The sequence below is a fragment of the Pelophylax lessonae genome (assembly GCF_965119305.1).
Source record: "Pelophylax lessonae genome assembly, chromosome: 2".
In the NCBI taxonomy this organism is placed as follows: domain Eukaryota; kingdom Metazoa; phylum Chordata; class Amphibia; order Anura; family Ranidae; genus Pelophylax; species Pelophylax lessonae.
In genome coordinates, this window is record NC_138769.1 from 166,397,465 (window position 1) to 166,635,714 (window position 238,250).

General features: G+C 43.4%; 3 protein-coding genes across 4 annotated transcripts; 1 reads left to right on the plus strand and 2 right to left on the minus strand.

The window, feature by feature from the left end:
* Positions 1–2,161: 2,161 nt before the first annotated feature.
* APOO (apolipoprotein O) lies at positions 2,162–125,290 on the minus strand. Its single transcript, XM_082245928.1, has 9 exons — positions 125,165–125,290; positions 70,311–70,418; positions 66,454–66,573; positions 47,387–47,441; positions 42,409–42,504; positions 39,254–39,345; positions 12,882–12,986; positions 9,789–9,871; positions 2,162–2,296 (listed from the first exon to the last, which is right to left on the minus strand). The coding sequence occupies exons 1-8, from the start codon at positions 125,171–125,173 to the stop codon at positions 9,791–9,793; spliced, it is 666 nt and encodes a 221-aa protein (XP_082102054.1). The 5' UTR covers positions 125,174–125,290; the 3' UTR covers positions 2,162–2,296; positions 9,789–9,790.
* Positions 125,119–171,863, plus strand: LOC309546318 (uncharacterized protein CXorf58; the record flags this gene model as incomplete). Its single annotated transcript, XM_082245929.1, is given in 11 exon segments — positions 125,119–125,142; positions 125,144–125,224; positions 125,226–125,323; positions 139,266–139,391; positions 145,308–145,407; positions 152,890–152,984; positions 153,074–153,185; positions 154,096–154,227; positions 158,364–158,593; positions 162,017–162,164; positions 171,563–171,863. Coding segments are annotated over 11 exon segments (1,320 nt in total). The 3' UTR covers positions 171,737–171,863.
* A 28,375-nt stretch (positions 171,864–200,238) lies between these two features.
* KLHL15 (kelch like family member 15) lies at positions 200,239–223,637 on the minus strand. 2 transcript variants are annotated; one of them, XM_082245641.1, is made up of 3 exons: positions 223,586–223,637; positions 215,221–215,932; positions 200,239–201,908 (listed from the first exon to the last, which is right to left on the minus strand). In XM_082245641.1, the coding sequence occupies exons 2-3, from the start codon at positions 215,923–215,925 to the stop codon at positions 200,799–200,801; spliced, it is 1,815 nt and encodes a 604-aa protein (XP_082101767.1). In that variant the 5' UTR covers positions 215,926–215,932; positions 223,586–223,637; the 3' UTR covers positions 200,239–200,798. The 2 variants fall into 2 exon arrangements, with proteins under 2 accessions (XP_082101767.1, XP_082101766.1); XM_082245640.1 differs by lacking the exon at positions 223,586–223,637 and adding an exon at positions 223,400–223,579.
* Between the last annotated feature and the right edge of the window lie 14,613 nt (positions 223,638–238,250).

The following is a 238,250-nucleotide window of genomic DNA, read 5'->3' on the forward strand; positions in this document are numbered from 1 at the left end:
AAGTCTGCCTAAGATATAAGCCAGATTTCTGGCATCTTCTGCAACAAAAATGGCATTTTTGGTGAGATACTCCCAATAGGAGCACGTCTAAAGGGAGGCAGGCCCAGCATTTTTCCTCATTAAAGCCCTGCAGCTGCCACAGCTGATAGATAATTATGAAACCACTCCCATTAGACCCATTCAGCCCAGAGGAACAGAAGAACAAATAATGATTTCTTAAGAATAACAAAGGGTAAGAATCTGTAACAAAATTTGTTAAAATCCTTGAAATGTACAGAGATCAACCAGAGGGGAATGTTTTTTTCTCAACAAAAGTGAAATTACGTTTTAAGCCCAAGCTCTTTCCAACTACTGGCGAGCTGATGTTTCTTGGAGGCAGATGAAGTATGGGGCAGGATCTGTGTGAAGCAGAGGCACCCCTGCAGCTTGTACAGCAGCCTGAAATTTGTGCAGTTGCAGGCAAACCTTTCTGGCTAGAGAAGCACCAAGTCACTACCTTCTCTCCTCCACAACTTATGGAAATAAAAGTGAATGTGTACTTTACTCCATCGAGACAATTCAGTTTGCACAGATACCTGGCCATTTTACAAGTCGCAATAGGGCTATTCTTCAGATTAGAAGCCAGTGAAAGATCCAGACTAAATATGGTGCGAGTGGCTCAGACCATAAGAGCCCATTCACACTAGCACGACTTGTGAGGCGACTTGTGTAGCCCCAGGTCGCTTGACATAACAAAAGCAATGTTAATCAATCAGTGCGGTCTTAATTGGCACTACTGAAGTCGCTCCGACTTCAGAAAAGGGTCCTGTACTACTTTGAGGCGACCTGTGATCCGACTGTCCCATATACTTCAATGGGAGTCGCCTCCTTATCTTAATTGAAGCGACTTGTTATCAGACTTTCCAGGAAGAAGAGAGAGATTAGCCAGGCATTCCCCACAGACAAAGTCGCCCGTCTCTTCAAAGTAGTGCACAAGTCTCTTCCAAGTCTCTTCCAAGTCTCTAAACAAGTCTCTTCAAGTCACGGGGCGACTTTCTGGTCGTGGTAGTGTGAACCGGCTCTCACAGTGAAAGGTAAGAAAAGAAAAACGACAAAACCAACTTTCTTTTAATGTGATCTTGTGCCTTCCATTATTTACTTATTAGACACAATTTATCCAAATTACCCACACTTTTTGGGAACTGTCTATGCCAACAGGCATATACTTTTACAAATTACTAGATTATTTATGGAATAAGGATTTGGCAGAAGCTCACAGCCAACATTTACCTAGGGACTAAGCTTTAGTGCTGCATAGAAATTTTACTGTATAGTCCTGAAGAACATGCTGGCTTTGTCTTCTGTTTACTAAAACAATGAAAGAGGCATGGGCTAAGACAAACATGAAGACAGCTGTTTCTGACCTCCCCTTTTGGAAATGCTAGTCTCTTGTCTGTTTTACTGACATTCTTGTTTTATTGCAATATGAGACAATGACCTGGGAGAAGGGTGCAAGTTGGGAATTTTAGGAGCTGTGACTGCATGCTTTTTCCAGGTCAGTGTCCAGGAAAGTAATAAAGCCAGAGACAGCTAGGTATTCTACATTTTTAGATGGAGGTCAGCAACAATGGGCTCTGTATTGTTTCATGATAGTTCTCCATTAATATCTACATTGTAAGGGTCCTTTCACACGAACGATCCGATCAGATCCGCCTGTCAGTTTTTCAGACGGACGTGATTGGATGCTCCATGCATCCCTATGGGGCAGCGAATGTCAACGGATGGCAGCGGATGTCAACATTTCCGCTGACACCCGCTGCTATCCGCTTCCGATCTTATCCGTGAAATCCGGACGGATGGAAACCCTATTTTCCATCTGTCCAGCGGACCATGGACAGGCGGTCCATTCTCATCCGATTCCCCATAGAGGACAGAGGGGATCTGACAGCTCCATCTCTGCACACAGAGCAGAGACGGAGCTGTCATCCGCCTGCTCAACGGGGATCGGCAGATCGATCTCCCGCTGAGCAGAATGGCTCCGTTGGCGGATGCGGGCAGTGTGAAAGGACCCTAAAGTACAAGCTTCCAAAACTATAAATGCATGCAATTAAAGCCCAAACAAATGCAAATAAAATATTTTATTGACTGGTGTCAATTTGGTACATAAATAACATAATCTGACTTTGGATCATGAGTAATTGCTAAGTGCTTGTGCCTTAGTTCACAAAGACTCTCCTTCTGGTGCATCAGTGCAACCTGTGGATTTCCTGAGATGGACTGGAAGCTGTTCCACAATGTAATCGCACAATGGAGGAACCTGTACACAGAGAAATATGTTATTCACTTAATCCCGGTAAGCATGAGATACACATCAAAGTTACTGACATGTGTGATGCACATTCTTATTCTGGATACTCAGTACACAGGATTTGATCTGTGTATGCATCTTAAAAATTTTCTAACAAGATCCATAGATTTTCTTTTAGTACATGTGAGATGCACAAACTATCTCCAAACAAACCTTGAAAGAAGAAGAACACACTGAATCCAGATACACATGATGCACACAGACAAAAAAAACAGGTACTGTATACCTCATACACACTGAATAATTTAGGTAAAAACATTATTCACATATAGTGAATCTAGATCCCATACAGAATTCAGCTACACAAGAGAAACCGATACAAAATCTGGCCCAATAGCTAGTGGATTTTTTGTATGAACATTCTCAGTACATTCAATGACTTTATCATCATTCAAAAGTACTTCAAAAAATAATTTGCTTCTTCTTTCAATGTTGGAATGAATGGACTTTCCCCAAAGAAAATTCACTGTTAGAAATGAATTAGTTTGAGAAATAACATCCCATCCTGCTGCTTCAAATCTTCTTGTCACAGTAGTAAAAAAATGAATGCTGATTGGATCTCAGTATTAATTAAAAAATGTAACAAAACATTCTTAAAAAGAAAATCTTTGAATGCATTTCTATTAGTATATGGCCAGCTTAAATCCAGGTACATGTAAAGAACTCACAAGGAGGGCCAGTTCACTAGAATGGGGTGCAGGAAAGGCATACTGCCCTTGCTTTTTGCATGTGGGTGCCAGTGTATTGTTAATGGCACCCCAAATGCAGATCACAAATGCAGTGCATTTGTCTCATGGTACTGCAGTACCATGAGGTTTGGTGTAGTGCGTTTTTAATAGTAGTGCAAGGACTACTTTTCCCATTTTGCAGCCCATTTAATCACTTTACCACTAGAGGATTTTGCTGTCTTACGTCTGGGCCGATTTTTGCGATTTGGCGCTGTGCAACTTGAACGGACAATTGCGCGGTCGTGCGATGCCGTACCCAAGCGAAATTTACGTCCTTTTTTTTCCCACAAACAGAGCTTTCTTTTGGTGGTATTTGATCACCTGTGCGATTTTTACTTTTTGCGCTATAAACAAAAAAAGAGCGTTTATTTTGAAAAAAATAACAATATTTTTAACATTTTTTTATACGAAATTCCCCCCCAAAAAAATGTAAAAATCTAATTTTTTTAAAATTTTTGGCCAATTTGTTTTCTGCTACCTATGTTTGGTAAAAAAAAATCACAATAAGCGTATTTTGATTGGTTTGCGCAAAAGTTATTGCGTTTACTAACTAAGGGAAAGATTTCTGTCATTTTTGGTGTTTTTTTTTTAAACGCGTAATGGCGGCGATCTGCGTTTTTTTTTGCGGGACTGCGACATTGCGGCGGACAGATCGGACCCTAGACTGACATTTTTGACACTTTTGGGGGTACCAGTGACATTACTGCAGTAATCAGTGCTATATATATGCACTGTTACTCTAAAAATGACACTGGCAGGGAAGGGGTTAATTTTATTGGAGAGGGAGGGGTTAATGTATGCCTGGTGCTTACTAACGTGTGTGGGGGAAGGTGACTGTGTGACACAAGGACAGATCGAGGGTTCAACTATGCTGAGCCCTGCAATCTGACCCTGCCTGTCACTTAGGAGATCACACACAAGCGGGCGGATCTCCACACTCGATTCCCCGACGATCGGGGAAGAGCAGCGGCGATCGCCAGCTGCTCCTCCCCCGGCCCGACTCTCGCTGTGACTGAATACAGCGGGAGCGAGCCTCCGGCGCCGCGCGCACGCCGCCGAGTAAGGAGAGTGTCTGGCGACGTAGGTCTACGTCGCCAGACGATAACTAACCACTTTGCCGCAGTAGGCTCAACGTGAGCAGACGGCAAGTGGTTAAATGAATGGGCTGTCAAAGAGCACCACATCGTGCTGCATTCATGTGCAATCCTGGGGTGAATCCAGCCCTGAATTCAGATGCACAAGGGACAGAGGAAATCCTGGCCTGCATCACAATTTAAGCAGCATTTCTATTGACTTGTAAAGGTTTATAAACATTATTGTGAAGTAAAAATTAATGCATAGTTTGGTATATACAGTGGGGAAAATAATTATTTGATCCCCTGCAGATTTTGAAAGTTTTCCCACTTACCAATGAAGAAATGAAGCGTCTATAATTTTTATCATAGGTGTATTTTCAATGACAGGGACAAATCAACCAAAAGTCCACAAAAACACATGATACAAATGTTATAAATTGAGTTGCAGTTCAGTGAGTAAAATAGGTATTTGATCCCCAAGCAAAACATGACTTAGTAATTGGTGGAGAAACCCTTGTTGGCAAGCACAGAGGTAAGACGTTTCCTGTAGTTGGTTACCAGGTTTGCACACATCTCAGGAGGGATTTTGGTCTACTCTTTACAGATCTTCTCTAAATCTTTAAGGTTTCTTGGCTGTTGCTTGGTAACTCGAAGTTTCCGCTCCCTCCATAAATTTTCTATAAGATTAAGGTCTGGAGACTGGCTAGGCCACTCCATGACCTTAATGTGCTTCTTCTTAAGCTACTGCTTTGTTGCCTTAGCGGTATGTTTTGAGCCATTGTCATGCTGGAAGACCAATCCACGACCCATCTTCAGTGTTCTAGCTGAGAGAAAAAGGTTCTCATTCAAGATTTTACAATACATGGCTCTGTCCATTGGCCCCTCAATGCGGCAAAGTAATTTTGTACCTTTAACAGAGAAACAGCCCCAAAGTATAAGGTTTCCAGCTCCGTGCTTGAGTGTATGGATGGTGTTTAGTTATTGTCAGCATTTTTATTCATCCAAACACAGCGAGTCGAGTTAATGTCAAAGAGCTCAATTTTGGTCACATCTGACCACAGCACCTTCTCCCAATCTGACTGTGAATCATTTAGATGTTCATTGGCAAACTTCAGATGGGCCTGCATATGTGCCTTATTGAGGAGGGGGACCTTTGCGAGCGCTACAGGATTTCATTCCATGGCGGCGTATCGTGTTACCAATACTTTGTTTGTTTGGGGACTGTGGTCCCAACTGCCTTGAGATCATTCACAAGCTCCTCCCGTGTTGTTATGGGCTGAACCCTCATTTTTCTCATGATCCTCCTTACCCCATGATGCGAAATCTTGCACAGAGCTCCAGACCGAGGAGGATTGATGGCTATTTTATAATTCTTCCATTTGCGAATAATCCCTTCAACAGCTGTCTCCTTCTCACCAAGCTTCTTGCTGATGGTCTTGTAGTCAATTCCAGCCTTGTGCAAGCCTATATTCTGTCCCTGACAGCTCCTTAGTCTTGCTTATGATGGTGAGCTTGAATGGAAGAAAGAGATTCTGTGGAGTAGTCGTTAGGAGCACCTTCTTAAATTGACAGGACTAATCTGTGTACCACATGAGCACATACTGTAGCCAGTCTGTGGGAGCCAGAATTATTGTTAATTGGTAGGTGATCCAATACTTATTTTACTCACTGATCTGCAACTCAATATATAACATTTGTTTTATGTGTTCTTTATGCATTTTTGATTCATAGTCTCAATCATTTAAAATACACCTATGACAAAAAATAAAGACCCTTAATTTCTTTGTAAGTGGGCAAACCTACAAAATCTGCAGGGGATCAAAAATTATTTTCCCCACTGTATACTATGAATGCATAGTTTGGTTTATATACCTTAGCTTTTAGACATTATAACTTTCATACAAACCAATTAATATACACTTATTGGGATGTTTTTACCAAAGGCATGTAGCAAAACACATTGAAATATGAAATTAATTTAATTAAAGAAATTCAATTTTTTTATTGGCTAATGTTTTAAAAAAGAAATTGTTTTCATTTGTATAGCAAAGAATAAAAAAACCCAGTATTGATCAAATATCACCAAAAGAAAGCTTTATTTGTGTGTAAAAAAAATTATGTAAATTTAATTTGCGTACAGTGTTGCATGACCCTGCAATTGCCAGTTAAAGTAGCACAGTGCTGAATAGCAAAAAAAGGCTCGATCATGAAAGGGGTAAAACCTTCTGGAGGCCAAGTGGTTAAAATTATATCTAGATCTCCTACATGAATTGAATCTAAATCGTATTAAGCAGGTTTCTTTTGTTCCAGAATATGTACATTACATATACAGTATACATATAATTTCTCCTGAATGAAAACCATATCACAATTAAAATTTTGTCTGTTTGAGAATAAAATTCCATTCTGCTCCTTCTCATTTTTTTGTTACTACCGTCAAAAGCAATCATTGTTTTGACCCTATTAACCATTAGCAAATTGAATGAATATTCAGAAAACAAACATTTTCTAAAGAAATTCTAGTAGTACTGTATATGGCCAGCTTAACTTTACAAAAGCAATGATGTTTCCATTTTTTGAAGCTAAGAGATGTTAATGTGCAAGCTGACTGATCGAAACCAGACAACCATAACGATTTGTTGTCTGTGTCTGTCCATTATCATTAGGAATACCAGTGGAAGCATGCTGGGTCTCTTCCAACTCCCACCACTGACAGCTAGGAGGAGTCTTTAAATTTGCCACCTATATAACAGCTGGCAGAGGCACAGGGATGCCCTAAAATTATTTATATAAAGGCACAAGGATGTCAGGGATTTATTTCAGTAAAGGGTGGTTTTAGTAAAATTCCACTGGTGTCACATTATGTGGTTTTTAGATGCAAATAGTACATGTCAGGGCTCTTTTATAATAACTTGTTGGGAAAAATGACTATCAGTAGTGGTTTGTCACTGCAAAAGTGAAGATTACAAATGCACCAAATTTGAAATGGCTGCTGTACAGATGTGTAAGAGTAGAACAGGGAGACTGTATTTGGCCCCATGGAGTCAACACATCTGTAGCACCCTTCTAATTAGCAGACATAACTTCCTCTCTCTGCAAACATCTGCTTGAGTTGATTGAGCATTGTCCATGATACTTTTTTTTTGGGGGGGGAATTTACATTAACATCCAAATATTCAGGTCAAGTTTTTGGGGGTGTACCTCCTTCCCTTAAGGTTCAAGCAGTACCGATTATTAGATAAATCATCATTACAAAAGTATCACAGACAGTAGTTAAATGTTTTTGCAAACATCTGGAGATTCAATACTCACGTAATACAGCAAAAAAAAGAATAAAAAATTTCAGTTTAAATGCAAAGAAAATTCACTTGTACTATATATTAGTTCAACTGCTTACCCTTTTCGGATGAAACAAAAAATGTAAAACAAAAAATAGGTACATGCATTAGCTGCAAGAACGCGTATATAATGGCACTTTTCCACTGCAAGTACCGGCTAGTACCGGCTCGGCTCTACTCGGCCCTGCTTGGCCCGGTTTGCTTTTCCACTGCGGTACCGCATGGTATAGTGTCGGAACGGTTCGGTACGGTACGGTATAGGTTTGCTTTTCCACTAAAGTAGTACTAAAGTTAAGTGGGTGGGGTAACAACGGGGTGGGTGTGATTCTCTGACCAATCAGTGGCTAGTAGTGACTGCATGCAAAGGATTGTGGGATATGGTACCAGTTTGGTACCTGTTGGAACCACAATCGAGTAGGTACTGTTTTTTCAGAGCCATACCGTACCGTTCGGTTCCATGCAGTGGAAAAGCAAACCTATACCGTACCGTACCGTTCCGACCCTATACCATGCGGTACCGCAGTGGAAAAGCACAAAAGCGTGCTGGGCCGGTACGGTTCTATGCAGTGGAAAAGCGCCATAATGGCACTTTTCCACTGCAAGTACCGGCTAGTACCGGCTCGGCTCTACTCGGCCCTGCTTGCTTTTCCACTGCTGGTACCGCATGGTATCGGGTCGGAACGGTTCGGTACGGTACGGTATAGGTTTGCTTTTCCACTAAAGTAGTACTGAAGTTAAGTGGGTGGGATAACAACGGGGTGGGAGGGATTCTCTGACCAATCAGTGGCTAGTAGTGACTGCATGCAAAGGATTGTGGGATATGGTACCAGTTTGGTACCTGTTGGAACCACAATCGAGTAGGTACTGTTTTTTCAGAGCCGTACCGTACCGTACCGTTCGGTTCCATGAAGTGGAAAAGCAAACCTATACCGTACCGTACCGAACCGTTCCGACCCTATACCATACGGTACCAGCAGTGGAAAAGCACAAAAGGGTGCCGTACCGGTACGGTTCCATGCAGTGGAAAAGCGCCATAAATGTCTGTAAATAGGAACACCAGTTGCTTCACAGGCATGTCATGTCAGGACAGTCTTTTGTGGCCACAAAGATAGCACATTTGCATCCACTGTACCAAAAGTGAAGGTTGGAAGTCCTGAAACTTGTGAGCATGAATGCCAAAAAGATTTGCTTATAAAATGCATGAGCTTTTATGTATGAAAGCTTCCCTTTACTACACACAGTAAGGGTCCTTTCACACGGAGCGGACCGTATTTTGATCCGCTGCGGCACTTTTTTTTTTTTACGGACACGGATGACACTTGTATGTCCGCATCTCATCCCATCCTTTTGCGGATGATATACGGACATAATGTATGTCTATGGGATTGCGGATGTCAGCGGATGACACCTCTGACATCCGATTTTGCATCCTTTCCGTCCAGAAGAAAAATAGGGTTCTGTTCTGTTCCGTTCCAAAAAAACGGAAACAGAACTGAAAGGACGCAATTTGGATGTCAGCGGATGGTCATCCGCTGACATCCGCAATTCCATTGACATGCATTATGTCCGTATATCATCCGCAAACGGATGGGATGATATGCGGACATACGGAACGCCCGTGTGCAAGAGGCCTAAGGAAGTTCTATAGTACACTTTATACTTTTAATAGTTGCAAACATATAAAAGAACAACGTATCTGCATTCTACTCTTGTATGGCACACCGCACTGTAGTATCAAAGTGCACACTTTAGGCGTATACATAAAACAAGCCATCACTGACCTCTCTAGCTGCATGTACTGTGAGGTAATCCATACTCTAGACTCAAAATAGAGACTCTAAACTCAGTTTGCACTTAGCATCGAATAGCGTTTTTACAATTAGAAGGTTGGCAGGCCATCAGAGAAAAAAAGGGGAATGGGGTTGTAATTTCAAGTGCCTCTGTTGTCAATTTAGGGAGGGGGTTTGCACCACAGTACCTGCAGTTTCAGAACTCACTAGGGGTTTTTTATAAAGCCCTTTACTGCTTAAGAATATGGTAATGCTTTACCATCCACAATCTAAGCACAGGTGCATGTTAATGTAAAAAAAAATGAATTTATGAGTAATATACTGTATATCCAGATTTTAGTTTCTGTTTCACCAAGGCATAAACCCTGCTGTAGGTAATGCATGAATCAATTTATTCCATGCAGCTCTAATAAACCAGGCCTGCTTTTTTTTTTTTTTAACCTGTGTGGTTTTCACTTTAGCATGTGACTGTAAAACAAATGGATAGATATGCAGTCCATGAAACTCACCTTTATTTTGCGCTTTCGGATGAACTCTCAAGCTGTGTATTCTCCTTAGCTGATGACTGGTTACTATTCACAGATGGGGCAGACTTTAAATGAAATAAACGACTTAATAAATTACGTGTGCTATCCTAAAACATAGCATTTAAGTCCATGAAATATTTTGATCATGCAGAACTACCTCTTTAAGGCTCGGTTCACACTACGTTGCTCCGACTTAGGGGGCGACCTGTGAAGTCGCGTGCAGCGCGACTTCGGCGCGACTTGCACGGACTTCATAAAATGAATGTCTATGCAAGTCACTCCAGGTTGCCCCGAAGTAGTACAGGACCCTTTTTCTAAGTCGGAGCGACTTGTGTTGCTCCTATTAGAACCGGTCCTGTACTACAGTGGTCCTCAACCCTGGCCTACAGGGCCCACTAACAGTTCAGATTTGCAAGATAACTGAAATACATCCCAGGTGATATAATTTGCTGCTCAGTGATTGCAGTACTCTAGTCTGCATCTCCCCAAGGTAATACTTAAAATCTGGCCTGTTAGTGGGCCCTGAGGACCGGAGTTGAGGACCACTGGTGTACTACACTATGGGACGTGACGGTGCGTGACTTGTCAGGCTGACCAAGTCGCCTGACAAGTCGTACCAGTGTGAATGGAGACTTACAGTAATAATCGTGTCTGTAAATGACGTAAGAAAACATAAGAAAATATTAGAAACGAGGAAGCGCTTGTTCTGGTTTTTGGAATTCCCCGTAGCAGTTGTGTTAAAAGGTCTGTTCAACCTTGCATGGGAACAAACAATATTTTATGTTTGGTGTTTTTTCTGGTATTCTGTCTATGCTATCTATTCACAGCAATTATAGTAATTTTACTAAACATGTTTTCGCAGTGAGAGCAGACAGATAAAGATCTGAGAATTACACTTTTTGTGTCATCCAACTCTGCTAAGAGCATGTTTTACACCAAAACAGACCTCTTTAATGGCCGCATTCATGTGTTTTATTGGATACTCAGCACAGATCCTTAAAGTAGTATTGCCAAAGCTTTTTTTGGCCCTACTTCTCCTACAGATCACAGGAGTGCAGTTCATTTTGCACTCCTGTGATCCATTTTTAGCCAACAGTGGGCTTAAGTCTGCTGTCAGCTAACATCACTGAGCTGATCCAGATGCCTGAGCCAGCAAGTGGCTCAGCCTCACAGTGAGCCGCTGGGAGACTGAGCAAGCCGCTCCCACCTCCTCCACAGCCCAGCGCTCCATTGACAGTCCCCGACTCGCTGCTCACTGAAGACTGAGAACTGAGTGATCAGCTTGTTTGATCGCTCAGTTTCCAGTCTTAGAAGCAGTGGGGGACAGATGCAGCATTAGACGAAGCTGCATTCATCTAGGTGAATACAATTTTTTTTTTTTTTAAAAAGAAGCCTTTTAATGCGGACAAGCATTTCCTGCAGCTTTGGTGTTGACACTGCAAATACAATCAAGGGGGAGAGACTTTCTAATGGCTCCAACACTTAATGATTACTGGTACAGAGTGCTTAAATGTATCCCTAGGCTATAGGGGTGTCCCAAGACTGCACAATTCATACAACAGGCAGGCCATGAGCATCTATCTAACCACTAAAAATTATATATTTTAACCACTTGCCGACTGCCCGCCGCAGTGTATATGGCCCGTACCTGTAAGGCTGTTCACGGCGGTGCTCCTGGGGGCGAGCGTGGACTAAACAGCGGAGATGCCGATCCACGGGACCGGCAGCACAGTTGCCGCCGGGCACCCACGATCGCTCCCAGCTGAGAGAGGACGGTCTGCTGTTGTAAACACAGCAGATCATTGTTCTCTCTGAAATGATCACAGAGCGCCTGTGATCCTCCTATATAGGATCACAGGTCTCTATGATCATTTCACAACTTCCTCCCCCATACAGTTAGAAAATCCTCCCCTAGGCTCACACTTAACCCTATGATCGCCCCTAGGTTAACCTCTTTCCCGCCAGTGCTATTTTTACATTAACAGTGCATATTTTTAGCACTGATTACTGTAGTAATGTCATTGGTCCTCCCAAAAGTGTAAAAAATGTCAGTTAGGGGGTCCGATCTGTCCGCCGCAGCCCCGCTAAAAATCGCAGATCGCCGCCATTACAGAAAAAAATTAATAGATAAACAAATAAAAATGACATAAATCTTTCCCCTAGTTTGTGGACGCGATAACTTTTGCGCAAACCAATCAAAATACGGTTATTGCGATTTTTTTAACCAAAAATATGTTGGCAAAACACAAATTGGCGTAAAAGGATGAAAAAAATAAAGATTTTTAAAAAATATTTTTTTGGAATGTTATATAGCAGAAAGTGAAAAATAGTTTTTTTTCCAGAATTTTCGCTCCTTTTTTGTTTATAGCGCAAAAAATAAAAATCGCACAGGTGATCAAATACAACCAAAAGAAAGCTCTATTTGTGGGAAAAAATTATTTAGGTACAGCATTGCACGACCGCACAATTGTTCGTTAAAGTAACGCAGTGCCGAATCACAAAAAATGGCCTGGTCATTAAGGGGACAAATCCTTCCGGTCCAGAAGTTGTTAAAATAAACACTGGACAGTTTGTCGTTTGCCAGTGTAATCTCTAAAAAACCTTTTATATGTTAGCAGAAATCCTTATAATACAACTTAGGGCTCTTTCACACGGGCGATCAGATCCGCCTGTCAGTTTTTTAGGCGGATCTGATCGGATCCTCCATGCAGCTCTATGGGGCAGCGGGTGTCAGCGGAGGTCACCTCCGCTGACACCCGCTGCCATCCGCATCCGATCCTGTGCTGAAATCTGGACGGATGGAAACCCTATTTTTCCATCCGTTCAGTAATCGGAGCGGAGCGGATCTGATGAGAGCGGACAAGCGGTCCGCTCTCCTCCGATCCCCCATAGAGGGCAGCGGGTGCTGAGACACCTCCCTCTCCGCTCTGCAAGCGGAGACGGAGCTGTCATCCGCCCGGCTCAGCGGGGATCGCGGATCGATCCCCGCTGAGCAACACGGATCCGTCTGCGGAGGCGGACCGTGTGAAAGAAGCCTTACACATTTTGACAGTTATATTTGTATAACAGTCCTACCTTTTCTTCTTTTTTTGCAGACTTCTTCTTTCCGCCATCTTTCCACAAAGACTCCAGGGTTACAAGGCCTTGGAGGCTCCAGTCATATAGCACTGTACCGGTATCCTTAAAGCAAGTCAAATAAGCAAGAATACATATTATAATTGCATTATGCAATTAAAAAACTGCTGAAGTAAAGATGTTTTTACAGGGAGCAAGGGTGTGTCACATTGAGGGACACAATCAACAAACAATTAATAAGGTCATAAAGTCAGTAAAAAAAAAAAAAAAAAAAAAACATGTTACCAAAGCTGAACTTCATGCAAACTGCCAGATACATTATATGTCAGCTGTCGTATATATCTAAGGATTTGTAATTCTGTTCAGCTACTCTTGTTAAGAAATACAATGGGGTTACCTCCTCACCTTCAAAATGCTGACTGGACAATGAAGGTGCAGTGATAATATGTTACGTTAGAATTGCAGTTTTAATTTGACTCTAAATAGTTTATTTTGGCCAAGCTAGTCAATACAAACTATTTTCATTACTAAATGATGTGGTCGATGTGTGCGCTGTACTATAATGTAGTAGCATCAGCTAAAAGCTAAATGCAGTCTGCGGCTCTGTGCTCTGTCAGCAGTAAAGGGGAACTTCCCATCTGCTGCCCAAGACTAAAATCGAGGTAGAAATCAGGACATCATCCTCGCGCCTTGCCTACTCTGTCAATCAGAGCAAGCCTTGTATTCATTATTAAAAAAATACAAGGCTTCTCCTGAATGGTGGATCTGAATTCAGGCCGACTCTCTAGTTCCGTTCTTCCGTGAAAAAACCATACCCTCGTCACTTCCGGTGCACCTACGTCAGCACCTACGTCATTGAACAGCTAAGGAGCTTACAAGTGCGCATGCTCGGAGGGTATGGAATTTTCACGGTAGTGTGTGTAACGTTACACCGCCTCAGCTGTTGTGGCGGTTACATTAAAACAGCTCGGCTGCAACATGAGTCATCTCCGCTCCTAAACCTGTCACTTCCCTGATCTCGGCTACTAAATGTAAAAGCGGTGGCAGGTCTATGAAATCTAAATGACGGAGATTTCGGCTCCGTGATTTATATTTTCATAGACCCGCCGCCGCTTTAACATTTAGTAGCCGAGATCAGGGAAGTGACAGGGGTAGGAACGGAGATGACTCATGTTGCAGCCGAGCTGTTTTAATGTAACCGCCGCAACAGCTGAGGCGGTGTAACGTTACACGCACTACCGTGAAAATTCCATACCCTCCGAGCATGAGCACTAGTAAGCTCCTCAGCTGTTCAATGATGTAGGTGCTGACGTAGGTGCACCGGAAGTGACGAGGGTATGGAATTTTTACGGGTATGGTTTTTTCACGGAACACCGGCAGCAGACGGGAAGTTTCCTGTATTGCTGCTGAAAACACAATCTTACATACTGTATGTAGCTGATGCTACTACAGTATAATACAGCGCACACAGTGGCTGCATTAGTTGGTAATGATAGTTTACTAAAATTATTGTATTTAAAGTCTACCTCCAGCCAAAACCTTTATTTTTTAGTTTGTCAGAAGAGTTTGTGCCTCTGTTGGGATTTTCCTGCTCATTTCACACCTGTGACCAAGTCATTACTAGAACAGGAACATAGTTAGACAGCAACTAAAACCATTGTTCAAAAAAAATAAAAAAAAGAAGAAGTTTTGGCTTCAGTACCACACCAAGGGTTTGTACGTACATGCAGGAATGCTTTCAGCTACTCAAAAAAACGATTTGCAGTGGTTTAGATTCAAGGGAATTATACAGGTGGTAGGAAGGCGATATGTTGAATCGTCCCTGCGTGATTTACCCCACCCAATTTAATTTATGATATGGCATGGATACAGCCCTGAGCGACTGCATTGCTGTGCTTAAATGGGTGGTCAAAGGCGGTGGGGGTCTGCATTTACTGGTAACCCAATCCCCCCCCATGTGTATAAGCACCTAAAAGTGCTGATTTATGAACATAAAAGAAGAACAAACTCAAGAAAAAAAATGTATATCGTTTGCGGGATAAGGGTGTTAACATCAAAGTGGCAACAGTTATTGCGCTTTTGCACTGCATGAAACCGAACGGTTCGGCTCGCTTTTGTGCTTTTCCACTGCATGGTACCACATGGTACGGTGTTGGAACGGTTCGGTACGGCGGCGCTTTTCCACTACATGGAACCGAACGGTACGGCTCGCTTAAACAGTACCACCTTAGTTGTGGATCCAAGAGGGCCGTACCGGTACCATATCCCACAATCCTTTGCATGCAGCTTTGACTGTTTGTCACTACTAGCCACTGATTGGTCAGAGAATCATTGTTATCCCACCCACTTTACTTTAGTGGAAAAGCAAACCGTACCAAACCGTCCTGAACTGTTCCAACACCGTACCATGCGGTACCATGCAGTGGAAAACCAAACAGAGCTAGGCAGGACCGAGTGGAGCCGAGCCGGTACTTGCAGTGGAAAAGTGCCATTAGATACAAAACAGAGCTTATAAAATAAAAACAGCAAAAGTTGTACAGCCATAACCAGATGAAATCCAGATGAATGTGACTAACTACTACTAGCTATATACCCTGACCTGGATAACAAAATCTCCTTCACAGGCATTTGGAGAAGCCATTCTTCAACATCACAGAACAAGGCCAGATGAATGTGACTAAGTACTACAGATATACCCTGACCTGGATAAATGGGGACCTTTCATAGACATTTTTAGCGGTATTTAAATCATAGATTAGATCCGTGTTTCTCAACCTTTATTCATTCAGGGCCCTTTAAAATTATGCTATGCAAATACCTTGTGACATAAATTGCAACGATCGCCATTTTATTCTCTAGGGTCTCTGCTAAAAAAAATATATATATACTGTATAATGTAAAAAAAAATGATGTTTTTTACATGTAGGGGAGGAATGCCAGAATTGGCCTGGGTGGGAACTGGGTAATTGAAAGCAACCCCCCACCCCCCCGCATCCACCCATGTCTCCATGCTTTATTTTGTTAAGAAATCACTCCCCTAGCAATTCTGTCCGTGGACATCTTGAGAAAGGGCAAATGATTCACGTAGCATTCACTTCCTAGAAACCATCTGTTTCTGAAGACTCCTGGGATGTATGACATAATTTGCCTAGGCAAGAAACCAGGAAGTAACTGAAGAAATGTAAAAAAAAAGTTTCAAACAAGTAAATATAATAGACTTCCCTATATATTTATTAATGCTAGCAGTGTGGGGGTTAAAAATAATCAATGTTGATTGGGAGAGTGATGTTTCACTTCAAAGTTCTAAAGTTTTACAATGGAAACCTGTGGCTTTGTGTAACATAAATGCAAGCTTGATCCACCTGCTGGCTTGTATACAATTTTTTTGGCAATTTGGGGTGATTTTGAGGCTTTTGCCAAGGCACCCCTGAAGAACCATGAAGGCACCCTGGTGGAAAGAGGCATAATTACAATACTGGCAATAAAGGCAAATACAATAATGCTTATGAAAAGGCTTATTGTTAGAGATTTCTACAGCAGAAATGAAATAGTCTCCAGACTGCTGTCCCATTAATGTGAATTCTTACTAATGAAGTACTAGTAAAGTACCTTATATAACTATAAAATCCAATTCTATTTAATAACAAGGTTTAGGTTACCGGGAGTACCTCTTATCTTATGAGAGAGCTGATCTTTTAAATCCCTACAATCGGATGACTTTCAGCCAGGATTTTTTTTAAAACAAACCTCATGCACCCTACCAATCCCAAGCAATGCCCTCATTTACAATATCAGAGCAGTGCTGTTATCTCTAAGTGCACCTGCTCTGCTGTGTGCTTCAGGCTGTTTCACAAGCTCTGCCTGTGTTATCATAAAGAAGTCAATATCGAAAGAATGGCACAAGCACTAGAAGACATGCTGTACTATCCATGTGCAGAAACCCTGTATGTAGCCATCAATCACTGTTGATGTTCCAGATTTTGAAAGCATTTTAAAACTTAAAAACAAAAATGTAATATATTGCAGCTTACCAATCCTTAAATGTGGTGGCTGCATTTCGTTTTCTTGTTTAGGCTTTTTTTTACTCTTTATTTTCACCTAGTGTCTCAGCCAGTAAAGCCCCGTACACACGTACCGATTGATTGCCGAACGATCGGCCGTCTTTTGTCCGGTGCTGTCCGGTCGGTTGAAAAGTGCTAAAGACTGCACACGAATTTTGTCGACCAACAACAGCCGACTGCAGAAGTGATGTCATGTGATGGTTAACTTTCCGTTTGTTTTTTCTTCTCTGAGCATGCCCAGTCTTGCTCATCTGCTGTTTGTCGGCCGAATTCTGTACTGACTGAGGACCAATCGGCCGTTCTGGTGTTGGCCAACAAAAATTTTATAGCCTGCACACCAGATTCTGTTCGGCCGAAAAGTCGCAGTCGGTTGTCGGAAGCTTCATACTAACAAGCAGACAATCGGCCGATCGGTCGGTGGCCGAATATTTACGGCCAACAATCGCTACGTGTGTACGGGCCTTTACTCGCTTCCTGGCACTACACTGGAGAAGCAACTGAGACACCTTTGGACAGCAGCATTGTCTATCTGGACAGAGGGTAGTGTTAAAGTAAGTTAGAAAACTGACTAACAAATAAAGCCAAACTCCACCTAATGCTTTTTAAAATGTTACTAAACCCAGGACCCTGCATCCAGTATATCTGGTCTCCCACACAGTGGCGTCACTAGGGTTGGTGTCACCCGGTGCGGTAACTCACGGTGTCACCCCCAACCCCTTTCAATAATGTTTTTTTGTTTTTTTTACTAATGTAACTTGTAAATCATAGCTCCCATATAACACTAAATGTAATGGCAATAGCAAAATTAATAACTCAGAGAATTAAAATGACCTTTAAATTACAATATCATATAAAAATAATAAAACACAGCTGTTAGGTCCCCATGCATCTCTATGGGGGAAATCGGATGGGAACGGACCGTCTGTCTGTTCTCATCCGATCCGATCCCCTGGACGGATGGAAAATAGGGTCCAGATTTAATGGATCAGATTGGATGTCAGCGGTATAAAACAGGTATCAGTGCAACCCCAGTGTGTACCCAGCTTTACACAATGTGTCAGAGTGTTTAATAGACTCAAAGACAAAAGCTCCTGGGCAAACAAATCTACATAGATAAAAATAAACAGGAAAAACATTTGTCATTGTTAGTACTCATGAACAAGAACACTATAGGTGAACATACACTATACAATCTGATTGTACAATCTCTGCACAATCTCTTTTTGATTTACCAAAACTTTGTAATATATGAACAAACCTAAACAATTAATTGAAATAGTATCCAATCAGGCAGGCCTTTGTACTACATAGTTGGTGGTAGATCCAAAAGATATTGTACAATCAGATTGTATAATGTATGGATAGCTGAAGGCTGGCCATAGATGGATCATTTTTTTTTTTTTTTATCAGTCAGTGTCTGATCGAAAAAAAAAATGAATGGATGCCCCCATCCACACAACTAAGGTGGATGAGGGAATCCTTTCTGCTGAGACATCGATGTCAGGGCTGCAGATCGAAGGAAACAATTCTGCTGGTTTGAGAGAAGTTACTCATTTATATTGACGCCTCTTGTTGGACCAGTTGAATTTCCATCCATCTATGGCCAGCTTTATTAGCTCCGGAGTAAAATCCATTTTCTTATATCTGGGGAGCTTACTAAGCCTCCATATACATGAGTTCTTCATTCATATGTGGGACAGACGTGTAACCTGTGCAGGGCGTTCTGTTATCAGCACGGGGATGTACGGTGCTGTGTGCGTCCCTGTGCCAGCGTCCCATTCATTTCTATTGGAACCTGTATCTGCGTGTCATATTAGAATACAGAGGCTGTGTCCATGCAGCCTCATGTCCCAGTAGAAATGAATGAGGTGCTGGCACTGGGATGTGCACACCTATGTACCCCCATGCTGATAAAAGACACCCCTTGTTAATAGGTTCTTACTAAAAATAGAATGTGAAAGAACAGTGGTCTGCACAGCTATCTCAGTGATTAAAAAGCCTGAAATTTTTACCTGTTAGCTGAGTAGATATTGGTAGACTCAGCAGCACAGAGACAGAGGAAGGAGAGCACCATACAACTTTGCTGTACAGCTAGAGAGGAGGGGGTCAGAGGGAAGGGCACAGGAGGAGGGGGTCACTACACAGAGGAGGAATGAGCTCTGAGATTGTCCAGAGCAGGGAGAGATAAAAACAGAAGGCTGGGGGGGGGGGGGGGGGGGATGGTGCTGAAACTTTTGAAGTTTCTCCTGAGAAAGAAACACTGTGGCTGAGGATGAGTCCAGAGTAAAACCCAGATAGACTAGGCTAGTGGACAGAACTAGGGCAGACTTCTGAAGATTCAGAATCCAACCAAACTCCCTCAGAGTTTGCAGAGTAATCCCCAAGTTTTCAAACGCAGTTGAAGACTCTGCTCGTAAAAGCAGACCGTCCAGGTACCCCAGTACCGCGATTCCCCGCTGACCCAGTAATGCTCGAACCGGGCCCAACACTTTCGTGAAGACCCGAGGAGCGGAAGCGAGGCCTCAAGCCATGAATTGATAATGCTCCTCGCCCACAGCAGAGGAGAAAAAGCTAATGGGCAACCCATATTGGGATGTGAAGGTAGGCATCCTTGATGGTCGATGGAGGAAAGGAAATCCCCCTGATGTAGGGACGCCGCCACTGTGCGCATGGACTCCATTCGGAACTTCTGTACCTGCACAAAGCGGTTTAGCGCCTTGAGGTCCAGTATTGGATGCACCTAGCCCTCCTTCCTGGGAACTTTAAACAGGTTTGAGTAAAAACCTTGAAAACAACTTTGGAGCCAGAACAATCACCCCTTGAAGTAACAAATCTTGCACCACCCCATAGAGATCCTTTAAGAGTTCTGGGGATAAACTGCAGGTTGGAAGGGAAGAACCTTTCCAGAGGATATGATCGGAACTCGATCTTGCAGCCAGAGCAAATTACTTTGTGGACCCACTTGTCCTGGAACAGGGAGGTCCACGGATCTGGAAAGCAGGGAAGATGTCCCCCCACCCCAGATACCGGTGAGTGCACCCCTTCATGCGGAGGAATTTTTGTCTGCAGGTCTGGCAGCACCTGCTCATGGTTTGCCCGACTAAGACTTTTTGGAACCCCCAGCGGAGGCCCGAAAGGGCTTGGATCCCTTGTCTTGAGACCCTGAGGGACGAAAAGTCGCTTGTGTGCAGAAAAGAAGGTTCCCCGTCTGCGACGGGACTCTTTACCCCTGGAAGCCTGAGGAAGAAGAGTGCTCTTTCCCCCTGTGAGGCCCTTGATGATGTCACCCAAGAAAGCTCCAAACAGGCGATCCCCCACAAATGGAAGATCAGACAAGGCCTTCTTAAAAGCCTGGTCCGCAGACCAGCATTTCAGCCAGATAATGCGCAGCAGGACCACTGCTGAGACAGACAGTCTAGAAAGCAGAGGAGGGGCATCCAAAGAGGCGTCACAGACAAACTGTAGCCCTTGGACCAACTGATTCGCCAGCTCCACCAAGGCAGGGGGGAGCTGCTTCTCCTCCAGTTCCTGGCGTAAAAGCTTAGCCCACTTGGTCAGAGTTTGTGACACCAAGGCATAAGTAATTACCGACCTAATCACCAAACCAGCCACAGCCACATATGGCGGGCCAGGGCCTCCGCCTGCTTATTAGCTGGACCTGTAAAGGCCGGGGAATCCTCAACCGGAATGAAGGTAGCTCAATTTGACCTGAAAACCAGAGAGTCCACTACAGATGGAACCGTCCACCTTTAACGCAGTTTACCGCAAGCAAAAATGCTAAGCAACCACTGTAATTTGGACAACTCCACAGATTTGTGACAATTTTGTCAAGGTAAGTGGAAAGAGGAACACCCTTGCCGCTTTGGAGGGCCTGTGGGTGCCAAAAGGAACCGGTGCCTCTAATGTTGCATCAGTCGCAACCTCCATTTTTGAAGTTTTTACGCACTGACACAAACATTGCATCTACCAGCCCCTATTTAAGCACAGCTAGAGGAGCAGAGGAATCATTCTCAGTATCTGAGCACTCAGGGTGCGTGGACGCAGACCCAGTAGGGTCGCGATATACTAAGCTCACCCCGAAGAAACAATCAGGGGAGGCCGCCCACTGCGCTCCTGCAAAAGGAACGCCGGCCAAGGGCCCACAATGGACCACCTATCGACCCCGCAAAAAAACAAGGGGGTCGCCCTAAGAGCCCTTCTTAGAGGACATAATAGGACATAGCCCCCTTAAAAAGGGGACCGCCCGCCATGACACGGAAGCGCAGGCAGGGTACCCTCACTAAAACAGGGTGGGTGTCCCACACAATGGCAGCAAGGCTCTCATTAAAAAAATGAAGCGCTATCCCTGCCAAGGGAGGTGCCAAGCTGACAACATGGCCTAGCAGGCCGCAAGCTGCCGCCTAAATTTTTGTGGAGGCCCAGCCGCAATTGCACGAATCCTCAGCCCGGCAGGTGCTCAAACGAAGAGTGGAGGCCTCAGTTACAGACACTGAGGCCGCCCCCCAACGTTGGCGCCCAACTCATCCGCATGGCCTAATTAGCTGCAGGCCATGGCCTAAATTTTTGAAGGCGCCCATCCGCCAGGGGGGAAGGCAGATGCCCAAACGGGAGGCAGTGGTATCAGCCACCCTCACAGGAGCCGCCTCACATAGTTTCCGGGGAGTAGGCCACAAAGCCGCGGCCTAAATCTTACAGGGGGTGGGGGGGAAGGTCGGGAACCCGGGGGTCCGACCATTCCAGGGAGGGGCCCAAGTCCACCTCAAAACCATCCAGTGGTAGTGGGGGGACAGCTACTTACACCAGGAACAGGGTGGGCAATGCTCCGGACAGGACACCGATCCATCGTAATGTGGGTGTTGTCAGTCAGGAGGAAATGCGACTCAGACCGAAGCCAGTTGTATTGCGCCCTCACGAGACGTATAAATTGCAGGCCAGGCCAAGTCCAACGGGGCTATGTCTAGGCCGACCTAGCGCAGAGCTGCGGTCTGCTCACTGGCCGAACTGGGGGGACCCTAAGGATCTATATTATCCAGTTTGTCGCCCAGTCCAGCACTTGATTGTAGCTCTCACAGGAACAAAATAATAAAAAGAGGAAAAAATTCCACGTAAAAAGAAAAAATTGCCAGGACCAGAGACCCCAGCAAGGAAGTAGGTCCTTACTCCTGCCTAGGCAGAAAAAAACTGAATACCTATAGCAGGAAGTGGGAGTATACCCCCAGGGACTGCCCCATAGGCATGTTCAAGTTTTTTCTCTGCCTAGTGTCCTACTCCTGTAGGGGCCAGTATAACCATACGGTCAGGAAGATGAAGAGCTGTGTTTGTCAATGAACGAAAGAGAAACAGCATTTTTGCTTGCACATGATTGGATGATAGAAATCAGCAGAGCTTCCTCTCATTTTAGAGTTTCCCCTCAGATCTAGAGCAACTGCACTTGCAGTGCACATTCGATTTGCCTTTAGTAAATTAACCTCAATGTGTCATTCTGTTTAGTCAGTCTTGTGAGTCATACACCTTGTCAGATCACTTCTTGGTAGAGGCCGAAATGCTGAGAGGGCTTCCCTTGCAGCTCGGTGCGAATCACCCCTGGAAGTGGGACAGGAGGTGACGCGTCCCAAGGAGCACTGGATGCTTGTGGAGTGCAGGTAAAGGTTCACAAGGATATCCTGGAACAACTTGCAGGGCCTCCAGGGAATCAAGCAATGTGCAGGTAAAAGCCAGGCCGAGGGTCATACACAGGTATCAGTCCAAACAGGTCGCCAAGACAAGGGGATTGAGCAGAAGCAAGTCCGTTGAGCAAGCCGGGATCGGTACACTGGAAGTCAGGCAGAGGACAAGAGAGCAAGGATGGTCACACAAGCCGAGGGTCAAACACTGGAGCAGGATCGAAGGGTCAGACGAAGCCGTGGGTCAAAGCCAGGAGAGAGAGCAGACAGGTCAGAAACAAGCCGGGTCAAACTGGAATCCAGGAAGTAGCAATGCACAGGAAACAGGAAGAGCTGAAGACAATCCAGCAATCAGATGGGCTGAGCAGAGTCCTTTTATAGGCCAGTGAATTAGTCTATGGCCTGAGTCCATTGCAGCCATGGGAAGTACTGGCAAATTTGCCAGTTGCAGCACAGCCATTTCACTGACAATGAGTCTATGGCCTGAGTCCATTGCGGCCATTGGAAGTACTGGCGGAGTTGCCAGTTGCAGCATGGCCGTTTCTCTGACACACCTCCTCTACTATACTGCATACTTTCACTCTTTGACTCCAGCCTGTTCATTCAAAAATGAATCAACATTATCATCTCTGTCTAGTGAGCAGAGAGACAACCCAGGAAGCTGTTACGCTGAACCAATGTATGATGTGTAGTAGATGTGTACAAATACAAGAATAGCTTTACAGAAATATACAAAGTACTAAACATTCTTTTTATGCATTTCATTTGTGTATTTTGTTGTTTGCCCAGAGTTCAGCTTTAGTCCCGGTTCACACTTGTGCGATGCGGGAAGGCTGCGAATTCGCAGCCTGTTCCCGCATCGCAAACGCACATCTGGCAGTTCACACTGCCATAATAGATACGCAGGGGGTGTCAATTAAATGTTAACGACACCCCCAGTTTGATCGCATATCGCAGTGCGATCTGACAGTTCGCACAGGATCAGATCGCACCGGCCCCGCTCGTCACTTCCGTTGCGGGTGCCTCATTCCCTGCTAAACAGCTTCTGGGCATACAGAAAGTGACGAGCGGGGCCAGTGCAGGCGCATTCTGGGAGAAGAGGACGCGATGGCTTCAGCTGCCCACATCCGAGATGGCAGCGCTGGAGAAGAAATTTTCAAGGTAAGTATTTCTTCTAAAAGGTAAGTGCGACCCGGGACAGTACAGAGGCTATCCATTGTGGAATGTACTAGCCCTGACTGTCCCGGGAGTATTTTTAGCTAAATTTCACCCCTGTGGCCGACACTCCGCTTTAATATTTAGTTTATCTAAATTACCATTTAGCTCTAGAAATCAAAGATATCCCTTTAATAAAAGCCTGAACACTCCATTTATTTCTGGTAGAAACTTACAGCAATATTAAACTGACTGTCTATGAAGAGGAGCATGGTCAAAATACCACTGAACAAATGGTACAGTGTTTCAGCGGTTGAGACAAGTAGTATTTTGTCTGTGAGCTGATATGGACACAGAGAGCTCTTCATCCTCAGATACAATCTACTTGGTGCTGCTAAATAGTAAAATGGAATATTTTCAAGTCTAGATTTACAGAATAATGTGGGAAGACTGACTCAATGACATTGCAATTATATTTGTGAGAGGAAAACACAGGTAAGGTTCAATGTGTGAAAATGCTCATTTATAGTAGCAGAGGTCAGTATAGCCCCTAGGTGGACACTTCTATGGCAATCGCTTACAGACTACTAAGTTATCTAAGAAGCACAACTAGCAGAACTTTTAGCTGGTTATGATGTCTACAAAGTAGTACTGGAAAAATCTAAGGTGGACTTCCAAAATATAAAATTGTTAGATATCTGCTGTGAAGACTGCGCATGTTCATTAATTAGACACAAAGAGGGATGCAGAAATCAGGAAAAGAGTGTTTCTCAGAAAGACGAATGCCTATTACACAAGAAGAGAAAAATACTTCACTTAAAGTAGCACGATTTCAAAGCCGCAGGCCAGCGCGATTTCAGGTGCAACTTGCTTAAAATCTGTGTGACATGATGCATATATGTCTATACAAGTCATACCTGAAATTGCAAAAAATAGTGCATAAACCTTTTTTTTCCAAATCAGCACGGTACTGCAAAGTCAGAATCGCACCAATTTGAACAGGTTTATTGCCCACAAAAAGGTGCGACTTGTCATGCGATTTGGAACCGTCAGACCGCACCAATGTGAACGGGGACTAATTGTCAGACACAAAAGAACAAACATAAAACTGTAAAAAAAAAATAATTTAGTTTAGATATCTGAAAAGGAGTGAGAAGAAGTACCAGCTTATTTAATCCCACCCCTTCTCCATATTTATTAATAATAAATTAGCTAGCTTCCCATTTTTTTTAATTGGTAGAAAAAATGAGGTCTAATGTTTCCCATTTTTTTTCTCTAGTGCAGTATGAAAAATTAACAAGGTCTCCTAAGTTGCTTCTAGACTTTCACCTTTTCGCTCGTCTTAAAGCTAGCTGCCTAAAAATGTATCTATATTGTGGTGGGATGGTAGCCTGAGAACATCATAGATTATGGCTTCACAGACCCATCTATCTCTGCTTCACCAGAGCCTGAACAGGTGTCATTATTATTCCCAGTGACATTCTGGTTTTAAAGCATCGTAGGCATCAATATTGTATGAAACACAAATGATTTGAAATTCTTTTGTTCGCTGGTCACATTAGACAACGGATCTGTATTTTGTTCTTCCCAGTTTTTTTTAAATCAACTTCTGGTTAATGATGGGAGAGTTGTCTTTCCTGTTTATTGAGGACAGAGATACTGTATAGATAGTCTTCCCCATGAACTATGAGGGCTTGTATGAAGAAAGCAGATCACATCAGGACCATACATGTGTTAACTATCTCTGCTAGGTGCCAATGTTTTTTATTTTTTTACATTTGCATGGCAATAATATGCTTGCTATTGTACTTCACATGTATTTCAGTGTTTTTAAAACAATGGTTATGTGAACACACCTATAAATCAGACCACCCTAGAACACATGCAGAGAGTATATAAACATGTCAGGGATAAAGTACTTCCATCATTACCTTTCATATATAAAAGTAATCTTCACATATATGAAGAAATACTGTCAATTGTCAATCTGTACTCAAAACGTTTCCGCCGGTTGTCCAGATGGTCTCCAAATCTGTGACACCTGCAGGATGCAAGTGTCAACTTTCATAAAAGTCAGCACCAGGACTTCATCCAACAAAAGCGATGTGGGTAGAATGCATTGAGGCATCCTCAATGGGGACTTTCTGCAAGCTGAAACTGCAAGGTATGTCGATCTTGAGGCAGCCTCTCCCACTACAGAATGCAAACCTAATTTTAAAGTGACTCTAAACCTTATTTTCTTTTTTTTTAATAATAAACATGTCACACTTCCTTTCTCTGTGCAATGGTTTTGCCCAGAGCAGCCCAAATCCCCCTCTTCTGGGGGTCCCCCCCCCGGAGCTCATGCTTCTTCTGGCTCCTTGTGAGAAGGTAGAGAATGGAGCAAGTCGCTGCTCTCAGGCACAGCGCTGGATCGGGATAGGTGGGGGGGGGGGGGGGGGGAATCCTGGACACAGACAATTTTTTACCTTAAAGTGCATGTAAACCCTCACATACACCCAGTGCTGTGAACAGCCTCAGATGATACACAGATATGAAACAAATCTCCCTACATAGGTTTGATTTGTATATCCCCTGTCCTCACTGTCTACACTGTTTAGAAAGTGAACATCGTTTTTGAATTTTTTTTCTGTTCCAGCACTGGGTGTGGAGTCTTGCAATACACTGTGTGACAGCTGTTTGGAGGAAAGGCACACACCCCTCCTCCACATAGGCAGAGGAAAGAAGAAACATGAAGAGCTGTGCTGTGCATAGACAAGCTCTCTGCAAATCTATCTCTATGCAGCCACCCCGACACAAAATTTCCAGCTGCTTTTATCTCCGGTGTCAGAGAACTTGTCAAAAGTTATCATGCTGATAACGGAGGAACAGAGCAGCAGAAAGACATGGGACAGATATATACAGATATATGTGCCCAAGTCAAATTCCATGAATGGAGTTTACATCCACTTTAATGCAGAGAATGCATTAGGGAAAAAACCTTAAGGCTTTAGAACCACTTTAACTTTCAGTTAATGTCCAACACCTTGCTATACAGAGATTTCAGGGAATAAAACTAGCTAAAACAGCAAAATCATTAAATGACTTTTGAAGGACCACATAAGAGAACTTAAGTGATATTTTATATACTTTCCAGAATGATTATTTAGATCACCCACTGTTAGAATTTTAACAATGTATGGCCAGCTTTAGCCAGAATGAACATTTAGATCAACTAAATCAACTTCTAGCTCTAGAAAGCATAGCAATTCCCTTAAAAAAGGTCCAAGCACTCTAATTTTGGCACTAACACAGCAATACTAAACTGTCTATTAAGTTTAGTATGGTCAAAAAGGCACTAAACAAATAGCGCAGTGTTGCAGCGGATGAGACAATTAGTATTTTGTCTGTGAGCAGATATTGGATACAGAAAGCTCTTCATTATAAATCAGATAACATCCACATAGAGCTGGTAAAAAGGAAGACTGGATCATGCCAAATCTACATTTACAAAATCATGTGGGACAACTGATTCACTGCATTACCACTCCATAATATGTCATAAATACTACCAGAACCTGGACTTCAAATAAAACAACAGTAGTCAATACCGTAGCTTATTTTCGCTATACCTGCATAAAAACTGGAGGGATAAGAAAAATAAATACAATAAAAAGACCTCAAGCAGTATCTAGGAGTGACACAGAATAATTTCACATCTGTCCCTGAGTCAGCAGTGATGCATCACTAATGTAAAGAGAAGGGTTTGCAAGGGTAAGTATCACTAATTTACACATTATCCCTCGTCACCCAAAACAAAATCAGTACATTTCAGTGAAGTTTTTAAAGAATGAATGCAGGCCTAAAAAGAGGTTTAAAAATGTAAAAGAAAAAGAAAAAAAAAAACACCTACCTACACTACCCAGTTAGTATGACAAACTACTGAATGCATGCTTGTGTACCATAATGTGCTGTGCCTTGTGGTGTGTTGCCATTTGTTTTAAAGGCAGCCCAACAAGCATATGCAAAGTAAGAAAACACACCTGCCTCTCAGGACATCTCAATATACGTAATAAAGAATATAGACATTGGGGTTGATTTACTAAAGGTAAATAGTCTATGCACTGCAAACGCACTACAAACGTAGCTTCTCAAGTTCATGCAAGGAACATGCATAAAATTCAAAAACTGCATTTTTGCTTGCACATGATTGGATGATAGAAATCAGCAGAGCTTCCTCTTACATCTAGAGCAACTGCACTTGCAGTGCACTTCTAGTGCACACTATATTTTCCTATGGTAAATCAAACTCATTGTGTTGTGGTGCAATGCAAAAAGTAAGTTTCCCCTTCAAATGACTACTGGAGCTTCTAGCACCTAAAGGGAATATATTCTCCTGCAAGGCTTTATTGTACATACATTTTCAGCAAATATGAAAGCACTAAGAATACCTATGGATAAAAAAAAAAAAAACTGTAGAAATGTGTATAGACGTTTGAAACCTGATCAGTAATAAAAAAAAATAGAATATAGGATGATGGACAAGTTTTAACACATACAGTATCTCACAAAAGTAATTACACCCTTCACTTTTTTGTAAATATTTTATTATATCTTTTCATGTGACAACACTGAGGCCCCGTTCACATACAAGCGACGCTACTTCCCGGGGCGACCTCCGAGGTCGCGGTGCGAGCAGCGCGCCGCGACCTCGGAGCGGCCGGCACGGACTTCATAACATTGAAGTCTATGGCGGTCGCCTCCAGGTCGCCCCAAAGAAGCTCCGGACCCTTTTTCTAAGTCGGAGCGACTTGTGTCGCTCCTATTAGAACGGGTCCGCAGCTTCCCTATGGAAGGCGACCTATGGCGACCTGTGAGGCGACCAGGTCGCCTCACAGGTCGCCTTAGTGTGAACGGGGACTAAAGAAATGACACTTTGCTACAATGTAAAGTAGTGAGTGTACAGCTTGTATAACAGTGTACATTTGCTATCCCCTTAAAATAACTCAACTCACAGCCATTAATGTCTAAAACGCTGGCAACAAAAGTGAGTACAACCCTAAGTGAAAATGTCAAATTGGGCCCAATTAGCCATTTTCCCTCCCCGGTGTCATGTGACTTGTTAGTGTTACAAGGTTTCAGGTGTGAATGGGGAGAAGGTGTGTTAAATTTGGTGTTATCGCTCTCACTCTCTCATACTGGTTACTGGAAGTTCAACATGGCACCTCATGGCAAAGAACTCTGAGGATCTGAAAAAAAAAAAAAAAAAAAATGTTGCTCTACATAAAGATAGCCTAGGCTATAAGAAAATTGCCAAGACCCTGAAACTGAGCTGCAGCACAGTGGCCAAGACCATACATCGGTTTACCAGGAAAGGTTCCACTCAGAATAGGCCTCACCATGGTCAACCAAAGAACTTGAGTGCACGTGCTCAGCGTGGGGATTGGGGATGTCAGCGGATGACACCGCTTACATCCGATTTTGCATCCATTCCGTTTTTTTAAAACGGAAGAAAAATAGGGTTCTGTTCCGTTACAAAAAACGGAACAGAACTGAAAGGACACAAAATTGGATGTCAGCGGATGGTCATCCGCTGACATCCGCAATCCCATTGACATGCATTATGTCCGTATATCACCCGCAAACGGATGGGGTGATATACGGACATACGGAACGCCCGTGTGAAAGAGCCCTCACTCTCTCATACTGGTCACTGATGGCAAAGAACTCTCTGAGGATCTAAAAAAAATAATTGTTGCTCTATATAAAGATGGCCTAAGCGATAAGAAGATTTCCAAGACCCTGAAACTGAGTTGCAGCATGGTGGCCAAGACCATACAGCGGTTTAACAGGATAGATTTCACTCAGAACAGGCCTTGCCATGGTAGACCAAAGAAGTTGAGTGCATGTGCTCAGCATCATATCCAGAGGTTGTCTTTGGGAAATGGACATACGAGTGCTGCCAGCATTGCTGCAGAGGTTGAAGGGGAGGGGGGTGAACCTGTCAGTGCTCAGACCATACACCGCACACTGCATCAAATTGGTCTGCACAGCTGTCGTCCCAGAAGGAAGCATCTTCTAAAGATGATGCACAAGGAAGCCCACAAACAGTTTGCTGAAGACAAGCAGACTAAGGACATGGATTACTGGAACCACGTCCTGTGGTCTGATGAGACCAAGATAAACTTTTTTGGTTCAGATGATGTCAAGCGTGTGTGGCGGCAACCAGGTGAGGAGTACAAAGACAAGTGTGTCTTGTCTACAGTCAAGCATGGTGGTGGGAGTGTCATGGTCTGGGGTTGCATGAGTGCTGCCAACACTGGGGAGCTACAGTTCATTGAGGGAACCATGAATGCCAACATGCACTGTGACATACTGAAGCAGAACATGATCCCTTCCCTTTGAAGACTGGGCCGCAGGGCAGCATTCCAACAAGATAACGACCCCAAACACACCTCCAAGACGACCACTGCCTTGCTAAAGAAGCTGAGGGTAAAGATGCAACAAAGGATGAAAAAAGTGAAAAAGAGTGCTTAATTCTAATTTTTACAAAAAAAAGTTTATTTTTTATACACAGTGCTTTATCAAACTAATTGTAAATTAGAAAGTGTTTACATGTACTGTAAGGTCATGATTAAAAAACAAAAAACATATGAATAGAGCACTGAAGCAGAAGGCTTCTGCTATGCTATCTCTTTAGCTAGTTCATAGTGCTCTAGGATGCTTTTGCCATGTATGAAAATAATATTTGTAAAAAAAAAAAAAAACAGCAAAAATTAGGATTTTTGTACTTACCATAAAAATCCTTTTCCTGGGAGATCATTTTTGGACACAAAAATTAAGAGACTGTTCTATTATATTGCCTCCTAGAGGGGGATTTGGACACTGGGAAACAAAAACCCTGATATAACACCCCCCCCCGCCCCCCACTCCCAGCATGCTACAGAGGAGTTTTAAAGCGGAGTTCCGGTCCGAAAATTTTTTACCCCCGGTCAGGGCTAGTGCATTTCAGCAACGATAGCCTCTGAACTGTCCCCGGTTTCACTTACCTTTTAGAAGAAATACTTACCTTGAAAATGTCTTGTCCAGCGCTGCCATCTCTTCGGTGACGTCGGAGTCCCAGAATGCCCTGCACCGGCCCTGCTCGTCACTTCCGGGGCAGGCACGTCATCACTGCACAGCTTCTGGCCGATGACGCTCGGCTCCCAGGAGTCAATGCAAGCAGGAAGTGACGGCGGTGGCCGTGTCCGCAGAGGAAGGAAGGTAGGTATATTTTCTTTTTAAAACAAGGTAAGTGAATCAAAACATTTTTTTTAATTATCCAATTCTTTTTTAGGTAATTTAGAGCAAGCGGATGGCAAAATTTTGTTTTTAGGCTGGAACTCCACAAATCATAGGATTTTTGTACTCACTGTAAAATCCTTTTCTCAAAAGTTCCAAGACATTGACGCTGAACTCTTCCAGCATCCAACAGCCCTAGGTCGAGTTCAGCCCCAGGACCCTTCCCCACCCGGACAGGCTGGCATCTGCTGTGACCACTGTCCAGTACAAAGGGGAGAAAGGACTTGCCCTGTAGCAAGGTTTGGTTGGGGAGCGCAGCCACCAGATCAGAGAACTCTTTGTCACCCGACTCAGCCAAATCACATTGTCCAGCGACTTGGGACACTTGTCCCGTTTGACCAGAATCTCCTTTTGAAGGAGACTCATGTAGAACTGTGCAGACAGAACCACCTCGAAGGTGGACACCACCAGGCCCCAACACTCGCATACAAGCCTGAAGGAACGCCACTTGTGGGCTAACAACAGTTGAATCGCAGAATATAACTTCTGCGACTTTCCCAGAGAAAGGAAATAGGAATGTGCAGGTAGGCATCCTTGATGTGTACTTGCCCTTCTTCCTGGGAACCATAAAAAGGGTATGAATAAAAACTTCCAAAAACGCTCTGACACCGGAACAAGGACGATTACGCCCTGGGACAACAAGTCCTGCCCTGCCCACAACAGAGCTTGCAGCCGAGCCGGGGGCAGGTGCACATTGGAAGGAAATAACCTTTCCCGAAGGACAAGAAATGGAATTCCATCTTGGAACAGGATACAATCCCCTCATGGACCCACTGGTGACTGACCCAGGGAGCTCCACGGCCCCAGGACCTGCAAAGATATCCCCCCACCCCAGACATGGATGGGGGCAAACCATCATACCAAACGGATCTTGTCAGCAGGTCAGGAGAAGCTTGCTCTCTGATTGCCAGACCAAGGCCACTAGAAACCTCTCGAAGAGGCTCTGAAGGGCTTGGAACCTTTTTCTGAGGTCCCTGAGGGACGAAAAAAAAATTTATCATGGGCTAAATTAATCCAGGGTAGCCCCGAACAGGCGATTGCCCTGAAAAGGCAATTCAGTCAGATCCTTCTTGGAGGTGTGATCCGCAGACCAACACTTTAGCCACAAAATACGCCTAAACACCACTGCTGAGACGTATAGCTTAGAGACTCACAGGAACCAGATTCAAAGATGCATCGCAGGCAAACTGCAGACCCTGGACCAACCGTTCTGCCTGTTCACCATAGGAGGGGGAAACCGGTCGCCCCCCCCCCCCCCCCCGGTCAGACGCAAAAGCCTCGCCCACCCTGTCTGTGTCTAAGACACCCGAGGCCAAAACATGCCCCAATAGGGCACCAGCCATAGTAGACATTTTTAACGGGCCTTAGAGATTCTGCCTGCCTGTTAGCTGGAGTCCTAAAAGCAGGGGATTCTACCACCAGAAACATGGTTGCCTTAGTCAACCTGGAAAACAGGGGCACCCACCGCGGGTAGGAGCATCCACTGCTTCAGAATCGACTCCTCAAGGGATACCGGACAGCAAAGCGTCTTGGGACCATCAAGGGCCGTATAAGAAGCACCTACCCCTTATAGACACAATTGTCAAAATTAGATGGATAAGAGAAAACCATAACTGCTTGGGACAGTTTATGGATGACAAACGCAACAGATATGGCGAAGCAGCCTTGGCTGCATCCTCTAACATAAATAACTCCTGCGCTGATGCAATCAAGGCATCTACCAGCGGCTCTTTTGTGTGGCGCAGCAGCCAAGGAGGAATCATCCTCACTGTCTGACGGTTCAGGGAAACATGGACTCAGACCCCACAGGGTAGTCCCATCCACAGCGAGCAAACCAGATGCAGAATCTGATGAGACAGAAGAGGACAGGGGGCTCAATCGCTAAGCCAATCGCTATCCTTAACCCGCACAGGAGTTGGCGACTGAAGCCCCCCACAGTGGGGGAGGGGGAAAGAGAATCCCGGAGGTACGAACCACCCCAGGGAGTATTCGCGCCCCACACCGAAACCAGGAAAGAAGAGGAGAGAGCCCTAACACACCGATCCAGAGAAGCGTGCGGGTATTACTCCCAAGACAGAAACATCTTCACCACGAAGTGGGGGGAGTTGTCAGCCAGAAGGAATGCTGCGATTCAGGCCGAGACCTGGTTGTATGCGACCATGTGAGAGGTTTAACTCGCGGGCCAGCTCCCGCCCAGTGGGGCTATGTCGCGGCCGACCGATTGCGGAGCTACAGTCTGCACACGCTCACTGACCGGGCTGAGGGGATCACTGGAACTCCAGCCCGTCACTCAGCCTGGCAGTTGCCAGGAAAAAACCGGGATCCAAAAACAAACAGCAAAAAATAGACAAAAAAAAAACAGGTCCTAGGGCCCAGCAGGGAGACTAGGCCCTACTCCTGAACTAGGCAAACAAAAACTGAGCATCTCTAAGCAGGGAGGGTGGTTATGCCAGCCGAGGACGGCCCAAAGGGCGTAGACAAGCTTTTGTGTTGTCTGCCTAGTCCTACTCCTGTAGAGGGAATCATAACCCATGGTGAAGAATATGGAGCGGGGTCTGTCAACTGAAGAGAAATTCCATTGTTCTTTCTCAAATAACTGAGGGAAATAGAAATACATAAACTATTGGAACGTCCAAAAGCAATTACAAACACTTAGGACATTTTGCCATCTGTCTTAGATGCCTTTCCTCCTGGCAGCAGCGTTTAGCAGAAAAAACGCTTGATACTTGTAAACTTGTCAAATGCTTGGGCATTAATTAACCTAATTGGCCAGAATAATAATTTATACTGCCCATTGAATGAAATTCACACTCAAGTACTAAACGCGTGTTTAGACATGTTTACACATGTCAAGAATTTTTTCTGCCAAAACGCCGTTGCTCCTGGATGCACTAGAAATTTAATTTTTTTTTTCTGCTAACATCTAGGGGCACTTAGAGGCAGAAAAAAACCCCAAAAAAGAAAAAAAAAAAAAAAAAAAAAACTAGATGCCCCTAACAGCCACGCTAAAAATGGTCAATGTGCATCAGGCCTAAGAGACCACAAGAAAACAACAGAAATGGGGAATACCCCCAGCTTGAAGAGACACCTGAAGGACCTTTTATCCAAAGTTAGCATCAGATGAGGCCTAAACAGTCACCTTACAAAACTTGGGGAATATGTGAACAGAAAGCCAGGTGCCAGCCTTGTACATCTAGGAGAAAGCAGCCTGATGCCAAAAAGCCCAAGAAACACTCAAAGCTCTAGTAGGCGGCCTTGATATGAAAAGGGAGGAACCTCATCGTCAAGATCAGAACTTTGTAAGATGATCTGTCTGAGCCACTGAGAAATGGTGCAATGAGAGGCAGGTTCCCCTTTTTTGGAAAACAACAGGGATGACAATGAGAGAGCTGGTCTTTCTAATGGAAGCAGTGGCTGTGCGATCGACACACAGTTGGGTATTACAACCAAGCAATAAAGTAAGATCTCCTTTTGGAGCCAGAAAGAGAAATGGAAGAACAATAGGGTTGATTTACTAAAGGCAAATCCACTGTGCACTACAAGTGCTCTTGGAAGCGCACATGGAAGTGCAGTCACTGTAGGTTTGTGGGGAAGATCTGAAATGGGGGGAAGCTTTGCAGATTTCTTTCATCTAATCATGTACAAGCAAAAATGCTGTTTTTTATTTTCCTTGCATGCCCTCTGTGCACTTGTAGTGCACAGTAGATTTGCTATTAGTAAGTCCACCCCAATGTCCTGGTAAAGTAAAAGGCAGAAACCACACTGGAAAGAAAGGAGGCTTCATGTCTCATTAACACATTGTCCAAGTGTAAGACCAGAAAGGGTTCTTTACAGGAAAAAGCTGCCAGCTCAGACACATCTCATAGAAGTGCTGGCAACAAGAAAAGCAACTATGTGGGTGAGAGTGGAGGGGGGCATCCCTGACAGAATCAAAAGGAGTTTTTTTTAAAGTGACAATGAAATTAGAGTGGCATTCAGAGATGCCTTTGTCCTCCAGGACCTGGGCTTCAACAGCTATGCCGTTAAAGCCAGCGACCCAGAAGCTGGATAGTAAGACTGTTGAACCAGGAAGCCAGAAGGGCCAGCGTTACAGGGACAACTAAACTACCTGATGTTCTAGAATATTGATCAGGAGATAAGGTTCCCCTGAGATCCAAAACCCTTTTATCGACAAGGCATCCATGACTCTTCGTGAGTCTGACTGGCTGGCAAACATCATTAGGATCTTCCAAAAGACTGGAAGAAAGGACTTGTGCAAGTACAGAACAAGGGCAACCTGGTCCTCAGTGTCAAGTGAATCTTTCTGTCCAGCCGAACTTTTGCATAGTCTACACTGTTCATGGCACATTATCGGCCAGAACTTGTGCTGACTGTTCCCTCAACATAATATTTTCCAGGTATCCCATAATGAGGATACCTTGGGAGCATAGTGAGGCGAGCACATGGACCAAAACTTTGGTGAATACTCAAGGTGAAGAAGATAGGTTGAAAGGCAGGGCCACAAACTGGAACTGATGGGGACAGATAGCAAAGTACACATCCTTGATGTCCAGAGAGACTGGAAAGACTCTCTGATACAAAGGTTATTATAGATCTAGAGCATTCGATACAGAATTGAAAATTTAATGAAAACATTTAGGGCCCTGAAATCCAAGATGGGGCAGATGACCCCTTTTGGTTTGGGAACTGTAAAATGGTTGGAGTAGAACTCCTGGTCCTGTGCTATAGGGACTGGAGCAATAACCCCTTGTTCCAGAAGACCCACAAAGGGATGCATGGAGGCCTGACAATCTGTGCAGTGACAGAGGTAATTTAAAAGACATGAACCTAGGAGGGAGACAAGTGCAAATTCTATCTTGTACCCCCTTGGAAACCACCTCCCTCACCCAAGCATCTGAGATGCTGGCTGTACAAATGTCTGCAAAGACTAAATAACATCCCCCCATTTTGGAAATTGAGAGTGCCCCTTCAAGCTGAAGAAGACTAATCAGAGGGCTTGAGAGACTTGGTTTATGGGTAGACTAGGATCTAATTTCTTCTCAATGAAGTCCCTGAAAGCAGATGTATCCTCCACAGCAATAATTAAGGCTTTGTTAAGAAAAAAATAGGTAGCAAAAAGATTAGTCCTTTCTGAACAGAGCAGAGAAAAAGTGTCCATCCTCCTAGGACACTGGGAAGAATTAAAGTGATACTAAAATCTCAGGTTTTTTAAACTTAAAAACAACAAGCATACTATACTTACTTGCTCTGTGCAGTGGTTTTGCACAGAGCAGCCCGGATCCTCCTCTTCTCGGGGTCCCCCGTCAGGGCTCCTGGCCCCTCCCTCTTGCCCCAAAGCAAGCAGCATGCTATAGGGGCACCTGAGCCGTCACTCTGTGTGTCCATTTAGACACGGAGCCGCCATTCAGCCCTGCCATCTCTCTCTTCTCATTGGCTTACTGACTTTGATTGACAGCAGCAGGAGCCATTCTCAGTCAATAAAGAGGGAGAGTCCTGGGCAGCAAAGACTCTCCTGCAACATCCCTGGATTAAGATGGGCTCAGGTAAGTATTAGGGGGAGCTGGCGGGAACTGCTGCACATGCAATGTTTTTTATCTTAATGCATAGAATGCCTTAAGATAAAAAACTCCTGACTTAACAACCATTTTAAGGTATGCTGGGAGAAGGAGGGGTTATATTGGGCTGGTCACTGTTATCTGGTTTGCCAATATACATAACTTCCACATAACACATGCACCGCTATGAATTGTTATCATTGCTCTAATTTTGTTAAACACAATGGAAAACAACATACATCATGCAATGTGATGTGCTGCAGTACAAGTGCATGTAGACATGTTATGTTGGGGTGCCATTCAAAATTATTGGCATCACAGTGCATTGCATCACACTTGCTTGCCGTTTTGTTATTAAAGATGGCTAAAATAATATGGTATGATGCAGTTTAGGTATATTGGACTCTGGAAGCTATGATCTGTGCCAAACAAGGGGAATCCATACTGTGATGTGAGAAAGCTAAAAAAAAACAAAACAAAAAAAAAACCATGGCAGCTCTTTGTTTGGAGCCTAAATGAAATCACATGCAAACAGCAATGAAAAGCACAGTGACATATGGTTACAAAATAACACTAGGATATAAAAGAACCACTGTTGCTGTATGTATTTCATGTTACAGGAAATAGTTTGCATTGAATAATAAACAGACATAGACCTAGGTTAACAGAAAAGCACAGGGTGTGTACTTTGCCCTGAAGCTCCTTTATTGCTCTGCACAGAATGCACGTTATTAGTACATTGTTATGAATGTCATGGAGTATTCTGTGCCTATATTTTAATAGCAAACTAAATACTTAGTCTCTGTTGCTGGTAAAATGCCAAAGTGGGTTTAGAAAAGGTTAGAAAGTCACAAGAGATATACATTTTTGCCTCTAGTGGTTAAAGAACATATTGCAATAGTACTATGAAACAGACCAACATGAGCCCAGTATATATATATATATATATATATATATATATATATATATATATATATTGCTCAAAAAAATTCAAGGAACACTTATTAATCAGAGTATTTTATCGAGTCAATTAAACTCCCGGGATATTGATCTGGTCAGTTAAGTAGCAGAGGGGGTTGTTAATCAGTTTCAGCTGCTTTGGTGTTAATGAAATTAGCAACAGGTGCCCTAGATGGGCAACACTGAGACAACCTCCAAAATGGGAATCGTTTTACAGGGGATGACCACTGGCATTTTTTTTCTCTACTCATCTTTTCTGACTGTGTTTTACTTATTTTGCATTTGGTTAAGGTCATTGTCACTACTGGTAGCATTCAGGCGAAACCTGGTCCCTATAGAGGTTGCACAGGTGGTTCAACTCCTCAAGGATGGCACATCCATATGTGCCATTGCCAGAAGGTTTGCGGTGTCTCCCAGCACAGTCTCAAGAGCATGGGGGAGATTCCAGGAGGCAGGCAGTTACTCTAGGAAATCTGGAAAGGGGCCGCAGAAGGTCCTTAACCCATCACCAGGACCGGTATTTGCTTCTTTGTGCAAGGAGGAACAGGAAGAGCACTGCCAGAGCCCTACAAAATGACCTTCAGCAGACCACTAGTGTGAATGTCTCTGACCAATCAGAAACAGCCTTTATGAGGGTGGCATGAGAGCCCGACGTCCTCTAGTGGGCCCTGTGCTCACTGCCCGGCACTGTGGAGCTCCATTAGCATTTTCCATAGAACACCAGAATTGGCAGGTCCGACACTGGTGCCCTGTGCTTTTTACAGATGAGAGCAGGTTCACCCTAAACACATGTGACAGACGTGAAAGGGTCTAGAGAAGCTGTAGAGAATGTTGTGCTGCCTGTAACATCGTTCAGCATGACTGGTTTGGTGGTGGGTCAGTGATGGTCTTGGAAGGCATATCCATGGAGGGACGCACAGACCTCTACAGGCTAGACAATGGCACTCTGACTGCCATTAGGTATCGGGATGAAATCCTTGGACCCATTTTCAGACCCTACGCTGGTGCAGTGGGTCCTGGGTTCCTCCTGGTGCAAGACAATGCCTGGCCTCATGTGGCGAGAGTATGCAGCCAGTTCCTAGAGGATGAAGGAACTCATACCACTGAATGGCCCCCACCTCGCCTGACCTAAATCCAATTGAAGACCTCTGGGACATTATGTTTCAGTCCATTCAACACTGCCAGGTAGCACCTTAGTGTGTTTAGGAGCTCAGTGATGCCCAGGTCCAGATCTGGGAGGAAATACCCCAGGACACCATACATTGTCTCATTAGAAGCATGCCCCGACATTAACAGGTATGCATACAAGCACGTAGGGGCCATACAAACTACTGAGTATCATTTTGAGTTGTTGCAATGAAAATTCAGCAAAATTGACTAGCCTGCTGTATCATTTTTTTCTCTTTGATTTTCGGGGGATGTCTTTGAATTTAGCCCTCTGTAGATGAATAATTTGTATTTCCATCAAACGATGTGGCATCCTTTTCTTTCTAGCACATTACCCAGACAATATCAGTTTAGATATCCAGCATTATATTTTTTCTCAATGAGATCCGATGTGTTTTCAAAGTGTTCCTTTAATTTTTTGGAGCAGTGTATATATATATATATATATAAATAAAACGCACACACATACACACTGAATTATGGTATATTACCTTTGCAATTGTAGCTGCCTGTTGGGGGTAATAGAGAGAGGCACCAATACCCATAAATCCCAGAGGATATATCATTTTCTTTATTCTTGAACCTATTGACAAACCTCAGAGTTAAATACACTGAAAAAAAAAACAAGGGAGTGCAAAGGCAATCCAATACAAGATGCCACTAATAATTCTATTTAACATTGTGATCATACTGTATATTAGTATGACCAATAAGAAGCACTGAGTTCAGAGACATTTAGACTTGATTAGCGAGCTGATGAGTCATTAAGGAAACCCCAAGTCCATTGTCCTGTACATAACTGTCTGGAACAGATTTTAGATCACCAGGCTTTTTAGTATTCCAGATAATACAGCTGTGCAATGTTGGGCACTAAAAAAAACAGCTCCTATATGAAGTCGTTCTATCAAAGCATGTTTCTAAATTTAAATATGAAATGCTTTTATAATAAAGTTGCTCTTGTTCATCATATTTTGAGTTGTCTCTACCTTCTGCTAAGCACTGTCTGAGCACATAACATACCTTAAAGTGTCACTAAACCCACATCATAAAAAACTATCAATAAATGGTGTATTACATGCTGTTTATACTCAATCAGCCACTATGAGATAAATTTCCTGTATTCTGCAAAACCAATAGTTGATCCTGCTGCTCTCTATCTCCCCCTTCTGTTCATGTCCCCAATTCAGATATTTCTGTTCATGTCCCCAATTCAGATATTTCTGTTCATGTCCCCAATTTATCACTTGTTTCAAAGTGCAAAGCTCTTTTTTATTGCACGATCACTAAGTAAGATAATGTTTTGGGATTACACAGGGACCCTTCTGCAGGCATGTGATTAAAGTGTTGTTTTTGTTAAAGCGGTATTAAACCCAAAATCAAACATTTAATATATTATTGTACCTTATAAATTCTTAGATGTGGTGGCTGCATTCGTTTTCTTTTTTAGGCTTTCTTCCCCTTATTTTCACCTGTTGATCCAGCCAGTAAGTCTGTTGTTTTTCAAAAGAACACTCTCTCTTGCAGATGTAGGAGTTAGTGGAATGAGACAAACTATTTGCCACTGATAGGGTTGCTTAAAATGATCAGCTTTTATTATTGTAAAACCTTTATCCCCAAAGGAAAAAGAAAACACTGTAATTGCTTATAAAGTGTGAGTTGTAGTTTGGCTTAACTTTTTTAGTGTACAGTGGGGATCGAAAGTTTGGGCACCCCAGGTAAAAATTTGTATTAATGTGCATAAAGAAGCCAAGGAAAGATGGAAAAATCTCCAAAAGGCATCAAATTACAGATTAGACATTTTTATAATACGTCAACAAAAGTTAGATTTTATTTCCATCATTGACACTTTCAAAATTACAGAAAACAAAAAAATTGTGTCTGCAAAAGTTTGGGCACCCTGCAGAATTTATAGCATGCACTGCCCCCTTTGCAAGGCTGAGACCTGCCAGTGTCATGGATTGTTCTCAATCATCGTCTGGGAAGACCAGGTGATGTCAATCTCAAAGGTTTTAAATGCCCAGACTCATCTGACCTTTCCCCAACAATCAGCACCATGGGATCTTCTAAGCAGTTGTCTAGAAAACTGAAACTGAAAATAGTTGACGCTCACAAAGCTGGAGAAGGCTATAAGAACATAGCAAAGCATTTCCAGATGTCAATATCCTCTGTTCGGAATGTATTTAAGAAATGGCAGTCATCAGGAACAGTGGAAGTTAAAGCAAGAAAAATATCAGACAGAACAGCTCGCAGGATTGTGAGAAAAACTATTTAAAACCCATGTTTGACTGCACGATCCCTCCAGAAAGATCTGGCAGACACTGGAGTTGTGGTACACTATTCCACTATAAAGAGATACTTGTACAAATATGGTCTTCATGGAAGAGTCATCAGAAGAAAACCTCTTCTACGTCCTCACCACAAAAATCAGCGTTTGAACTTTGCTAATGAACATATAGACAAGCCTGATGCATTTGGGAAACAAGTTCTGTGGACCGATGAGGTTAAAATTTAACTTTTTGGCCGGAATGAGCAAAGGTACGTTTGGAGAAGAAGGGGCACAGAATTGAATGAAAGGAACCTCTGTCCAACTGTTAAGCATGGGGATCAATCATGCTTTGGGGTTATATTGCAGCCAGTGGCACAGGGAACATCTCACGAGTAGAAGGAAAAATGGATTCAATAAAATTTCAGCAAATTTTGGATGGTAACTTGATGCCATCTGTTAAAAAGCTGAAGTTAAAGAGAGGATGGCTTCTACAAATGGATAATGATTCTAAAACACACAGCAAAATCCACGGGGTATTACATCAAGAGGCATAAACTGAAGGTTTTGCCATGGCCTTCACAATCTCCTGACCTCAACATAATTGAAAATCTTTGGATAGACCTTAAAAGAGCAGTGCCTGACAGACAGCCCAGAAATCACAAAGAACTGGAAGACTTTTGTAAGGAAGAATGGGAAAAGATACCTCAAACAAGAATTGAAAGACTCTTGGCTGGCTACAAAAAGCGTTTACAAGCTGTGAAAGGGGGCAGTACAAGATATTAACTCTGCAGGGTGGCCAAACTTTTGCAGACGCCATTTTTTTGTTTTCTGTTATTTAAAAAGTGTAAATGATGGAAATAAATCTAACTTTTGTTGACATATAAGAATGTCTAATCTGTAATTTGATGCCTTTTGAAGATTTTTCCATCTTTCCTTGGCTTCTTTATGCACATTAATACAAATTTTTACCTGGGGTGCCCAAACTTTCGATCCCCACTGTATCTGAATCTGCTAGTCCTTTAAACATTCCCCTCCCTCCAAACTAACAATGCTGCTGTCCGAAGGTGCTCCTGTGCTTCTTCATACTGAGTGGAGGCACTTTAATAGAGGAGGTGTTACTGGCCAGATCACCAGGTGAAAAGAGCAAAAAAAAACCTAAAAAGATAAAACGAATGCAGCCACCACATTTAATGATTGGTAAGCTGCAATATATTACATTTTTGGTTTGGGGTTTACTATTGCTTTAATTGTGAATAGAATACACTCAATTTTCTAAGTTTAGAAGAGTGGTGCAGGCTTAATACCTGGGCCAGTCTTTGTTAATTCTCCCCAATGGTTTCAAAACAGTGTAATTTTTCACTTGACTGATCATATACTGACCTCTTGCAAGAAATAAGCCAACAATTCCAGCAAATCCAATCAGACCGAGTCTGGGATAGAATCCGGGTGGTGCATCACTTAGATATCCATATGTCACTGCAACAAGATAGGTATATGAGAAGTTCTTAATTACAAGAAAAGTATTTTTGTATGACAAAACCTCATTAAGTAAAAATAAAATATAGTAACTTATAGGTAAAGGTATACTAACTCCGTATTTCCTTATGTATATTAAGTTTGTATATTAAAAGTATTCTAAGTTTAAATATTATTAAATAAATGATATTGGTGCTGCAGACAAGGCAGCTTACCACTAAACCACTTCCCAATCTTGCTTGAAAAAGCCATTATTTTAAGAACCTGTTAATTAAATAAGGCCCCCATTGCTAACTTCTCAAAAAAGCATACTCCAGGCTATCACTAACTGGAGTGTCACTAATCTAAAACATACATGTGCATAAAAATTATTGAGGACACTTGATATCTACATGATTGTTCTAAAGTAGGTCAGTGACTTACTACTTAAAGTGATTGTAAAGTCTCTTTTTTTTTTTTTTATAACAAACATATTATACTTACCTTCTCTGTGCATTTGGCTTTGCACAGGGCAACCTGGATCCTCCTCTTCTCGGATCCCTCGTTGCTGCTCCTGGCCCCTCCCTCCAATTGAGTGCCCCCACAGCAAGCAGCTTGCTACGGGGGCATCCGAGCAGCTTTGTTTGTCCATTTAGACACGGAACTGCTATTCAGGCCCCCCTCTCCTGATTGGCTAACTGACTTGACTGACAGCTGCGGGAGCCAATGGTGCTGAGGGGCTGTGTTCCAGCCAATCAGGAGGGAGAGGGACTCGTGGACATGGCTGGACAGAGAAGGACCTCAGGTAAGTATTAGGGGGTGCTGGGGAGGCTGCTACACCCAGAAGGTTTTTTAAACCAAAAGCAGGGTTCCACCCATATTTGCATCTTTAGATAAATCACTGCAATCCGGCAAGAAGAAACAACATTGGGCATTTTTTTTTTTTCTTCCTCCGTTTACTTTGTTGCTATGGTGTATGTTTCTTTCCTTCTTTTTCGGTGCTGCGGCAAGGTATGTCATATCCTGCGGCGCATGGGCTCCTGGGAGATGTGAGTCATCATTCCCAGGAGTCAGTGGGCATTGCCGCCTGTTACCATGGCGTTATTTCCAAACAGGAAATGACGCGATGCAAGGTGGTGCTAAGCGCCATTTTTGAAAAGTACACTAGTGGGCTTCACATGCCCACAATTAGGATGGGAGCCCGCTGCTGGAACAATATGAAGGTCAGATTGAGATTAAAAATCTGCTATACTACAATGACCATTAATATCTTTAGCTTATGTAACATAAAAAAAAAAAAGTTCCTTTGGAACTCTGCTTTAATGCAAAGAACGCATTAGGATAAAAAAAAAAAGCCTTCTGACTTTACAACTCCTTTATTGAAGGATCTGAATCCTGGAGCTCCCACTAATACACAAATGTCAGCAACCATATAGCGGCAAGAAAAAGTATGTGAACCCTTTGGAATGATATGGATTTCTGCACAAATTGGTCATAAAATGTGATCTGATCATAATTTAAGTCACAACAATAGATAATCACAGTCTGCTTAAATTAATAACACACAAAGAATGAAATGTTGTCATGTTTTTATTGAACACACCATGCAAAAATTTACAGTGGAGGTGGAAAAAGTATGTGAACCCTTGGAATAACTGGTTGAACCTCCTTTGGCAGCAATAACTTCAACCAAACGTTTCCTGTAGTTGGAGATCAGGACGTGCACAACAGTCAGGAGTAATTCTTGACCATTCCTCTTTACAGAACTGTTTCAGTTCAGCAATATTCTTGGTATGTCTGGTGTGAATCGCTTTCTTGAGGTCATGCCACAGCATCTCAATCGGGTTGAGGTCAGGACTCTGACTGGGCCACTTCAGAAGGCGTATTTTCTTCTGTTTAAGCCATTCTGTTGTTGATTTACTTCTATGCTTTGGGTCATTGTCCTGTTGCAACACCAATCTTCTGTTGAGCTTCAGCTGGTAGACAGATGGCCTTAAGTTCTCATGCAAAATGTCTTGATAAACTTAGGAATTCATTTTTCCTTCAATGATAGCAATCCGTCCAGGCCCTGACGCAGCAAAGCAGCCCCAAACCATGATGCCCCCCACCACCATACTTCACACTTGGGATGAGGTTTTGATGTTGGTGTGCTGTGCCTCTTTTTCGCCACACATAGTGTTGTGCGTTTCTTCCAAACAACTCAACTTTGGTTTCATCTGTCCACAGAATATTTTGCCAGTACTGCTGTGGAACATCCAGGTGCTCTTGTGCAAACTGTAAACGTGCAGCAATGTTTTGTTTGGACAGCAGTGGCTTCCTCTGTGGTATCCTCCCATGAAATCCATTCTTTTTTAGTGTTTTACGTATTGTAGATTCCCTAACAGGGATGTTAGCATTTGCCAGTGACTTTTGTAAGTCTTTAGCTGACACTCTAGGATTCTTCTTCACCTCATTGAGCAGTCTGCGCTGTGCTTTTGCGTTTATCTTTACAGGATGGCCACTCCTAGGGAGAGTAGCAGCAGTGCTGAACTTTCTCCATTTATAGACAATTTGTCTTACCGTGGACTGATGAACAGCAAGGCTTTTGGAGATACTTTTATAACCCTTTCCAGCTTTATGCAAGTCAACAATTCTTAATCGTAGGTCTTCTGAGAGCTCTTTTGTGCGAGGCACCATTCACATCAGGCAATGCTTCTTGTGAAAAGCAAACCCAGAACTGGTGTGTGGTTTTGTATAGGGCAGGGCAGCTGTAACCAACACCTCCAATCTCATCTCATTGATTGGACTCCAGTTGGCTGACATCTCACTCCAATTAGCTCTTGGAGATGTCATTAGTCTAGGGGTTCACATACTTTTTCCACCTGCACTGTGAATGTTTACATGGTGTGTTCAATAAAAACATGGCAACATTTCATTCTTTCTGTGTTATTAGTTTAAGCAGACTGTGATTGTCTATTGTTGTGACTTAGATGATGATCAGATCCCATTTTATGCCCAATTTGTGCAGAAATCCATAAATCCATATCATTCCAAAGGGTTCACATACTTTTTCTTGCAGCTGTATATATATCCTGACAGATTCTCTTTAATAAAATCATGTAAGAATATTTATAAAGATTTTATTACAGTTGCTTGGAATGTGGTGCAATGGTAGGCAGTAGCAGCTGAATCTTGACTTTGAAAAAAATAAATTAAACTTTCTATTTTAAAGCTACTACATGTAATAAACACCACTACTGGTGATACCAAACATTAGTGGGAAATGCTGATAAAAAGCAGCTAGCGCTAGATTTTTGTCTGCCTACATTTGCTGGCCTCTTTACCTTTGGCCCACTGCCCGGATTGATTCTGCATATACATAGTAGTAATATGAACCTTGAGTTAAGAATATGTAAACCGAACAATTCATATTCCTGATATGTGCCTTCTGTACTAGTATGAAAAAGTATCCAGTTCTCTTTGTATTGCTTTCTGTTTGAAATATCTGGTGTTCCTGCCAGTCCCTCTGCTTTCCTATTAGAGTGATATTAAAGTCTTTTTTTTTCTTTTTGTATAAAATAACAAACATGTCATATTTATCTGCTCTGTGAAGTCATTTTGCACAGAGCAGCCTTGAGCCTCCTCTTCTTGGGTCCCTCGCCAGCGCTCCTGGCCCCTCTCTATTGCTGGTTGCCCCCACAGCAAGCAGCTTGCTATAGGGGCACCTGAGCCGCGCCGCTGCTCTGTGTGTCCATTCAGACAGCCCTTTCTCTCCTCATTGGCTCACTGAATTTGATTGACAGCAGTGGGAGCCAATGGCACCTGCTGCCGTATCAGCCAATGAGGAGGGAAAGTCTCGGACAGACGAGACTCGCTCAACATCGCTGGATCACAAAGGGGCTCAGGTAAACAATAGGAAGGCTGCTGCACTCAGAAGGTTTTTTATCTTAATGGATAGAATGCATTAGGATAAAAAAAAAACATTCTGCCTTTAGAACCATTTTAAAAACTGACAACACTAAGCAGGAGAACACACTGTGGTCAGTTCTCCACTCTCCAGCTGCGCTGAGAACTCAGCCTGCTCTCCTCTAATCATCAGACTTGTTCTGACATGCCTGACCCTGCAAAGCCATTCACTGGGAAGCTCAATGTGCTGTTGCTTCTCCTCCCCAAGCTCCTTAGTAGCTGAGAACAGAGGATATGTGATTACCAAAAAAAAGAGAAAAAAGTATTCATGTTTTTTTTTTCATATCTATATATCAAATGTTTGGCCTTTCATTTCTATTTTAAACTGAATGAGTTGTTTTACAAGGTGGTCGTTTACAATCACTTTAAGATAAAAGTGCAGGGATATTCAAAATATAACAATACTAAAGTGCAATCAATTAAATCAATACTAAAGTGCAAACAATTAAATCAAATAAGCCATCCTATCTCAGACTTGAAAAAAAAAAAAAAAAACTGTTAAAAATATGTGTCATGCAGTCTATTAAAGTGATTTTTAAAGTCACATTTTTTTTTTTAAATAATAAACATGTTTTACTTACTTGCCACTCGCTTCTGTTAAATGACCCCCCACAGCAAGCAGCTTCCTATGGGTGCACCCAAGCTGAGCTGCAGCTCCGTGTCCATTCAGAAACGGAGCTGCCATTCTGCCCGCCCTCTCTCTCTCCTAAATGGCCAACTGACTTTGACAGCCGCGGGAGCCAATGGTGCCACGGCTGTGTCTCAGCCAATCAGGAGGGAGAGTTCCAGACGGCCGAAGGACTTGTGGACGTATGGGGCTCAGGTAAGTATTAAGAGGGCTGTTACACCCAGAAGGTTTTTTGTCTTAATAAATAAAATGTTACAAAGAACTTTAAAACCTCTTTCGGCAGATTTCATCAATGAAAAAAGAGAACATAACAGCAGAGAATATAAATACTTTTTGAATGCTCCACTGCAGTCTCCACCTTAGGCTTGGTCTTTGTGTATACATCCTACAAAAGATGATAAATATGATATATTAATTTAAAGCTCACATCACATACATTTGTATAATCCTGCACTACTAGAAGTCATGCTTAAAATGCCTTACAATAAATTTTTCTTTTAGTAAAAATATACTTCGTGCATTTCTTCTCCTGTACCAGTTAAAAACAGGAGAAAAGAAAATGCCATGGGATGCCATCCACAAAGAATCAGTATGTGTAGTAAACAATTCAGAGAATAAAACAAAGAGGGAGAAATTAAAAGAAAAGAAGAAAAAAAGGGGAAGAAGAGAACAGAAAAAGGCAACAGCAAAGGTATCCCAAGTTTCAAGACTGCAGGGAGATCAGATATCCAGCAGTTGATGGGCAAAATGCGAAGGATGAGAATGTGAAATCCAAAGTTGCCAAAATCAGAGGATTATATCGTAGGAGTCAGTCAATATGGTCGTTCATTTTTCATTCATCATAATGTTGTTTATAAGGCTTTTCACTGCCTCAAAGCTAAGGACCTGGGACTTCCATATCCATGCAATGGTCAGCTTGGTCACCAAAAATAAAAAGGTAGCAAGCTACCTTTAATCACAAAAAGAGGTATCTATAGGCTTAAACAGAGGAACCTCAAAAGGGTTTATTCTAAAGTTGGATAATACTGTACGAAGCAAAGCATAGACCTGGATCCAGTAATCTTGTTGTGCACAGACCAGGCTTCTATCCATCATGTAGCTCTACTGCAAGCAAAGCTATATTTAAAGTAGTTGTAAACCCATAGGCCATGTTCACACCTGAGCGTTTTTCAGCTCTTAAAACGCTCATCTCTGAAGTCTCAAAACGCCCAACAAGAAAAATTCCATTCATTTTAATGACCCTCTGTTCACATATGAGCGTTTTTGTCACCTGAAGCTAAACGCCTGAAGCTGAAAAAAGTACATGAGCTTCTTTTTTGACAAATTACAGGTGTTTTTGTTAGATGTCAATGCCTGCCTCCAAACAACTGCAAAAAACGCCTGAAAAAAATGCCTGAAAAAGATACGCTCAGGTGTGAATGGAGCCTTACATATACCCAGTGAAGTGACTGTCCTCAGGTGATACACAGAGATTAAACAAATCCTTCTACATAAGTTGTACATGTTTATCTGTGGTCTTCTCTTCTCTACATCTGTTCAAAGTCCAGAATTTTTAAAGCCTGTCTGAGCAGTCAGAAAAAGTGGACGGAGAGCTCAAATTACACTCTGCAGAGCTCAGTGAGGAGAGCTTTGTGGAAGGGAGGAGCAAATCCCCTTCACACAGGAACAAAGCTGAGGCTGTCAATCAGCTGGTGGTCCCTCCCCTGTCTCCTTTTTTCTCTTGGTGTCAGTAAAACCTGTCAGAAAAGTTCAGCTAAGTCACGGTACACAAAATTGTTAAGCGATGGTACGCACTTGTCAGCATTCTCTGCTTCGATGTCCAGGTCTATCATTTTTAGTCCCAACGTAGAAGACCCCTCTAGCCAATGTGAGAGACTAGTAAGGGGTTTGCAGCTAGGATATGGTTCGATATGACCTTTTGGTATTTCACTGACTGCTTCCAAGATACTATCCATCTCGACGCTGTCAATGCATTCTATAGAAGTGTATACTGTGTACTTACTGTATTGATTTATACTATTGTTGTACACCTGTTCTTTTTCCATATTTAATAAAAAACATTGAAACGAAAACCTGTTAGAAATTATTCATGCTGATAGCAGAGGAATGAAGCAGCAGACAGAAATGACACTTAGTGCTCTTCACTGAGACAAGTACACACTATAGAAAGATAGGTTTACATTTCATGTCTAAGGTTTACAACCATTTTAAATAAATATATACCCAAATCATATACTGGGGAAAAATTATTATTTCAACCCCTGCAGATTTTGTAGGTTTGCCCACTTACAAAGACATGAAAGGTCTATCTTTTTTTATCATAGGTGTATTTCAAATATGGACAGAACATCAACCAAAAATCCAGAAACACATGATACAAATGTTAAAAATTGATTTGCAATTCAGTGAGTAAAATAGGTATTTGGTCCTCAAGCAAAACATGATATAGTACTTGGTGGAGAAACCCTTGTTGGAAAGCACAGAGGTAAGACGTTTCTTGTAGTTGGTTACAAGGTTTGCACGCATCTCAGGAGGGATTGTGGTCCACTCTTCTTTACAGATCTTTTCTAAATCCTTAAGGTTTCTTGGCTGCTGCTCGGCAACTCGAAGTTTCAGCTCCCTCCATACATTTTCTATAAGATAAAGGTCTGGAGACTGGCTAGGGGACTCCATGACCTTAATGTGCTTCTTCTTTAGCCACTGCTGTGTTGCCTTGGCGGTATATTTTGGGTCATTGTAATGCTGGAAGACCCATTTCAGTGTTCTGGCTGAGGGAAGAAGATTCTCATGCAAGATTTTATAATGCATGGCCCTGTCCATTGACCCCTCAATGTGGCAAAGTCGGCCTGTACCTTTAGCAGAGAAACAGCCCCAAAGCATAATGTTTCCACCTCCGTGCTTGACAATAAGAATGTTGTTCTTATGATCATAGTTAGCATTTTTCTTCCTCCTAACACGGCGAGTCAAGTTAATGCCAAAGAGTTCATTTTTGGTATCATCTGACCACAGCACTTTCTCCCAATACTTCTCTGAATCATTTAGATGTGCATTGGCAAACTTCAGACGGGACTGTACATGTGCCTTCATGAGGAGGGGGATCTTGTGGGTGCTGCAGGATTTAAATCCATGGCGGCGTATTGTGTTACCAATGGTTTGTTTGGTGACTGTGGTCCCAACTGCCTTGTGGTCATTCACAAGCTCCTCCTGTGTAGTTCTGGGCTGATCTCTTAATTTTCTCATGATCATCCTTACCCCATGAGGCAAAATCTTGCATTGTGCTCCAGACCCAGGGCGATTGACGGTTATTTTGTATTTCTTCCATTTGCGAATAATCGCTCCAACAGTTGTCTCCTTCTCACCAAGCTTCTTGCTGATGGTCTTGTAGCCCATTCCAGCCTTGTGCAGGTCTACAATCTTGTACCTGACGTCCTTTGACAGCTATTTGGTCTTGCCCATGATGGTAAGGTTTAAATGGAAGAAAGAGATTCTTCGGGCAGGTGTCTTTTATACACATAACGAGTTGTCATTAGGAGCACCTTCTTAAATTAACAGGTCTAATCTGTATACCACGTGAGCACATACTGTAGCCAGTCTGTGGGAGCCAGAATTATTGTTTGCTGCTAGGGGATCAAATACTTATTTTACTCACTGAACTTCAACTCAATTTATAACATTTGTATTGTGTTTTTTATGTATTTTTGGTATATATTCTGTCTCTATCATTTAAAATACACCTATGATAAAAATTATAGACCCTGAATTTCTTTGTAAGTGGGCAAACTTACAAAATCTGCAGGGGATCAAAAGCGTATTATTCCCCGCTGTAAGGTGGTCATAGTACTCACAAAAAGAAATTTGACTGTACATGAAACTAATTTAATTCCACCCTCCCTAAAGCTCACATGAAATGGAATTACAGCATGTGCCCATGATGTCTGGCAGTACATTTTAATTACCAGGTAACACAACATTTATCAGATGTAACATTTTTAAACAGGCATGCCAATTGGTAACCTTTGCCAACACCTGCATGAAACATGAATAATAATGAATAGTTTGTGCAACAAGTTTATTTACATAAACGGCACGTTCAGAACTTCTGCAGAACACAGGCTTCTCATGAATAAAAACAGAGCAAAATATATAGCCAAATGTATAAAATAAGAAATAATATTGGTTGGCGAGTTGTAACACATAACAGAATAAGCATGTTTTACCCTAAGGTTATCAATTTACAGATCTTAAAATAGAATACCTTATTCAGAGTATTATAAATATAGAAACAGATTTGTTTTGATACTAAAAGCCTGGGTGCAGCTTCTTTTTCATTGAGGAGCTGGGGGCATCTGACACTAGTGCTGGATGGAATAGAAGTACTGTCAATGACAGGGTAGGTATGAATGGAGGGGGATATCTTTGTTTTAAAGGTTAGGTGCTGGGTTAAGATTAAGGGCGAATTCACACATGTCTTCAGTCAAATCGCAGAGCAGCCAAAGCGATTCAGCATTCTGGCCACTCTACATTGCCGGCTGGCTAGGGAGCTGTGTGTTGCTCAAATCAGTGCACCACCCCCTTTTTTTTTGGTACAAAATTAGTTTGAAGTATAAAAAATGTACACTTCATTCACTGCACTGTCAGGCTGGGCTGCTTGACATTACAGAGTGATTTGGGCCAGTGCACTGCGATAAAATGCAGCATGTCAGTGTGAATGGGACACATAGGAAATATTAGTTTCCGGTGTGTCCCTGCGGTGACAGAGGTTTTACAATATGGTAAAACGTCTGTCATCACATAAAGTGTTAATTGGCTAAAAATCTGAAGGCTATTCTTCCCATTGGCCACCGCTGGCAACATGCCTGCCAGTTTTCCTATGAGCCACTAACGTTAAAGCATATGTGAACCCTCACCTTGTAAAACAACCCATTCCGTTTAAAGACAGAAATGAAAGGCAAAACGTGTGTGTGTGTGTGTGTGTGTGTGTGTGTGTGTGTGTATATATAAACAAAACATTTTGAAAAACCACAATAGGTACCGTAAAATTCCTTCAGACCTTGTGGTTAAATACCAACAAACCTTTTATCAGCTCATAGACTCGGCATATCTTAATGGTATAATCCCCAAACAAACATGGGATTTCATTCGGATTACTTTTCCAGTTACCCCGACCCTTTACGCCCTTCTTAAGATTCACAAGCATGCCACTAATCCACCAGGGCGACCTATTATTTCGGGAAGAGGATCGATATCAGACAACGCGAGCAAACTAGTGGATACTTATTTAAAACCTTTTGTCACTGCGTTACCGTCACACGTACGTGATACAATTCATTTTTTGCAAAAAATTGAAAACATCATTACCCCTGATGATTGTCTATTAGTCACCATAGACGTGGAAACTTTATATAGTTCAATCCCACACGATCGGGGTTTATCCGCCATCCGACACACACTAACAAAGAGTGGCAAATTCGATGCATATGGTGAATTTGTATTATCCATTTTACATTACATACTGCATCATAATGTATTTACTTTCAACGGTTCCCATTTCCTCCAGGTGCAGGGCGTAGCGATGGGCACATGCTGTGCCCCATCCTATGCCAACTTGTACCTGGGGGAATGGGAACAAGCCTTCTTGCATGATGAATCAACATCCATCTATACGGACCACATTATCATGTGGATCCGCTATATTGACGATGTTTTCATGCTATGGCAAGGCTCAATTGACTTGCTACAGAACTGTCTATCTAGAATGAATAAAAATGACTTTAACCTTACGTTTACAATGAACTTCCATGAAAATCACATCACCTTTTTGGATGTGGAGGTACACAGGGGCACGGATGGTGCTCTCCGCAGTGGTCTCCACCGTAAGCCCACTGCGGGGAACACCATCCTACATGCCTCGAGCTTCCACCCTGACACCCTTGTTCGCTCGATCCCCTTTGGTCAATACCTCAGGATTAGGCGTAATTGCAATGACCTACAAACTTTTCAGCTTGCAGCAAACGATCTTAGAGATAGACTCCGTTTGAGAGGTTATACTAAAACCACTCTTAAAAAAGCATACAAAAAAGCGCTTGCTTGTGATAGAAAGACTTTACTAGTCCCCAAGGCTCCAAAAGAACCTGACCATGCCTTAAGAATTATCACTAAATACTCTGAACAACATGAAAACATCAGACATATTATCTCTAAATATTGGCATGTTTTGACCCTTGATCCCACGGTGGGCAAACATGTACCAGACCGTCCTCAATTTACCCTCAAAAAAGTACCAGCGTTGAGGGACAAGCTCACTCAAAGTGAATTTAAAGTTTTTAAAAATAAAGATCCCTGTAAACTCAAGGGCACATTTATTTGTGGTAATTGCAATTATTGCAGATACATGCTAACCACCAAAAACCCTACATTACCCAATGGTCAGACCTTTTTTCCTAGACACTTTGCCAACTGCCGCACCCACGGAGTCGTTTATCTACTCCTCTGTGGGTGCGGCTGTTTTTATGTTGGCAAAACTAAACTGCCATTTTTCAAAAGGGCCAATAGACATGTCAAAAGCATGCAAGTCTGTAATCCAGATTTACCTTTAGGACGACATACTAGATTAGTACATGCAGGAAAATTTCCGAAATTAAAATTCTTGATTCTAGACAGAGTTCACCCCAGTCCCCGTGAAGGGGACTGGAATAAAACTCTCTTACAGCTAGAACTCCGATGGATCTATACCTTGAAGGCGACAGATCCGCCAGGTCTAAATGAAATGGTCTCCTTCAAACCTTTCCTTGAAGGGTTTACATCAGGAGGCATGGAACAATAATCACACACCTCCCCTATATACTAACATATTGAATTTTGATTTTCTACTGATTTTTATTGAGCTACCTTTCCTCTCTTTTTTATCCCTTATTTCTTGATTATTGGGCATTTATGCCATTCTGTTATATTGAATCTTCACATCATTGTGTTATATCAGATATGTTTCTTATGTCCTCCCCTTCAGGTCACTATTTATTGCATTTAGTAATGTAGGAAATGACTTTGTTTGGTCCACTTAGCATTTAGCTGCTCTGCTCTCTAACTGCAGTTTAGAATGATAGCCCTACTGTGGCTTCCTTCTACCTTATATATATAATTTCTTTGAATAATGCAATATCAGTCATCTACATAGCCAATATATCCCATTCTCATTAATTCTTTACCATTCACCTTTTTAAACCTACCCAGAATTGTTTACTTTTCTTTCCAATCATTCAGTATGCCTTGGTGACATGCCCGGCACGGTAGGCGGGCACCCTATGTGATGTCCGCCTTTTGAACGATTACCATTGGCTCTTGAGTCTCTTTGGTTTCGTCCATTTCACCTCCGCTTGCGTACCACGTCGGCGGAAGTGATCGTGGCGGTGGAGCGCATCAGCCGCACGGACTTCCGCCGCTCTATGCGCACGCATGCGTGGTGGGGAGTCTGTCCGGCGGCTGCGCACCAGGGAACCCACCAGGAGACTGCCGTTCAGGTGTAAGGTGAGTAATCACACACAGCTAATTCCAATGAAACTATCATATATAAACACCCTCCCTTCGGGCAGTGATCAGCATTGCTCACTTGCCGGAAGACTGATGGTTGAAGCACTACTTTCAAACCAGCCCAGACAACTATTAAGGTAATCGATTTTTCCTCTAATTCTATACTGGTCCTGCTTATGGTGTCGCCCTACCTGCCACCAATGCTGCATCTGCTCAGTTAATGCCAACCAGTCCTTATCTATCTGTATTGCTCATAAGTTCTACTCTAATACCACTTTATATGGAAAATCTTTTGCTCTCACATCCGCCTAGGCGATTTAATCTAGTGTTTAACCTATTTATCAATTCATTATTGCTATGATCAGCAACTTAATTATAAAGAGATTTTGTCTATGGTTACTTTGGTGAGCGTATGCAGCATTTTCTGAGCAGTCACACACCAATATAGCACAACCAGCTTATTTTTATCACCAAAGCAATCATTGTCACAATTGGTGTGGTAATCATTCCTTTCTCCCCACCTGGCAGATCTCCCATTCTTCTGGGTTCCAGCTGTCCCCATTCAGCTTTGTGCTGACGGGCATACATTTTTGGAACGTGCTTACATGATATGACTCCGCCTTCATACCAATCGTCTCCTTTACTAAGACATTCTAGACAGCACTGAGAGCAATCCAGCTACTTGTTTTTACCTTGGCAGGCATACACTTCAAAGTGTTATACGGCAGACCCTGTAAGTGTTATATCATTTCAATTTTTTGTTCAAATACATAACATGAATGTTTCTAGTGATTTTTGATGCTGTGTATTTCATTCACTGTCTATATATTTTGTTAAAATTGTATCTTTTGTTTGATACACACTGAACGATTGATTACTTTGTGATTAATCACTTACAGACCGCTATTTAAAAGTTTTCCCCTGAAGAAGGAACTCTGAAACGCGTCGGGCACTCTTCTTCAAATACAGCGGTATTTCTTTGCCACATAACCATATGATCTGTTATCAGCTTGCCATATGTTTTTATCCTTTTTTGTATATGTAATTTCAATAAATTTAATATTTTGAATAAAGTTTTTTTTCAAGTTATTATTATACGTGCCTATAAAGTCCCACCCCAAGGGGAATTCATCCTTTAGATACACACACACAGTATCTCACAAAAGTGAGTACACCCCTCACATTTTTGTAAATATTTTATTATATCTTTTTATGTGACAACACTGAAGAAATGACATTTTGCTACAATGTAAAGTAGTGAGTGTACAGCTTGAATAACAGTGAAAATTTGCTGTCCCCTCAAAATAACTCAACACACAGCCATTAATGTCCAAACCGCTGGCAAGAGAAGTGAGTACACCCTTAAGTCAAAATGTCCAAATTGGGCCCAAAGTGTCAATATTTTGTATGACCACCATTATTTTCCAGCACTACCTTAACCCTCTTGGGCATGGAGTTCACCAGAGCTTCACAGGTTGCCACTGGAGTCCTCTTCCACTCCTTCATGACAACATCATGAAGCTAGTGGATGTTAGACACCTTGCGCTCCTCCACCTTCTATTTGAGGATGCCCCACAGATGCTCAATATGGTTTAGGTCGGGAGACATGCTTGGCCAGTCCATCACCTTTACCCTCAGCTTCTTTAGCAAGGCAGTGGTCATCTTGGAGGTGTGTTTGGGGTCGTTATTATGTTGGAATACTGCCCTGTGTCACAGTCCCCGAAGGGAGGGGGTCATGCTCTGCTTCAGTATGTCACAGTACATGCTGGCATTCATGGTTCGCTCAATGAACTGTAGCTCCCCAGTGCCGACAGCACTCCTGCAGCCTCAGACCATGACACTCCCACCACCATGCTTGACCGCAGGCAAGACACACTTGTCTTTGTACTCACCTGGTTGCTGCCACACACGCTTGAGACCATCTGAACTAAATAAGTTTATCTTAGTCTCATCAGACCACAGGACATGGTTCCAGTAATCCATTTCCTTAGTTTGTTTGTCTTCAGCAAACTGTTTGCGGGCTTTCTCATGTATCAACTTTAGAAGAGGCTTCCTTCTGGGATGACAGCCATGCAGACCAATTTGATCCAGGGTGTGGCATATGGTCTGAGCACTGACAGGCTGACCCCCCACCTCTTCAACTTCTGCAGCAATGCTAGCAGCACTCATACATCTATTTTCCAAAGACAACCTCTAGATATGACGCTGAGCACATGGATTCAACTTCTTTGATCGTCCATGACGAGGCCAGTTCTGAGTGGAACCTGTCCTGGTAAACCGCTGTATGATCTTGGCAACCATGCTGCAGCTCAGTTTCAGGGTCTTGGCAATCTTCTTATAGTCTAGGCTATCTTTATGTAGAGCAACAATTCTTTTTTTTTATATTCTCAGAGTTCTTTGCCATGAGGTGCCATGTTGAACTTCCAGAGAACAGTATGAAAAAGTGAGAGTGATAACACCAAATTTAACACACCTGCTCCCCCATTCACACCTGAGTAAATATAAACTGCTAAATACCTTTTCTCATCAACAGTATAAAGCAGTCTTGTGACTTCTATAAGTGTCTGGATGAGCACTGGTTAAAGCTTGTAGGATAATTTTTCATTCTCCTCCTATGAGCCTGCATGACCCCTGATTTTCTGTCTGGACAGTGCTGATTGGCCCTGTGTTGATCACATGCACCCACCCAAAAAAAATAAACTCTCTAGCATTACACACCAAGCTAAGCATGTGCAGAGTGCCTCCTACGGGTCAGCAGATGGATTAGGAACAGTAAAAGAAGGGCATCAAATAGCCTTTTTACAGAATGTGTATAACAAGCATGATTTACTGCATATACACACTGGTTTTACGGTTGTGGGTTTATTAACACTTTAAAGAAAATGCAACCAGATCTGTAATGGTTGCTGTGTACTTTACAACTTCCAGATTTCCTGACATACAGATGCTCCATGTGCATTTTCCAGAAGCTCTGTCCTTTGTGAGCAGGCTCTTTGGAGTCAAGGCAACATCAGTGTTTTGCTGGGAAAGAAATCAATGTATATATGTGGAGAGGGACACAGGGGCGGGGTACTGTCAGAATCCTGTAGTCCAGCAAAAAGGAATGACAATGTTATAGGTAATTTCTGTACAGCAAAGGAACTGTGTTACCAGTCCAAACAGAATGTTAGTCACACACAGAATTTCTGGTAGATCAACAGGTCATTTTGTGTATTTTTGTTTTTGAGGGGATACAGCATGAAAAAAGGTGTATTGGAGAGATATACTGAATATGTTTTTGTTTTAATATGCTACAAGATACACTTTAAATGCTCATGCAGGCTTGTTGAGACACATAGCCCGCAGAAGCACTGCATTGTAGGTACCTATGTATGCAAAGTTTACTTTCACTGAACACACTGACCTCAGCACCCAGAAATACTGTCACCAATGGAACCAGCAAGCCACAGGTAAGTTTACTCAGTTTCACACCCTTACCCTGCCTTCATAATGCCCGTCTAAATGATTAAATCATAAAAACTGAATTTTTGTAAAATCTTACCTGTAAAATTCCTTTCTCTGAGTCCTCCGACAGTCGACGCCATCTTCATATTCGTCACAATGGGGTATTAGACTTTTCTCTGAAGGAGTAGCTAGGCAACAGAATATGTTAACATTAAAGCTTTTAACATATCCCACCCCCAGGGGGTGGTCCCCTCAGTCAATACCCTCCTACTCCCTGCATCCATATCTCAGTTTCAGTGGAATAGCAGTAGAGTATACAACCAAACCCCAAAAGAGGGGCGGGGGCGGCGACTGTCGGAGGACTCAGAGAAAGGAATTTTACAGGTAAGATTTTACAAAAATTCAGTTTTCTCTTACGTCCTCCGACAGTCGTCGCCATCTTCATATTCGTCACAATGTGGACGTCCCAAAGCAGTGCAAACATGAGGGGTGGGAAACGCAGCCGCGCCGTAAGGCAACGCAGTCTCCACATCAAAGAAAGGAACCTTACCAAAGGAAGGAAACCAGCTGGGCAACATGAAAAAAACTTGCTCAACAGGAGCAACAACCCAGGAAAAGCAAATAACCCAGGGACAAAAAACATATCCCAAAACGCCAGGGGTCCAAAACAAGGGACCCTAAGGAACTGCTGCACTAAGAACCTTGCGGCCAAAGGAAGCATCCGCCGATGCCTTAACATCCACTCTGTAGAATTTTGTGAAAGTGTGTACGGTCGACCAGGTCGCCGCCTTACACACCTGGGCCACAGAAGCCCCATGACGACAGGCCCAAGACGTACTCAGAGATCTAGTAGAGTGCGCCTTCACAGGCATAGGGGGAACTTTTCCCTGCAAAGCATATGCCTGTTCAATGGTCTGTCTGATCCATTTGGCGATGGTAGAAGCCGACGCCGCCAAGCCCTTCCGAGGACCTTCCGGAAGAACAAACAAAGAATCCGTCTTGCGAAAAGACTCAGTCGATTTAAGGTAAACCCTTATCGCCCGAACAACATCCAAAGAGTGCAACCTCACCTCCTTCAGATGTTTAGGCTTCGCGCAAGGCGAAGGCAAGACAATATCCTCATTGAGATGAAATTCCGAAATTCGCTTCGGAAGAAAAGAAGGATTAGGTCGCAAGACCACCTTATCCAAGTGAATGACCAGATACGGAGACTTGCAGGACAAAGCCGCCAGCTCCGACACTCTGCGAGCCGAAGTGATCGCCACCAAAAAGGCGACCTTTTTGGACAACATAGACAACGAGATCTCCCTGATCTGTTCAAAAGGAGCACGTTGTAACACAGATAGAACTAGATTCAAGTCCCAAGGAGGCAGAGGTTCCCTCCTAGGAGGGACCAGATGCCGCACCCCTTGAACAAAGGTGCCAACCAAGGAGTTAGAAGCCACAGGACGTTGAAAAAGAACGGCCAGCGCAGACACCTGACCCTTGATCATAGCCAGCGCCAAACGCTGGTCGACACCCGCTTGAAGGAAGGACAACACTCGAGAAACCGAGTACGTGCGAGGTGAAAACCCCCTGGACTCACACCAGGCAAAATAAGCCTTCCAAGTACGGTAATAGACCTTCCCTGAGGAAGGCTTCCTGACAAGCTAGACATTGAAACTGAGATATGGATGCAGGAAGTAGGAGGGTATTGACTGAGGGGACCACCCCCTGGGGGTGGGATATGTTAAAAGCTTTAATGTTAACATATTCTGTTGCCTAGCTACTCCTTCGGAGCAAAGTCTAATACCCCATTGTGACGAATATGAAGATGGCGGCGACTGTCGGAGGACGTAAGAGAAAAAGAGTTTAGAACCACTTCTGAAAATATGTTTCATGTTTTTAACTATGAATCTTTACTAGTTAAAGAAGAACTAAACCCTCCTATCATTTACAGCCAAGGAAGCTGCCATATTTGCCTCTGTTTGATCTATGGCTGCTATGGTGCCCTACATGTGATCAGTTGTGACACCAGCCAGGGTGTGGCTTGACAGTTTGCTTGAAAACCCAAGCAGCTGGGGCCATGATCATTCACAGCATGCCTTGAATTTAACTGTTTTAAGCAACTGTTAAATCAATGGGTTTAGTTCCAATTTAACATACGTGTAAATATTACTGTGAGGATACATGTGACAATTTGTCATCAGACTAGGCTATTTAGGACCTGGTCTGTCGATAATCTTTCAGAATATAGCTCGACCAAACTTCAAGCAGAGGACCAACGGGTACCCCAATAGATAATAATTTTGGAATGGCACTTTGTCATCCTACTGTTGAAGCACTGAGCAGTGTATTCAGTCATGGCATAGTTGCTTCTAATGTCTCCCATGCAATCCAGGAGTGCCTTCCAAGCATGTCAAGATCTGCTAGATTTAGCCATGATCCAAAGCCAAATTCATAAAACAACTGGGATGATTGATTGTGGTATTATCGTCCATGGGTTTGAATTGGATAATAATTATTATAAACAGGATTATACCTATTTTTTTCTATGGTCACTATTTTTGCTTTAATTCAAAGCAAAAACAAATTTTTTTTTTTTTTACAAAAAAGTGAAAAAAAAAAACAAAAGTTATTCAGTGTTATTCATTAAACACTAGAACTCTGCGGCTGAGGCGACACAAATATTGGTTTAGGCAAGAAAAAAAAGACAGACAGAACTAGTCTGAAAAGTGTGAAGGCTATGTAACCATGGCAAAAGGTGCTTACCATGCGATGGATTTAATCCTTTCTAAAATACAATCTCCCGTCCCTATACAAATTCACAGCTAAGTCATAACATGTTTTACCTTGCCAAACAATTTCTCCTGATGAGAAGCAATACATCAACTGACTGGACTGTGTCGTTTTTCCAAATACCTTACTAAGTACTTTATCACAGAAAATATGTGACGGCTGTAATGTGGAAAAAGGATTACATAAAGGAACTTGCAAACATGAAGGTGGTTTTCTGCAGCTATTCTACACAGTAAACACTAAACAATCTAGGGGACTTCTATTCTGTGTGATGGATGTTGCACATTCCATCACACACTTTCAGACGAGGAAATATCATACCTCGTCTCCATGGTGTAAGGGGCAGCCAGCATGAGAGAAATGAGCAGGGCTGATAACACTGCCTGGGATTTCAATGCAGCTGAGGCAGTCTTGTCAGCCCACTACAGGAAGTTAGAAGTTTACTGAATTTCTTGCAATTTAAATCAGTTTATTTCCCTCACAGCATTTTGCAGAAAGACAAAACAGGGAAAAGTGCATATATTTTTTACAAGACAAACTTCAATGAGGAGATACACAACAAAGAGAGAGAGAGAGAGTGCAAGGACCTTGTGCAATACAAACAACTTTTAAAAGGTTGAAAGGAGTACAGCCACAGCTCAGTTGGCTGTACTTCTCCTGTGGGTCACAGGAGTGCAGTTTGTTCTGTACTGCTGTGACCCGTTTTCAGCAGACAGCTGAAACTGGCTGTCAGCTGACACCACAGAGCCGGTCCAGGCTTGGGAAAGATCGTGACAATGAAGTTGGTATTCGCCCAAATGCCTGGACCGACACCCGGCTCAGCCTCTCAGCGATCCGCTGAGAGCCTGAGCAGAAAGCGATCACTGACAGTCACCAGCTCTCTGCTCAGGTAGTCCTGAGAACCGAGCGATCGGCGGTGTTTGATCGCTCTGTTCTCAGTGTTAGAGACGGCGGGGGACTGATGCTGCATCGACCTAGGTAAGTATGATTTAGAAAAAAAAAAAAATCGGGTTATGTGACCGCTGTGATTGGCTGTCACAGCAGTCATATGATCCAAAAGCTCCTGATCGCTATTATCCATCAGTAGCTTTTTGGTACCCGCCAGCTACCACGCAGGGAGTGCTCTCTCAGCACGGCAAGTTGATTAGGTCCACCCACCAAGCGACAACATATATGCATGCGGCCGGCAACAAGGGGTTAATTTACCTCCAGAGCCTAGATGGGATAAGTAACATTTCTCTTTCTGTTTTTTCATGACTTTAGTGTGGGAAGAGTTACTTAAAGTGGTTATAAACCTCAGAGATGAAATACAAACAAATCATATCCCTCTATAATGTGTGCTAAGGGGGATATTTGCTGAAACTGGAGCTCTCAGAATCTGGTGCAGCTGTGCATGGTAGCCAATCAGCTTCTAACTTCTGCTTATTTATTTAAACCTTGAAAATGAAACCTGGATGCTTATTGGTTTCTATGGACAGCTGCACCAGATTTTGCACGCTTCAGTTTTAGTAAATGACCCCTTAAGTGCCATTTTTTTGTTTTCTCACTCCTCTGCTATCTGCATGAGTCACTTATGACAAGTTTTCCTGACACCAAAAGAAAAAAGGTGACAAGAGAGGGAGCTCCAGGACACACTTAAGAATAAATGTGTAGCGCCAAAATGAACAACAATGTTCAATTGTGAATACATGAGTATAAATGGACAACACATTGAAATAAAATCCAAAAAAGTGAAAAACAAAATGTATATACACTGCTCAAAAGAATTAAAGGAACAGTTTTTTTTCAGAGTATAACATCAAGTCAATTAAACTCCTGAGGCCCCTTTCACACAAGCGGACCATTCAGATCCGCCTGTCCATTTTTCAGGCGGATCTGAACGGATGCCCCATGCATCTCTATGGGGCATCGGATGTCAGCGGAGACATGTCCGCTGACATCAGATCCAGACGGATGGAAACCCTATTCTCCATCCGTCTAGCAGATCGGATCGGATGAGAATGGACAGACGGTCCGTTCTCATCCGACTCCCCCATAGAGTAGAATGGGGACCTGACAGAACTGCCATCTGCCTGCTCAGCGATGGATCGGCGGGTTGATCCCCCACTGAGAAAAAGGAGTCCGCCGACGGACTACCGTGTGTGAAAGGGGCCTAAGGCAGAGGGGGTTGTTAATCAATTTCAGCTGCTTTGGTGTTATTGAAATTAACAGGTGCACAAGATGGACAACAATCAGACGACCTCCAAAGCAGGAATGGTTTTACAGGTGAGGCCACTGACATTTCTTTTCCCTACTCATCTTTTCTGACAGTTTTACACTAGTTTTGCATTTGGCTAGGTTGAATTTCACTACTGGTAGCATGAGGCGACCTGGACACTATAGAGATTTCACAGGCAGTCCAACTCCTCCAGGATGGCATATCAATATGTGCAATTGCCAGAAAGTTTGCTGTGTTTCCCAGCACAGTCTCAAGAGGATGGAGGAGATTCTAGGAGACAGACAGTTACTCTAGGAGAGTTGGACAGGGCTATAGAAGGTCCTTAACCCATCAGCAGGACCAGTATCTGCTCCTTTGTGCAAGGAGGAAAAAGATGAGCACAGCCAGAGCCTTACAAAATTACCTCTAGCAGGCCACTGGTGTGAATGTCTCTGACCAAACAATCAGAAACAGACTTTATAAGAGTGGCCTGAGGGCACAACATCCTTTAGTGGGCCCTGTGCTCACTGTCCGGCACTGTGGAGCTCAATTGGCATTTGCCATTGAACACCAGAATTGGTGGACCCGCCACTGGCTTGCTGTGCTTTTCACAGATGAGAGCAGGTTCACCATGAGCACATGTGGCAGACGTGAAAGGGTCTGGAGAAGCCATGGAGAATGTTATGCTGACTGTAACATCATTTAGCATGACTGGTTTGGTTTTGGGTCAGTGATGGTCTGGGGAGGCATATCCATGAAGGGACACACAGACCTCTACAGGCTAGACAATGGCACCCTGACTGCCAATAGATATCGGGATGAAATCCTTGGACCCATTGTCAGACCCTACGCTGGTGCAGTGGGTCCTGGGTTTCTCCTGGTGCAAGACAATGCCCGGCCTCCTCATCTGGCGAGAGTATGCAGCCAGCTCCTGGAGCATGAAGGGATAGATACCATTTATGGCCCCTACGCTTGCCTAACCGAAATCCAATAGAACACCTCTGGGACATTATGTTTCGGTCCATCTGATGCCACCAGGTTTCACCTCAGTCTGTTCAGGAGCTTAGTGATGCCTTGGTCCACATCTGGGAGGAAATACCCAAGGACACCATCCGTCCTCTAATTAAGAGAATTCCCAGACGTTGTCAGACATGCATACAAGCACTTGGGGGCCATGCAAACTGTTTTGAGTACTATTTTGAGTTTCTGCAAAAAAATTTAGCAAAATGTACTAGCCTGCTGCATCATTTTTTTTCACTTTGATTTTTGGGGGGTGCCTTGAAATTTAGCTCTCTGTAGTTTGATCATTTTTATTTCCATCAAACATTGTGCCGTTCTTTTGTTCCTAACACATTACCCAGTCCCAGTATACCCAGTATAGATACCCAGCATGACATTTTGCCAAATTGAGATCTGATGTGTTTTCAAAGTGTTCCTTTCATTTTTTTTTTTGAGCAGTGTATATAGAAGTCCAATCTTGAATGAAAATCAACAATAAAAAAACAATATAGTGAAAAACTTAGATTTAAATGCACAAATCCATGATAGGATCAGCTATATAAACCTATTGGTGAAAGCACGAAGTTCAGTGCAAATATGTGCACAAAAAATTGGTGGGGACTTGAAAAGTGAAGAAGTGATCCAATACAGTGCTCCAGAATCATTCACCACACTGGTGTGAAATGGACACTCACTGGAAAAGCTGGCTGCCATTACAGCAGCAAACACGCACTCAGTGTAGATCCACCATCTCTTGTGGGGAAGGCTGTTCAGCAACTCGCACCATCCAGATGTAGCTGTGGTAAATAAAGCTCTTCATAGTGTAGTATTTATTGGATTTGTATGTTAAAAGCCAAAATAAAATCCAAAATTCAATAAATACTACACTATAGAGACTTCATCTGGCTCCCGGTGAGCATAATTTACCACAGCTACATCTGGATGGTGCAAGTTCCTAAACAGCCTTCCCCACAAAAGATGGTGGTGCGTAGATTTAGTGGGAATTTTACACTTGAGCACCTTTGAGTCTTAAAACATCTGTGTGCACGAAGCCTTATAGTAACCATTGATTATTATGTATCTCTTCACAAGAGTCTCCTCTCTGAGGTAAATACATTTAACCACGTGACCTCTAGAAGGTTTTACCCCCTTCACATGACCAGGGCATTTTTTGCTATGCAGCACTGCGCTACTTTAACTGGAAATTGTCCGGTCATGCAACACTACACAAATTACATTTTTATCACACAAATAGAGCTTTCTTTTGGTGCCATTTGAACAGCACTGGGTTTTTTTTTTAAATTACGTATAAACGAAAAAAAGGAGAATGTTAAAAAACATAAAAGCTTCTACTTTCTGTTATAAAACATATCCCCCCCCCCCCAAAAAAAAATTGAATTTCTTCATAAATTGAGGCTAAAATATATTCTGCGATATGTCTTTGGTAAAAATAAATAAATAAATAAAATAATTATATATTATATATACACACACTATGGTGTATTTATACTGGAATTTATGCATCTATAGACGCTATACTGTAATGGTGGTAATTAGTAACTTATACTGTAGTGGGACTGTGATAGCGCAGCGAGCAATCTGGTGCTAACAGACACTATCTGGGAGGGTCACTAACAGACACTGACATCGCTAGTGAAACTAATACCGTGATCAGTGATAATACTGTAAACTGACACAGTACTAATGACACTAGCTGGGAAGGTTTTACCATCTAGGGGTAATTAAGGGGTTAACTGTGTGCCCAACAATGTGTAATGTGTGCTGCTTTTACTTTACTATCTGGCTGTATTTTCACCCTGCTTTTCAGGGACAAAAAAAGAGCCAGGTTACTGTCCCTATGCACACAGAGTTCTGTGTGTTTGTAAACACAAAACGGTGTGTGTGTAATTGGACACAGCAGATCAGCTGATTTCAGTCAAAATCATTGGCTGAAATCTGCTGCCAAATTCCTGCTGCGTCTAATCACAGCACGGGTCTACTGTGAGCGGTCAGCAGGTGGTTAAATGACAATCTTTCCTCATAGCTGAAGACCTCCAATCCCCTCATTAAATAAGTTTCCCTTCACTGAATTCTTACTATTTCTAAGACATCCTTTCTATTGATTGGTGACCAAACTGAACTGCATACTCAAGATAAGGCAGAACCAGTGTTAACTGCTCTCTGGGAGCGTAACCCCGTTTTCTTTACATGCTGGGATTTAAATACTTCATCTGCCTGCTCAGCGGGGATCAGCGGAGCGATCCTCGCAGAGCAAGCGGAGTCTGTCAAAACGAATCCGCCCTGTGTGAAAGAGGCCTAAAAATATCCTTTTATGTAAACAAAGTATTTGTTATGAAATAGTACTCCACGAGGCTGTTAATATTTGACAACACAACTGCTGTTTGGGTATTTGCAGACCTTGACTTCTAATAGAAGAAAACATTTAAAATACCTGACACCAGCTAGTATACGGTGCTGTAAACTGTCTGAGACATGAAATTCCTTCTTCCAGTTCAGTCTGCTTCTCTTCAACAAATCTAGCTTCTTGCACTGGGCTGGAATACAGAGAAAGCTGCAAATTTTTAAGACAAAAGATAAATACCAATGACACCTTGCAAAAAGTACAGTAGCACAAAGGAAAAAAAATATATATTGGAGACGTTCAAGAGAAAGCATTTAAAAGATGGTTTAAATCTACTAGCATCTTCCACAAGATAACACATTGGGGTTGATTTACTAAAGGCAAATAGGCTGTTCACTTTGCAAGGAAATTTGCCCCAGAGCTTAGCGAACATGGTGAAGTTTCACTTTGCAAAGAATACCCAACCACGTGCAAGGAGAAAGCATTTTGCAAAGATATGCATGCAATTTGAACAGGCATTCGGTGCGATTCCTATCCAAATCACACGCTCCTGTGTGAACCCAGGCTGAAATCACTATGACAAGCCTTGGTTCACACAGGAGCGGTTTGGGAAACCACATTTAACTCAGGCAGGAGTCACCCTGTATTCCTGTTCAAATTGCATGCGATTATTTGACGTGCGATTTGAGCCCATTCATATATTATTGCGGTTTCCGGTTTTACAGCATTTTCACGAGTATCGGTACTGATACAGATATCGGTGCAACCCTAGCTTGCACATGATTGGATGATGGAAATTAGCACAACGAAGCCCATTTACTAAGCTCTGGGGGCAAATTCCTTTGCAACACATGAATTTGTTTGTTTTGATCCGCCAGCGGGCTGATCGAAAAAAAAAAAAAAAAAACCTGAACCAATAACCTTTTTCACACAAGCAAGATGAAGGGAGTAATCCTCTCTGCTGTATCATTGTTTTCTGACAGCAGGGATCCCTCCACTGTCAGAAAACACTGATCAGCACTACAGCCGACTGGCAGCAGTGCTAATCGAAGACACATCTTCCATAAAGCCTGTTCTAGACAAGTCAATCATTAGATTGACTGTTCTGGAATGGGAACTGCCATAGATGGATTGAAATTCAGTCGTTCCTTGCTGAATTTCGATCCATCTATGGCTAGCTTTATTTACATGTGTGTGCACAGTCTCCAATGTGGAATTTCTTTTAGCTGTCTAGTAATTCAGAGATGTGGAAGGGATGTTAAAAACAACTGGATTCTGTAGATCTGGCCATACGCACTTGTTCCCTTTTCACAGCAGAGCTGACATCAAGGCCTTATTATTGCATTTTCAGTGAAGGTTTCTTAGGGCTATCATTGAACGCTTACATCACCAATGTTTGCTTTTACCATTGAACTCCTTTCTTTCTTCAGCAAAATAAGTCGTGAGCCCAGGCTTCCTAATATCAAGCCCTAGTTGGATACAGCAGGGAAAAGTTAGGACTTCTGCAAAGTTGTTATCATTACTGACTGTGTCCTTGTAGGGGAGATCACTCCTAACTTCCTGTCAGAACAGGAAGTAAAGGGACAGCTCTCAAATTTCAAACAGATGAAAACAAAAATACATTTTGGTATCCTAATGACAACCATCCTACCCATTCTTGTTCTGGTGTCTCAAGTGAGTAAAAAAATATCCCTAAGGGGGTCATAAGACAACCTTAATAAACAACCTAAATTTAAAACTCTACCCAAAAAAGAAACTTGGCTGATGGGTTTGAAGCCAAGCTCCAGGAATTATCTATACAGTGAAACCTTGGATTGCGAGCATAATTCGTTCCGGAAACATGCTTGTAATCCAAAGCACTCTTATATCAAAGCAAATTTCCCCATAAGAAATAATGGAAACTCAGATGATTCGTTCCGCAACCATTTATTCATAAGTTCTTCAGTTTATAGTCTATATACAAAGATTATAGCAATGTGATAGGTTATATAACCATAAAATGTCCATCCACAAATAGCCGCTTCCACAAGGGGATTAGAAGCAAAATCCAGCAGGAGCTACAGAGTATCAAAGAGAAGAGAGGCGCCTCTAAGTGTAGCAATATGGTTCCATTTAATGAAGGTACAACATTTAGCAACTCACATGGTTGATGAATAAAACAGGCACATCCAAGTATGCAGGCATCCGGGGTTAAAGCTTTCCACATAGACTATCTTCTGCACCGCCGGCTCCCAGTCTGTAATCCTGACCGGGCAGACCACCCTGCAGTAAACGATCTGAAAACGAGGGGCAGCATGGAAGGGATGACGTAGATGGTGGTGCGGAGAATGGTCTATGTGGACAGCTTTAGCCTGAATGCCTGCATCCTTAGATATGCCTGTTCCAATCATCAACCATGTGAGTTGCTAAATGTTGAACCTTCATTAAATTTAAACATATTGCTACACTTAGAGGCGCCTCTCTTCTCTTTTATACTCAGCTGTGACTTGAGGCTGCTTGTATATCAAGACATCGCTTGTATATCAAGTCAAAATTTATTTGAAAATTTTGCTTGTCTTGCAAAGCGCTCTTAAACCAAGTTACTCTCAAACCAAGGTTTTACTGTAATACATACTTACATTTGTCCAACATTGAGCAATGAAATGCTGGAGAAAATGGAAATCACTGTACTAGCTGGTGCCACTACGGTGATAGCCGTGATGTTCTGGGTCCTGCTTGGGTTCTATGTGAATAGCTGTCCCGCTCTGCACTGATCGCAGGGGGTCACATTCTCAGCTGTAAAAACACAAGAACAAAGGGCGCACCAGCCTAGCGCATTATATCCAAAACCATTTATTCAAAATAATGTAAATAAATCTACTCACAGATGTTCAGACTGACAAAGTGTATCAGAATTTAAGCAATTGTTTGTCCACTCTGCTTGCTCCTAGGCTAGGGAGGACCTCATTAAAAGATCCAAATACTTACGCATTTTGAGGCCCATGCCATTTGGATCTTTGGTGAGGTCCTTCCTAGCCTAGGAAAAACTGAGTGGACAAAGCGATTGCTGATTCCGATATTGCTTTGTCAGTCTGAACATCTGTGAGTAGATGAATTTACATTCTTTTAAATAAATGGCTTTGGAGATGATGCGCTAGGATGGTGCGCCCTCTGTTCTTGTGTTTTTACAGTTGATTTTAAGGCATCCCCAGTCCAGAGAGGGCTGCAAGGCGTTGCAAAAGATTCGTATCAGACCACCACACTCATGCGCAGGAGGCGTTATGTTTAATAGGTCACTTGCCCAGTACGCCACCATTAATATAACGCTTTATTTTTATTTTTTTTAAGGGATACAAAACATGTAATTGGAAGAGGTGGAGATTCTCCACTTCGTCCATTCAGAGAACACCTGTTGTCAGTGTGCTGTGGGGCAGCAACTTGCACAGAACCTTAACAGGACCTGAAAGATCAGGGCTAACACTATAGTAGTGTCCCATCAGGTGTAAGTAATGCATACCTACATTATGCCAAGCTGGAGCTATTTATGTAAAACAAATAATTATATGGAGTTCAGCTTTAACACAATTTGATAAATAGTAAGATTCCACACCAGTTCAGAGGATAGGCAGCACACCTCAATTAAATCTTATTGACAGGTTTATGTGATCCAGTCATATAACAGGACAAGGTACATGGGCTGTCATGAGATTAGAACAATCAACATCAATATTGGATGTTGAAATGATTCAACATCAATGAGCTTCCAATTGGATCCTGATCATGCTGACTATTTTTTTTCTGAGCTGCTTTGGAGTTCTTTTTTTTTTTAGCCGTTTTTGCGTTCCCACTGACTGAAAAGCAAACAAATGCCCATGTACACAGGCCCTAAACAAGCTCCTGGTAGTACAACAATATTGTATTTCCAAATTATGCCAACACCAACCCCTTAGAAAGAAATCTCTGCTTACCTCTTCCACTTTTAGGACTGTTTTGGGAAAAGTCCTTGATTCACTTTCTGCATGCACACGAAAAGCCACAAAACCCAGACTGGTGGGGAAGGCAACTAATTTCACTGCCTGGTAAAGAAAGAGCTTCATCAGTCTAAGCGTATAAAAAATATATTATGTAAAACAGGGTAATAGCTACAGAGATACCATTGTCCTCATATATACACTACATTGTCAAAAGTGCCTTTATACGCACATGAACTTTAATGACATCCCAGTGTTAGTCCGTAGGATTCAATATTGAGTTGGCCCACCCTTTGCAGCTATAACAGCTTCAACTCTTCTGGGAAAGCTGTCCACAAGATTTAGGAGTGTGTCTATAGAAATGTTTGACCATTTTTCCAGAAGTGCATTTGTGAGGTCAGACACTGATGTTGGACGGGAAGGCCTGGCTCCAAAAAAAGTGCCAAATGTGTTAGTGGAGAGGGGGAGGGTGCAAACAAGCAGAGCTTCCCCTTTTGGGTGGAGCTCCGCTTTAAGCCCATTATGGGTAAAACAGATCAGAGGGACATGACTGATGGACAGGGATTTGGGCTGAAGCCTGTCTTTCCTTTACTTCACACCGGCATTGAATACAGTGTGCTGCAAAAACTGTAAAACTATAAAAAAATAGATTGATAAGGACTTGACAAATAAAATACAAATGCATCTCAAAAGGATTAGTTAACAGCTATATAGAAGCATAGGTCCTAAATAACTTAATATACGGTCCCAGGATACATTCATACCCCCAAAATGTCACACACTGCAAAATAAAAATGTAAATGCGAAAGGGAAACCCCAAAAGAACATGTGGGTGCATTAGATTACAATACAGGAGGGAGGCATACCCAATCAGTCATGAAAATATGTGATATCCCATTTAAAATTCAAACCTCCTGGTATCCTGGTTTGCAAATTAAAAATCCTGTACACCTCCTTTCTGCACAGAAGCCGAAACACATTCCTCCTAGTCACCACTTTCTCTATACCCTGTATCCGTATAGCCCAAAAATCACCTCCATGACATTTGTTGAAGTGTTTTGCTACATTGGTCAAATTATGTTTCTCAGTATTACACAAATGATCGAGCAGCCGATCCCTAAGTCTTCTTGATGTTCTACAAACGTACTGTATGGAACAAATATTAAAAGGTTATGAGGTATACAACATAACAAGTGTTACAATTATTAAATGGTGTAATTTTTAATTCCTACTCATTTACGCTGGTCATACAGGGAACAATCAGCAGGCCAGCCAACTTTTGATTTACCGTATTTATTCGAGTATAACGCGCACACGTGTATAACGCGCACCCCTAATTTTCGATTAAAAATCGGTATAAAATTTTGTTTCACACCAAGCTGCTCGATTTCCGTGAATTTCAGCATGATCAACAACTTTGAGCTTGAATGAAGCGTCATATACAGAACGTTTTCTCTTGATACCCTGAGTTGCCATCTAACGGGTACCAGTATATCAATTAAAATATGAAGAACACTGAATTACGGTACGCAAAACACTGAATTGTACAAAAGCAATGCTTACCGTAACGTGTGGGCGAGGCAAGGAAATGAAGCGGCGACCATACAGCGGATAATAAGAATTCTCACCCCCAGTTCAGGCCGCCCACTGTACGGGAGCTGTGCGGGATACACTTTTTGTTCGAAAAAAAAAAACCTGTCAGCTCCGGTCAGAGCTGCTGTATTAACTATGCGAAGTTAGTATAGTGATCTCTACTGCTGAGCTGTTTTGTTTTGACAGTGGGATGTGGGATCGTTCTCTGCCATTGGCTAAGAGCACTGATTGGGAGTCGGTTCGCTGTTGGCTTTCCACTGGGGTGCTGAGCTGTGGAGGGGACAGGATCAGCCAGCTCAGGCTCCCAGTAGCTCGCTGAGAGGCCGAGCCAGGTGACGGTTCAGTCATGTGGGCCGATCCCGACTTCATTGTCAAAATCTTGCCTGAGCCTGGACCGGCTCTGTGACATCAGCTGACAGTGGGCTTCAGCCAAATCACACTGCAATGCTGGCAAAACGCAGCACGTGTTTGTGTTCCATTCATTTTTAGTGGCACCAAAATGTGGTGTCTTTTTGCTGTGATGGTTAAGTGATTTATCACACAACAGGCAACCAAAACCACACCCTGTTTTGGTGCCACTTAAAATGAATGGAACACAAACTCATGTGCTGCATTTTGCCAGCATTGCAGTGTGATTTGGAATTGCGGGCAGAACCACAGTGATATTCTGCCCACGATCCTAAATCGCTACATTTGAACAGTCAGGGCCTAACAGACTTAACCACTTACCGCATTCTAACGTACCGGTACGTCGGTACACTTTGCGGGGTTATACCGGGATGATGCCTCTAGTTAGAGGCATCATCCCGGTACCGTGGTTTGAAGCCGACGGTCGGCTTTCCGTCGGTAACGACCGATGCGGCTCGGGAGCCGCTCGACCGTTACCCGGGGGGGGGGGCGGGAGGGGACCGCTGCGCAAATACCGCGTGACAAAAATTTTTGCAATGACCGACATTTTATTCTCCAGAGTCTTTGCTAAAAAAATATATATAATGTTTGGGGGTTCTAAGTAGTTTTCTATGAAAAAATACTGGTTTTATCTTGTAAACAAAAAGTGTCCGAAATAGGGCTGGGGCTTAAGTGGTTAAGGCTCCTACACACTATAAGAAAATGGGGCGAAAATTTTCGTGTGAAGAACTTTTGTACGATTTTCGAATAGTGTGTACACAACTTTCTATAGCCGATTCTGACTTTTCTCGTATGGGAAAATTTTTCTTGTATGGGAACAGAACAAAAGATTTTCATTCAATGTGTACCATTTTCGCACAAGAAAAATCAGAAAAGAAAGACTGCTCATGATCAGAACCAAAAAAAAAGCCTTTGTCGTACGAGCATTTTCATTCATCGGTTTAGATTTGCAGTAAAACGACGAGGAAAATTGTACGATCGTTCTCTCAATTTTCTTATAGTGTGTACCCCACTCAACATGAGAGCAATTGTTGGACTGGAAGATTTTATAGGTACAAAGAAGCTGTCAGGGCACAAACACCAGAAGAAGGGCTCTAGGACCCAGCAGCGCTATCAGCAACTTAGCAGGTGAAGGACTTTAGGACCCAGCAGCACTACCAGCAATTTACCTGGGCCTATATAAGGAAGCCTGCCAGTGATTTTAGTTGCTGGTTGATATTCGGCTCCATCAGTGTGTTATCCTTGTGATATTCCAGTTCCTGTTTCCGACCCGGCTTGTCCTTGACTTGTCTCCTGATTGCTTCCTGTGTTTGACCTCGGCTATCCACCTGACTACGCTTGCTCTGACATCCACCTGGCTCCTGATCTTGGCTATCCACCTGACTACGTTCCAGTCTCAGCATTATCCAAGTCCTGCAAACACCTCACGGGCGCCACTTGTCTGCTGATTCCACTCCAGGACTCCAGCTGTACTCTGGATCCTTCTGCACACAGTCCAGCAGGCGACCCGTGCTACTTTGGGCCTGACCTCTCCTGTTCTCATCCTCAGGGGGGTTTGGAACTTAGCCGCAAGGGAAGCCCTGTCTCTTCATTGGCCTCCAGCATCAGGTACGTGATAGAAGCCCAGGTTTTAACCACAACCCTTAAGTCCCTCCCACTATTGTTTGGCCACACTCACTTTTTGTGGTGATGTGCGTTAACTCTCTGTCCCGTTCCTTCGTTTTCAAGTTCGAAAGTTGGGAGGTATGTTCTGTATGTATTGACTCTGCACAGTACCACTTCTCTTGCCTGGTATGCTGGGTTAACAAAAAACTATCATAAAAACTAGAAGGCGGCAAAACTGAAATCAGGTTTAATTTTCAAGAGGATCTACGAAAATAGATATAAGCATGTAATTGCTTACTATGAGCAACACATTGCTTTTCCTTTTTCCACTTATATGAATTTGGCGCAATTTGTTTTATTTAAAAATACTTTTACTTAGTACCTGCTGCTAACCCCCCCCCCCCCCAAAACAAAAAATGATCTACGGCCCTGCACTGAGTGGACACATATTTACATATCACACTGCAGAGCTAACAGAAAGCTCCGAATTGCTGCTTTCGTTTCGTTTGGGAGCTTTCCAATTACGAGTGCCATGACAGCCAATCATGGCGGTCACATAATCATAAACCCAGTCAGTATTTTGCTGAACCACCTTTTGCTTTATTTACAGCCTTTACTCTGTTGGGATATGTCTCTACTAACTTTGCACATCTAGACTGCTAGACATTAGCTGGGAGTTCGGCGCTCACTGCAGCCGGCCTATTGAGATAGCACAGCGTGATTTGCGCATGCGCAGTAGGAAACCGGCTGTAAAGCCGCAAGGCATCACTGTCAGATTCCCTAACCCAAGATGGCGGCGCCAGCACCCGAGAGCCTATTCAAGAATCGGCTTGAGTGAGGAAACAATGAGATCCCTTGACAGGTAAGTGCCTTAATAGTAAATGTTAGCAGCTACAGTATTTGTAGTTGCTGATGTTTAATTTTTTTGGTGGGGGCGCTGGAGCTCCACTTTAAATTTGCTAGTTTGTGGACTACAGTCTTCAAGTCATTCCACAGATTTTCAATTGGGTTTAGGTCTGGGCTCTGATTAGGCTATGCAAGGACATTCACCTTTTTCTTTTTCAACTACTGTGTGCTCATTTTTGCTGTGTGCTTTGACTCATTGTCATGTTGGAAGGTAAACCTTCTTCCCAATGACAACTTTCTAGCAGAGGGGAGCAGATTTTCCTTAAGAATATATTTCACTTGGATTTTATAAGTTGCACTAAGTAAATCCAGCTGGATAAAACAAAAATGGTGGGTCTTCATTTCAGCAAAATGTGATTATTTTAAAGGGGGAGATTTTTTTCCATACCCACTGTACACTTACCATCCTTTTGCTTCACCACAGTGCCACTTAGCTGTCAGGGGTGAAAGAAAAGTCCAGTATAAACAGTGATAAAAACTCCCCAGTGTGGCACAATGCTGTCACATTAAATGAATCACATGTTGTTCCACACCTGGAAGTACTGTTTGTTTCCTTCCGTGCCCAAAACACAGAAGCATGGGAAAAAAGGAAAAGATACACTGCTCAAAAAAATAAATAAAGGAACACTTTGAAAACACATCGGATCTCAATGGGGAAAAATATCATGGTGGATATCTATACTAATATGGACTGGGTAATGTGTTCGGAGCGAAAGCATGCCACATTGTTTGATGGAAATGAAAATGATCAACATACAGGGGGCTGAATTCAAACACACCCCAAAAATCAAAGCTAAATAATTATGCAGCAGGCTAGTCCATTTTGCTGAAATTTCATTGCAGCAACTCGAAATGGTACTCCGTAGTTTGTATGGCCCCCACATGCTTGTATACATGCCTGACAACTTCAGGCATGGTGTCCTCGGGTATTTTCTCCTAGATCTGATCAGGACATCACTGAGCTCCTGAGCAGACTGACGTGCAACCTTCGCGGCATTGAATGGATTGAAACATAATGTCCAAACTGTGTTCTATTGGATTTAGGTCAGGCGAGCGTGGAGGCCATTCACCGATATCAATTCCTTCATCGTCCAGGAACTGGCTGCATACTACAGGAAGCTGGGCATTGTCATGCACCAGGAGGAACCCAGGACCCACTGCACCAGCGTAGGGTCTGACAATGGGTCCAAGGAGTTCCTCCCGATACCCAATGGCAGTCAGGGTGCCATTGTCTAGCCTACAGAGGTCTGTACGTCCCTCCATTGATATGCCTCCCCAGACCACCACTGACCCACCACCAAACCGGCCATGCTGAATGATGTTACAGGCAGCATAATGTTCTCAATGGCTTCTCCAGACTCTTTCACGTCTGTCACATGTGCTCAGGGTGAACCTGCTCTCATCTGTGAAAAGCATAGCAAGCCAGTGGTGGACCTGCCAATTATGCTGTTCAATGGCAAATGCCAATCGAGCTCCACAGTGCTGGGCAGTGAGCAAAGGGCCCACTAAAGGACGTCTGGCCCTCAGGCCACCCTCATGAAGTCTGTTTCTGAATGTTTGGTCAGAGACATTCACACCAGTGGCCTGCTGGAGGTCATTTTGTAGGGCTCTGGCAGTGCTCATCATGTTCCTCCTTGCACAAAGGAGCAGATAACGGTCCTGCTGATGGGTAAGAACTGCCTGCCCCCTGGAATCTCCTCCATGCTCTTGAGACTGTGTCTTTGTCTGCAAGCACTGATCTTTGCTGGACTTTCGAACAAGTTGAACTTACACATGAACTCCTAGAACAGAATGCGTTCATAAAAAGGGGACTTACTGTAAACAGAGGGACTTATGCCCCGTTTGTTAATTAGGGACAGCATCTACATAGCTTTTTCTGTTTGGAAGGTGTGCAAGCTTTATGCTTGCGACACTCTTTGTTAATTCCCCACATTGCATCTTTTTCTCTTAGAGAAGAACGTAACAAAAAAAATAAAATTAGATAAAATGTCTAGATTAGGGAGCGATCTAGGTTAGTGTCAGGGTCAAGGTCATGGTCAAAAGTCACATACAGGTAAAAGGGTCATTCTTGGGGTCAAAGTGTTTTAGGTAGTATTAAAAAATTGATAGGATAAAAAGTCTAAAATGCATACTATTGTTTCTTGGCCTTGCTACAGGTACAAACAACTACACTTATGTGGTATTGCTGGAAACATCAGGAGTAGGATAATTTATTTCAGGTTTTATTTTTTTGGCAGGTGGGTCATAGTAACGGCAAGAAATTTACAGCTAAACTTAAAAAAATATTTTTTAGTATCTTGGGCCATTATCATTTGATAGTAAAAGAAAAATCAGGAGATATCCATTACTATTTATCACGAAATGAAGACCCAATTGGTTCTGAAACAAACAAGGTACTATTCACCTGGATACACAAAGTAGTTAAGATGTCCAGTTTTACTAACGCATGCCAAAGTTGCAAAACTAGATTCAGGCTCCTATCTCTTCTTGGCAGCTTTACTGCTCCGAGTAGTACCTCTTGGTCCTCCTGACTATCAAATACCTTTTGGTCCACCTGACCATCAAACACATCCCAGTGTTCATGCGTAGACGCTGCACATCAGCTCTGCATCTTTCCTTGCAGTTTCCAGCTGCTTTGTCTCTCATGGACTCTCTCTCAGGCTTAGGCCATGGTCTGTCCTGACCTAGTCCATATGGTGCACACCAGTACCTCTGGGAGGGTGGAGCCCTGAGCTCTAATTCTGGCTCTCATATGAGGCCAGCACACACCTGTGCCATTATTGTGCTAGCTTCTTACAAAATCTGGCATAAACCACCATTTTGAACTGTGTCACAGGCTTGCCCTGTCAAAATATTTATTTTATATACAGTCAATTGCGAAAGTATTCGGCCCCCTTGAACTTTTCGACCTTTAGCCACATTTCAGGCTTCAAAAATAAAGATAAAAACTGTAAAATTTTGTGAAGAATCAACAACAAGTGGGACACAATCATGAAAAATTGGGCGTGCAAAATTATTCAGCCCCTTTACTTTCAGTGCAGCAAACTCTCTTCAGAAGTTCAGTAAGGATCTCTGAATGATCCAATGTTGACCTAAATGACTAATGATGATAAATAGAATCCACCTGTGTGTAATCAAGTCTCCGTATAAATGCACCTGCACTGTGATAGTCTCAGAGGTCCGTTTAAAGCGCAGAGAGCATCATGAAGAACAAGGAACACACCAGGCAGGTCCGAGATACTGTTGTGGAGAAGGAGCACTGTGCAAGCGATAATATTCAAATGGAAGGAGTATCAGACGAAGACCTGGCCGTCCCTCTAAACTTTCAGCTCATACAAGGAAAAGACTGATCAGAGATGCAGCCAAGAGGCCCATGATCACTCTGGATGAACTGCAGAGATCTAAAGCGGAGGTGGGAGACTCTGTCCATAGGACAACAATCAGTCGTACACTGCACAAATCTGGCCTTTATGGAAGAGTGGCAAGAAGAAAGCCATTTCTTAAAGATATCCATAAAAAGTGTAATTTAAAGTTTGCCACAAGCCACCTGGGAGACACACCAAACATGTGGAAGAAGGTGCTCTGGTCAGATGAAACCAAAATCGAACTTTTTGGCAACAATGCAAAATGTTATGTTTGGCGTAAAAGCAACACAGCTCATCACCCTGAACACACCATCCCCACTGTCAAACATCGTGGTGGCAGCATCATGGTTTGGGCCTGCTTTTCTTCAGCAGGGAAAGGGAAGATAGTTAAAACTGATGGGAAGATGGATGGAGCCAAATACAGGACCATTCTGGAAGAAAACCTGATGGAGTCTGCAAAAGACCTGAGACTGGGACAGAGATTTGTCTTCCAACAAGACAATGATCCAAAACATAAAGCAAAATCTACAATGGAATGGTTCACAAATAAACATATCCAGGTGTTAGAATGGCCAATGCCAGTCCAGTCCAGACCTGAATCCAATCGAGAATCTGTGGAAAGAACTGAAAACTGCTGTTCACAAACGCTCTCTATCCAACCTCACTGAGCTCGAGCTGTTTTGCAAGGAGGAATGGGCAAAAATTTCAGTCTCTCGATGTGCAAAACTGATAGAGACATACCCCAAGCGACTTACAGCTGTAATCGCAGCAAAAGGTGGCGCTACAAAGTATTAACTTAAGGGGGCTGAATCATTTTGCACGCTCAATTTTTCAGTTATTTGTTAAAGTTTGAAATATCCAATAAATTTTGTTCCACTTCATGATTGTGTCCCACTTGTTGTTGATTCTTCACAAAAAATTAGTTTTATATCTTTATGTTTGAAGCCTAAAATGTGGCAAAAGGTCAAAAAGTTCAAGGGGGCCAAATACTTTCACAATGCATTGTATATAGTAAATCCGGAAAGTATTCACAGCGCTTCACTTTTTCCATATTTTGTTATGTTACAGCCTTAATCCCAAATGGATTAAACTTATTATTTTCCTTTAAAATTCTACAAACAATACCCCATAATGACAATGGTAAAGAAGTTTGTTTGAAATCTTTGCACATTTTTTCAAAACTAAAAAAATCACATGTACAACAGTATTCACAGCCTTTGCTCAAAATTGAGCTCAGGTACATCCTGTTTCCACTAATCATCCTTGAGATGTTTCTATGACTTGATTGGAGTCAACCTGTGGTAAATTCAGTTGATTGAACATGATTTGGAAAGGCACATGCCTGTCTATATAAAGTTCCACAGTTAACAGTGCATGTCAGAGCACAAATCAAGCCTTGAAGTTCAAGGAATTTTTTGTAGACCTGCGAGACAGGATTGTGTCAAGGTACAGATCTTGGGACTGCTACAGACACATTTCTGCAGCATTGAAGGTCCCAAAGAGCAACGTGGCCTGGCTCAACTGGCGGGCGCCTGGCTAAACTAAGCGGTCAGGGGAGAAGGGCGTTAGTCAGGGAGGTGACCAAGAACGCCGGTGGTCACTCTGACAGAGCTCCAGCATTTCTCTGTGGAGATAGGAGAACCTTCCAGAAGAAAAACCATCTCTGCAGCACTCCACCAATCAGACCTGAATGGTAGAGTGGCTATACTGAAGCCACATCTCAGTAAAAGACACATGACAGGCCGCCTGGAGTTTGCCAAAAGGCACCTGAAGAACTCTCAGACCATGAGAAACAAAATTCTCTGGTCTGATGTAACAAAGATTGAACTCTTTGGCCTGAATGGCAAGGGTTATGTCTGGAGGAAACCAGGCACTGCTCATCACCTGGCCAATACTATCCCTACAGTGAAGCATGGTGGTGGCAGCATCATGCTGTGGAGATGTTGTTCAGCACCCAGAACTGGGAGACTAGTCAGGATCAGGGGAAAGATGAAAGCAGCAATGTACAGAGACAACCTTTATGAAAACCTGCTCCAGATCGCTCTAGACCTTAGACTGGGGTTCATCTTACCAACAGGACAAGGACCCTAAGCACAAAGCCAAGATAATAAGTGGCTACGAGACAACTCTGAATGTCCTTGAGTGGCTCAGCCAGAGCCTAGACTTGAACCCGATTGAACATCTCTGAAGAGACCTGAAAATGGCTGTGCACCGACGCTCCCCATCCAACCTGATGGAGCTTGAGAAGTCCTGCAAAGAAGAATGGAAGAAACTGCCCTAAATTAGGTGTGCCAAGCTTTGTAGCATCATACTCAAAAAGACTTAAAGCTGTAATTGGTGCCAAAGGTGCTTCAACAAAGTATTAAGCAAAGGCTGTGAATACTTATGTACATATTTTTTTCAGTTTTTTAATAAATTTGCAAAGATTTTAAACAAATTTCTTTTACGTTGTCATTATAGGGTATTGTTTATAGAATTTAAGAAAATAATGGTATTTTTGACTTACCGTAAAATCCATTTCTCCTGATATTCATAACAATTGGGTTATACTTCCCCCTACAAGAGTAGAAAACTAGGCAGAAAAGAATTCTGGCTACACCCATGGGCAGTCCCAGGGGGTATACGCCCTCTCTCTGCTATAGCCACTCAGTTTTGTAACAAGCAGTGTCAGGAGAATTATAACTCCACAGAGGGGTGGGTGCTGTGTCCGTCAATGAACATCAGAGAAATGGATTTTATGGTAAGTCAAAAATACCATTTTCTCTTCATTGACGGACACAGCTCCTGATATTCATAACCATTGGGACGTCCCAAAGCAGTTTTAAACATGAGGGGTGGGAACAACAAATTCCCAAGGTTAAACATTAGCCAACCAGGCAACAAGAGTTCAACCAAACAACTGGAGCCCACCTGAAAAAAAAAAAAACAATACACCCTCAAAGAGGATTAGGTCCTCTTAAACAGCAGCCTGCAAAACCTTGCGGCCCAAGGAAGCATCTGCAGATGCCAATACATGCACGATCAGGTGGCCGCCTTGCAAACCTGCACCACTGACGCCTGATGACGAAAAGCCCAGGAGGCACTAAGCGCCTTAGTAGAGTGCGCCCTGAAAAGGAAAGGGGGAACCTGACCCCTGATGGAATAGGCCTGGACCACCGTCTTTCTGATCCATCTAGAAATGGTCGCAGAGGAAGCAGACAACCCTTTTCGAGGTTCATCTGTGAGCCCAAATAGAGAGTCTAACTTCCTGAAAGACTCTGTAGCTGCCAGGGACACCCTAATTGCTCAGACCACATTGAAGACATGTAAGGCAAATTCCTTCGGATGTTTAGGCCTGGGACACAGGGAAGACAATACAATGTCTTCATTCAAATGAAAATCAGAGACAACCTTTGGAAGGAACATTGGACAGGGGCGAAGAACCACTTTATCCCTGTGAATCACCGGGTAAGGTTAGCGACAGGATCATGCTGCCAGTTCCGACACCCTGCGCGCAGAGGTTCTAGCGACTAAGAAGGCCACCTTCTGGGACAGCGTAAGCAGGGGAATCTCCCAAATATTTTCAAAGAGAGGCTTCTGTAGAGCTGAAAGCACCAAATTAAGATCCCAAGGCGGCAATGGAGCCCGCACTGGAGGAACCAAATGTCGGACACCCTGAAGAAAGGTACACGCGATGGACTGTGTGGCCAAAGGTTGTTTGAAGAAGACCGCCAAAGCCAACACTTGGCCCTTAAAAGGTACTCAAGGCCAATTTCTGTTCAAACCCCCTGTTGAAGGAAGGTTAAGATCCGAGCCACCGAGAAGGAGCGAGGATGAACCCCAAGAGGCTCACACCACACAATGTATGTCTTCAACGTACGATGGTAGACTCTGTTGAGCCAAAATGCGAACAGATCAACCTCGGGGGTGCCCCACCGGAGACACAGCTGATAAAACACCTCCAGATGAAGGAACCACTCCCCGTGGTCAAATTCCTGCCGACTGAGGTAATCCGCTTGCCAATTTTCCACCTAGGGAATGTGTACAGGAGAGAGGGCTGGAAAGAACCGTTCTGCCCACCTTAGAATACCAGCTACCTTCAGAGCAGCCAGGACACTTCTTGTGCCCACTTGGTGATTGACATAAGCCACGGTCGTGGCATTGTCCGATTGAATGCGCACTGGACAACCCTGAAGAAGATCCATTCAATCATCCAGACACAGTCTGATCGCTTGGAGTTCCAAGACATTAATCAGTAGTCTGGACTCTTCCAGCGTCCAGATCCCCTGAGCAGAATGCCCACTGAGGACGCCTCCCCAGCCGGACAGGCTGGCATCTGTGGTGACCACTGTCCAATACAAGGGGTGGAAGGATTTTTCCAGCTGAAGTGCAGGAGAACAAAGCCACCATATCAGGGACTCCTTAGTTCCTTCAATCAGCCGGATCTGATTGTCCAGAGACTGTTGATTCTTGTCCCATTTGGTCAGAATTTCCCTTTGCAGGGACCTCGTATGGAACTGTACAAACAGAACTGCCGTGAAGGTAGACACCATCAGGCCCAACACCCACATGCAAGTCCGGAGGGATGACCATTTGTTGGACAGCAGGAGGGGAATTGCAGCCTGCATTTTCTGGAGTTTGTCCAGAGGAAGGAGCACTCTGGCTAAGGCCGAGTCCAGAGCCAGGCCCAGATAGTCCTGCCTTGTGGATGGAACCAGAGCAGACTTCTGAAAATTCAGAATCCAGTCAAACTCCCGCAGAGTTTGTATTGTAATTTCGAGGTTCTCCACCAAAGCAGAGAGAGATCGACCAAGTAGCCCAGTACCGCGATCCCCTGTTGGTAAAGGCATAGCAAAGTCTTTTGTGAAGACCCGAGGAGCAGCGGAGAAAATGCTGGTGACTGGCACACATTGGAATGTGAAGGTAGGCATCCTTGATATCGATAGAGGCGAGGAAATCCCCCTGACGCAAAGATGCAACCACCGTTCGAAAGGACTCCATTCTGAACCCGCACAAAACAGTTTAGCACCTTGAGGTCCAGGATTGGATGCATTTTGCCTTCCATCCTGGGAACTGTGAACAGGTTTGAGTGGATGGATGGTTGGGACCCGGAGGGCCCAGTAGCCTCAGAAAGGGGAATAGGTGGAGAAATGTGCTCCAAAGACTCCATGAGTCACCAGGGGGACCCCACAAAAAGTGTAAAATACTGCTAAGGGAAAAACTCCACTGCGCTGGCAGCACCACCCGGTCGTCAGGCAAAAAGCACCAAGCTGTATTTAGCAGAGAGGGAGAGAACCCCACCAGAATCACCACCCACAGAAACGGGCACCTGCAGCCACCAGGAGAATCTGCACTACACGTGCGGCAATCAGGAAGTAAAATTATCCAGGAGTCAGCACCAGGGGGTGAGGAGGGGCTCCCACCGCTGAAATTGCCGCCCATAGGACTTCACTGTCATAGCCGCCGCTATTTCCAATGGCAAACTACAACAAAATGGCCACCAGACTACACAAACATGGCCGCCGTGTATAGAAAGAGTTAGGGACTTTTTTAAATGCAAAGCAGTGCATTTTTGGTTCAATAGACTTCAATGAAGAAGCATGTAGTGTGTTTTTGCTGCGATTTGTGGTTTTTACCAACCCCACAAATTGGCCAAAAAAAAAAAAGCATAAAAAATGCAAAACCAATCGAAAAACATGCAAAAAATGCATCTGCAAAAGCGCAAAATGCACCGCAAAAATCACTGCAGAAACGGATCTAATGCAAACTGCATAGGTGTGAACTAAACCTTTGTGGTTTAACCAGGATCATGGCTGCAGCTAGCTTCGTGTTTTTTACTGGTCGATACCCGCTAGTAAAGCAGCCGATCAAACAGATCTAACAGACCCTGGATTCCTCCAGAGAGAGTACCTGTCACTGCCCATGCTATAACAAGGGATTTTATGATAGCAATAAAATTGATACATTTTTTTTAAAAAGATAAAATAAAAATGTAAATAGAATAAAAAATAAAATTTAAAAACACTAAAGCACCCCTTGTACCTGGGCTTATGATTGCACCACACATGTATTGCTAAGAATGTCAGAGTGAGAGCTATAAATTCTAGCATTCAATCTCCTGTTTCACTTTTAACTGGTAACCTGGAAAGGCTTTTAAAGCATTGCCTATGGATAATTTATTGTATCTTAGCTTGTCGTGATTCCACAGGCAAACACAATTTTAAAGCGTGGCATGTTTGGTATCGATTTACTTAGCATATCATCTTTTATATTGTACCAAAAGTTGAGTATTATATTGCGTTTGCGTGCGCGAAAATTAATTTAAGTGTATTTTTGTCCTGAAAATTTGCGTTTGATAAACCACTGCACAATTATCATGTAAATATCATGCAATAATGACAATTTCATTCTCCGTGGTGTTTGCTTTAACTACTTGCCTACAGTGCACTTTCACCCCCTTCCCATCCAGGCCAATTTTCAGCTTTCAGCGCTCTCACACTTTGAATGACAATTGCGCGGTCATGCTACACTATACCCATATGAAATTTTTATTATTTTTTTCACACAAATAGAGCTTTCTTTTGGTGGTATTTAATCACCTCTGGGTTTTTTATTTCTTACAAAAAAAAAGAAAGAAAAAAAGACAGAAAATTTTGAAAAAAAAGTTTTTCTTATTTTCTGCGAGTAAATTTTGAAAATAAATAAATTTTTCTCCTTCACTGATGTGCGCTGATGAGGCGGCACTGATGGGCACTGATAGGCTGCACTTATGGGCACTGATGAGGTGGCACTTATGGGCACTGATGAGGTGGTACTAATATGCCGCACTGATGAGCACTGAGAGGTGGCACTGCTGGGCACTGAGAGGTGGCACTGATGAGCAGCAACATCAGTGCCCACAGTGCTGCCAGTCAGTGCTCATCAGTGCCTAGATGAGCAGGCACTGATGGGCACTGACTGGCAGCACTATGGGCACTGATTGTGGGCACTGATGGTGGGCACATTTTATTTACCTTTGTTGTAATCAGGGCACTGGTGATCAGTGCCCCGATTACATTTTTCTTTGTCCCCGAACGGCTGATCGGCTCTCCTCCTTCCTCACACTGCAGTCTCTGTGTGAGGAAGGAGCGCTGGCGATGAGAGATGATCTCATATGTTTACATATGAGATCATCTCTCATTTCATGGGCCGATCACGTGGTAAATGGCCGCTGTGATTGGTCATTTACCACGATCTGTGATTGGCTGTGTCCAAGGGACACGGCCGACACAGATTTTCCCCGATGCGCGCTCGCGGGAGCGTGTCACTGGGAGGCCGTATAAAGACGGCCTCCCGAAAATGAGTCCGCGATGTAGCCGTACTTCGGCTATATCGCGGATATGAAGAAGTTAAGAAAAAATATAATGCTTGGGGATTTTCTATTTAAAAAAAAAATGCTGAATTTTACATGTATGTGAGAAGTGTCATAACTGGCTTGGGCAGCAATAATGGCCCTGTGATCGATTTTTCATGATATACTTTGTTCGGGTCGGTTCACAACACCATTTCTGCGCTCCAGTACTGTTTCTGCGTGCTTATTAACACACATTGTTGATGCTTTCCGATGCATTTTTTTCTTCATCTCAGTTCAGGACATGCGCTTTCCCGTGTGTTTTTCTGGTACATTTACATGCATTCTGATGAGTTTTTCCATGTTCCATACAGAAAAATACAGCATGTTGTACTACTATTGACTATACTCCACTGGTTTGAACTAGGGCTACTGGAATACATGTGTTTTGGATGCAGAATAAAAATGCACTTGACTGTATCTGGTGTGAACTAGCTGGATACTTAAGAATACATACTTAAATATAATTTTTTTTTTTTGCAAATCAGAGTTTAGTGGCACTTTAAGCTGCTGTAAACCACGTTGCTGGAGGAGGGAGGAGCAGGGGAGGGGCTTTCCGCTATAAGCATTTTAGTATGCTGCAATGGCAATGAGCCACCCTAAGGCAGGAGTTTGTGCAGAGTCCTTTTTAGCAGATGAAAAAGCAAAGCAAACTTGGGAAGTGCTGAGCTTTGCCACACTATAAGCTTTTTTAATTTTAGGGTTTGATAATGTTCTACAACGCTATCCAGAGGTTGGTCACTGGGTACGCTGGGTGAATTAGAATGTCTAGGTTTTAGACAAAATAACAGAGCTCAGATGCATTGCACAAAACAAATACTCTTTTAGTCAAAATAATACAGTTATTGCTGATAAGTGCTACATCAAAATTCCTAGGAAGGACGCAGGAAGTAGAATAAATCAACATGAGTAAAGAGTAAAAACATTCTGAACTTCAAGGTTACTGTTGAGCCACAAACTGGAAAGATGCTGGTAACATGTTATGGGTATGTAATGTCTTTAAATACCTTATGGTCTGTGTCTGACCGGATTAAAAGCAGACACTTGCCAACCGCCCTTTAGCAGTTTTATTGCTACAGGGCGGCTGTGCTGCGCAGAATCACACACACACATACATATATATATATACATACACACACACATATATACATGATCCTCCAGTTCTAGGTATAGGGCGCGAGTGCGCACCAGCGGCGACTCGCTACCACTCTGATTCTACACACTGGGAGCTGATCAGCAGGTCCCACAGGCCCGATGTCCACTGGCACCTGCTGATCATTCGGTACACAGGCAGAACAGCGATTTGCCTAACAAGGCAGATCGCCGTTCTGTCAGTAAGGAAGGCATGAATACTGTGTTCCTGCAAAGCCTTCCCCTAGTAAAAGCACCTGGTATCATTGTCTGCAGCCAGCGATTCCCTTTCAGGCAGAAGAGATCCGAGCGGCTAATTAGCCACTGGTTTACTTCTACGGGTGGTGGAAGGGGGTGTCGACCCCCCCCTCCTGCTGCCGCCTCTCCCGGACTCTACCGGTACCACTGCGGAAGCCGGGAGCGATGCAGGTGGCGGTGATGGCTGACTGGGACAGTCACTCTGTAACTCTGGAAACCGGGAGCGACGAGTATTTGTTACTTCCGGTTTTGCCCCTTTGTTTACCTGGTCACCAGAGGCCAGAGAAGCAGCAGATCGGACCAATCTTGTTCTGATTGGCTGCATGGGGGGGGGGGGGGGCAGATGAATAGACTCCAAATCTCTCCATAAAGAAGATCTGTCATGGCCCATGCTATCACAAGCGATGTTGTTTATCCCTTGTAATACCATAAAAGTTTATACAATAAAGTTTATACAATAAAAAATTGAACAGGGATATATATAAAAATAAACCTATGCGCTACCAAATAGAGGAGGAAATGGAAATGAGGAGGGAGAAGAAAAAGATCAATGGAGCACCAGAAATCTGCAGCTAATTCTGTAGTGTCACCACATACAACAAAGTATAAAAAGGAGTAAAAAATCAGAGCAGATACTCAAAAATCGGTGAACCATAAATATGCGTGTAAAAGTAGATAATAAATACTATATGATAATAAATACTATAAAATCTTCATCAATCTTCAAACAATAAGTAGTAAAGTGCTCATGTGCCAAATATCACAAAGGGATGCTAATAGTGCACTTAAGTGATCTGAAAGGTGATCAATATAGGTAAATTGCAACTGAGTATCCTGTGCAAAGTGAACCACTATGAGTAAATCAGTTGCAACTAATACTGATCCAATTATCAGAAAATGAAAAAATGCCCTATGAAGAGTGAACCACTGCAACTCTTCAGTTGCAAAGCGGAGTAAATCAATAAATAGTGACAAAGGTGGTCATCATAGCATAAAGTTCCAAGTGCTGGAAAGGTGAAAGAAATAAACAAAATAATTGTGTGCCCTATAAAGAGCAAACCACTGCGACTCTTCAGTTGCACAGAAAAAAATATAACAGTGACAAATGTGGTAGAAAACAATATATACACTGTGATCAATGTGAAGGTAAAAAATGTGTGGTAATCCAGAAATGAGGTACAATCAATGTTCTCAATGCTAGTAAATAATGAGGCAAAGTTCATATGTAGTGAAGTGATCAGATGCTTCCGGTGACCCCCAGTGCGGACTTTGGTGAGCTAGAAATCCATAAATAGGTGTAATGGCCGCTCACCTCCATTAACACTCTTAAGAGCGTTTCAGGTGTCACATATGAACTTTGCCTCATTATTTATTAGCATTGAGTACATTGATTGTACCTCATTTCTGGATTACTATTTGCTGAGAGGCATGTTGAGTTCAAATATTTTGCCACAGGTTTCGGGAATTTTTTTTTTTTTAACACAAAGTTGTCACTTAAATGATATATTGTGTCACTTAAATGATATATTGCTCAAACATGCCATGTGTATACATAAAATGACACCCAAAAATACATTCTGCTGCTTTTCCTGAGTACGGAGATACCACATGTGTGAGACTTTTTGTCAGTCTAGCCATGTACAGGACCCCAAAAACCAATCACCGCCTTCAGGCTTTCCAAGGGCGTAAATTGTTGATTTCCCTCCACACTACCTATCACAGTTTTGGAGGCCATGAAATGCCAAGATAGCACAAACCACCCCCAAATGACCCCTTTTCGGAAAGTAGACACCCGTAGGTATTTGATAAGAGGCATGGTGAGTATTTTGCAGCTCTCATTTGTTTTGGAAAATGAAGAAAGAAAAGGTAAATGTTTTTTATTTTTTCAATTTTCAAACTTTGTGACAAAAAGCAAGATCTCCAAAATACTCAAAATGCCTCTCAGCAAATAGCTTGATGGCGGTTATAGCGGTGATTGGTTTTCGGGGTCCTGTACGCGGCTAGACTGCCAAAAAGTCTCACACGTGGTATCTCCATACTCAGGAGAAGCAGCAGAATGTATTTTGTGGTGTCATTTCACGTATATCCATGCATGTGCAAGCAATATATCATTTAAGGTAAAACTTTTAATTAATAAAAAAAAAAAAGTAGTTGGGGGGGGGGGGGGGGTGTTGTGCTATCTTGGCATTTCATGGCCTCTGAAACTGTGATAGGTAGTGAGGTGTGACATCAACAATTTACGCCCTTAGAAAGCTTGAAGGTAGTGATCGGTTTTTTGGGTCGTCCAGTACGCGACTAGACTGCCACAAAGCCTCACACATGGGGTATCCCAATACTCAGGAGAAGCAGTAGAATGTATTTTGGGGTGTCATTTCACATATACCCATGGCATCTGTGAGCAATAATAAAATCTGTGCTTTCTTGGCATTTCATGGCCTCCGAAACTGTGATAGGTAGTGAGGAGTGACATCAACAATTTACGCCCTTAGAAAGCTTGAAAGTAGATCGTTTTTTTTGGGTCGTCCAGTATGCGGCTAGACTGCCACAAAGTCTCACACATGGGGTATCCCAATACTCAGGAGAAGCAGTAGAATGTATTTTGGGGTGTCATTTCACATGTGTGAGCAATAATAAAAACCGCAGAGGTGATCAAATACCACCAAAAGAAAGCTCTATTTGTGGAAAAAAAAAGGACATGAATTTAGTTTGGGTAAAATGGCCTGGTCATTAAGGGGGTAAAACCTTCCGGTCCAGAAGTGGTTAAGGGCTGTTTGTGATATCTTCCCTATGTAAAGACTATCTGGATGTAGTGTTAGTACAAGCCTAATCCCTATAGTAAACAATGTTTTGACTACAGACTATCCAAAATACAACCAAGGAAATTAAAGTCCTAATGTTATTAGTCTTTCTTTTTTTCTGTCTTTGTTTAAAATGAAGGTTTATTCAGCTTCTGTATGCAGTTCTTCCCAGACTTTACAATCTTTCCAGTCCGGAAAATGAAGGAGTTACATTTCACATTACGCTATGCCAAGAAAGATTACTCCCGGACTTGGCCGCCGCTAGAATTAATATACCAAGAATGTCCAGAGACCTGTTCCTGTGAGTGGGTGTTCTTAGCAACCGCATTAAATTGTAGACAGCAATGAAAGGAACCCGTTTTTCTATGTGCATAGTTTGTGGCATAACAGAAAATGCTGGCTAGCAACCAACACACCAAAGGCTCTTGTTTCCATCACAGATGTACAATCACACTAAAAGACGGGGCTTAACTGGTTTTTAATGAATATAATATTTAACTGCTGATTTGTCTACTTAACCACATGACCTCTGGAATATTTATCCCCCCCTTTATGACCAGGCCATTTTTTTGCAATACGGCACCGCTTTACTCTAAATGACAATTGCGCGGTCATGCAACTCTGTTCCCCACAAATAGCTTCCTTTTGGTGGTAATTGATAAACACTGCAGTTTTTATTTTTTTGCGCTATAAACAAAAAAAAGGCAAACAATTTTGAAAAAGAAAAAAAAAACGGAATTTTTGTAAAATCTTACCTGTAAAATTCCTTTCTCTGAGTCCTCCGACAGTCGCCGCCTCTTCATATTCGTCACATATGGGGTATTAGACTTTGCTCCGAAGGAGTAGCTAGGCAACAGAATATGTTAACATTAAAGCTTTTAACATATCCCACCCTCAAGGGGTGGTCCCCTCAGTCAATACCCTCCTACTTCCTGCAACCATATCTCAGTTTTAGTGGAATAGCAGTAGAGTATACAACCAAACCCCAAAAGAGGGGCGGGGGCGGCGACTGTCGGAGGACTCAGAGAAAGGAATTTTACAGGTAAGATTTTACAAAAATTCCGTTTTCTCTTACGTCCTCCGACAGTCGCCGCCTCTTCATATTCGTCACATATGGGGACGTCCCAAAGCAGTGCAAACATGAGGGGTGGGAAACGCATCCGCGCCAAAAAGGCAACGCAGTCTCCGCATCAAAGAAAGGAACCTTACCAAAGGAAGGAAACCAGCTGGGCAACAGGAAAAACAAGTGCTCAACAGGAGCAACAACCCAGGAAAAGACAAATACCCAGGGGATACAAAACGTATCCCAACAGCCAGAGGTCCCCAACAAGGGACCCTAGGGAATTGCCGCACTAAGAACCTTGCGGCCAAAGGAAGCATCCGCCGATGCCTGAACATCTACTTTGTAGAATCTTGTGAACGTGTGTACGGTCGACCAGGTCGCCGCCTTACACACCTGGGCTACAGAAGCCCCATGACGACAGGCCCAAGACGCACTCAAAGATCTAGTAGAGTGCGCCTTCACAGGCACAGGGAGAACCTTCCCCTGCAAGGCATAGGCCTGTTCAATGGTCTGCCTGATCCATTTGGCGATGGTAGAGGCCGAAGCCGCCATGCCCTTCCGAGGACCCTCTGGAAGAACAAACAAGGAGTCCGTCTTTCGAAAAGACTCAGTCGATTTAAGGTAAACCCTTATCGCCCGAACAACATCCAGAGAATGCAATCTCACCTCCTTTGGATGTTTAGGCTTTGCGCACAGCGAAGGTAAGACAATATCCTCATTAAGATGGAATTCCGAAACTCGTTTCGGAAGAAAAGAAGGATTAGGTCGCAAGACCACCTTATCCAAATGAACAACCAGGTACGGAGATTTGCAGGACAAAGCCGCCAGCTCCGACACTCTGCGAGCCGAAGTGATCGCCACCAAAAAGGCGACCTTTTTGGACAACATAGACAACGAGATCTCCCTGATCTGTTCAAAAGGAGCACGTTGCAACACAGACAGAACGAGATTCAAGTCCCAAGGGGGCAAAGGATCCCTCCTAGGAGGAACCAGATGCCGCACACCCTGAACAAAAGTGCCAACCAAGGAGTTGGAAGCCACGGGACGTTGGAACAGAACGGCCAGCGCAGACACCTGACCCTTTATCATAGCCAGCGCCAGACGCTGATCAACACCCGTTTGAAGGAAAGACAGCACACGGGAAACCGAGTACGTGCGGGGTGAAAACCCCCTGGACTCACACCAGGCAAAATAGGCCTTCCAAATACGGTAGTAAACCTTCCCCGAGGAAGACTTCCTCGCGTTGATCAAAGTATGAACGACCTCTGGAGAGAGACCCTTCTCCTTCAGGACCTCGGTCTCAACAGCCAGGCCGTCAAAGCCAGCGACTGTAAAGCAGGATGGTATATCGGTCCTTGATGGTATATCGGTCCTTCGACCGCCAGATTCACGAGGTCTGCGTACCAGGACCGGCGAGGCCAGTCCGGTGCCACAAGAATCACCGTGCTGCGTTCCGAGTGTAACCTGCGAAGGAACCTGGACAGCAACTGAATCGGTGGAAACGCGTACATCAGCCTGTACTGATGCCACGGGGCCACTAACGCGTCCGACGCGTCTGCCCGAGGGTCGCGCGTCCTTGCCACGAACCTTCTCACCTTGTTGTTGAGACGAGACGCGAACAGGTCCACATCTGGAAGACCCCACTTCGCGCACAACATCTGGAAGACAGCCGGGTGGAGAGACCATTCCCCCTGATCCAGGGTCTGGCGACTCAGATAGTCCGCCTGCCAGTTCTCCACCCCCGGAATGTGAACCGCCGTTATCGCCGGGACATGAGTCTCGGCCCAAGATAGAATGTCGGCCACTTCTCGAGCCGCTCGGGCACTCCTGGTGCCCCCTTGGTGGTTGATGTAGGCCACCGCCGTGGCATTGACCGTCTGCACCCGAACCGGGCAGCCCTGCAGCCGGTCCGTCCAGCGATGAAGACAGAGATTTATCGCACGCAATTCCAGAATGTTGATCGGAAGGGAAGACTCCCCCTCCGACCAAGTTCCCTGGGCGGACAGAACGCCCAGAACACCACCCCAGCCCGACAGGCTGGCATCCGTGGTGATTACCGTCCACGAGATAGGACGAAACGACTTGCCCCCGGACACCATCGGGGACTGGAGCCACCACAGAAGGTTTCTTCTGGTGCGATGACTCAACGAGATTTGAAGATCCAGAGATTGAGGTCGCCCGTCCCACCTGGACAGGATCTCCGCTTGGAGACCCCGCGTGTGAAACTGGGCGAAGGGAATCGCCTCGAAGGCCGAGACCATCAATCCCAGACATCTCATGCACGTCCGCAGAGACGAGTGCGGAACGTCCCTGAGGGACCTGACTTCCTCCTGAAGAGTTCTGAGTTTGTCTTCCGGCAGGAAGACCTTCGCCTGCACCGAGTCCAGAATCATTCCCAGGTAGGGAAGACGAACCGACGGACTCAGTGTCGACTTTGGAAAATTTATCGTCCAACCAAACTCCTGCAGAGTTTGCATCGTGACAGACAGGTCCTTCTCCAGACCCTGGCTGGTCGCAGACCGAACCAGAATGTCGTCCAGATACCCCAGGACAGAAATGCCCTGGGCCCTCAATAATGCCAGAACCGGTGCAAGCACCTTGGTGAAGACCCGCGGAGCCGAGGCGAGACCAAAAGGCAACGCCACGAACTGGTAGTGATCCTCCGCAATGGCAAATCGAAGGAACCTCTGGTGACCCTCGAAAATGGGGATGTGAAGATACGCATCCTTCAAATCGATGGAGGCCATGAATTCCCCCGGAACCAGGGCAGCCACCACCGACCGCAGGGATTCCATGCGGAACTTGCGAACCCGCACAGAGCGGTTCAGAGCCTTCAAGTCCAGAATTGGACGAACCTTGCCCTCCTTTCTGGGCACGGTGAACAGATTGGAATAAAACCCCCGAAATCTGTCCCGATGAGGCACCGGAACCACCACTCCCTGAGCCCTCAGGTCCCGCACCGCCAGGTGCAGGTCCCGCAAACGCTCTGGAGACAGTTGAAGATTTGAGGGAAAAAATCTGCTCTCCGGCCGAGAGAGAAACTCGATCTTGTAACTAAATCGAATGATCTCCTGAACCCATCTGTCCCGCACACGGGCCAACCAGGGCTGAAGAAAACCGAGCAAGCGTCCCCCCACCCCAAAACTGGGTGAGGGCGCCCCTTCAGGCCGTACTGTTATGGGCTGCAGATCCGGATTGACCGGACTTCTGTTTCCCAGACCAGGGCTTCTTCTGAGAGCCTTGACCTTTGAACGGCTTGCCCTAGTAGTGCGGCCGAAAGGCACGAAAGGACCCCTGAGGGGGCCGAAAATTAGCATGCTTCTTCCCAGAAGCCCCCTTAGCCTTGGGGAAATGGGGCAAGAGAGTGCTCTTACCCCCGGTGATCCCCTTAATCAACACATCCAAGGACTCCCCCAAAAAGGCGAGACCCATCATAAGGTAGATTGGCTAAGGTCTTACGTGAAGACTGGTCCACCGACCAACATTTTAACCAAACCAGGCGGCGAGACAACACCGCCACGCTGTGCACACGTGCAGCCAACGGAACCAGGTCCAGGTCCGCATCACACAGATACATGACACCTTGGTGTATTTGATCCACCATATCCAGGGTCGCCGGCGAGGCCGAATCGGCCACTAGGACGCGCCTAAGCATCTGCGTCCAACTTGCGATCGCCTGGGCCGCCATGAGAGAAGCAAACAGAGCCTTAAGCATAGAACCCGTAACAGAATAAGTATGACGGGCAAGAGACTCCAATCTCCTATCCGTGGCATCACGGAACACAGGGGAATCCTCTGCAGGAATCGCAGTGGCTTTGTTTAAAACCGCAATTGCGTGATCCACTGGGGGAGGCACACACCACCTTTCATCAGTGGAAGGCGAGAAAGGATAGCGCAGCTTGAATCTACTTGGTACAGCAAAAGGTTTGCGCAGATTGCGCCATTGTTCCTTAACAGCGCGCTGAAAATCATCATTGCAGGGAAAAACCTGCGGCGTCCTGCGTTTTCTCTGCGTCCCATAAGCCGCCAAGGCGGCGGGGGGACACACTTCATCCTGCAAACGCAGCGTTTGCTTAATGGAAGCAATCAACTCATCCATGATTGCAAGCTCTTCAGGCGAGCCAGGGGGAGAATTATCAACCCCCTCAACTTCAGCCTCCACCTCGGACCCCACTAGATCTAGGGAGGAGCGGGACCCCGATAAGGAGGCCCCCGCCATAACAGCCCCATCACCTTCACCCTCAGAATCAGAGGAAAGAGCAACTCTGGGCCTTTTAGTAGATTGAGCAGCCACCAGCATCTGTACCTGAGCAGCAAGGCCAGCCACAATCGTGGCTAAATCCCCCCCTGGGGGGGAAACAGCGGTCCCCTGGCTTTCCACCAAGGCGGTAGGAAATTTGCCCTCCTGAGAATCCATTGCCCCTGTAATGCCGGACAATAAAGGGTTAACTGCCCCTTTAAGCAAACGCGGTAAGCGCAGCCCACCGCACCACACTCAAGCACAATGAGACCCCCACAGGGAATATGCAAACTGAACACAGGCAATGGATAGCAAGAACAGAAGGATAAAACCTGAGGAGACCCTCGCCGCTGCTGCTGCCTCGATCGGTGTTCCTGGAAAGAGGAAGTGATGCTGCCAGGGCGCTCTATGAAAGCCTATGGAGGCTACAAGAAAATGGCCGCCATGCATGTAAAACATGCGGCCGGAGCGAGTGTAGGCAAAATGGCGCCGTTTGGCGCCGAAACCGCCGCTCCACAGTGCAGTATGCACACATGACATCCCTGTATAAGAATACATGTCAGATCGCCGCAGCGATCGCTGTATATGCCCAAACATGCCAAAAAAAAACATGCCCCACAGCACACAGCTTCTCACACTGACCAGGCTGACACACACAGTGTCACACAGCTCCCCCCCCCCTTGCAGCCCACAGCATGCAGCCGAGAGATAGGGAGACAAGCAGTGTGAATAGAGGCAGGTTACACAGTCCCAGACTGACACCCCCCCAGACAGACAGGTCCCCACATAAATACACTTACCTCACATGGCGTGGGGGACCCGCACAGGCGAACAAGCCGCTGCACATGAGGCAGGGAGAGTCGCATTCAAGACGCACAAAATGGGGGTTAAGAAACCGCACAGCGTCCAGTGAGGTAGCCACCTCACCAATCATCCCTGCACCGAACAGGGATGGGTCGTTCACTGTGCCAGGAGCGTTACCTGGCTGAACGCTCGATGGCAGGCTGGGAAGTCACTGACCCACGACCTGCGACCAGGGGGATCAGCCCGAGACCCAGCCCGCATGATCCTCTTCATCAGAAGAACTAACTAACGCTGACAAAAATAACAGCTAAGTAAAGGTAGAGAGAAAACTCAAACAAAATTTCAAAAAGAAGAAAGAGTCTGGGGCAGAAAGCCCCAGCACAGAGAAAGCCAGCCACTCCTGACAAGCTAGACATTAAAACTGAGATATGGTTGCAGGAAGTAGGAGGGTATTGACTGAGGGGACCACCCCTTGAGGGTGGGATATGTTAAAAGCTTTAATGTTAACATATTCTGTTGCCTAGCTACTCCTTCGGAGCAAAGTCTAATACCCCATATGTGACGAATATGAAGAGGCGGTGACTGTCGGAAAAAAACAATATTTTCTACATTCTGCTATAAAACAGATCATATAAAAAAAATTATAAAATCAAATGTCTAAATAAATTTAGGCCTATATGTATTCTGCTACAAGTCTTTGGTAAAAAAAAAAAAAAAAATCAATAAGCGTATAATATATATATATATATATATATATATATATATATATCTATATATATATATATATATCTCTATATATATATATATATCTATATATCTATATATCAAACTATGGGATATACACTGGAATTTTTATAATGGCGGCTAAAAATGTGCAGTTAATATTGGTTTTGACAAGGCGCATGCAAAGCACTGCACACGTGATCAGCAGATCATGGGTGCAATGCAGGGCTCCTGCAGACTGTCAGTGTAAGCTGTCTACCTAGAACTACCTAGAGCGCTCAACAGCACACCCTGGTTACTCATTGAGAACTACAATCCAACAGCTGCACTTGTAGTTCTCACATTCATAGAACTCCGTAAATAAAATGGGTAGTAAACCACAAAAAATAAATATATATATTCTCTCTGCAAATGATTGTTACAATGTGCTAGTATGCACGGCATACTAGCACATTATGAAAGACTTACCTGAAAATGAAGCCCTCTAGCGTAGTGCTGTTACTGCTGACAGGGCTTCCATCTTCACTTCGAGTGTGCGGGCAGCTGCTGCTTGACTGGCCAAGCCGCGATGACGTCACGGCTGCGGCATGGTGCTTTCTATGGATGGCACGCTGTCCATTGAGAGTGCAGTGCGACGGCTACATCACTGGGCGCTTCTAAAGTAAATATCTCGTAACTGGTGCACATCTAGGGGATATTTACACTACCCACTGGTAAGACTTATTATAGGCTTAGTTGTAGGTATAAATAAAAAAAGAAAAAAAAATTTCTATCACTTAAATGATCACCCTCTTAACCGCCTGCAACTTTCTGGGTCACACTACACATCCTAGGAGACCGAAGGACCATTCTGAAAGTGATCTGCCATCTACGCATGCGCAGTGGGGAGCTGGCTACAAAAAAAACAGGAAGTCGCAGCCAGCTTCCCACATCCAAGATGGTGGTGTGTAGACCCAAAGACCAGTGTAACGTTAGAAAACAGCTGGGCCGCTTACCACTGCGCATGCTCATAGCTCCGGAGGGTAGGGAATTTTCACGGGGTAGTGTTTTGTAACATTACACCATGTCAGCTGTTGTAACAGCGACGGCGGGTCTATGAAAATATAACTCACGGAGATCTCGGCCGCAGCTTTTATATTTTCGAGCCGAGATCAGGGAAGTCAGAGGGGTTGGAGCGGAGATGATTTAATGTTGCAGCGGTGATGATTTAATGTACCCGCGGCAACAGCTGATGCGGTTTAACGTTAACAAACACTACCCCGTGAAAATTCCCTACCCTCCGGAGCTGTGAGCATGCGCAGTGGTAAGCTGCTCAGCTGTTCAATGAAGTAGGTGCACATGAAGTGACGAGGGTAGGGAATTTTCACGGGTAGGGTTTTTTCCCGGAACACTGGCGAAAAACCAGCCTGGGTGATGACAACGCTGAACTCCTGGACTGGCAAGTGTCTGTTTATTAAAAGTAATTTCATATGCATCATTATAGTTTTTAATTACTGTATGACATAATTTCAAAATATTACTCCACTGTCCTCTGCTCCTCCAAAAACTTCCTGCTCTTTAGCCTCATCATTACTTGTTCCCACGCATGTCTCCAGGATTTCTCCAGAGCCTCTCTCATCCTTGGGAACTCCCTACCTCAATCAATTTGGCTATCTCCTACTCTGTCTGCCTTCAGGTGATCCCGGAAAGCCCATATTTTTTTAGGGAAGCCTATCCTACCTATATACCTCCAGCTCTCTGGGGACTCTCTCTCCTCATTGGCCATTGGCTCCTGCTGCTTCCAATCACAGCCAGTGAGCCAATAAGAAAAGAGAGGGTAGAGCCATGACTCTGTGTGTGAATGGCCACACTGAGCAGCAGCTCACAAATGGCTGTGGGGGCACTCAGCAGGAGGGAGGGGCCAGGGCCACCAGCGGGGGACCCGAGAAGAGGAGGATCTGGGCTGCTTTATGCAAAACCACTGACTAGAGCAGGCGAATATGACATGTTTGCTATTTTTATTTTTTTTTTAAAAACAATATAACTTTAGCTGTAGGACACCTGAAATCACACCTGAATCAGACTTAAAATAGTAGAGGACTCTGAAAACGCACTTTGAAAAATGCACTGCGGCCAGCCCACAGATATGTGAACCGGCTCCATAGAAAGTCGGTTTGGTTTACATGTCATGCAAATCAGATGCGGTCAAAAATGCATCCAGTTCACATATACTGCGAACCAAGCCTCAGATTGTAAGCTCTCACAAGAGAGTTCCTAACCCTTTTGTATTTAAACTGTATTCAAACTGTATTGCCCCCGCCCCCATTTGGCACTATATAAATCCTGTATAATTATACTAATAAAAATAACATATACAGTTTCCTTCCTTTAGCTGCTACCGGTATATCAGAGAGACAGCTGGCCCCCAAAAGCTGTTGGCTGGCAGACATTTGCCAGCCACCATAGACTTGAATCATCACCCCATGTGGCTGAAAATATGTGGACTGGGCAACCATTAACCCATGTCTATGGGCTAGTATAGAGTGCATTGTTTTCAGTCAAGAAGCCAAACTGGTAGACTGACATTGAGAAAGAAGGAAAGAAATGGCACTATGGAGCATTACTAAGCAAAGAGCATATAGTTTGAATGTGGTTTATGGGCAGCAAATATGGGAGTGAATGGACCGTACTCCGTGCTAAGCGGCTTCTTGTTCATTCACAAACTATATACACACACATATATACAGTGGGTACGGAAAGTATTCAGACCCCCTTAAATGTTTTCACTCTTTGTTATATTGCAGCCATTTGCTAAAATCATTTAGGTTCCTTCTTCTTCCTCATGAATGTACACATAGCACCCCATACTGACAGAAAAACACAGAATTGTTGACATTGTTGCAGATTTATTAAAAAAGAAAAACTGAAATATCACATGGCCCTAAGTATTCAGTCCCTTTGCTGTGACACTCATATATTTAACTCAGGTGCTTTCCATTTCTTCTCATCATCCTTGAGATGGTTCTACACCTTCATTTGAGTCCAGCTGTGTTTGATTATACTGATTGGACTTGATTAGGAAAGCCACACACCTGTCTATACAAGACCTTCCAGATCACAATGCATGTCAGAGCAAATGAGAATCATGAGGTCAAAAGGAACTGCCTGAAGAGCTCAGAGACAGAATTGTGGCAAGGCACAGATCTGGCCAAGGTTACAAAAAGATTTCTGCTGCACTTAAGGTTCCTAAGAGCACAGTGGCCTCCATAATCCTCAAATGGAAGACGTTTGGGACGACCAGAACCCTTCCTAGAGCTGGCCGTCCGGCTAAACTGAGCTATCGGGGGAGAAGAGCCTTGGTGAGAGAGGTAAAGAAGAACCCAAAGATCACTGTGGCTGAGCTCCAGAGATGCAGTCAGGAGATGGGAGAAAGTTGTAGAAAGTCAACCATCACTGCAGCCCTCCACCAGTCGGGGCTTTATGGCAGAGTGGCCCGACGGAAGCCTCTCCTCAGTGTAAGACACATGAAAGCCCACATGGAGTTTGCTAAAAAACACCTGAAGGACTCCAAGATGGTGAGAAATAAGATTCTCTGGTCTGATGAGACCAAAATAGAACTTTTTGGCCTTAATTCTAAGTGGTATGTGTGGAGAAAACCAGGCACTGCTCATCACCTGTCCAATACAGTCCCAACAGTGAAGCATGGTGGTGGCAGCATCATGCTGTGGGGGTGTTTTTCAGCTGCAGGGACAGGACGACTGGTTGCAATCGAGGGAAAGATGAATGCGGCCAAGTACTGGGATATTCTGGACAAAAACCTTCTCCAGAGTGCTCTGGACCTCAGACTGGGCCGAAGGTTTACCTTCCAACAAGACAATGACCCTAAGCACACAGCTAAAATAACGAAGGAGTGGCTTCACAACAACTCCGTGACTGTTCTTGAATGGCCCAGCCAGAGCCCTGACTTAAACCCAATTGAGCATCTCTGGAGAGACCTGAAAATGGCTGTCCACCAACGTTTACCATCCAACCTGACAGAACTGGAGAGGATCTGCAAGGAGGAATGGCAGAGGATCCCCAAATCCAGGTGTGAAAGACTTGTTGCATCTTTCCCAAAAAGACTCCTGGCTGTATTAGATCAAAAGGGGGCTTCTACTAAATACTGAGCAAAGGGTCTGAATACTTAGGACCATGTGATATATTTCAGTTTTTCTTTTTTAATAAATCTGCAACAATGTCAACAATTCTGTGTTTTTCTGTCAGTATGGGGTGCTATGTGTACATTCATGAGGAAGAAGAATGAACTTAAATGATTTTAGCAATTGGCTGCAATATAACAGTGAAAAATTTAAGGGGGTCTGAATACTTTCCGTACCCACTGTATATACATATACACACACACACACACACACACACACACACAGGTGCATCTCAATGAGAATATCATCAAAAGGCTATTTTATTTCATTAATTCAATTCAAAAAGTGAAACTCATATTTTATACACACATAGTGATATATTTCAATCATTTTTTTTTATTTTACTTTTGATGATTATGGCTTACAGCAAGTGAAAACTCAAAATTCAGTATCTCAAAAAATTTGACTATGACATAAGACCGATAAAAAAAGAATTTTTAATACATAAATGTTGGCTGACTTAAAAGTATGTCCATGTACAGTATAGTATGCACTCAGAACTTGGTCGGGGAGCCTTTTGCATGAATTACTGGGCTTATATAACACCTCAGCAGTACCACAAACTGATCGTGTCCATGCCACGCCGCATTGATGCAGTAATTCATTCAAAAGGAGCAATGACCAAGAATTGATTGCATACTATACTGCACATGGACATACTTTTTAGCTTTTTAGTAAGCCAACATTTCTGTTTTAAAAATCTTTTTTTTTTTTGATCTTATGTAATATTCTAATTTTGGGTTTTCACTTGCTGTAAGCCATAATCATCAAAATGAAAAGGAAGAGATGCTTGAAATATATCACTCTGTGTGTAACACATTAATATAAAATATATGAGATTCATTTTTTGAAATGAATTACTGAAATAAATTAACTTTTGATGATATTCTAATTTTATGAGATGCACCTGTATTTAATATATATATATATATATATATATACATGCACACATTCATGTACATACAATATCCCACAAAAGTGAGTACACAAATTTTTGTAAATATTTTATTATATCTTTTCATGTGACAACACTGAAGAAATGACACTTTGCTACAATGTAAAGTAGCGAGTGTACAGCTTGTATAACAGTGTAAATTTGCTGTCCCCTCAAAATAACTCAACACACAGCCATTAATGTCTAAACCGCTGGCAACAAAAGTGAGTACACACCAAAGTTAAAATGTCTAAATTGGGCCCAAAGTGTCCATATTTTGTGTGGCAACCATTATTTTACAGGATTGCCTTAACCCTCTTGGGCATGGAGTTCACTAGAGCTTCACAGGTTGCTACTGGAGTCCTCTTCCACTCCTCCATGATGACATCACGGCGCTGGTTGATGTTAGAGACCTTATGCTCCTCCAACGTCCATTTGAGGATGCCCCACAGAAGAGGGTTTAGGTCTGCAGACAGGCTTGGTGAGTCCATCACCTTTACCCTCAGCTTCTTTAGTAAGGCAGTGGTTGTCTTGGAGGCGTGTTCGGAGTCGTTACCATATTGCAGGGGTGGGGAACCTTTTTTCTGCCAAGGGCCATTTGGATTTTTGCAACATCATTCGGGGGCCGTACAAAATGATCAACTTAAAAATTAGCCTGTTATATTTGGTCAAACATTTAATTAACTCACCCCTAATGTGAAGGCTGGAACTGCTTCTCTTTGGTGAGGTGTGTGATGTTAGCTGATATTGATGATGTTGCTACTCGCAACTGGTTTTTCAATGCAGAGTGACCACAGCGTGCCCCCATCAATGAAGAGTGACCACAGCGTGCCCCCTTTCAATGCAGAGTGACCACAGCGTGCCCCCTTTCAATGCAGAGTGACCACAGTGTGCCCACTTTTAATGCAGAGTTACCACAGCGTGCCCACTTTCAATGCAGAGTGACCACAGCGTGCCCCCTTTCAATGCAGAGTGACCACAGCGTGCCCCCTTTCAATGCAGAGTGACCACAGCGTGCCCCCTTTCAATGCAGAGTGACCACAGCGTGCCCCCTTTCAATGCAGAGTGACCACAGCGTGCCCCCTTTCAATGCAGAGTGACCACAGCGTGCCCCCTTTTAATGCAGAGTGACCACAGCGTGCTCCCTTGACGCAATGATTTTGCAGGCCGCCCACAGGTTCCTCACCCCTGCCATATTGGAATACTGCCCCGCAGCCCAGTCTCCAAAAAGGAAGGGATCATGCTCTGCTTCAGTATATCACAGTACATGTTGGCATTCATGGTTCCCTCAATAAACTGTAGCTCCCCAGTACCGGCAGCATTCATGCAGTCCCAGACCATGACACTCCTACCACCATGCTTGACTGCAGGCAAGACACACTTGTCTTTGTACTCCTCACCTGGTTGCTGCTACACCCGTTTGACACGATCTGAACCAAATAAGTTTATCTTGGTCTCATCAGACCACCGGACATGGTTTCAGTACTGTTTGGAGGCTTTCTTGTGCATCATCTTTAGAAGAGGCTTTCTTCTGGGACAACAGCCATGCAGACCAATTTGATGCAGTGTGCAGCATATGGTCTGAGCACTGACAGGCTGACCTCTCACCCCCTTCAACCTCTGCAGCAATGCTGGCAGCGCTCAAACGTCCATTTTCCAAAGACAACCTCTGGATATGACGTTGAGCACGTGCACTCAACTTCTTTGGTCGACCATGGTGAGGCCTGTTCTGAATGCAACCTGTCCTGTTAAACTGCTGTATGGTCTTGGTCACCGTGCTGCAGCTCAGTTTCAGGGTCTTGGCAATCTTCTTATAGCCTAGGCCATCTTTATGTAGAACAACAATTCTTTTTTTCAGATCCTCTGAGAGTTTTGTTGCCATGAGGTGCCATGTAGAACTCCCAGTGACCAGTATGAGACAGTGAGAATGATAACACCAAATTTAACACACCTGCTACCCATTCACACCTGAGACCTTGTAACACTAACGAGTCACATGACACCGGGGAGAGAAAATGGCTAATTGGGCCCAAATTAGACACTGTCACTTAGGGGTGTACTCACTTCTTTTTTTTTTTTAAATATTTACAAAAAATGTGAGGTGTGTACTCAATTTTGTGAGATACTGTGTATAGGATTACACACTATTCATAGAAACACACTGTTAAGCTGATTTACATTGTGTGGATTACTTTCATATTTCTATTTTTAAAGAAATAAAGACTGTATTGCTCTGCCTTCACAACAATACAATGCATGCATAAACAATACAATCCTTAATCAGGAAATTCACATAAAACATTATTTTCATCATACCGGATTCTTGTGAAAGATTTAATCATCCCTAAATTAGAAGGATTTCCTATGTGTATCCTGTTAAAGTTAAAAGACTGGCTTGTTTGACATAGTAAACGTGGGTATATAAAACAATAGGAAGGCAGTGCAGTGCTTTCCTTGCCAGAATCTAAACATACAACCAACTGCTGCATACACAGTACGTCATTGTGTAAGGTGCCACAAAATATGTCTCTGTCCCAAATAATCAACAATCTTCATGTTTTTGAAAGAAGATAATTGGACTAGCTCATCTGCAAGTGTTAGAATATTAATCATTAAGCTTGAACATTTTAGAAACTTCCATCCTGGTAAAAGCAGGTGGGTTGAACTGCCGTTTTACTGCCCGTCCCCCCTCCCCCACGACCAATAAGGACACGCAGCTGCTCAGGACTGTACACTTGCCACAGCAATGATACTTTGTGGCAAAAATTAAACCACTGTCGCATTTGGTGGGCAGTACTGCTGTCAAACACGGCAAATTCAAGGTAATAGGGTGTGGCTTTTTAAAGGCTAAAACTGGCCGTGAGGAGGGAACACAAGGCTTCCCAGGCATCGATTAGCCATCACAGTAGATCATATTCATTGGGGCAGTCATGTGTGAAAGTAGTCCTTAGGGCAAGGGTTGGCAACCCTTGAATCATGGGCAGGTGACAGGTATATCGAATTTCTTGGTTGCCGACCATGGAACCTGGCGAGGAGGGGCGGCATTTAGTGAAACCAACGGGCTGTATTTTCCTCTTGAAGCTGGCTTCTCCTACTCTCCCTTCTGCCAGAATTCAGCTTCTGCGGGAGGAAAATGCAGCCGATCGGTTCCACTAAATGCTGGCACATATATATATATATATATATATATATATATATATATATATAGCCAATATGACCCTCTTTAGATCCCCATAGATCCCCTTTAGGACAGGGCTGGGTCCCCATAGATCCCCTTTAGAGCAGACCAGGACAGGTTCCCCCATAGATCACCCTTTAGAGCAGGGTCCCCATAGATTCCCCTCTTAGCGCAGGCCAGGAAATTTCCAGGGGGGGGGGACTTGCCCCCCCCCCCCTTGCGGATGCCCATGACTTTGCCCTGATGTCAAGACCTTTAAATGCATCTATAACCAAAGGAACCAACTCGCTAACACATAATTTAGCAAAATTTATAGATCTGTAAATGCAATCCCTGATGGAGAACATACAAAACAGATCTTAATGTACATTTCTAACTGAATAGGATTGTGTACCATACTGTATACTGCAACTACTCATTACAACTTGATTCTTTGTGTATGTTGATAAAGTTGCTCTAAAAACAACACAAACCATGATCAACAAAAGGTAAAGGCCGCGCTGCTGCAGGATAAAGGGTAAAATGCATGTTAACTGATTTCCACACACATTTGTGCATGTCAAATCTGTTTTTCCATTTGTTTTTATGCAGAGTAAATGAGCCCTTAGAAAAATACAAGTAACAATATAAGATCACGTGGAGTGATAATAGTGTAAGCAAACAATTTACTTCACTAAGCAAGCTCACTGTGCATCTGGGAACATTGCTGACCACTGCAGAAATCCCAGCTGGCTCTGTATGGTCACACAAAACCTAGTTTTAGTTTCTTATAAGGCTTACCATCCTCATAGTGTCAGGAGCACATGTATGTTGCAATCCAGTTTCCAACTACAATGTAGCAATAGGATTAGATTATAATGCAAAACTGTTGTGAAATCAACCTATAAGTGTTTGGAAGCTTTCTCAATAAATCTATTGCTTCAAAGTGCACCTGTGTTCATGCTTGGAGTTGAAAGTAGTTACATAGCAGTAAAATTATCTGAAAACGAAAAAACAGAAAATTTTGCCATACTTCTTGTCATTTTCTTTTCCTGGTGCAGCGATTATACAATTCGATTACAGGTATGCGGTCATGGAGGCACCAGGAAAAAGGTTTTGCCTTTAGTTATACTTTAATGCAAAGAATGCATTAAAAAAAAAAAAACACACCTGCCCTTTAGAACCACTTTAAGTGCATAGGTAATCCAGGGCCTACAAATGCCTCTTTCATACCTAAAATTCCTATCCTGTGCATCATAGAATTCCCTTCAGTCTCGGGCGCACACTAAAGCTTTGTTTTCTCTGACTTGGAGCTCAACCCATCCACAAACTAATAAAAAATGCTCACTAATGGGCCATTCACTGGCCTCTAAACTTCACTATCTCTTGATAATGGACACTTGTCTCCTTTTCTATTTCACTTTGTTTAACTCATTACATTTTTTCTATTTATATGTAATGTACCCTAAGGTAGACGCCCAATGAGGTCCATATATCCATCTATTGCACCCATGCACCAATTCCCCTCGGTAAATGCCCTTTTTTTCATATTGTCTACACTTTATACCTTTACTATCAACTATTCATGCGCTTTGCACTGGGTTGTTTGTTTGCACTATTACACGTGGGATGTGATGTTTAGGAGCTTGCTATTCCTTACTGGGACCAATGGCCCCCTATTGAGCTTTACTGTTGCTGTTTTCCAACTTTCAGTATTTGTACATCCCTGACCACTGTGACACCCTGTCACCTTCTTGGATGTTTGCCCTCCTGGCTGGCCCCCTCTCCTCCACAGCCCCCAGGGAGAACTACATGGACTGTTTGGGGATCTCTTTCTGTTTTCCTACATCTTCATCTCCAATGGGGAGTCCAATGGGAACCATGACTGTTTACCCTGGTTTGGAAGTTTGTTAGGGCTGTTATATACTAAATTGTAAGTTTTGGCCTTCCCTCTCCCTTTTTTGCCTGCTTCCCCCCCCCTTCTTTCTTATCCTCCCTTTCTGCTCTGAGGCCTAACAACTGTCTCTAATATCAGGCATTTATATATGTATCTCCTGAGGAAGTGAGCATGGTCTCCATATATACATTTACACCTTGGGTTGTCAGTCATATTTTCATTTATGTGACTATGGAAACCCATGCATATATCTACGTACCTATTTGTCTACTAGAATTATTTCAATTGTATGTACCAAAGTGTTTACAATGTAATACATTTTGTACATTTTATACCTTGTAGATTGTGTCTTACAAAGTCTCTTGGGCATTCTTCTTTTTTGTATTCATACATATCGGGACTAAGACACTTTCATGCCCCGCCCCTCATATGCTATCTCTCCTCTGTGCTGTAAGACTAAGTTCACACTACCGCTACATATTTATGGGTCTTTCAGTGTGACTTTAAGCAAAAGAAAACCGCAATGCACCAAAAATGCATGTAAATGCATTTTACATGCGCTCCTGAAAGTCTATGGGGACAAAAACGCACCAGAAAAGCTCATGCGCCTTTATAAAAATTGCACCTACTCATGTAATAATGATGTGAATGGGCACCATAGAGAATAATGTGATTTTTTATTGGTGCATGGCAGATGGATAAAAATAAATCACACTAGTAAGGCCTCATGCACACTGGACATTTTACAGCTGCTGTTTTTGGCATCAGGCATTTTTTTTCCAAAAGCCAGCAAACTCCCCAGCATGCTATCCTATGTGTCCATGCACACATACGTAGGCTGTTTTTGGCAGAGAATTTTCTGGCTGGAAAAAACCCAAAACAAGTGAGTTTTGAGAGGAGTTTTTCAGCTGTAAAAACGCTCTTACTTTGAAAAAAGCTGAAAAAAGCTGAAAAAGGTGGCTATTCGACATTTGGAGCCATAAGCTTTTATGTGAGTAAAGTTTTGCTAAAAAAAAGCTAAAAAAACACTGCAGCTAAAAAAAAGCAAAAAAAAGAAAAACACGCTAAGAATCGCTACTGCAAAAAATGCTGAATAACTCACTCTACAGCTTTCTACAGCTAACGGTACTGGCTTTTTTTATAACGTCCAGAGTGCATGAGGCCTTAATGTCAACACCAGCGCTGTTACTGCTGATAAAAGTAAAGGGGGCAGAGCTCCAAGTCAACAGAGGTTTTAGCCTTGTCCCAGTGTGTGCTGGAGATTGCAGGGGCACAGAACATGAATTTTCACTGCCCTCAGGGCCACCCCTTTCAGATTTTTTTTTCACCACCTGTGTCCCATTTTGGAGATTTCCCTTCACTCCCACAGCCAAACAAGAAGTAAGAGGAATCCCTCCAAAATGAGGGAATCCCAGGTCACCAGAACTAGTGTCCCCATTGATAGATTTCCACTTTATTACTTTCACTTTCAATGATAATAGTAAACAGGACAATAAGGCTCCATTCACACCTTAGCGTTCCAGGTCGAGGTTGGAATAGTCGCGATTTTGCCCACAATTCCCAAATCGCGATCCCGTTACTGTCAATGGCACCCCAATCATGGCGCAATTTTGCCACGATTGTTGCCCAACAAATCAAATCAAAATCATGCAACCGAACTGAACTTCTTTTGGGCAACAGGCATCCCGCGATTATGTTTGCATGACTGTGCTGCGATTGTTGTGCCATTGAAAGTAACGGGATCGAAAGTGCATCCCGCAATTTGCAGCTATTCAGTAATCGCGGGCAGAATCGCAATGATTACGCCCGCGGTTTGGAGCACCAAGGTGTGAATGGAACCACAGAGCGGGTGAATCTCCTTAAGGGGAAGGGGGGGGTCAGAGAACAATAAAAACTGATAAGTGTTCTCCTTCCCCAGTCTACCCAAGCAAAAAAAAAAAAACCATATCCCTTTATTTATACTTTGATTATACACTGAAAAAAGGTCTGACCAAGAGTTACTTTTCATTTTGGGGATTGATGCCCAGAATAATCTTTCTTAAAGCGGAGTTCCGGGCACAGATGTCATTTTTAAATAAGCATACCCCCGGGACAGTCAGGGCTAGCACATTCCACAATGGCTAGCCTCTGATCTGTCCCGGTTCGCACTTACCTTTTAGAAGAAATACTTACTTATAAAATTTGTGGGCAGCTGAAGCCGGCGCTGTCCTCTTCTGCGTCTTCTTCCGCGTCTTCTTCTCCCAGAATGCGCCGCACCGGCCCCTCTCGTCACTTCTGGTGCGGCGTCGCCCGGAAATGACGTGCGGGGCCGGTGCCGTCGCATTGATTCCTGGGAGCGATGACGTTCAGCTCCCAGGAATCATAGCGAGACAGGAAGTGACGGGGTGAGCCGCGGCTCCAAGAGAGGAAGTACCCTGAGGTGAGTATTTACGATCTACAATTACAAGGTGAGTTTTAAAAAAAAAAAACCTAACTATCCAATTCCTTTTCAGGTTATCCAGAACTAGCGGACGGGCACAAAAAAAAGACATCGATTTTGTGCCCGGAACTCCGCTTTAAGTGATAATTCCATCTGGCTTTCTATAGCAGTTCCATGACTCTTAAAAACTGAACTATAAAGTCTACCCAAATGTAAAAGTGGCTGATTTCAAAATAGACAGAATATTCTTATAAAGTACTCTGGCGCCCTCTGGTGACCGTATAATAAAATGTCACTGCTTTATTGCCACAAACGTTTTCTACTGATAAAAGGCAACAATTGTTTAAACCAGGAATCAAACGATTATCGGTGGGGCCGATAATCCCTTATTTTTTAAAACTTGCCGATATGACTGATATTGTGCGCAGAGCACACGTCGTTGCGTATGTTGCGCCACACACCTCCGCGAACTGGGCCTGCATGTTCTGGCTTCTTGGGCGGCCTACCTAATTTTGCACAGTGCATGCCACGGAGGACACGCCAGCCAACCAGCCAGCCACCCACCCACCCACAGCCCTTGTGCCAGCCACCCATAGCAATAGGGTGCCAGCCAGGCAGTCACCTTCCTGACCAGGCCCTATTTTGCGATTCGGCACTGCATTACTTTGACAATTGCACGGTCGTGCGACGCTGTACCCAAACAAAATTTACGTCCTTTTTTTCCCACAAATAGAGCTATCTTTTGGTGATATTTGATCATCTGTGCAATTTTTATTTTTTGTTTTATAAACAAAAAAATTGTGACAATTTTGAAAAAAAAAAAACAAACAATATTTTTCACATTTTTTATATGACATTCTCAAAAAAAATGTTAAAGTCAAAATTTTTTAACATTTTAGGAAAAATTTTTTCTGCAACATATTTTTGGTAAAAAAAAAAAAAAAAAAAAAAAATCGCAATAAGCGTATTTTGATTGGTTTGCGCAAAAGTTATTGCATCTACTAACTGCGGGAAAGATTTGTGTCATTTTTATTGTTTTTTTTTTTATTTTTTTACCAGTAATGGCGGCGATCTGCAATTTTTTGCGGGACTGCGACATTGCGGCGGTAATAAGTGCTAAAAATATGCACTGTTACTGTAATAATGCCAATGGCAGGGAAGGGGTTAATACTGTTGGTGATCAAGGGGTTAAATGTAAGCCTGGGGGAGTGATAACTGTGGGGGGCGTGGCTTGTGAGATGACCATAGAGACATTCAATCCTATATAGCGGGATCACATGGTCTCTGTGATCATCCCAGGGAGAAGGACGGACGGCTGTGTTTACAACAGCCGACCGTCCTCTCTCAGCGGGGAGAGATCGCGAGTGTCACGCGGCAATCGGAGCCGCCTGACACATGCACTGGCTTCCCGGCTGACGAGCGGGGGCGGGAGCACGCCGTCGGCGGCGCGCGCTCGCCCCCTACACTCCCCAGAGCGAGCGCCGTACATGTACGGCGATTTGCCTGTAGGAGCCAGCCTGCCGCAGTACATCTGCGGCGGCTGGTCGGAAAGCGGTTAAAGGGGCCTCTGCAGCTTACTGCTGGGAATATTTCTTTGTTGTTGTTTGAAACTGTGTCGCCCTTCCATGTTCTCCTTGCTGTTAACGGAGAAGTACAGCCAAACCTTTTTTGACTGTACTTCTACTGTGGATCTCCAGAGTACAGTCTGTTCTGCACTCCTGTGATCCCTTTTCAGCAGACAGCGGGCTAAAGCCTGAGGTCGGCGGATGTCACAGAGCTGGTCCAGGCTCAGGCAGGATCACGGCCATATGGTCAGGATCCACCCTTATGCCTTAGTCAGCTTCTCCCGCCCTGTCCACAGCTTAGCCTTCCATCGTGTGACTAACCGTCACCAGCTCTCTGCTCACGGAGCTCTGAGAACCAAGTGATTGGCAGTGTTTGATCGCTCGGTTCTCAGTGTTAGAGCCGACGGGGGACCAAGCTAGGTATGATTCTAAAAAAACAAAAACAAATCTCAGAATTCACTTTTAAGGGCATTTATAGTTTGGTGCAGCTGCCGTTTGTTTGTACCGTTGGTTATTTGATGAGGGTGCACACTACACACTTTCGCTGCCATTGTGCTATTGCTGGTAGTCCAGTGTGCCCCTGTGCCTTTAAGGGGGGGGGGGGGGGCTCCCTCCAGACATACCTGCCCTCATTCTATCCATTATTATATATTTATGTGCTCCTACTATGGAAGCTATCAAAATTTATAGATTTAGGACCGCAGATAATACCGGGGTGCCGTGATGTGGCCTCTGCAGCTTACGCATGTATTTGCAAATGTACCACTTTAAGGACCAAGCCTATTTCTTACACACGTTGTTTACAAGTTAAAATCAGTATTTTTTGATAGAAAATTATTTAGAATCCCCAAACATATATATATATATATATTTTTTTTTTTAGCAGAGACCCTACAGAATAAAATGGAGATCGTTGCAATACTTTATGTCACACCGTATTCGCGCAGCGGCCTTACAAACACAATTTTTTGGGGAAAAAAAATACACTTTAAAAAAAAAAAAAACAAGTAAATTTAGCCCAATATTTTTCTATAATGTGAATGATAATTTTTTTCCCGAGTAAATGGATACCCAACATGTCATGCTTCAAAATTGCGCACGCTCGTGGAATGGTGACAAACATTGGTACTTATAAATCGCCATAGGTGACGCTTTTAAATTTTTTACAGGTTACCAGTTTAGAGTTACAGAGGAGGTCTAAGGCTAGAATTATTACTCTCACATGTGTGGATTGAACACTGTTTTCATATGTGGGCGCGACTTGCGTATGCGTTCGCTTCTGCGCTCGAGCTCGGAGGGACAAGAGGCTTAAAAAAAAAAAAAATAAAAATTCTCCTATTTATTTTACCTTTTAATTTTACACTGTCCCTTTAAAAAAAAGTTTTGATCAATTTTATACCTATTACAAGGAATGTAAACATCCCTTGTAATATAAATAAGCAGGACAGGACCTCTTTAATGTGAGATCTGGGGTCAAAAAGACCTCAGATCTCACATCTATACTGAAAAGCAAAACATTTAAAAAACAAGCCCATTAAGGCTGTTAGGACTCTGGTCCTCTAAGGCCATGGAGCCGAGTGGGGACCATCTTGCCCCCACTCGGCTTCCTTCAAAGCACCTCAGAGGACCAGATAGTTTTCCCCACTTCCAGTAAGCGGGGAAAACTACCAGGAAGCAGCGGTAGGGTGGGCATCTTTCCCACCGCCCATAAAAGTGATCCTGCCGCAAATCTTCTGCTGGGACCACTTTTATGTGAAAGAGGACCGCCAGCCGAGTAAGAAAATATTGGAGTTATGGCAGCTATTTGCTGCCATAACAACGGTATATGACGTCAAAATACTGACATAAAACTGTGGCGGGCGGTCCGGAAGTGGTTAATGTGAACTGTAAAGACAAAACAATTCCGTTTGTTGCAAGCTGGCTGGTAGGCTGAGCTGGGAATTTTTCTTTGTTGTTGTTTGACATGTATTTAAGGGGTGGCTGGGGGGAACTGACAGAAAGGTCTTTTTTTACCTAAATGGAGAGAATGCATTAAATAAAAAAAAAAATAAAAAAAAAAAACATTTTGCGTTTAGGACCACTTAAATCTAAAATAGCCCTAAGTTCTATTTATTTATCAAGTAAAGAAAATATACATGTTGCAAACCTTGGCTTATCTAGGCACCCAAACCTGGAGAATGAGTTCCTGCATTTCCAGTCCCTTTGCCATGGCATTAGGGCAGACGTAGAAGAGCATCAGCAGGCCTATCAGACTCCAAGAAGACCGTTCCACGTAAAAGCTAAGTATCTGGGTGCTCCATTTTGTTTTTAATGAGACGACAGCTATTAGGACCTAAAGAGGAGTTCCAGCCTGGGGAAAAAAGTAAATAAAAGTCAGCAGCTACAAATACTGTAGCTGCCGACTTAACAGAAGGACACTTAGGGCTCTTTCACACGGTCCGCCTCCGTCGGCGAACTCTGTGCTGCTCAGCGGGGGATCGGTCCGCCGATCCCCACTGAGCAGGCAGGTGAAAGCTCCCTCTCCGCTCTGTGTGCAGAGAGGGAGGTGTCAGAGCCCCGCTGCTCTCTATGGGGGAATCAGATGAGAGCGGACCGCCAGAGTTCTGAAGCATTTGGCTGAATATGAGCAGATAATATTGCCAGAAACACTTCAGAATTCATCCTGCTGCTTTTGTCAGCAGTCACATCATCAATAAATACAAGAGAACCAGTTCCATTGGCAGCCATACATGCCCATCCCATGACACTACCACCACCATGCTTCACTGATGAGGTTGTAGGCTTTGGATCATAAGCAGTTCCTTTCCTTCTCCATACTCTTCTCTTCCCATCACTCTGGTACAAGTTGATCTTGGTCTCATCTGTCCATAGGGTGTTGTTCCAGAACTGTGAAGGCTTTTTTAGATGTTGTTTGGCAAACTCTAATCTGGCCTTCCTGTTTTTGAGGCTCACCAATGGTTTACATCTTGTGGTGAACCCTCTGTATTCACTCTGGTGAAGTCTTCTCTTGATTGTTGACTTTGACACACATACACCTACCTCCTGGAGAGGGTTCTTGATCTGGCCAACTGTTGTGAAGGGTGTTTTCTTTACCAGGGAAAGAATTCTTTGGTCATTCACCACAGTTGTTTTCCGTGGTCTTCCGGGTCTTTTGGTGTTGCCGAGCTCACCGGTGCGTTATTTCTTTTTAAGGATGTTCCAAACAGTTGATTTGGCCACACCTAATGTTTTTGCTATCTCTCTGATGGGTTTGTTTTGTTTTTTCAGCCTAATGATGGCTTGCTTCACTGATAGTGACAGCTCTTTGGATCTCATATTGAGAGCTGACTGCAACAGATTCCAAATGCAAATAGCACACTTGAAATGAACTCTGGAGACCTTTTATCTGCTCCTTGTAAATGGGATAATGAGGGAATAACACACACCTGACCATGGAACAGCTGAGCAGCCAATTGTCCCATTACAACTGTTGTAATTCCTACACCTTTCACCTGATTTGGATGTAAATACCCTCAAATTAAAGCTGAAAGTCTGCAGTTAAAGCACATCTTGTTTGTTTAATTTCAAATCCATTGTGGTGTATAGAGCCAAAAAGATTAGAATTGTGTTGATGTCCCAATATTTATGGACCTGACTGTATACATTATACTCACAAAGCAAATGTGAAACACAGGCAAACATATGCAATAAAGGACCACCAAGAATCTCCAATGAGCATCATCTGCTGGTGCAGGCCATGGTGGGATGTGGACCTCCAAAGAACTGCTTACGCGTTTTGGGGTGTCCCCCCCCCTTCATCAGAGCTCAAGTGCTAAATGCGCCTATCGTTTAGGAACGTCAGACATTTTTTTCTGCTGAAACGCTGTTCTGAACGCACAAGCAATGGTTTTTGTAAACCCCTTTGTTAACATGGACACACGGAGAGGCTTTTAGAGGTATAAATAAAAATGTAAAAAGCTCTTAGGATATCTTCACACCTACGTGTTTCCTAAACGCGCAACAAACCACAAAAATGTGCGTTTTGCTACACATTTCAGAATTGCACTGCAAATGCACTGCAGTCGTGGGTCACGCTTGTGGCCAATAATAATGACACCCCAATCGTGTGTAGCCGACACATTTTGCCACATTTGTTGCGTGCCAAAATGCACACTGAAAAAGGGCACGACGCTCTGTGACTGAAAAGGTTCTAGAGCATTTGTTGCACAGAGGTCAGCTCAATAAAGTGAATGGGCTGCCTTAGGCACTATGTGCATTAATGCGTGAAAAAACAATCCCGTTAAGCTCAGGTGTGAATAAGGCCTTAACCACTTGCCAACTGCCTAACTGTAAGGCCTCATGCACACAGGGCGTTAGAAAAAACAAGCTGCAGAGCCACTTCCTAACGCCAGGAAAAAGCAGATGTAAAAACATGCTTTTAGTAGCTTTTTCCATTGGTATTAATGCACGTTTGGACACGTTGGCTTTTGGCAGCGTTTTTCTGCCTCCATTAAAAATCAATGGTTGCCTATGAGCTGACTTTGATACCGCTTTCAGCCCATTGATTTGAATGGAAGTCGCATCACAAGTCTGATCAGGATGATCTGACTTGTGGTGCGACTTGCGCTCTGAGGATCTTGAGGGGGAACTCCACACCGAAATGGGTAAAATAAAATTGCGTGGGGGTCCCCCCACCCCAGGTTCCAAACCAGGCCCTTCAGGTCTAATATGGATTTTGAGGGGAGCCCCACGCCGAAAAAACGGCGTGATACCAGACCCTTATCCGAGCATGCAGCCCGGCAGGTCAGGAAAGGGAAGGGGAAGAATGAGCGGCTCTGCAACCCCCCCCACCCCCTAAAGCACCTTGTCCCCATGTTGATGAGGATAAGGGCCTCTTCCCGACAACCCTGGGTGGCGGTTGTGGGGGTCTGTGGGCAGGGGGCTTATCGAAATCTGGATGCCCCCTGTAGCAAGGGGTCCCCTAGACCCTGGACCCCCTCCCTATGTGAATAAGTATGGGGTACATTGTACCCCTACCCATTCACCCCAAAAGAGGCAGTGTATGTAAATAATGACAAGAGACATTTGAAGAAGTCCTTTATTAAAAATCTTCCTCCTATCTTCTCCCTCCGACAATGTTTCCCATGATTATGCCGCCTCCGCTCTTTGCAGCTTCTTATATAGCCATGGGGGGCGTGGCCTCCCGGTGACGTCACCCAGCGGGAGAAGACCAGAGGAAGTTTTTTAATAGGACTTCTCAAAACCGTCTCTTGTCATTATTTACATACACTGCCTCTTTTGGGGTGAATCGGTAGGGGTACAATGTAGGCTTGTGACGGTATCAGATTTTCATGCTGCGATTAATTGATTAAGGTTTTGCCACGGTATACGGTATTATCACGGTATTCTATTATTAAATTTAAATTATTAAATTTCCACCTCACTTCAATTTCATTGCTGAATTTAGGGGCTTTGGTTCACTTATGCACATTATTATATAGTCAGTCAGTACAGACTCTGTGAACCAGGCCTAAAATAGGTCATCAAGCAGTGTCTGGCCTAACTGGTGATAACTGGTTCTGGCGCTCGGCTCCGATCCGATGGCCTGGTCATTAAGAGGGCAAATCCTTGTGGTCAAGAAGTGGTTAAACCTGAAGGAGGTGTTGTTTATAAATTACTTTACTATTGCTTTAGGCCTGGTTCACATGTATGCGGGTTGGTGGTTCACATGTATGCGGGTTGGCGGCCCACATTTGCACAGGCATAGCAGCCCATTGATTTGAATGGGCTGCTATGCCCTCATTTTCCGCAGAAAAAAGGTGCATGCAGCATTTTTTTAAAATTCAGTGGCCTTGAAATCCATCCTGCTTTTGCACCATGCGACTAACCTGCAGTTCCTGCTCTGGCAAGCTTTCTGCATTTTTTGTATACGTGGGCACGGCATTTAAAAATAAACAGTTTGCGTGTGCAGCAACGGCAGGTAAGTCGCATGGTGCAAAAGAAGGATGGATTTCATGGCCACTGCATTTTTTTAAATTCTGCATGCACCTTTTTTCAGCTGAAAACGCAGGCATAGCAGCTCAAGCCCATTCACATCAATGGGCTGCTATGCCTGTGCAAATGTGGGCCCCCAACCCGCATACATGTGAACCAGGCCTAAAGCAATAGTAAAGTCATTAATTGGTTAAACCTGCAGGAGGACCGGTGTTTTTATCTATTAATGACTTTACTATTGCTTTAGGCCTGGTTCACATGTATGCGGGTTGGGGGCCCACATTTGCACAGGCATAGCAGCCCATTGATGTGAATGGGCTTGAGCTGCTATGCCTGCGTTTTCAGCTGAAAAAAGGTGCATGCAGAATTTAAAAAAATGCAGTGGCCATGAAATCCATCCTTCTTTTGCACCATGCGACTTACCTGCCGTTGCTGCACACGCAAACTGTTTATTTTTAAATGCCGTGCCCACGTATACAAAAAATGCAGAAAGCTTGCCAGAGCAGGAACTGCAGGTTAGTCGCATGGTGCAAAAGCAGGATGGATTTCAAGGCCACTGAATTTAAAAAAAATGCTGCATGCACCTTTTTTCTGCGGAAAATGAGGGCATAGCAGCCCGTTCAAATCAATGGGCTGCTATGCCTGTGCAAATGTGGGCCGCCAACCCGCATACATGTGAACCGCCAACCCGCATACATGTGAACCACCAACCCGCATACATGTGAACCAGGCCTAAAGCAATAGTAAAGTCATTAATAGATAAAAACACCGGTCCTCCTGCAGGTTTAACCACTTCTGGATCGCAAGGATTTGCCCCTTTAAAGACCAGGCCATCGGATCAGAGCGCCAGGACCAGTCATCACCAGGTAGGCCAGACACTGCTTGATGGCTATATAATAATGTAATGTGGGCTGCTAGGCGTGTGTGTGTGTATATATATATTTATTAGAGCTGCACGATTCTGGCCAAAATGAGAATCACGATTTTTTAGCTTGGAATAAAGATCACGATTCTCTCACGATTCTCTGTGTAACAAAAAAAAAAAAAATTGGGATAACTTTACTGTTACGTTTTTTTTTTTTTTTTTATTCATTAAAGTCTAATCATTGCGTTTGAAAGACTGCTGCGCAAATACAGTGTGACATAAAATATTACAACAATCGCCATTTTATTCTGTAGGGTCTCTGCTAAAAAAATATATAAAATGTTTGGGGGTTCTAAGTACTTTTCTAGCAAAAAAAAAACTGATTTTAACTTGCAAACAGCAAGTGTCAGAAAAAGATCCAGTCTTTAAGAGGTTAAACTTCCTTTCTCCCTGGCAGAGGGAAGGAAAAGATACAAATGTAATCATTTTTGTTTATAGTTAGGAGACTTAATGCTGAAAGGTGTTAGCTGAGTGAGTGAATGAGTCATCCAGCTCACTGAAATGTATCAATTCACAAGTCAGGCAGACTTGACAGAGAAACTCGGTATTTTAAAAATGCCACAATAACAATACCGTGGCTATGCAATACCGCGATATATCGAATTACCGAAAACCGGCATATGTCTAGTACAATGTACCCCATACTCATTCACATAGGGAGGGGGTCCGGGATCTGGGGGCCCCCTTATTACAGGGGGTGTCCAGATTCCAATAAGCCCCCTGCCCGCAGACCCCCATAACCACCGCCCAGAGTTGTCAGGAAGAGGTCCTTATCATCAACATGGGAACAAGGTTCTTTGGGGTGGGGGGGGGGGTGCAGAGCCCACCCTGCTCCAAAGCATCCCCCCATGTTGAGGGTGTGTGGCCTGGAATGGTCCAGATGGGGGTGGGGCTGCTCGCTCGTCCCCTCCCCTTTCCTGACCTGCCGGGCTGCATGCTCGGATAAGGGTCTGGTATGGATTTTGGGGGGGACCCACGCCGCTTTTTTCCCCCATTTTGGCGTGGAGATACGACTTGTGATGCGACTTCCTTTCAAATCAATATGCTCCCATAGGGAACCATTGATTTTCACACAAAAAAATAAAATAAAAATATAACGCGTCTTAACGCTGTATAAGCAACGTTAAGCAGCCTTTAGCAGCGTCAGCTGTTTTTACAGCTCTGACGCTGGTCCTCAGGACGCACAGGCCCTGGGTTTTTTTCGCAGCTTGAAAACACATATGCCACTTACAGCTGCAAAACGTCTGTGTGTGCATGAGGCCATAAGATAACATGGAGAGGCGTTTTAAAGCTGCATAAAAAAAGTCTGACGCTCCTAAAAGCAGCTGCAAAAATGCCCTGTGTGCATGAGGCCTAAATGTACATCATGTTTTTGATGTTAAATAGCAGGGTTAGGGCAGCAGCTAGCCATCATAGCCCCCCCGGTATCTTTTTTTTTCGTTAGGCGGCCAACTTTCCGATAAAAGTGATCCCAGTGGCGGATTTACCACAGAATCAATTTTATAGGCGACGGGAGAGGTCTGGCCAATGGCTAGGCAGAAAGGCCATCTTGCCCTCACTTGGCTCTATGCCCTTAGCGGACCAGACCGGCCATGTCAGTTCCAGTTCTCGGCCATCAACATTTTTTTTTCCCTTAAAGTCAAAGTGTCAAAAACATTTTTTTTTCTTTTAAAAAGGTAAATGAGAGATCGGTCTTCCTTATTTATATTACAAGGGATGTTTACATACGTCTCGTCCACGTATGTAAACGGTTCAGAGCCGGTTCACATTCATGCGGCTGCGGCGTTCGCATGTAATGTCGGAGCGCACTGCTCCTTCATTACATGCGATCGGCTGTGCGGTGCGAGTTTAGCCATACACTTTGTATGGCTTAATTCGCACCGCACCCGCAGCAAACACGCACAGGACCCTTTTTGGCAGCCGCATCAGGATCGGATCGCACAGCGGTTCACACTTGTGCGATCCGATCCTGTGCGAACTGCAAGATCGCACTGCGATATGCGATCAAACTGGGGGTGTCGTTAAGATTACATTGACACCCCCAGCGTATCGCATATGGCAGTGTAAACTGCCGGGGGTGCATTTGCGATGCAGGAACAGGCTGCGGATTCGCAGCCTTCCCGCATCGCATAAGTGTGACCCGGGGCTCAAACCACACATGTGAGGTATTGCCGCGATTGTTAGAGTGAGAGCAATAATTCTAGTGCAGGACCTCCTCTGTAACTCTAAACAGGTAACCTGTAAACATTTTTAAAGCCTGGCCTATTGAGATTTTTAAGTACCATAGTTTTTTCCATTACACAAGCGTGCACAATTTTAAAGCAAGAGATTTTAGGTATCTATTTACTCAGCGTCACATCTTCTTTCACATTATACAAAATAATTAGGCTAACTTTACTGTTTTTTTTTTTTTAATTAAAGTGTATTTTTTCCAATAAAACTGCGTTTGAAAGACTGTTGCACAAATACAGTGTGACATAAAATATTGCAATGACCGCCATTTTATTATCAGGGTCTCTGCTAATATATATATATATATATATATATATATATATAATATTTTTGGGGGTTCTAAGTCATTTTATAGCAAAAAATACAGATTTTTACTTGCAAACAATAAATGGCAGAAAAAGCCTGGTTTTAGGCTGCATTCACACCTCAGTATCTTTTAGCGTTTTTTCTGCACAATTTTGGTGTGTTTTTATAAAGCGTTTTTAAACATTTTAAAATTAGCCAAAAGAGAAAACTATAAGGCCCCATTCACACTGGGGCGATCCGACTTCCCGGGGCGACCTCCGAGGTCGCGGTGCGAGCAGCGCGCAGCGACCTCGGAGCGGCTGGCACAGACTTCATAACATTGAAGTCTATGACGGTCGCTCCGGGTCGCCCCAAAGAAGCTCCGGACCCTTTTTCTATGTCGGAGCGACTTGTGTCGCTCCTATTAGAACGGGTCCGCAGCTTCCCTATGGAAGGCGACCTACGGCGACCAGGTCGCCTCACAGGTCGCCCCAGTGTGAACGGGGACTTATCTGTTGAATCATTTGTTGCTAGGTATTTCAGCTTTTTTAGCTTTTCAATTAGCTTTTATTTCTTTTTTATTATTATTTATTTATTTTTGTTAGGGTAAGGGGTTAGGCTCCATTCACACCTGGGCGTTTTTGAGTGTTTTTCAGCTCCAAAAACGCTAAAAAAAACATTCCAAAACGCCCAACAAGTAAAACCCCATTCATTTAAATGGCCCCTGTTCACATCTGAGCGTTTTGCAAAACGCCTGTAGCTGAAAAAAGTACATGAGCTTCTTTTTGGGCTGATTACCAGCGTTTTTGATAGATGTCAATGCCTGCCTCCAAAAACACCTGAAAATCGCGGTAAAATCACGGTAAAAAAACGCGGTAAAACGCTACGCTCAAGTGTGAATGCAGCCTTAGAGTTAAGGTTATGTTAGGATTAGGAGTTGGGGTTAGTGTTACAATATTAATACTATTACTACTACTACTACTAATAATAATAATAAATAAATAAATGTAAAATAAATACACATATAAATAAATTCAATAAAGGAATACTAAGTAATAATAAATAATTAACCCTGAGCGCCGGTTCACACTGCAGCGACGCTACTTCGCACCGCGACGCGACCTCGGAGCGGCCGCCACGGACTTCATAACATTGAAGTCTATGGCGGTCGCCTCCGGGTCGCCCCAAAGAAGCTCCGGACCCTTTTTCTAGGTCGGAGCGACTTGTGTCGCTCCTATTAGAACGGGTCCGCAGCTTCCCTATGGGAGGCGACCAGGTCGCCTCACAGGTCGCCCTAGTGTGAACCGGCACTTAACCTCCTTAGCGGTATTCCCGGGTGTGGCTCAGGTGGAATTTCAGTGTCATTAGAGGTAACCCCGGAGCCACACTCGGGGTACCGCCAGGGAGCATCACTGGATCCTGGAAGAGGGGTTACTTACCTTGTCCCTGGAATCCCGCAATGTATTCCTGCAGCATACAGTGGCCGGATCTTCCACCTGACGCTGTGTGCCCTAACTTCCGTTACCTGCGAGCGTTGCGTCGCAGGGGGGTGGAACCGGCGGCAAATTTGAAAAGTAAAACACACAAACACACTGATATATTGTAATCCTATTGGATTACATTACTAAATTAAATAAATTGACATTCCCCCCCCCCCCCAATTGCCCTTGCCTGCAGTTTTACTGTACTATGTGTATATATATATATATATATATATATTTATTACACAGTGCCTTGCGAAAGTATTCGGCCCCCTTGAACTTTGTGCCCTTTTGCCACATTTCAGGCTTCAAGCATAAAGATATAAAACTGTAATTTTTTGTGAAGAATCAACAAGTGGGACACAATCATGAAGTGGAACGAAATTTATTGGATATTTCAAACTTTGTTAACAAATAAAAAACTGAAAAATTGTGCGTGCAAAATTATTCAGCCCCTTTACTTTCAGTGCAGTAAACTCTCTCCAGAAGTTCAGGAGGATCTCTGAATGATCCAATGTTGACCTAAATGACTAATGATGATAAATAGAATCCACCTGTGTGTAATCAAGTCTCCGTATAAATGCACCTGCACTGTGATAGTCTCAGAGGTCCGTTTAAAGCGCAGAGAGCATCATGAAGAACAAGGAACACACCAGGCAGGTCCGAGATACTGTTGTGAAGAAGTTTAAAGCTGGATTTGGATACAAAAAGATTTCCCAAGCTTTAAACATCCCAAGGAGCACTGTGCAAGCGATAATATTGAAATGGAAGGAGTATCAGACCACTGCAAATCTACGAAGACCTGGCCGTCCCTCTAAACTTTCAGCTCATACAAGGAGAAGACTGATCAGAGATGCAGCCAAGAGGCCCATGATCACTCTGGATGAACTGCAGAGATCTACAGCTGAGGTGGGAGACTCTGTCCATAGGACAACAATCAGTCGTATACTGCACAAATCTGGCCTTTATGGAAGAGTGGCAAGAAGAAAGCCATTTCTTAAAGATATCCATAAAAAGTGTAGTTTAAAGTTTGCCACAAGCCACCTGGGAGACCCACCAAACACGTGGAAGAAGGTGCTCTGGTCAGAAACCAAAATCGAACTTTTTGGCAACAATGCAAAACGTTATGTTTGGCATAAAAGCAACACAGCTCATCACCCTGAACACACCATCCCCACTGTCAAACATGGTGGTGGCAGCATCATGGTTTGGGCCTGCTTTTCTTCAGCAGGGACAGGGAAGATGGTTAAAATTGATGGGAAGATGGATGGAGCCAAATACAGGACTATTCTGGAAGAATACCTAATGGAGTCTGCAAAAGACCTGAGACTGGGATGGAGATTTGTCTTCCAACAAGACAATGATCCAAAACATAAAGCAAAATCTACAATGGAATTGTTCACAAATAAACATATCCAGGTGTTAGAATGGCCAAGTCAAAGTCCAGACCTGAATCCAATCGAGAATCTGTGGAAAGAACTGAAAACTGCTGTTCACCAACGCTCTCCATCCAACCTCACTGAGCTTGAGCTGTTTTGCAAGGAGGAATTGGCAAAAATTTCAGTCTCTCGATGTGCAAAACTGATAGAGACATACCCCAAGCGACTTACAGCTGTAATCGCAGCAAAAGGTGGCGCTACAAAGTATTAAGTTAAGGGTTAAGGGGGCTAAATAATTTTGCACGCCCAATTTTTCATTTTTTTTTTTTTGTTAAAAAAGTTTGAAATATCCAATAAATTTTGTTCCACTTCATGATTGTGTCCCACTTGTTGTTGATTCTTCACAAAAAATTACAGTTTTATATCTTTATGTTTGAAGCCTGAAATGTGGCAAAAGGTCGCAAAGTTCAAGGGGGCCGAATACTTTCGCAAGGCACTGTGTATATATACTTTAACTTTTTTATAGTTATTTATTATATTATAATTTATGATTTTGTGTTTCAAACTTTATCATACCCGAGATGTTATAAAGAAGAATGTGCAGTAAAAAAAAAAAAAATCATATCAGTACCCATCCACTACACTTCCATGTATGCAAAACGCCAAAAACTGCATTTTTGCATACTGCCGTTTTTTAAATCTGCCGCCTTTTGCAGCACAGTAACCCGGAAGTGACGTCATGGACGCCGCCTCCGGGTTACGTCATTGGAGACCCAATCTAAGCCGTTTCCGGCTTAGATCGGGACTCCATCCAGCCGGCGGACGCGTCGCCTGGGTGCTCGGGTCTCCCGGTGGGACAGGAGGCCCGGGCAAAGTCATGGAAGGCGGCGGGAGGGGGGGACGTCCCCTTCCGGTCACCCGAGTAACGATCGAGCGGCTCCGGAGCCGCATCTGTCGTTACCAACGGAAAGTCGACCGTCGGCTCTAAACCACGGTATCGGGATGGTGCCTCTAGCTAGAGGCATCACCCCGGTATAACACCGCAAATCTGCCAACGTAAAGATACGTCACTTTGCAGTAAGTGGTTAATTTATAGGGGTTTCCTCTCACTTACTGTGTGGCTATGGGACAGGAAGTGGAGGGAAATCTCCCCAAGGTAACACAGATGGTGAAAAAGAATCTGACAGGGGTTATAACCCTTCCTTGCGCTATCCGAAATGAAAAAACAAAGTTTTGTCTATAGTTCTACTTTAAAAACATGAAAATAAAAAATGAAACACTCTTAGGGTCCTTTCACACGGGCTTTTCGCCCGGCGGAATCCGTTTTGCACTACTTTGGACCGACTTTAATGCGACGTGAAGTCCATAGACCTCCAGATTACACAGGCATTGCTTTAAGTCCAGTCAAAGTTGCGGCAAGGTCGCACAATACAAAAGAGGCCTGAAGGTGAGGGGTTCATGGTTTTTGTATTATTACATATTATTCATTTATTTATGATGTTTTTTAGTTGTGTATTTATTTTACATGTATTTGTTCATATATTATTACAATTGTATTTTTTACATTTTCTCATTGGAGCAGGAAATTGCGCAAAAACAGGCAAATAGCGCATTTCCATAAGAATAAAAATGCGTCAAACGCTCAAATCCGCCTGATTAGAGCTAGAAAAAAAAACTCCAGAACTTTTTTGAGTTGCAGGCGACTTGGAGTGGAGACGTGAATCATTTCCATAGAGAATAATTGATTTTTTTTCCTTCTGTTTTTTTTGAGCTTCAAACTACAAAACGCTGAGGCGTGAATGAGGCCCGCGGCGTCTTTTACGGCGCAGTGCGCTTTAGACTTCTCTCAGCCAATAGCAGCTGTCCTCTCACATTCAGTGACTGAGACAACAGAGTTGCAGTATTTCCAGCTCTCTATGAGAACATATAGAATGCTTTGTATCCAATGAAATGATTTATTATAAGGCCACCACAGAGAGTTACATCTCCTCAGAGCAGAGCTGGAAGTCTCCCGCCTGGTACTCAGGTCACACTGACCCACGTGAGGAGGATTTCGGGCTGAGCCCTCTCCTCACACAGCCCACCCCCACCCCGCCGCCCGGTATAACATACATAACATGCCGTGCCCACACCCTCCTCTATTTCCACACTTTCATTCCTCACCTTGAACATGACAGCGGAGGTGAGACCGGGCTGCAGGAGGAAACTAGGCCGCGCTCACCTTAGCAACAGCAAAGACCCTAGCAACGCGTCCTCCCAGGAGCGCCACACTACGGCGACGGAGACTCGCATGGGACAAATCTCCTCAGAGGCGCTTCGACGGTGAGGACTACGGAGCTTCGGGTGAGCTTGTGTGAGAAGGGGAAAGTGTAAAATACCGACAGGCTGTGGAGGAAGCAGGAGGATATCAGGATAGACAATCATTACTAAACGGGGAGGCTGGATTCCGATCCCTGGCTGAGAGAAGGACGTTACCATGGTAACCGCAGACGCACTTTCTTTGTGACCACTTAAAGAGGAGCTCCAGGCAGCATTAAAAACAAAATAAAAGTCAGCAGCTATAAAAAGTGTAGCTGCTGACTTTTAAAAAACAGCCACTGTCCTGTCCCACGGTCCAGCGGTGAGCTCACCCTAGCCGTCTTTATCTGCCATCCACCCTCGGCGAATGCCGGTGTGACACCGGCATCTTTACTACGGGCACCCGGCTGTGACAGCTTGCGGCTTCACAGCGGGGTGCCCACTGCGCATGCGCGAGTCTCACTGCGCATCCTGAATGATGGATGCAGTCTTCTGGGACCTGTCATTGTCCCAGAAGACTGCGGGGAGGGAGGAGAGCTTCCATTGCTGAGCGCTGTGGCACTTGAAACGGAAGTTGGAGCAGGTACCTGTTAAAATTGGGTAAGTGGGATGAGTCCTTAAAGCGGAACTTCCACTTTTAGATGGAGTTACGCTTTAAGGGCCAGGCCTATTTCTGACAAAACAGTATTTTTTGCTAGAAAATTACTTAGAACCCGCAAACATTATATACATATATATATATATATATATATATACATACATACAGGGCCGCTGATAGGGGGGGACCTACAGCCCTCTTGTAGGGGGCCCACACAGAGAGGGGGATTAGTGATGGACAACAAGAACAGAATTTTTCCTCCAGCACCTGAATCTGATCTGTCCCTCTCCCTGCTATCAGCTTTTATCTGTTGAGAATGAGACAGTTGTCCCTCACTAATCCCCCTCCCTTGTGTGGGCCCCCCTCCCAGCACTGGCTCTAATGTTATCTCTGCTCAGGAGTTTATTTGTAACTTTGTTTCTCCCTCTCTGTCTCTCTGATCACTGAGCTCCAACTGCCCAGCCTGTATATTTTTCACATCTCATCTTCATTTTTATTTAGTGCCGGTGTTCCATGAGAATTACCTACCCGTGAGAAAAACCTACCCCTCGTCACTTCCGGTTGCATGGCACTCTATGTCATTCGGCGTTTACATTAACCACTTGCCGACTGCCTAACGCCGATCTACGTCGGCAGTCAGCCCCTCACAGGCAAAGTGACGTAGGGCTACGTCACTAGCTTGTGAGGGTCTAGGGAGCGAGCGCGCGCCCCCCCGGGCGCGCTCCCGCGTGGTCACGGACCCCCCCGCGCGTGTGACCAGCGGACCCGATGTCCGCCGGTCACTCGGCGATCGGCGGGGGAGAGGGAGAATGTCAGGCAGCTTGTGTAAACAAGCTGCCTGTCATTCTCCTCGCTGTAAAGACACTGATAAAACGGATCTAGTATGTAGATCCGTTGATCAGTGTCCTTACAGCTGAAGCCACAGCCAATCACAGTAGAAAGCACGCCCCTAGGGATACACACAGCCCCTCCCTTCCAAATAAAGTTAACCCCTTCACAACCAGTGTATTTTTACAGTAACAGTGCATATGTATAGCACTGATTACTGTAGAAATGTCACTGGTAACCCCAAAAGTGTCACAAATGTCAGTCAAGGGTCCGATCTGTCCGCCACAATGTCGCAGTCCCGCAAAAAAAAAATCGCAGATCGCCGCCATTACGCGTTAAAAAAAAAAACAACAAAAATGACAAAAATCTTTCCCTTTGTTAGTAAACGCGATAACTTTTGCGCAAACCAATCAAAATACGCTTTTTGCGATTTTTTTTTACCAAACATAGGTAGCATAAAACAAATTGGCCGAAAATTTTAAAAAATTTTGATTTTTACTTTTTTTTGGGGGGGAATTTCATATAAAAAAATGTGAAAAATATTGTTATTTTTGCAAAATTGACGCTCTTTTTTTGTTTATAGCGCGTGATCAAAAAATCGCACAGGTGATCAAATACCACCAAAAGAAAGCTCTGTTTGTGGGGAAAAAAGGACGTCAAATTCGTTTAGGTACAGCGTCGCACGACCGCGCAATTGTCCGTTAAAGTCACGCAGTGCCGAATCGCAAAATACCCCCTGGTCAGGAAGGGGGTAAAATCTTCCGGGGCTTAAGTGGTTAAAACAGCTGTGCTGCAATACGAGTGATCTCCACTCCTGTCCCTGTCACTTCCCTCATCTCGGCTAGTAAATATAAAAGCGGCGGCGGGTGTATGAGAACATAAATCACGGAGCCGAGAGCCGCTTTTATATTTACTAGCCCAGATCATGGAAGTGACAGGAACAGGAGCGGAGATGACTCCTATTGCAGCACAGTTGTTTTATGTAACCGCCACGTGGGTAGGTTTTTTTCACGGTACACCGTGATCTTTTCATACTAGTGCGCATGCACACTAGTCAGCTCCTCGGTTGTTCCTTTAGGTATCCGGGGCTGTGAGCATGCGCACTGCTGCGCTGCTCAGCTGTTCCTGGCCGGAAGTGACGAGGGTAGGTTATTCTCACGGGGTAGGTAATTCTCACGTTACACCGGTGTAACGTTAAAAAAACATACCTCGTTAGAATTCCATACCCTCGTCACTTCCTGTCAGAAACAGCTGAGCAGCGTAGCAGTGCGCATGCTCAGAGCCCCGGATACATCATTGAACAGCAGAGAAGTTGACAAGTGCGCATGCTCGGAGGGAATGAAATTATAACGGCAGTGTGTGTAATATTATACTTGCGGCGGTTACATAAAAACAGTTTGGCTGCAACATGGGTCATCTCCACTACTATCCCTGTGACTTGCCTGATGACTGCTACTAAATATAAAAGCTGCGGCGGGTGTATGAAATGTAAATGACGGAGATCTCGGCTCCGCGATCCGCTTTTATATTTATTAGCCGAGATCAGGGAAGTGACAGGGATAGGAGCGGAGATGAGTCATGTTGCAGAGGAGCTGTTTTAATGTAACGGCGGCAAGTGTAACATTACATACCCTCCGTAGGTGCACCGGAAGTGACGAGGGTATGGTTTTCTCACGGGTATGGTTTTTTCACGGAACACCGGTTCACATTTGTGCAATCACAGAGATCACATGTAATTCTGAGCGCACTGCTCCTAAAATTACATGCAATGTCTGTGCGGTGCAAATTCAGCCATACAGTTTGTATGGCTGAATTCGCACCGCAATCACACTGAAACACGCACAGGACCCTTTTTTTGTTCCGCAGCAGAATCGGATCGCATGATGGTTCACACTAGTGCGATCTGATTCTGTGCGAACTTTCAGATCGCACTGCGATATGCGATCTGATCTGGGGGGGTCGTTAACTTTGAATTGACACCCCCAGCGTATCCCATATGGCAGTGTGAACTGCCTGTTGTGCGGATGTGATGCGGGAACACGCTGTATATTCGCAACATTCCCGCATCGCATAAATGTGAACCGGCACTTAAGGCCCCTTTCACACATACGCAGGGCCGTCTTTTCCACTGGGCATGCCCGGCGGTTGCCCGAGGGGCCCACTTGCCAAGGTGGGCCTGGGCCCCCCCCTTATTGCTTCCTCCCCTCCGGCGGCGGCCGTGGCTCGAGTCTGCACTGCAGTGCACACTGGTTGCTAAGGCCAGCCCGATTGGCATCTAGCAACCAGTGACGTGAGCAGAGCAGACCCAGGATGCACAGCGCCGCAGCGGAGGACTCGGAGGAGGATCCTCCTACTCGTCGGCTCTTCCTCCTCACTCCTCTCCTCCGGCTCCGTCTCGACCCTAGAAGACTGGCTCCGCCTCCACCCACCTCCTCCCATGTGCAGCCGTTGTAAAGGTAAGGCTGCCACAGCCTGCCAGGCTGATTGATTAAATTATATTTTTTAACTCTCTCATGGCAATGATGGGATCGAATTGATGACACAAGAGACAGACAACTACCTGTCCTGGCTGGAGGATATGCCTTACTATATATTGGTCCCTGTAATATGTATATAGTAAGGTATATATCCTCCAGGTAGTAGTTGTACTCTCTTGAAGTATATAGTGTTCCCTGTAATGTGTATATAGTCTATATACATATTACAGGGAACACTATATACTACAAGAGAGTACACCTACTACCTGGAGTATATACCTTACTATATACATTTTACAGGGACCAATATATACTACAAGAGACAACTACCTGGAGTATATACCTTACTATATACATATTACAGGGAATCCTATATACTACAAGAGACTCTTGTAGTATATAGTGTTCCCTGTAATATGTATATAGTAAGGTATATACTCCAGGTAGTTGTACTCTCTTGTAGTATATATTGGTCCCTGTAATATGTATATAGTAAGGTATATACCAATAAAAATAAATATCGCCTTATCTATAACTTGCATTTTTATTCTCGTGCGTGATTGTGTAGGCAGGGGGCCCCAGTGCACTGCATTGCCCAGGGGCCTATAAGGCTCTTAAGATGGCACTGCACATACGGTCCGTTTGTCTGTTTTTCATCCATCTGGTTACGGATGAAAAACGGACATCAATGCATCTCTATGTAAAAACGGATGACAATGGATGATCATCCGTTAACATCCGTTTTCATCCGCTTCCGTCAATGTCCGTTTTTTTGAATGGCTGAATGCCCTATTTTTCATCCGTCAAAAAAAACAGATCGGACGAAAAACGGATGTAAACGGACAAACGGACAAACTGCAAAAATGGATGAAAAACGGATACATTTTGATGTGACTGAACTGATGAACTGAACATGTGTGTAAGGGGCCTAACATAGTTTTTTTTTTTTTTAGATTTAGCAGGAATTATGCGAGTTAGGTTATATTTGTGTCTGCTAATAGTGATTTTGTTGTAATTTTAGATAAATATATCTTTAATATTTTCTTGGGGGGCCCTGCCAGGTCGTCTGTACGGGGGCCCCGCGATTTCTAACAGCAGCCCTGTGTGTGTGTATATATATATATATATATATATATATATATATATATATATATATATATGTGTGTGTATTTTTTTTTTTTTTTAGTAGAGATCCTATAGAATAAAATAGAGATCATTGCAATACTTTGTCACACCGTATTTGCGCAGTGGTCTTACGAACGCAGTTCTTTTGGGGAAAAATACACTTTTTTTAATTAAAAAATAGGAAAACAGTAAATTGTTTCTTTAATGTGAAAGATGATGTTACATTGAGTAAATTGAAACCTAACATGCCATGCTTCAAAATTGCACACGTTCGTGGAATGGCGACAAACCTTGGTGCTGAAAAATCTCCATAGGCCACGGTTTATAAATTTCTACAGGTTACCTGTTTAGAGTTACAGAGAAGGTCTAGGGCTAGAATTATTACTCTCGCTGTAACGACCGCGGCAATACCTCATGTGTGTGGTCTGAACATCATTTACATATGTGGGCACGACTTGTGCATGTGTTCGCTTCTGCGTGCAAGCTCGGAGGGACGGGGCACTTTATATATTTTTTTTTTCTTATTTATTTTACTTTTTTTATTTTACACTGTCCCTTTGAAATGATTTTTTTTATCACTTTTATTCCTATTACAAGGAATGTAAACATCCCTTGTAAAAGAAGTAAGCAGGACAGATCCTCTTTATTGTTAGATCCGGGGTCAAAAAGACCTCAGATCTCACATTTACACCTAAAAGCAATAAAAAAAATTAAAGAAAAGTCACCTTTTTTTATGTAGCACCCTACAGGTAGGTGCTAGGTAAAGGTATAGTGGGCCTTGTCTGCCTAACAGCAGGGCTGTGATTTATTAGTTAGGGTGTCATGGTTTCCAGGTGTGCCTGCTGAAGGGGGAGTCTCCCCACTGGCTCCTGTGAGAGGCTTCTCATAGGGCAGTGGAGGAAACCCAATCAGGGGACACATCCAGGCTTGTAACTACCCCAGAAGGCAGATTGTGCTGCAAAGGATTCTGGGAGTGGGTATAAGTTTGGGGGTGACGCATGACACAATGTCTTTGGCAGGAGCAGAGTCCCAGGAGGGAGAGAATGGCTGTCTCTCCTCCTGTCTGAGGAGGAGGATCTCGGGGTGCTGCCCGAAGATCCAGGGAGTGCTGAGCTAAGCTGAGCGGATCCAGTGTGCCAAAAACCTGCGGAGAGTCAGAGGGGTCCAGTCTCAGGAAAGCCTACACAGGTTGTGAGTACTGAGGATTGCCCCTGGGGGTCTGCCTGAAGTTAGAGGGGACCACTCCGGAAGAGGTTCGGGGATTCAGTGCCAGCTAGTGGTGAAAGGGGGTACCTAGGTTGAGGACCCTGACGTGACAGAGGGGGTACATAGTCAGTGGACCCTGAAGATCTTAAAGTGTAAAGGGGCACCTGTGGTTTGGGCCCTGAAGTGCTAGTGCACAGTATGAAGTGTGCCAGTTGAGAGTTGCAGCAGTACAGGAACTTACAAGGAGTTTTCTCAGCCAGTGCAGTGCTGGAGGGAGCCATTCAGTGACTCTGAGCTATTGCAGTGTTGCAAGTCAAGCAGTTCTACAGTCCTGGATCTTCTGGACTAAAGTGGAGGATCCAGCACAGTTTCAGTAACTACACAGTGTTCAAGCATCAGGAAGTGTTAAGGCCCGTACACACGTGGAGATCGGCCGATTTTCGGCTTGTTAGTATGATGCTTCCGACAGCCGACAGCGCACTTTCGGCCGAACAGAATCTGTCGTGCAAGCATTAAAATTTTTGTATGCCGACACCAGAACGGCCGATTGTTCGCCAGTCAGTACAGATTTCGGCCGACAGACAGCAGATTTGCAAGACTGGGCATGCTCAGAAAAGAAAAAACACAGGGAAAGTTAACCATCACATGACATCACTTCTGCAGTCGGCGGACAAAATTCGTGTGTAGTCTTTTGCACTTTTCAGCGGACAGGACAGCCCGGGGACAAAAGACGGCCGATCGGTCGGCCGACGATCGGTACGTGTGTACGGGGCTTTAGCTAGCACTACAAGACATCGCTACTAGGCATTTTTGCCAGAAAAGTCCCACAATTGTATATAGTTAAGGCCTATAGGAGTATCCCACTCAATCACTTCTCCCATCCCCTTAAATCCAATAAAACAACAAAACAAAGATGCCGGAGTTGTCAATGTCTCAGTGCTCACACCCAGGGCCGCAGCTCACAAGGGCTGGAGGGGTAACCCGGTACCGATGGCAGAACCACATCAGGCCACAGGCCTGGAAAACCTGCTACATTTATAAAAAAAATATAAAAAAATGTGGCCCTTTAAGGCCGGTCAGCGGAAGTGACCGTACAGTTCACTATCCATAGGTGATGCTTTAAAAACGTTTACAGGATACCACTACAGAGGAGGTCTAGTGCTAGAATTACTGCCCATGATCTGACATTTACAGCGATATCGCACATGTGCGGGATGGTCGCTGTTTATGTCCTTTGTGCGCTAGCACAGGTGGATGGGGGCAGTTTATTTATTTTTTTAATTATTATTTTATTTTATTTATTTTTATAATTGCTCTAAATTTTTTTGGATCACTTTTAGACCGCATTCACACTGGTCCGACGCTCCCATTGTGTAGTACAGGAGACGTTCTAATAGGGGCGACCTGGAGGCGACTTGCATAGACATTCATTTTATGAAGTCCGTGCAAGTCGCGCTGCATGCGACTTCACAGGTCGCCCCCTAAGTCGGAGCGACCTAATGTGAACGGAGCCTTATTGCTGTCACAAGGAATATAAACATCCTTGTGACAGAAATAGGCACATGACAAGTACTCTTTATGGTCAATAGGAACCCAAACGTCTCCTTTGCATTTGAAAGCATTGAAAACGCCAAGATTGTCGCTTTTTTGAATACTTTAGATTTTCAGAAAATGGTGCCGTTGCCAGCCAGGTAAACCGGTATTGATATCAAGTCTTCGCTTCCGGGTTACCATAGCTGAGACCTGATCAAAACTGATTCCGGATTTGTATTGGTTCCCGGCCAGCTTGCGGACATGCCAGCTAGTAGCTCTGGTCTCCCCCGGTGGGACGGGAGAGCCCGAGAGATCCGCAGAAGGTGGCAGTAGGACGGGGAAACGTCACCTCCCGCTGCTTGTACTAACAGCTAGTTAGCTGTTTCAAATGCTATTATAAGAGAGTCGGCTGTTGGGTCTAAAAAAAACGGTACCAGCTGCAGGTATCACCCTAGTAAAACCACTTGAAGTCAAATAACGTGCCAGGTACGTGATTTGGCAGCAAGTGTTTAAACTGGGATAAATCCTAATAATTGTGTAATAATCAGACCGGAGACATACATTGGATAGATAATAGGAAGTGTAATCGCAGCAGGATTATTGTGCTAATGGAAAAAGAGAGATGATTAGTAAGGGTTTAGGTACAATAAACTTTAAATCGATCTAAACTATGTAATATAGTCCAATGTGTGGACTATACAGTACATGGCGGTAAATCTTAAACCTGGTACAAATTATGAGATTATCAGACAAATGATCATCCTTTTTTTTTTTTTTTTGCATGCTGGTCTCATATCGAAAATGAAGAGGATACTTAAGTTACGAAAATTCTCGTACAACAGAATTAAAATTAAAAGTAATGTAATGTAATGTACCTGTATAGTATTTGTATTGTATTTTCATATTAAAATTGTACTGACTAAATGAAAATCGTACGATCTGGTATCAAAAGAAGAATTTTCGTGTTTGTCCATTTGGATAATTTCACATGAACTGTCCCGATTCCCTCTCGAAAGCTGGGTACTAATGAGCAGATTATTGTAGATCACTAAGGCCCCTTTCACACATACGGTCCGTTCAGTTCATCAGTTCAGTCACGTCAAAATGTATCCGTTTTTCATCCGTTTTTTTACATCCACTACCAATGCAAAAACGGATAAAAGCACAGACCATTTGTCTGTTTACATCCGTTTTTCGTCCAATCCGTTTTTTTGACGGATGAAAAATAGGGCATTCATCCGTTCCAAAAAACGGACATTGACGGAAGCGGATGAAAACGGATGTTAACAGATGATCATCCGTTGTCATCCGTTTTTACATAGAGATACATTGATGTCCGTTTTTCATTTGTCAACGGATGGATGAAAAACAGACAAACGAACCGTATGTGTGAAAGGGGCCTTAGAAAGCAAAATCATACGTTCTGGTATCATACAAGAAGAATTTTCATGTTTGTCCCTTCGGATAATTTCACATGAACTGTCCTGATCAGCTCCCGAAAGCTGTGTACTAACGATCAGATTATTGTAGATCACTTAGAAAGCGGTATTTTTCCTTTGATTTTCTGATAGTGTGTACTAGGCTTTAAGGGGATTGTACAAGCAGATTGTAAAGTGTGTGGTGGGTAGTGATGGCCTTAGGCATGTTCGTGATGATAGTCCCAAGCCACCTGAGCAATCCCGCCAGGAAGCCGTCATTGCACACCGCCAATAATAGGCAGTGAGGCATTTTGCGGCCTGTGCAGCTGCGGGCCAGGAAATGCCTCGCTACCTATGATTGGCAGTGTGCTGTGTTGGCTTCCTGGCTGGATTGCTCAGGTGGCTTAGGACTTTGATCTTAAACACACTTGAGCCCATCACTAGTGGTGGGCCTTCTGTATGGGCCCTTTCCTATGGGCGTTAAGTCTGGATCCTGCTGTCAGCTTTTCAGACTGAACCACAATGTAAGTTTATGGCTTGCGGTTGTAAACAGATGATCATCCGCCTATTCCCATGTCCGTTCACGTAAGAAAAAGCGGAAGAAAAATGCATGACTAATAAATCCTTTGGAACTCTTCACACCAATGCGCTGGAGATTAAGGCTCCGTTCACATGTAGGCGTTTTTGGGCGTTTTTGGAGCGTTTTTCTGATCACTGATCAGCTCTCAAAACGCCCAACAAGACAAATCCCATTCATTGCAATGACCCCTGTTCACATCTGAGCGTTTTGACGCCCTAAGGAAAACGCCCAACGCTCAAAAAAGTACTTGAGCTTCTTTTTGGGCAGATCACAGGCGTTTTGTCCCATAGACCTCAATGTAAAGTGATATTTGGCGTTTCACAGGCGTTTTACAAGCGTTTAGTTGCTCCTGATCAGCTCAAACAGCACAACTCTCCACCCAGCTCTCCACCCAGGTCTCCACCCCCTTGGCATGCCTCTGCTGTGAGCACATTTTCCTGAAACATGGAGAACAGCAGTTAGGCAGTTTAGGTGACCAGACTGTGAACTGACTCTACTATGCCAGGGTGACCAAACTCTTCCATGCCAAGGTGACCGTAACGAAGTTTAGGTGAACTGACTCTGCTATGCCAGGCTGACCAAACTCTTCCATACCAAGGTGACCATAATGAAGTTTAGGTGAACTGACTCTGCTATGCCAGGCTGACCAAACTCTTCCATGCCAAGGTGACCGTAACGAAGTTTAGGTGAACTGACTCTGCTATGCCAGGCTGACCAAACTCTTCCATGCCAAGGTGACCGTAACGAAGTTTAGGTGAACTGACTCTGCTATGCCAGGCTGACCAAACTCTTCCATGCCAAGGTGACCGTAACGAAGTTTAGGTGAACTGACTCTACTATGCCAGAGTGACCAAACTCTTCCATGCCAAGGTGACCGTAACGAAGTTTAGGTGAACTGACTCTGCTATGCCAGGCTGACCAAACTCTTCCATGCCAAGGTGACCGTAACGAAGTTTAGGTGAACTGACTCTACTATGCCAGAGTGACCAAACTCTTCCATGCCAAGGTGACCGTAATGTAGTTTAGGGTAAATTGACTCTGCTATGCCAAGGTGACCGTAATGTAGATATATATATGGAATCAGAAAACACCATTTTGAAGCCCTAAAACCCAATAAATGCCCCTAAAAAGTGCCTAGGGTTCTGGATCATGCCCCAGGGACTATGAATCAGGCAAAAAAAAGTTCTTAAAAATTGTCGTTTTTGATAGAGAGCCAATTATTGAAAAAAAAATAAATAAATAAAAAAAATTAAAAAAAAAGATTTCTTTGGATTTAGTTTTAATTTTAGTGTCTGGGGGGTCTAAAAAGTGTACCTGTGAAGTTTCAGCTCTGTAGCATGTCCAGAACCATAAAAAAAAAAAGATCATGCAGAAGAGGAGGTCCCTGGGAGGTCCAATGAAGAGGAGGAGGTCCCTGGGAGGTTCCTTTGCAAATGTTGTAAAAAAAACACTCTGCTTTTCCATTGGTCACCAAAAACACCTGTTAAAAACGCCCAAAAAAACGCCTGTAAAACGCTTGCAAACGCTTGCAAAAACGCCTATAAAAACGCCTGTAAAACTATAAACAAACGCCTGAAAAACGCCAACGCCTACATGTGAGCGGAGCCTAAAAGTGCTGCATGCTGCATTTTTGGTGCATGTTTAAACCCACACCAAAAAGCACCCCCCCCCCCCCATTGAAATGCACCAAAAACTCATCAAACCTGCGGTTGTGTTTTTGGTGCCTTATTTGAGTCGCATGTCCATGTGTCACAGGTGCATGCTGATGTCAGGTAACCAAAAAACTCACCAGGAATGTGACAAAAACGTGTATGCATTTTTACTGCATTTTTGCAGCAGAGCACTGTGAAAGCAGCCTAAACTGAAGACACCCATGTGAAAGGACCCCCACCCACTGATTTCTTGCTGCTCTTTCCACCATTGCAGCCACCAAAACAATACTTAGTGTCAGCTGGTGTCAGAGCCTATGTGCCATTCATTTATGTTTAGAGGGCTGGGGACAGCACTTTTGGCTTACCTGATCCTCTGCTCCTGCAGGCTCCTCAGCACTGCTATACATATCATTGCAGCCTGTCCTTCCCCATGCTGTGGTGGTCTAAGGTCCTCTAATGTCATCAAGATCTAAGCAGGAACCATAGCCCTGCATTAGACGTGAGGACACTGAAGGATAGAAATGAGCAGTTAACCCTTGCAATATAGGCACAACCCCACTGCAAGGGTGGATTCTTTGTTTTCCTGGAAATTGGCTGTAAATCAGTATTAGCCCACGTTCACATTGGTTCATTTTAACATGCGATTTGACATGTCAAATCGCATGTCAAATTGGAAACAAATTGCCGGCAATGGCACCGTCCGAATCAGTGCGACGCTGACTTTGCAGCGTCGTACGGATTCCCAAAAGTAGTTTCTATACTACTTTTGATGACTTCAGTGGGCGATTTCAATAGACATCTGTGCAATTGCCCCCGAACTCAGACTGAAAATACCGGTTTTAAATCGTGCATGTTCAGCTGATTCAGACCGGCCTCAGTGTGAACCTGTACCTAAACTCTGCTAAAAATATTCTCCAGGTCTTCCTTCTAGGTTTGCTCTGTTTGGCTGCTTAAATAGCATGCGCACAGAAGTAACTTTATCATGACACAGAGTGGGTGTACAGTGTACATTACAGCTGACAGCCAGGGATAAGCATTTATATTAGAAGAGATCATTAGGGTCTCTTCTGTCATAAAACCCTCAAATTTAGTAAACTGAGTTTAATACCACTCAAGTGTTTCACCTGACATCAGCAGAGGGCCCCACATAATCTTTACTGTAAGTAATAGCAGAGAAAACAGGGAATGCACATACTACAGGAGATGGCCAAAGACTACAGGCATACTGAAAGACATGGTCAGAGACTGTAAACATACTACAGGAGATAGTCAGAGACTGCAGACACGCTACAGGAGATGGTCAGAGACTGCAGACACGCTACAGGAGATAGTCAGAGACTGCAGACACGCTACAGGAGATGGTCAGAGACTGCAGACACGCTACAGGAGATAGTCAGAGACTGCAGACACGCTACAGGAGATGGTCAGAGACTGCAGACACGCTACAGGAGATGGTCAGAGACTGCAGACACGCTACAGGAGATGGTCAGAGACTGCAGACACGCTACAGGAGATGGTCAGAGACTGCAGACACGCTACAGGAGATGGTTAGAGACTGCAGACATTCTACAGGAAATGGTCAGAGAATGCAAACATGCTATAGGAGATGGTTAGAGACTGCAGACATGCTACAGGAGATGGTTAGAGACTGCAGACATGCTACAGGAGATGGTTAGAGACTGAAGACATGCTACAGGAGATGGTCAGAGACCACCATCACGCTCCAGGAGATGGTCAGAGACCACCATCACGCTCCAGGAGATGGTCAGAGACCACCATCACGCTCCAGGAGATGGTCAGAGACCACCATCACGCTCCAGGAGATGGTCAGAGACCACCATCACGCTCCAGGAGATGGTCAGAGACCACCATCACGCTCCATGAGATGGTCAGAGACCACCATCACGCTCCATGAGATGGTCAGAGACCACCATCACGCTCCAGGAGATGGTCAGAGACCACCATCACGCTCCAGGAGATGGTCAGAGACCACCAGGAGATGGTCAGAGACCACCATCACGCTCCAGGAGATGGTCAGAGACCACCATCACGCTCCAGGAGATGGTCAGAGACCACCATCACGCTCCAGGAGATGGTCAGAGACCACCATCACGCTCCAGGAGATGGTCAGAGACCACCATCACACTCCAGGAGATGGTCAGAGATCCCCATCAGGCTACAGGAGATGGTCAGAGATCCCCATCAGGCTACAGGAGATGGTCAAAGACCAGGAACGTGCTACAGAAAAATGTGAACGAGTGGGGACACAATACAATAGACTGCTAAAGCTCACTGCCAATAATGCCCCTTTACAAATTGGCACTCTGTACAGCCCCTAAACATTTACTGGAACATCACTTGATGTGTGTGTGAGATACCAGCCCCAGGACTTCTTTGTGACCTGGAGTTTAAAAGAGTGGCCACTGGCCACTGTGACTGATCAATTGGATGTGCTTCTCCAACATCTTCTTGCATGGTATATGTTCTGAATACATTTATTGTATGTTATTTTCTCAACTGACATTTGTGTTTTTACATTTTTGTTTCAGAGTCATGAATTTATCTGATATGTCAGGAACATCTGTCTCTATCAGTCTTCCTACAAGTGCTTCTATAGAATCACTACCAGCAACAAGAAATCATGACAAAATGAATCAATCAAAGATTACAAATATGTAAGTGTTAACTATTGGCATGCAACAGTATGTAACAAAAACAAAAAAACATAAAAATGCATTATCTTGCATTAGAGTTGCACAATTAATTATTAAAAATTGCGATCTCGATTCAACTCCTCTCACGACCTTAATCCGGCATTTCCACAATTAATTTAACAAGTGCAGAGCAGTTCTCTGCTCAAAGCTGTCAAAAAAAAAAAAGGCAGCCGGCAAATCAGCACTGAGATAAAAAGAAACATTGTGTCATTTGATTCTTTTAGATCAAAGGGATGAACTTCATTTGCAAATTAGGTCAGTTTACCCACCCAAAGACCAGGCCCTTTTCTGTTGCGTACAAGTTAAAATCAGTATTATTTGCTAAAAAATTACTTAGAACCCCCAAACATTATATATATATATATATATATATATACATATTTATGCAGAGACCCTAAAGAAAAAAATGGCAGTTGTTGCAATATTTTATGTCACACTGTATTTGCGCAGCCATCTTTCAAACTCAATTTTTTGGGAAAAATGCACTTTAAGATGATGTTCTGCCAAGAATAGGGATCTTTATTCTAAGCAAAAAAATTGTGATTCTCATTTAATCCAGAATCGTGCAGCTCTATCTTGCATTTAGTGCATCTAGAAAGTATTCACAGTGCGCAAACAGAAAAATGTAATAGGCATTGCTTTGCGGCAAAAAACGCTGTAAAAAATTGCAGTAAATAAGGTATAGTGTGCCCCCTTTCAATGCAGAGAGACCAGCGTGCCCTCTTTCAATGCAGAGTGACCAGCGTGCCCCCTTTCAATGCAGAGTGACCAGCGTGCCCCCTTTCAATGCAGAGTGACCAGCGTGCCCCCTTTCAATGCAGAGTGACCAGCGTGCCCCCTTTCAATGCACAGTGACCAGCGTGCCCCCTTTCAATGCACAGTGACCAGCGTGCCCCCTTTCAATGCACAGTGACCAGCGTGCCCCCTTTCAATGCACAGTGACCAGCGTGCCCCCTTTCAATGCACAGTGACCAGCGTACATGCCCCCTTCAATGCAGTGACCAGCGTGCATGCCCCCCTTCAATGCAGTGACCAGCGTACATGCCCCCTTTCAATGCAGTGAGACCAGCGTGCCCCCTTTCAATGCAGAGAGACCAGCGTGTCCCCTTTCAATGCAGTGACCAGCGTACATGCCCCCTTTCAATGCAGTGACCAGCGTACATGCCCCCTTTCAATGCAGTGACCAGCGTCAGCGTACATGTCCCCTTTCAATTCAGTGACCAGCGTGCATGCCCCCTTCAATGCAGTGACCAGCGTGCATGCCCCCTTCAATGCAGTGACCAGCGTACATGCCCCCTTCAATGCAGTGACCAGCGTACATGCCCCCTTTCAATGCAGTGACCAGCGTACATGCCCCCTTTCATTGCAGTGACCAGCGTGCGTGCGTGCCCCCTTCAATGCAGTGTGGGCCCCCCTGAGACCAGTGCGCTTACCTGGAGCCCTGGATCAGCCGCGGCGGCGGCTTCTCTTCAGTCCCGGCGGCGGCTTCTCCTCACTGTGTCCCCCGACGGCGCGTCTCCACTCTCCTCGAGTCCTCGCGCTCCCGCCCCCTCCTCTGCCAATGGCATGGGGTTTGCCTTGCGGCCAATCAGGAAGCCGGTATTAAACCGGCTTCCTGGTTGGCCAGGAGGAGGATCGGTGTGACAATAGTGAATTTTCATTTGCTTTTGTCACACAATAGGTGGGCTCGGGGCGCACTGCTCTGCGCCCCGGGACCACCCTTTGCATCACCCTATTAGAGCCTCTGGCTCTAATCAGGTGATTTAAAAAAAACAAACATTAAGCTCCATGCGTCCGGCGCCACTGGTTACAGCCTTAAATCTTCCTAGAGCGGGCTGCCTCGCCAAACTGAGTGATCGAGAAGAAGGGCTTTAGTCAGGGAGGTGACCAAGAACCCGATGGTCACTCTGACAGTGCTCAAGCGTTTCTCTGTGGAGAGAGGAGAACCTTCCAGAAGAACAACCATCTCTGCAGCATTCCACCAATCAGGCCTGTATGGTAGATTGGCCAGACGGAAGCCACTTCTCATTATAAGGCACATGACAGCCCGTCTGAAGTTTGCCAAAAGGTACCTGAAGGACTATCAGTCCATGAAAAACTAAATTCTCTGGTCTGATGAAACAAAGATTGAACTATTTGGCCTGAATGGCAAGCATCATGTCTGGAGAAAACCAGACCCTGCTCATGACCTGGCCAATACCATCCCTACAGCAAAGCATGGTGGTTGCAGCATCATGCTGTGGGGATGTTTTTCAGCGGCAGAAACTGAGAGACGAATCAGGATCAAGGGAAAGATGAAGGCAGCAATGGACAGAGAGACATGCTTGATGAAAACCTGCTCCAGAGCGCTCTAAACCTCAGACTAGGGCAAAGGTTCATCTTCCAACAGGACAATGACCCTATGCACACAGCCAAAATAACAAAGGAGTGGCTATAGGACAACTCTGTGAATGTCCTTGAGTGGCCCAGTCAGAGCCCAGACTCGAATCCGATTGAACATCTCTTGAAGAGATCTGAAAATAGCTGTGCACCGACGCTCCCCATCCAAACTGATGGAGCTTGAGCGGTCATTTAAAGAAGAAATAGGGGAAACTGCCCAAAAATAGGTGTGCCAAGCTGGTAGCATCATACTCAAAAAGACTTGAGGCTGTAGTTGGTGCCAAAGTTGCTTAAACAAAGTATTGAACAAAGGCTGTGATACTTTTCGTTTTTTATTTTTAATAAATTTGCTAAGATGTCAAAAAAACTTCTTTCACATTTGTCATTATGTGGTATTGTTTGTAGAATAAACAATTCTGGAAAATGTGAAGCGCTGTGAATACTTTCCGGATGCACTGTATATTAGGTATAAAAACAGTATGGATAAGTCTGTGGTCAGCAAACATTTGATCGCGGCCATGCAATGGGTATTTTACGAGCTTGCCATGTCCCCAGCTGTAGCTCCTCCTCAGACATTAGATACAGTAGCATTTAGCATTGCATTAGATACAGCAGCACAGAGCTACACTTGTGATTCATCTTATTTACCAGTGAGAGATTTAAAGCGGAGTTCCGCCTTCCCCCCCTCCACCCCCTCCAAAATTTAAAAGTCAGCAGCTACACATACTGTAGCTTCTGACTTTTAATATTAGGACACTAACCTGTCCTGGAGTCCAGCGATGTCGGCACCGCATCCGATGTTTCCATCGGCTGTCGGGTGCTGCCGCCGCCATTGCCGGTAAGGGATCCCAGCAATGGACCCTTGCGGCTTCACGGGCAGGTCCCTACTGCGCATGCGCATAGCGCGCTGCGCATTTCTATTGGCTCGGCGGCGGGGGAAGGAGGAGGGGGCCAAACTTCTGAGGCATGGCGCCTCGGTGCCGTATCCTGGAAGTGGGGAAGGGTACCTGTCAAAAACAGGTACCCCCCCCCCTGAAAGGTGCCAAATGTGGCACCGGAGGGGGGGGAGGAAGCAAAAGAGTGGAACTTCTACTTTTGGGTGGAACTTCGCTTTAACTACTACTGACAATCATCTGTTAGCAGCACATTAAGTGTGCTGGAAGTGAGGTTACAAGAAGCAGGTTTAATTGCCACAGTGTAGCTGTACCCTCAAATCTCCTAGACTGTCCGGTGGAGGGATCCCTTGTGATAGTTCCTGCACATCTTGTTATTCATAAATGAATGAACAAATGTTCAATGTCAGTTGGGTTATTCTGCTTCTGGAGGAGTGGCTTGCATTCATCCTAAAGAGTCAAGAGTCGCACCCTTGCTGGTTTAGAATGTTGCAGAATCTCACTCAATAGGTAGGGAGCAGTGAGGAAACAGCACCTTGCTGGTCTGGTCAGCAAGGGAGCAAATCCACGGCAAAAAGGTAAGTGGTCTTTTAGCGATCCTTTTGCTGAAATCAATTTGAGATGCTTCTGATATCATTCACAGTGTATTGACACAGTGCCAGGACAAGGTCAATCAGTGCCCAGGGAAATATGGAGCCCCCAGCAGCCACAACTACCCACTAATCGCACAGTGAGTTGGTGGTGTCACTGGAAGGAAAATATGTTCCTGCGCTGAGTGTGACTGAGAAGAAAGAGTCGGTGGATCGGTGGATTCAGTGAAATTAAAAAATGTCCCTGCATTGGTGATGTTGCGACACCACTATAAAGCACCCTTCTCACCTCTAGAGATGAGCTCAGATGTGTTTAAAAACAAGTCTGAACCCGACTGAGCTAACCCGCCGAGAAGCTGTTTGCATCAACAGCAAGTCATAGGTGGGGAGGTGTTCCCCGCCCTGCAGCTGTATGTATACAACATGCCCCTTACATATGTGTGTCTGCTGGGCATGAAATGCCTCTGCCACCTATAATTGGCTGTCAACTTTGACAACTTCCTAGCGGGATAGCTCAGGTGGGTTCAAACTTGTCACGCTTGAGCTCATCATTACTCATCACCCGTCTACCCTTTATCGCACACCTCCGCCCCCACAAAGTTTTCCCTTTCCCCCAGCCCCAGTACAAAGCTCTTCCACCCACCCCCAGCTACTAATCTAGTTCTCAGTGCAGGGGAAGAGGCTGTCATGCTGCAGAGCAAGAGCACTGCAGCATAACAGCCCAGCCTCCTGGCAGCTGTTCCTCCTCCTACACTGGGGATGCACTGTCACTTATAAACACAGAAGCTGGCAGAGGAAACAGATTTCTACTTTTAGAAAAAGTAGAAAAAGAAGCCTTGCTGACAGGAGTGACACTGCAGTCTTTCCTGCAAGTCAGAGGTGGGGAGAAAGAAGCTGTTGGAGTTCCCATTGTACCCCTCCCCTCTACAAAGAGCCGCTGCACCTGGGACAAGTGGTCCTTTTGCCCCCCCCCCCCCTTCCCCGCCACCCCCAGTTGTATTGACAATTGCATGACTTGAAGCTGACGTGTATTTTATCTCCTAAGGCTGGCCGTAGATGGATTCCTTCATCCACACAACTGAGACATTGCATTCTGACAGCAGGGACTCTCCTGAAAAATTTTACAACAAATGAAATAAACATATGTCGAGCAGGAGCAGCAACATATGGATAGAAATTCAGCTGGTGCAAACAAATGGAAACAACCTCAACCTATACCTGGCCTTTACAGCAAGGACCACATGAATGGGCAACACGTCAAAAAACAAACAAAAATTCCCAGCTCACTTACCACCAGCCTGCAACAGACCAAATTGACCCTGTCTAAGTTCACGTTAAAAACAAGGGGTTTCGTTTGCACACGTTTGTAAAAATATGCGTAAGCTGCAGCAGCCACGTCAGGTCATGGGGTTCCATAAGATGGCCACTGCAGCTTATGCACGTATTTGCAAATGTTTGCAAAATTCAGCCAGTCCCTGTTGAACTGGCCAAATTTTAATCAATCTATGGCCAGCTTAAACTCCAGCAACCTGCTTTAAACTGCTGCTTATCAACTTATTGCCACACAACAAATTACTGGGTGATAGCTAGTAATCAACAGGAACTTCTTGAGCACAGCAACAGGAATACTAAGTGACGTAGTACATAATGGACCTTATTTAAAGCAGGCTGTCTAAAGAAGCAAAGCTACTTTATTTACTTCCCCCACCTCATTGTTATCTCTTCATTAGATCATGTGACTAGTGTCGGTATTGGACATGTAGTCTTTGCCAAAATGTAACTACTGACCAGAGTTGGTCAGTTAATAGTTGTCCCTCAACATTGTTTTTTAACCTCTTTAGCAGAGATCACGCAATGCGCTAAACTGATTTGATTTGATGAACTGATTCTAATGACTTTACCAAAATTCAGCTCATAATAGGGTGTAATATTAAGGAGTCTGTGTATACATTTTTTTATTTACACAAGATCCACATAATTTTAATCTAGGATTCACACTTTTTTATTGCGCCTAGGATGGAAGTGGGAGTTGCAGTTATCTGTATTCAGAGAGCATGGAGATGTCACCACAACAGAAAACTGTTTAAGCTACTTAAACATGCCATCCGGGCTGCTGTAAGTATGCATTATACTATATGACTAATTATTCTTCATGACGCTGACAGTTTATTTGTATCTAGAGAATATGAGAATATGAATTACTGCAATTACTGTTTTTTTAGGAGCATACCTAAATAAACTAACTACTATGTGTCTGTATGTGAAACTTTTAGTAAGCATAAGAGCTAGGCCTTTAAATGCTGGCATGCAATTTGTTCTCTACTAAACCTAATTCAAAGGTGTTCTGAATAAGGGATCTTATCATAATTTAAAGAATTATCCCTATGTAGCAAGGTTTCCAGGCCTGTGGCCTGATGTGGGTCTGCCATTAGTATCGGAATCCTCTCCAGCCCATGTGAGCTGAATCCCCAGGTGTGACAACTGAAACAGTGACAACTCCGACATCTTTGTTTGTGGTTTTTATTATAAATTAAGGGGATGGGAGGAGGGAATGAGTGGGATACTCTTCTCGGCTAGAACTAATTACAATTGGGATTTTGATCCTGAAAAAATGCCCATTGGTGCTTCCTTGACGCTAGCCAGCGCCAGCCAACGCTCACTGACTCTGAGAATACTCTGTAAAACAGAGGAAGTGTTGAATCCCCGACCTGTAGTCCAGTAGATCCAAGACTGAGAACTGTAGAACTCCTGACACTGCTTCACTGTGTAAGTCTTTGAATACTTTCTGACACTGCTTCACTGTGTAAGTCTTTGAATACATTTCCCCCGCCTGGCACAGCTTGAGGTAGTATTTTGTAGAACTCCAAATAGCGAACACTGTAACTGGCCCACGCAATACAATTCAGGGCCCAGACTGCAGGTGCCCCCTTTGCTCCTTGAACTCTTCAGGGTCCACTGACTATGTACCCCCTTTACACTTCAGGGTCCTCAACCTAGGTACCCCCTTTACAGCTAGCTGACCTTGGATCCCTGAACCTCTTCTGGAGTGGTCCTCTCTGACACTAGGCAGACCCCCCAGGGGCAATCCTCAGTACTCACGACCTGTGTAGGCTTTCCTGGGACTGGACCCCTCTCTCTCTCCGCAGGCTCTCGGCACACCGGTTCCCCCTAAGCTCAACTCAGTACTCTCTGGACTCTCAGGCGACACCCCGAGACATCCACCTTCCTCAGACAGGAGGAGAGACAGCCGCACTCTCCTTCCTGGGACTCTGCTCCCGCCAAAGACACCGTGCCACGCACTTCCCACCAAACTTATACCCACTCCCAGAATCCCTTGCAGCATAATCTGCCTTGCTGGGGTAGTTACAAGCTGGGATGTGTCCCCTGATTGGGCTTCCCACACTGCCCTATGAGAAGCCTCTCACAGGAGCCAGTGGGGATACTTCTCCCCTCAGCAGGCACATCTGGAAGCCCTGACACCCTGACTAGATAAATCACAGCCCTGCTTTTTTTTTTTTTTTTTTTTTTTTTTAAAGCCCGTAGCGTGTGAAACACACTCAAAAGACTCCACCCGGTGCATAAAAAAGTGCACACACACAAAGTGAGAACACAAAAAGTGCACAGGGTGTGCGAAAACGAATGGTCTTCCCTCCGAAGAGGTAGGACCCGAAACCTCGATCCCCCGGGGTGCAAGACTCCTGACAGGGATTTAAGGTACTTGTGGTCAGTTGGCCGAAACCAAACTGACCCCGTTCTTCAGGGGGACTGCCGAAACAGCCCACCCCAAGTACTAAGTGGAGCTCCCCCGAAGGGAGACCCCATGAGAGAGGGCAAACTAAGCCAGAAGGCCATATCCACCCCCTCCCAAGACTCAAGGCTGGGCCCGAGGACCCACACCCTCCAAGTCGTGCAAATAAGAAAAACAAAGGTGATAGTGCAGGTGACAAACTCCAAAGAAAAGGACAAACAAACAAAAAGTGGGGAAAAGGGGAGTGGGGAAAGTGCTATGGTGCCATGTGAGGAACCAAGGCAGGCCTTCCAGCCGGAATAAAAAATTCCTCTGGTGCAAGCCAAAAGGCCTGTCCCAAGAGGCAGGTGTGAAAAAGGTGTGCATAGTGCAGTGACCAAGGTGCCGAAAAAACTCACAGCGAGCTGCCCCTCACCAGTGAGAAATTAAGGCACCCCTGGGCTGCCACCCCAGGGGCACTTACACTACGGGCTTTTTCAATCACAGCCCTGCTGTTAAGCAGAAAAGGCCCACTATGGTTTTACCTAGCACCTATCTGTAGGGTGCTACACCTACTAAAATTACAGGAAACACGTGTTTCTTTTATTACAGTAAGCATTCTTACCCAGAAGCATCTTTCCATAAATTGTAGGAGAAAACACTTGGGGTTGATGCTAATTTGCATCACAAAAGGCATTAAGATTAGGTGTGTATTTATAAAAAATTCACAAACTATGCGTCCTGTGAAACTGGATGTACATTCGTTCAGTGTGAAGGGGAGCAAAAATTTGTGTTATTGGGCTATTTTCCCTCCAGTACAAAAAAAAAATGGCAACCACCCCAACCTATAACTAGCCTTTGCAGCAAGGTGCACATGGAAGGGCAATGCACATTGCAAATAAACAAAACATTTCCCAGCATACTTACCAGCCACCCTGAAAAGCAACATAATTGGCCCTGTTTGACAGCTTTAAGCACAGAGGGTTTTGCGTGCATACATTTGTAAATGCATGCGTAAGCCGCGTGTATTTGCAAATCTGTTAGACAGGCCCAAAGTGGTTGTTTTGCAGGCTGACTGAGAGGTGTGCTGGGAAATCTTTTGTTTGTTTACTATTTTCCCTCCAGGTCAAATGTTTTTCATTTATAGTAAATCAGCAAGATACTGCATTATTGACACTAGATGGAGCTGAAGATCATAGTGAAAAGTATTCATTTCTTGTGCTCATCAGCTCCATCTAGTGGTCATAATGTGGTACTTTCCTGATTCCCTCTGCTGAAAGATAAACATCCAACCTGGAAAGAAAATAGCCTATACCGAACACAAGTATATGCAGTTTCACAGGACAAATAGCTGTGTGAAATTTTTTCTACATACATCTCAAAGTCTGTCTAAAAAGCATGGTGTTTCCTGTATTAACCTTTTAACTTTTCATGTTCCTAAGGTGGATCAAAAGTCAAAAGCAATTAAAATGCTTAGTCGGACTTAACCGGCCGTGGCTTCTACCTAGTATAAAGGGTGGGCCTAAACAAGTAGTACACATTGTACAAAGGAAAAGTAAATCCAGGCACACCCTACTTCAGCCAGATCGAAACATTTAAGCCTGGTTAACACTATGAGTTTTTTTTTTCGTTCAACCCAGTGGATTGAATGAAAAAAAAACTGTCAGCTCCGGTCGAAGCTGCAGCGCTAATGATCCGGCGTTAATACGGAGATTTCCCCCGCTGATCTGTTGTGTTCTGAAAGGGGGGGCAGAAGCCAGGCTTCTGTCTGATCGGCTGACATACACGTGGGCCAAATGTCAGCTGTTTATTTTTTTTTTTAACCAGCCGATGTCTCCCAACGGGACTTTAGAATAAAAGTTCACTTCCAAAGCATTTCCAAGAGCAAAATGGAAAAAAATGTCAAAAAAGGTGAAAAAAAAAAGCTGTGCTAGTTCACCCTTTCACAAACAAAATTAGAAACCCTACAGTCCATCCCCCCTAATCCCCACTGTACTTACCTTCATGGGTGATGAGCTGTCAGTGCCCACACAGCTGGTGTATAATTCTGGGGATTTAAAATCTCCACTCTTCATCTCCTTTCTGCAGGACTAGATCACAGCGATTCTGATTGGTCAAAGTAGTCACATGCAGGCGCTTACCAATTGGAATTGCTTTGATCTGTCCCAGAAGCCCTACTGAAAGAAGGGGAAGAAGAGTGGGGATTTTAAATCCTCCTGACTGCTGCACCAGCTATGCGGGTACTGACAGCGCTTCACCCAACGAGGTAAGTGCAGCGGGGACCAGAGGGGTGGGGGGGGGTACAGTATTTGTTCACCTCTTCATTTTTTTTGTGGAAAGGTTAACTTATGCTTTAAATCAAAAATGCACACTTGAATTTTAGAAAAAACAAAATGCTGTTTAGTTTAAAAAAAATTGTATTTGTATTAGACTCATGATTGGTAATGCCATCAGATTGCCCATCCACCTTGCCATTCTCTCACCCCCTTCCCATCACGAACCCCCCCTTTTTTTTTCCCCCATCCCTAACCCCCCCTTTTTTTCCCCATCTTTCTTTCTTCCTCTCCTTTTTCTTCTTTTTCTTTCTCTTTTCTTTTCTCTCCTTGCTTCTCTGCCCTGGGTTCCCCCCTCCCACAAGGGCGTAATCCCATTTGAAGTTGCAGTAGCCAATGTCATACCTTCTGTTAGCTACCTGATTTGCTTGAATGGGACTATTTATTGTGGATATTCTGGACAACATACCCTTTTTTTTTTTACTACTACACAAGCCCTGATTATGGTCGTCTGGTTTGGCCTCCTCGATACAGTTGTCAATCTGTGTAACTGTCAAGCTTTGTAATCTGTTTACATTTAGAAGCACTGTATGATAAGACTTCTTGCCCAAGACCTAGCTATTTGTCTTTTTTTATCCTTTTGCAATAAAATCTTTTATGAAGAAAAAAAAAAAAATTGTATTTAACAACTTGCACACAGGCATAATAAAATGCATATATCTACACAGGATCTTAGTGGCAGGAAAAACGCTTTTAATGGTCAGTAAAGTGCTTCTGTTTACAGACTATAGGCCTGTAAAATTATTCCTCTAACTCAGTTTTCAATCACAGCAAGTACATGTGTTTACCTGCGTGTAGGCGTAAATTATGCAGAAATATTGACTGTGGATGCAGAATTTTACTTTGATTTTATCCCGCTGAATGCGCTGAAAGATGACATGGCGCAATAAAGCTGTGTATATGGGCTCATAATAGAAACACTGCTGTGCTCCGCTATGTAAAAAACAAAACGCTGTGCAGAACACAGTGTTTTTATATTCATTTGCTTAAGCCCTTATATTCACCTAGCCAGAAAAAATACTAGAAGCTACAGAGGAGAAAAAAATCTATTTCAGTCATAAAAAACAGCTTGCCTTGCATAATAATTAGACCTGTTTCAAATTTAGACTCTTTCTGCTTTGCAGGAACATTTCAGTTGATCAGTTCTACCTGGTGATGACGAGAGCGGTCCAATGAATGGGCAACCATAGCCCAATCAGGACCAGAATGTAACAAATGATGTGTGAGTAGCTGCAATACATAAGCCCCCCTAATACATATAGTACACTTTAATAACCTGGTAGTTTAGTAGGCATCAGGCAAAAGTCCATAAGAATATATATTTACAGAGCTCAAGGTGTAGAGGAATAAGGTAGCATGCCATCTCACAGAAGCCAAGTTCTTTTGGGATTAGATAACCTCGGGGCATGAAGCCTTTGAGTTCACATGTCAGTCTGATACTAATGACCGGACTACACGGGCCGAATATCGCCGATCATTCGACCACCGACTTATGAAAAAGTGTTCGTTGTTCGAAAACGTTGCCAACATACACAGGCCGAATATAGCTTGACCGTTTGACCGCCGACCATCGAAACAGTGCATGCATGATGATGTTCTACAGATTTTAAATGAACGACCTTAACACCATGTATAGAATATCGTTCGTTCACAAACGAGACGACAGAATTTTTAGTTTTTTTTTCTAACGGGATTTTTCGTTCACAATATAGATATCGGTCACTGATGGCTGGGCATTAACGAGTAGAATATCGGTCGATCCTTCGCTGAACGGAAATTTTCGGCCGATTTTCTTATCGTGTATCCCGGCCATAAGGCATTCACATGTAGGGAGGCAGCCAAAGCACAAAGCTGTACAGAGTCTTTTTATTAATGTGACTGTATAGCGTGCAGGCACTACATTCTAGAACAGTGTTTCTCAACCTTTTTTCAGTCGAGGCACTCATTAAAATTATAGACAATCTGGTTTTCTAGACACAGAGCATGCCTCCTTTGATACAGTTGCAAGACCCTATGTGTTATACCGTTGCACTGTTTGATACCGATGAGACAATGTTTTATATGCTTGAACACACTGCTGTGTGGTGCTTTTCTGTATGTTACCCCTTTCTTTTTCACTGTTTTGTAAAACTTAATAAAAAACTATTGAATACAAAAATTATAGACAATCTCAAGGCACCCTTTAAAATTATGGACAGTCTTGAGGCACCCCATTCAAAAATGTAAAAGCCCATTCAAATAGCTTTACATAATGCAGTAACATCCACACGTAGGACACCCAACTTTAGAGGTGATTTATTCTTCCAAAGCAAATACACTTTTGCACGCTGATACTGACTAGTATTCCAATGTTTCTTTTCTCCCTTAATCTCTCTCCATCAGTCAGCTAATGTCACCCCAGTGCTGAGGTAGAGGGGCACAGAAGGGTTAGAAAAGGATGCTGTGGAGGCAACAGACATCCTCCTTATTAACTGTTTTCTGGACTTGTGAGGTGCTACTTGGGCTTTTCCAAGCTGGTCACGAACCCCGCCCCGCCCCCCCCCCCCTAGGAGGGGTTCTGTGCTCTCTCTCCTGATGCCCTCTTTCATATTGGCTGGCTCAATAGAAACTGGTCGACATTTTTCCCATATGTACAGCAGCCGGTCCAACGAAGGGGCATGACTGAAAAAAGTCTGCCGATTGGTCAGCGCTCTCAGCAATCGGGTGCTAATGTGTTCTGGGCCGGGTGTTTGGGGGAGGAGGCTGCCAGAACACAATAGCTCAGTGGGGGAGATCACTGTGTTAACATCAGGTAGTTAGTACAGGATCTCCTCCCAAGCTCAGTTTTTTTTTTTTTTTGCTCAGACCGCTGGGTTGAACAAAAAAAAAAAGAAATAGTACCAGGCTTAAGCAGACTCAAAGGGGCTGCTGGAAGCTGCCTGGAGTACAGATTACCCAAAGAAATGAATGGGGCTGAGGGGTGGGGACATTTATTAAAGGACATTTTAAGATGGAACTAAACCCTTGTATCATTTACAGCAAAGGAAGCTGCCATGTCAGCTTCTGTCTGATCTGCAGTTGCCGTGTTGTTGCACATGTGATTAGCTATGACACCAGCCATTTGGTGGCTTGACAGCTTGGTTGAATGCAAATATAAGCACACTAGTAACTGTTACAGTTAACATTCTGCTTTAAGTATTCTTTTATTGAATGGGTAGGATGAATAATACTGTTAGAGAGTTACGGTAAACTGTTTTTTTGTTTAGAAGGTTCTGCTTGACTGTTTGTGTATTTATAGATTATGGTTCCTTTTGTACATATTACCCTTTTTTCCTCGTTACTTTCTTTCAATTAGTAAATCTGTCCTTGTAAATAAACAAATTTACACCTTTTATTTTTGAACACGTATACTCCTTAATAAATGCTTTACAATGAAACACTTTATAGTGCTACAACCATAAAATGGAAACATGAGCTGTTGGTGATCTTGACGGTAGGTTTGAGAAACACTATTGTATATTAGGGATGACAGAGTTTTTACTTGAAATCATTTTGCAGGAAAAATGTGCTGCATATGGAATCCTAAAGAAGGTCAGCCCACTGGAGGCAGAACTGCTGAAGGATCCAGGCATGCAGTGTAAAGTAAGATTCAGGTAAAGGTTGGTCTGTGACATTTAGCAGTACACTCGAGGGACAGATTTTCTGATCAGAAAGTATTCCTAATTCACATTTTGTTTTACAGATTTGCAGGCTATGAGTTCCCACCATTCATTGTCTTTAAGATTTTTCACCGATCGGGCAATCGTAACAGCCGATACATCAGTGGAAAAAGAGTGATTAGCCCTTCAAGTGAGGTGATCTATATACATTTTATTCAACATAATTATACATCCATTGTGAAGTGTAATCATTAGAATGAATATACAGTGTATTATATATAAACAAGTAAAGCTGCGCTAAGTGATAAATGTGATCAACACATATAAAAAGAGGATATCCCTAAAGGTATCCAAATAAAAATAAATGTAAATGATGATACAAGGTGATATCAAATACTTATGTGCTCTTGCAATTAAATAAAGTGACATCCAATAGTAACAAAAACATGAATCACAGTGTCCAATGAATTGAGAAAATAAAGTCCAAAGATGAGTGTAACGGTGCACAAAAGCAAGCCTCCACCGTTCAGTAATGCTATCACTGTGCTGAAGTGAATCACGCTATTGCGCTTACCAGAACGCCATAAATTTAGGCATATAGAACTCGGAGGGTGAATCAACCAGCTCAACCAGGACCTAGACAGCTCCACTTAGACCGGCAAGGAGGTTCCGCTCAGATCAGCCAGATAATAGACCCCGAAAATCCGGACATTCCACGGTCTGTGTGTCCCCACGTTGTGGCCTCACCAGTCACCAAAACAAATGAATAAAACCACTGGCCACTTCCAAAAAAGAGGAGGAGGAAAAAACAAACAATTATATATACTGTATGTGTATATATTAGTATTACGGCATAATAGGTATCCTTAATAAGGGCACAGGCAGATACAAAAACATTTCTTGTGAAGTAAGAAACATTTCGAATCTCTGTCAAGATTTTATTGTTGTCTGTGCTCCGATATGGGGTATTTCCTCATTCTCTACCTAAGTGATTGGTGTCAAACAGATTAGAAAGAGAAGAACAAACGTATCTATGTTTAAATGTTCATGATGTACTGTTTTAACAAATGATGCATCAGTATTTCAATCAATTGCTGTTTTGTAGGCCGCAGTGGATGCTTGTAAGCTGATGGGGCATCGAACATACTATGACCAAGTGATTTATGATCAGCTTGAACATCAGACTTACAAAGTAACAGATGCTGTGGATGTGGCCACGTTTAAAGATTACATGCAAGTAAGCAAAAAATAAATTACAATGTCTATAACTACTTTATTTAACCGCTTGCCGACTGCTCACAGTATATTTACTGCGGCAGTCAGCCCCTCACAGGCAGAGTGACGTAGGTCTACGTCGCTCGCCTGTGAGGCTCTGGGGAGCGAGCGCGCGCCCGCGGAGGCGCGCTCCCGCGCGGTCACGGACCCCCCCGCGCGTGTGACCAGCGGACCCGATGTCCGCTGGTCACTCGGCGATCGGCGGGGGAGAGGGAGAATGTCAGGCAGCTTGTGTAAACAAGCCACCCGTCATTCTCTTCGCTGTAAAAACACTGATCACATGGATCTACTATGTAGATCCGTTGATCAGTGTCCTTACAGCTCAAGCCACAGCCAATCATAGTAGAAAGCACGCCCCTAGGGACACACACAGCCCCTCCCTCCCAAATAAAGTTAACCCCTTCACTACCAGTGTATTTTTACAGTAACAGTGCATATATATAGCACTGATTACTGTAGAAATGTCACTGGTAACCCCAAAAGTGTCAAAAATGTCAGTCAAGGGTCCGATCTGTCCGCCCCAATGTCGCAGTACCGCAAAAAAAATCGCAGATCGCCGCCATTACACGTTAAAAAAAAAACACCAAAAATGACAGAAATCTTTCCCTTTGTTAATAAACGCGATAACTTTTGCGCAAACCAATCAAAATACGCTTTTTGCGATTTTTTTTTTTTTTACCAAACATAGGTAGCATAAAACAAATTGGCCGAAAATTTTAAAAAATTTTGATTTTTACATTTTTTTGGGGGGGAATTTCATATAAAAAAATGTGAAAAATATTGTTATTTTTGCAAAATGTACGCTCTTTTTTTGTTTATAGCGCAAAAAGTAAAAATCGCACGGGTGATCAAATACCACCAAAAGAAAGCTCTGTTTGTGGGAAAAAAAAGGACGCCAAATTCGTTTAGATACAGCGTCGCACGACCGCGCAATTGTCTGTTAAAGTCACGCAGTGCCGAATCGCAAAATACCCCCTAGCAGGAAAATCCTCCGGGGCTTAAGTGGTTAAAGATTAACTGAACCATTTTTACATTCTAGAGTATAAATCCTCATAAAAACGATAATGAAACATCACCTCTGCTGATAAGTTTAGATGTACTGTATGCCTGTTCCAGGCCAGCAGAAATCCTCCCATGTTTTCAAGTCCAGCATGGGAGACTGGGCAGGGCTGATACAAAAAGTTAGAAATTCACTGGATTTCTAGCAGGAACAATTCCTGCAGTGTTTATATAGAAACAAAACATGGGGTAATGTGCATGATTTAATGAGTGTGTGCTGTTGCGCCTAATGCCCTTAGTAGTGTCAGTAAAATAATTGTGTTGTAAGGTGCAAACAAAGTCTAAAGTCTTCGTCCTTAACGTTCTTAATAAATAGTAAGTGGGTCTATATAAACATCGATATTATAAAATGAAACACTGGTTCCTAGGTAAACTCGAATACAGTGATTATGTGAAACACAAATTTGGAACTGAAAAAAAAAACAACTGAATGGCGTGATTGCAAAATCACAATATCGCAATATAATCGCATAAACAAATAAATCCTTGTGAATCCATATTTTTACCAAAAACAAGTGCAACCAAGGTCTAAAAAGTTCCTCCTTAGTGTCCTTTATAAATAATATTGGTAAATACACAAATATAAATAAATATCATAAATTCAAACCCTGGTTCCTAGGTATGCTCTAAAACAGTGCAAATGTGAAACACAATGTGTAATGTGAAAAAATTACACTTTTGGGATTCCCCTGGGTTACCCGTAGCAACTGGTTGCAGAAACGTATCACTTTAGGTTCTTGGCTCCGTCAAAGATAAGTCAAAGATCAGTCCAGGGGGTGTTGTTTTTATGGTTTTATTGTAATTGGGATTGGAGTAGGGATGAGTGGGATACTCCAACTGGTAATTATTCACAATGCTGAGGATTCTAAACTTGAGAATGCGGCAAGGCCGCTGCTTCATCCTGCCACTTGAATGAAGGTAAGGTAAGTGCTTCCATTAATATTTCTCTTCAGGGCACTGCCCTAGTACCCCCTTTGTAACTGGGCTAGCTGACAACCTTCACTGACTCTACACTCCGGAGTGGTCCCCTTCCTGGGCAGACCCCTGGGCAAGTTCCTCTGTACTCACGGACACTGTTTTTCCAGATTCTGCTGTGCCCCAACTCCTATAGTCAGCTTCTCCTGGACCTCTGGGTTCAGTCTCATGCCCCTGGTACACCCGGCCGACTGCCTGTGACCACCACCAACTGTTGCAGAAGAGGAGGCAGCCACCACCCTCCTTCTGGGACCGGGCTTCCCACCCAAAGACCTCTACTTCATGTGGCCATGGATTTTTATACCCTGTCCCATAATCCAACCCACTGGGACAGTACCAAAAGCCTGTGTACCATTGGTCAGGTTTCCTCCAGCATCCAACGTGCCTCCCGATTGGATCTGCTGGGGACACTCCCTGAGACCAGATGAATACACACTGGGCACACTGAGTATACCTAACTACTAATCCTGCTCCCTGATAAGCAGAGTGCATATATGTTTTGCCTGTTGCTCTTCTTATAAGCAGACAGAGCCAAAACTATTCTTTATACCTAGCACCTGACTAGGAGGGTGCTACACTAGTAACTTGCATTTAGGTTTAAAACAGCTCCTGTAATGGACAGCAGGATACAAAGATTTTCGCATCACTTCTTGTGTGCAGGAGTGTCACCTGACTCACCCTACGCATGTCATCACGGTCACGTGACTTCATGCATGAATGGCAAAGATGTACTAAATGGTTTTTTTGGGGTTTTTTTTTTTTTTTTTTAATTTTCCAAGACATACATTTTTAATTCACCAGACTTTTTTAGTATGTCAATAAAGAATAACTAAAGGCAAAACTTTTTTTGGTATAGATTGGAGATGGATTAGACTACCTGTCAGTTTTTAGCGCTGTCTGTGCCCCAGTTACAGAGATTCACCCTCTCTATTTGTCCTTTTTACTGTTATCATCGAAAGTGAAAGTAAAAGAAAATCCCAAATTTTAGGTTGACATCAGAGCACTAATAGAGGGGAAATCTTCCAATGGGGACACTAGTTCTTTTGCAAAGACTCTAAAGCCCCGTACACACGTACCGATCGTCGGCAGAACGATCGGCCGTCTTTTGTCCCCGGGCTGTCGTGTCCGCTGAAAAGTGCAAAAGACTGCACACAAATTTTGTCCGCCAACAACAGCCGACTGCAGAAGTGATGTCATGTGATGGTTAACTTTCCCTGTGTTTTTTCTTTTCTGAGCATGCCCAGTCTTGCAAATCTGCTGTCTGTCGGCCGAATTCTGTACTGACTGGCGAACAATCGGCCGTTCTGGTGTCGGCATACACAAATTTTAATGCTTGCACGACAGATTCTGTTCGGCCGAAAGTGCGCTGTTGGCTGTCGAAAGCATCATACTAACAAGCCGAAAATCGGCCGATCGGTCGTCGGCCGAATCTTTTCAGCCGACAATCTGCACGTGTGTACGGGCCTTAACTTCCTGTTTTGGCTATGGAACAGGCAGTGCAGGGAAATCTCCTCAATGGGACACAGATGGCAAAAAGACTGATGGGGGTTATAGCCCTCCCTTACTCTATCTAAAATGAAAAAAAGTTTTGCCCTTAGTTACACTTTAAGAAAACTATAAATACTGATGGCTGATTGGTATTACAGTTAGATGAATAGACATACATTGACAAAGATATCAACTGGCTGATGCCCAGACTAGCACTAATGGTTATAGAGATACAGACACTGAGATACAGACTGATTGGTATTCATGGTAAGCCTAGCATTGACAAAAATATAATATATCTGTACTTGTTTTCTAGCAAAGATGTAACAGTGCAGTAAAGCTAAAGGACCAAGCAGCTTTCCCAGCAATGCCATATACCATGAAGCAGTCTGACCCCAAGCTATGTGCAATACTCTGGGAGAGGCAGTTAGTTACCAGAAATGAGGAAATGAAAATGTAAAATTCTTGGTGATTATAAAATTCTAACTCGTTGAAGATCTGCAAAATGGCTTGTGAAGAAATTATGTAAACAACAAGATGAAATGACTTACTGACATATTTAATTTTTGCCTTTAGTACATAAGCCACCTCGATGAGACGCCAGCACACCTTGGAGGCCGAGATAATTGCTGGAGAAGACTGTCACTGAAAAACATGCCTCGGACAACAATTATGTATGACATAGTAAATTATGCAGAGTCCGGGACCATTTCAGACAGACTTAAAGATGAAATTAAGTTGCTTCTTCAGATCCCCAGAACTGAGGACATACAGCAGAGACAGCTTAGTGCGATCACACAATACAGGTTGTCACAATCTTTCAATGTAATATTTCTGAGATGTATTCATTTACAGTCAGTTTCAAATATAGATCTGTAGCTAGGTCGGGATCACACTGATACCGAGGGTGTATATGTGAGGCTTTTGTGCATTTTAACCCCAATCCAATAGACTTCTATTAGGTGGAATGTTTTTAACATGTTCTATGAAAGCACACCAAGTCCTTCGTGGTGTAGCTTTGGTGCACCTTCGGAAAAAGCAACAAAAATGTGCGACTCAATAGAAATCTATAGGACCGCGGGCAAAACGCATAAAAACTGTGCATACACCCGCTCTGCGGGCAAACTGCAGGACACCAGTGTGAACCTGGCCTTTTAGAATGCAGCTAGTAAATACTATGTGATGCTCTCACATAGTCTTCTCCTCCTCATGCTCATATTATATAAGCACTATATTTGACTAACAAAACTGTCAAAATGATTTGTGTCAGATTAAAGAGACCCTGTCATCATACCTCTTTTCATTTTAATCACTTCCAGAAATAGATAATAATATCTACTTCCAACCAGCAACAAGGATTCTTTAAAATATTCCTTTTATTTATTGTATGGATATCTGTACATTTTACAGGAATCCCACACTCCCTGAAGTGTCAGATCTTGTGTGTGTGTGTGTGTTCACTGTCAACTTCAGTATCATGAGACAACACTGATCTGAAAGCCAGCAGCAGCAACAAGAGTTGGCCATCAAATATAATGCTATTGAGAATGAACATTAAAAGAGACGTAAGGGTTTGTATTTTTTCCCCCAGATATACTTACCTAGGTGGATGCAGCATCGGTCTGATGCTGCATCTGTCCCCCGACACCGCTACACTTAGAACCGATCGATCGAACACCGCTGATCGCTCGGTTCTGACAGCTCCCTGAGCAGAGAGCTGCTGACTATCAGTCAGCAGCTCCCTGCTCTGCCCCCTCCCCGCTTAGTGGAACGCTGGGCTGTGGAGGGGCGGGAAGGGGACGGCTCAGGCTCTCAGTGGCTCCCGAATACGTGGTCGCGATGATGCGGTGCCCAGACCGACATCTGTGAAAACGGGTCACAGGATTGCAGAACGAACTTTGGCTGTACATCTCCATTAGGAAGGCCCTGTTGCCAGCCAGAAATATAAAATAAATATAACAAGATCAGGGTAGCTAAGTATCAGAAAGATACACTGAGTGAAGGTGAGCAGTGAAAGGAGAGTAGGTATCCCATCCAAGATAAGTATATCTTGGTGTGCCACAATGGTGCTCAAAAGACGAACAAAAAAAGTTTAAAAGGGTGACTAAAGAAAAGGGTAGTATTGCCAAAGTGAGGGTGAAGGGTATAAACCAATAGAAGTGAAAAGGAGGGCAAATTGTAGATATATACTAATAACCTGGTATTCTGAGTGATGAAAGTAAAAACCATGGAGATAAATCTGCACTGAGACGAAGGCAGAGATCGCTCCCAGCGTCACGGATCGTTCGAGCTATGGGATCACCACCAGGCAGACTAATGCTGCTAGGGATGGCGTTCCAGATAAGAACGCTGATGGAATTCACATGCCCGGACTACGACGCCGTGTTGACGTCACGCTCAACACGGAGGTCGTGGCGCCGATGCGTCGCGGCCGCGACCACGCCCCCCGCCCCATCCCCAGCCAATAGGTCAGGGAGGGGGGCGGAAACGGACGGGGCGCATCGCAGTTCCCAACCAGGGACGGATAGGGATTGACATATATGCCCCAGTGACAGTAGGTTTGGGGAAAAAGGGATATACTGATAAAAAGGTAGCCAAATGGGGAAATAATCCCCAGTGGCATGTAGTAAAACTTATAATGGGGGACATATAATAAGTAAATGGTTTACGCTCGGGTATAAGTGAATTGATACATGAATAAATAACTGGTAACACACCTCCATCCCAAATGAATAGTAGCAAAAGGTGGGATTAAGGGAAAAATGGGGAGGGAAGGGACATTGGAAAAATGGGGGGAAAAAAGGGGGAATGGGACTTTATATGAGACTTGTGCAACGGAGTCTCCATCCCTAATATTGTATACATTGGACAGAACTAAGGGAACACATAGTGTTCAAATATAAAAACGTGGGACTTTGTATGAGATGTGGCCAGTATACACATGATGACATAGTGGTAATACATATACAACTGCTGGTAAGCATTTGGAAGCATATGATTATTCATCACGTGTTTATTGACAAATTCAATAGCACATAAAAATCAGTAGATAGTAGATAGGTAGTAGATAAAACATTGAATCAAAGGGGAATATACATACTGTACAAATGATAACATGATATGACCGTACAAATAATATAAATACATAATGCAGACATTTGCAGAAATATACCAACAAACATGAGATATAGATGAAAAACGGGTCACAGGAGTGCAGAACGAACTTTGGCTGTACATCTCCATTAGGAAGGCCCTGTTGCCAGCTTCCATGTCTGCAGGTCCATGATAACATGGTTTGAAGAGCTGGTGTGGAGGAACCCAAGTGACCTGCACAAAGCACTGATCTCGACATTATTGAACACCTATGGGATGAGGTTTTTTTGTTTAATATTTGTTTATTCAAAAATAATAATGAAATACAAAAAAAAATGTACATACGCAATTATACAGTTTCCACAGTATAAAAGGTGATACAAACATACAATTTACCCACAGACCACCAGGGTTATCAACAAAGACACATAAAAGTAGGTTTGGGAATATACAGGGTCCCAGGTCTGGGTCAATGTTGGGTGGATAACATTATAACCCTAATGCAGTAAGATAGAAGAAAGATAGTATAGCAATAGTTAAGAAAGAGAAAGAAGAGGGTAGAAGAAAGCGAGGAGCAGCGGAATGGGTGTGGAAGGGGAGAGGGGGGGAGGGATGGGGTGAAGCTGGGTTTCGATGGAGCAGGCCGCTTTAGAAGCATAATTTACAAATAACCAAATAGCAGTAACTGTTAAGACCCTGAAGACATCCTTATACTTGGCTTGTCAGTAAGTTATAGAGTGATAATGGTGAAAAAACCTCAAGCAATAACTAGTTGAGTTTTTGAAAACGAACCAGTCAGCCCTCCTATGGGATGAGTTGAATGCTAACTGCAAAGCAGGTATTCCCCTCAAGCATTGAGGCTTGACCTCACAAATGCTAGTTTTCTGTGATAATTATGGACATAAATTTTCTACAGAAACGCTCCGAAATCCTGTGGAAAGACTTATCAAATGAATGAAGACTATTAGATCTCTAAAGGTAATAAGGGGCGAATCCATATTATTGCCCATGTTTTTTTTAATGGGATGTCCAACATGCTCATTGGTGATAGTCAGGTGTCTAGAAATGTTTGAACATAAAGTATATAATTACCCTATGAATTATTTACTAACCAGCTAAACTACTGTATGATGCAGATCCCCGGCACCACCTCCATCATCGGCAATTTCTGTTTACCTATCATCTCGCTATTCTGTGGCCCCCAGAAATACATCACGGAGATCACATAAGGCTCGTCTAAAAGTTCAACAGATGAAAAGGGTTTATGGCCTAGGAAAGGGACAGGTAAAAATTTAGATTTTCAAAATTTTCAAGTAGCATTAAATATGAATTGGAAATTTTAAAATGATTGGATATCTTAAGTAAATGTTTTATCGTAAACTGTAGCCAAATTCACATACATTCTCAAGAAGGGAATTTAAAGTGGAACTACACTGCATAATAAGCACCACATACAAAAAAATGCTATTTAAGTTATTTTTAATGAGTTTGTACTGCAGTGCTTTACTTAAGACATAATACTAAACAGTCTCTATTCTGTTATATTGCAGAGCCCCTCTTATTTTTTAACTTAATGCAAATGGATTTCATGAAAGAGAAAATATAGTTAAAGTGTAATTCCGGGCTTAACCTTCACTACCCTTAAAACTGTCCAAACCCTCTCCTAACACCTATGCTTATAACCCTTTATAAGAAAGATCTGTATTCTTACCTTTTTTCAGCCGCTCCGGTCTGGTCAGGTAATCTCACTCTCCTGTGTCAGCCAGCTTGGCTGTATGGTAGAGGAGGGAGCGCCGAAAACAGATGGAACATGGAAGCCTATGGGTGACGTCACCACTTCAGACCTTACTAGCCGTTGTCAGAGTGCTCTCTCTTCTCTCTGCTGGCAAACACAGGAGAGATCATGTGACTGGACTGGAGCGGGTTGAAAATATGTAAGTATACAGATTGGTTAGTAAACAACGGTGCTAGGAGAGGGCAAGGGACAGTTTTAAGAGTAGTTAACGTTAAGCTAAGAATTCCACTTTAACTGAGCCAAAAATATTTATCAAATGTCAGTGTAGTACTGAGCAAGACAGGCTGAATATCCCTGTAACATGTCACACCTATGGTACATGTTTCTGGTACAAAGCATTGTTTGGAAATTAAAAAAATAGGAATTTTGACTTACTTGTAAATCCCCCTATCTTTGAGTACAGGACACCAGACCATGGTTCTTACCTTCGTGTGATTGGGCACTGGCAAAAAACTTTATTAGGGTCGTACCTAGAATGATATAACCCTGCCAGCTCAGCGAGGCTCCAGTTTTTTTTTAGCAAGCAATAAAGAGTGATCAAGACAGGGGGGAAGAACCTGTGTCGTGTACTGTACTCCAAGATAAGGAATTTAGAGGTAAGTAAAAATTCCTATTACCTTAGTTGTACAGGACTGGCATTCTTAGCCTATGGGATACACTCAAGCCTTAAAACTGAGGGGTGGGCAACAAAATAGCATCAAGAGCTGCCAACAGGCACACAAGAAACCCAAGTGTTTAACAAGCTGAACCTACTACTTCAATAACTAGCTTGAAGCAACTTCTGGCTGAAGCTCGCATCGACTGAGACCTGAACATCCACATGGTAGAACTTGAAAAATGTGTGAACACAGGAGCAGATGACAGCCTTGCAAATCTCTGATATAGATGCTTGATGCAGAAAAACCTGAGAGACACCAACTGCCCTGGTGGAATGGGCTCTGATGGGAAAGGGAAGAACCTGTAGGCCCTGGAAGTGATTTGTCAAATCCACCTGCCAATAGTGAAGTGGGAAGCAAGGTTCCCTCTAAGTGGACCACCATGTAAAACAAAAATAGTCTTGAAAAAGGGGGCTGGGGTTGCTAAGTAGATTCTGATAGCCCTAACCATCCAAGCAATATAAGGTATTTCCTTGTCATGTTTTGGGGCAGGCCAAATGGTAGGGAAGAAAATATCTACTCTGAGGTGGAAATAAGAGACCACCATAACTAAAAATTAAGGGTTTGGACCCAAAACCACCCAGTCTTTGTATAAAGCAAGGACAGTTTATTTACAGTTGATAACTCAGAAACATGCCTAACAAGCAGGATGACAACTGTATAGATGAGGCCTTCCAATGAAATATCTCAAATTAGTTCAAAGGGGAGTTTCTGAAATGCAGAGTGCACCAGATTGAGATGCCAAGGTGACACAGGAGGTTGAATCGGGGGATTTATATGAGCAACTTCCTGTAGAAAAGTCTTGATAAGAGATTGCAAAACAAGAGGCTTCTGGAGGAGGATAGATAATGGGTACTCATGACCAGATGCTGGTCAAGACCAGACTAAGGAAGAACAAAAATATGATTAAAATTTCTCCAGGATTAAGTTTTCTGTTTATGTCCCATGCAAAGAAGACTTTTTTTTTGCGGAGGTAAATCTTGTGGGAGTTGGATTTCCTTGCTCCAAGAAAGGTTGGAATAACTGAGGCAGAGACACCCCTTTACTGTAGGACTTGAGTTTCAACAGCCATGCCGTTAAAGCCACCGACTGAGAAGCAGGATGGGACAGGGGGCCTTGGGTCAGTAAGTTTTGTCTCTCTAGAGTCTTATAAATGTGCTCCCCAGCCAATACATTCCATCCCATCCCTGGAGCGCAAGCCAGCTTCTGGTCTCGGGGCGGCTATGTGGGGTCATCTGGAGTACCTGGAAGTGGTCATGTGTTTATCTGTTACTAACAGCATAAACCCCTGTTCACTTACCCTTTGTTTTTAAGCAACTATCATTTAAATAGGACTTACTGATACATTGGACATTAGTTGTATTTTCTGGTGCTATTCACTGATTGATTTATTTATTCTTGCACTTTTACATGTGGTAAACTGTTAAGTAATCTCGATTCACATTTTCAGCAGCGCAGTCTATATACACGTTTATAGGGTTCACAAATGTGGAAGTTAGAACATTTTGAAAACTGCAGCAGCCATAATCACATTCATCTGTGTTCCCCATTTTTTGTTTTGTTTTGCCTGTGGCGCAGAGTTTTCATTCTTCTCTCTTTGGAGGATGCCAAGGCTTGTCCACAAGAAATTGGAGTATGTCTGTGTGCCACATCCTTCGGGCTATTTTGGCACAATGAGAATCACTGCAATCCTTTCCTTTTCTATCTTGCGCAGCAGTTGAGGGAGGATCTTCATCAGATAGAAGGCATAAACCAGTTGAAATTGATTCCAAGAATTCTCCAGAGCATCGACTGCAAAGGCTATCGAATCCTCAGTCTTGGCCACTAACTTGTTCATCTTGTTGGAGGCCAGAATGTCAGCATTTGGTTTTCCTCTACTTAGACTGAGATTTTACAAGATCTCAGGGAGCAGAGACCACTCTACCAAGTCTAGACTTTGATGGCTTAGGAAGTCTGCCTGCCATATATCCACTCCAGGAATGCAGACAACAGAGAGAGCAGGAAGGTAGGTTTCTGCAAATGAGAGTTTTAGACTTGGCTCTTTGAGTGCTAGGCTTCTAGCACCTCCTTAAGGATTTATGTAGGCCACTGCTATAGAATTGCCTGATTGTAATCTGACTGGGGGACCTTGTAGAAGGGAGGTAAAGTGTTGTGAAGACAATCTGATGGCTCTTAGTTCCAGAATATTGATGGGGAGTTTTGACTCCTGTGGCGACCATGTCCCCTGAACAATCATGACGTTGCAGACTCTATCCCAGCCTGTAAGCCTTACATCTGTCTCTACCACATTCCAAGTCTGGGGAAGGAATTCAAGGGTATTATTGGAGATCCACCCTAGGAAATCTTTGTTTGACTGGACAGAAGCATTGGGCAATCCAAAGATTAGATTTACTTGTTCCACATCTTAAATATGCTGGACTAAAGGGGCTTGGAGTGAAACTCAACAAAGGGAAGTGCCTTGTAGGAGGTCACTATGAAGCCAAGTCTCCGCATGCAGAAGTGAATTGAGAGGTGCCTTCGTGACCTGAGAGTCTAAGAGTTGTATCTTAGAGAGGCAATCTTTTCCTAAATGAGGAGGTTGTGACGTAGGCTGTGTCCAAGATTAGACCCAGATTCTCCAGACAGTGTGGGGGCTGGAGAGCAGACTTTGAAAAGTTGATTATCCAGCCAAAGTTTTGAAGAAACTGGTGGTCCTTTGGGTGTTGGAGAACTAGGGCCTGGCTGAGGAGTCCTTCAGTAGGAGGTCATTCAGGTAATCTGTGACATGAATGTCCTGATTTTGTTGAAGAGCTAGAAGCAGGATGAGCACTTTTTCTGAACAGTTTGGAGTGTAGAAAAGTGCCTGAATGGCAGTACCACATATTAAAAAAAAAAAAACGGGGGGGGGGGGGGTGGTTTGGAAAGAGCACCCAGAGGGTCCAGTCTCCACAGCAGGTCCAAAAAAAGCCAGATGGATACGGGTGTATATAGAATATACAACAAAAATACCATAGCGTAATCCCGTAAAAGACTTCAAGCAGATTTATTAAAAGGCACCAGACGTAACGTCCACACGCCCCCATCCGTGCCGGCCTTTACCTTGCTACTCTGTTGTGTAGACACGGGAAGCCGCGGGTCGGACCTTCAGCCATATTTGTTGATGTGCCTGTTCATGTCTGATGTTTTGTAAGTAGCCTTTTAATAACTCTGCTTGAAGTCTTTTACGGCATTACGCTATGGTATTTTTGTTATATATTCTATATACACCCGTATCCATCTGGCTTTTTTTGGACCTGCTGTGGAGACTGGACCTTCTGGGTGCTGTTTTCTTGGCGATATTGGAGTCTACCTGCTTTACCCACATGCTTGTGAGGCCATTTCATTAACTTGATTGGCCACACTGTTCTGGTAAGCTGCCTCCCATTATTATTGCACAGTGGTGTCCCCTGACTGCACTTCCCTGTGGTTGTCACAAGAAGAATCCTAATAATTTTTCTTGCAAATAAGTTTTGCCACCTGAATTGTATCCCCATCTTAACCTTTTGGGACTTTGTGGGCACAACTTTGTTTCTTTTTGGACTTTACACCATTTATCATTTATGTTCATTCAATTTATGATAATTATTTATTTATTCACATGTGTTTTATGTATTAGCGCTACACTATTTTTTTTTACCAGTACCACATATTGGAAGCAATGGTCTTCCACAGCAATGATAGAAAAAATGAGAATGGGGAGATAGGCATCTTGTATGTCTAGTGATACAAGACGTTCTCTTTGTCTGAGAGTAGCAATGACAGATCTTTTGAATGTTCTGTTTAGGGATTTTAACCCATTATTATGGGTGGATGTCCCCATTTTGTTTTGGGTCTGTAAATACATTTCAATAAAACATTGAAGCTTATCTTCTGAAGGAACTGGTATTACCACTCCTTTATACCTGAAGATAGTGCAAGGTGGTCAATAAATCTTTCATCTTTTGGTCTGAAGCTGGCAGTTTGGAAGGTAAAAAGCTAAGAGGGTGCAGGAATAAAAAAAAATATCTCCCTTTTAAAAATAGACTGGACCCAGAGGTCTGGGAAATATTGGATCTAGAGGGTGCAAATGTCAATAGACTCTCCCTTCATTGTGAAGAGGACTTCTGGGAAGATTTGTGTGCCAGGGCTGGCAATGAAAGGAAGTGTTAAGCCTTGTTGTTGAGGTTGATGCTTTGAATGGAAAGATCCCTTTATTTGGGTAGAGGTAAAAGCCCTATGCATAAGAGACTTAGGCTTTTTCTTGTGTGGTAGGAGTACCTTTCCCCCAGTTACTTCCTTAATGAATTTGTCAAGGGATTCCCCAAAGAGACATTCACCATCAAATGGCATATATAGAAGAATTTTTTCTTACAAGCATATTCATCTACAAAATCCTAGGCATATTCACAGAGATAAAGGATATCTTGACACTTGGCAAATTACATTCTCAAGATTATCAACACAAAACAAAAGGGATAAAGGCATCAGCTGTAATTGTTCACAGAAAAACTTCAAAACAGGTTCCTGGTCCATGTTTATTTGTCTGGACCACATAGCGATATTCTTGCAAATAGACATTGTAGAAATTACTGCCTGCGGGGCTGGACCTGAAAGAGCAAATAGGCCTTCAAAAGAGCTTTAAAATTAATTTTAACAGAATCCTTAAAATAATACTGAACATGCGCTGTTTAATTTACATTATCCCTTCTATTTCTGTATGTAGATGATAGCACTGTAGTTATTTTAATAAAAAAAAAATCTAAGTACATTTTTCCTAATAGATATAAAGCTGTCACATAACCCAGCTATTTCCCAGCCTGTCTGCTGAGAAACATAAGCAGGAGGAACTTCTAGTCCTTTGCTGCTGGTCACATGTTCAAAAAAAAAAAAAATAGCCTTGAAAACAGAGTAAAAATAAATAAATATCAATAAATTGTCATACAAATATATATTTGAAATTAAATCTTTATTATTTTGTGTAAATAACAACATGTGTGGGCAGATTTCTGCCAGTCACAGGCTATGTCACGCCCCTCCAGACTGTGTCTTATGCCTCATACACACGCATCGATAGTTGGCCGTGAATTTTCGGCCACGTCCGATCGGCCGATTTTCGGCTTGTTAGTATGATGCTTTCGACAACCGACTCCGACTTTTCGGCCAAAAAAAATCTGGTGTGCAGGCTATAAAATTTTTGTTGGCCAATTTTCCGTCCGTCAGTACAGATTTCGGCAGACAAAAATCTGATGAGCAAGACTGGGCATGCTCAGAGAAGAAAAAACACACGGAAAGTAAACCAGCACATGATATCACTTCTGAAGTTGGTTTTTGTTGGCCGAGAAAATTCGTGCGCAGTCTAGAGCACATTTCAACAACAACACTGGACAAAAGACGGCCGATCAGTCGGCCGATAATTGTTGCGTGTGTACAAGGCATTAGAATAAGAGGGAGTTGAAGCCTCTATTAATCTACATGTACTATCCCACCCCCATTGTGTTTAACTGGTTAGTGGGCATGGAGAAGGGAGGGGGTAGGCTGTAATTTTAGCACTGTGTATACACTCACATGTGTGACTCTATAGTCGCATGGGCTGCTCTGATGTGATATAGAGGAAATGCTTAGCATAGAAACTCACTGAAAACTGAGCATGTGCAGAGTTGCCACCACAGCTGCAAAATCCCTAGCTGCATTGGAGACATGAAGATGGAGATAGAAAGCAGCAGGATCCACCAGGTTTCTTGAAAAATACAGAAAATTAATCCCACAGTGACTGAGTGAGTATGAACAGCATGTAATAAAGCATTTATCGTTTACTTTTAAGAAAAACTTCAAATATATACAGTGCAAAAATTTAAGGCATGTGTGAAGAATTACTGTAAAGTAAAAATGCTTTAAAATATGTATATTTTAAATGTTTATTTTTATCAGTTTCCAAAAGGCAAAGGGAGTAAACAGAACTAAAATCTAAATCAAATCAATATTTGGTGTGAATACCCTTTGACTTCGACCCAAGATCATTTCCTCTAGGTACATACAAATGCTTGTGCACACAGTTTTTGAAGGAATTCGACAGGTAGGTTGTTCAAAAGACCTTGGAGAACTAACCGCAGATCTTCATTGGTTGTAGGCTGCCTCATATACTTCTGTCTCTTTTTGTAATCCCAGACAAACTTGATGAGCTGTTGAGATCAGAGCTATGCGGGGGCCAAACCATTACTTTCAGGACTCCTCCTTCCCATCATTTAGGACACCATTGATGGGGCAACGCTGAGAACCATAGACGCAGTGGTCAGCCAAGAAAACTTAATGCAGCAGATGAGACACATAATGCTTACTTGCCTTCGATGTCAGAAGATGTCCAGCAGTGCCATCAGCACAGAACTGGTGAAAACCAGTGGGACCCAGGTACACCCCTCTACTGTTTGGAGACATCTGGCCAGAAGTGGTCTCTTATGGAAGAATTGCGGCCAAAAAGCCATACCTCTGACATAAACAAGGCTAAACAACTCAATTATGCAAAAAACATGAGTACTGGGTTGCCGAAAAATGGCAGAAAATGCTCTGGACTGACGAGTCAAAATGCTAAATACATGGCTGTAGCAGGAGGCAGTTTGTTCACCAAAGGGCTAGAGAGAGGTACAATAATGAGTGTCTACATGCAACAGTGAAGCATGGAGGAGGTTCCTTTCTGCAATTGGATTTGGAGATTTGATCAGGATCAATGGTGTCCTCAATGCTGTAAAATACAGGCAGATACCTATCCATCAGGGAGGCGTATGATTGGCCCCAAAATTATTTTGCAGCAGGACAATGACCCCAACCATACAGCCAATGCCATTAAGAACTATCTTCAGCGTAAAGAAGAGTCCTGGAAATTATGGTTTTGCCCCGTCAGAGTCCTGATCAACATCAAGACTGCCTGGGATTACAAGAGACAGAAGGCTTTGAGGCAGCCTACATCCACAGAAGATCTGTGGTTAGTTCTCCAAGATGATTACAACAATCTACCTGCTGAGTTCCTTCAAGCACTGTGTGTACCTAGAGGAATTGAAGCTAATTTGAAGGCAAAGGGTGGTAACACCAACATTTTATTTGATTTGGATTTCTATTCTGTTCATTTACTTTCCATTTTGTTAATAGTTTATTTTTATCAACACTTCTATTTCTAAAAGCATTCTTAATTTCTTGCGTTTTAACACACCTGCCTAAAACTTTTGCAAAGTACTGTACATTTGCTGAAAAAGCAATTGATGGTGTTGCAGTCCCCACTGTTTGTTGAATATTGATGTCAGAATGTTGAATATTGATGTCAGAAAGGAAGTCTTTGGTGAAACAACCAGGTAAGAAGGGTGGAGCATGTTCTGTATCACAGCAAATCCCATCCAATGATGCATAATTGTAAGTTCTATAGGTTTAGCGCTAAAATAATTATGTTAACTACACAATGGATTATACTGAAAGTAACAGCAGCTCTAATTCTTTAGGAACCAACAGATACTGCAGATGTAAATCAGAGACTTTTTCCTGATAAAAAGAGTACCCTCAATCAAGCGGTGTTTTCAGAGTAGCTTTTTTAAGTATATTGATTTAATAAATTCTTGCGGGCTTCACTATGTCTGGCTCCTTCCCTCTTTTTTGAGCATCCAATCAAGAGGGGGCTATTATTTAAAGTTGGAGGCTTGCTTGGTGGTGTGCTGATCCATCCATTCCCTGGTCAACATTGGAGAAATCATTGCTTTTGAGGCTTGATTATTCCCAGTATCTGGTGAGTGGATCCCCAAAAGGGTCGTTTTTAGAGCACGTATCACTGTGTGGAGCACTTCAAGCACTTTTTGTCCAGCACCTTATTTTGGCAATTCAGTGAACTTATATATGTTTGGTCTGCACTTTATTTTGCACATTTCCACTTTAGCACTTAATATTTTTGATATATTGTGGAATGTTTTTATTCATATTTATTGGTGTATATATATATATATATATATATATATATATATATATATAATTTGTTTCATCATTAATTGCACTTTATATTTATGAACTAGATTTTTACATATTTATTTACCAAAGTATTATATTTATCACTTTCCTGGTAGCGCTGTGTTTTAATAATGTTTTGTAAGTTCTATAGGTTTAGCACTAAAATAATTATGTTCTATAGGTTTAGCACTAAAATAATTATGTTAACTACACAGTGGATTATACTGAAAGTAACAGCAGCTCTAATTCTTTAGGACCCAACAGATACTGCAGATGTAAATCAGAGACTTTTTCCTGATAAAAAGAGTACCCTCAATCAAGCGGTGTTTTCAGACGATGACTGGGAAGAAGAAGCAGAAAAGCTTTATGCTTGGAGTCAAGGCTTGTCTCTGGAAGAACCAGCAATGGCATCTCCACTATTCCTTTAATGGCCTTAATATGACTTTTTTACTACTCACAATAACATTTGAGGCTCCTAAGCCATTCCAATTGACACTACCGATGTCACTGCAACCTCAGAACAGGTTCCTGCACTACTTTGATCTGTCTTTGACAAAACTTTGACACAACTAAAAGTCTTATCAAAGTCACTTTAAAAAGTCGTATCAAAGTCAGACTCCAAAGTTGCATTGAAAATTGTGCAACTTTGAAGTCGGCTAGTGTAAAAGGAACCTAACACTTAGCTACAGATGAGCTACATTGTCATCTTTCTCTTCTGGTCAGAATCGTAACATGTGTAGTTCTAGATTTAAAGAAGCTGGGAAAACAGTGGGGGATATTTTGTCAAAGGCGTTCTCAAGTAATCTAAGAAGTCCTGTGGTGATTCAGTTGTCTTGCGTCCAATAACTGCTTTGGGTAGCATAACCCTGTAACTACTTTTTCTGTACAGTTTGTAACTGCCATCTCTTTAAAATATTCTCTTTGAAATAAGCCTATGACATTTTCATAATTCGGTATCACAATCCAGAATTTTTCCATTAAACTGCATAGTTTTCCTTCAACTAATGGATACCACAGTCCAACAGTGTTTACCATAAATCCTTACCTTTGTGAAGATTTTAACAAATCATGCAGAGGCCCCCATTGTGGCTCTTAACATAGCAGTATGGCCCTTGTTAAGGTACAGTTTACAGGTTTCACAGAGAACTGTATCTGCAATGCCAAAGTTTCACCATTAGGTGGTAATGAAGGTTTAATATTGAAATCTGTAAACGCTGATGCAGGTTATTAAAAAAAAAAAAAAAACAGCCAGGTGACTATTGTGTGCTTGAAGATTAAAAATTTTATTTACAACTTTTTATACAGAACTGTACATCATTTATATTAAAACAATATTAAGATATACACTTTCATGTTAAAAGCCTAAAACAGTTATAAAAAAGATGTACTTATTATAATCAAGTTCTATTAATTAACCCCAAGGGAGAGCCACTGAACTGGAAAACTCATTGAAAATATCTCACAACATGGCTTAGCGGCTTAGTTGGAGGTTTAAAACTGCTTAAAAATGCATGTAGCTGTTAGTAATCAATATGCTGCAAAATATTGATAAATATTATATCCAACACCTTGGAATAAAACATCAACTTGAAAATGCAGTTTCCCTTTCATCTGTAGCTGCCATATTTTCCTCTTGGAATAAGCATTTAGCAATATAGATCTCAGTGTATTCCCCCCATTACAGAATGCCTATGCATAAATTATCTCTACCATATTAATCCACAAGACAAACAGATACAGAGTAAGCCTCCAACTCATACATTATCAGGAAATTTCTGAGTTAAGAGTATTATAGTTACGGAAAGGCAATGCTGGATAATAGATATTCAGATGAAAATGAACACTATACAGTATGCACTTACATACATTTTTGTTTAATTAGAGATTATGGATGGTAATACATAGGTGTTTAGTATCTAATAGATAGTATACTTTAAATATTTGCATGCTATGTTGTTGTTTGTTCTAGAATTGTTTAGCATCATGTTCCTAAACCAGGAAAAAGAAAAACATGACTATATTAAGGTTTAAATTGGTTTTCTCAATTATTTCTTCTGGAATGTCCCCTTTAAGTAATGGAGTTAATGATTGACTAAAAAAGCGGTTTTCCATTTTTTGATTTTGTATTTAATATATGTTAACCTATGTCACATAATGAGGTGGGTGTTATACAGATGTACACAGTTAGTACTGATATTTGAAAATCTTTCCTATGGTTAATACTTACCTGAGAATTGGGTGCCACCATCCAGTAAATGGATCATTCAAATGTCAGCGCTAGTGTGCCTCGGCCAAAGATGTTTAGGTACGCACTGACTGAGCATTAAAGCATGAAAGTTTCCAGAGCTAAACAAGCATTGGAAAGTTCGTTAATAGAAAGCAATGAGAGAAATATGGAGGGTGCTATTGCACAGTTCTTTTTAAAATTCTAGTTACTATCATGCATCCACTTGCTTGAATGCTTTTGAGTCACTAACCAGGAAAAGGTATGCATAGCCTTTTGCCTGATTTCTACTTTGCATACTTAAGCCAGAATAAAAAGGCTAGCATTTTTACAGGGAGGTCAGCAAGAGCAGGTTTAATTTTCTCTTAAGACAGATTTTCTGTAAAATATAACTGCACTTTTACTAAAAATCAAACATTCAGATGCCAGGAGACTGGCTCCTCATGTGGCTCAATTAGAGCATGTCTTTACCCTCTTAGTGGTAGCCTGAAACAGCTTGGTTACAGTACAGATGCAAACATGCGACCAGAGCAAACCCCTGAAAACAAGGATTGTTCATACCGGCATTTTGTCATAGGCTGCGGGGACAAAAACAAATCTTGGGCAGGCCATACACGAATTGAATCTTGGCCAGTTCAGCAGGAACTGGCTAAGATTTGAACCGTTAATGGGCAGGCTAAATGTACTAAGTTGATCTATAGATCAACTTGGGTACAACCAGCCTGCCGGATTCTCTTATGATTATTGCTAGCAGCTGCTAAAGCCACCAACAATAATCACGGATTTCTTCTGGCGGGGATGGCTTCCCTTGCCCACCGGGAGAAGACAATTGCCGATTCTCCTGTCAACACTGTCCTGTGGTTGCAGGTAAGACATTCACACGGTGTATGGCCTGCCTTAATAAAAGTTAAGTTATACTTTAAGGTTTAGCCTTAAGGCTGTAATCGTGAGTTTATGGGTTAACTTTAAGTATCAGTGTTTGGATTAGATTAGCTGTTTTAGGTTATTTTTAATGTGTTGTGTTAGGGGGTTTCACTTTAAGGGTTTTGGTAAAGGGCTAAATATTAGAGTAAGGTTAAGGTTACGGAAGATAGGATTAAGTGTTTGAAGAGAAAAAGGGTTACGGCTAGGTCTGTGAAGATTCTCATTTATTTAGGTCATGATGTATCTAGTAGTAGTTAGTAACATTTAACTAGATTTGTTTTGCCATGTTAAAAGTATTTAACTGCTTATCCAAGTAGCTTCAGAAATCTATCCCAGCATTGATAGCCACACAGGTAACTTATGCAGGCCACCTTTCCTGCAACCACAGACTTTGTTGACAAGGAAATCCTTTCACTAAGCCATTGTGTTTTCCTGGTGGGGAAGCCATCCCCGCCGGGACAAGACAGTGATATTGCTAGCGGCTATACCATCCGCTAGCGATAATCGCATGTAAAATACGGCAGGCTGGTGGTACCCAAGTTGATTGATCAACTTGGTACATTCAACCTGCCCATGCATAGTTCGGATCTTAAGGGGAGAGAAAAAAATTCCTGCGCTAAGTTAAATAAATGACAGTGTATTCGATATGAATTATGTGAGCAGCTAGCACCAAAATCAACTAACAGTGATCAATAACCAAAATCTTTACAAAAAGTGCAGCGCTAAAGTAATTTGAATAATAATGTGGCAAGTGGAGAACCACAAAAAAAACATATACAATATAAGCAAAATAGTGTCCAAAATACTGAATAAAGTCCCAAAACAGAAATGCAAATGAAAATGAATCCGCATGCAAGGTGTTGAGGAGAACAATCCTTTTCAGTGACACCCAGGGAAAAGTGGAGGATGGGGACACCTCTGTGCACAGGTATCACAAGCAGCTTACCAGAACTCCTTGGCTACTCAATTTAATGAGACAGCCTCTCCCAGCAAGATGTTATACCAATGTCACCAGCGGTTGTCAAGCTCCAATGCTTCATAATCACTCCATCATATAAGCATGAGTATATAAAAAGAATAAAAGCCCATAGCGTAATTCCGTAACATATAAAATCCAATTTATTAAAAGAATACTACTCACAGTGAGAAGGTAAAAAACAGGTACATAGAACAGTGCGGCGTCCCGCAATTGTCCAAAACAGCATCAAGCAATGTAAAGCAGCCGGCTCCGTAAGGGGGCGTGTGGACTTTGCATCTGGAGTCGCCAACGTTTCGTCATCAAAAGACTTCGTCTGGGCGTGACCAGACGAAGTCTTTTGATGACGAAACGTTGGCGACTCCAGATGCAAAGTCCACACGCCCCCTTACGGAGCCGGCTGCTTTACATTGCTTGATGCTGTTTTGGACAATTGCGGGACGCCGCACTGTTCTATGTACCTGTTTTTTACCTTCTCACTGTGAGTAGTATTCTTTTAATAAATTGGATTTTATATGTTACGGAATTACGCTATGGGCTTTTATTCTTTTTATATACTCATGCTTATATGATGGAGTGATTATGAAGCATTGGAGCTTGACAACCGCTGGTGACATTGGTATAACATCTTGCTGGGAGAGGCTGTCTCATTAAATTGAGTAGCCAAGGAGTTCTGGTAAGCTGCTTGTGATACCTGTGCACAGAGGTGTCCCCATCCTCCACTTTTCCCTGGGTGTCACTGAAAAGGATTGTTCTCCTCAACACCTTGCATGCGGATTCATTTTCATTTGCATTTCTGTTTTGGGACTTTATTCAGTATTTTGGACACTATTTTGCTTATATTGTATATGTTTTTTTTGTGGTTCTCCACTTGCCACATTATAGTTCGGATCTTATCTGGTTTCTGTTAAACCGGCCGAGATTCGAACTGTCTATGGCCAGCCTTCGTTGCCCTAAAGTAGTTGTAAACCCTCCCTCACATATACGAAGTGAACAGCCTCAGATGATACACAGATATGAAACAAATCCTCCTACATAGGTTTTACTTGTTTATCTGCTGTCTTCTCTTTCCTAGACCCCTTCCAAAGGGCAGATCATGTTAAAAATCTTTCTTCATCTGTCAGGAGCAGAGACAAGGGGGCGGATAGGCTGCAGTTACAGTGTGTGGGAGCTGATTAGAGAAAAGCAGCACACCTCCCTTCACACAGCAGAAGAACTGTGTTCTGAATAGACAAGCTGTGTGCTCAGCTCCCTCCGTGACACAAATTTTATCTCGTGTCAAGAAAACTTGTCAGAAGTGACTCATGCTGATAACAGAGGAATGGAGCACCAGAAAGAAACAACACTTAGAGCTTTGGAGAGAGATAAGTAAACACTACAGATATACAGTATATGCTTTGCTAAGATTCCAGGGCTGAGGTTTACAACAACTTTAATCTAATCATCATGGTGAAGGTGTTACCATTGTGGCTATAAATGCTGGGGTATGTTGCTGACACCCAGAGCTCAGGAAGATGCTTGGATAAGTAGTGAAATGTCTTCAACGTTACAAAACAAGTCAAGTTGAATGTGACCAACTACTACTTGCTATACCAGTGGTTGTTAACATGACAGGTGTTGCTGGAGACTTTAAAAATACTGTAGAAGACAGTAAAAGACTAGGGGCACATAAAAAATTGCTAGCAGAAATCCTGCTTTTACAACTTAATACTACCACTCCGATTTATAGGGTTCAAATACTGCATAAGTACCAAAGGCTGCATGTTACCCTCAGGCCTCAAGTTGGGCACTTGGGCGCTGCACCATGACTTGTATAAATGGTAACATTCAGACATAACCTCAACTCTAATCCTTTCTTGAACATTTAGATTTATTCCTTGCCTCTAACCTTACCCCAGTTTTTAGCCTTTAATGAAAATCCTTAAAGTGAACCACTTACCAAGCATTTAAAACATAACTGTAAAGTGTGGCCAAAAGGGATGGGTTTTCTCACTGGGATAGTTATAAACCACTATCATTCTGGGAAGTGTCAGCACAAGCTATGGTTACACCTGAGAGGCCAAAAAAAAATCACACATTTTGACCAACAATGTTACTGTTTATACAGCAGACGCATACAAGTTCCAAGGTAATGCATCAGGGAACCTGTATGGGTCATATTCTATTGTGGAAAATATAACGCGAACAATAAAAAAACAAAACAACAAAAAAAAAAAAAGACTCCAATGAAGTTTCTGCAATTTTAACCCCAATTTCTAAAGGGAATATTCAATTGCACAATATGCTCTATACAAGTAATTTTGACAGTTAATCCAATTTGAAGTTAGTTCTTATGAACAGATGCATTATGCTATCAAATACAATGATTACAAAAATGTATCCATCTATGAAGGCACACAAATCTTCCAAGTCAATGTAAGGGTGGCAATTAATGCAATAGAAGGAAAGGAAATGTTACATTGGAGATGACCAATCAAACGTATATCCAGTTAAATTGATTGCACATCTAGTAACTAAATGTCAGCAGGTTACAAAAAAAAAAGGCTAGCCTCAAATGGTCTACCTCCATAGATACTAGTGGGTTAAAAAAATATTAATTTTTCTGCATCTCCCTAGGGGACTGTAGTGATTAGACCTTGGTACTTGAGCCTCTGGCTCATGGGGAATGGAGCAGAAGTCAAACTCTCTTATGCCTGGCATTGCAAAAGCTGTGGTATAGGCTATAGCTATAATTTCTGAGAGGAAGATTTTACACAAACATTGGGACAGATTTATAGGAATTAAAGTGACATCCAAAAATATCTTTATTCTCCAAAAATTATCCATGCACATTTACTACTTAATGGCTATTTAATTCATTTTTCAAGAAATCATCTTTTACTGTGTATTCTGCCTTCTTGTAAGATCCTCCATGAGCTCCTGAACCTCTCCCTTCAGTTTGTTCGGAACAAGCAGTGCAAGTTAGTTGTGGTCATGTGCACTCCTCTATGAACACTACAAATCCCACAGTGCACAGTCCCTTGTCCAACGGACCAACATAGCCACTTTCTTACAGAAAATCAGATTACAACAGCAAAAAAAAAAAAATTGGGAGGAGGATGAGAGCAATAGAAGGTACTTTTTTGTGGCAAGAATACATACTTGAATAGATTTTTTTGGTAACCGTAGTTTAGACCCCCTTTAAAGCTGAGTTCCGGCCACAAAATCAACATAATCGATTTTGTGGCCATCCGCTAGCTTTTCTTCACCTGAAAAGGAAATGGATAGTTACGATTTTTTTTTTTTTTTTTTTACTTACCTTGTTATTGTAGAAAGAAATACTCACCTTTCTTCCACTTCCTCCCTCGGCGGCCGCGGCCTGCGCCGTCACTTCCGGTTTGCAATGATTCCTGGGAGCTGAACGTCATCGCTCCCAGGAATCAATGCGACGGCACCGGCCCAGCTCGTCACTTCCAGTGCGACGCTGCATTCCCTGCTAGCGCCGCACCGGAAGTGACGAGAGGGGCCGGTGCAGGCGCATTCTGGGAGAAGAGGACACGGAAGAGGACGCAGAAGAGGATCGCGCTGGCTTCAGCTGCCCACATCAGAGATGGCAACGCTGGAGAAGAAATTTTAAAAGTGAGTATTTCTTCTTGCAGGTAAGTGCGAACCGGGACAGATCAGAGGCTAGCCATTGTGGAATGTACTAGCCCTGACTATCCCAGGGGTATTTTCATTGAAAATATTTTTTTGTGCTCGGAACTCCACTTTAAATTAAGAAATGAGATTCATCTGCCTGTACTGGCTTACATCTAGCAGAAACATTCATATGTATAAAGACGGCTAATCAATGTTACAGACTGCAAGTACCAGCAAATAAAAACTTTTAAGAAAATCTTATGATAACCCGCAAGTGCGTCACCGATGAAAATTACTGGATTTACCAGTTCAACATAGAAAAAGGTAAAGGGAGCATTTTTGCAATGCTTTACAAGAACAAATCCAGACCTTGGGCAATTTTTTTACGTGCAATTTTAGGGAAAACAAACAAAACATTCAGTCCAATTTGCAATACAAACCATGGGCAAATGTGTATGTATCAAAAAATGCCGCTAGTATAGTAAAGTGGCTGATAATCCTGACAGAAATCCAGTGAGCTCCAAAGTTCCTATAGTAAATTGACAATGCTGCTTCTTCTGCAATGTAATCCCAAGCACCTCCCCCCTTATGTTATGGAAACGAGGGGAGAGAAGGTGTTCTGTAGTCCAGCAGAAAAAACAGACAAGGCAAACAATTTCAGTGAAGCACAGCCAGAATTGTCAGCCCACTACAGGAAGATAGGAGCTCACTTGACTTCTGGCAGGTCATTTTCTTTGCTTGCAGAAATGTATGAGACAATACATGGGTAAATGTTCACATACTGCAGAAATGTACAGAGCTTTTATGTTTATTTTTTCTAGATATGCTAAAGGAAGGAATGAATGTTTTGCAGAATAATTTGACAAATTAATATATAAAAAATACTGGATGGATCTGAAAATTGAGCCTTCATTAGGACCCCCATAGCATTCAAGATTTAAAAAAAAAAAAAAACGCACCTTAAATGTCTTTAAAACTTAATTAAGTTGAAATAATGGACACAACCGTCAGTAAGACAGCTTTTAATGTATTTTCCTTCACCCACTAGGCACTCAGGTAATCCCCAGTTCAGTCACTCCACAAACAAATCTATTTTTGGCTGACATAAACTTGCAAGTAATCAGTTATTTAGATCAAAGGCCAGTTCCTCACATATCGAGATATAAATATAAAATTGGAATGACAGCAGCAATACCTTCATAAGAGTTCACAGCTCTAATGTTCCCCTGCCTTACAGCTAATAAAATTCCCATGTATAAATAAAAAAAAAATCTAACATGCTAAATTCCATAATGATGGCTGCAGCAACTGGGAACTCAGAGACATACTTCTGTTGAGATCTTACCTAAAGCTGAGTACACACTATCAATTTTTCTTTTCTAAGTGTCGGTTCACACTGTGGCGATCCGACTTCGGGGGCAACTTGTAAAGTCGCCGTGCACCGCGACTTCCACGTACTTCACATAATGGAAGTCAATGCAAGTCGCTCCGACTTGTGTCAAAAGTAGTACAGGAACCTTTTTCTAAGTCGGAGCGACTTGAGTCGCTCCTATTAGAACGGTTCCCGTAGCACAGAATGGACCGCGACTTGTCAGGCAACCAAGTCGCCTGACAAGTTGCGGTAGTATGAACCGGGACTTAAAGCAGTGGGCTGAACAAAAAAAACAACAAATTCCTGCATCCACACAAGCAAGATGGATGCAGAAATTCTTCCAGCTATGCTACTGTATTTTGACAGTGGGGACTTCTCAACTATCAAAATACACTGATCAGCCCGCTGATCGAAGTAGGTTTTCCAGCAGGACTCTTCCACAGCAGCCGATCTAACAATCAGTTTCTGTTGAACAGGGGGGGGCACTCAGAGCAAAATTTGGCAAGTTCCTTCTGAAGCAGCCACATTTAAATCCGAGTATACCTGGCTAATAAACCTGAGATTTAGAAAAAAAAATTGCTAATTTAATCTTCCCACACTGCTCTAAAACCGAAATTTTAGAAAAATTTACACTTGTCAGGACATATCTCCAAATACTTGATAGGTAGATGCTTGCTCCACGTCTGAGACTCACCAAGTAGTGAAGGAAGGCTGAAGCTGGCCATACATGTAGTGATTTATGATGAGCAGGCTGAAATTCGAGGCGCCCTGGCACCCTTGCTGGCACTCTCCCACCCAACATCTATCGATCTGAAGAAGGTGGTTGCAAAATTTTCGAACAATAGCTACAATCCATTTAGATGCAGTCACTGTTCCAGTATCCTGATAAAATAGAGATTCCTCCATCCACGTTGTTTTGTGAAAGGCCAGCTTTTGGATGACAGTCACAGCTCTGAAGCCCACAGCTTCAGAAACAAATCAGAATGATCCCATATTCCAATGGTTACCTAAAGTCGAGCAATTCTCGCACAAGGATAAAAAGGTGGAGGGGATTTGTGTTTCTTAATGTGATTTTTTTTATTACACACTTACACAATATATAGTGAAGTTAAAAAAAATATTAGTCAGTTTAAAAGGCAGGATGTTATCCTAGTAAATGGCAAAATATTGATAACAGCCAGAGGGCCATTTAATACAAAACAAAAATGCTCAACTAAGTATAAGAATCTATAAATAAGAGCAGTTTGTATTATGAATCGGCCAATTATCGGTGCGGCTGATTATCGGAGGCCGATATTCTCTTTTTTTGAAGTATCGGTATTGGCCACAAACTTGCCGATATGACCGATATTTCGTCAAGTGGTTGTACCGGAGGGATGCCTGCAGCTAGAGGCATCACCCCGGTACTGTTAATTCAGAGCTGGCGGTCAGCTCTCTTGTAATGACAACTGAAGCCGATGAGCAGCTGCTCAATTGTCATTACAAGGAGTGGAAGGGGCCGCCTTCTCCTGTCCCGAGACACCAGCCGACACATCCACCGCTGGCCGAAGACCTGAACAAAGCCGCATTTGGCTCTGATCGAATATGTGATGTAAGAACCCTGAAGCGATGTCATGACATCACTTCCAGGTACTGGGTCCTTAAAGGCACCAAATTAAAAAGAAAATGACAGCATTCAAAACAGCCAAACTTGGCGTTTTGAATGCTTTTAAGTGCAGAGGAGGAAGTGATAAAAAAAAAACATTTTTTTTAAAGGATTGTAAAAAAAAAAAAAACACTTTAAAATGTGCAGAATATCGGCATCCAATATCAGCTATAGGTCTGAAGGGTGGCCGGAAAATCGGTATCCGCCCTGAAAAAACAATATCGGTCGATTCCTAGTTTGTATGGCAGCATCGAGGATCTACAATGTTTTTTACAACTGACCTGAATGCGCTGTATTATTATTAGTCTATGCACTTAGGTATTTATACATTTTTTTCTGCATTTACTGTGCACTAAAGTAAAGAACTAATATAGTCCATGCATTCGTTTAAAGGGTAAGTTCACCTTTACAGAAAATCTGTAATGTGAACCTACACTGGACCCCCTAACCGCCCCCCTGTACCAGAGTCCCACGATCCCCTGCTGTTAAACACCGGGACACCACTTCACTGATCTGGGGATTTTAAATCTTCCTGGCTTTCTCTCCTCTCCTCTCACGCTGACAGGACAGGCTAGATGGATTCTCGTCAGCACCGTCCATGAGACGGTGCTGACCAATTAGAATGTTTCTTATCCATAGACGCTGAGAAATATAAGTAGGAGATTAAGCCACGGTGATTTCAAATGTCTGAACCGGTGAAGCAGCGCCTGACAGCGGGGGGGATCGCGGGACACTGGTACAGCAGGACAAGGGGGATGGGGTCCAGTGTAAGTTCACCTTACAGATTTTCTGTAAAGGTGAACGAACACTTTAAGGTTATCCATCAGACTACCAATATAGAACAAATTTTCAATTATTACCAAATCCCAATCGGTGATGAAGCTATAGCTACATTTCATTAACATTTACAAAAATATAAAAAGTCTACTAGAAATAGGTTGTGGTTTTGAAAAATGATTTGATGAGGAAATGCATGATATAGACCACATGTCCTATACCTGGCCCTCAAAAGTCACAACATCTCATACACTAAACGCTCATTCACACTGGCAGCAGCCCTTGGCAATATGTTGTGATGTAAATGCTGCACCACTGTGCTGCAACTGCATGCATTACACATGGCTACCGCACAGCCCCATACACTTAAATGGGTCACATTCGGCTGTTTAATTTTTGCCTGCGTGGTTGCATACCCTTTTTTAGGTAGGCGCTCGAGGCTCAACCACGTGGTTTTACAGCAAGTTAGCCATCTGTGTGTACGAGCCCTTCGAGAACAGGTGAAAAATGTGGCTTCTGGTTTAGAGATTCAAAACTTTATGCCATAAAGAAAACAGAGGAGTTCAGCTAAATGTGAGAATTTTATCACTTTTACAACCTCTAGGCCAGTGATGGCAAACCTTGGCACCCCAGATGTTTTAGAACTACATTTCCCATAATGCTCATGCACTCGGCAGTGTAGTTGTGTAGTTCCAAAACATCTGGGGTGCCAAGGTTCGCCATCTCTGCTCTAGGCAATAACTTACTCAAATGAAACAGATGTAGTAAAATTGAGTCAGTTGACAACAAGGGATTAAATCTTACACACCTCAAAATCTCATATTTAGTTAAAGCGTAACTCCACTTTTGTTGAAAAAAAAAAAAAAACATTCTGCTCTGGGTAATCTATATACATTGCAAAGATTTAAACAAACGTCGTTGCAGATTCCTTCCTGAAGAAATCACGCTTTGTTCCTCTGTGCCCAGTGAATCTAATGGGAGTGGTTTCATAATTATCAAGCGGTTGCTGCAGAATCAGGGCTCTAATGAGGAAAGTTGCAGGGTCTGCATCCCAAAAAAAACATTTTGGTTGCAGGGAATGCCACAAATCTGACTTGTATCTAAGGCAGACTTCTGGGAAAATCAGCGAGCCAATCACACAAGCAGGAAATTATGTTTCTGGGGATGGGGGTGGAGTAGTACAGAACACCTCCAGGTAGCCATATTGCATTGCACTTTACAGAAAATTACAGAGCTGCAGATTGAGAGGAAAAGGACATTTTTAAAACATAAAAATTACAATATGACTTGTGTTGCAATTGTATATGCTCTATATATTTTTTTCTTTTGCTATTTTTGTTCCCCATGAAAGTGGAGTTACACATTAAACTAAGCTGGACAGGTACTAAAGTTTACAATAAAAAAAAGGTACTAAAGTTTACAAAAAAAAAAAACAGGCACAGATATGCCTACATCTATCCTTACATAAGCCTTTTAAGCACCCTCTGGAACTCCCAGGATGTTCAGTATACTAACAGTGGTTTCAAGTTCCAAATGTCAGAATTCTGGCCTGTTCACCATCCTGTAATGAAATCTAGAGAACCATGCAACACTGGGGGCAAACCAGATCTCAGCCTGGACCAGGAGTTTCAATAGTGCATTTGGTATCTGTTTTTATGCTATGTTTAGAACGTCAGATGCAACAGTTTTACTGTAATCCCAAACACTTTTATGCAGGAGTAGTGCATTGTCTTTGCAGACTGATATGGTGCCATTCACATGGTACAGGAAAGTAAATCAGTCAGTTACATACTTGCCAGCATTTCTTAGCTGGAGAAATAATAGCTAGCTACAGTTGTCTTGTTCAAGAATATAAACCAGCTTCAATGGCCCTCAGGAACAGAGATTCATAAATATACAATGAGCACTAGACTCATTACAGCAGGAACGCGATTGTTTGGTATAGATTACACACAAATGTTTATTTCATAAACTTTTTTAATACATGTTAGCCAATTTGTGCAATAAACCAATTAATTGTGGTTTACAGTTAGATACTATGCTGGAGAATAATGTATTTTCAGACACCTAATTTGTTTGTTAACTTAGTTCTTAAATAAAGTTGAATATTTAAAAAAAACCATGTGGCCTAAAAACTTAAAAAACCACCAGCCAAAATGCAACTTTTTAGATATGACTGCAGCAATCAATTGGTTCAGATAATCATCACTCTTTAATGACTTAGCTACAGTAAACTGAAATCTGACCATGATGGAATTACTGCATTGCTCTTTGCAAGGCCTTCTTAAGACAAAAGTGCTGCATTATTACGTCAGGAGACGTCTTCCTATATTTTCTTCATGGCTTTGGATTCATGTTACCTGTGATATAGCAACACCCAGGGAATGGCACTAGTGAGAAGTATAGAGCTGCTTTTCTCTGCAGCACCAAGCATTTAATACAAGAACTGTTGCAGTGCTGCTACAGTGTACCATAGCACCTGCTCTGCCAAAACCTGAACGCGGTACCTTATCACCAGCTAATTTCAGTTTTAGTAATCACTTCCTTGCTATTTCTGTGCTGGCCTCTTCCTTTTCAAGTGATTTTATTCTTGCCATTTTAAAATGGATCTTGTTGCGAGGAGCATGAAATGCAGACAAAGCAATTTGTAAGGGGCTAAATGGATCACAAAATGTGAAAGCCATAGAGAATTGTAATGATCTAAAGCAGTTTTATATACCATGTCTCTAGTCTTAAGCCTAGTACACACGATCAGAAAATCGGATGAAAAAAACTGCTTTCAAAGCAATCCTATGATAATCTGATCGTTAGTACTGAGCTTTCGAGAGCTGACCACAACAGTTCATCTGAAGTTATTTGAAGAGACAAACAACATTTTTTTTTTCACACAATACCAGATCATACAATTTTTGTTCAATCAGTACAGTATTCATCCGAAAAAAAAAAAAAAAAAACAGAAGCAAGACCACGCATGTGAATGACAATACAACACATGACATCACTTCCGAAGTTGTATTCTGTTGTACGAGAATTTTTGCAAGTTGAGTAACCTTCATTTTCGATATAGGACTATTATGAAAAAAAAAAAAAAAAAATGGACGATTAATCTTCTGATATTCTCATTTTGTATACGAGGCTTTAGTCTCCTGCAACATTCAAAGGGGTAACCACACCTGTAACAAATCTGCACTGCAAAATAAAATCTGTTATTTTGAAAAATGGGACAGTCACTGTGGAGCAATAATTCAAGACTGGTGATAGGCCACCAAAAGCTATGTCATTCTTTTAATCCATAATCAGAAGAAACAATATTTCAATATTTACCAAGGATAAGTTATTTTGTTGGCTTTAGATCCATTTGTACCACAACATACTGTGCTTAAGGCAGTTCTAAAGGCTGAAGATTTTTTATCTTCATGCATTCTATGTAATGCATAAAAGTGAAAAAACCTTCTGTGTGCAGCAGCCCCCCCAATCCTTACCTGAGCCCCCCTCCGATCCAGCGATGTTCACTATAGTCTCGGCTGTATGGGGATTCTACCTCCTCATTGAATAAGACAGCAGCGGGAGCCTATTGGCTCCCACTGCTGTCAATCATAGCCAGTGAGCCAATGAAGAGAGAGCATGGCGGAGCCACAGCTCTGTGTGTCTTTATGGACACAGTGTAGTGGCTTGGGAGCAAGCCCGCAGCAGTGCCCCCAGGGCAAACAGCTTTCTCTGAGGGCACTGCTTGAGGGTAGGGATCAAGGAGTGCTGGTGGGGGACCCGTAAAGAAGAGGATCAGAACTGCTCTCTGCAAAACCACTGCACAGAGCAGGTATGTATAACGTTTATTTCCAAAAAAAAAAAAACAAAACAAAAAAAAAAAAAAAAAAAAAAAAAACTTTAATATAAAACTTTTAATACACAATTTTTTTGCACACAGAGGCGCACTGCGATAAGCAGCCTGTTCATTTTGCACAGCTGTTAGAACAGAAAAAGATGCTGCTTGATTTTTTAAAACAGCAACCTGCAACACACAAAGTTATCAAATTTGTGCATGGTGATATGCTGTAGCGCAATGTACAGTATACATGCATTAGTGTGCAGTGAATGAGGCAGCACACATGTACTACGTCATGCCACGCTGTGGTGTAAACCAGCCCTTAATACCCAATAGGCTGCGTGCACGAGCACTCAAAGTATAATAAACCAGTGTCAAATGCAGGCAGACTGCACCTACAAACTTGCTGCATTAGGCTGTTGCCACAAGCCCTAAGCTCCTGAAAATGCAAGCTACCACACTATATGTGGCTAGAAGGCAAGCCTAATTTATTATAATATATGTAACCATGCCCAGCAAGTTGGAGATGTCATATGTTTATCAATCCAGTAACACCCCAACACTTTACCTTCTTGTAGGCTTCATGCATATAGCTATAGGAAAACATGCTAAATTTGACTTCAGAGAATTTTCAACAGCACTGCTGTGAAGTATCCAGCCATGAAATATAGGAATGCAGATGGAACACTTACATTTTGGGGTTTGGTGGCCTTTTTTTTTGTTTTCATAATAAAAAGAAAACTTCTGGCATTGCTGATTTCATACATATTACAGCTCTTGTCAACTTCTTGAGGTGTATCTGCCTCCCCAGTGTAAAAAACAAACCTTAAAGTGGTTGTAAAGTCAGAAAGTTTTTCTATCTTAATGCATTCTATGCATAAAGATAAAAAAACCTGTGTGCAGCAGCCCCCTCAGCCCCCCTAACACCTGAGCCCGAGCTCGAGCCCAATGATGTCCATGAGTGCTCGGCCCTCCGGGACTCTCTCCTGGGGCTTTTTTTTTTAGAACTTATTTTGCCTGGAGTTGTGCATTAAAGAGTTGGTAAAACGGTTCTTCCATTGAAAACATTAGGAAAGTCCCACATTACTTAAAGTGTAAGTAAACAGTGCCAATTTTTCTTTTTTAAAAATAAATAAAACCCTGTAAAGTAAAGGCATAATGTGCTAGTATGCATTGCATACAAGCACATTATGAAATACTTTAGAACGAATCCCTGCACCGCAGTGCTGTGAGCTCTGACTGACGCTTCCATCTTCACCCGGTCTTCCTTCCAGGTTCGCATCCCCTGGCCGTCTGATTGGATGCACCGCCATGACGTCATACATTGATTTAGATATTAAAGTCATCACTGAGCACCTCATAGAAATGTAAAATTCATTTAATGTGTCATCATATTTTAAAGCCATCCAATGCATTTTTGACATTTAACCAAAACCAAATAGCTTTAGTTACTGACTTTTTTTTTTAGGCACAAATCTTATAGGATTCTTCTATTTCAGACTGAATGAGGGGAAAATGAGTTGTGTTTGGCTAGTTTAAAGCAATCGGTTCTGCTGTGATGGAGGGCAGATTCTACATGAGGCTAGGCACAGAGCTGCTCAAGAAGAGACAGCCAACCAATGCCTCCGCCTTACATGGTAGACAGCTGGAATTAATAAGGCCCTATCATGATAATCATACACGGAAAAACAAATATTACAATCTTGACTTTAGATATGCTTTCCTAAACACATAAATCTTTTCAATTGCTAGTCTTTATTTAAAATATATATATATTTTTTATTAGTGTTTATAATAGCTTTGTTTTTTGATTAATATTGTCCCCGTAGGTGCAAGTGCACACGGGCAATAGCACTCCACTTGCATTAAAATTGGGTCAATTTAAATGGCAATATCTATTGTGAATGCATTATTATACTACTGTATTTAAAGTATAACAAAAAGGCAAAACTTTTTATTTTTAAGATTTGTATGGAGACATGATGAGGAGTTTAGAAGCACACTCTGGCTTTTATTAACATCTCTGTCGCAGTTGGGAAGATTCACTTTCTAGAACACCTCTGTCACTGGGAATTACAGTGAGGGAATTGCCAAAATTCTGACTTAGCATCAGAACAGGAACAGAGGGGAATCTTGCAATGAGGACATTTGTTCCTGTGACATCTGTCTAAACCTGACCATACACTGCATGAATTTCTTCAGGACCTGGGCAAAATTCTCTCAGCGGGTGGCCTTGTCAGCTGCCTCCTACCCAACATCCCTCTATTGAAAATAAATAAGAATCAAAGAATCTGGGCAGAAAAAAAAAAGTGTCACCCGAAAAGCAGCTGAAAAAAAATTGAACATACAGAAAAAGATTTGTCAAACTGTACTGCATAGCAAGGATGACGGAAACTGGTAATTCTTTTTCTCCATTGGCCTGCAGGCTGAAAAAAAAGTCAGTGCTGGCCAGATTTAGAGTAGAGTTCCCTTGCATTGGAAAGCTATCTCCTCACTTACTGTTAAATCTACAAGACAAGAAGGAAATTCCCCAATAAGACACAGATTGTTAAAAAAAAAAAAAAAAAATTGATAGTGGTCCATCTAAATTGAAAGATATACTTTAACTTGCAATAAAAATGTTGAAATGTGAACGTTACAGTTTCCAGTAAGGTGCATTAGGCACAAGGTAAACATAGTTTTGGGTAATGTACTGGCAATCACAGTAAGTACAATCTTCTACGTCACTCACTGTAAGTGCACAAAAATTACAGTTCAGTCAGCAGTATGCACATACAAGGGACAAGTTACTAAAAAAGGTAAATAGTTCAATTTTCATTTTAAAATGGATTTTCCCCCAGAGATTACTGAATGGAATAAAATGAAACTCTCCTAACTACCATCATTAAAATCACATGCAAGCAAAAACTCTTTTTTTTTTTTTAAATGTTCTTCCGCATGATTGGGTTTTCTTTGCAAAGTGAAATTTCACCACATTTACAAAGATCTGGGGGAAATTCCCTTGCAAAGTGGACAGCCTGTTTACTTTTAGTAAAAGAACTCCACTGACTTGAGAGAAGAGTTAAAGCAGCTTTTGGAAGAAAGTAGGCGGGTTTATTAACAATGAGGGATTCTGGTGCGAGGCTAAAATTTTAGAGGAAGGTGACAAATTATTTTTTTCTAACATGGAGAATGGTAGTAAAAAAATGGTTAGATTTAATTAACCCCAATACAGAACACTAGGGCAGTTTCCAAAATAAAACAATAACCCCTTCTCAGGGTAAAAGGCCATTAACAGTCAGACATGAAGAAAGGTCTAGGCCTCGTTCACACCATGTGCAAAGACGTCAGATTTTCTGCACACTTTCAGGAAGGGCACAAAAAAAGAAAAAAGTTCTTTATGTACCCTGTTCACTTCACAAGAGTGGTATCATTTGTTGATTTTTTTCTGCGCAGAAATCTGCAAAAAATGTATGCAGTTTTGTGGGCAGAAAAAAAAAAACAGAGGACATCAACATTGATGTGAACAGGGCACATAACTGACGCGCATGAAAACGGATATCAACATGCATAAAAATCACTGAAACACGCATAAAAACTGATGTAAACTCACGTCTCTGCAAGTGAATTCTGCATGGTTTTCCCATCTGTTTTCATGCACGGATGGTGTGAACGAGCCCTTACATTAGAAATACACACATTAGGAACTATGTGTGGCCACACCCCCTCAGTATGACATAGCTGTCAATGGTAGTAGCAGGATAAGACACAGGGCGACACCCAGCCATCGCCAATGAACAAAGGCAGACACAAATTTTTCTGCTTGTGTGGTTTAGTGCCTTGAAAAAGTATTCATACCCCTTGAAACTTTCCACATTTTGTCATGTTACAACCAAAATTATTTTTATTCAGATTTTATGTGATAGACCAACACAAAATGGCACACAATTGTGAAGTGGAAGGAAAATGATAAATGGTTTTCAACATTTTTTACAAATAAATATCTGAAAAGTGTGGCGTGCATTTATATTCCGCCTCCCTTTACTCCGATACCCCCAACTAGAACCTAGTGGAACCAATTGGCTTCAGAAGGTCAACTAATTAGTAAATAGGGTCCACCTTTGTGTAATTTAATCTCGGTATAAATCAGGGCTGTGGAGTCAGAGTCAAGGAAATTTTGGGTACCTGGAGTCGGAGTCGGCAAACAATGCACCCACTCCCGACTCCTACTAAATTTAGATTGGAATTAAAAAAAAAAAAGCAAGTTTAAATGTCCCAGTTCACAAAAAGTTATAATTAATGACTTAGTATAAGGAAACTTATAATTGAGGCCAAATGTAAAAAGGAAGAACTACAAAAGTTCTGAAAGGACATTTTGTCTTCCTTAAAATGGATGCATGCACATGTCACAGAGTCAATTATTTTGCTATTAATGTTAGATTTGTGGATGAAAATAACAAAATAATAACACGGACCCTCGGATTAAAGGACACTCAGGCACATCACACCAGTGATTACCTTCAGAAGTTAGGGGAGGGTGTTCTAGAAGATTTTGAAATTACAATGGAACAGATTTTATGTGTTGTGCTCAACATGTTAGAAGCGTTATCTGTCACAATTGAGAAGATGAACGCAGATGAAGAAGGTAACAGATATTAGAGTTAGAGGAAGACAGCTCTGCAAGTATTGGAGAAAGTTTAGAAACCGAAGAGAATGCTGACCTTTTTTTAGACAACTTTGTTGAAGAAGCATTGAAGCTTGCTACTATTCATCATATGTGATGGGCTGTTCATACACTGCAACTTGCCATAAGAGATGGATTAAAAGATCGCCATGCAGCTACACTAATTGGCAAATTACGGCAAGTAAAGGCCCGTACACACGTACCGATCGTCGGCATACAAACGTCGGCGGACGAAAGATCTGCCGATTGTATGCGTGTTAGTATGGTGCCTCCAACAGATGTCTGCGCACAATCCGCGGACAAAAGTCTTTCTTGCAAACATGAAAATTTTCGTCTGCGGACACCAGAACGGACGATTGTTCGCCTGTCAGTACAGAATTCGGCCGACAGACCGCAGATTTGCAAGACTGGGCATGCTCAGAAAATAAAAAACACAGGGAAAGTTAACCATTACATGACATCACTTCTGCAGTCAGCTGAAGTCTGCAGACAAAATTCTTGTGCTGTCCTTGTGCTGTCTTTGCACTTTTCAACAGACACCGACATCCCGGGGAGAAAAGAGGAACATTTGTATGACGACGATCTGCGTGTGTACGGGGCTTTACTGTTGCAGCCAGGGCCCCGAAAACAGATGCAATTTTGAAAAGACGTGCAGGAAAAGGAGCCATTTTGGATCAAACAACTCGCTGGGGAAGCACTTATTTAATGGTGAAGCGTTTGCTTGAACTTAAAGACTTCATAGAAGAAATGGACAATGAAAATCTTGCATTAACTGAAAGCCAGTGGACACAAACAAAAGAGCTGGAGAACCTTCTTTCTCACCCCTTTACTGTCACCAAGAGGTTGCAATGCGACAATCTAACCCCAGGTAAATTCCTCTTGGAATGGAAGAGCCTGTTATATCGCCTGAAAAAAAAATGGAGGGTTAATAGCTGAGGGCATTGCATCTTCAATGATGGGAAGAGAGTCTTTTGCTGGAAAATGAAATCTTGTTAGCTATTTATGTCGACCCAATGAGCCGACTTTTGTTGAACAGTGAACAGACTGCTACTGGGAAAAAGGCCCTCTATGATGTAGCAGTTCACCTGAAGGGATTACGACCTGAAATACCTCCACAGGATGAAGTTCTTTTAAGCAATAGTGGTAACTCAGGATCATCTTCTTCAAACAAAGAATTAGACTGATTCCTTCTTAGACAAATGGAAGTTGCTAAAGGAAAGCGACGTCGCATAAGTGTTACAGAACCAGTAAATGTCCAAATAAAAAAATTCCAACAGGAGTTTTAAAAAGCACTAAAAGTTGTTGAAAAGTATGATCGCTCATCAAAACTTACTGTTGAAGAAGCCATCCTTGTTTATCCAGAGAGCGTTAGTGATGTGGCCAGAATAGTTACTGCAATGCCACCCACCCAAGTCAGTGTCGAAAGATTAATACAGAGGAGTCGGAAGTACAAAAAACTGAGTCGGAACATTTATCTACCGACCTCACAGCCCTGGTATAAATACAGCTATTCTGTGAAGTCTTTAAAGGTTTGTTAGAGAACGTTAGGGAACAAACAGCATCATGAAGGCCAAGGAACACACAGGTCAGGTCAGGGATAAAGTTGTGGAGAAGTTCAAAGCAGGGTTAGGTTATAAAAAAAAATAAGCTTTGAACATCTCAAGGAGCACTGCTCAATCCATCATCCGAAAATGGAAAGAGTATGGCACAACTGCAAACCTACCAAGACATGGCTGTCCACCTAAACTGAAAGGCAAGGCGAGTATTAATCAGAGAAGCAGTCAAAAGGCACATGGTAACTCTGGAGAAGCTGCAGAGATCCACAGCTCAGGTGGGAGGATCTGTCCACAGGAAAACTATTAGTCGTGCACTCCACAAATCTGACCTTTATGGAAGAGTGGCAAGAAGCAAGCCATTGTTGAAAGAAAGCCATAAGTCGTCCTGTTTGCAGTTTGCGAGAAGCCATGTGGGGGACACAGCAAATATGTAGAAGAAGGTGCTCTGGTCAGATGAGACCAAAATTGAACATTTTAGCCTAAAAGCAAAATGCTGTGTGTGTCAGAAAACTAACACTGCACATCACCCTGAACACACCACCCCCATCGTGAAACATGGTGGTGGAAGCATCATGTTGTGGGGATGCTTTTCTTCAGCAGGGACAAGAAAGCTGGTCAGAGTTAATGGGAAGATGGATGGAGCCAAATACAGTGCAACCCTAGAAGAAAACTTGTTAGTCTGCAAAAGACTTGAGACTGGGGCAGAGGTTCACCTTCCAGCAGAACAGCGACCCTAAACATACAGCCAGAGCTACAATGGAATGGTTTAGATCAAAGTATATTCATGTGTTAGAATGGTCCAGTAAAAGTCCAGACCTAAATCCAATTGAGAATCTGTGGCAAGTAATGAAAATTTCTGTTGCGCTATTTTTCAAAGAAGAATGGGCAAAAATCTCACTCTCTAGATGTGCAAAGCTGGTAGAGACATAGCCAGAAAGACTTGCAGCAAAAACTAAATTTTTGTAAAATCTTACCGTAAAAAGTCCTCCAACAGTCGCCGCCCACTCATACAGTCTTCACCAATGGGGATGTCCCAAATCCGTGTAGACATGAGGGGTGGGAAACGCAACCATCAGAAAAGGCAACGCAGTACCCATATCAGAGAAAAGGAACCTTACATGAACAGAAAGGTAACCCTCTGGGCAACAAAAAAGGCTCAACCGGAGCAACAACCCAGGAAAGCAAATAACCAAAGGGTAAACAACCCAACAGCCAGGGACCAGCATAAAACCTGGGTCCCCTACTGGACTGCCGCACAGAGAACTTTGCGGCCAAAGGAGGCATCCGCTGATGCCAGAACATCAATTTTGTAGAATTTGGAAAAGGTGTGCACTGACGACCAAGTCGCAGCCTTGCAAACCTGGGCCACTAAAGCTTGATGCCGGAAAGCCCAGGACGCACTCACCGACCTGGTAGAGTGCGCCTTGACAGGGAAAGGTGGTACCCTTTCCCACAACGAATAGGCCTGAACAATTGTCTGTCTGATCCATTTTGCAATGGTCGCCGCAGACGCAGCCATACCCTCCCGCGGTCCCTCAGGAAGGACAAAGAGGGAATCCGATTTCCGAAAGGATTCAGTCGATGACAGGTAAACCCTGATCGCCCTGACAACAGCCAAAGAATGCAAGGCAATCTCCTTAGGATGCTTAGGATTCGCACAGAGCGAAGGTAAGACAATGTCCTCATTGATGTGAAAATCCGAAACCACCTTTGGAAGAAAAGATGCGTTAGGTCGCAAGACCACCTTATCCCTATGAACCACCAGGTAAGGGGAGCGACAAGACAACGCCGCCAACTCCGACACTCTGCGAGCAGAAGTAATCGCTACCAGAAAGGCAACCTTTTTCGATGAGAGGTAATGAAATTTCCCTGATGTTTTCAAACGGGAAACGTTGTAATACGGACAGAACCAAGTTCAATTCCCATGGAGGCAGAGGCTCCCTTCTAGGAGGGGCTAAGTGACGCACACCTTGAATGAAGGTGCGAATCAAAAAATTAGACGCCACAGGGCACTGAAAAAAGAACAGCCAGTGCAGAAACCTGGCCCTTAATCGTGGCCAACGCAAGGCCCTGGTCTACACCAGATTGGAGGAAAGCCAACACTCTCGCCACCGAGTATGAACAAGGAGAGAAACCCCTGGACTCACCAGGCAAAATAAGCTTTCCATGTACGGTAATAAATCTTACCAGACGAGAAGTAGAATTGACCTCTGAGGAGAGACCCCCGTCTCTCAGGACCTGGCTTTCAACAGCCATGCCGTTAAAGCCAGCGACTGTAAAGCAGGATGGAAGATCGGTCCCTGAGACAGAAGATCTTCCCGCATTGGCAGCCGCCAAAGGAGGCTCGACGGCCAGGTGAACGATGTCCGCGTACCAGGACCGGCGTGGCCAGTCCGGCGCCACCAGAATCACCAATGTTGGTTCCGAGGCCAACCTGGGAAGGAACCTGGACAACAAATGAATCGGAGGAAAGGCATAGATCAGACGATACTGATGCCAAGGCACCACCAGCGCATCCGAGGCGTCTGCCAGAGGATCGCGCGTTCTTGCCACGAGCCTTTCCACCTTGTGGTTTAGCCGAGATGCGAAGAGATCCACATCCGGGGATCCCCACTTCGCACACAGCATTTGAAATACCTCCGGGTGCAGGGACCATTCCACCTGGTCCAAGGTCTGACGGCTCAGATAATCAGCCTGCCAATTCTCCACACCCGGAATGTGAACTGCCGATATCGCCGGGACATGAGTCTCGGCCCAAGACAGAATACTGGTCACTTCCTGGGCCGCCCGGGCACTCCTGGTGCCCCCTTGGTGGTTGATGTACGCCACTTCAGTGGCATTGTCCGTCTGCACCCGTACAGGACGGCCCTGAAGATGATCCGACCAGTGGAGCAGGCACAACCTGATCGCTCTCAATTCCAATATGTTTATCGGAAGGGAGGATTCCTCCTCCGACCAAGTGCCCTGGGCAGACAGGTTGCCCAGTACGCCACCCCAGCCCGACAGGCTGGCATCCGTGGTAATCACCGTCCATAGTAACGGCCGGAAGGATTTCCCTGCCGACACAGCCGGGGACTGAAGCCACCACAAGAGATCCATTCTGGTTTGGCGACTCAGACACTCTCAGGTCCAAGGACTGAGGTAGTCTGTCCCACCTGGCCAGGATCTCCGCTTGCAGATATCGCGTGTGAAACTGTGCAAATGGTATTGCCTCGAAGGCTGACACCATCAACCCCAAGGACCGCATACAGGTCCTGAGTGACGAGGATTCGTTGTCCCCGAGGGACCTGACCTCGGACTTCAGGGTCCGGAGCTTGTCCTCCGGTAAGAACACCTTTGCTTGAGCAGAGTCCAGAACCATTCCCAAATATGGGAGACGAACCGATGGAGACAAGGTCGACTTCTGAACGTTGATGGTCCATCCGAACTCCTGGAGTGTCTGTACCGTAGTGGACAGATCGCGCAACAAGCTCTGACTGGCACTCGATCTTAACAGGAGATCGTCCAGATATCCCAAGACCGCAATGCACTGCGCCCGCAGCAGCCCCAGAACAGGAGCCAGCACTTTGGTAAAGACCCTTGGAGCCAAAGCGAGACCGAAAGGTAACGCCACGAACTGATAGTGTTCCTCCGCGACAGCGAATCAGCGGTACCTCTAAAGACCCTCGAATATGGTGATGTGTAGATACGCATCCTTCAGGTCGATAAGAGGCCAGCAATTCTCCCGGGCTCAGAGAGGCTACCACCGAGCGGAGTGATTCCATGCAGAATTTTCGAACGCGCACGAAGCGGTTCAGAGCTTTCAAGTCCAGAATCGGACGCACTTTGCCCTCCTTTCTAGGTACAGTGAACAGATTCGAGTAAAACCCCCGAAACCTGTCCCGATGAGGCACCGGGACGATTACCCCCTGAGCGAGGAGATCCTGCACCACTTGATGCAGGTCCTGTAACCGCCCTGGGGTCAAATGAAGATTTGAGGGAAAGAATCTGTCCGCCGGCTGTGAAAGAAAGTCAATCTTGTACCCTGATCGAACAATTTCCTGAACCCACCTTTCCTGAACTCGGAGCAGCCAAGGTTGGAGGAAACCGCGCAAACGCCCCCCCCCACCCCTGAAATGGGTGAGGGCGCCCCTTCAGGCAGAGGCGGACTGGGCCGCCGCACCAGCTTGGCCGGATTTTTGTTTGCCGGCCCAGGGCTTTCTCTGGCCACCCTGGCCCTTGAAGGGTTTTCCCTTGTACTGTGTCTTGAAGGTACGAAAGGAACCCTGATTAGGTTTAAAGGCGGGACCCCGCTTGCTGCAAAAAAACTTGCCCTTAGGATTCTGGGGTAGCAGACTGCTCTTGCCCCCAGTGACTCCCTTAACCAATTCATCCAGGGATTCCCCAAAAAAGGCGAGACCCCGCATAGGGAGTGTCAGCCACCGCCTTCCTAGATTTCTGGTCAGCCGACCAGCTCTTCAACCAGATCAGCCAACGGCTAAGCACAGCGACACTGGACAGGCGCGCAGCCAAAAGGGGCCTCATTTAAGGCTGCATCGACCAAATACATGACCCCTTGATAAATCTGGTCCACCATCTCCACGGTAGTGGGAGGGGCAGAATCAACCACGAGTGTGCGTCTGAGCACCTTGGTCCAGTCCGCCACAGCCTGAGCCGCCATGACAGAGGCGAAAATAGGCCGGAGCATGGAACCCGCCACCACATAATTGTGGCAGGCAATCGATTCCAGCCTCCTATCCGTAGGAGCCCTAAATACCAGAGAATCTTTGGTAGGAACCAGTGTAGCCTTGTTCAATCTGGCTACAGTGTGATCCACTTGAGGAGCTACACACCAGCGTGCAACCGTAGTAGACAAAAAAAAATACAGAAGTTGAAACCTCCTAGGCACCGTGAAGGTGTGTTTCAAATTGCGCCATTGTTCATTCACAGTGTGATGAAACTCAGCAGGGCAGAGAAAAACCTGCGCCGTCTTACGGGTCCTGTGTGTACCAAAAGATGACAATGCCCGGAGGCTTGGGCTCATCCTCTAAATGTAGTGTTTCTTTAATGGCAGAAATCTGCGCATCCATAGCCGCGCATTCCCCCGGCGTCCCAGGGGGGAATCATCCACCCCTGTAACCTCCGCCTCCCCCTCAGACTCTTGCGGGTCCTGAGAAGAGCGAGAACCTGAAAGGGGCACGCTACCTACAGCAACCATGTCACATTCAGAATCAGAAGAAAAAGAAATCCTAGGCCTTTTTCTAGCAGCACGTTCAGTCATCAGCACATCCATTTTGGACACCAAAGACACCACAACAGCAGCCAGATTAGTCAGAGTAGAGGATTCAGAAGAACTTGAATCCCCCACCAAAGCTGAGGGAATTTGCTGTCCTGAGATTCCATTGCAAAAAAAGTTTTTTTTTTTTTTGAGGTGATCAGTACCAGCAAGTGACCAGCACCTGTGACCAGTACCAGCAAGCGACCAGCACCTGTGAGCAGTACCAGCAAGGGACCAGCACCTGTGACCAGTACCCGCAGCACACCGCTACAATGGCGCAGGGACAAACTGAGCCAGGAAGATTGCACAATGGAGGAAAAGGACAACAGGACAGAGCCCCAGAAGTGTGTTACCAGCTCCTTCGGTCGCTTCAGAGTAAAGGAAGGAAGTGTTGTCACCGCAGAGACTGAACAGAGGCTGCAGGCTAAGGAAACATGGATGCCTATGCAAAGCAATGGGAGGCTTCGGCAAGATGGCCGCTGACGTGCTCGGTACGATCGTTGCCACACACAAGATGGCGTCGCAGGGCGCCAAAATACACTACACACAATGCTATACAAGCGCCCACAGTGAAGCCAGACATGCTGCCCACACCTAAAATGGCGGACCGGCGGTTTTCAACACCGCAGCGGTCGCTACGCTAGTCTGTACCTCCAAGCACCTCAGTGACACAGGAGAGGGTTCCCCCAAACCCCACACAGCGCAGGCTGTGAGAAAAAACCCCCACAGGGACCAGGATCAGGGAGCTCAAAAACGCACAGACATAGGGAACACCACAGACACAGAGGACTGCCGACCCCAGACAGAGGCCCCACAAAGAGTGTACTTACCTGTACCCGATGGCGTGGGGTGCCTCATAATAAACGGAAAACTGCCCACCCTCAGATGGCAGGGTAGTGCCACCAGCCAAAAACGCAGGACACCAGGAGTGCATGGACGAACCGTGCATGTGTCCGGTGAGGTAGCCACCCCACAAGGCTGCATCCCTGAGGACAGGGATCGGTCGTTTATGAGGCCAGGGCGAACACATAGCCTGCGAAACTCTCGATGGTGGGCTGGGATTTCATCTGATCCTCTGTCCTGGAGAACCAGTCCGATTCCCAGCTCCGCAAACTCCATCTTCATCCGAAGATCCGACTAACTAAAAGCTGACAAAATAAACAGCTAGCAATGCAAAGAAAAGACGACAATTTTCAGAAAATAAAATCATAAAATAGAAGAAGGCTGAGACTGTAGCCTCAGCACAGGGAAGCCTGACTACTCCTGAACTAGGCAGAAGACAAACTGAGTTGAGATGGCTATTGCAGGATGGGTATTGGACCAGTGGGACAGCCCCCATGGGTGTGTCTATGGAAATGCTTTTTGTTCTAACAAGTCTTTTGCCTAGCTACTCCTAAGGAGAGGGAGTCAATACCCATTGGTGAAGACTGTATGAGTGGGTGGCGACTGTCGGAGGACGCAAGAGAAAGGTGGTTTTACAAAGTATTGATTCAGGAGGGCTAAATACAAATGCACTCATACTTTTCACATATTTGTAAAAACATTTTGAAAACCATTTATCATTATCTTTCCACTTCACAATCATGTGTCACTTTGTGTTTGTCTATCAAATAAAAAACTATTTATGTTTTTTGGTTGTAACATGACAAAAACTTCAAGGGGGTGTGAATACTTTTTCAAGCCACTGTAGTTTGCATATAAGCAGCCCCCATAGTTTATCAAGTCAAAACTGCTATTAGGTTATATTTAAAAAAGGTATAAAGCTTTTTAAATTGAAACTATTAAAAACTTTTACACTGGAGTTCTTTTTTTAATGTTTGTAATGTGCTCTAAAAGGCTTATTAAGAAATAAGTAAAAGTCAGAGGTTTTCTACAAAGTCACAGCAAACATCTACAGGTTCTTGTGCTTTGCCCAAGTTAAATTTATCTGACTGCCATGTGTTTGGGTTACCCGTTCTGATGGGGGGGTCTATATACCCGACTTAATCCTTACAGACTGAAACAACTAAGGTTTTGTCAGCAATAAGGAACAATAGAGGTAGCAGGAGTCGTGCATATTGTTCAAGACAGATTTGATGGGCAAGGCTAACACTTATTTCCTCCTATACCCTTTATGCAGTGCTCTATAGTCAGAGCATGGAAGCTTTGCTTGATCCTCTGTCCAGGAAGGTAGCATAAAAGAAAAACATGCATGCATTTTCATTTGAGAACTGATAGTATATTGCTCATGGAAAGTTTTCCACTTCACCTCCCCAGAACCAGCATGGACAATATTTAACATTGCATATTCAAAGTTTTTAGATATATTTCACAATAAGCCTTTCTTGAACAGATAATGTTACTTTTCCATGTCACTGGAAAGTGTTGAAATAATGAAAAAAACAGATATGCAATTAGGACATTTTACAAAATAAATAAAAGGTAAAAAAAAAGAAAAAATATATATAAAAATCTTGCTCACAACAAATCATCACACTGACATACCAAATTCGCATGACTCGAACCAGACCCATTGATAGTTTTAGGCATTTTCTGATTGCTCCCTGCTTCACCTTTAACAAATGCCATCATACATTAAAACAGCAGGTAAAATTGTGAACTTCTTTAGGACTAAGGGAAGAGGGGGAGAAAGAAAACTGTTTATTTAGCTGCTGCTCAAGTGCAACGCTTCACATGCTCTAAAACATATTCTGGAAAATGTAGACTGCATACTTGTAGGCCATCCAATTTGCAAGGCATTCTGGGATACTCATCTTCTTTCCATTTGTTCTCTTCCGGATCAAATGTTAAGATAGAGTCACTATAATGGCCATTGTAACATAGCCCACCGAGTACCATTATTTGTTTGTCGAGTACAGCCACACCATGACCGCTCCTTCCAATAGGCATAGATGCTAAAATGGTCCACTGGTCTGTGTCTGGATCATACACTTCAGTAGAAGGACATCCCTGTGATTCAAATGAAGCCCTTAGTATGACACAAACACCCCCAAATACATAGAGTTTTCCATTGTAAGAGATCATTTTGTGAAAACATCTGGCATAGTTCATTTTGCATTTGTTTTCCCAGCAGTTGGTGTGTACTTGTGTTCTTCTGGTTCTTTGTTCCACTGTGCCTTCTTTACTAGGGTCAAAAACACAGACTTGTTTTGATGTTGAAGAGGATGTAATTCCACCAGTGATGAACAGCTTATTGTTCAGAACTGTACCCTCATGGCCATACTTATTTACTGGATAAGGGTCCACAAATTCCCATTTGTTTTCTACTATATCATAACGTTCTGTAGAGTAAAAAGTTTCATCACGCGTCCTACCAGCAACTGCATAAATATATCTCCCTATAACACCCACAGCAAATTCCGACCGAGGTACAGACATGTCAGCCATCCGGACCCAGCTGTTTTGCCTTGGGTCATACCTAAACACTTTGGATGAAGCATGAAATTCACCATCTGGACCCAGTTCCTCTCCTCCAAGCAAAAAGACAAAGTTGTTAACAATGGCAAGGCAGTCAGGTCGAAGAGGTACCAAAGGACCTTCGAGTTCCCACCACACTCGTGGCTTGTGCAGCAGAAGAATTTTGCTGTTGACCATGCTGTGTCCAATCATGCCTCTGAATACTGCCGTTTGAGGTTTTGCTGAGCGAATATGATTGGATTTCATATCCATCAAAGGTTGCTCACTTACATTGTGAAAGTAATTTAGTGCCAACTCCACTTCCTGCCTTAGCTGACGTGAATATCTGTAAAACTCAGAAGTTTTCACCTGTAAAAGAGAAAGCAATGTAAAAGCTGATGTGCACAATGAATTCTATCACAAAGTCCAAGCAATACTAAGACTTACATTTCAGTTCTGCAAGGTAAAACTGTTGCTACATATCTTCACATCGGTAACCATTTTAGAAACAAGGCAAGAGAAAATACTATTGTACTAACGTCTCTTCAAGTTACCAAGGGTGATATAACCAGCTTCTGAGTATCATTCTAGGGAAAACTGTATCTACATCGACATGATATGTGATAAAAGCTGTGACTCAACAGCAGATCTATAATATAGAGTGATATGTACCCAAGTACAAAGCCCCCCCCCCCCCCAAAAAAAAAAAAGTATATACACACACACACACACATATACACACCCCCCCCTTAAGCTGCAAAGCTAATGAAGAGGGGGGGGGGGGGGTTGTACATACGCTGTGACCAAGATGCAAAACATTGCAGCATGGCAATAATTATTCCGGTTGTCGCTTTCGGCAGGCAGTACCGCCTGCTGAATGTGACCTGTTAAACTGAATGGGGATGCCATGCTAGTGTAAAGGTTTAAGGAGTTCAAACAGGCAGTGAGAAAGCAACAGAACTCCTCCTCACCACAAATGATCCAATGGGGATCACTCTTCATAGGACAACACAAGTGTAAGATAAGCCTTACCCTGCTATGACAGACTAAGAGAATCTAAACAAAACTAGACAAAAAAAATTTAGAGAGATAGCAATTGGACAAGTTCAGAAACTATGTCCAATTGCTACTGTTATGGAAGATAAGCCGGGAAGGCATGTCGATTAAGAGCCCATTCAGACTAGCGCGACTTGTCAGCCTAACAAGTCGGGGTAGGTCGCGGTCCATTGAGTAGTACAGGACCCGTTCTAATAGGAGCGACACAAGTCGCTCCGACTTAGAAAAAGGGTCCTGTACTACTTTGGGGCGACCTGGGAGCGACTTGCATAGACTTCCATTATGTGACGTCCCTGCAAGTCGCGCCGAAGTCGCGGTGCACGCGACTTCACAGGTCGCCCCCCGAAGTCGGATCACCTCAGTGTGAACCGGCTCTTATGCTCAATTTACCAAAGATTGTTTGGCTTTAAATTAGGGAGGTTGACAGTTGGTAGAATTAAAAAAAAAAAAAAAAAACTGCCCAACTGCCAGTAATGATAAATGCAATGTTCAAAGATGTATGCATTATTTTCCTTCTGTTCTCTAATGTTATATAATGCTTTGTTTTAACAGGTTCAATTTTAGTTGTTTATTTTTGTATTAAACTATTAACTTTCTTCCATCAGGTTTCCAGTTGTACATGTCCGTCTGTCAATATGCATTTCTAGGCAAACTAAAGCCTAGTACACATGATCAGAAAATCAAACTATAAATCGGATCGTTCGTTTACAGCTTTCAAGAGCCGATCAAGACATTTCAACTGAAATTATCTGAAGGGTTAAACACGAAAATGTCTCTCATACGATACCAGATTGTACGATTTTCCTTTATTCAGTACAGTTTTCTTGAAAAAAAAAATATATATAAATAATTTGAAGAGCAAGACCACGCATGTTCAGAAACAAAAGAATATGTTCCGTAGAATACAATACATTACATCATTTCCAAAGTTGTATTCTGTTGCACGAGAATTTTTGTATGTGGCGTAACCTCTTCATTTTTTTTTTTTACATGAGACTAGCATGAAAAAAAAATAAAAAATAAAAAAAAAAAACACGGGACGATGATTCGTCCAATATTCTCATCCTGTGTACAAGGCTTAAAACTTTTACCTCTACTTCTGCTCACACTTTTTGAACAAACAATGAAATCTAGAGAAACTTTAATAAAATTGAGCCACAGGGAGCAAGCACACAATTTGACACTTCTTTTATGTGTGAAGAATGGGATTCTATTCATTATTCGCTTAGACAAACCAAGACAAAGGGCAAGGCCATATAGTATCAGGAATTTTACTCACTAGGTATACCGAATAGTAAATTCATCCAGCCCGGTCTTAGACTTTATTTTACAAACCAGAAAGCCAGACTGACACAATAAAATTGATTCTTCGTAAAGTGTATTGCAACATAAAACTTTAGCTTGTTAATGGACAGAGTGGGGAATGTGCGCAATCACCCAGGTTTTTATTGCGCTCTTTGTCCCTATTGGAGATTTTCCCTCTTGGAAAGATTTTCCCTCTTTTTGTCCTGGTTAGAAAAACACCTTCAAAAAGGGACAGTAAACCAGAAAGAAAATCTATGGGTCCACTGACTGCAAAAAAGGACAGGCTACCTAAAGCTGGCCATAGCGGTTCGAATGTCAGCCTGTTCAGCAGGAAGCAGCCGATATTCAAATCATGTATGGGCAGGCTGAATGTAAAAGTTGATTATCGATCAGCTTGGGTACAGCCAGCCTGTCTGCTGTTACACGCAATTATCGCTACAGGCTGTTATAGGGACTAGCAATAATCACTGTGTCCCCCCTGCTGGAAGAACACAATGGCGCTACGGGAGGGATTTCCTCATCAACACTGGGGGAATTGAGCAATTTTCTCACTCCGTACATGGCCGACTTAACCTTTACCCTCTATTAAAAAAAAGAAAAATGATCAAAAAAGGTTTCTGAAGAAGTTACAGTCTACTAAAAGAACTATGCTACCAAAGAAGACACTTACCAAAAACCAGACAAAAAAAAGAAATGTCTACAAATCTGATATAGAACAGATCCAATGCCTACCGTAATTTTTAAGCCATTATCATGCAAGCAATTTAATAAGGAGACAATAGCTATCCTAAATAACAATCCTATTCAAAAAGGTACGGGGTAGCACAAGAGGTTTTTATTCAATTGTGTTTGGACCAGGAAAAGATTATGTGTTCTATTTACTAAAGCTAGAGAGGGCAAAATAAAGCCTCGTACACACGCACCGATTGTTGGCCGAACGATCGGCTGTCTTTTGTCCATGTAACTATGTTGTTGTGTTGGTTGAAATGTGCTCTAGACTGCACACGAATTTTGTCGGCCAACAACAACCAACTTCAGAAGTGATGTCATGTTCTGGTTTACTTTTCGTGTGTTTTTTCATCTCTGAGCATGCCCAGTCTTGCTCATCTGATTTTTGTCTGCCGAAATCTGTACTGACTGAAGAACAATCGGCCGTTCTGGTGACGGCCAACAAAAATTTTATAGCCTGCACACCAGATTTTGTTTGGCCGAAAAGTCGCAGTCGGAAGCATCATACTAACAAGCCGACAAATCGGCCAATCGGACGTTGGCCGAAAATTCACGGCCAACAATCGGTGCGTGTGTACGAGGCTTTAGTCACAATTCTGCAGAGAAACCAATCAGCTTCAAGGTCAAACAAGCCAAGGTTTAAGTGCCAGTTCACATTTGTGCGATGCGGTAACGCTGTGAATGTGCAGCACGTTCCCGCATCGCATCCGCACACTGTCATATGCGATACGCAGGGGGTGTCAATTAAAAGTGAACGACACTCCCAGTTGCGATCGCATATCGCAGTGCGATCTGCAAGTTAGCACAAAAACGGATCGCACTAGTGTGAACCACTATGCGATCCGATTCTGCTGCGGATAAAAAAAGCCTCATGTGTGAGTTTAGTGCGGATGTGGTGCGAATTCAGCCATAAAGAGTATGGCTGAAATTTGCACCGCACATGAGATCGCATGTACTTTAGGAGCAGTGCGTTCAGAATTACATGCAATCTCCGCGATCGCACTAATGTGAACCCGGGGCTAAAGCCGATTGGTTTCTCTGCAGAATTGTGACTAATTTTGCCTTCTCTAGCTTTAGTAAATAAACCCCTATATGTCTACCTGCACCCTGTAACCTCTGTAGAGTTCTCCTGAACATTCGATGTAAGGGTAAGTATTTGACCATATTGGATTTTATTGGCTATTCGTTCTATCTTGAGATGAGGCTTATGCAAGGAATGTCTTTTTGGTATATAAACATGTACACTCATCTGAAACTAGCAAGTGTTTATGTCAAGAGAATTCTACAGTCTCCAGTCTATGGGAAGCTTCAGAAAGCAAATGCTAAATTAGAGTCCATTCACACTGCTGACAAGTCGCGGTCCTCCCGCTCCCACTGTGTAGTACAGGAGCCGTTCTAATAGGAGCGACACAAGTCGCTTCGACTTAGAAAAAGGATCCTGTACTACTTCGGGGCGACCTGGAGGCGACTTGCATTGACTTCCATTATGTGAAGTCCGTGCAATTCGCGCCGCATGCGACTTCACAGGTCGCCCCCAAAGTCGGAGCAACCTAATGTGAACGGGGGCTTAAAGTTGAAGTTTGGGCAATAAAAAAAAAAAAAAAAAAAAACACAACAAAACAATGCATGTTGGCTCTGAGCCCGAGAACAGAGCAATTACAGGACTACTGATCACTTACTGCTCTGTCTTCTAAGGGCAGCGACTATCAGTGACTGCTCTCTGCTCTGTCCCTGGAGTGCCAGGCTAGAGAAGGGGTGGAGTCAGCTGTCAATCAGGCAGCCAGGTGGAGCCTGACAATATGGCTGGAATCCTTCCAGAGCCTGAAGGTGCTCTGGGATGTCAGCTTAGAACAGGCTTTAGCCCACTTTAGCACAGGAGAGCAAAAGTTAAGTGCACTCCAGTAACCCAGAAGAAAAGAATGACCCCAAAAAAGCATTGGCCATTCTTCTCTTTTAAAGAGACTAACTGCACAAGTTAGGAGCCAACAAAAAATGCCAAGGAGCCAAGTAACATGTTCTCGTGTTCCAGCTATAATTTTGCTTGGTGCAAAAGTTTGCAGACTTACGATTCTAATGTTGCTCTGCATTAGTTTGCCTCCATTCCCTCCCACATAGGTCATAACATAACAGCATCACTTCCTCACAGCTAAACTACCTAAATATTATTAAAATATAGAAAATATCAATATAAGCAACTCCATAGTGCATTATAAAGAAAACCCAAATAGCCCATTCACACTGGAAAGCGTGTTTTCCACACCAAGTTCCAAACGCATTGGGTTTGTGATATGCTGTGGGTGCCAATAGATTCCTAAACGCAGATCGCAAATGCAGTGCGTTTGCCCGCACCAGATCTCATGGTACTGCAGGCACTAACTCTAGTGTATCCCCAAAAACACTGGTATTCTCTATGTACCACAATCTTCTGCCATGCACACCTGACAGTAGTGTGAGGACATACGGGCAATCACAGTTCACACATTAAAGACCTCTGCTATTTCTGTAACAACTGACTTTTTTTTTCCAGATCAGTAAGAGCAATTTACGCCTGCTTTGTCTGTACACTTTGAGGAAAGGATGAGGGTGTTTTAAAACTAATAGAGCAAATTATGAAGACCCCCACATGCATAAGAAGATATACAGGAAGACAGTTTTTGGAGGGGTTGACCTACAAATACCTAAACTTAAAGTGGAACTTTAAGTCATAAAATTATAGTGATTGTGTTTTTTTTTGTTTTATAGCAAACATGGTATACTTACCTGCTCTATGCAATGGTTTTGCACAGCATGGCCCCAAACTTCCTCTTCTGGGGCCCCCTGCTAGCACTTTGGGCTCCTGCTCTCTTCCAGGTGCCCCCATAGCAAGCCATTTGCTATAGGGGGCACTCGTACAGGCTCCATCTCAACCGAGCTCTGCGTGTCTATTCAGACACGGAGTGCGGCTTGGCCCTGCCCTGGAAGACGTGACTGACAGCAACAGGAGCCAGTGGCTCCCACTGCTCTCATCCAAGCCTTGAGAGAGGGAAGAAGAGCTACTGCAGAAAGGACAGTGCTGGATTGAGCACAGATAAGTATTTAGGGGGAGCAACTATTGAAAGAGTTTTTTTTTTACCTTCAAACAGAGAATGCATTAGGGTAAGAAGAAAAAAAAAAAAAAAAAAAAAAAAAAACCTCTTTACAACTACTTTAAGTGCTGAGAGATTACTTTAGGCTAGGGATCGACCGATATCGATTTTTTTCAGGGCCAATACCTATTTTCCGGCCACCCTTTAGGCCGATAGCCGATATTAGGTGCCGAAATTCTGCACATTTAAAGTTTTTATTTTTTCACAGCCCTTTTAAAAAAAAAAAAATGTTTTGATCACTTTAAAATGCTGTCACAAGGAATGTAGTCCCTAGTAACAGGCAGTGACAGGTACACTTTATGGAGGGATTTGAGGTCTCAAAGACCCCAAATCCCTCCTCTGCACTTAAAAACATTTACAACTGCAAGTTTGGATGTTATAAATGCGATCATTTTTTATTTATTTTTTTAAATCTGGCGCCTTTAAGACTCCAGTACCCGGAAGTGATGTCATGACATCGCTTCCAGGTTTTTACATCAGGGACCCAATCAGAGAAGAACGTGGCTTTGTTCAGGTTTTTAGCCAGCTGGCGGCCGTGCCGACTGGTCGCTCGGGTCTATCGGTGGGATCAGTCCGGTGAGCCGCGGAAGGGGATGTACCCTGCCGCTCCTTTTAATGACAATCGAGCGGCTACTCAGATGCATCACTTGTCATTACAAGAAAGCCGACCGTCGGCTCTAAACAACGGTACAGGGGTGATTCCTCTAGCTACAGGCATCATTCCGGTACAACCACTTGAAGAAATATCGGTCATATCGGCAAGTTTGTGGCCGATACCGATACTACAAAAAAGTAAATATCAGCCACAGCGATAAATCGGTCGATGCCTACTTCAGGCTGTCCCCTTTTGCAGGTATTGCTATGTAAAACATTAAAAATAAATGTCTATGCTGGTTTAAAATCCAGTTATTCACTCTCACACCCTACTCTGCCCATGCTCAGTTGTTCTCTATTCTTGGCACTGTGGCTTAAGTCAGAGCCACTGGAGGCCGATAAGCTGGCAGCATTAAGTTTTACTGTTCCCAAAGGGGTAGAAAGCAACAGGAATGACTAATACTATGCAGATGGAACACAGATTAGGGAGGGAGAAAAGAAAAGTAAGAGAGGTGACATGGCAAAGTCTGCTGCCAGGGAGCATAAAATAGTTCAACTTATAGAGAGACAGTGTCTTATCTCCCTGATATTCTCTTTCTCCCTCATTAGTAGACTGAACTTCAGCACTGTAAAGCTGCTATCAGCCTTACCCTCTAGTTGAGCCAAAACATACAATCAAGGCTGGAAATGCACACTAATTGCAGAAAATTACAGTGTTTTGAAACCAAGGAGAGGGGGGGGGGGGGGGAAGAGTGTTCAGTGAGTCCCCGTTCACACTGGGGCGACCTGTCAGGCAACCTGGTCGCCTGACAGGTCGCTCGCCATAGAGAAGCTATGGACCCGTTCTAATAGGAGCGACACAAGTCGCTCCGACTTAGAAAAAGGGTCCGGAGCTTCTTTGGGGCGACCCGGAGCGACCTGCATAGACTTCAATGTTATGAAGTCCGTGCCGGACGCTCCGAGGTCGCGGTGCGAGCAGCGCGCCGCGACCCATGAGGTCGCCCCGGCAAGTCGGATCGCCCCAGTGTGAACGGGGCCTAAGGAAGTGACTGTTCTTGGCTTCAACCAAATAGCAGCCAGCAGCAAGAAAAAAACTGAAGCAATGCTGGAGGCAATTTATAGCACACACTAATTTTGGTAGAATAACGTACGTGAAATGTATGTTCTTTTGTTAAAAGAACATTAATTGTTATCAAACTGTTATGGGTAAAACCTGCTTTAATGTGACCCTCAACTTTGCTGGAGTCATGAGGGTAAAGTGCCACATATTTCACCTCAACTCACTCAAAGTATGAAAGGCATCAAATCCCTCTTGTGCCTGCCTTTCCACAAAACAGTTGCTAAATGGCAAATCACCAGTCACAAATGATTGCCGCCTGACACCCGTTGTAAACACAGCCGATCGTCCTTCTCCCTGAAATGATCATAGAGCTAATGTGATTCTTCTATATAGGATCACATGTCTCTATGGTCGTTTCACAAGCCACACACCCCCCACAGTTAGAATCACTCCCCTAGGCTCACATTTAACCCATTGATCACCCAAAGGGTTAACCCCCTTTCCTGCCAGTGTCATTATCACAGTAACCGTGCATATTTTTAGCACTGATTACTGTAGTAATGTCACTGGTACCCCAAAAAGTGTCAAAAAATGTCAGTTAGGGGTCTGATCTGTCCGCCGCATTGTCGCAGTCCCGCAAAAATCACAGATCGCTGCCATTACTAGTAGAAAATAAAATAAAAAAAAAAAAATGACATAAATGGTTGCCGTAGTTAGACGCAATAACTTTTGCGCAAACCAATCAAAATATGCTTATTGCGATTTTTTTTAGCCAAAAATATGAAGCAGAAAATAAACAGGGCCAAAAATGTTAAAAAAAATTTAGATTTTTATACTTTTTTGAGGATCTCATAGCAGAATGTGAAAAATATTGTTTTTTTTTTCCAAAATTGTCGCTCTTTTTTTGTTTATAGCGCAAAAAAAAAAAAAAAAAATAATCGCACAGGTGATCAAATACCACCAAAAGAAAGCTCCATTTGTGGTAAAAATAAGACCTCAATTTTATTTGGGTACAGCGTCTCATGACCGTGCAATTGTACGTTAAAGTAATGCAGTGCCAAATCGCAAAATAGGGCCTGGTCATTAAGGGGGCAAATCCTTCCGGTCTTAAAGTGGTTAAGGGACGCCCTATAGCAGTTTTACTATGCAATCCTGCTCTTCTATAGCTGTTCACTCCCGCTGCAAGAGTCCAGCATCAGGTACCTTGGACTCAATGTCCCCCGGCAGCCACCGATCCTCCAGCAGAGAGGCAGATAGGCGGTCTGCATATGTAAACAAGGGAGAACGCTGTTCTGTCAGTAGGAAAGGCATGGATCCCCCGTTTCTGCAAAGAAGGGACATGAATCTATGCCTTCCCCTAGTAAAAGCACCTCCCACAGTACACAAACACAGTAGCTAGACACACAGTTAACCCTTTGATCACATCTGATGTTAACCCCTTCCCAGCCAGTGTCATTAGTACTGTGACAGTGCATTCTTTAGCACTGATCACTGTACTCGTGTCACTAGTGTCAAAATGTTTGTCACAATATCGAAGTCCCGCTATAAGTCACTGATCGCCGCCATTACTAATGAAAAAAAAAAAAAAATATAATAATAAAAATATCCCATAGTTTGTAGATGCTATATCAATTGCGTAAACCAATGAACATATCAAAATTATGTAGCAGAATGCAGAATTTTGTTTATAGCGTTAACAATAAAAAAACCCCAGAGGTGATACACTATCAACAAAAGGGGGGGGGGGGGGTATGACATACATTTTTTTGGGATACAACGTCGAATAATCGCGCAAATGTCCGTTAGAGTAACGCAGTGCCATATCGCAAAAAATGGCCTGGTCATGAAGTGGGGTAAATTCTCCAAAGGTCAAGTGATAATGGACTCTTAATGCAATATATATATATATATATATATATATATATATATATATATATATATATATATATATATATATATATATATACACACACACACACACACACACACAATGCATATTCAATAACACTCCTACTCTATTTGTAAGGAGTTATGTCGGAAAGCTAAATTATCCTATAACGGAGTAAAACATCTCAGAAATCAGGTGTGTTATTAAACACTTCAGCCCCTGTGACATACCCGTACAATCGCCAGGTTGAAGGGGGTTTTACCAGAATGATGCCCACAGCTACAGATATCATTCCTGTATCTTTATTTCTAGCTGGCAATGGGCTTTAATGTAAAAGCTGAATTACTATTACAGGTGGCCAAAGGGGTCCCCCCCCACCTACTTGTCGCCTTCCTGGGCTCTCCCGTTCCTCCAGCTGACCATAGAGATGACCGAGGAAAGGAACATCCCCGATCATTTATATGGTCTAAGAAACCAGAAGCAATGAGTATTTGGTCACTTCTGGTTTAAGCGTAATGTAAACAGGCCATTACAAACCTGTGAAAGCATTGAATCAAACCAATCTTGGTTTGAGCTGATGCTTTTAAGGGCAGAGGAGAGATATGGGGTCTACTAGAGTAAGTAACAAGTACCTGGCAAAGCCCATGCTATCAGAAGGGAAGTTGTTCATCACTTGTAACAGCGTTAATAAAATAAGTGTGAAACAAACAAAAAAAATGAAATCAAAATTTTTTTAACCACTTCAATACCAGGCACTTTCACCCCTTTCCTGCCCAGGACAATTTATAGCTTTTAGCGCTGTTGCATTTTGAATGACAATTGCGCAGTCATGCGACACTGTACCTAAACCAAATTTCTGTAATTTTTTTCCCGCAAATAGAGCTTTATTTTGGTGGCATTTGATCACCGCAAGGTTTTTATCTTTTTTGCTAAACAAATAAAAAAAAAAAAGACAGAAAAGTTAGAAAGAAAAAAAAAAAAAAAAAGTTTTGTTTATTTTATAAAATTTTGTTTTTTCCTGCACGGATGAGGCTGCACTGACAGGAACTGATATGCGGTACTGATAGGCAGCACTGATATGCAGCATTAGTGGGCACTGATAGGCGGTATTGATAGATGGCAATGATGGGCACTGGTGGGCAGCACTGACTGGGAGAGCATTGGCGGGCTCCCCGAGCCCTGATTGCCATCCCCGGTGGGCATCCCTGGGGTCATGGGTGGGCATCCCTGGTGGTTCTAGTAGCACCCCCCCACGGGTCTGCACTGGTAATCAATGCTCCGATTACCAGTGCAGACCCCCCCCCCGTCCGTCAGGTGAGCAGCAGATCGTCTCTCCTCTACTCGTGCCTGTCAGGCACGAACTGAGGAAAGCCGATCAACGACACTTCCCATTTACTATGTGACCAGCTGTGATTGGACACAGCTGGTCACATGGTAAAGAGCCTACGCCAGTCAGTAGGCTCTTTACCGAGATCGGAGATGCGGTGTGTCAGAGTGACACGCCGCATCACTGATCGCCACTCTGTGCGCCCCCGACCTCTGAGCGCATTATCCTGCCGCCGTCATATGACGTCCGGTCAGGATAATGTAACCACATTTGCCTATAGGGCGGGCGGGACGTGGTTAAGACCAGGTCTTTTCTGGAACTTTTTGCTTAGAAGTTTAAATTAGTATTTTTTGCTAGAAAACTTGGAACCCCCAAACACACACACATATAAAAATATTGCAACCATCGCCATTTTATTTTCTAGGTTCGCTGCAGCAAAAAAAAAAAAAAAAAATTATATTATTTATATATAATTTTTTTTTTTTTTGCTGCAGCGAACCTAGAAAATAAAATGGCGATGGTTGCAATATTTTTTTGTCCCACCGTATTTGTGCAGCGGTCATTTAAATGCAAATTTTTTTTTTTAAATACATTTTTTTAGAAAGGAAAAAAAAAAAAACAGTAAAGTTATCCCAATTTTTTGTAGAATGTGAAAGATGTTACGCCGAGTAAATAGATACCCAACATTGCGTACGTCTCTGGAATTGCGACATACTACGGTACCTAAAAATCCCCATACACAACACTTTAAAAAATTTTTTCAGGTCACCTGGATTAAAGTTACAGAGGAGGTCTAGTGCTAGAACCATTGCTCTCACTAACGATCACGGAGATACCTCACGAACACAGTTTACATACGTGGGTGTGACTTCTGTGCGCGAGCACAGAGCGGATTTAAATTTTTTTTTCTTATTTATTTTTCTATTTATTATTACATTGTCCCTTTATTTTTTCTTTATTATGGATTACTTTTACTCCCATTACAAGGAATGTAAATATCCCTTGTAATATAAATAAGCATGACAGGTCAAAAAGACCTCAAGTCTTTCATTTAGTTTTAAGCCCCGGTTCACACTTATGCGAGTGCGGGAAGGCTGCGAATCCGCAGCCTGTTCCCGCATTGCATATCGCAGTGCGATCGTGCAGTTCGCACAGGATCGGATCGCACAAGTGTGAACCGCTGTGCGATCCGATCCTGATGCGGCTTCCAAAAAGTGTCCCTGTGCGTGTTTGCTGCGGCGCGAATTTAGCCAAAGTGTATGGCTAAACTCGCACAGCCGATCGCATGTAATGAAGGAGCAGTGCGCTCCGACATTACATGCGAACATGGCACTCGCACAAGTGTGAACCGGGGCTTAAAGCAAAAAAATAAATAAATAAAAGTATTTTGCATTTAACAGAAAAAAAAGTGGCCCTTTAGAGCGGAAGTGACGCCAGACATCGCTCCAGTTCTCCAAGGGTATTGAGTCGAGTGGGGGGCCATCTTGCCCTCACTCGGTAAGCGGGGAAAGGACACAGGAGGAGCACCTCTCCTGCCGCCTCTAAAAGTGATCTCACGGCGACAGAACAAGATCCTGGGGTTTCGGCAGCTAGCTGACGCCATAACAATGGTATTTAGCATCCAAGTAATGATGTAAATGTACTGTGGTCGGTTGTAAAATGGTTAAAGCAGCCCCATCTCCTTGTGCTTGCGCACAGAGGAGAACGCACACGTCGGTCCTACACCCATATGTAAACAGAGATCGCTCCACACAAAGTATTACCGCGAAAGTTATAACGGGAGCAATAATTCTAGCACCAGACCTCCTGTGTAAATCTAAAAATGGTAGCCTGTAAAGGCTTTTATAGCATTGCATATGAATAATTTATTTTACCTTCGTTTGTCACCGTTCCAAGGGTATGCACAATTTTAAAAAGTGTGACACATTTGGTATCTGTCTACCCAGTGTATCATCTTTTATTTTACCCACAAAATTGGGTATTCTATTGTGTTTTGTGCACTAAAATTCATCAAATGAAATTTGCATTTGAAAAACTGCTGAGCAAATACCATGTGACATAAAAAATTGCAACACCCAGCAGTTTGTTTTCTAGGGCCTCTGCTTAAAAAAAAATCTATAATGTTTGTGGGGGGGGGGGGGGGGAGAAGAGAAGGGTTCTAAAAAATTTTCTAGCAAAAAACATATATGTAGATTTTCACATATATGTGAGAAGTGTCAGAAATGGCTGGGGACTGAAGTGGTTATTCACTGAGCAGTCCATCCAAATACAAAAGAAAAAACAACATTTAATATGTGAAAAAATAAAATAAAAAAAACACAAAAGAAATGTTCCTTACAGGCCCCATAAATCCTCCAAAAGTGCAAAAGTTTGAGATCTGTAATAGTTTATTTTGCAATACTGAAAATGTAACAAAATAAAATGATAAAATTGTCACAAATTTATCCAGGATAAAAGTGGGGGGTTCTCTGCTCTTTCTATTCACTTCTTCCAGATATTTGTTTTGTAATCTAAAATGTGTAGCTATTTCTTACCCATTACCCAGTGATGCCCTAGCTAATTTATGAGTCCTGTCTAGGGGTTTCAAACTCACCAACCTTCTCACAGACATGGGATGGGGTCATCAAACAAAACCTGATGTTCTGAATGATGCTATCTGTGTGTCTCCAACGTCTCCTATCATGTCGTAACCAGGCCTGAACAGCCTCATAGAGCTCAATCTCAGGAAACCGGCTCAGACGGTCATTGTCCAAGTAGCTCTTGAGCTTTTCAAAGCTAAGGTAGGAGAGGAAGTCAGGTCTAGCCATAAGGGGAACAAAGTTTTCCAGTAGAAAGGTATCGAGTTTTTCCCTCACGCCTTCTACATCCACACTGAAATCATCTAAAAGCCTCATGATCTCTGCACAGTTGTCCAGACAAATTTTTGCCATGAGGAAAGAACAGCAAAATTTCACTACTTCTGTCAGCTGCACATACATAGCGGCCTGCAGAATTTCATGGACGGTAGCCATACTGAGGTCAATGGTCCCATAGTACATAAACTGAATGACATGACTGAAGCCTGTGGCTGTCAATCCCTTTAGGTAGATTTTGTCCTGGTCGCGTTCTCTCATGTCTGCGGTGAACATGATGCGGAAGTAGTCACTCTGTGTGGCCAGTAGAGCTTTGTGGGCTTGGAACTGGTGATCTTCTATTACTAGAGTGACATCGACCAATAAGCCTTCTTCGTATAGTGCCCTGAAGCCAGCAGAGACACTGCTATCATGGATTGAAGAAGTATACCCTTCCACGTCCCCAGCCATGAATTACCTAGGGGGAAAAAAAAATAAAAAATCATTGGTATGTAGACATAATTTATAAACAATAGTTAATATTAAAAAAAGAAGCTTGCTTGACAAAAAAGAAATGTACAGATATACACAATGTGACAGACATAATGAAGGGCAAAAAAGAGGAAGAACTAAAGGGCCACAAAAAAAAAAAAAAGTTTATAAATATAATATCAATCTACAGCTATTTAAATTAAAGCTGCCATAAGAGAGATACAGGAGCTTCTATCACTTTCCACAAGACTGTAGTTACCTTGCCATTAAGCTGACTCACTGACTTCAAAACATTTTAAATGGCTGATCAAGAGGGAAGATAAAAAAAAAAACAAAGAAAGAAAAGCCACAAGTCTATATTAGCAAGACTTAAAGCGGAGTTCCAGCCATTCACTCACCTGTCCAATGGTCCAGCGATGCGGCCGCCCGAAGCCTCGATCCTCTCCCTCTGCGCCGGCATCACTGCTGTGGGCACCCGGCTGTTACAGTTTGCGGCTTCACAGCCGGGTACCCACTGCGCATGCGCGAGTCGCGCTGCGCGCCGTGATTGGCCGGCAATCTTCTGGGACTTCTGACGTGTCCCAGAAGATTGCAGGGAGGGAGGGGGAGAGGAGAACTTCCGTTCAGGGCGCCGCGGCGCTCAGAGCGGAAGCGGGTACCTGTCAAAACTAGGTACCCGCTCCCCCCCCAAAAAATGACATGCCAAATGTGGCATGTCAGGGGGTCAGGACTCCCTAAAGCGGAAGTTCCACTTTTGGGTGGAACTCCGCTTTAAACAACTGAAACTGGAGGATCAGCATAAGAGCCCATTCAGATTAGCGCGACTTGTCAGGCGACTGGTCAGCCTGACAAGTCGCGGTCGGTCGCGGTCCATTGAGTAATACAGGACCCGTTCTAATAGGAGCCACACAAGTAGCTCTGACTTAGAAAAAGGGTCCTGTACTACTTTGGGGCGACTCCGGAGCGACTTGCATAGACTTCCATTATGTGAAGTCCCTGCAAGTCGCGCCGAAGTCGCGGGGCACAGCGGTGCATGCGACTTCACAGGTCGCCCCCCAAAGTCGGATCGCCTCAGTGTGAACCGGCTCTAACAGCCAGGCAACTAGCATATTCAGAAGAAGAAATCAGCAATGGCTTCCTCCATATTTCACATATGCAGATTTTCTTTCCTACTGCTAAAGCCTATGTATCCATGCACACCTAGGATTTTAGAAGCATTTAGAGGCAGAAAAAAACCCCGCTGCCAGTGTGTCCAGGAGCAGCAACGTTTTGGCAGAAAAATGCCTAACATGTGTGAACACATCTCAATGCATGTAAAGTGGGGTACACACTAGTAGAAAATCTGCCGAAAATTCCCGTCCGAGGTAAAATTGTACGATTTTCGGCTAGTGTGTACACAACTTTCAGCAGCCGATGCCGACATTTTCAATTCATTTTTATTTTTTTTTCAAATTCAATGTTTATTGAGGAGATAAAGGCATACAAGTCATCTATGGCAGTGAAGTGAGATACAGCCAAGTAACAAGAGAACAGCGTAACATGAGGCGTAAAGCATATAAACATAGCCGTATATGAGAAACGATAACATACAATGCATTAAGGTAGGTCTCAGGACGGTAGGTTCCCAGACCAACCCACACTCCCTCCGGCATCTGTCACATGGCCGGCACACCGGAGTGCGGGGAGCATCCGACGGGGTCACCAATCCGAGAAACCACAAGAGGTCGTAGTGTCATGCATGCCTTACATGAACGGGGGAATTTTCCAAAAAGAAAAAAGAGAGAAAAACATGAAAGAAAATTTTCAATGAAAAAAAACAAAGGGACAAACACCAAAATGTTTTTCGTCCGTCCCCAGACGACCGATTTTCGTTTAATGTGTATGCAGTACGTCTGTGAAAAATCGGATACGAAAGACCGCGCATGATCTGAAGTTGCTGACAACCCGGAAGTCTAGGAACAAATGTGCCAAAAAAAAAAAAAAAAAAAAAAAACGGACAAGAAATTTAGTGAACATTTATGCACTGTCAACTAAAAACGGTAATGAACGCTGAGAAGACAGTGAAAAATCGGAGGATATTTCGTCCGATTTTCGTCAAGTGTGTATGGCCCTTTAACGATAGGCGTGCTATAAACGTTTGAGCATTAATTGAAATTACCAAAATAAATTATTCTGGCCAAATAAACGAGCTAACACCCAAGCGCTTGATGCAGGGTTTTTTTCTGCGATAACGCGGCTGTCAGGAGGAAAAGTTGTCTAGGAGAGTGTGGGCATGAGGCCTAAAAGCCAAGCTTCTACTGGCATATACCTTTATATATTTAAGCCAAGTTCATACAGCGGGTTACATTCCACCACTGGATTACAGTGGCAAAAATGACAAAAGCGAACCGCAGTGGCCGCTCAGCCTACTAAACTGATTAGTGGCGGTTATGGATAGACGCATGTCCAAGCCTGGACGCAGTCAGGACCCCAACCACAGGTGACCGCTAGGTGTGGCTACGTGTGAACAGCGGTGGCAGCTGTTAACCTGTCATTAATTTCAATAGGCTCAGCAGATGCTGGTATTCACATGCTCGGTCCTTTCAGCTGCAAGAATCCACCAATTCTTGTTTCTGGAATCCAGCAGCTGCATGTAACTGGTCGTGTGAAAGAGGCATTATTATGTAAAATCTACTCCAGTATCAAAAATATTGGTTATTTTTAGGCCTCTTGCACATGGGAGTAAAAACAAAATACCACAGGTTTTACTGATCTAAACAAAGATGCATTGTTGTCTATGGAACAATGCACACAGCTGCGCAGAGCCAAAAAATAAAAAAGGAACATTTTATGTTTAAGGCCCCCTTCACACTTGTGCAACTTGTTCTGTGACTTGGGACTGCAAAGCCGCATGACAAGTAGCACCCCATGATTTTCAATGAGTACCGTTCATATCTGTGCGACTTTAAAGTAGTCTCTGCATGGACCTCAAGATTGCACAGGCATGCCTCAAGTCCAGTCAAAATCGTGACAAAAAAGCATGACTTTCACGTCGCACAAGTGTGAAAAGGGCCTTAGTGCAGCAATTTACACAGACATGTATAATCATGTATATGCACATATAAAGCAACATGGGTAACTAGCAGAGGATGAAGAACTCTATGCATGTTCTGTTGAGAAGCATGGTCTAAGTGCCGGTTCCCACTAGTGCGATGCCAGACATCGCATGTGATTCACCACATTGCTGTGCAGATTACATGCGATGTCTGCGCGATGTGTTTTCAGCCATTCAAAATGCATGGCTGCATTTGCACCAAAATGGTGCGGGACCCTTTTTTGGCTCACACTGGAATGAGATTGCATGGGTGTTCACACCTATGCGATCCGATTCCTGCACCATTTCACAGTTCACACTGGGATCTAATCTGGGGGGGGGGGGGGGGGGAGAGTGCAGATCTCAGTGTGAACCACTGTGCGATTCTGGTGCAATGCGGGAAGCAGCACTGATTCGCAGGGTTTCTCACATGGCACCAGTGTGAACGGGGACTAATTGAAACATTTTATTCAGGATCCTTCTCCCAGGTATAAACAGCAGTAAAATATTATGTCTATGTGCAAGAGGCCTGAGGGCCCGTTCACACCACATGCAGTCCTTTTCATTTCTTGCATCAAAAACGCATGGAAAGAAGCCGATATGGGTGCCAAACAGCATGGTTCACACCAGTGCAGTGCGTTCCAGAAGAGAAAAAAAGTACAGTATGGTGCTTTTTTCCTGCACAGAACTGTATTAGAATAAGGGTAACGCACCGGACTCCAGTACAGTGGGAAAATATGGAAAAGAAGCATCTGAAATGCATCCAGAAGTGCTTCAAAAATGCGCATGCAGAAACGCATCCAGAACGGATTGTTGTGGTATGAACAGGCACTGGCAGTAAATATTCCTAATGAAAGTGTAATGAAGGTCCTCAGACGTGAACACTTTATATGTGTGCAGAGGACAAACGATAGCAACAAATACTGAAAAAGATTTGAACCAGTGGATTTATATGATCAAATTCTTAGGCACTGTTCACACCTCAGCATTTTTTTATCTCCTAAAATGCTCAACTCTGAAGTTCCAAAAAGCCCAACAAGCAAAATCCCATTAATTTCAAAAGCCTCTGTTCACATATGGGCATTTTGTTGCCTGAAGCTCACAAAAGCACATGAGCTTCTTTTTTGGCCAATTACAAGCGTTTTTGGTCACATGTCAATGCCTTCCTCCAAACACCTGCAAAAAACCCTGAAAACTTAACACTCAGATGTGAATGGAGCCTAAAAGTGATTGTTACCCCGCCATTTTATATTTCTGATATGTGCCTGCTGCACCATGCACTTGTATGAAAAAGTATCCTGTTCCTTGTAATGCTTTCTTTATGTGAAATTCCTGGTGTTCCTGCCAGTCCTTATGCTTTCCCACTAAAAACTGACCACACTAAGCAGAACACACCGTGGTCAGTACTCTATGCTGGGAACTCAGCCTGCTCTTCTCCAATGATCAGACTTGTCCTAACCCCTCCTGCACAGCCTTTCACTAGGAAGCTCAGTGTCCTGTTGCTTCTCCTCCCGCAGCTCTTATGCAGTTGAGAACAAAGGAAACAGAGGGAATGTGATCACTTATATAAAGAAAGAAAAAAAAGGTATTTAGAATGTTTTTTTTGTTATATTGTTTTTTTCATCTATACACACGTTTTAACTTTCATTTAAATTTTAAACTGAATGGGTTGTTTTACAAGGTGATCATTTACAATCACTAAGTGTAAATATAGCCCAGATCGTTTCACTTTGGAAAGGGGGGGGGGGGGATAAAACCATGTCAAGTTTTTATGGATTTTTGGTTTCTCTTTAGGTAGATTTACCCCTCGCATAAGATTCACAGGATTTCTCCAAATGAATTCAATTAGACAAAAAAGAAAGAAAACATGGTAGGAAAACCAAAATGTTAAAACTGTCACCAGAACAAGAAGTGAGGGGAAAGCTTTCAATTGGGTCTCCTGTTGCAGCGATAGGAGAAGTTCCGCTGCTACTACTGTAACCATTGCGGGCTTCTTGACTCTATGCTGAACAGCTGACCTGCTGCAGGTAACACAGGGGGTCACTCGCTCAACAAGGATGCCATGTGAAGAACGCCTTGCACTTATCTCACAAAATGCAGAGTTTCTTAAAGCAGAGTTCCACCGAGAAGGGAAAGCTCCGCTTGTTTGCTTCTTCCCACAGCTCCGCTGCCACATTTGGCAACAAGTACCTGCTTTCACTTCCTGGCGACTTAGGACGGGGGACCAACTTCTGGGTGACTTTTCCACAGCTTTTTCCCTGCCACTGGGCTATTCACAAAGCACCCTGCAGTGCATGTGCAGTAGGGAACCGGCTGTAAAACTGCAAGGCTTCACTTACAAGAAATGGCGGCGGCAGCACCCAAGAGGCAATTAAAAAATCAGCTGGGGTGCTGACATTGCGGGATCCCTGGACAGGTAAGTGCCAGAATATTAAAGGGGACTTCATTTTTTGGTGGGGGGCTGGAGCTCCGCTTTAATTGGACGATGTGGAGAGGCGAGGCAGCATGGGTGCTGGAAGACAGTGAGGATCACCGTAGTACCGAGGTTCGGCAACGATACTCCACTCCCACAATGATCGGCTAGGTATGAAAAATGCATACCAACATTGGTCAAAGATGGACCAATTTTAAACTAGCCCAAAAAACAAAAACCCGACCATACCTGGAATTCAGTCATCTAGCTGCTGTGCATCCTTTCTAGGGTTTTACAATAGGTTCACACCTATGCATTCAGTGTGTCCTGCGTTTGCATCAATACAGAAGCCCATTCACTTGAATTGGGTGCTATAATACAGAAGCCCATTCACTTGAATTGGGTGCTATAATCATTGTGCTCTTGTACCATTCAATTTCCTGCACCCACAAACATGCTCTGTTTTTAGATGTGTGATGTGCCATTAAAAATCAATGGCACCCCCACTTTGACAGCCTGTAGACATCAGGACTTCATGCTGCACCAGTTCCTACTGGGCACAATAGAGCACCCAGATGGAAGCACAACAGGGAGACATGTGCATTGTGCAAGGGGCCTAAAATGTCATCTGAACTGACTAAATAACCTTAGCTGTTCAGCAAGGATACTAACTGCACTGGCTGACATTCCGAGAACCAGTGGTGGTAAACTTTCTTGATATGCGAGGCCTCAAGTGCGACTATCAACATCAGGAAAGGGCCACCGTGCCTCGGCCCGCCTGCCGTGCCTCTGCCAGCAACCTCGGCACGTCTCTGCCAGCAACCTCTGCCCGCCTCGCCCACAGTCTCTGCCGGCAGCCTCGGCCCGCCTGCCATGCCTCTTCCCGCCTCGCCCACAGTCTCTGCCGGCAGCCTCGGCCCGCCTTCCGTGCCTCTGCCCGCCTCGCCCACAGTCTCTGCAGGCAGCCTCGGCCCACCTGCCGTGCCTCTGCCTGCCTCGCCCACAGTCTCTGCCGGCAGCCTCTGCCCGCCGTGCCTCTGCCCGCCTCGCCCACAGTCTCTGCCGGCAGCCTCTGCCCGCCGTGCCTCTGCCCGCCTCGCCCATAGTCTCTGCCGGCAGCCTCGGCCCGCCATGCCTCTGCCCGCCTCGCCCAGTCTCTGCCGGCAGCCTCAGCCCGACGTGCCTCTGCCCGCCTCACCCACAGTCTCTGCCGGCAGCCTCAGCCCGACGTGCCTCTGCCCACCTCGCCCACAGTCTCTGCCGGCAGCCTCAGCCCGACGTGCCTCTGCCCGCCTCACCCACAGTCTCTGCCGGCAGCCTCAGCCTGACGTGTCTCTGCCCGCCTCGCCCACAGTCTCTGCCGGCAGCCTCTGCCCGTCTGCCGTGCCTCTGCCCACCTCGCCCACAGTCTCTGCCGGCAGCCTCGGCTTGCCTACCGTGCCTCTGCCCGCCTTGTGTCATTTCTACAGTCTCTGACCAAGACATGGTCGGAGACTGAGGGCATAAAACAAGTAATGGTCAGAGACTGAGGATATAATAATAGATATGGTTAGAGACCGCACACACAATACATAAAACCAACACTGTGGGTATATAACATAAGACTGTTAGAAATTAGAGGACAATAGGGAAACCCAGATCTGTGTTTGCAGAAAATGCCAGTGGGCCACAGGATGGGCACCAGACATAATGTATGAAGGAAAGTTATCTGACAGAACAAGAAAGCACATTAATCCAGACTTTCCAATTAGAAACCCAAATGACCAGAGCTGACAACACACAGCCTGCCATCCTCCTACAACTCCCAGCATCCTCTGCCCCCGGGATGGACTGCCATTGTACAGCACCCCCACACCTACATGTACACCTAGGTATCAGGCGAACACTTCACTACAAGCGATAACAGCAGGCAGGTGAATGGGATGGGGGCAGGGTGATACAACACACACAAGGTATCCCGTACTCACCTAACAGCAGACACACTGAGGGGATCGCTCCTACACCGAGTCCCGGGTAGAACATCCGGACTTATAGTCTACACATCACCACCGCCGCTCTCTGCATGTCCACACATCCCTCGCCACGCTACTCCAACGCCTTCCGTGATTTAATTACCGCTCAGACACCCAACAGCGTTCACACCAACAACCAACCTCTATGGGCCAGAGCCGGAAAGCGAGTCACCAGTTCGACAAGTCTGATTGGTCCCTCCACCTGATAGCCTCACAGGATTGGCGAACGCGTTTGCTTCCCGGTCCTCCCTTTCCGCCGCTGCCTTCCATTCCATACGTACGTTCCATTGCCCTTAACAAACATGGTTGTCAAGGCAGACTAGTCATGTTGTGGATTATGTGGAGGCTCCCTGCCTTCACCAAGAATGGAAACACTAAAGGCCATAATATTAATAATAATTATTAATTGTATTACTTTTATTATTTTATTAATAACTATTAATATGTTTTCAGCACGTTTTCAAATGCTAGGATGTCTGCTGAGATGAATTTGATGACACCTGTAGAAAAAAATATTTGAAAAACATTTTGCAATTTTGCTCTCCACCCCTTTTAACCACTTAAGCCCCGGAAGATTTTACCCCCATTCCTACCAGGGTTTTTTTTGCGATTTTTTACTGCGTGACTTTAACGAACAATTGCGCGGACGTGCGATGCTGTACCTAAACGAATTTGACGTCCTTTTTTTCCCACAAACAGAGCTTTCTTTTGGTGGTATTTGATCACCTGTGCGATTTTTTGATCATGCGCTATACACAAAAAAAGAGCGTAAATTTTGCAAAAATAACAATATTTTTCAAATTTTCGGCCAATTTGTTTTATGCTACATATGTTTGGTAAAAAAAAATCGCAAAAAGCGTATTTTGATTGGTTTGCACAAAAGTTATCGCGTTTACTAACAAAGGGAAAGATTTTTGTCATTTTTGGTGTTTTTTTTTTTAACGAGTAATGACGGCGATCTGCGATTTTTTTTGCGGGACTGCGACATTGCGGCGGACAGATCGGACCCTTGACATCGGGTCCGCCGGTCACACGCGCGGACTCCTCCGCGAACGAGCCGCGGCGGGCGGGCGCGCGCCTCAGCGCTCGCGCGCTCGCCCGCTATTGGCTCACAAACCGGTCACAGGCTAGTGACGTATATATACGTCACTTTGCCTGGCCGGGGCTGACCGCCGCAGTATATCTACTTGCGGCGGTCGGCAAGCGGTTAAGTGGTTGGGAAAATATTCTTTTTCATATTAAAGTAGAACTAAAAGCAACATTTTTTTTTTTTTTTTGGATAAAGAGGAGTTAGAACACCGATTAACCACTTCAGCTCCAGAAGGTTTTATCCCCTTCTTGACTAGGACATGTTTTGCTATACGGCACTGCGTTGCTTTAACGTAAAATTGCGCATTTGTGCGGCGCTGTACCCAAATAAAATTGCTGTTCATTTTTCCCCACAAATAGAGTTTTCTTTTGGTGGGTTTTGATCACCTCTGCAGTTTTTTTTCCCTTTTTCGCCATAAACAAAAAAAGTAAAAAATCGAATTTCTTCATCAATTTAGGCCAATATGTATTCTGCTACATGTTTTTAGTAAGAATAACAAAAATCAGAATAAGTGTATTTTGATTGGTTTGCACAAAAGTTATACCGTCTACACACTATGGGATAGATTTATGGACTCTTTTTTTTTTTTTATTGTTTTTACTAGTAATGGCGGCGAACAGCAATTTTTAGCGGGACTGCCACATTGCGGCGGACAAATCTGACACTAAGTGACACTATATGGGGACCAATGACACCAATACGGTGATCAGTGCTAAAAAAAATGCACTGTCACTGTACTAATGACACTGGCGGAGAAGGGGGTTAACATCAGGAGCAATCAAAGGGTTAACTGTGTTCCCTGGGAGTGCTTTCTTACTGTGTGAGGGATGGCTCAAAGTGGAATTCCAGTCATTTTTAGGTTTATTAAAAAACAGCAGCTACAAAAAGTGTAGCTGCTGACTTTAGATTAACACACACTCACCTGTCCCACGATCCAGCGATACGGCCACTCGAAGCCCCGCTCCTCTCTCTCACCTTGCTCCTCTCTCTTGCCTTGCTCCTCTCTTTCGCCTCTCCCCAGTGCCAGCATCACAAGTGTGGGCACCCGGCTGTAACAGCTTGTGGCTTCACAGCCGGGTGCGCACTGCGCATGTTTGAGTCCTGCTGCGCTTCCTTAGTGGCCGGGAAATCTTCTGGGACCTGTGACGTGTCCCAGAAGATTTCAGGGAGGGGGAGAGGAGAACTTCCTCTCGAGCCGCCTAGGTGGCCCGAGTGGAAGTGGGAGCAGTTACCTGTCAAAACTAGGTACCCACTCCCCTCCAAAAAACTGACATGCCAAACGTGGCATGTATGGGGGTGAGGAGTGCTTAAAGCTGAAGTTCCACTTTTGGGTGGAATTTCACTTTAACTGAAGAAAGACAGAGATCCGTGCTCCTGCTTAGCAGAAACTCAAGATCTCTGTCTTTCTTACTAGCAGAACGGCGATCTGCCTTGTGTACCTAGGCAGACTGCCGTTCTGCCTCTTTCTAAACAATCTTTGGATTGCCAGACCCGCTGATGGCTCCCGCTGTGTCCAATGATAGCGGGAGCGGGGCTCTGGAGGCACATGCGCCCCACAACCGATGAAAGGAATCACGTACAGGTACGTAATTTTGTGCTTAAGGGCCACCCTGCCACATGTATGTGGGGCGGTCCTCAAGCGGTTAACCTCTTGGCGCCAACAGTTTGCATATATGCGGCCTCTCCACAGGTGGGCCTTAACGCCGAGCGGACGCATTTCTGTGGCCCTATGTAAACAACGTACCGTGCTGAGAGAGTGCTTCCAGCATGGTAGCCAGCAGGGATTGGTAAGCTCCAAAGGCATACTTGAGATCGGGAGCTTTCTGATCATATGACCTCAGTGACAGCCAATCACAGTGGGCACATGACCTAAATGTGTAGAAAAATTATAACCCGCGCTTAAAATTATCGATAAACAGTGTTTTGCAGCTGCTGTTCACTAGGTAAAAACCAAGAGAAATATGTATAAAATGCCAAAACAGCGTTTTGGCATTTTATACATTTTTATAAAATGCCAAAACAGTGTAAATATCAAAAAAGGGGTAAGTATAAAAAACATCAATTAATAAAGGTAGGTATTCATATAGTGCAAAGTACAATAGTGCTATACCAAATAATAACAACAAATGCCATCAATTAATGAAAAAATTAAAGTGCAATGGTGCCAGAACTAAGTCACAATATTCTTGTGCATAAAGTGCAATATTGCTAGATGCAAAATACAATAACTGGTGCTAAGGTGCAGAAAGTGATATGAAAATTAGGTAAACAGTCCCACTCAAAGTGCAACTTCAATAAGGTGCTGAAGTCTAAAAAGAAGGTGCTTAATGTGCTCCACACAGTGGAAAGGAGCTTCAAAAACCCTTTTGGGGTTCCACTCACTAGAACTAAATGGTTAATGGGCCTTGAAAACCAGTGGTCTTCCAGCACAGTAGTATGTCCCCTTCTGGGGTTACCCAAAGCATAGATGAGCCTCTGAATTAAGTGGGTCAATAAATCTCCAATAATGTGAAACCATCCGATGACACTCAAAAGGAGGGAATGGACCAAAATAGTGAAGCCCGCAAAGTATTTTTTTATTTAAATACAAGATAAAAAATACTCACACATAATACGGGGTTAAAGCGTATGAAAACAACAATAGAACAAACTAACACTGTCTCCGCCGGCGTGCGTTCCACGAGATAAAGGATGTGACATTGTGTGGTTGCCGTCTGCCAGAAGTGCATCAACGCATTTCGCCCGCCTACAAAGGGGCGTTATCAAAGATGACCTAAATGCCCGCCTCCCGGCTTTTTAGAACTCTTAAAGGGCTGGGAGGCAGTTGGTGCCAAGGAGTTACGTTTTTATTGCTGTCTGTGCCCCTTTAGAGTCGGTTCACACTAAGGCGGCACGACTCTGTACTACTTCGGGGGCGACTTGTGCATTGCTATGCACCACGACTTCGGAACGACTTGCAGGGACTTCACATAATGGAAGTCTATGCAAGTCGCTCCGAGGTCGCCCCGAAGTAGCACAGGACCCTTTTTCTAAGCGACTTGTGTCGCTCCTATTAGAACGGGTCCTGTAGCAGTCAATGGACCGCGAGGGAGTGCGACTTGTCAGGCTGACAAGTCGCCTGACAAGTCGCGCTAGTGTGGACCGGGTCTTAGGGAGATTCATCCTCTCTGTTTGTTTTGTTTACCATTATCATTGAAAGTGAAAGTAAAAGAGAATCCCAAATTTTTGGGTTGTCCCCAGAACAGTAATAGAGGGGAAATTTTCCAATGGGTACACTTGTTCTGGTGACCTGAGGTCCCTTATTTTTTAGGGATATCCTCTTACTTCCTATTTTGGCTATGAGACAGGTAATGAAGGGACAAAGATGGCAAAAAAAAATGTTTTGCCCTATAGTTCTACTTTAAAGAAAGTTATCCAGCTCCGCAAAGAGTTTAAACACTATTATTTACAAGTATTTATATAGCGCAGACAATTTGCGCAGATCTTTACATACTGTACATTCACACCAGTCTCTGCCCTTAAAGAGCTTACATTCTAAGGTCCTTTTCTCACATACATACACTTCTTTTTTTTTTTTTTGCTTGGTCAAATATTTTATTGGAAAGAAGGACAAGATATAATGAACATGTCACTTTCAAATATTGTGCCACAAGAAGATAGCTACAATCAACTTACTTTGAAATGAGAATAGTAACAACCATAACATCAGTACAATGTAATGAAGCGATAACAAAAAGAACAGTTTGATCAGAATTCGTTATGCAAGTGGTGCCCAAATAGTGGAGTAATTCAAAGTAGTATGTAGCACCCTCCTAGTCAGGTTCTAGGTAAAAGCATTGGGTTGCTTTCCTGCTTATCAGGGAGCAGGATTTCTAGTTAGGCCTGTTACATGTGTCCAGGTGTGATTTACCTGGTCTGAGGGAGTGTCCCCACTGTATCCAATAGGGGAGCCTGTTGGACAGTGGAGGAAACCCAGCCAGTGACACACTGGTTTTTGTGGCAGTCCCAGTGGGAGGACACAACAGTGGTGCATCCTGGGAATGACCATAAAAGCCAAAGGCACATGTGACAGGGTGTCTTTGGGCAGGAAGCCAAGTCCCAGAAGGAGTGCACGGCTGTGTCTCCTTCTGCAGCTGGGAAAGGTGGTCACAAGCAGTCGGCCTGGTGAACCTGAAGGTGTTGCTGAATGCAGAGGTCCATTGGATACTGACAAGAGGAGTTTGGGGGCAACAGTGACTCTGGAAAAACAGTGTCTGTGAGTACAGAGGAACTTGCCCAGGGGTTTGCCAGGAAGGGGACCACTCTGGAAGCTAGGGTCAGCGGACAGGTGTCAGCACACCAGCATTAAGAGTAAAGGGGGTGCCAGTTTCAGAACCCTGAAGAGAGTAACTAAAACAGGAGCTTTACTAAACATCTTCACCATAGTGGCAGGGCGAAGCAGCGGCCTTGCCGCACACACTACAGCTAGTTGTCCCGAAAATTGTGCATAGTTCATAGTTAGAGTATCCCACTAATCCCTTCTCCTATTCCAGTTCCAAATAAAATACACAAAAAAACAAATCCCCTGGACTGTTTACTGACTGAGCCAAGGACTTCAAGTGTTAAGAATTTGCCAGCTGTTTCTAAGGGTAACCCAGGGGAACCCGCTTCAAGCAGCTCCCAAGGGAGTAGTGCTACAAGTTGAAAACATAACCAGTTAGAACAATAATCTGGTGAAGTCTGGGAGTTAAGTGGAAAGAGAAATACGGTGGATGCTCCTAACTTTAAGTGGCATGGAAGCCCAAAAATTGTGTGGAATATGTCAATCTTAAGGATGACTGGATATGGGATGCATAAGGGCTTCGGTAAACCATAAAAGAGAAGGAAAGGACATATGCAATATTATTGAGTACATAGGAAAAGAGCATAGGTGGAGAAAAGTGGAGTGTTAAAAGAACCTGACCAAAACACCACATGCCCTTTCTCCTAAGATGTTTTTTTCCAAAACAGTGAGTTTATTGAACAAAAAAAAAACACAAATTTTTTTACAACAACATTTGTAAGGACTGTGCGTACACAATACATTTGTGGCTAAATACAGCATACATAATTAGTGGTATCAGTAAAACAATACATGCAGTTAAGGCAAATAGTGCGAAGAAGCGGTTGCGAAAATTCCAAGTGGTATAAGGTAGAGATCAACTGCAAGTGTCGGATCTTTGTATCCAACGATCCCATATTTTATTAAATTTAGTGGGGTTACCCCTATGCTTATACATAAGTCTATGATAAGGTAAGATGCCATTAAACTCCGCCACCCACTCACTCAGCTCCGGGGGGGCACTCCCGCATCCACTTCCTGGCAATCAGTTTTCTAGCCAAGAAGAGTGTGGTGTGCATAAAGGAGAGAAGGGATTTGGGCATGTCTTCATCTGGGTAGTCTCCCAGAAGACACTGCTTAGGGCAGGGCTTGACAATTTTGCCTGAAATCTAGGAGCCAGCTAAAAAAGTTAGGAGCCAGTTTTTTTTTTTTTTTTTTAAACAAACAACCAAGCTTTATTTCCAAAAAAATAACATACTAAATTTACACATAAAGATGACTAGAACCCCACTCTCCTCTATAGCGCAATCGGATGGAAACAGACTGTCTGTCTGTTTCCATCCGATGCCATCTGATCCAATCCATGGGATGGATAGAAAATAGAACCACCATCCGTCTGTTTTTGGCAGACAGGATCAGATGGCGGCAGATTACTGCTCCATAGAGGAGACTGAAGGGTCCGATCAGGTCTGCCTGAAAAACTGATCAGACAGCCCGTGTGAAAGGGGCCTTCTGCTGTGGCATGGAGATGAGGAAAAAAAAAAAAGATATATTATTATATAATATATAATTTTTTTTATAATAATTGAAAAAAAATAGAATAAATTATTTTTTATTTATTTTTTATAATTGAAAAAAGAAAAATAAATTTTTTAATAATAATAAAAAAAAGAAAAATAATATTTTTTTTTTTTTAATAATTAAAAAAAATAAATTAATAATAATTAATAATAATAATAATAATAACCACACTTCCAGTCCACTTACCTTTTAAGCAAAGGTAAGTGGACAGGGAGATGAAGCCTGTAAAAACTTCCCTCTCAACTCCTCTTGGGGAAGGAGATGGATAGGCATTGAGGACAGGCAGTGAAAACAGCCATTAGTTACTGCTTGTCAAACTCCTGGCCACCACAAGAGGGCGCCAGTTTCCTGTTCTCTCACTGTAGAAGGCCGAAAAGCCGCGGCCTCAATTTTCAGACGGCGCGGAAGTCTGTGCACTCCGTGAGTGGTTGGGGGGGGGGGGGCGCAAAAGGAACAGGACACCTCTTGCAGTGCACCCCAGGCGCCAGGTCGCTAATTCTAGTCGCCAATGCGACCTGGCGCCCGGGGTTTTTCGAGCCCTGGCTTAGGGTCTAGTTGTACAGGGGAACCCATCCTGTCATGCAGGAAGGCTACCACCTGTTTCCAGTAGCCCTGGACAATGGGGCAGCTCCAGAGCAAGTGGAAAAAGGTGCCCACTGTTGCGTGGCACATCGGGCAGTCTGGGGAAACCACAGGCCGGTATCAAGTTCAAGGACCTTTACCCTACTACAGGCGGTCCCTGGGTTACAAACATCTGACTTACAAATGGCTCCTACTTACAAATGGAGGGAGACAACAGGAAGTGAGAGGAAATCTCCCCCTAGGAAGGTAAATTCACTCCTGTAAGAGTTATCATGGGAAATAGGTGTCTCCCCTGGAGCTGTATCACCCATCCTTGTTTCCACCACAACCCAAATTTTTCAAATCCAATTGTCATAGGGACAGAAAGTGAGATGAAATCTTCTGAATAGGGGCACAGACAGCAAAACAAACGTTACAGGAGTGCTAACCCTTCCCTATGCTGTCCAAAAAACATAAAAAATATTTTTTTGGCTTGAGCTACACTAAAAAAATGTACGTGTCCCTGACTTACAAACAAATTCAACTTAAGAACAAACCTAAAGACCCTATCTTGTTTGTAACCCAGGGACCGCCTACAGTTGGGAGTGAGTAAAGTGCTATATGCTGTACAAATGTAAAAACAAGGATGGGGTTAAGGGCTTCAGGTGCTGATATGTAATAAAATGGCTGGCCTTCCAGCTGGTATAAAGTTTTCTCCAGTACCAGCCAAAAGGCCCAGCCCCAGAGGCAGGAGTGAACAAAGCACGCACTGGGTAATGTGGCAAAGTTGCCATACTAATAACAAAGTGAGTCACCCCACCATGAATTTTTGGCATCCCTAGGCTGTCACTCCAGGGGCACAAGCACCACTTTTCTCTCACATACACACACACACTAGGCCAGTTTAAACAGGAGTGAATAAACCTACCCGCATGTCTTTGTAGTATGGGAGGAAACTGGGATACTTAGAGGAAACCCACAAGCACAGGGAGAACATGCAAACTCCATGCAGATAGTATCCTCACCAGGATTCTATCTGAGGTGCTGCAAGGCAGGAGGGCTAGCAACTAAGCAGCAAGGTGTAACACTCCTATGAAAGAAAATACATTTGCTGAAAAACAGAGTGTATAAAACCCAATGGCGCAATTTTTTCCCCCTTCTTCTCCTCAAGTTTTGGGCCTCATTCCCACGGACACTGAGCTACGTACACTGTGAATATACAAGTTTGCCAGAATGTTATGGGGTAGAATGTTTGTAAAGCTCAACCTACATCTGGTCTAACAGGGTATCATCCCAGCATATATAGAGTACAATTAAACCTGTTTAAATGGGACCACAATAAATATACCACTGTTGACGATCAAATATAGTAAAAATTAACATGCATATATATATAAAATACCACTTTTTTTGTATATAGATTAAAATGTGTAGTTGTCAGGGCCTGGACTTAAACCTGTGACCTCTGTTGTGCTTGGCAATGACTCTGCTTGCTGAGCCACCTGGAATATTGGACAATTCTCAGGACAAGCCCCTGAATGATCCTGCCTTAAATCTTGTTTTTCCTAAACCTTGAATGCTTAGCTCTTCCCATGGACTTCCTGATTTAAGCCATATTTCTGCACTTTCTGGTTGCCAGATTATTGTGCCCTCTCCAGCCAATATCTCGCTTGCGTCTCTCCTGCTCCCTCTGTATCTTCGTTATCATTTATTCACGACCTTTGGCTTGTTCCTCGACTACACTTCTACTTAATCCAACCTGCAACTATTCATCACTGACCTTTGGCTTGTTCCTCGACTACACTTCTTCTTGATTCCTATCTGCTACTGGACTCCGGCATACTCACCTCCTGGTGGGGCAATCCTGAGGTTCGTGACCTGGTACTAACATGCAGTGAAGCCCATCTCCACCATCAGGAGCTCTTGTGAATACCGGTTAATACTTAGACCCCTGCACCTCAGGTGAATCTGTGTCATCAGCCAGGGTGACCTGTGTGAATATCTGTCACATTTGAAAGTGGGTGCAGCTACACTACTATAGCTACTGGCCTCCGAGCCTGACTCCTGACCGGGACACTAGTATAACATTTTAGAAAACATGTAAAAATGTTGTTACAACAAAATTAATTATTCTTGGTGTAAATCCTTAGAAGAGGTCTACGAATTTCGCGTATTGACCGCTTCCTCTGGACCAATAAGAATTTATACATTCAATCATCATAGTCATAACCACTTTTACAAAAGAAGGGATAGAAATTAGTCATATACATAAACAAGGTGTCTGTACATATATTACCCACACCTGTGTGACATCCAATATACATATAGATCTCATAATGCTACATATCTCACCCTCAGACATTTTGGGGGCAAGAAGAGGTAAGGAGATAGAGAGTAGTTGCTGTTGACTGAATGCACCCTCCGGCTTCACAACGTATGGTGCATGGTTTTTAATCCTGTACATGGAGGAGGAGAGCGCGTGACCGAGGCCCGAAACACCTTAGAGAGGCGGCGGTGCTGGACCAGTCGCATAAATAGAGGGAACAGTACACTGATGAGCCAGGAACAAATTAACTATTACACCTTATCCCTGCACCCTTTGGCTAAACAAGCATTTATGCCTTGCAATGCGCCAAGGGGGGAGTGGATGTCCAGAGCGTCATTCGATTTTGCTAATTCAGTTAGCGAGTTCAGCTTTATTGCACCTATGGGTTCAATAATCCATCAATAAATGTATTGTTTTAAATGCAAGCAGTGTAAGCACTTGAATCTGGCTTGGTATCAGCCTCTTGCAGTCCCCTTACAACTGAGCTCAGACTGGAGGAGGGGAAAGCAGCACAAAGCCAATCGGTTGTTCTGCAGTAAAAAGGAGCAAAGCAGAGAGAGCAGAGTGACACAGGGAGGAGGTCATCAGTGTGCTGTTTCTTCTTACACTGTCCAGTGACAGGATGGGGGGACCAAGCTGTAAGTTATACTGAGCTGCAGCAGAAAAAAAAAACATCTTATTCCCTACACCACATGACTCTGCTTTATGTAAATATCAGGACTGGATGGACAGAAGCATCAATTATTTGACAGGTAAAACAACTCTAATATTTGTATTTCATGTGTGAATTTACTGTAATACACACATTTTTTTTCTTGACCTTCAGTCATAATGTGACAACGCTCTCTTGACGTCTCTCTCTTACTGACGGAAGCAGAAGCAGTGTTGCCACCTAAAGATGCCTGCTTTCTGATGCACTGCATGCCAGTGCCTACAAAGTGGAATCCACAGCAAGTGCAAGGCATCATGTCCATGTCCATGAAGGGAGAAGTGTAAGACTTGTACAGGTTGCTTCTTTATTCACTGCACATCAGCATGCAACTAACTTCAGCCACACCCAGCTCCCAGACATATACATAATTGTAACATTTTGCAGACAGCAACTTAACCCGTTGCTTACCATACTACATTCCCTCCTCTCTTTGAATAAAACATAACATGCACAACGTATTAATAAGATTAACAAAATGCATGGATGAACAACTAAAAATTTAAACTATAAACTCCTGACTATACACATAGTCCTTAAGGTAGGCCGGTGGATTTGTTGCTCGTTTTTCTCTCGGCCATTCCGATGTGGATGGTTGTGGATTGAAGTCTGGATCACTGGCAGTATCATCACTACTCTTTGCCTGTTCGCCATCTTCCGATACTTGACCTTCTGACTCAATAAATTTCTTCACAAATGAGGAATTACGCACTTTTGTGTGACCATCTAAATCCTCTAAAACCACTTGAGTACCTCTTTTCTCCTTTACAACATAAGGCTCAGGTTCAAAGGATGGAGCCAGTTTGTTAAACCGATCACTTTGAAGCAACACCCTATCACCCTGTTGAAGGCCACTAGGTTGACAATGGCGGCGGTGGTTTGCATACTGTTCAGCCCGGATCTTCCTTTCCTCATCAATATGCCGAAAAGGTTTCTGACTTGTAGGAGGACCCCCAATGTCTGGCAATTTTGTCCTGAATTTGCGACCACAAAGAAGTTCCGCAGGACTAACGCCAGTGACAGTATGCGGAGTTTTGCGATAAGCCAAAAGAAAACGCCACAGTTCCTTTCTCCAGTCTCTTCGGGGGCGTGGCGAATATATCACTTCCAGAGGCTTGTGGTCTGTGATGATTTCAAAATCAAGGCCGTAGAGATAGGTGTGAAACCTTTCACATCCCCAAACAACAGCCAAAGCTTCTTTCTCGGTCTGAGAATAACGTCTCTCTACATCAGTGAGGGATCTGCTTGCATACTGAATAGGCCTGTAATCGCCTGTGCATTGTCTCTGAACCAAGATGGCGCCTAACCCCACAGGGCTAGCATCGACAATAACTTGGGTGTGTGCAGTAGGATTGAAATAAGCCAAAGTTGTGGCGCAAGTCAGCCGTCTCTTAAGTTCATCAAATGCACCTTGTTCCAAAAAGCCCCACTTCCAAGGGACTGCTTTGCGAGTCAACACTCTCAAAGGTTCACTGAAAGTCGCCATATCTGGAATAAACTGGGCACAGTAATTCACTAGCCCAAGAAAACTGCGTACTTCTGCAGGGTTTTCAGGATTTCTGGCATCAGACACAGCTTTAATTTTACAGTCCTCCGGACCAATGCCCCTGTCAGACAGCACATGGCCCATAAAAGTCATTTTATTCATTTGAAATGTGCATTTCTTCTCATTTAATGTCAACCCTTTCTCCTTCAAGCGATTTAGCACTGCACGGAGACGTTCATCGTGCTCCTGTGTGTTTGTTCCCCACACAATTATATCATCAGAAATGTTATGCGTGCCTTCACAACCATGTAGCACTTGCTGAATCACATGTTGATAGGCCTCCGGTGCGGACGATACGCCAAACATCAACCTCTTGTATCTAAAAAGACGTTTATGGCTTGCAAATGTAGTGATGACTCTAGATGCTGGGGTCAATTCAATCTGATGATAACCCCATTTCAAATCCAGTTTACTGAAGACACTTGCCCCATTCATTGCATGTAGAACATCTTCAATAGTGGGAATTGGATGTCTCTCTCTCTGCACAGCTTGGTTAGCACATCTCATGTCCACACAAATCCGAATATCTGTGCCCTTTGGTACAACAACTAACGGCGATACCCACGGAGTGGGCCCTTCCACAGGTTCAATAATGTCAAGGTCTAGCAGCTCTACCAGTTTGTGCTCAACAGGTGATCTCAGGCTATAAGGAAGTCTGCGTACTGGCTGTGCAATAGGCTTTACATGTGGATCAATGTGAAGCTCCAACTGAAAATCCTTTAATTTTCCAAACCCAGAGAAGCAATCTTTAAATTCCTCTTTCAATGCAGAAATAGCAGGAGACACCATATTCACTCTTGCGCTGCCTACATCACGGCCAATCTGTAACACCCCTAGTGCCATTGCGGTTTGACGACCAAGCAGAGGCGACCCTGTGCCATCTACAACATAGAATTCGGTCTGCAATGGAGGACCAGTCTCATGTGTTTGAACAGAGGTATAAAATTTGCCTTTAAGTTGCAGTGGTGTACTGGAGCCATAAGTATAAATCTGTTTAGTGGTGTTACACAATTTAAGGTGATTTTCTCTGCCATTAAGACTGTGCCAAGAAGCTAAGTCCATAACATTGCATGTAGCTCCAGAGTCAATCAACACTGACACATCCGTATTTCCAATCTTAATGGTTAATGTCCCGGCTTGCAGAGAACACAGGGAGAATATAAATTCACAGTCAGGAGCACTCTCTTTATCCTCAGCTATAACATGTACTTGTGCAGATTGTCCTTTGGTTTTGTTATCTCTGGTTGTACCTCTACACACAGCTGCAAAATGACCTGTCTTTCCACAAGCAAAGCACATTTTATTCTGTACCACAGTGCAGTCCTGACTTGTGTGTCCCGCCCTGCCACATTTATTGCAGGTGATATGTAAAGTCCTCTGTGGAAAACTCTCTTTTCTACTCCAGATATTCCTATTATTATAGGTAGGTTTGGAGACTGTATTGACAGATGCAGTGTTCTTGGTTTCAATATGCAGAGCCTGGAGCTCAGACAGTTCAATGGCTCTTGCAATCTCCTGCAGACTAGTAAGTGTGAGACTAGGTTCTCTCAATAATCTCCTCCTGAGGTGCACAGATGTGCATTTCTCTATGACCTGATCTCTGATTATCTCCTCAGTTACAGTCCCAAAATCACAAGACTTTGCCAGATATTTCAGCCTAGTCACATAACTGTCTGTGGTTTCTCCCAGTTCTTGCACAGCCTGTCTAAACTTATATCTTTCATAGGGAATATTTTTCTTTGGCTCAAAGTACTCACTCAGTCTATTCATAGCTGTCTCATAGTCTGAATCTTCCCCTGTTGCTCCCAGGGTTTCAAAAATGTCCTGAACTTGAGGTCCAGCTAGATGCAGCAGCATGGCTCTCTTCTGAGCAGGTGCAGTCACTCCTGTGGCTATAACATAGAGCTGAAATCCCTTCTTCCACTTGTCCCAGCGCTGTGAGAGACTAGTGTGGTCTCCAGACACATCAAACGGTCCGATAGCCGGTAAATCCAGAAAGCTAGCCATCCTCGTCGCCAAAATGTAGTGTATTAACACAGACAGGCTTGTACAGGTTGCTTCTTTATTCACTGCACATCAGCATGCAACTAACTTCAGCCACACCCAGCTCCCAGACATATAAATAATTGTAACATTTTGCAGACAGCAACTTAACCCGTTGCTTACCATACTACAAAGTGGCTAGGAGGAACAAGGTGAATAGACAGGTTATGCAGACTTATAAAGAAAAAAAAAAAATACATATTAAGGTATGCTGAAAAAAAAACATAATTATTTTTTTTCAACATTTGTTTTCCAATTGCTATGTGGAATTTATCAACATGTGCACATAGTAATATTTATACTACTAACACTAGTATTTATTTAAAAAAATAATACAGAAAGTAGTGAATCATGAAAATACTGCATTATGGTCATTAGATGAAGCTGATGATGGAGCTAAAGAGCATAATAAATAAGTATCTATCTCCTATGAACATAAGCTCCATCTAGTGGCCATAAAGCAGTAGTTTTCTGATTCACTCTATTTTTTATTTTATTTGCTGGCACACTTAAGTTGGTAACCATATATTCTGCGCTGAGAAAGATACATTGTATACAGCTTGTCAGCTTCCATAAATTGTTTAGGCTCCGTTCACATCTTGGCGTTGCTATTACAGGCGTTTTTTCAGGCGTTTTTATGGGCGTTTTTG

Excerpts from the sequence above, each read along its gene's own strand:
- APOO (XM_082245928.1), bottom strand. Across the intron at positions 47,442-66,453 it reads CGTATACTAGCTGGTGTCAG|GATGTATACACAAAGACCAA; the intron begins GTATTTTAAATG and ends CATCTTTTGTAG. Across the intron at positions 9,872-12,881 it reads CTGCAAAAAAAGAAGAAAAG|TCTGCCCCATCTGTGAATAG; the intron begins GTAGGACTGTTA and ends TTTCATTTAAAG.
- KLHL15 (XM_082245641.1), bottom strand. The coding sequence starts at position 215,925 with ATGGCTGGGGACGTGGAAGGGTATACTTCTTCAATCCATGATAGCAGT. Across the intron at positions 201,909-215,220 it reads CATCCCATGTCTGTGAGAAG|GTGAAAACTTCTGAGTTTTA; the intron begins GTTGGTGAGTTT and ends TCTCTTTTACAG.